The sequence below is a fragment of the Aplidium turbinatum genome, chromosome 12 (assembly GCF_918807975.1).
Source record: "Aplidium turbinatum chromosome 12, kaAplTurb1.1, whole genome shotgun sequence".
In the NCBI taxonomy this organism is placed as follows: Eukaryota; Metazoa; Chordata; class Ascidiacea; order Aplousobranchia; family Polyclinidae; genus Aplidium; species Aplidium turbinatum.
Genome location: NC_137483.1, coordinates 17,657,457 through 17,945,814, shown reverse-complemented (window position 1 = coordinate 17,945,814; position 288,358 = coordinate 17,657,457). Strand labels below are relative to the sequence as shown.

The window sequence follows — 288,358 nt, the reverse complement described above, 5'->3', positions numbered from 1 at the left end:
TAACAAATTCGATCGTCAAAAGTGGTTTGGTGGTGGTAAATATTACGTAATGAAAAAAATGTGATAAGGTTGGAAGACATTACGTCATATATTTTCAATACAAATATGAAGTTTAAAATTTATTCTTTTGTTCATAGTCGTAATCCACCTTCAAAGCGGTACTACAAAGAACAATTTTCGATAAGGGAACGTTCAAATATTACGTAACGCCTTCGAGGGGGAGGAGGGGGGTTTATGCAAAGCGTTACGTTAGCGTCACATTGGGGGGGATGGGGTTCAAGCAAAACGTTACGTAACGCTTTCGAGTACGGAATGGTAGTTTTTTGTGCTGAATTCGTACTGAAAAAGCGTTACATGGGGGAGGGGGGGATTGAAAAAAGCGTTACGTTGGCGTTACATGGGGGAGGGGGGGGTCAAAAATTCGGAAAAAAAGCGTTACGTAATATTTGAACGTTCCCTAAGAGGGGCATCAAGAATAAGTCGACATGACTTTTAACCCTTAGAAGTTTGAGCTCCTGGAGTCTTGCTCAGTTTGGGGGGGAGCTGTCAATTCTTTTTATGCTTTAGGAGTGATATCTCTGTTATTTTCGCACGGTTTCAAAATTTGGGATTCACTTTGTAAAATTATTCACGCTGAGCATATCCGAAAATTAAAACTACCGGTATGTGAATTTTAGAACTGGTCATAGGCCTATACGTTGAAGTGTTGAGGTCACTTATGAGTGTAATTTGTAGCGTGAGTTTACCCATTATTTTTTGGTAGAGTAATGAAGAACGTGCATAGTAATGTTGTGATTAATTTTTTTTACATTATTTTACATACAGCCAATGCCCTTCACGTTGTGAAACAGTTAGGATTAACGAGACATGGGCCAAATTAATTACTTTCATCCAGCTGGTGGGAAAATATTTCAGAGGATGTGCTGAGAAATGCCTTATATCTTTCAATTTATAATCTTTATTCGCTCAAAATTTAAGCTCAATAAAAGTGAATAAAAGTAAGGAAAAGTCAAGAAATCTCGTAGTCGCGGCCTCAGTGGTTTTAGAGATACAACTGTTGATACAAAAAAGTTGAATTGACAGCCCCCCCAACTTTCAAAGGGTTTGAATTGAGTTAACAGATCTATGCCTTAAGGTTTACGTCAGCTCTGGAGATCAGTAAAATATAAGGTTGTCATCTTCAGTGCAACAAGACCATTGATTGATTGGTTTAGTGAGGATTCGTAGTCCCATTACTTTCATTTTGAGTGATTATACTGATTTTCAATTTATTCCTACAAGACGTTACATAATGAAAAAATATATAACTAAGGTTGGAAGACATTACGTCATGTCTTTTCAATTCAAAATGAAGTTTAAAATTTATTCTTTTGTTCATAGTCGTAATCCTCCTTCAAAGCGGTATTAGGCCTCATAGGCGTAGCCAGGGGGGGGGGCGAAAGGGGCCATGGCCCCCCCCCAAATTTTCAAAGTTTGGATTCCGAAGTTGAGCCCTTTGTTGAAAATATAACGAAATTTGTAGAAATTTATAACATTTTCCAAGACATCTGGTTATTAACACCCCAAGGACTTGTTTTAGACACACAGAAAGACACCAATAAATTTTGCAAATCGTAAATCGCGCAAAATTTACTCGATTTACGTTTCTTTTAACTAATTTGTGGAAGCAATTTCAGAATCGCTTACTCTGTTGGGTTTTTGTGCAGCTGAGTTTTTTGTGTTCTCTAATTTTAGCCGCAGATTTTGCCCGTTCGTGTGTAAGAGCTACCTTTAATAAGTTAATAGCTGTTTATCTGCTAATAAATTTCATACAAATATTACCCTAAAAGTGTTTCCAGAAAGCGCTATAATCCATTATTTAAGTGTAATTTTGCAAAATTTTTCCGGGGGAGCATGCCCCCGGACCCCCCTAGAATACGCGTGCCTTCGGCACGCTCTAACCCCCACCAGTTTCATTGCTTCCCCTTGCTCAAGCCACCAGGATACGCCACTGCACATCAGGTAGTGATATCTTAAATCAAACACTTTGTCGTTCTCTTCAATTCATCAAATATTTGGCCCCCCCCAAATTTTTTTCCTGGCTACGCCACTGTTAGGCCTACAAAGAACAATTTTCGATAAGGGGGGCATCAAGAATATGTCGACATGACTTTTAAGGTTTACGTCAGCTCCGGAGATCAGTAAAATATAAGGTTCTCATTATCGTGATTGTAAGCCGCGGGAAATTTTTTCTCTAAAAAACAGATTCCCGGGAAGCTAAACATTTTTTCCAGCCCTGGTAGAAAACAAGAGAAATTAAATAATATACCACTGTCTTGCACAGGTGGCGTAGCCAAGGGAGGGGGGTTCGGGGTTTCAACCTTTCAAATTGAATTTACGGATGTTCTACATTGTTTAGGCTACAAGAAAAGTTTTAGCCTATGATGTACTTTCTCGTCAAACTGTGCAAGGATGCAAGCCATCTGCAACTGCTGAGATCGCTTGTTCGATCTAGATTAACATCTAAACAGCTATTCGCTATACAAAACTTGAATATATCAGAAATAGCCTAAAGTAACTTCATTGTCTCAAAGCTTTTTGTTTGACACTCATCAAGATGTATGACCTCTATGACGTTACATTTTCTAAACTTTTGGTTGACTTTAGAGCATAAAAGTTAGTGACTTACCGGAATAAGATCGTTTTTTGAATCAACCAAGGAGAAAATTGATAAATAATAAAACTGTAATAATCTCGCAAAAAAAAAGCAATCAACCTATGTCTCTAAAACAAAGTTTGCCTAATTTTAAACCAAACTGCATTAAAAGAGCGAGTTTTGCCAATACCAAACATTCAAATATCTCAGTCTGGAATTAACAACAAGAAAACATAGAGACTTAGCTTTATATCCGAAAAATGCCGAAGAAAACATGATCTTATCCTTTTGCTGTGCCACCGGACAGCACCATTTTACAGAAATATTCATACCCACAATTTTGTTGAAAATGCTCTTAGAATGCACCAAACTGAAAGTAATTTTTCAAATTTTCTGGGGGAAGCCCCCCAGACCCCCCGCCGCTCAATGTCGCCTTCGGCGAACACGCCATCGGGTTTCGCCCGCCGGCTGTCAACAACCCCCCTTTCAAAATTTTTGATTATGCTACTGTCTTGCACTGTCAATATTTTGCCCCCCAATGTTGAAGGTCTGGCGGCGCCACTGGACTGTCAGGTCGTTTTCTTGAATCTCAGCCAATTTATTCCTCGTAACGGTTAATTTAGACTGTACCTCAGCTATTCTTAGAGGCTTTACATTATCTTCCATCTTCTTTGCCTGTGCCCTCGTAACAGCGGCAGCACATATACCCCACTCCGGATCAGGTTCACTAGGTGGCCTTGCTTCATCCACATTACCAATTACTAAATCAATGTCAAACAAACACCTTTCCAAACACAAGGCTTCCACCATTCCGATAAGGTAAGGAGTATCGATATGTACTCTGGCTAAAGGTTCTTGAATTAAAGTGCTATCAATTGCCCTGGTACGACCCGTTTTACCAGTCAACTGATCTTTACTGACTATAGTGGCAAAGGTTTTATATCTTTGATGTTAAACTTTAATTAGACAATTGTTTAGTTGAATTGATGCAAATTGATAAGTTTTAAGTCATCCTAGGGCCTTATATCGAACACTCGACGTTGGTGTAATGTTTTTATTGTAAAAACATAGTAAAATTGTAAAAAAATCCATATCCATTCCGCCTTATCATCTCCATTCCGCCGCTTTTTACCTTCCTTTTTTTTACCCTCCCAATAATAGCTGCGTCCGTTTTGTGACGTCATATTAACCAGGGAGGCGGATTATATACAAGACGATCCCTATAAGACGATAGAGATCGCCTTGATTCTATAGGAGCACGCTTAGCGCAGTTATTAAGCTGCTGCTGTTATGCTATTTCCAAAAGAAGCTCAACGAGGCAGGACAGCATTGCAATTGCAAAGTTAAGGTTTCAGTAAGCATTTTCCTTACGTTTTTGTAAATAATTTTCAAACGCGCAATTTCCAGCGTTTGATATTGACAACCGCGCAATTTCCAGCGTTTGATGTTGAAAGCCGCGCAAATGCAACACCTGAAACTCTTCTCCCCCGCGCAATGTTCAAACTTTCCAATCTGGGCCAAATACACATGAAATAACGGTATTATATTACATCTACTACACCATTTACTTTCCAAAAGCTTAGGTGAACAGCAAGTGTTAACTTATAGCATGTGTACTAGAGTGGTTCAAAAAAATACAATTTTCTCAGAATCTTTCTCCACAAGGCTTAAAATGTGCCATTTCCCCATAGAAGTGCCCTTGCAAAAAATTAGACTGATTGGAAGTCGTTTAAAGGTCAATCAGATTTTCACTTTTTTACCACATTCTGCCTATGTCAAACCCTATCGCACACAGGCTGATATTGTGTACAAGAATTACAGAGGGGGAAATGCCCGCTATCATCTTGAAAACCACAGCAGAGAATGAGCTAGACTTCTATATGATGCAGAATTAAACTTCGTGTGTATGTAAACAGATTTATTAACTTAACACCCAACAAAGCAAAAATCTTATTTCCATACTAAACTATCGGCAATTCGGCATCTACCATTATTATTGAAAAACACTCGAAACCGGCATTAGTCTCATCAGTCATCACTTCAATCATTTTCATGAGACTCAGAAACAGTACCAGTACCTACTGCAGTTAGTAAGCATCTACAGGAAAAGGTTTCCGGTGCCAACCAAAGCAACCCTTAATCTCAACAAAGCCTGAAATGAGACTGTGACGAAAACAGTGGCCGAATGTCATATCTGATTTAACACCACAGTCCTTGATGCTAACATTGTATTTTAATTCATTTATCGTGATATGGATGTCTCTTTGTGATAAAAGGAAAATTGTATTATGTTTAAACTTATTTAACCTATCAAAATAATTGAAGTGATGACTGATGAGACTACTGCTGGTTTCGAGTGTTTTTCAATAAAAATGGTAGATGCCGAATTGCCGATAGTTTAGTATGAAAATAAGATTTTTGCTTTGTTGGGTGTTAAGTTAATAAATCTGTTTACATACACACGAAGTTTAATTATGCAACATATGGAAGTCTAGCTCATTCTCTGCTGTGGTTTTCAAAACAATAAGGGGCATTCCCTCTCTGTAAGTCTTGCACACAATATCGGCCTGTGTGCGATAGGGTTTGACATAGGCAGAATGTGGTAAAAAAGTGAAAATCTGATTGACCTCTAAACGACTTCCAATCAGTCTAATTTTTTGCAAGGGCACTTCTATGGGAAGATGGCACATTTTAAGCCTTGTGGAGGAAGATTCCGAGAGAATTGTGTTTTTTTGAACCACTCTAATGTGTACTCTCGTTGTTAGCATTTCATTTAATTCAGACAAAGCACTTCTGCAGTTGATTCTGCTTTTACAGTGGAATTTAACTAAAAATGAATTTGTCTTTGAAGCGATGATTTCACCAAGATAAGGGGATTACATTGTTTTCTGCAATCAAAACGATACATTATGTATACTATAGGCCTATTACAAAACAAAAATAGCAAGTTAAAAGCTTTCAAAACAAACAACACAAAAGCAAATCAACTTTCATTTAACTTTTCATCTGCAGCAACATTAACTTCTTCCATCAGAACAACTTTTTCATCAGCTACAGCATTTTCATCAGCTGCAAGTTGCTGCATTTCTCTACATTTGACTGCGGGTGTAATGGGCTAGACGTTCAGTGATTAGTTTTCCAATTCCAACTAGCACAAAAATTCGCAAATTTGAACGTTAACTCGACCATCCTCCTCCACTTTTTAATTTTTCTGCAACATTTCCTTGCTTGAAGTTCATTTCTGTCTTTGTTGCTTGCGTCGAATCCATCTGACACCATGTAATGTTTCATTTCTGACACCATGTACAGTAATGTTTTGCGCACTTCGACAACTTCGAATCAACTTCTGACACTATGTAATGTTTCGTGCAATCTTTTACGTCTGACTGTCTCGGATGAACTCTCATATACAAGCAGATAACTTTATTTTAATCTCAAACATATACTCAGACAACATAAACTGGCAATGTAAACGCCCACATAGCTGCGGCACTAAAACGATTGACTTGCTATTTTAAACTCGAGTTGGAGAATACCGCATCGCTGTCAGGAAAGCGTATTTAACAGCGGCCAATCAAGAGGTCATGGAAAGCGCGTAAGGCAAAATGCGAAACACAAGGTATAAACTTAAAAGGCAAGTTCTCAAATAAATTAAAAGTTTAAAGCATGTTTCCAATATTATATGTATATACACAGGTTTCTCTCTCCCTATCTCTTCTTTAACAGATTGATCAGCTGTGATCTCCCATGTGAACTCCCTCCAAAAAAATCGGATTTTTTTGATTTAAATCGGATTTTTTTAATTTAAATCAGATTTTTTTGATTTTTTTTTATATAAAAAGCGTCGAGTCTATTTGGGGGAAGAGATCATTTTAGTAAGATAGCAGAATTATTTTCAACCCCTTGATTGATTGAAAGGCTTTGCTTTGCAAGTGTTTAATCATTTTTATTATCACATTGTAGGCTAGCCTGTCTAGTGTCTATTACACAGTACTATGACAGTTTATCGAACGACAGTTTATCGAAACGACAGTTAATCGAACAACAGTTTATCGAACGACAGTTTATCGAACGACAGTTTACCGAACGACAGTTAATCGAAAACCTAACCAGTACCCCTAACCATTATCCCCTAGCCCCTGAGTATTCCATTGCATATGTGCTTCGTCGTTCGATAAACTGTCGTTTCGATAAACAGTCGTTTGATGAATTGTCGTTTCGATCAACAGTCGTTTCGATGAACTGTCGTTTCGATGAATTGTCGTTCGATGAACTGTCGTTCGATAAACTGTCGTTCTATGAACTGTCGTTCGATAAATTGTCTTTTGATAAATTGTCGCGTCACACTATTGCACATATTTTTAAGTAGGTGTGATATGTTGCTTTATACTAAATCATAATGTGCATATCGAGATTGAGTTACGTCTCAGACTGTCATCTCACTACACTAAAATCTTTCCTTACGTTTGAGCACACATTACTTTGCTTTTTTGCTCAACTGATGCATAGCCTACAACCAGACTTTTTGCAAAGAAAGTTTAACTGTGTAATATAATTATGTTACCGACGTACCATACGGTACCAAAACAATAAAAGTTCAGATGACACAAAATTGCAGTTTATTTTGCATTGAGAAGTTTGTACATAAATACAAGCTCGCCAGCTTTTGCAGTGCCCAATCGATTTCGAACTTCTGATTAAAGCAGACCAAAAGTGGAAAAAACTTGCTCAAAAGCTATGTTTAGTGAACAACACTGTTTGTGAACTGCCAAGTAAACTAAGTTGCCTTTCAAAACATGCATAGCCTATAGCCTTAAGTATTTAAACATAACTTTTGTATTACAGAGAAGCAGTGAAACGTTTGTTGATGTATTTATTTTTATTTTAGCAAATAAAAAATCATTTGATTTTTTTAATTGATTTTTTTGATTTTTATTGTTTGATTTAAATCATGATTTAAATCAATGATTTAAACATGATTTGTTAAAAATGATATCAAATTCCATAACTTATATCTGTAACTGTATAGCTGGCATAGACTAACCAGTCAGGGCTGCGATTTTTTCTTTCTTGTCGAACGACCAAAAATTCTGCGTTTGTTTGTCGAATAGTGGTATGACGTCACAAGAGTCGGATTATAAGCGTTTGGCAGCGAATTACTGCGTGATAGAGAATTTTTCCTTTGGCATCTCTTTAGTCTCGCTTAGTACGTTAATGGTTATGCACGTACCCGCATGCAAACACAGTTAGGAGCGAAACATGCAAGTTACCAAGAAACACAGCGAAGAAGCAAAAAATGAACTGCAGATAAAAGAAAACGGAACAATACCACGATAATACAACAACGGCGTAATGCTACAGGCCTACAGCGTTTAAGGTGTGCCGAGATGGCAAACAAGCCTCTTCGTACAACATTGCAACAAACTACATACAATCACGTAAAGTAACACAAGAACGAATTAATTAATAACAGTGAAAAGGAAAGAATATTAGTAACAACACAAACATTAATGCCAGGGCATGCTTGCTGCTAGATCTTGATTTTGCTGCCTCTGTATGACTTTAGACAGGAGATTTCAAATGCTTTGCGACGTTAGGCTACTAAACGCTATTAGCTGGAAGTTTACCTGAATGATAAGTTCCAAAGTAACGTGGCAATGCTTCTCTCGATAGCTCCTTCGAACAGATCCCGCACTTCACTCGCTGTTTGTTGAACCTTAACCGCTTCTCGGTAAGACCGACCGAAGCTTTTGCAATCCGTGTTGTCGGAGGATTCTTTCGTTTTTTAGTCATTATAGGATACTGACTAACTGAAGACCATCCTATCTGTAGTTGGGCAAAGCTATGCTGTTCTTACGACTTGCCTATTACCTTGCCTTGTCCACTCCCAGTGACTACTTACTATTCTTCTAGAAGCGAACTCTTATATATAGCGACCTTTCTTATCTGTGTTTCTGATTCTGAACAACTGGTCGGAAACTAGGCTATTTTCTTGATGTAAAAAACTTGCGTAATAAGTAGGCTTTATTGTGTTCTTTTATTGTGTGCTTCTGCGATTATTTTCTCCTGTATCAATCACCTGCTTTAAGTTATGTAACGGAAAGGAAATCTTACATTTGTTTTCGTCATCATGCACTGGCTACATAAATCCATCATTGTTAAATCTTTCAAAGGATGGCATCTCGCCTGGTGCGAGACAAATTTCCTGCAGATGTCCAGACTTTCCAGCCAGCAAACTTGTTTATACATGTCATGCATTGTGATTCAACGTCAATGTAAAAACGACGGTTTTGCTAGCTGGGTTGTTTGCTTTTGTGAATGTGCAAAATCGCCCATTACGTAATCACAGAAACTCTTTTAGTGGAAGGAAGTCGAGTTGCAACTGTGTTTATCTGTCTACTATTCTTTATTCATATTGCAAAACATTTCTGCATTCTTGGAACAACAAGTGCATAAGTCAGACATAAATACAAACTTGCAAACACGTTGACAACTAAAAGTAGCCTACTTCGGTTATTTTATCTATAAAAGAAACCCGTTGTGTCGAATAGCACGAAACGTGTGTGGCGAAATGTTTGATGGCAGGCGTTAGAACTTCGATCAAAGCATTTTTCTGCTGTGTTCAAAATGTTCTGGAAGCGAACTCCTTTCCATAAAAATAGCGGCTTTTTTCATCTGTATTTCTGAACATCTGGTCGGAAACTAGGCTGTTTTCTACATGTGAAAAACTTTCATAGCAAGTATCCAACAGTCATTTTACCAGAGCAATATTGTTATTTGGCTCAAACGGCGAAATACAAACTGGCATAGACGTTGACAACTCAACGTAGCCTAGGTTATTTCATCTATAAAAGAAACCCGTTGTGTCGAATAGCACGAAACGTGTGTTGCAAAATGTTTGATGCCAGGCGTTGAACTCCGATCAAAGCATTCTCCTGCAGTGTTCAAAATGGCGACGCTGAAGCCTTGGGAGTTTCTCGTGTGAAGCGTCGCTTTTTAGACCTTGCTTTGAAGTAGGCTACCTGGCGCAAGAAAGTTTACGTAAGACAGCACTTTTATGATTGCATCACGTGATGCCCCCCCCCCCCCGATTGTTCCTCGACCTGACAACGTTTAGTCCTCTCTCAGTTTTTTTTTCCTTTTTATTTCCCTTTTTTTTTTTTTTTTTTTTTCCGTAAGGCACGGCGTTTGTCGAATAGTGATGGCGCGTGTCGAGTGACCTCGTCACCAAAAAAGGCAAAAATCGCAGCCCTGACCCTACTAACCACAAAACCAAAAATGCAATCATAAAGAGAAGCTCATATGCTGTATTAAACTTGAACAAACTATTATTTCACTGTTATAAAACAGAGATCAAAACATTAATTTTATCCTTAAAATTAATGCTGCTTTGCATTGAAGCTCATGCGAGAGATGCATCAAGGTGATTGGCATCGTTTCTTGTGACGTTTCTCTTGTATTTCTCTCAACTTCTCTTTTCTTTCACTTTCATGCAAAGAAGGAAAAAAAGGCCGGCTTGAAAGCAACAAGCTCCATACTTGCATTGTGGTTCTATAAGTGTTGATTGCCATAGACACTAGGCTACTAAAGGTAGAAATTTTGCAGGTAGAAAATGGCGCGTTTGGAATTGTGGTGAATTTGTTTTTCAACACAATCAAACAAGCATTAGGCTAAGTAACAATCAGGAAATTCACGATAATTTGTTTAAGCTCAAAGAAGAAAAGAATGGTTTTCGTTAATTCAAAAGCAAAGGACAGGTCACAAAAACTGTCAATTTCTATCTGTTTCAATAATGTGACATTTGCCTCAAAATTTTGGGAAACTTATTGCATAATGTTATACCCTACTTGTTCAAATAGGCTACATGTAATTGTAAAGCTTGTGAAATGAACAAGTTTTTACATTTTAACATTCACATTATTTACTGATTTGATGGAGTTCAGTTTGTTTATTGCAAAAAGATTTAAATAATCAACAATAAATTCAAAGTTTTTCTTACACTTGGTTAATATTGTTCATGGGTATGTAGCTCTTGAAGCTCTGCATACATCATTTCTATATTCTCTGACGCCACTCACAATTGATTGTGGAATCTGTGAAATCCTTGCAGGCTTATAGTTTATTCTTGTGTTTTTCATAACTCTTAGGACTGTAATTTTACGAAGCGCGCTGCCACTCTTACAATTGCGTTACCCGATAGTTTTGCACTTGTCTGCGTTGTTGGTTTGTTGCATGCAGCTTGTATGTAATAGTTATGGCCATGTTTGTAATCTAAAACTAGTTCTTAAGTTGGAACGTCTTAACTCTCGAAATGGCCCGTTTCGGCGAGTCCTGTGTTTTTCATAACTCTTTGACTGTAATTTTACGGAGCGCGCTGCCACCCTTACAATTGCGTTTCCCGATAGTTTTGCACTTGTCTGCATTGTTGGTTTGTTGCGTGCAGCTTGTATGTAATGGTTATGGCCATGTTTGTAATCTAAAACTAGTTCTTAAGTTAGAACGTCTTAACTCTCGGAATGGCTCGTTTCGGCAAGTCCGATTCGGCGAGTTCTCTATTCGGCAATTTTTTAAAAAGCCAATGACGCCTTCTGTAAATTCAACGACGCCTTCTGTTTATTTAATATTTAGAGAATTTTGTATTTTATTCCACAATATCGTTTCTTTTGCATTCCGACCAAGAAAAATAAATTAAAATGAAATTTAGCGAAAAATGTTTGAACTATTAAATTAAAATGTTTGCTCACATAAAATTACATGTATCCTATGTCATCCACCTTCTTTGCATCATGTTTATGTAATTCGTCATGTCATTTATTTTTTGACCCCTTAACTCTTGATATGTAAGTTTCAATAAGTTATAGAAGGTGTTGGTTTCGATATGTAAGGTCGGTACATGTTCCAAGAAGTTTCAATATGTAACCGAAATGTAGGAAAAAAGTTTCAATTGTTTTCAAGATGACCAGTATGCAAACTATGCAATCAGAACGTTTCAATACATTTTCAGTATGTTTCAATATGTATCTACATTACAATCTCAGGCCTCGAAATTCATGGCGGACATGTCCGCTGTCACAGCATGTGATGTCCGCGGGAAGTACTATCTAGATCGGTCAAAAATGTCCGCCGAGAAATAACACAGGAACTAGCGATACAAATCGTTATTACGTAGCACGAACAATTGTTGCGAGAATATACTGTAATTTCCGCGCATTCTAGCACACATCTAGAAAATGTGAATACTGTATCGCTTAGCTTCCATTCAAGCAGAAAAACTTTCGATTTTTACGTTGCTTCAACGATTGATGACATTGAATCAGCGCAACAAAGGTGAATTCTTCGCTAAGAATCGATGGGAGTATGTACTAGGGTGTTGCAAATTTTACAACCTATGTTGGAAGTATGATTGTAAGGTGGGAAATCTTCCAAAACCACATCAAAAAAATTTTTAATTAAAAATATTGATATTTAAGGGTCCCACGCTTACCCCGAAAAGTTCATTTTTGGTCGCGAATAGCAACATTTTTAAATTGTTGGGAAATCTACATTATAAATGATAGATATGTCATGTTACATATCATTTTTGTCAGAATTGAATGTAGAATGAGCTGCAATAAACAAAAATAAGATTTATAAGATTTTGAAAATTTTTAGGCAAGTGATTAAAAGTAGATTTTTTTCTTATTTTGCAGAATAGGTTAGAGGCATTCCATTAATACAACTAATTTTTACCAAAGTCCAATACCTCCTAAAATACTTGGTTTAGACCAGTGGTTCCCAAAGTGGGCGCCAGCGCCCCCCTGGGGGCGTTTGCGACCATGAAGGGGGCGCTGGCTATAAAGTGGGCGATTGGGGGGCGCTGAAAGTAAATCGGGGCAGTTACAAAAAGAGGATTGTAAAGTATTTTTTGTCATGTTTCGCTTCAAAGAAATACAAAAGAAGACGATGACTATAAGAGCTCTGTGGCAGATATTGTGGCGATTATGTTGGCAATGTCACTTCGCAGTGCCTTACAAGTTAGTTGAGGTCATAACGTAACGCATAACGCATGACAATTTGAAGCACTGAGATTACGCAAATCCGATCTTACAATCCGAGAGTATTTTGATCTAGCGTTCGTCTTAATTTATCTTTGAAGACTGTCATCAAAGCAGTGAATAAAATTAAAGCGCACGCTCTGAATACACGCTTATTCAAACGATTGTGCAATGAGAATGATGAAGCTTTTGAGCGCTTACTACTCCACACCGAAGTACGATGGCTTTCCAAGAGAAATTGCCTTGCACGATTTTATTACCTGTTTGAAACCATCGTAGAATTTATAAATACTGTAGTTGTGACCCTGGCCTTGCGAATGACCTCCTAGTTGTGAGAAATGATATTGCCTACTTGTCAGACACATTTTCCAAATTTAATGAATTAAAATTATCCCTTCAGGGTAACGAAATAAGCTCGTGTTGTATCAGCGAAATTTAGCTAAACTAGAATTTTTCCTAAGTTATTCTCAAGCTTGCATCAACTTGATACCAGTGACAGAGGCATATCTGATGTTGATGTAGAGACGTACAGCAATCATCTTGAAGAAGTACACAAAGGCATGGGAGTTCGATTCCAGAATGTAGACCAGTTAGAAATCTATGACTGGATAATCGACCCATTCTGTGATATTTCCGAACATGGAACTCTTGAGGAGGAACTGATAACATTGCAAAGCGATTTTACACTCAAACCGAAGTTCAATATCTGGTATCAATCGTTCTGGCTACAGAACGTCACGTGTGAAATCGGGTCAAAGCTTTTATCACAGCGTTTCCCAGCTCATACTTGGTGGAGCGTGCTTTCAGTGCCGTGACAACGCGTCTGGATAACAAAAGAAACCGTCTTGACATAGTTAGACTGGGAGACTTAAGATTGTTCCTATCCAAACTGAAACCCGACGTCAAGAGGCTGATGACATTGCACCAACCTCATCCGTCTCATTAAAGTTGGACTTTAAGTTGTGATGAATGGAAAATAACTTTGATTTTACTTTTTTTGTCGAAGGGGGCGTTTGATACTCTGTTTGTTGTCCAGGGGGGCGCTATTAAAAAAAAGTTTGGGAAACACTGGTTTAGACCAAAAACAATGCCATTTTTGGATTCTGCATCCTCAAAAATGGTGGAATAGACACTTCAACCATCTTTTTACCTTGAGTATAGTGTTTGAAATCAAAAATTAGTTATGCAGATGAAGTGCACCACCTAGTGACGGCCCAAGTCTCCAACTCGGCATCCACTGACCTGATTTTGAAAAGTAAATTTTTGATGGACTTGGGCTACAACATATATTTGAACTATCTTATTCTGCAACCTAGTGGTTGCATTGATTTGTTGTATTATAATGGACTGCCTCGTAAACAACATAAAATAAAAGGCCAATTTAGACATAAAAAAACAAATTTTGAGTGATTGTTAGCCTACAAGCCCTACATGCAACCACTCTTACTTTCAATTTGAGGATGCGCTGAAATACCGTAACTTCTGAATTTTAATCTTACCAACAAAGCAAAGATCAGACTAATCTCAAAATTTGAAGAAAATTAGCGAGCGATTAGCAAAACATAAAACTTTGCATTCAATTCATTTTTTTAAATATTAATTTATGCATATGAACCAGAGGGACCACACGTATGTCCTTCAGACGTATTGTCTGACCACTTCAACACTGGAAACCCTTTTTAGGGTTCTATTACAAGTCTTTTGTTGGACTGGGCCCCACGACTGGTAGACTGCTTGGCCCCATATTAAAAGGTCAAGTAACACATCATATTAACCAGAATTTTGGCCACAATCCATTTGGAAATAAGCAAACTTTTTAGCACTAGAAAATTAGAAATGAAGTAAAAACTAACCATGGTAAAAGTTGTAAAAATTGTAGCTTACATTAAACAAACGAAATACACGATCCAATGCAAAGCGAGTCCTAAGAAAGGTGTTAAAAACAAGTTTTATCAAGTTTCTCCAGTCTTCACAATATTAATGACTTGCTTCTGACGTCATAGTGAGAACATTATGCTCTAACTTTATTGTCTGTTGCTTTCATCTCAGCATCTGTCATATTATCGTCGCTGTCTTTGACCTTTCTGTTTTGAATGCATCTGGTCAAATTTTCTATCAACCTTTCAGTTGCCATTTGATTGTCTTTGAAAGACATCCAGTCGCCTGGTGAACCAACTGAAAGGCAAGGAGAGCACTGACTGGTAATGTCAAAGAATGCAGACAGTGGACGATTGGTTGAAAGTAGTTTTTCTGTATTAACCGATGCTGTCGCAATGTTTTTAACAGCTTCTGGAGTCATCACTTTACTTTTCGAAAAGCAAATAAGTAACATAATTTGTGTGAAGAATATTCTTCTAAGGCTCAACTGTGCCATACCCATAGCTATTCACTTTTCTTTAGGACAGTGGTTCCCAACCTTTTTGTTGTCACAGACCCCTTTAGACAAATTATTAATTCTGCGGACCCCTACCTTAATTTTGCCTGAAACTCAATTAACATACTATTGACTATTGTAATAATTATGCTTCTCAACTACTGTACTGTGTCATATTGCATTGCGGCTATGACTCCCGCGGCAAATATCAGGTTAAAACAGTTGATCAAATCAGAAAATGAATGAATTGTTCAAGAAATGTCAGCAGTACCGGTATTTGAATATTAAGGTGACCCAAAGTGGCATGCCGAAACTTTTTCAGTGTAAGCAAATTTAATGAGAGAAATGAAACTAAAAAGATCATTTTTCGTTTTTTTTTCTCCAAAATTCATCAAGGTAATCACGGACCCCCAAATGCTTTCTCACGGACCCCAGGTTGGGAACCACTGCTTTAGGAATTGATAACTGTGATCTTTTAACTATAATGCTTGACTGCTGGTTGCTCATCTAACAAACTTTGAATAGCCGACTTTCAAAGTCATTGTTGTTGCGCTTTTATAACCTAAAATTGTGGCATGTGTAAAGAAATTTTTTTTTAAACGTTTGAAAGTGAATGTTATTTTTACATCAGTTTATTCCTCATAAAATTCTGATTGCAGCAATATGTTGCATACCCTATTTAATCCAAAAAATACGTATTTAACTAAAATATCCAGATTTCACTGGTCGCGAGCCCCCCCAAAATTTTGGGATGAGCGTGGGACCCCTAAACTTTAACATTTTTTTGAAAATTTTTTTCTACCTCATATTTTGGCCATTTCCCACCTCCCATTTATATTTCCAAAGTTAAAATCAAAATTTTTTTAAAAAGTGCAACACCCTAGTATGTACTCCTACACTAATCACGCGCAATTTTGTTCAAGTCTTACGTCACAATGTTTGGCTTTGATCTCCGAGTAATATCGATAAGACAAGGTTGGTTACAAAATTAGATTATAGTAGACTATTACAGCAAGATGCAGCAAAATTTGTTAAGTTTTGGTATTAGGCCTATGGCTATAGTAACAAAGAAAAGGCCCAGGGAAAATTCACTTTCGCTCACATGACACGCAAAAATAAACCTAGAGAAAAAAACCCAGTGAAACTTTGCACAGCAGAAAATAGTAGCGCTAGTATAAAAGTTTTCCGACTCGTGCCCAGAGCATTGTAACGCAAGAAGCCACACGACCTCGTTTGGTGGAAATTAATCAGTCATGCCGCGTATTAAGCAGCTACAGGGCGCTTTGACTCTTCAAGCGCACGTCGTTGGTTGATGAAAGCCTTTCAGAGTGACTTCGCTGAAATTTTAAAAATCTTTCTAAACCGTGTCTACCGTATAGTTTTCAAATAGCGAAGAATTATCAAGATAAAGTGATTAAGCATGACGATCGACGCTAAAACTTGTGTGTCCGCCGAGATAGCTGCTCAGATCGGACACGTTTGTCCGCCGTCAACAAAAACGAATTTCGAGGCCTGCAATCTACATGTGCCGAAGAGCTTTGTTATAGACATCAGTTTTAAATTTAATTTCAATCAGATAATATGAAACCAAGGAATTTTCAGAAATAATTATTTAAACTACCATTCAACGTTTTATAGGCAGAGAAAACTTTTTCTCGAACCCTAGAAAATGTAATTATCAGATCACCGCTTCAATGCGTGATGGAAATCTACAGATAAATCTGCATCAGGCATTGCAGAGTGCAAAAAACAGTGTTGCAGAACGCGTTTTCGAATATTAAATTCTCATCAGTGCAACTACGTTTATGAACGCAATAAGAACGGTTAAATTTAAACTCAATACAAAACATTACAAACATTATAAGGACATATTCTCAGTGTTCAATTGAATATTAATAAATCCAGAGACATCAGAAAATCACTTCCCGCATGCAATTCCAGACCGACATTACTCGCTTAAGGTTTTTTTTGTTAAAACAAACTTAATGTTCAAAGCAAAAAAGCCATGTAATTTGCTTTGCCATTTCCTCTTTGTTTTGATGGCGTCAAGTTGATTTTTGTTACTGTAATAAACTACTATGCAAGAGTAGACAGAACTAGACATTGTCCTCAGGTCATCCCCACCACTATCATGCTCGGGATGTTGCTGCAGTAACTGCAGCTGTGTATGGGCGGATTACTATTAACAGTGCCACTTAGGTTTGAAAGCTATCTCAACTTAATTGTTTCATGTTTTTATTTACAGGTTCTAGCTTTGCAGTTGCTAAAAGCTGTGCAAAGTATAATTCATATGATAGTGACAGAAAAAAAATTGTTGCTGTCATCAAGTATATGAAAATGTAACAAAGTTTAGCAAAATGGCAATGAAAAATCGCACATCTGAGTCTAAAAGAAACAACAATGTCACAAATCAACCGCCACAATGGAGTGACTTTTTACTGTGCTCTTATTGTGAAAAAGACTTTAATCGAACTGATCGCTGTCCTATTAGTCTTGCTTGTGGCCACACGTTATGCAGGGTCTGTTTAGGGAAACTGAAGCAGTTGCAATGTCAATATGATCAAACTCCAATAACATGCAACATTCTTGATTTACCAATCAACACAGCATTGCTACAGCTTTTACCCGGGGATTCAGAGAAAGGAAGTTTGCTTTCACATCACCATGTTTTGCAAAGTAACATTCACGATGCAGGCAATAGCAGTCATAACAATAATGCAAAAGCATGTATTGAAGAACTTGCTTTGTTTTTGAAACCTGAAAGAAACTGTGAACTTAGCAGGCCTATGCAACGGAAATTAGTTACATTAATTAACTGCCAGTTATACGAAGAAGAGGGAAGAAAGCGTGCTTTACGAGCAAGCAGAGCACTTGGTGAAAGAACAGCCACAGAATTAATTTTGCTTCATCAAAATCCCACCACACTTTCTGCTAGCTTGTGGGCTGCTGTAAGAGCAAGGGGTTGTCAATTTCTTGGTCCTGCCATGCAGGAAGAAGCTCTCAAGCTGATTCATCTTGCTCTTGAAGATGGATCAGAACTTTCTAGAAAAGTTTTAGTTGGAATTGTTGTTAAAAATTTACAAACTCAATTTTCTCAAGCATCAAAAACTAGCATTGGTCATGTGGTACAGTTGTTGTATCGTGCTTCATGTTTTAAAGTTACCAAACGTAATGCTGACAGTTCATTAATGCGTCTCAAAAACGAGTATTTGAGTTATGATGATTTGCGAAAAGAGCATGACTCGCAAGTTGTTCAAATAGCCAGAGAAGCTGGTCTTAGAATAGCCCCTGACCAATGGAGTGCTTTACTATATGGTGATCAATCTCACAAGCCATACATGCAATCAATTATTGATCGATTGCAGAGTGGCTCTTCTTTCCAGCAATGTATTTCTGATTTGGACTTGGCATTGCAAAGGTCATGTGATCCAGGAAATATTCAAAGTTTGTTGTTACATTTCAAGTTTTTGTCAGAACTGGATATAGAAACGACTTGTTGGAGCGCTCTAGAAAAGAGCACTTACTCTGCTAAAGTTTCTGTTAAAGAGCTGGTCGATTTCACAAAAAATCACCATCATTGGTTATGGCAGTGTCAAGATGCTACCCAACAAACAAGTAAATACAAAACTTCAATGTGCAGAGATAGCAAAAGTAAAGGAGTTTGCCCAAGAGGACAGGCATGCACTTTTGCGCATTCTGACGAAGAACTTCAACATTACAGAAATAAAAGAAAAAAGGGTGGCCAGATTCCATTTAGTCCAAATGATTTCAAAAATGACAGTGGAAAATCTAGTGAAACATCTCTTCCACAACATGAAGATGTTTCAAGCAGAGAGGAGTCAAGAATAATTTCACAAGTTGTTAGCAAGCCAATGCCACATGCACACACTTGTCACTGTGGCAGTACTGCAAATCAGAATTTAGACATGCAGAATCCAGCGTATTTTTATAGTCAGCCGACTAATGTCAATAATTCTCCTGTAATCAATCATGCAGCAGCATCGAACTTAACCCATGCTTCCTCTGTGCACCAAAACATGAATCCTTCATTTCCTCTTCCCATTCCACAAAGATTGCCATCTGTTCTTTCTGTGCAAAACTTGCACCAACAGCCGCCATCTCAAGTGCAGTATGTAGCTGGTAACAGTGTTGTGTATGAACCAAAGACCCAGACATTTGAACCACTCCATGTTGTACAGCATAATCAACCTCCATACCCTGTCCCTCATGCTAACCCTATGTCAAAAGCAAGTGCTGAAGTACAAAAATCAAATATAGAACAACCGTCACCTGTGACACTGCACCCTAACCACTATATAATTCACAGACAAGAAACGCCTGGCTACTGTCAGCTCCAACCTAATCCAGTGCAAGCGGTGGTGCCAGAACCTGTAGTTTCACCACCCCACCAGCCTTATGCGGTGGGACCCTCATTTACTTGCTTGACGCTGCAAAATGGTCAGCAAGTAGCTGTTCCATCTAACCCCAGAAGAGAAATAATTCAGCAGCCAGCTGTAGTGTATCAGCAACAAACACCTCCCATGCAAAATATTTCCCCAAATTCTGTTGTAAACTACCAAGGTAATATTGTACTGCAACCTGCCCCACATCCGGTTCATATTCCTGGTGTTCCACCACCCTCCATTGTGTCATCTGGTGAAGCCATGATGGCAAACACCGAGGTTGTAGTGCCAAGAGAAGAGCCTGTAATTTTAAGAAATCAGACCTACAACCAATACCATGTCACTATACCTCCCATGCCAGAAAACTCAGCAACAAATATGCCAACATTAGCAGAATTAAGACATCGAAAATATGAAGTTATAAACAAGTTGGTGAAAAAGCGTATTGTTACACCCAATGCAGAAGATCATTTACAATCAAAAGTTGGAATTTGTTATAATATGTCTGAGGCTAATGAACTGGCATATAGGAGCATAACAAGTACCAGTAGCCAACTTATCAACAACAATAACAGCACCCAGGTTTCATGTCATGTAAATTCTGTAAGCACAAATTGTGTTAGCACAGCATTTACACATGCATCATCACACGAAAGTGTGTCAAGCAGTAGTTCAGTGACTCATGGCTTGACCTTAACTTCCGATGGGCGGTACAGTTTATGGACAGGCACCACATGTATCCCTTCATTGAGTGGATTGTCGTTTTATGACTATCCTTCTGAAAGTCGAGACCAATCCAGCCCAACTGGAATTAATGTACTATCAGATTTAGATACCAGAACTTCTCAAGTCCAAGCTTTTCATCATGACAATTTTGTGGACCGTTGTTCTCAATCTCAGCTTTCTCCACAAAAAGAGTGTCAAGTAATAGCTTCTTCCAATACAAGACATTTAGATGATGATATAATTCCTATTCAAGATCAAAGGATTGTTAGCAAGTATGGTCCTATTGCTCGTACAGTTCGATCAAAGACAACGTCTGCTATTCCTGAACAAGTTACTGCCAATGCTAATGCTGCAACACATCCTTTTCCATCAGATAAAAGTCGTAACAAAACCAATTTCATCACCGGAGAAAACATTGACACACCCCAAAAGGTTTTGTATATTAACTCTGAAGTTGAACCTACAGCCGAAAGTGCAAATTCAAGAAAATTGCCTGATTTAATTTCTAGTAATTACTCACAGACTGCTGCTGTCCAGAGCCATGCCTCATACTCGATTATGCAAAATCCAATAATGCATGAAGAGATTGACGGAGAAGAAAATGAAGATCTTCTTCTCGCAATTGAACTGCAACAGATTGAAATGGGCATTCAAAAAATACAAAGGAATGCGAAAACAAAGTGAAATTTTGTAAATTTTAAAGCTGTCAAAAGTTCACCTAGTAGCCAGTTTTAAAACATGAATCTCAAGTACGTATGTTAAATGTGATGTTGTGCAAGTTTATCATTGTATTTCTTGTCAGTTGCCACATGCCAGCAGTTGTGATTGTGTTTACAGTAACTTAAATATTTTTAAGCGTTTTAGCTTTTTGCGATTTCTCGATTCGATTTGCATTAATTGTTCCATTTATCTTAATTGTACTTTTATTTTGTGATACCATGAAATCAGATAATTATATTTTCACTTTGCTGGTATTTTAGGTAGTTCTTTTTGATGCATGAATTGAAGCAACTTAGGATTATGTTATCTTAATATAAAACATGGTTAAAGATTTAAGGTTTGTATCAAACCCAAGATTACTGGTGTATGTGGTACTATACATTTACCCAAAAGTACTGGTGCATGACTGGATTGACTGCATGTGGTATAGGCTGTACCAAATTTTGGTAACTTCATCGGATTACTTAGCAAGTTTCCCAAAAGTTGTGGCTTAGGTACCTAATCAATACGCCATATTTATTTTTTGAAAAAAAATTGGTCTTACGCCTCCACAATGCTTGTTTCCATGACGACGGGCCCAAAATTGACGAAACAGCTATAACTCCGGAACCACTAGAGGTAGAACCAAATTGTATACCACATTGTGGTATACATTTACCCAATTTTGTCTGTATTAATAATTAATTTTATTGCATGACAGCTCACAAATTTTGCAGGCTATATTTCTCTATTTGAAGACTTATATAATAATAGTAAAATATTAGTGAGTATGTTGTGTAAATTCAGATATAAGTTTTTCTGATAAAGTTATAATGCTGCTTGTTTTGCTAAACCTTTGTCCAATAAATTGTGAACTTTTGTGCAAGTTAAAAGTGCCGGTACATCAACAACTTACGTTAAGCCTTCTTCCAACACCAATATATAATTATTAAGAGCTATTGTATGTGTTGGCTGGTATGAGGTATATACAAGTAAACTGCTCTATTGTTCCCACATAATTGTGTGTATGATTGTATATATATGTCATATATAATTCTATTTCCAACTAAAACTGACTCGGACAAGTGATGCCCTACCTTAGGTTTTATGTTACAGTAAATGACAATCATCAAGTGCAAGATTTATTCAAGTAGAATATTAGCTCACAGCCAGTTTTCTGTTGTGTTATTGGATAATTTTACTCCTTTTCTTTGTCATCTTGTGTGTTGCAGAACATAAGCTAGTATTGTGGCTATTTCTTGAAGAACTGTGTACTGTATGTACAGTTGTTTTTCTTGCAGTTATTTTTATCCACCATCGACTATGATTAATATGGAGGCAGTAGCTTACAAAAAGCTCCTGATATCACTCTGACTATAATTATTTAGCTTTTTATTTCTTGAGAAGTTTTTATTGTGTGTCTGCTTGTTTTCTATTAACCTGTTATGAAAAAGAGTTTCTTCTATGAATTTTCTTTTTGATTGAATATAACAACGGATGATTGGATGAATTGCAAAAAGTTGAGATCAGTACATTCTGTCGCCTGACTTGACACAAGACAATTGACTGCGGTCGATTTGCTCTTTCCCAGTACAGTATTGCTTTATCTACCCAGACAGCAAAATCCGTCATTTTCACATTGATCCAACGTCTGCAGACACTATTGGCGTATTGAGTGGTGTAGCGGTCAGTGGAGTGTTGCCTCACTCCACCGGCCCGTTTTCGATACTCGATGCTGTCACGGGAAGCCTCACTCAACTATTCAACGTCTGCAGACGTTGAATCAATGTAAGAATGACGGATTTTGCTGTCTGGGATAGTAATTATGTGTTGGTTAGACGACATATATATATTATTGTTTTTGTACAGTTTACATTGTATCACTGCGTCTTAATTCAATTGACGATTACTGTAACAAAACCTGCAGGTTTTATTGTAGTAACGTACATAGTTTTGATGAAGCTTGTCTGCTGAGTTACTGAAAGTTGTGTTATTCAAGTTGATTATTATGCTATTACAAATATGGCTCTTTTGTAGCCTAAATAAGGAAATACAGTACATTAATTGATTTGTAAATTCTTGACCATAAACAGTTTGAATGACACAGCTTTTTTTTGTAGAATGTGCAGTATAATTTCATGCTTCTCATAACTGCTGAAAATGTGCGGGTGGAAGTGCTTGATGAGTAGCAAATATGTCAAGTTGTATAGCTCATGAATGGTAGAAACATTATTTTGTTTTAAGAAAGGGTGGTTATAAAACAGGGCTCTGGTAAATATATAAAATGCATTGCTTTGTGAAGAAACTGTTGCTTTGTGATTCTTCCGTATGAACAGTTTCCTTGTTAAAAATCAATGCTTACGTATAGTTTTTCTTCCAATGTTTCTTGTTTGTATGCCCCAAAGCAATTGATTTTGCTGTGTTGAATGTTTCGTTTTTGATCGGGTAGGGCAAAGGACTGATCTGCTGCTACTTTTGTCTAACAATTTTTCAACAATTTATTTAGTATGAGAACTCCGCAGTTATACAGGGTGCTCATAAAGTCCTGTTACAATTTTAAAATACCGGTATTGAAAAATGAAATTGTATCTATTTTTTGAACACCCTTTATATTATTAAAGATTTCTTTTAGTAGGCTACTGTATCGGAAGTTGCATTTTTTATTAAAAAAATTTTTTTTTTCTGGCGATATAAATACTGTAGGCTATGTATATTTTTTGTTATATGGTGCTGTATTGTGTATAATTGATTTTATGTCTTTTCTCGTTTTAAACATTGTTGCTTAAATTAAGCTTATTAACTATCAAGTTGGTGTGGCATGTACGCATTTATGCGACTTTTTAAATGATGCAAGTTCATCAAATGTGGATAAACGCATGAGTAATAATCGCTACTATAATGTTGGCGTCATGTAAGGGTATTCACAAAATGTGTAAATAATAGATGTGAGGAGTTTAGATGGCTGCCTCTGCCTACTCTACTTGTTATGTCTATTTTTCAACAACTTTTCATCCTAATTGATCCTTTTTCTTTTTTGCCTTGTTATTCTTGTTAACTGTGTTGATGTTTTATTTCCTTTGGCTTGTGTCTGGTGTTGTCAATATATGTCTATAATGTCTATACTATTTTGATTTTTAAACGCATCACACGGTCATGTTTAACACAAACTTGCTTGTGTATATAGGAAATGGTTAAGTTGCAGTGTTTTGCTGCTTAGGATTTATGACTCTACACAGGCCATGTCATAAAGGCCGTAGTGGAGGCACAGTTTAAAGTGCAAGACCTGCAGCCGCCTGACCTTTCGACTTGGAAACAAATGTCTGCAATCGGGACTCCTGATACATCTTCCTCTACTCCAAGTCCGAACAGAAGAGCTTTCCAGAGATCTGAAGTAAGCTGGACCGATGATCTCCCACAGTGCCAGCTGTCCGACGTCGGACTTGCTACAAACGTAGCCTACTTGGCCGATGGCCGGATGACTGAAGCTTATCCTTATGAAGATAGAGCTTTCAACTTTGCGTGAGTGTCTTTCCTGGTATTGTGTTGACCACTACGCTCTACTGATTCCAGTATTCACAAAACTGTTGTTGCTGTGTCGGCTGCATAGACGAGTGGTGAGAACGTTTAGTCGACGTTCAAAAGGGTGCTTGTGCCTGTGTTTTCGAAAGACACTTAAAGGCATGCCTCCAGGTGGACACGAAGATTGACTTTGTTGCCTTCCAAAATCTTCCACCACTTAACATAAGCCTGGATATGACAAAAAAACTGCTGTCTTAATGTTTTAGTGCTACTTTTTCTCATTCTGACAAAGCTTTGTTTAATTTTAATTTGGTTTTTTGTTGAGACTTTACCTGCAGCTACTAAAGCGTTTTAAGAGTAAGTTACAAAACTTCAATATATTCAAAAACACAAAAATTACTTTTTGCCCGAGCTCTCTTGATTTCGCAGTGTTTCAAGAAAAAGGATAAACCAAAGGCTAGGTCTGAATGTACATGAACACAATTAACCAGATGTCAACCAGACAGGTTCAGTACCTGGATTAATAACTTTTTAGCAGTAAATTCGTCAGGTATCACCGCTATAGTACTGTCTCAAATAAATCAATGTGCCGGTATTGTAATTTTTTTGCTTGTTAACATTTGCTTGTTTTATGTTTAGGACCGATTACGATTGTTACCTTTATGGCGTGTTCGATGGTTACGATGGCAGCCGAGCTGCTCATTTTGCCGCAGAACGATTGCCTGCTGAACTCTTACTGGGCCAACTGACCCCACATGTTAACAAAAACTCAACAAAACACATCCTTCAGCAAGCATTCAGTGTGGTGGAACGTGGGTTCTTTGAATCTATTGACATTGAGCTTGCTAAAAGAACTCATCTGCAGTCGCAGGTATGAACAATTATTTGTTTAGGTTGTTCATAAACTTGCACATCAAGTGCTTACACGGAATTGAGTGTGTTTTCCAAAATTGCTTGAAGCCACGTGGCCAAAATTGACAAAAAGTTTTGCCGGTTGTCTTATGCTGACAAATTGGAATTTTTGTGTAGGTGGCAAGCGAAGAAACAAGAGGCTCCCTCAGCACATTTTTGATTATTTTTTTTCGGCGTATGCAGACCAAGGCCCCATGTCTGAAAGTTTAGATAAGTGAAGCGAAAAACAAAGAAGCCAGTTCTTCAATTGTTTATTACTTTCATATAGTGCATCATTAGGCTAAACGTGTTACACGTTGGTTTTTTGCATTTTTTTGTAGTTGATGAATCTAACTTCAATTTTAGTGGGTGCCGCAACTTTTGGGTCCACGTGATCACCCCCAAATCGGGGATTCCCCCCAAATCAATTTTGAGCTCTTTTTACGGCATTTCTATGCAATTAGATACGTTATTTTTTTATATTTGGACTGACTACCACTACACAATACACGAGATAAAAATTACCCAAAATTATGTTGTTAATGACGTCATTGTGACGTCATAACATTAATTTTTTACTTTTTTTTCTTACTGTAGTCGCTTGTTTGTTGTTGGTGTTACTTTTTTGGTTACAATAAGTTACCAATGTTAACACTTTAGCTGCCAGCGTTTTGAAAAAGTGAGAGGAGTTCTCCTTTTTCTCTGGTTGCCATGGTAATGAAAAAATGGGTTGCCAAACTATTGAAACGCACTTTGAAATTTTGGAGCAAATCAGTGTTGCAATTGATCGTCGAAATGACCATTGCATTTACAAGCGCGCCAGTCAGCAAAACAGTTTTTTTTTTGCATCGAATCAACCTGTTCAGACGTGAAATCAATGTAAAAAAAAAAAACGATAGACCGAGTGATTCAACGTATTCAAACATTGAATCAATGTAAATACGAACTGTTAGGCTAATTCGGTTCTTTGAACAAATCGAATGGCTTTTGTAAATATTTCTCAGTTGCAACTTATACCTGATCAGCAAAAGTTCCTTTTTTACACGATTTCAACGTCTGGCGACGATGAAACGATGTAAAAATGACAATTTATGCTGGCCGGTAGCTAGGCTACTGTACGGTAGGCTACCGAAGTTTAACTTAACCAACTAGGCGATTGCAAGCATATTTCCTTTCGATGAAACCTATAGGCTACCACGTTTGGTTTGCCTTTACATTACATTCAAAAGTTTTGTTGACATCATAGCATAGTCATAGCCTATATTCATAAGAAAATGCTTGCTTGGATTTTTTTAGCGACTAGGGTTAGATAGCCTACAGGACTTCTAGCTAGTACCAGTAAGCAGACTAGTCTAGTGACTTTAAATGAATAGGTAAATTAGTCTAAACCTTAAAAAATAATAGAATATTTCAATTACCTTGCTGCATAAAAAGTAAGCTCTTTTACATGACCTATGTGCATTGATCAATATACTAGTAGCCTGGCATCATTATCCCAGTCTAAGAATTTCTAGACCTCAAAGTCATTGCTGAATTTCAAGCTTTGTTCACACTGATTGGTGTTTTGACTTTTATTTAATTTTAAGAATTTGGCGGGGAAATGGGTTAAAAATTGTTTTTTTTGGTTTAAAATTGAAGCAACCTGTCAGGCCCCCAGACTGGCAACACATTAGGATTTTTGGGGCATTGTGACATCATGTGACGTTAAATTACATCACAATTGCACGAGCTAACTCGTTTCCAGCAGCAGAACTGTTAAAGTAATTCCCTCTTCAAATATGACGTCAGCATTGCATCATGAATGACGTCATCATTTTGTTTTGTGATTTTTGTTTCAGATGTTGTTCGTACAGGTTAGTATAGTAGGCCTAGGTAGGCAATAACCAGTATTTTATACAGGTTGATTAGTGATAGGCCTGTCATGAATGTTACTACCAAAAAAACTACTCATCATTGGCGTATGAGCAGATCTTTCCAGGCTAGATTGGAGGGCAGGAAATCATCAGCCACTCAACAGTCTCGTCGTCCAGGACCCTCAGACCATGCGCACCGTGTGGAGGCCGGTGGGTTAGGCAGTGGTGGATGACATGGTCTGCTGTCTGTTCAGTGGCACCACACTCGCATTCTGGTGAAGGAGCCAGGCCCCACTTGTGCATGTCCGAACAAAAACGACCAACGCCAGTTTGCAGGCGGTTAAGCTTGACCCACGCAAGCCTTGCGAGGGACATCCTCGGTGGACGGGGATCAGCGTCAGGTATAAAGTCACTTAGTGTGGAGGTGTGGTTTTGCCACTTTGTGTTCCAAATGTGGTTCGTCCAGTTTTCTGCACTTAAACCAAGTTCTTCTATGTTCTTAAGTAGTTGTTGTGTGGCAGGCACAAAGGGGCGTCTTGATTTCAGCCGCTGCTTTGAAGGTGGTGGTTGCTTGAATGTTGCATGGAGGGAATGGTCGGGGTCCAGAGCGCGGCGAGCGAGAGAAATCGTGGCTCCTTTATGACATATCTCAGCGGATTGGATGCCTGCTAGGATGAGTAGGTAGTCTGTCGGAGTGGGACGCAGGCATCCAGTCACAGTATGCAGTGCATCGTTGATGGCGGTATCAACGTGGTTGGTGTGAGAACTACGGCACCAGACTGGTGCGCACTACGCAGTACTCAGAGGTGGAATGAACAAGGGCTAAGGTAGCTATACGAAGAGTTTTGGCATCAGCTCCCCAGCCGGAACCTGCCAATCGTCTCAAAAGTGCGATGCGTGTAAATAGTTTTGTGCGCAGTGACTCCAAGTGTCAGCGGTACGTGAGTGACCTGTCCAGAGTTATCCCGAAATAAGTAGGTTCGGCACAGTAGAGCAGGCGTTCCCCATCAATGTTGATGTTTATCTCACGCTGTGCCTCCCGGTTGTTAAGGTGGAAGGCCGCCGACACTGTCTTTGTCTTGCTGATCTGTAGCTTCCATTTCTGGAGGTATGCTGATAATGTTTGTATGTCTTGGCTGAGGTTCCTCTCCACTGACTGCCAATTTTTCCCGCTGAGTGCAGGAGTGCCAGGTTGTCTGCGTAAGCATATTTTCTGGAGATGGTGGGGGTAATTCATAAGGTGTATATGTTGAACAGGAGAGCAGCCAAGACTGAGCCCTGTGGGACGCCGTTTTTAAGTCGGCGTAGTCTGCTTCGACGATCGCTATTGGTTGTGAGGGTAAAGCTGCGATTTTGCACAAGTTCCATCATCATATGGACCATGTGTCTGTCAGGAAGCAGACAGAGTAACTTGCATGTAAGGCCGCTATGCCATATGGTATCATAGGCAGCTGTGAGATCAACAAACACGGCGCCAGCCTTCTTTTTAGCCGAAAAACTGTCCTCAATGTTTTGGGTCGGAAGCCAGCTTGCTCACGGGGGAGCTGCGGATCTATTATTGGGTCGACACGGGCGTAGATGAGTCTCTCGAGAATCTTGAAAGGGATGCAGAGCAGTTTGGGGGGTAGCTCTTCGGATCCCCTGGGGGCTTCGGCTTAGGAACTGCGACCACAAGGGCTCTTCTCCAGATTCTGGGAATTCTCAAGTAGTGCAAACAGCAGGAAAGGAAGTCTTTTAACTAGGACTTTAAGAAGGCAGCAGCATGGAGTATCAACTCCAGGCATAGGTGGTCAAGGCCCTGGGCTTTACCTGGTTTTGTGTGCTGGAGGGCGGTGGAAAATTCTTCAGGGGTGAACTCACCCGAGATGTTGTTCCCGTCTGGGGTTTACCCTCCAGTTGTCCTTCGTTTCTTGTAAGACGGATCTGTCTGATTCACGGTCTCTCGATTGGTATTTCCCATTCTCCACGAGTTGTGAGGCGATAGAATTTGCTGAAACCGGACATTGTTGCCGAGAGGCACGTCATCTACCAGTTAGGTTGTTCAATGTACTCCATGCTATGCGGCTGAAGTGCGTGAATTCTATTGATTCAACAGCTTCTGTCCAGCAATCCTTCCTCTTTGAGTCCAGCCTTGCCAACAGGGCTGTGGCTAAGCGGTTGGTATCGTTGCCCTGGGGGCTTGGAGGAAGTCGGAGTAGAGGCTTTCGCACTCCTTATCCCAGCACGGCATGTCGTTCTGTTGTCGGCCGCGGGGATGGAGTGTTTTTCCGCTGATGTTATTGCATCACAAAAGGCCTGGTAGGCTTCTTCCACGTTGTTGTTGTGTGGGGATGGGATATACTGTGTGGCTTTGTTGCTGAGGAGGCTGTAGTACTCCCAGTTAGCCATTCTGAAGTTCCATCGCTTAACAGGCTTGCACGGGACAAGCATTGTGAGCATTGGAGCCGTGATGAGCGAGGGTCAATGTTGGGACTGGGGTAACCTGTCTAGCACACGTTTGTCCGGTTAACAATTATCGGGGTCATCACTTGCAAAATTGGAAAATGTACTGCAAGTATCTGAAAAGCATTTGCCCTTGTTTTTTTGCATTAAATCATCACCTTTATGCTTGTTGGACATCAGTTCACATTCGTGATATTGAAGCATTTGAGCAAACTGATTCCACTTTGAAGACACTTTTTGCTGAAGGGAAGTTTGTGGTTACAAAATCCGGTTGGAGGTTTTCTGCAATGGCACTTGACCAGAATCATGAGCAGTGCAATGCCGTTGTTAAAGGTAAAGGAGGTACTATAGATTTGTTTCAAAACGAAGAAGCTTTAAAACGATGAATGATTTCTCAACCAATGATTGTAGAAACGGTGACAAAATTTCATGACGAAATTGGCTTTAGTGACAAAAAACTTCAATGGCTACATCACAAAGAAAGCAATGGTTATCACAAGAGGTTTCGTGAAGAATTGATTTGTTTGGTACAAACGTTTGAAGAGCTTGGCAACCCTTTCACCGACACGTCTGGAAAACTTTTGACAATGTGCTCAAGGCAAGCCTTCAATGATGAAGGTGTGCAACAGCTTCTAAACCTTCAAGTTTGGCAAAACAAAATTTGAATCGTTTGGATCTTCCAGTTTTCTTGAAGATGAAAATTTTGGAGAACCAATAACCAAAGTATCGTTCGACTTGTTCGGCAAAACGCGAACACCAAAGAAGAACACACAACCCATATTCAAATATAAATCATTCTTTCTTCATAGAGTGTTTGTTTCAAACTATGTTCGTGGCAAAGATGCTTGCTGTCCTGTTCTTCAAAGCTGTTCTTCAAGCACGAAGTATTGTTGTACTCTGTAGCATTATCTGCGAACGATTCTTTGAGATCTACAACAAAATCGGCTCTCCTCACAGTTTTAGAACGTTTTGGATGTCCACAATGTACTGTACCAAGTTGCAACGTCTACGGTATGTTACAGACGGTTCAGCACTTATGCAAATAATAAAACCCAGAGGTAATGTGAAAACATTTGAAGAATACATTTTTTAAATCGTTTTCATATCCCTTACGTTACTGGCAAGGCAGCAAAGTACAATCGTGTTGACATTGTCTACAATGTATATCTGAAAAATAACATCAAACCTTCTGCAAGAAACAAGCAACGATCTGGATGTTACGTGGCTGTCACAAGTAATACACTACTCGTCTTCCTCTCAACTGGTCTGAGTTTTTGAAAAATGACAGCAACAAAACTGCGTTATATCAACTGGTTCAACAAGCTGTGATAACTTCAGTCGATCCAAACTTGTCTACGATTGTTGTTACATCGTTAGATACAGCTCTTAGCAATCAAACATTAGACATGTCTGAGATTTCCTCGTGTGATCACGAAAGAGGAAGAAAACCGCTAGTTTTTTCATCTTGAATTGACGGTGTTAAGATTCAGACATTGCATAATCTGGTGTCGTGTAGGCCTATTCATTTGATTTGTAGATCATAATTACATATTATTTTAAATTTTGAAGTGGCATGGCTAAAAGGAAAACTCACCCCTGGTAGTTGCTTTTTTGATTATACCCTTGATGACGTCATTATTGCGTCATACTGTACTGGTATTATTGTTATTGCTTGCAATTTCAAAATTTTAAGCATTTGCAAAACTTATAATGATACTAGTTGATCGCTTTTTTCGAAATAAACTTACATTTGGTTTCTGAATTTCAAGTTGTTTAGTCTTAATAATGTAATGATGACGTCATAAAAGATGCAATCATGACGAAACTACTTTTGGAAATTGTGAAATGGTTCTAGTAACCGGTACTCCAACTAAAACCAACAGCAAACGACCAAAATCGGTTAAAAAATCAAAAAAAAATGATGACGTCATCAGTTGACGTCATAACGTCGGCATAATAACGTCAGTAAAATTATTTTGTGTTTGTTTTGTCTCACTTATTTGTGTGTGCTTTTTAAGTAAAAATATGCAAAAATCAAATATGTAATTGCACAAAAATGCCGTAAAAAGAGCTAAAACGTGATTTCTCGGGAAATCCCCGATTTGGGGGTGATCACGTGACCCAAAAAGTTGCGGCATCCACTAAACTCAAAGTTGGGTTGACCAACTGCAAAAATATGCAAAAAACAACGTGTAACACGTTTAGCCTAAAGATTCCCCTAATAGTCCAGTCGTTGAAGGGTTTTACCTTGACTTAATTGGTGTAAAGCTGAAATTTTGTACATTGGTTCTTTTCATTGTGTACAATGACCAAAAAAAAATCCCCGTGAAAATTTTTTGGTGAAAAAAAGTTATCCGCTTTTTTCGAAATTCCCCCATTTTTTTCAAAATGGCGGATGTCCAAATACTGAATTATTCAATTTTTGTGAAATTATTGTTAGTGTTGGTGCTCATTTAAAAGTAAATTTCATACTGCAAGTATTTCACATTGGCAAAGTTGTGGTCCGCCGTGATTGCCGGAGGAAGTTTACGGATACACGGAAAAAGAGTTCAGGGAAAATGCCTGCAAAGAAATTACGATCTGTGACAAGGAAATTCAAGCTTCTGAAGCCTCCAGTATACTGCGTCAAAAGGGTGCTGATGGGATTAATGCTGCCAATCCTAATAGAGGGGACAACACTGTTGCGACGGCTGGTCGAAAAGTACGCATAGACTGTCGTAAACGTTATAGGCCTACTAAGCCAATCGATGTACAGCTTAAGAAGAACAGAGAGGAAAGTGGGTCCTGCGTCACGAGGAAACGAAGTGTTCGAATTCTTGATGGCAATTTTCACAGTAAGACTCATTGTTTGTTTTGTGGGACTCGAGTTCTCACGGATAGACCTGGCTTTAGTTTGGTTAAAACAGATGTTTTTGCAAGGACTATATTAGAGTGTTGTGAGAGACGTTCTGACGGTTGGTCATGTGCCGTGAAAGGTCGTATTGAATACTACGGTAGCGATTTGCATGCGGCAGACTGTTTATACCATCATTTTTGTAGTGTTACCTTTATATATGGATTTTACGTACCCTTGCAATGCGGCGGAGTACCTGAGGCAAAACGTCGAAAATTTGGGCGACCGAAGGATAAGGAACAGGACCAAGCATCTCTAAAGATGTGTTCCCATGTTGAACAGAATGATGAAGAACAGTTAAAGATATCAGATCTAAAATGAAGGAGTTTTTAGCAAATGATGATTGCCTTCCTTATGGATCAAAATATCTGAAGACCCAATTATAGAAATAGTGCGGTGAATCTATTTATGTAAATGAAGGTCAGCGCCTTCATTGCATTGTCACTATGAGAGAGAAGACATCCAAAATCCTCCGATCTCATTTCCTAAAAACAAGACATGAGGATGATGAAGAGTCACAAAGGAGAGAAATAATTAAAACTGCGGCAAAGCTCATCAGAAATGGTGTTCCATCTGTTAATGATCACTATCCAAGCACAGACGCACTCAATAATAATAATAATAATCGTGTTTTATTTGCCCCCATTGCGATACATAACATACAGTAACACTGCGATCACAGATGCGATAGCCTACAACAGACGACAGGAAGCAGCGAAGTGACATATAGGCCTAGTCTTCGAGTCAGCTGCTCCCCTTATTTTGGCTTGCCATTAGGCCTAAGTGTCTGTGCCGAGACACAGCCGCGTGCTCTGGAGCAGTGTCGAACCCACGTCCTTTCGAACGTCGCGCAGACGTTTTTACCACTCGGCTACGCAACCGACACTCCAATCTCGGTCCTGCTCTAATGTAGCCCACTTGCCTGAAACTTTACGAACACTGTTGAGTTCCTTATTAGTAGGAAAAAACACAAAGCAAAATGTTGCAAGTAGGCCTATTGGCCAAGTTGTCAGACCACAAGCGGTGATTGCACCATTGCAAATTGGTCTTGCTGTTCAAGGACATCATTTGTACAGATCGAGATTTCTTGTTGATACTTTACAGTTTACACAGTATGGGATATTGTTCTTCTTACGCAGAAGTCCTGAGGTTTGAAAAGAATGCAGCTGATTGTGTAGCGTCAGAATCCATTGTTCTAGAGAACATAGACCTACTCGAAAGTACAATGTTATTTGCAGCTGATAATGTTGATCATAATATTATCACCCTGGATGGGAAGGGGACTTTCCACGGGATGGGAATGATTGCTGCCTTGACACTGGGTCAGAAAGCAAACCGTGTGATTCTAAGGCACAACATATCACAACTCAACATCACAAAGAAGACTAGGATTGAAATCATGCAACTTCGCTTTGCCAATGAAGCGCAGAAGACATCACTGGCTGGTTATGTAGCCTACCTTTTTCTCAGGATCAAACCCTGAGCAATATTGTGAATGGTGTGGCCGAGGATGACGTTAATGTGCATGAACATAAACAAACGAAAAAATGATCGACTTGATCAGTAAAACATTTCGGGGTAGTCTAAAGGCTGCAAAGTGATCAATGCCCCAGGTGATGCTGATGTGCCGATTGTGAAGGCTACTGTTCTTAATGCAGTGTCACACTCGACAACGTTGGTTGGAGAAGACACAGCTCTGTTGGTCCTGCTTCTTCATTATGCGCAACAAGCAAACAAAAATCTATATTTCCGTTTTGACAAGGAAAATGCTGACAAAGTGTATCAAAAATGGTGATGGGTGAAGAATTATGTTCCCAATTACTTTTTCTATATGCCTACACTGTTACTGGATGTGACACAACATCAAGAATCTTTGGTGTGGGTAAGAAAATCTGTGTTTCACAAGCTGGTAAAGGGGGATGCTAGTCTGAAAGACTGTGCCAATTACTTCCTTCTTCCAAAGCAGGCAGCAGCATACATTGTGAACAAAGATTGTCAAGCGATGGCTGTGATTTTTGGGGGCACGCGGACGGATTCCCTCTTGTCAGCACTACAGAGTACTAAGAAAAAAAAGTAGTCTCCTCCCAATCATTTGTGACACCAGAACGCCTACCACCTACTGAGTCATTGACAAAATTTCACCGTCTAAGGGTTTACTACCAAATAATGGTCTGGCTAGGACAGAAGAGTGATATGGAAACTTACGGGTGGGGTTGGAAACTGAAAGGCAGTCAGTTTGTGACAACAGAGTCGGACATGAATGCGGCCCCAGATTCCCTCTTATAGATTATCCACTGCAACTGCCTGTAGCACTGCCAGGTGTAGCTGTAGGCAGAATAATCTACCCTGTACCTCAGCATGTGGACAGTGCAACTTGATGCCTGTGACAATACGTACAATGAGTCATTACTGGATGAAGATGATGACCAGGACTTATTAAGCAACTGAATGTAAATAACTTAATAAGTGGTCTGCGATTCTTGTACTGCCAGTGTTTCACTATTGGTTTTGTTTCATATAAGTCTTTCCATTAAACTAATTAGTTAATTTCATTTTGAATTGTCTTATTGAATTCCTTACCTTTGAATTGTCTTATTGAATTGAATTCAAAACCTTAAACCTAGGGATAGACTCCAGAATTAGAGCTCTAGCATGAATATTAAGTGAATTATTGTCATCATACTGTTTTGGCGGCCATCTTGAAAATGACAACTTTCCGGTGCTCTGATGCTCCTAGGTTTTTAATATATTATTCTTGATGAAATATACTAGAAAAAAACTTTGGAAAACCTTTTGTAGGAATTTTTTGGGGTCAAACCATATATCGACCTGACTATAAGTGAACAAATTTATCGTTTTTGGAACAATTATACATTATCGTACCGGCAGGCTATTATATAATATTTTGTTAATGTCACTTCGTTTAAAGTCAAATATAGTTGTTATTGAGTACGAGTAGGCTACCTACTTGCTTATTAATTGTGACAATGATGATATCATATTTTAAAGAAGCCATAGTATGACGATACTTCGAAGAAATATTCAAATTTTGTTTATCCGCCAATTTAAGAAAAAAAAATGGCGGATTTTCAAAAAAGGCGGATAACTTTTTTTCACCAAAAGGTTTTCACGGGGATTTTTTTTGGTCAATGTACATAATCAACAGAAACAATGTGCAAAGTTTCAGCTTTACACCGATTAAGTCAAGGTTCGGCCCTTTTTTTCGCTTCAACGACTGGACTATAAGGGCCTGAACTAATATTCAATCACTGATGTTAACATGGTTTCGTATGATACGAGAGAACAACAGCATATTGAAGATCATTATTTTACGGTACCGTACTACTTTCACAAGTTACACTTCATTAATGGAAAATATCTATACATGGTAGCGTACTATTCGGTATTAGGGAATATACACTCAATCACTCATGCATGGGCAATCACTTTTGTGGTTTGTTACGAGCAGTAAGAAAACTGAATTTAGAAAATACTGATTCATGTATGTACAAACTACACAAATACAGTAGCCTACTCTGAATGAAAAGTTTGAAATGTATCAACTTAAACAAAACGTTTTTTTTTTTTTTACAAAAAGCCCAGCCTACCCGGAAAGCTACCCACTACAACCCTGATTTTTTTTTGATGTTTGCATGTCTGATGTTTTGGTATCAAGAATTAGAATATACTGTATAAGACTTTACTGTTTGCGTATTGCAAAAAGACCCGCTTAGTACTGTCGTTGCGTTATATTTATTTTCTGAACGAACGGCATGATACTTTAGTTACTTTTAGAAAGTAACATATTAATACCGTCACGTAACCACTTACATAATAAAAGATAGAATGCACACATTAGCCTAAAAACTTCACTCACTACTATAAACAGCTATTGAAGACTAATAATAGCACCATTGTGAAACGTTTGACATAAAGTCCCTTACAAATCGTGTGCGGGTTACATGTCTGCCATTACTGTGCTTATGACGAAATAAATCAGCTGTTTTAATTGTAATATAACGTTAAGGTTAAAATAACACAGCTTTCTCTTGCCAGGTTAACAAAAGAGGAACATTTAAATAAGCAACATATTCTCCTTTATTTTACATGTTAGTACTTTGGTAAGTTTGGGATATTTTCAGGTGGAATATTCTGTATATTGTTTTGTTTTTTTTCTAAAAAGAGTACAGCTATAGACCTCAACGTTTTTTAACTTTTAATTAACAACTATTGAAGTGCAGCCTATCATGCAGAGCACCTTGGTACTTCACGTATATACAAACTTAAATCAAACCACTTTCTTTCATAGCTTCCCGAAAGGATTCCTCCTGAGGCTGCAGAAAAGCGGTACTCCTCCATATTACAACAAATCCGATCCCTCAATGACTCCATAAAAGGAGGAACAACAGCAGTTGTCGCTTTAATTGTTAACGACAACTTATTCGTGGCCAACATTGGAGACAGCCGAGCCTTACTCTGCCAAAGAGAAAAGCACGGACGGCTCAATGTATGTATAAGATTATCTTCCAGATTTAAACACAATCTTCTTTCTGATGCCATGATCGGGTTTTGCACGTAAAAAATTGTTTTCTGTGATCGTTTCACATATTAATTGTTACTTCACACGTACAGGCTTGTCATGTTCAGTTTCATCAATGAGTGCGTGATTTCTCACCTTTTTGTTGATCATCGAGAAACGTAGCCTACCCTAGCCAGCAAAAGTTGCTCATTTCTCATCGTTTCAATGTTGTCAGGCAGTAACTTTTGCTGCCTGGGGTAAGCACTGTTGTATGCAAATATTGTTACTAACTTGTATACGTTATACCAACTTGATCAACAATAAGTTATAGTTGAAGAAGTACGCAGTAACTGTAGAAGACACCGTCTACAGACGTTGAATCAATGCAAAAAATGTTGATTTGCTGTTTGAAAAATGGAAGTGCAGCCTTCTCAACCTGAATTTTTACTTCAAGGTGAAGCAGATCACTGTCAATCATGACATCAACAACGAACAAGAACTAAGCAGGCTCTCAAGGGTTGGACTCAACGTGGAAAAGATATTGAAACGTGGAAAATTAGGTTAGTATGGTTTGTGTTCCATTTGCAAATTGTTCACAAACGTGAATTGTTGAATTTTGTTGTGGAATGGTTACGAAATCATTTCACGTGCAATTACTAACGACGTTTTTTGACGTGACAATTTGGTGCATTTCTTTACGTCATATGCAGTTTAGTATTGGAAATGATGTATTTTTCGAATCCACACGCGCATACGAGTAACAAAGCATAATTATGCAGGGCTGTGAAATCGGGTGGAAAATATACGACTCCGGTTTCAGAGATGCCAGATTATTTTTACATTTTAGTCCTTATTTAATTTTTCGGAAATTAATTTCACTTAAGTTGCAATCGATATTGAAACGGCGACTTTAAAAAAAACTGACATGAACAAACAGTTATATTTTATGATCAAGTTTTAAAAAGCAATACAGAGAACATCATTATCATATCATCGCAATCAGAGAACAGGATATTAGATTGAATTTCGCTTTTAGCAGCGTGGTCGTTACTTACTTCACAATGCAGATATTAATGACCTGTTTTAGCCTGATGTTTGCTGTGGCAATAACGAAAAATTAAATTGTTCATCGTTTTGTATTAAAATTCCTCCCACTTCACAACCCTGAGCAATGAGCATATGTCGAGATTCGCCATAATCTCCTATCACTTAGCCACTTTTTTGCACCAAAGAATTTAAACTCGGTACATCGTTGTTTTTGCGATGAAACATTTCAAAATCAACCAGGTTGCAAAGCTCGTCTATTTACGTTGATTTAATCTTTGTAGACGTCTTCAAAGTCGATTGCACTTGCAGGCATTAACGAGTGCACACGATGTATCGGCGACTACGCTGTGAAAGGAGGTTACAAAGAAAACGATATCTTGAAAGCAGCAACAGCTGAGCCTGTGATAGCAACTCCCGACGTGTTTGGTCCCATACCTATATCTGAAGTAGAAGGTAATTGTTAATTCGTAACGGCTCAGTATCCGTTCATAACTTTCATTAACCACTTTGATATGTAACCCAGAAAGTAAATCAGTTACTTTTTGCATTGATTCAACGTCTGCAGACGTTGAATCAATGTAAAAAGCCACTGATTTGCTGCCTGGATAGTGCCTCTGAATACCCATTGTCAGGGTTACCAATTGCAATCGAAATACCACTAGTTTTGCGGATCATGGTTTGCGTTACGGTGAGAGTTAATATTATGAACCGACATTCCTTGAAATAGTCTGCCAGTCTCTGAAAATGCCGACTATCTTCAAGGGTTGTCAGTCGCGGGAAGTTTTTAATAGCTGTGAGTTGGGATATCGTTGGTTTCTTTGGTTTCCTATTATTTCGAACCAACTATAAAAACAAATACCGTTTTTACTTAAAAGCATCCTGCAGCACAGATTGTGTAGGTAGAGGTGCCCCTTTGATGTGTAGAATTGTTTATATTAGCGACCAGGTCATATCTAAGGTTTAGCATTGTGACAAGTCGACTGCACAAGTGCACATCGAGTCAAACGCCAGACATAAACACCTGAGAATGTGATCAATGTTGAATAAACCAAATGACTAATTGAAACATCTGTAGGCCACGTTTTGTCTACAATTCGTGATCTTTTATCTACCATATAGTGACACCGTGATAAAATATATATCCGACTTTGGACTTACTTGTCTTAATAATAATCATTGTTTGCATTTCACGTTAAAAGCAACTTTAAGGTTGTTTTATACCGAAGTGCTACTTACATCTTTATATTTTTATCTTTCTACTTGTCAGTACAAGAGCATTCTGGCGGAAGCATATAAAAAAATCATATATAAAATATCAACACAGCATGATTACAAGCACAATGTCATATTGATAACAAACAGACCACAGAGCATATGTTGCTGAGTATTATTGCTGGCACCCAGATTGTGACGAAATACCATTGGGTCAACGTGTCAGCTCCCAGGCAGCAAATCAGTCGTTTTTTTACGTTGATTTAACGTCTACAGACGTTAAGTCAGTGCAAAAAATGACTGATTTGCAGTCAACCCTGTACATTTGTACAACTTAATTTATTTCTGTATATGTTTGTGGGCAGCCGATTGTAGCAAGAATTGACAGCAATAGACACCGGTGTTTCGCCCACGAGGCTGGGCTCATCAGTATCGCACCACTGATTCATGCCACATTACATCGAAACGCCGCCTTTCCAAGAGCACCCCTTTCTACATTAATACATTTCGTTGTCCTTTTCCATGACTGTCACTTGAGTTGTTGTTCAGGTGGCTTTTTAGTTTTGATGTCTGATGACGTATACAAGTCATTGGAGCAAGCGACCGGCACCGATGACGCGAATGGCGACATCGCAAGCATGGTGTCGCATGAACTCATGCTAAGGAATAACATGGAAGGTATGCTTGTTCCCAAGTGGATTCCTTTTTGTATGAAATTATATTTTCACCGGTTACAAGCGTTGTCATTTAGCAACTGTCTGTAGCCTTTTGGAAGGGTAGTCAGCTCAAAATGATTTGAAATCTACATTTTCAAAACAGTACTACTCAACTTCGAATAAACTTTTGCCAGTCTTTTTCAGTGTAGTTACTATATTGTAGAGTAAATGAATGTATACATTTGTATTTCCCATGCCTTGTAAGACATTCAGAGAATATGCCAGGGTTGCACATACGTACATCCCTGGCATATTCTTTGAATGCTGATGCAGCCATATCATGTTCCTTATTTGCAGGAGTATCGCAAAATGTTATTGATAAAATTTCCTATCTCCACGCCCGGGGGTTCGGTAAGTCGCATACGTTTTCCCGGGGAGACATTACCTTGGTGGTGCGGAATATAAACCACACTCTTGGTGCCGATGCCCTCCCGGATATCCACCCCTTGCTGCCCGGTAAGGACTAAACTAGTTTTGTATCATTGAATGTTTATTATTCATTTTGATCAAAAACAGAGCCCAAAATGAAGAAACTAAATTGTCTAAGCACCTTCGTCTTAAGTCATCTTGCTGGAAATTTGTTGCAAATCTTACATTGATTAAACGTCTTACAACACTAAATTGTTGGTTGTTGTTCCGATGCCAGGCTTCTGTGGCATGAAGCTAAAACGTGTTTTTGTAATTCTAATTCGTGGCTGTGCTGTTTCATCTTCGAACTCTATATACCGTACATAGAACGTCATGTTACATCTTGTATGCAAAATAGCTGGCTATATGCTGATGCAGGTTTATATGGAGATTGAGAACGGAGATGAATTTGTTTTTGTCTATTTCCTATGGTTGTCTAGTTTCTAATTCTTGTAGCAAATCAATTTTTAAGCACTTTTAGATCCAATCTCTGGAAAGCTCTTGAGGTGTCACTATTTCAGAGTAAGCATCTGGCATCATACCACATAATTGTGAAGAATTTCATTTCACAAATCAAAGTTAATGTTTGTAGTGGCAGTTGACCTCGACATTTCTTTTTTTTGTATGCACTGTGCAGTGACAGACACAGAAGTAACATAGTGAGGATACGAACTAGTTTTAATCGATTATGTTTTATCGATTTTTCTCACTCCTGTTCCAGATTTGTCCGTGAGACATCCCGTTTCTGTTCCGTTCAAAAACTCGACCGATTTTTCTTCCGCAAACAACAACTTTACTGGGGCCTTAAATGGGAAACCCCCTGTCCTATCCCTAATGATGCCTGGTCATGGTGGGGACGCCGGACCCCAGAATGATCATTTCAACTCGGATCATCCGAGACGGAGCAGCAGCAGCAACCCTCCTTCAGACAGCACCCCGACTAATATAGCCGGAGATGGCAGACACGATCACTTCACGTCCGTCCGAAACAACGATGTTCCTCTTCAAAACGATGACTCTTTCTACCATTGCAATCCTCACGAGCAAATGGAGCTTGACGATGATAATAAAGTGGCTCCGTACGTCAGTTTTGCTAATTTTGATGAGGAAGCCTGGATGCAGATGAGAGCTGCTAAAAAAGGTTCCAAAACCGTCGAGTGATGCTAGAGCTTTTTTTAAACAAAATACGCAATTTTTACGCACAATTAACGATTGTTTGACGTTTAGTAGGCATCAAACGAAGTGTATTTTATAAGTTCAGCATAGCCTGTGGTACGCCCACACTGAATTAAATGTTCAATTATGTTTCAAGGTACTAATGCTTTACAATCACTGACCTTGTTAAGTCACGTTATATAAAACTGACGCATATGTGTTACGACTGGTCATCAAAGTTTTGTACTTGTTCACTTTTAATCCAACAAATTTTCTTCGCGTGACTTCGTACCGAGTGTTTTTGGCTCCGTGGCCGTTTTTCTTATCTCTAATCACCAAAGTTTGGCTGCTCTGACATTGGTGGTTCCTTGTTGTTTCAATGCATTTAAAATGTATTTGTGTGGTATAAGTTTTGCTTAGCGACTTTGTGTTCAAAATATCGCTTATAAAAAACATTGTTGAAGTAAACTCTTTTGTCTAAATATCCGATTCTAGCTGGCAAATTTGGTCACTTTTTGCATCGTCTGTAGACGTAGAATCGATGTGAACAAAGCCAATTCTTGCTGGCTGGAATTTTCATTGTGAATCAAACACTTCGTTATGTTGTGGTCACTTGGCTGCTGTTATAAATTGACTTGCATTACCTTTACTTTGATAAAGTATTACGTGTCATTGAATCAATGTACAGTAATTTTGCTTAAAAAGTGCTTTAGTGGTCGAAAACTCATACTTTTTTTTGTTACTTGCAATGCTTTTTCAAAGCTTTGCAGTTTAATAAAGAACAGAGCGCACGTGCATATCTTTGACCCTGATACAAGTTGTGTATATGTTGTAAGATACAAGCAAACAGACAGAAAATTTCCAACTTTAGATTTTGTGGCAATTATTATTCGTCGTAGTTTAACTTTAAACTATTATATATTAATACGTGGTGCGATACAGTTCTGAAATTGCGATGAAGCTTGTTAGTGTGGGTGTCCTGGAAACGTCAGGCAATGTCCGACGTTTGTTTTTACGTCATCGTCTGAATGGTTTGTTCCTGACGTCAGTGCAGCATTATCTTTTAACAGAACACATTGAAATTGTGGTTCAGTTGTTTCGTCACAAATTTTAGACCTGACGTAGTGGAACAAAGACATACAGCATCACCTCCTCAACGATGGAACTAATATCTTTTTGGTCGTTAGTTACTGCTGGCTTCTTTTATGTGTCCTACAAATTCGACACTGACGATCCTGAAACAGCTGTCTGCCATTGCTTTGTTTTGCGCAGCCAAATCAACAGCATCTTCAGTCAAGTGAATTAACTGTGCAGAAATATATGATTCCATTGGCAAGTTTTATGCATCAACAAGTTTCTTCCTTTTTTTTTGAGGTGCCAACCAAGAACTCTTTTTGAAAATACATTTGAACTTTCCGGATGGAATTTAACGTAATTTCAGGTTAAAACGCTTTAAATTCTTGTGTTTCTATGCTTTTTGTTGTTTGCTGATCTGTGTGGTATCTAGTGAGCAACTCGACATCAGGCTGAATACTTTTAACTTTCCACATCACATTGTGTAATTTGTAACAACATAAAGGCTTGCAATATCGTTCAATGAACCTTTGCCATGTGGTTGTAAAATTCGCTTTTTGTACTTACATCTATATGTTCAGCTTAGACAGTGGAAAATGTGTTATTTTTTTATTGTTATTCTTCCACAAGTGGCGAACTTCGAAATACGTTTAAGCTTTCGAACCAAATTGCAAATTTTCAACTGTTTTACGGTTTGAAGTGAATTACAGTTACTACCAACCCAGAAAAGTGGTGATAGTGTACGAATTATATTTTAGATAAGACATAAAGTCTGGAAATGCTCCTCAAAATGTTTTCCCAATCATCTCAAACCGGCAGCAATTTTGACTTTTTTTTCTTGAGGAAAGTATTGAACTTGATCTACCGTACGTTCTTTTCGCTCTGTGATCAAGTCAAAAACGTTGTAAAGTATAATGTTTATTGTTTAGTGCATTTTACGCCATGCACACAAGTGAATTTTGTTTTACATTGAATTTCAGAATCAAGACGTTTTGTTCAGTTGTTTTGTGAAATCGTTATTTGTAGAACGCTAATGTGACTAACGTGCAAAATAAAACTTTTCTAACACCAAGAGTCCAAGATAGTTATGGTACAAACAAACTTGTTCAGGATAAATGGAGGATACCCACTCTCAGCTAGATCATCCTATCGTAGAAAGGAATTTCTAGGTACGTCGTCGAGCTGCCAGTATCACACGATGATTATTTTCTTAACCATTTTGTGAGTTGTTCTTTGTTCACCCTGAATGTTTGCCACCTACATTATCCTCTACTAAATTCCACTGCCTCAGAGTTTACTACCAGATTATGGTCTGGATGGGTAGGCTACTGACGATGGTATGGATGCTCTAGACTGGGGATGGACAGTAGACAATAATCAGATGATTCCAATCACAACGGACATGAAAGCTGCCCCGGACGCGAAATTTTTTTCCCACAAACTTTCTGTCTCATTTGCATATTTCTGTAAGTGTAGCCATTACTGGTCACCGCGCGGTGCGCGTAACTGTTGTTTACCGATTTTCGCCCTCACAGACAACCTACTGAAAATGATACACTGCAATTGCGAATTGTGTCCATCTCACTGTAGTTGCCGGAGATATGGGCTACCATGCCATGCTGGATGTGGACCATGCCAAACTGGTTCATGTGTCAACCCATACAGCAATCACATAATTACAGACGATGATATCGAGAGTGACAGCGATGAGCTTTAGTAATACTGGATCCATGTGCTTTCTTTACGCTGATTATGTCAAGAGTCTACTGTACATGACCACGTCGTATGAACTCTTTATGCCTGCTTAGTTTACTCAAATATATATAGAAATTTAACGGGTTTTTTAATAACCAATACACTGTTATTGTTCATTTTTAATTGTTTTGGCAACCATCTTGAATTTATAGGCTATCAGATAATTCAACAATTCTGAGAATGGTCTCATTGACTTCACAGGGTATAAAAACCTAGATATAGACACAAAAATTACATGTTTTGGTCATATGATGACCGAGTTATAGTCAATTTACTGTTATTTTAGTGGTTTGGCGGCCATCTTGAAAATAACCACTTTCTGGAAGTTGGATCCCCTAAGAATTTGAATATGTTAATACTGACACCCAATACTAATCAAATCAGTTGAAAAACCTTTTGTTGCAATTTTTTTTGAGTAAGGGTACCATATGTCATAAATTGCCCTTACCTATTGAGGAACTCAACCTGTTCGATTTGCGTGATAGCCTGTAAGATGACGCGAAATGGTTTTTAATGTTAGAAATTCTTAAGTGTTCACAAGCTGCTTAGGCTTGTAATCAGTGTATTTAAGTCCTACCAACAGATTTACACTTGCTGAATCTATAAAATCTCACTTAGAACAAATTTTACCAAGCGGGGTAGCCTGTTATCATTATTCCTGTGTTCGACACGTAAGGATGTAATTTCAATTTATTTTTCATTGTCGGAATGCAAATAAAAGAACAATGTCAATAATACTGAAACAAATGGTAGCCACTTTAACAAGTCGAAATTCTGCCACTGAAATTGACTAGAATGCAACCGCCAACCAATCAGAACATGTTGTTATAAGAGGCTGCCGTCCAATTGTGATCCTTCTAGCACTCATCCAGAGAGTTAATGCTTCTTTTGAACTTTATTTGGTAATTAAAGAAGAAAAAGAGCAATAGCAGTAGTGGGAATCGAACCCGCGTCAATGAAATGACTACTTTCTAGCCTTAACCCTAACCCTTAAGCCAACTAGCTGACAAAAAATCCATCACTTAATTTGCTTTCTATCATCTTCTTTTCGCCATTTTTTACGTCACTTAAACCGTAGCTTCTGATTGGTTGGCGGTTTCATTCTAATCAATTTCAGTGGCAGAACTTCGACTTGTTAAAGTGGCTACCGAAACAAATCCAACATAAAGAATAGGTGCATAAAGTATGATATAAAGTAAAGAATAGCCAGCAAGATCCTTCATTTTTTGTCCGGGCAGTTTTTTGGCATTCAGTCTGGATTTCGCTGGCTGAGTGGAAAAATGATGTTTAAAAACTTGCGTACAATGTAGGCCCAAACGTTTCGAGCAGACAAAAATTATTTAGCGCAGCAATAACAAACTGGTAGAAACAATATCAGTAATCCCCGCATCAACAACAGTAAACATCTGCCGATTGCTAAAGCGATGCCGAGATGACTGAGTCTGACAACCAATAACACACAAAAAAAAAACTTTTTGCAAAATTTTGATTAAAAGCTAAGCGTCCCAGTGCAGGCCTCGAAACTGAAGGCGGCCATGGCCGCCGAACAATTTCCTTCAGTCAGACACGTTTGGCCGCCGGAAAAAAAGTTGTTTCGAGGCCTGCCAGTGGTATTAGTATCAATCGGAAAAGATCGCTCATAACTAGCACACAACTCAATCACTCATAACTACGACTAAAACGTAAGGACAATTATTTTATTCACCTTCAAGAATTAAAATAAACTGTTTGTGCATGACACGACAATGACTTGTTTAAGAAAACTGGCAAAGTTGTTGAACATTAGCTTCTGGAAATTCTTGTCCTCGAAATAATCATATCATTGAGGTTTTAAACAAGACAAACTGAACTAAAACATTTGTGTTTTCGATAATAGCCTTATAATTGATACCATAATTTGATATACACAAGCTTGAACGGTTAAACCTGCAATTCGGGATTAAAGTAATTCATAGCAAAAAATTACGTTGCTAAACAAAACAAAAATAGTTGAAGTGAGCATGGCCACCTAAAGATATGGCTTGATTTGTCACATTTTGCAAAAATTTCCAGGTTTTTCTAACTTTGGGCGAACATTTAAATAAATTTTTCTAAACATTATATTTTTACGCTTTCTTTTCTCTTTTCCCCAGATGAGACAATAGGTTTTAACATCCTCACATGTTAAAAAACAAAGAAAATTTGATTTCGAAGATTTTGGTCAGACTTAATTTTTCAATAACAGTCTGATTCAGCGTTTTTCAACTTACTTTTTCTCATTTGCTACTGCTTCCCCAAGGCAACAAAAAAGTTTTATGTCATTAGGAGACAGTAAAAAGTAAAAACATCTCAAAAAAAGGTCAGTCAAGCACCAGCAGTAGCTGTAATCAAAATGTGCAAAATGTGACAAATCAGGTCGCATCTCCAAGTGGCCATGAAGTGAGCAATCAAGAGTTGATTGAAACCATGTGTCAATGAATTGGAGGACTTGACGTACTTAGACATTACTACTACTTGTGGCATCGGAATCGATTCATAACTAGTACAGTCCGTAAGAATAATCACAACGTAAGTTTCAATGCAAAACGTAAGTTTCAATGCAAAACGAAAACGGTCATGTTGATTAAATGCCATTTGACTTAAAGGGCGGGGAAACCCAAATTAACTTTGCCAGTTTTTTGTTTCAGCGTAATGTCATTGTGTACAACATGCGTTTTAGCAATAAAAAAATCCAAATTTTGTTGCCCTCGTCTCGCTAAGGCCGCTTTTGTTTGATACCCGTTTGCGAGGTCTCGTTGCGCATCAAGCTGTGATTCTGTTCGCTGTGACGTCACAAGGTACATATAGTTGTGGCCAAAAGTTTAAGACCAGACTTGATTTATGACGATTTTTGAATTACTTCAAAATACTGCATCAGATATAAGATGATGCATAAAGATGATGCAACTGAAACAATATATGATGCAGTATTTTGAAGTAATGCAAAAATCGTCATAAATCAAGTCTGGTCTTAAACTTTTGGCCACAACTATATGTACCTTGTGACGTCACAGCGAACAGAATCACAGCTTGATGCGCGCGAGACCTCGCAAACGGGTATCAAACAAAAGCGGCCTTAGCGAGACGAGGGCAACAAAATTTGGATTCTTTTTTTGCTAAAACGCATGTTGTACACAATGACATCACGCTGAAACAAAAAACTCGCAGAAAGTTAATTTGGGTTTCCCCGCCCTTTAAAACTATTATAATCGGTGTGCACAGAGCTTTCGTTAACTTTGAGAACTCTTGCACAGTAATAGGTGATATGTACAAAACAAGTAAAACTGGAAGAACTTGAAACCGGAACTGTAATTAACATGAAAAATTAAGTACACAATCTATGAATAAAATAAAAAAAACGAATCCTTTACAAATCAAAACACTACGAAAACATTTGAAAGCCACCAACGAGGACCAGTCCCTCTTGTTTATCGCTTCCTTCAATCAGCTGCAGTTTAAACGTCACGGACCAAAGTTAGGGTAAGCAGTAAAACCTTCGCTTATTGTACTGAATTGTTTGTGTCAAGCATTGCAGACGCAATAGAGAAACCTTTTATTTCGTCTGTTGCGAGATTAGCACGGTACGATTATACACAATATGAATAAAATAGCATAGCAATCTAGATACCACAACAGATAGGAAGCAGCGAAAGACTATATATATCAGTCATCGAGTCAGCTGCTTCCCTGTTCTTGATGTGACAAATGTCAAGCATCGGCAAATTAAGTTTTAATAGTGCTCTTGGGCAAACTGTTGCGCTTGATGGGTCGTCACTATCACGACAAAATCAACAGGATTTCAGCACTGTGAAATCCTTAAACCAATTCTGTCAAGACAAAAGGAAGTATGCTGTGCTGTCACCATCTTTTTCGAAGATCGGCCATCATAATCTATTTTGAAAGTAAACTGGTCAAATTTTTGCCGGAAAGTAAATCTTCAACTCAACGGCCATGCTATTCATACACCAATTGCACAAAGTTATCGCACCTTCCATCAATAGTGACAGTGACCAACGTGACAGCAAGCAAAATTCTTGAAACGTTATTTCGCGAGCAATCACATGACACTTGCAATCTTATCCAGATTTTGATGTCTCGATTCAACTTGGATTTCCTTAAGTAGAATTCTCACCATTATAGTTGCAGAAGTGGAGCATTAAAACATTTGTCCGATTTCAAGGCACTTGTCAATGCTGGAGACACAAGCAGTTCCCGTATGTTGTGGTGTACCAGCTGACTCGAAGACAGTGATTGTCACTTTGCAACTACCCATCGTCATTTACTCGAAAAATGTAGCGTAACTTTATTTGATTGTTTTCCTTTGTTCTTCTTCTATCGAGTCTTCTAAAGTTCATTGATACACCACAGATTGACACATTCTTCCGCAACGGAGTTATACACTGACAGGTCCCACCTACTACACCGTATGGCAAGCCGAGGGCAAACAAGAAGGTGGTCCACTGTTTGGGGCTCGGTGCCACAGATGCATGCAACTGGGCCCGTTTTTCTTTGTTAAAGATTCTGTCGAGTGCTGTGTCATTTGATTGTTTGCTGTTACGGAATTCAACAACAAAAATAAACCATTTATTTCATTCTTGAAGTGACAAAACGAAACCAGAATTTTCATTGGATGATTATGCGAATGAAAATGGATGCTAGATCTGGTCATTTTTCTAGCTTCATTCAAACAACAAAAGCATCATAAACCAAGATAGACAACGGGTCTTTTGTAATTTTAGAAAAACTAGTTTTTAAGCAGTTTTTAAAAATGAGCAAGGCAGTTGGGTCGTCTTCTCCTCTCGATCTCCATTTTACTTCAAAGATGCCTGATATAATCTCAGCTCATCACAGTTTTCTTCCTTGCACATGTCCGTTTGTGACATATTATTATCCATATTGAGAAAGTGTGATGTACCCACAGACATTAGTGGAATGTTCATATGTCAAAAGATGATTTGCTGTGTCGAAGATTGTGAGGCATTTTAAGTCTGTTTCCCAAAAACTGAGTAAAGGTACTACAAAAAGCATGGTGGTGTTATCGTGGTTAATGCAGTACGTTTTGCAAAAATAATTTTGAAAATCAACATTGTTTTGCGAAAACCATAAACACTTTCATACTGAACCAACCCTTGCCGGCAACTACCACAGGAGTTAATTTAATTTCGAGCATAATACGCATATATATCGAATAGTTGTATGCCCATTACAGACAAATCCGGCTATTTGGACATCGAATAATCATATGATACTTTTTTTCGAGTAAAGATCCATCCCAAACTATTTGTGAAGAATGAAGAATCAAATAAATCGATAAAAAGCTCAACAAAGTGGTCATGGGAATAACCGGATTCATCTGTACAGTAAAACACGGCATATTCTTGTCAATAAACACAAACATAATGCACAAGCATCGTATCCATCATTTAATACGTTTGACAATGCACGCAATTCAACATACGCAACAGCGATCAGCTCGTTCAATGTTCCGAGAAAATATCAAGTTTTGAACAGCGGCAATCATTACTCTCAAAAGAACAAAAAAACGGCGGTAGTAATTCAAGGTAGAAACACTACTCCAAAAGTTGAATATTTCTGAAACCAGAAGTTTTAGTATTTGATACTTCTTCCAGGAGAATTGAATCACCGGAGGAGTCAATGACTAACCAGCGACTCAGTAACGAGTTAAAAAATTCCAATTTGATTTCAAAAGCCATTCAAGTTGAACAAGCTTTGAGTCTGGAATATGAAATGAGATGAACGATATTTCAGGTTAATTAATGCTTATAATTTTAGACCATTATAAGCTAAATCATAAGAGTTCTGGTCCATGGATTAAACTGGAAGTAGGCTATTCAAAATTATGATGGCAAAAATATGTGAGAAAATAAATGAAATAAAACTCAAAGGTACTTCCGATCAGATGAACACAAACACACCGCTAGGTCCTAAGTCTTGACAACCGTGCCAGTCATATGGTTTGCCTGTTGTCAATAGTGCAGCCTCTTGACAAAACCAGTTTCTTCAATTTTAAAGTTCTTGTATCAAGCGATGAACAAGTGGTTGGCTAATCATCCAAGAAAGCGTTTCAAAAGTTTCTGCATTAATTATTTTTACAAGATATTTAGTCCAGCAATTCTTTCAGAATACGCACTTCAGATAAAAAAAAAAGGATGTCTTGATTAAAGACAATTACAGTAACTCAAAGCAAGTTTCAGTGATCAAACTAAAATTTAACGTTTTGTTGTTAAAAAAAGAGCGTTCAAAAAGTTTGTGACTTCCATCTAAATAAAAATGGCTGTGCAATTAATTAAAATGCTATTTATGTTTACTGTCATTGTTAACAATTCTCTCATGAAATCTTTGATGCAAGAAATATAAGAAATGTTGGAATTGCATGAAAGGTCCAAGGATGTATCGGAGAATTGCAATATGATGTTTCGGCCGGAACAGGAATTGCAAAAAAGTCCGGTCAGAACTTAAATGTTACATACCAATGGAAGACAACGCTGAAAGCCTTGAAACGTGCTTGTCTTTAATATATGAATGAGGACATTTGTCATTTAAACCTTTAACTCAAAGCAAGTTTCAATAATGAAACTAAAGCTTACTGTTTTGCTGATGAAGAGGGAAAAATTCAGAAAAAACAAGAAGTTGTGAATAACAATAGCTCACTCAAATGGTAGGTGAGGATATATCAGAACTGCAATATGGTATCAAGTTTCGCATAAAACTACAATTGCAAAATGGAACGATGGAACATGCAAAATGCTGCAATGGAAAAACAAATTAGTGAATTTTTATTGGAAGATGTTGTTGAAAGTTTTTCATCGTTTAAAGAGAAGGTAAAAAAAGAAACTTTGCCAAGTGGTTTTGTCACCATTGACAGTGAAACATGCATACATTTTCAGTACATTGCATTGTCTGAAAATGTTGCACCAACCTTATTAGCTTCTGTGTCAGTTTCAGAAGAACTAAAGTGAAAGCATTTGTATGTTCTTCAAGACTGCCCAATGAAACAGTGAATCACCTTATTTCTTCAGAGTGTATCGGAAAAATTTCTGAACTGACAAATCTTCTGGCACTATGCAAATCATTATGTACAAAATCTTTTCAAAGCAAAAAGAATACGCATTGTTTAACTTTAGCTACAACCTTTTTACAAGATTATGTGTCAAGGGAGTTATCATGTGCAAGTCCAGATGAAGTTTGCTTATCTTTGGTGGAGTTCATCATTGAGCAGTTGCAGTTAGTAGATGAATCGTATACTGCTCAGCGTATCGAGTAGCCTACTCTAATGGATCATTTGTTGGATTGACAGAGGAAGGAAAACCAGCAAATACAGTGTTGGCATTCATGGTACAATCCTTATATGGAAAGTACAATGTCTTATCCCTGTCAATAAACTAGAACCTTTTTTGCTTTAATTATGGTTTCAACAAGTTATGCTTGCACTTAAGGAACTCTTATTGGTGGTGGCTGTTTCTGCTGACAATTATGTTTGCAATAGGTAAGGTTTATGAAAATGTATATGCACATTCTTTGGTTTATTTGTATTAATCATTTAACATTTCCCTTTATAAACCTTCAGTTTGTACATTTCAGAACAATGGTAAAACCAAATTTCACCCAGATTTGGAGTCTGAATTATTAGCTCAAAGATGTTATACATAATTTTTGTTGCTTTTATTTTTGCATTATTGTTATTACATTACATTATTACATTATATTGCTGTTTGTTGCATTCTGCCAATAAAGATTACTTTGAATGTTTATACCTTACTGTCGTTGGCACATTAATATTATGCAACTGTTTTAAAAATGAAGCCATACTGTGACACAAACTCAACATCTACTTTATTTTGTTTCTAGAAAACTATGTACTGATCACAACATCCATACACATAACACGCACTTCGTAGGTCATACCTTTAAGCTTTTATTTGCACAGCACCGTAAATTCACAAGAACTTTGAAAACATTTAACAACTATATCCCTCTACTATACACAGATTTTCTTGCAGGAAAACTGGGGACTTTGAAAGACTATCTCATCAATTATCCTCATATCCCAGTCGTCAATCCAACATCAGCTTTGTCAAAGGAGATATTGTAAAAGATGTGCACTGAAGCTGCTGAGGTATTTGATAGATAGGCTGGTAGAAAATATGGCTTCGGAAAGTATCGCCTTGGGAAACAACCTCGTGCAATAAAACTGAACTTATTTACCACAAAACAACTAAGTGGGTTATCAACTGATAATCTTGAAGCCAAAAGACACTTGGCTGGGTTTGGCAAGCGAGCAGCAGTTGCAAATACATAAATAAGAATTTCACTGCCAAAGGAATTAGAAATGACTGTACTCTTATCGAATTCTTTCCGCAAAGATAGAGGTAAAAGCTTCAATAATGTTGTCACAGTACTAAATGATATGGAAAACAAATGGTACAATGAACAGAAGCAGCTTCTTAATATCAAGATTGCTGAAAAAAATCGAGAAAGGTAAGAAAAAGAGTCAGTACTCACAAAAGTGTCTCTAGCTTTGCAAAGGATGGGGTGGCCCTGCAACTAGTGCTGAGGAGTGCGGAGCTTCACCAAATTTTCCGCTCCCATCCTAGCATGAAAGAGAAGATTGTACGAAATGAATTGATAAACTATCACAATACGCATAAGTCTGATGTTTTGGACAGTCCAACTATGTTCTAGGTCAACAAGAACTTACATGAAGAGAGATTAGTACACTTTTGTACTGATTTTGTACATTTTATACTTTTGTACACTTTTGGCTGGACAAGAATCTTCTTATTCTGGAGGTAGCTCTTGAATCTAATGTGGCAGAAGTTGGAACTGAAGATGATATGGAATTGAAAAGTACTATATGTCATTCTACTACTAGTCTGTCATTCTAGTCTACTATATGTTACTCTAATCATTGAGGGTGAATGCAACACTTGGTATATTGCTTCTTGTGAGAACAGGAATGATGATGGCACATTTCAAATGGAACATCTTGTAAGAGTGAAAAAGGGTAACGATTTGACATGAAAACATCCTAGAAAACCAGACACTCTAGATTTGCACTCAGCTTCTATTCTGGACTGTGATGTAGATGGTGGACTGTGAGTGTAGATGTTTCAAACAACAAATTTATGACATTTTCCCTAAGAAATCATAATGCCATCAATTCTATGGTTGAGAAGGCATCACTTCAAATGGTGGAATAAAAGTCCTTAATGAACTCAATTTTTCTACAAGTATTATGAACATTATTTTGAGTACGTTTTCTCCGAAAGGTGTCAGTTTAGCTCGCAATTTTGGTTGGCAATTTTTGAAACTCCGCATAGAAGAAAACCATGGCAAAATAAAGGAAAAGAAGCAGATGTCGGAAAGTTTGAAAAACAAATTAGGTGCAATTTTAAATGCAGAATCAATGAATAAACTAGACCAACATGCAGAAAAGAGGAAGATTTCGATAGCCCAAAAAACAAAACAGAAGCACAGAGAAAAGATCTCTAAATTAGCCCCAAGAAAAACTCACAGTAACAATTGCAATGACAAAAGATGGATAAAAAATCTTTCGTCACATTCGTTAACGCAGCACCAAACCACTGTTTTGAAAAAAGGTTTAAACTTTGCCGTAGTTCCTCAAAAAATTCCTACCGTAGATTTTATATGCAGTGCCGAACGTGGTCTAGTCAGATTAGAAAAAGAAGCCAACATGAAAGTCGCCGATGCTCGTTCACAAATTTCTCACATTCTGAAACATGCCAAGATCCCGAAAAAGAACCTATCAAACATTATTTTGTATAATGTATATATTAGATATTATGTACAACATAGTAACAACGATTTGCATGTTATTTTACATAAATGCTAAAAAACATATTCAGAAGTTCAACTAGCTTACATTAGTCATACAAGCAATGAATTTTTAAGCTGGGGGATAATTATTTTCGCAAAAAGATCAAAAACTAACCGTTAATTAGTGAAAAAATGGGTTGCGGTTGAATATTTTCTCAAATATTTTTAAATCTACAAGAGATAGAACAAAACTAATGCTATATTTGGAATCTTTGGGTTGTAATTAGTAGGAATAGAGTGATCAAACAACTTTTTAAAAGGTCTACAGCCGATGTTATTAACAAAGTGACGCAGTGAATTGTTAAGGAAAATAATGGCTGGTTTCAGTTTTTGGAGGGCAAACTGCTAAAAAATGAAAATTCTTTAATTTTTTTCACATTTTGCTTTATTGGGCTAAAATACACCATAAAAAGCCATGGGTTGGGAAAAAGTATCGTGTCGCCAGAAAATCCAAGCAAACATAGATTCTATTGTGTGAAATGTAATGTGCTGTTACTTCTTGGTTAATAAGTTAGTAGTGCTTTCATCAGTTTGTCTTTTGCCTAACTGTCAGAAAGAAATCATATCACTACTTCATCGGTCAATTTAAGAAGCATTACATTGATACTATGAAATGAATTATTGAAAGTTGTTCAAATCTTGATTTAAGGCATGCGAGTGTCTTCCTTTCTCAAAAGCAATAAAAATGAATACCAACAACATATATCTAGTTCAAATAATACTCAATTTTATCATTAAAAACGTGATTTAGGGGGCTCGATTTAAAAATGCTGTTGGGGCAGGGTCTACACAGGGTCAGATTTCAACAAAAATTGGATTTATGAATATTTTGAACTAAGGTAAAAATTTATCACCCATGCAAGTTGAAATAAAAAAAATTGCCCCAAAAGGGGCCACCCTCTACTACTGTCTTAAAAGAACCATATAGAGATTCTTAATACCAAGAGTTAGTACCAGTGATCAAGCCAAGATTGAGAGGTTTAGGTGTGACATCACTGACCTCTCATTAAAAATCTCAACTATCACAAAAGCGGTCAAGGAACTAGAACAGAAAACTGATAATGCAGAGAAGTATAGCCATAGAGACTAGAGAGTGTCTCATTCTCCTTGGCTGCCATTCAAGTGACATTGCAGGTGCTTCAGCAAGTGATCGGTGATTTGAAAAATATGTTTTGGACATTTTAAATTACTATCTGAGAATGCAACTCACTCCTGTAGATATAAACATAATGCATGTTCTTCCTAGGGCTTCCAACGGTAAACAACTAATCACAATAAAATTTGTCAGACAAACTGGAAGAAATCTTGTGTTTCAGCGAAAGAAAAACTTTGCTGAATCATGCATGGCCTTGACTGAGTCACTCACTAAGCGGAGAGTTCGACTCATCAATGCTGCAAAACACCAATTCGGAAAAAGAAATGAAATGTCATCTTTGAGGCTTTGTGTGATCGCATAGGTATGCAACATAAACATCTGTTACTTCATGCAGAAATAAGGTGCCTCTCGAGAGGACGTATTCTTTCTTGTTTATTTGAGTTGAGAGAAGAAGCCAAGCAGTTATGAAAAAGAAAGTTACGTTTTAGAATAACAATGTGCAGAAAGGTGATATCGATATGTTTCCATGTTTGCAAGACGTTGTCGCAAATGCTTCTGTAAACACAAGAGAGTTGCTAAGGATCAGTTTTGGAAATTATTTTTCAGAAAATGCAGATTCTCAAAAGGGAAATTTTTGGATTGTTAATCCTTTTGCAAATGATATTAATTTGAGCAATCGGTATTGAGAAAGAATCGCTGATCGAGCTTTCCTGTGATACCACGTTGTTGTCCAAACATAAAGACTTGCCATTATCATACTTCATTTTGCTGAGAACCACTCATTTATTGTCAAAGAGGGTTCCATTGGGACATCACTCGAGCAACCCTTCACTCTTTTGTACTATATTTCAGAAAATGACCAAACCACAGACTCAGAGCTCCAGACGCTATTGAAGATCCCAGAACTTTTTGGACATATGAGATGCTCCACATCTTGTACTGCTGTATTATCGTACAGTGTCATTCGCTTTGCTTTGTTGCGTTTATTAATATTCGTCTATCGTTTCAAACATGGTTATTTATGAGAGGAAGGCCCCCACAGTGTGGGGGCTTCAAACGCAAGAAGAAGATTATATTTAGCTTTCTTCAACTGAAATTCAAGACCTCAACAAAAAATTTGAGTCTTTTCATGTCTTTTCATGGAAACCCCTTATGCAACATTTGCTGCAAAAGCTCAGAAGAAATTTTAGCATAATTACTAAGATTAGACCTTGTCTTAATTTGTGAAATTTGATCTGCTTATATCATTCTTTAATTGAAAATTTCATCGTATTTTCTGTCCCAACTGCCAACAATGATAGTTGTAGCAAGATCCCGATATCAATTGAGCAATTGTTCAAACTGGAAATTGGTCTTTTCATGTTGAAATTTCGCAACAATTTACTACCAGATTGCTTCAACTTTTTTAAATATGGCAAAGAGGTTCACAGCCTGTCTACAAGAAACCATGATAATGATTCTCTAAACATTCCATATATTTCAAAAGTGCTTACTCAGCATTCAAATTCAATAGAAATTTTATCAACCTCAAAACAAAGTATTCCCAATTGAAGGAATGTTTCCAGCTATACATAAATGAATATCTTAAACAGCAAAAAAGCTTTTCTGTGTTTTTAAACAAAAATCAAACAAGGGATACCGACATATTTGAACAACAAATGGATGGATACAAGATAAAATGATGGGCTAGATTCAATCCTAGTCAACAAAACAGGTAATTTAAAGAAGCAGTAATGGTACCGTACGACGTACGCCTAACCGCCTAAATAAATGTCTTAAAAACAAAACCTTAGCAATATACAATGCACTGCAGAGTGCAGATACAAATGAAGAACAATAGGCAACAATCTTGCCAAATCTGGCAGTACTAGCAACTACTCCAGTCTGTAGTTGGCTATAAAATATACTGTAATGATATGCTGAATATGTTTATAAGTTAGATCGCACCCACCTAGAGTGGACACATTTACAGGTCTCGTATATCAAATATGATTCAGTCTGTGGACTTTAAGTGGTTCTCAATATATTCATATTATTGCACTTTCAAAGATGACGCAGAATAGGGTGGGGTGGGGTAATGTGGGGTCTAGGGAAAAGTGGGTATAATTTAAAAAAACTTAAATAGCCGTATACTTTGAAAATATATTTTTTAAAGTTTTGGTAAATATTTAAGTCATGTCCAAGACTATGTGTGACTGAAATCTCAGTGCATATTCTTGGGTGCTTCAGGGTGTTTTTAAGTTCACATTTTCTTGTGGTGAGAAAGTAAAAATAAGTGCATATTTTGAACTTCCTAAAACTTTAATGTTTTTGGAATATTTTGTGAAAGTTGTGATGTCAGGTTGTTGTCAATGACTGAAACCACCATTTACCATTGGTATCATTTATTTTAGTATTGTTTATATTGTTTTACAAGAAGTGAAAAAATTTGGGGTAAAGTGAGTAGAAGTGAATTTTGATATGGGGTAAATGGGGTATACATGATTTTAGTACTATAAATCGTGTTACAGAGTGACAAAGACATTTCACTCTCTGTCTCTGAGTGCACTCTTGTGATGGAGTGATAAGTTAGCTATTGCATTTAGAAGCATTTATATCTCTAACTTTTCTCAAACAAAGTGTGCAGGCTAAAGTTGGAGAAGTTTTAAGGTTGCCTCAAAGTTTACACAGGTTAAAGACTGAAGAGTTTCGCAGAAAGGTGCAGAAACAAGCCAAGAATAAAAAGAGGTCAAAAGAAAGTCCAAAAGGTCAAAGGAAAGCCGTCAAAAGAAAGTGCTCCATAATCAAGAATAGATCTTTTTTTAAATGATGAGTCAGGTTTTGGGGAAAAAAACGACGGATGTGTGATGCATATTATACATAATGAACAAAACAGAAATAAACTACGACTACAAACAAAAATGGAAGGTATCACACCAGTACCAAGTTGAAGATTCTGGACTGGGTGGTAGTTACCTATGAAGATCGAAATTTTTTAGGAGAAGTTGAGGAAGTTGCTGAGGAGGACTTGCTTAAGATCAACTTTCTTCGTCATAAGAAGATTGAAAAAAACTCCCAGTGGTCTCTTCACATTTACACAGCACAAAGTTGTGGAAATAATAGACAAAATGTTTTTGGTGTTCAGCCACCAACTCCAACTAGAAGGGGGAGAACTAAAATTTAATTTGAATGCTCACTTGTGGTGACTGGTGATTTACTTTAGACCGAATGAAAAAACTGTTTAATTTAAGCCGGCTTGCATTTTGTTGCTTCTCTTCGCTTGAAGAACATTTTTGGGTTTGGGGACTATGTACTGTACTTTGGCAGTGGTTGTTTATTTTAAATGCACGAGTCATAAATTCAGATGGAGTTGTTGTTCCTTGGTTTCAAAAGGATTTTTGAAAAATTCGCAAAATACAATTTGATAGACATATTTGATCAAACAAGAGCATGGTTCTGTGTTGTCACAGTTTGTTGATTTTTTTTTTATACATTGTTGTATACCCACTTTACCACATTGAAAGGCCAAATGGAGGATATGAGTTTATGTTGGTTACTTAGAAGGAAAAATAGTTGGTACACCCACATTACCCCACAAACTGGGGTAAAATGGGTATACAAAAAAGGAAAAAAAAAATTGTCATTGTAACTTCTGTGAAACATTTTTTTTAATATTTTTTTGTTGGTTGTGTAGGTGAATGCCTTAATGTTATAATCCATAAAAAAAAAGAAAAAATCTTGGTAGCAGAAATTTTTTATAGATCATTACATTGCAAATTCTACCCACTTTCCCCCACCCCACCCTATACTGCATTTGATTTTCATGTTTTGTCAGCAAATTGTTAAAATTTTGCATCAATGCAACACCTCTTTCAGCAAAATCGTTGATCACATGAAGACTAACTGACAACGCTTTTTGCTCTCTTATAACTTTCATCCAAATCCCATGCTACAACATCCAGCTTTTGAAAGTCAGATGGCAAATCCAGAATCTGGAACAATCGCATGGTGTTGGATGTGACAAAGTCTGATAAATCTTTTGAAAAGACATCATCTGGCAATGAAGAAATACGCTTCAATGGTGGACTACTCATACTTTTATGGGTCAAGGCAAAAACCATAGCTTCTTTTCCAATACTTGAAACACCTTCATCAAAAAATACAAGGCCAATAAGTTCTTCACTTAAAGTTAGGGTTAAGCGGAAACTCCAATTCGTGTGCTATTTTGTTTTTTTTCAATTTTTTTCTCAATTTTTTCAGGATACAAAATAAGGGTACGAATGGTTCAGGGTACAAATGGTTCAGTATATAGAATTAGGTTGCATCCTCACTTATGTACCATAAGTGCCTTGAGAATGTTTTCATTGCTTCCTTGGCTACTGCTGAATCATATTGCTGATATTCCTTTAGTCTTTTTATCTGGGGTTGCAGATCATTCTGTGGGTCGCACGTTGTTAAAGAAGCAGTAAACCAAGATTAGAAGTTATAAGCAATGCGTCTGCACGTTGCAATACAAGAAAGAAATATACTTTTAACACAAAAATGACAAATTTTTTGAAACCACATTGCTCCTTATTGGTCAAATCAAACTGCATTCTGAACAGCCAAATCTTCAATGCATATATACCAGCAGTGGTCATCCATCTTGCCTGATGAAGGGCACCAGGATAACGAAACCGAATGCCATGTGGTGGTGCTCCATTAAGAATTATGATAGATAATTCAAGGAACTCTTGGTCATCTCTTGATTGAGTTTTTTCCAACTGGTCTTTGCAAAAAGTAATGATCTCATCAGCACAGCAGAAGTCATCATTTTCTAAGGTGACATAACAATCTTTGTCAAAACTAGGCTATCCCACTTTGCTTTAAATCACCTGAAAACAAGAATATCCTGTCCAGATGATGGCCCAATGTTGAGAACGCTCTTTGCAGCACAAGTTCTAGAATCTAGAATATGGTGACAGCAAGCCAAATGGAGCAAGTCCTTGTTTAATTCTTTTGCAATTAAATACAGGCACCAGACCAAACACCAGTGTTGCTGGATGTCGTGTCAAAACACATTGCTCTTACATTGTCAACACTCAACAACACCCAAATCTTTAACACATAGGCCTACCATTAGTCCAGTAGCTTGCGCACTTCCTGATGAAGACTGCGACTTTGGCACTCCAAGCAATGTGTTAGTAGTCATTCCAGTGACAATTAGTGGTAACCGTTTAACTTTTTTTGTTACCAGTTATATCTGAAAGGAGTTTTCCATTCCAGTGAACAATGGGCAGTAGAAATTAAAAAGGCTGTTTCAGCAATGATTTCCATTTCTTTACATATCTGCTTGGTAACAAAAACACCAACTTTCTTAGCCAAGTAGTGAACAAGTGCCACTGCTATGCCTTGTATTGATACTAAATAAAGTCATGGAAAGCTGAGGAATAGAAGCCACATGGTTGTGTGTCATACTGTGATTGGAAGATTAACCCCGTATATAGGAAACTACCTCTTTAATAGGTGCATTGGTGCAATTAAATAAATGAATACAATTACAGCAACAGGCAGACACATACAGGCTGCCTGCAGTAAAGCATACATAATTCACTGAAGCAACATAGGGCGAAAAAGTTTGATTTTAACCCTATTTTCAGTTTTTTTGGATTTTCTCAAAAATTAAAGCAGTTAGAGCATACATTCCTCTTGAGCACAGATAGGAATATGGTTGCTTTGCATCTTTTGACACCAAGCACAGTTCTCTATGTCATCTGGTTCTGGAGTTATGTAAATTTAAGCAAAAATTCCCCGCGACCCCCCAGATCGATTTTCAAGTTCATTGTGGCACCCCTAAGCGTAATCCAATGGGTCTAAATTTTTTATAGGTTTAGTTTTAAGTCATTTAGAGACTTTTCAGAGGGTAAGACATAGCAATTTCAAAAATTCGATTTTGGGGACCACTCTACCGTACGTGGGATTTGTTTCTCTAAACTATGAAGTAATTTTCTAAACAACGTAACAACTAAAATATGAAGTTAGAGAAGAGAGAACAGTAGCCTACTCCAAAAAATTGGTTGCTTTTTATAGCACTTCTGTGAAAAAAAAAGAAAGTACCGGTACAGATGATTTCCTTCAAAAATTTTGTTTTGACATATTAGATTTTGAACTAAAAGACTATGATATAGACCAGGGGTTCCCGACTGGGGGTACTGTTACCTTTTGAGGGTATGAGATTGAACATCAAGTGGTATGAATTTCCCTGGGCCACAAAGCAGCTTTTCAAACAGATTTCACAGTACAGTTTTACTTTGGAACTGTAAATGATATTATGTCATTACAATCTTTGCTTTGAAAAAACTATTACCTACAACCAATTGTTGTTATGAAGAAAGAAACATCATTGTCTCATAATAATGCGTTTTTTTAACTGCACCGTCCGATTTTATGAGACTGAGAATTAAATATGAATTTACTTGCTGCCAGCAATAAAAACAAAGCACAATCATGAAGGATCTTTACAGCAAAAGATTTAATATCCTGATTCATGGCTTAAACGAACAAGACGGCAAGACGTGGGAAACTCCTCAAGAAACTGATACCATATTTCAATTAATTATCAACAATTTCTTAAAACCGCTCAACTGCAAAAACCCTGAATCTTTGAAACATACACCGGCTTCCTCAACATCCAATTTATTTCAATAAACATAAGCAACTAGACCAATTATTGTCAATCTCCCTAACATTTTCGACGAACAGAAACTGATGAATTCCGTCTAGAAATTAAAAACCTATAATAAAAAAGGAAATCGGATGCTCAAAATTCCTATGTACCGTATTTATCTATAAGTCGCACCCCAAAATTTGGCTCAAATATTGGTACAAAATCTTTTTTAGCAAATTTTATTGAAAAACAACAATCATTAATTCGCAAAAACAATTGTTTTGAAATAAAAAAAATACCATACTTTCATGTCGCCAAGTGTTTGCTTGTCGAGACGTGCCTTTTTCTCATTGCAATCAAGCGTGTCGCACACGCACATATGAGATGTTTGCATTAAAATTCACATGCATGCTGTGCAGTGAGCATGTTAATGCAATGCTCGCAATCCTCGCACGCAAAAATACAAACACTTAATAGCAACGCTAACGCGCGATCTGTAACATTCGTTTGTCAGAAGTTCAGAACCTTGTGTACAAGTCGTACCCTCGTGTATAAGTCGCACCCACGTGTGTAAGTCGCAGCCTCGTGTAGAAGTCGCACCCCAAACTTTTTGGGCAAAATTTGGTGCAAAATTTTGCGTCTTATAGAAGGAAAAATACGGTACAAATTGTACATGTGACTGAAAAGATCTTTAACAACAAAAAATAAACTTCTGCCACTATTTGAAAAAGCTAAACCTGAAAAAAAGAAAACAAACTGTCCTATCACTGAAGGTAAATATTGTTTGTACATCGATGGTGTAAAGCACCTACCCAGTAGGGTGTTGCATTTTTTGAAAAAAATTTAAAATTATTTTGTTAAGTATTATTTTCAGGTTGGGAATTTTGTAAAACTCGCTCAAAAAAATTATTTTTGAAAATTTTTAAGTTTTAGGGGTACTACGCTCACCCCCAACTTTTCATCCTTTGATGATTATGGTACAATCTTCAATCGCATGTAAAACTTACATTTTTGAAGTTAAGTATGACATGTCACATATCATTTCAATCAGGCTTTGAAGAAGAATATGTTGATGTAAACAAAAATCGTGTTTTATTCAAAAACAAAAACTCAAAAATTTTAGGATTGGAAGTTAAAACTACAACCTTTGTTTAACTGCCACCACCTAAGCTTCGATATGAACTTAGGGTTGGGTCAACCATGGTTATTAGTCAAGCACTCATTTATTTCAAATTCTGGACTTTGTGAGCATCACAAGTCCATGAACCATGCTTGTATGTCAATATCCTGTATGTACGGTATGCTAACTAGCCTCAGTGGTATGACAACAAATGAGTTGTTGACCCAGGTCTATGCATTTCATAAATGTCATAAAAGACTGCTTGGAAGTTTTGTTGTGCCATCTATCCAGAAGCAATCAACAGTCCATGAGAGATGACCAAGCCTGTCTTTTAGCTCTTGTGTGCTTCACGTTTATGGATGTTCCTCAAGCAATATACAAATATCTATTTCGACGGCAAGAAACCATTCACCGTGCAAGATGGCTGACAAAAGCCAATGGATATCTGAGAATTCTAAATTTTCATCCTTTTGAATTGACTAATTCACAAACAGCAGTGCTTGAATCTATATGTCAGTTTGTTGTGGATGTTTACGCCCCAATGTTCTTCTCAATTTACACCAGATCAAGTGCTGTAGAAGGACCTGCTTTAGTGTTGTTAAACGTGATTTGATGAAATCGTCTCAACCTGAAATCGTGAAACACACAAAGGAGTGCTTTTTGAAACATGCAAAGGCCTGGTTGTCTCCAAAAATCGTTGCATTGTCTTGCCATTCCACAAATCCTCTTGTGCCAACTGCCGAAGTGTCGAAAATATCAACTCCTTCGGTGGATATCACACATTTACTTCGGAGCAATCGCCAACTGGTTGCATTTTTCAATATTACAAGCCAGTGTTCTCCTTGTCTATCCCTGGGCCAACCAAAAGATTGGCTATCATTCAAAAACAATCAGATGGCAAATGAGAGACTGATAGGTAACATGGCAAGATGCTTAAAGCAGACAAAAGCAAAAGACAGTGATGACACAATGTCTGACAAGGAAATGAAACAAACTGATGACAAAATTCGAGCATATGTCACCACAATGACAGTTGATTCGAGAAGTTTTGAGTAGACGTGACATGCAATGGAAATTGAAATATTTTTTGGAATTTTGTGAAACATTTTTGCATATTTGTTGGAACTTTCAGAAAAACACATTGATTATTGTAATAATTAGACCACAATTTGATTAAATGTATATGTCATACTATGAGTGATCAAAATCGGTCTCAATAAAATGATACAGAATTTTTTTTTTATAAATCTCAATTTTTTTTTTTTTGTTCTAGAGCTAAACACTTATTTGTTTATAACAACAGATTCTTCTTCAAATCCTGATTGAAATGATATGTGACATGTCATACTTACCTTCAAAAATAAATTTTTTACAAGTGATTGAAGATTTTGCCATAATCATCAAACGACAAAAAATGGGGGGTGAGTGTGGAACCCCTAAACCTTAAAATTTTTAAAAGAAAATTTTTATGGGCTAGTTTTGCACAATTCCCAACCTAAAAAACATACTTACAACATAAGTCACAAAATTTGCAACACCCTACTACCCAGTGAGTCTTCGAACTAAATCTGTAAATACTTTTCACAGGATTTATTCTTCCATATGTTTTTATTTAGTATTATATTTTATATTGGTGTTCACCATGGCATGCATGTGGTTTGAGTGGTTCTTAATTAATGCTGGCCTAGACTACATAGGTGCTATGGTGAATGCTGAAAAGTTTTCTATGATTGTTATTCTATTGCTGTGTAACGTTTTGTTTGTATTTTACCACAAATCAATACTAACTGACATAAATACGCCGAGTGCTGGTGGCATCACTTTTTGTTTTGTAATGCTTTTAAGCACTCTGCAGTCTGCAATCTGCATGAGCACCGCATGTCACTATTCAAATTGTTAACGACACTCCACCAACTCCAAATAATCCATTTGACGTGAATGAATCACTTGTGTCCTCTTTATCTTCTAATATTAGTTTGTGTACATACTACGATTCTTTAGTAATAATCGAAACAAATCGCTACTTGTATTGCATGCTAACATCAGATCCACATTAAAATTATTGATTTATTACATGAATTTCTTGAATCCTGATAATGTATCAGTCAAATACAAAAAGGTGAATCCTGATATCAGTGGCACGATCAATACGTAGGCTAAAAATACTGCTAAGGCTTTAAAGATTGATGATCGGGTTGAAAAGGTATCAAGCAACCAGGCGTTTATAATGCTAAAAGATCATTAATCTAATTTATCATCCAACCCAAAACGCAGGTTGATTAACCCTTTTAAGTCTCAGATTAGCCGTATAAGGAATACTTGGACTCAATTAATGTAACCATTCGTGATGCATCACACATGAATCAATGGAAAAACACAGACTCTGTGTTATCCTGGTTCAAGGCTATTCCATCTAAGCATCAATGCACCTTTTTGAAATTTGATATTGTTGATTTTTACCCATCTATTACGGAGAAACTTTTATGCAAAGCTATTGATTTTGTCAAATCATTTATGAATACAGATGATTAATTTTAATTATATTATACAAACAATACTCCATGCTAGGAAATCGTTGCTTTTTGATGGTGATGATACTTGGGCTAAGAAAGATGGATTGTTTGATGTTACTATGGGTTCATTTGATGGTGCAGAGGTTTGTGAGTTGGTTGGTTTGTTTCTTTTGAACAATCTTTCTGTTATTGTTGACAGACAGATGCTTGGGTTGTATAGTGACAATGGTTTGGCTATTTTGCGTAATTTATCAGGCCCAAAAGTTGATCGCTTGCGAAAAATGGTGTTCAATCATTCAAACAACATGACTTGAGTATTACTGTGGAAACTTGCACTGGTTTTCTTGATGTGACTTTGAATTTACTATCTGGTAATTTCTGGCCTTACCGAAAACCCAAAAGTAGTCCAATTTATCTCCATGCCCAGTCCAACCACCCGTATAACATTAAGAAACAAATTCCGACAATAATTGCAAAACGATTGTCCATCACATCATTTGGCCAGAATGAATTTGATAAGACCGGATCTGTTTATGACGATACCCTTTTGAAAAGTGGTTTTAGAATGTCTGCTACAACCCTGCTAATAACTTGCGGACATCTAGAAAAAGGAGTCAGAAAATTTTGTGATTTAATCATCCTTTCAGCTTACAGGTTGATAGCAACATTAGTAAGGAATTTTTCAGACTCATTTCCATCCACTTTCCACCCCATATAGATTGCGAAAGATATTCAACCGTAATGCTATTACGCTAAGCTATAGTTGTACTCCGAATTTTACAAGCATCATACCGTATCTATTAATTGTTACAGAATGTTGTTTAATCTGCAGAGACAAAGCAGCATTACCACTGCATTCGTTGATAACGTTATCACAACTTTTCAAGCTCTCATTCGTAAAAAATTATATCAGTTTGTAACCCGATGTAACTTGTCTTCCAATCAATGGAATTATAAACTAATGCGAACAAAACTGTTACTATCAATCTTTGTATTTGGTACATTACGACTCAACTCTTCGGAGTTGAGTATCTGCTTTGTTTCTACTTTTTATGTTTGATTGTAATATAGACCACCTTGAGTCAGATGCAAATAAATAAATAAAAAAAATAAAAATATTCACCCACAATAAACCAATATTGTAGGATGCAAATAAACCATCTCAGCCTGGTTGCAATTGTAAGGTGAAATTAGATTGCTCTTCGAATGGGTAATGACTGCCGAAGGCCTTTATTTACAAAGCCACCATTGATAACGGCCCAAAGGTTCTAAATTACATTGGTTGTTGTGAAACAACTTTTAAAAAACGTTTCTCCAACAATGTTCTTTCATGGATACGTCTAAACAAAATAGCACAGAACTATCTAAGGCGGTTTGGGTCCTCATGGACGAGAGTGTTGATCCTAAAATATCATGGCCCATTCACACTTCACAGCTATGCTCGGCCTTACCGTGAAGGTGGCCACAATGATTGTGGCCTTTGTCTTGCTGAAAAGCTGGCCATTCTAAAGGCCGATTGTAACCACCTTCTGAACAAACGTTCTGAACTGGTGGGTAAATGCCGTAATTGCAACAAATTTAAACGCAAATACTTCAAAATAAAATAAATTTAAATTCTACAAGTTACCTTAACTGTATTGCATTTTGATTCTTTGTGGCGTCACAGGTTTTGCTATCAATCTGCTTGGTTTCCATTTGGACATCTTAAATTAGGCTTTTGTGGTAACCGACGGAGGTAGCCCTTGGTAATTCTGACGGTTTTTTTGCACATCAAATTTAGGTTATAATATTTAAGATTTTTTCAGATATTACCGATTTATTGCTTTTGCATATTTTGAGAACCTTCTAGTGATCCGCTTTTAGGATGAAACAGGCTGTAGAGCAGCGTTTCTCAAGCTAAAGGTTGCGACATCCAAGGGGTTTGCGAAGGTCATTTGATGGGGTCGCAAAGATGTTCTCCATGCAATTGGATGAATCTACAGATATTGCACAATGTTGTTAGCTCCTAGCTATGGTTAAATAAGTAAAAGATATAAAACTGTCTGTGAAGACTCTGTTTTGCAAGCCACTGCAAACAACAAAAGTTTATGCTTTTCAAGAACAAGTTTTGGAACTCCAACACTCTGTATACAAGATAGAACGCAAGCTAGATGACTTGGAGCAGTATGGGTAAAGCAATTGCCTCATACTGCATGGGTGTGTGATGACACCCCTAACAAGGGAAGTAATGTTGATTATTCGGAATATGAGGTAAAAAATTGAACTTGTTAAACCAACTTGAAAAAATTTGTTAAACCAATAAATTGCATAACTGTGAGAGACATAGATACATGCCACGAAATCAAGTCCCGAAATCAACACAAGATTCTGCTGTACTACACTAAGGTAAGGTGGCTATTTCAAGGTCAAGTGATTTCATGATTTGTTGAACATCGAGAAACCATCAAGTCGTATTTACACCAAAATTCTAATCTTGCAGCCTCACTTGATGAACTTGTTTAAAGCGTGGATTATATTGCTGATGTCATGCATCACCTAAACGATAGAAGAGAGAAAAATCGTCGACATGGAGCAATATGGGAGAATCATCTGTCTCATATTGCATGGATGTATCGACATTCCTATGTACAGAAAAGCATTCAGAATAAGCAAGATAATTCAAGACTTAATGTTTTGTCACAAATAAACTGAATAACGCCATATCTCTGAAGACACCACTAAAATGCGAAAATACAGATATCTGCCATTCACTGCCTAGCAAACAGGGCAAGAATCCTATTCCTATATATAATTATAAAGTTTGTTCGTAGAACAGTAAGAAATGAAGTATTTTACAAAAATCAAATTTAAAATCCGATTGTGGCCCTACATTATCAATTACAGAACCCTTACAAGATATTGACCAGCTCTTCTTTAAAAGGCAAGAATATGATTCGGATTCAAGAGGGTTCGGACCAAGAAAGGCTTGGTATGGTGCTATTGGAATCATTACACGCAGGTAGTGGATAATTTTGCAGTCATTGACATGATCCACAACCAGGTCAGTAGTAACTGATGACAAGATGATAAAGAACATAAAGTGTAACAATGTTAATTGCTAAACTTCCTCAGTCTTCGAAATTAGCATTGGCAATTGCTGACGCTGATGCATGAATGACGTATTAGCGTCGGCAATAAAAATGTCGAAGCTACACAAGCGCTTGTAAGCACCACAAGATTACAAAAAAAATACTTTTCTTAGACTACACCAGACTAGGATGTTGATTGTTGATTCAATCTTACTATTGCTGGATGTTTTATTTGGGTTACTTCCTACTTTGCCGGCGCCAGCTGTATGAACAGTTGGAAGTCTGGAGAGCATGCAGTTTATTTGGTCAGATACAGCTAACTTTTCACATTGTTAATTATGAAATTTACACTGATTTGATGTAACTTGGTTGTGATTTGTAACTCACCAAATTTGTTTACACTGGTGACCTTGAAGTGTTTCACAATGTACTCTTGAAGTACGTATGTACATAAGAGGCTGGCATTCAGTTATGAGAGAATGGTTGCACGTACAAAACTAGCTACTATAGAAAACAATTGCAATGTTGGACGACACCAAGCAGAGACCAAGGGTGGCATGAAGTGCTGGAAGCTGCAAAGGTCCAAGGGAAGGCTAGCATTTGTGGTCAAAAAGGTTAACCAACCAAAGAACTTTACATTCCGAGAAGAGCTTATGGGTGTAACTATACATTGTCTTGGAAACAGTAAGTCTATTGTAATGTTGACAAATTTCAAACTTTTGGGGAAATTGCACGCACTTGTAGAGTGCACAATATGCTCCCCAAACACCGTTGTGGGAAGCAAAGTACACATTTAATTACCAGCATATATTGTAATAGCATTTCTGCAGAATAATAATGATGTATTTATTTTATGCTTTCAGATGTGGCTGAAGAAGTGGATGCCATTGTAGAGCTTGATAACGCAAAGATGTCTATTGCCAAGGGGGACAAGCCATCTAAGTTGGATGCTATCCAATGACACACATCACGCTTTAGGAATAGTAAGGTGGATATATCTTCAACGGATGCAACATATCCAACGACATATTATGTCATGCATTAGAAGTAGTAGGGTGGATACATCTTCATCGGATGCAACATAGGACTTTTAACAGTACTAAAGACTGAGAATGTTCCATAGTGAAATCATCACGAATGAAAGGACACTTCAATCTTTCTCTGCTATTTCTTGTCAAACAAGACTGGCGTAAATCTCTTTTAACAGTTTGAATATAAATATTATACTGTTCCACGCAAAACACTAGAGAAGTGGAAGCTGTATTTACAAAAGAATAACTCAAGTAGAAAATATCACCAGTGCTTTCAATAACAAACACTTGGCATTAGGGTTTTCCTTGATGTATCCAAAGCATTTGACATTATTGACTATAAAATATTACTAGGCAAACCATATCACTGTGGAATAAGAGAAACTGCATTTGTAATCAAGGTTCTATGGATCACAAGAGTTTTCAAAGTTCTAACTGATTTAAATTTTCTAATCACTTAATTGTATCCAAATACAAAAACTGTTGTGGCTCAAAACACAGTTAAGAAATCAAAAAGATTCTGGCCACTACAAGCATACGGTATTGGATGAAGTGATAACAGAGAGAAAGAATATATTACCCATTGAAACATGTATTAAGCAAGACAAAGCTCTCATACCGTAGGTGAGATAGCTCAAAAACATGTAAAACATTTTGGAAATAAAGTATATATTTCAACAACAGATGGAAAATCAAGTAAGAAAAAAATGATCAACTGAATAACAAGTTTAAAGAAATTGAAAAAAAAAACAAGAATTAGAACAATACTCAAGAAGAAATTGTACCCTGATAAATGGAATGCCAGAAGAAAACAAAGGAAAATGCTAACAAGATTGTAGAAAAAATTTTAAAGAAAAATTGACCATCACAAAAAAAGATTTTGACAGAAGCTATACGCTAAAAGCAAAGCCAAACCACTGCAGACCTTTAATAGTCAAATTCACAAACTATCATTTAAAATATATGGTATATTCCCACAAACGAAAATTAAAAGGAAACCAAACTTCTGATCACTGTGTCTACAAATGAAGGAAGTGATGGATGTTGTAGTTAAAACAGTCAACTTATACAATCTCGGGAGTAGAACCACAGGCAGTTCAAATCATTTCTTGCAGATATGGACTCTGAGTACGGTGAACTACTTTATTATTATACTGAAGTAAGATGGTCGAGTCGTGGAAATGTTTTGAAGCGTTTCTTTACACTCAGAAATACAATCGCTTCATTCATGAAAATGAAAAACAGGGCGGTTCCTTTGTTGGCTGATGCTACTTTCCAATGCAATCTTGCTAATTACACATCATTTAAATGAATTGAACTTGAAGCTTCAAGGTAAAAAACAAATTATTGCACAGATGTATGACCATGTGAAATCATTCAAAGTCAAACTATATTTATGGATGAAGCAGTTGGGTGAAGGGAATTTGGCTCATTTCTCAACTTTTTTGGAAAAGCTGAAGCCGAATGCATGAATGAATATACAGATGAGTTGTCTAATTTACTTCAGCAATTTGACGTGCGTTTTGCAGAATTTGAAGTATTAGAGCCGCAATTTCGACTTTTTTCAACTCTATTTGCTGTAGAAATTGCAGATGGAGTTAGTGGAACTTCAATGTGATACTATCCTAAAGCAAAAGTATGCAGAGGTAGGGATTCCAGAATTCTACATACCGTATTTCTTTCACGAGAAAGGTTTTACAAAAAACATTCTACTTGAATAAGTTTCAGGGAATGCTGGAGTAGCAGGCATTGTATAGGTTCCTGTAATTTTGCTAATAATATCATATTAACTAACTCAAAATTAAAATACCGAGATTTTGAAAAGACAAAAACAGTATGAACAAAAGTACAATAATGACCTAACCACTGCCGCACCCCCTGCTGTTACTGTGTCTTCATCTTTTGCAGATGGGCTGTAGCAGGATCCAACAGGTGGAGCTGATGGAGCTATCCAAACAGGTCTATGCTCTTCAAGACTATGTTTGGCACCTTCAACAGTCTGCATACAGGGCAGATCGCAAGCTGGATGACTTGGAGCAGTATGAGCGAAGCAATTGCCTCATACTGCATAGATGTAATGATACACCAAACAAGGGAAGTAACGTTAATTATGCTGAATATGTACTAAAAAAATTAAACAAAGTTATTAAACCAACAAATTGTCTTACAGTGAGAGACATAGATGCATGCCACCCCTTACCATAAAAAAAACTAAATAAACTATACAATAATTATTAAATTAGTTAGAAGGATGACAAGGGATGAAATTTTCTATTGCAAAAGTAAATTAAAAAATGTTGATGGTCCTAAACTGTCGATCAGAGTCCTTGACCAAGCGATGTCTTGCACTCCTTCGTCAAGCGAGAGAGATGCCTTTGGCTTCAAGGATATCTGGACATCCAAAGGAATTGTGTGGCGCTTTTGGGATAATAAAAGGCGAGTCATAGATGATTTTTCAGACATTCCAAAAATCTTAAACCATAAGACATCTTCTTAAACTATTTTGTTAATAACATTATGCTGTTTTTCAACTATTCTAAAGTTAAGCAAACCATATTAAATATTATTACAAACGACAGTAAAACCAAACTCAGGAACCTTTTTAATTGGTGCATTCCCTTGAACTTTTAAAAGCTTAGCTTTTGCACCAACCCTATTTTATACCTTTTTATTTTTCAAGTTTATGAAGACAAAACCAAAATGTAACAATTGCATGAAAACAATCAGAAAAAAATCAAAAATTTATTAACTGTTTAACTTGTCCCATTGAAGTTCATGTCAAATGCTGTAAAAAAAGTGCAAATTACCATGACACAAAAACATGGACATGTACAATGTACAGTTACTGGAATCCTCCTTTTGTCCATCTATCCAATAACGAAGTACTGGTTGTAAGCCACACTGGTTGTAAGCAACAGTGCATCAAATCCTAAACTCAAACTTGACCACCTGAATGACATGTTTACTAGTATATCTTACACAAACACCAATGACATAGATGACCTTTTTTTATGCCTAACATTATCTGAAACATACTTAGACTCAAGAACTGTTAACAAACTAAAAATGGACTGCTCACTGGAGCCAGTCTTCTCTTCATTATGTATCAATGCTCAGACTATTATCAATGTAAAAAAATTCATCAAACTTGAGGCCCTGCTGATGTCTATACCCATCAGTACTCATCTAATTTATGTTATCAAGACATGGATTCCGTCTAATTCAAAAGGTCCTTACCTAAACCTACCGGGCTATACATTCATATCAAATGCTCGAATAAACAGTCGCGGTGGAGGGGTAGGAATATACTTAAAATGTGATATCATGTATGATTGTATACAAAGTGTGATGATCTAACCATTATGAAAGAAAAAGTATTTGAGTCTCTTTTTGTTCATATTTTTGTTGGTGGTAAACAAGTGATCAGTGGAAGCATTTATCGAGCACCTGCATTGGATGCAAAGTCAAATTTAGAACTTCTTGATCTTCTTAGTGAGTGCATTAATAACATCAGTACATCTAAATGCTACATCATGGGAGATTTTAATTATATTCATTGGATTATGCAAAAATCAATGTAGACAATTTTACAGACTTAAAGTTTTCAAATTCTTTTTACCCACTAATTATTAAACCTGGGGAGGAAGAACAACCACCTTCTCGTGGTCTCTCCCGTCAGTACCATATCTTCAAGACACAAAAGAAATATGCGAAGCGAAGCTTGTCACACCCGAGCAAACCAGGCCCAGGTTCAGCACAGGGTGGATAGGGAAACGCCCTTCTCAGGGTGAGGCAGCTCCTCTGTCGAAAAGTACCGACCCACCGTACTGCAGCTGAACACTGAGGGCATTACGGCCAGCAAACTCAGCATCATCGAATACCTGGCCACAAAACATCAAGCCCTCGTTATTCTCCTCCAGGAGACCCACTGCACATCTGCGGATAAGTTGGTAAATTACCTTACCTGACTTCACACTCACAACCATCAGCAGGAAACATGACCTCGCCACGTTTGTCCATGAGCAACTGAGTTGGACTCCCATAGATCAATCCAACGCCCAATCAGAGATACAGTGGCTATACAGTATACACAGACAAAAGTTGTACCAGCTATAGCGGATGCATTTGCAAAACATTTAACACAAAACACATATATAACACGGAAGTGCAAACTGCTTTTATAGCTCAATACAACTGACCTTATCTCGTTCCCAAGTCAGCAGTTGAATTTATTGCTGTCTAAGTCCAAATTCACAGTTTGGACAAATAAAAAATTTAAAGGCTTGGAATTATGACAAGTTTAGAAAAGTTGAAAAAGAATTTAATTGCAATCAGCCCAACAGTAAGTTTATCAAATTTGACCAAGGCTTTGCAAAGAAAATGCAAATTAAAGAAAAGCTAATTTAGGCCAGCAACCAGCAAAGTCGGCAGCCAATTTTTTACGCATTTAACTAAGTGATAAGATCCTTCGAGCCCAGGCTTGATGCTCTAACCATCGCCAAAAAAGAAACGACGTAGACAAATTATTGTAACTGAACATACCAATTTTCAGAAGAAGATAAATCTGAACTGTTTTCGTATGTCATAACTCCTTTTTTGTTTAATTTAATTTTGTTTGCTGTAATTCGGAGTTCTGTACAATTTTGGATAATATTATTCATCAGCTTAACTCTTTTATGATGTAATAATACGATAATATTTTTGAATGCCCTTCCAAATTGTTGTTTTTCTATTTCGTTTCCCGACATTGGTTAATTAGGTTACGAGCGTAGCCGTACAAGACGTACATCCATTGACAGCAACAGACCTCATTTTGTTATCAAGCTGCACAGGCTCTAACTCTGGAGCTCAAAATGCTGCATGTGTTGCTATGCAAAAAGCTCTCTCAAAGCCTCTGCTCTGGTTTGCATGTCCTCACCACATGGGTGAAGTTTTGAACTGATGTTTGAGACAATCTAAAAATTGAAGCATCACGGAGTCCAGATATTAACGTTTTTAACAGATTTAAGCAGTAAAGGTAAAGGTGGGTCCCATACTTGATTCAAGTGTTGGGTATGAGAAGATAAGGTTCTCATTGTACTAAGCCTTCAGCACTAAGGAGAGTAGGGTGGCCAGTTCCTTTCTCTCGGCTGCCTTTACTTCAGCAACTACGCCTACCCAATTTATTACACCCTGGGTAGAGGTGAGCGGTGTTTTCAACAACCAGCCTAGCCGGGAGTCGAACCAGGTTTGCATAATTGGAAAGCCAACGCCTTATCCGTTGCGCCATCCCACCGCAGATTTAAGCAGTATTTTGCTTTAATTCCAACAACAGGTAAAAACTTTGACGTTTTTGATCCTCCAGAACAACCAGTTACCTAAAGAAACCATGCACCAGAGGTGACTACAAAGAACTGGCTACTTCAACTCTACTCTAACTCGGTGATGCCAATACAAAAGATAGCTTTCAGGCATTCAACAGACCAGGTGCCTTGCACAAAGCATGATGGATGGCAAAGTTACTCTACACCATCAAAATGGACTTACTAGGTACCAAAATATGTGATGGATTGGAAGGAAAGTTTTGATAAATTCTAAGTAAGTTACAGAAAAATATGCAATACACACCTACAGTCCTACAACACAAATGAAAATTAATTGAAATAACTCTTAAGGACGTGGCAACTAGCCTAGGAACTTCGATAAATGTCCCAGGTCATTTAAATCCGGACATCTCCATTTTTCCAGCATGTGACATAATATCTGTTGTATCCATATCCATGCTGCTTCTTAAAGGCAACAAATGGCAATGTACTAATTATGATGCCATAGTAAGTATCGCAAGCACTCGTCACGCAGAGCGAGTCAAAATATTTGAAGACTTTGTCAAATCATTTTAATTCCTCCGTGTTGTTTTTGTGTTTCTTATGCTGTGTTGTTGATTTTAATTTCTAAAATGTTTAGATTGATATTTTTTCACTAAATAAACAAGAATTAGGAAAATTGCGAATCCGCAGTAATTCATACATATTTTCCTACAGACCAACATCGTTTTCGGGATCCATTACGCCAAGGGTTTTTTTTTCGGATGATGAAACTATGTGAAAATAATCAGTAGGTATGCAGGAGCTAACCATGTCAAATGGAAGCAAATTTATTCCAAAATAAACGTGCAATTAAAAGATTTGTTGTATCCACGAATTTCCCCAACTGGGCATTTACACATTAAGGATTTTTCCGATTCCGCCAAAATCCTGCTCCCAATTCACAATCTTTGTCCGTATTTGCAAAGTTTTCGCCTGAAATAAATTGTTTTGTAAGGTAGACGCAAGTAGCTAGAAGTGGATTATCACCAAAAAAATATATATTCAGAATTAAAGAGTGGGTGATGAAAAATATTTCGTGTTTTGGAAAAAAAATGTTATACATAACATATGAATAACCTTTATTCACTATTCAGGTAAAATTTTCGGAAGAGGGCAGTTGTTGAAGATTTGCCGTTTTGTGAAGTTTGTTATTTTTTGTTACATCCCATGATTTTTACATTGGAGAAGACTTATGGTCAATCGTGCCTTAGCTTGTTCATAAATTATGCAAACATTATAGGCTCATATTCTCATAAAGGTTGTTCTTATTCTAAAAAAAGAGTGTGTATTTACTTCTACTTTAATGATAATTTGCCTCACTTGAAGTGTCAATGATATAGCCATTGCTTAAGTTCTCCATTAAACATCTCATTTTGTGTAAACTAATATAAAAAACCGATTTCATCTTTTGCATAGCGTAAAATAAAAATAATGATGTTTTTGTCATTCAGTACTAAATCTGTTAAAACCAAGCATCAAAAATACATTCTCCACCCTCGAAAATAGGGGTTAGGCATCAGTTTCATTAGATTTGGATAACAAATAAGCTAGTTATTTGATAATGTATTATCACCACTAGAGGCGCCCTTAAGCATAAAAATGAACAAAACTCCCTACATTTCTGCAGCCTCTCATCTTATTTTGACCATTTTTTTAATGAATTAGTAAGAAGAGAGGCATCTGCTGAAACTAAACTGTTAGTTGCTTATTATGCACAGCGTGCTCTAGTGGCAAAAATCATCAAAAAGTGTTGTAGGTGGCCTTAAATAATGGCCGGCTGGTGGGTTAAACTTTATCTAAATGACACAAAATTTTAAAGTAGTCTTTTACAAAGCTAACCTTACAAGTAAAAACAACTTAGGATGAAATGACAAAAGTTTTAACATTTTTGGGGTAAATGATGCACCCTACTACGAATCAGAAAAAACATTGAAGAAAACCTTCGTATGCAGTATGCAGATGTTGCTGAAATTCGTACAAAACTAAAGCAAGGATCAAAAAAACATTTCTCGATATTTCACTTCAACACGGTTAGCTAAATAAAAAACAAATTTAAATTAGAAGAATGAATGACTTGGATTTTAAACCTAATATAATTATAATGTGCATAACGGAAACAAAATTGAAAGTGGAAAATCCACTAGTTAATATTGCTGAATATAAACTTTATACAAGCTGATTCTCCAACCAATGCTGGTGGCATTAGAATGTTCATAATTCAATCATTTACTCTGAAAGGAAAGATCTACGTTCTACAATTTATAATCAAAGACTGTGAAAACATGTGGATAGAGCTGTCTCATTCCAATTCTAAAAAAAATATCATAGGTGTTGTTTGCAGACATCGGAATGGCCTGTTTCGGTGGGTCCGATTCGGCGACAGCCTTTTTTGACAAGTTCCCCATTCGGCGATGTTTTGAAAATCCAACGACGCCTTCTGTTTGTTTAGAGAATTTTGTATTTTATTCCACAATATCGTTTCTTATTGCATTCCGACGAAGAAAAATAAATTAAAATTTAGAGAAAAGTGTTTGAACTATTAAATTAAAATGTTTGTTCACATAAAATTGACATGCACCCTTACATAATCCACCTTCTTTGGGTTATGTTTATGCCATTCGTCATGTCATTCATTTTTTAAATAAACTATTTGTTGATTATATATGATATTTCAAACTCTAGGAAAATGAGTCGAAAAATTTTATGGTTTAATCCTCCTTTCAGCTTGCAGGTTGATAGCAACATTGGTAAGGAATTTCTCAAACTCATTTCCATCCACTTTCCGCCCCATCATAGATTGCATAAAATATTCAACCGTAATACTATTAAGCTGAGCTACAGCTGTACTCCGAATGTTGCAAGCATCATATCCTCCCACAATAAATCAATATTGCAGGCTGATAATGAACCATCTCAGCCTGGTTGCAATTGTAGGGTAAAGCCAGATTGTCCTTCGAATGGGCAATGCTTGCAGAAGGCTGTTGTTTACAAAGCCACCATTAATAACGACCTGAAGGTTCTTAATTACATTGGTTTTTGCTGGTTTTTGTGAAACTACTTTTAAAAAACGTTTTTCCAACCATATATAAATGTTCCTTCATGGATAGGTCTAAATGAAACAGCACGGAACTATCTAAGGCAGTTTGGGACCTTATGGACAAGAGTGTTGATCGTAAAATAACATGGACATTGGACAATCCATAGCTGTGCGCTAGTGTGCTCGCCGCTCGGCCTTATAGTGGAGGTGGTCGTAATAATTGTGGCCTCTGTTTGGCTGAAAAGCTGGCCATTCTAAAGGCTGATAGTGGCCACCTTCTGAACAAGCGTTTGGAACTAGTGGGTAAATGTCGTCATAGAAACAAATTTAAGCTCAAGTACTTCAAAATAAAATAAATTCCTTTTGATTTTCACAGGTTATATATTTAAAAATAAATTTCATTTGATTTTTACAGGTTTTAAAAATTTCATTTAATTTGTTCAGGTTACTACAGGTTGCTTCAACGTTATCGCATTTTGCAATACAGTAAAAGAATGAATATTCTCATTCATGGAATCAAAGAAGAAGCATGGGAAACAAACGCAAAAACAGTGGAAAAAGTTAAGAATCTACTGAATAATACACTGAAATGTGACGACCTAGACATTGTCGATTGTCATCGTCTGGGATCAACAACGAAAGGACGTGCAACTGGTGTAAGTACAACACGCCCGATTATATTTAAAGTTGGAACCATGCTGCAGAGGGAAATGATATTTAAATCGTTAAAATCTTTGAAAAATTGTTATATAACAAAAAAACAATTGTTACCATTTGTGAAAACAGCCAAACAAAGCGGGCAAACGTTTAAGTGGGTTAATTCGCCTGGTGACATAAATCTAATTGTGAATGGCAAACGAATTGATTTGTAATCAACTACTTTTCTATTTTACTTGTCTGAGCTTGGTTGAAATGTTTGTCTTTTGTCTATGCCTAATCTTAAGAAGTCTATATCTACTTAAAAACCCGGTTGGCGAGTTGGTTTCTTAGTGCATGGATCCAACACCTCCTGAAGATGGATTGGTGTGAAGTGGCCAATTGTTGCTAACTGGGCCAGTCAACGTTGAACGAGGTCAACCTAATTGAGGTTGATCGAGGTCAACCTAATCAAGGCCACACTGTAAATAACACTATGTAACAAAAAAAAAAAATTTTTTTCTTATTCTTGGAAAACAATTGCTATACTTTGTTTGCTTTTGCCGAAAAAACATGAAAAATCATTATTATACCACCACAACTTTGGGTTTGTGTTGCTAAGACTAGTTTGAAAATTTTTCTATTTTCATGACAATAAGCATGCAGATTACATTGATTGTTGGCTATAACGCAATTGTTAGTAGTGCGCTATGGCTTGCCGTGGTTGCAAGTACTCAGCAGTTTCCTTTTGATGTGTGTGTGGTGACTGGTGAGCTCTTTGTAAAAAAGCACTGTCCAGAGCAGTGGTTTTCTACTTAGGGGAAAATTACCTCCGGGGGGACATATACAATACTTTATGGGGTAACGTGGCACCAAAACTACGCTAAAAATATATGTTGTTCATTATATGATGTATGTTGTTCTCCAAGAGGCTCGGCAAAAGTTGGGAAACACTGGTCTAGAGAGTTACAGCCGTGCAAAATATCTATCATGCATAGTTTACAATGCCAGTAGGTGATCAAGATACACGTTGGGCACTACATGTCATATGCGAATACTGCCGTCGTACTCTAGAAGGTTGGTTAGGGGAGAGAAAAGGGCAATGCGTTTTGCTATCTCTCGTGTCTGGCGTGAGCCCACAAACCATCTCACAGATTGTTACTTCTGTATGGTAGATCCAAGCAAACGACGGAAGGGAAAGAATGCACCTTCCATCAATTACCCTGAGATTATGACCTCATCTAGTGCACCTGTACCCATAACACGACTGACATACCTGTGCCACAACCACCTTTGAGAGATGAACATTTCGTAGCAGATGCAAGCTCTACAGATTCAGAAACGGATGAATCATCTGTTGTTTATTTTCAACGCCGAGTTGCCGGTGAAAGGTGCCCCTACTACCCCAACCAAGAAGACATGAACGATCTTGTCAGGGAACTGTCATTAACAAAGTCGAATGCTGAGCTACTCAATTCCAGACTAAAGCAATGGGACTTAGGATACTGGATGACAGTGTTCGAATTACTTCACAGAGAAAGCGACATCGCGGCTTCTCAGGGTTCTACACGTTTAAAAATGATTTATGCTACTGCCATGATATAGAAGGACTCTTTCAGGCTATGGGCATTTCTTGCAATCCTTCTGAGTGGAGGCTCTTCATCGACAGCTCATCTAGAAGCCTCTAAGCTGTTTTGCTGCACAACACAAACAAGTGTTCCTCCATTCCTCTGGCTCACTCAGTTTATATGAAAGAAGAGTATCAGAACATCAAAATCCTGATGAGTGCATTAAAATATGACCACTAGAATGGGGTAGACCCCCAGAACATGTACAATTATGATGAAACCAATGTAACAGACAATCTAGGCGCTAAACGGTGCATTGTGAGAAGAGGACTTCGAAGAGTGGAAAGAAAGACATCACACTCCATTCAAGCCGTGAGCATGATGTTTTGCGGAAATGCAGTGGGAGAGTATCTCCCTCCGATGGTCGTGTATAAATCAAGGAATCTCTATGGTGGCCCACCTGGTGCATTATACAATCACTCAGTTAGTGGTTGGTTTGATTCCACTACGTTTGAGGAGTGGTTCAAGTTGTTTCTGGACCACGTAAAGGAGAAGCCTGGGAAGAAAATGCTTATTGATATTTTGGGATAATTGGAATAATTTGGCATCACATTTCAGTGCACAGGTGATAGCTGATTGTGAAGAAAATGATATCAAGTTTATCAGTTTAGTACCCAATGCAACCTATCTACTTCAACCACTGGATGTTGCCGTATTTGGGCCAGTAAAGAAGATGTGGAGAAGGATACTGGAGGACTGGAGAAAGGAGAGCAGAGTGAGGGGCAGCATACCAAAGACCGTGTTTCCATCGCTTTTGAAACGACTGTGTAACCAGATGGAGGAGAAAAAGGAAAACCTTGCAGCTGGATTCAAGGCTTGCGGTGTAGTACCTCAGGATGAGCAACAGGTGCTTAAGCGTCTCCCTGATGCAAACAACAATCCAACTGAGACAGTCCAAGAGGCCCTGGGAGAAGTTGTGGCAAACATGTTGAAGGAGCACCTGTCTCCACCAGCTACAACACGTCAAAAACGTGACCCCAAAGTAGCAGCAGGGAAGGCATATACGTCTGAAGACATGCTGCACAGATGCCATCTGGAACAGGATCTGGAAGTACCAGTAGTCAGAAAGGCAAGAAACGCAAGGTAATTGAAGTACCATCGAGTTCTGAAGAAGAAGATGAAAGCGAAAGTGACAATGACGGCGAAGTCTGTCAAATCTGCGAAATAAACGAAGCCTTGTCCAAGGATGAAAATGCATAAGCAAAGAGTACGCTTGTCTTGTCAAGTTCCCTCACATCAATCAACATTCCGGGCATGCTATTGCAGAAGTTAGTCATTCTCGGATCATTGTACTTCAAACCACTTATAATATTGTTTTTACTGTTTTAGAGTGGTATTGCTAATTGAGAGCAGGGCTTTTTGTAAATGATGACTGTAGATCATCATCATAATCCATCGTCGGTTTGTTCCCCACTCGTGGGGGTGGCCGATTGTTTCCGCGCAGCAATTGTCTTAATCCCTTTTCTCCATTTCACCCTGTCCCTTGCATCTTCCTCCTTCAGTCCGACTTTTTTAAACTCATCCTTCACTTGTTGTTTCCACGTTCTTCTTGGACGACCGCGTTTCCTCTTCCCATCCACCTTTAGATCTAGTGCCTTTCTAAGAAAACTTCCTTCCTCCCTCCTTATCACATGTCCATACCATCTTACTCCATTTGCCCTTGCCAGTTGGTCTATGGTCTCTCTCATCTCTAGCATATCCAATAATTCTTCAGTAATTTTTTCCCTTCTCGTTTTCACCCCACACATTGCTCTCACCATTGACCTTTCCGTTCTTCTCAGGATTGCCAGTTCACTCTCTCTCAATACCCATGTCTCGCTACCATATAGCATTGCAGGCCGCACACAGCTCCGATATACTTTTCCTTTCATCCTTAGTGAAAATTTTCTGCCATACAACATTTCCCCACATTCCCTGAACTTTGCCCAGCCCAATCTTGCCCTTGTTGTCACCGCTGCTTCACATCCACCACTTCCATTTATCCGATCTCCCAGATAACAGAAGTCTGTCACTGTTTCGATGCCATGGCAGAACTCATCATCATGGCCTTCCACTTCATTCCTTCCTTTACTGCATTTCCCACAAACAAAACACTTCGCCAATCTTGTTGCGGCTCTCTTGACATTAGCACATCTTGCATGTACCCACTTTCCACATTCCTTGCATTGCATTGAATTTCTCGGGTCTGCTACTATTTGGTGAGTCCGATTCGGTGAGTCCGATTCAGTGAGTCTGATTCGGTGAGTTCCTAACCTCTAACCCCTAACCCTAACCCCAACCCCCTAACCCTAAAACGGCAATGATAATTAGGCTGCGGTATCCAATAATTTAAAAAAAAAATTGAAAAAATCCCCCGCTAAGGGATCGGACTCACCGAATCGGACTCACCGAAACGGGCCATTCCCAAATTTCTCATCACTCTCTTGCCACATATTCCACAGGGATCTACTTTGCTCTCAACAACTGTTCCTTCTGCTCCACTCACCATCACTTTTGTTTTTTCAAGATTCACCTTCATACCCTTGGTTTCAAATGACTGTAGATAAAAAACGTAATAAAAAGCAATAAAAAAATGACTAAAAAAACGTTTTTAACCATCCCTAATTATGATATAACTTCATTGCAGAACGGTGGCATACTTCAAAGAATGGATAGCAAACTAATCCAAAAAATCCATGGCTTGGTAGCCGATGGAGTATGCAATATTGCGGAAATTAAGCGAGGTTTGCAGTCGTACGTAAAACACGTCCTATTCAAACATGGTGAAATGCCACACGAAGACAATCGAAGATATTACCCAACCAATAAAGATATTCAAAACCACTTCTTCATGGCGCACACAAAGCAAAAAGTTTCAAAAATGGATCAAGAGAATTTACATTCATTGGTCGAAGAGTGGCAAAAGAACCGCAGAGAACATGACAAGATTTTCTTTCGTCCTTATATTTCTGGTAATAATGATTCGATTGCCACAGCTTCCAATGGTGCACCTGTGATGCAATGTGCTCAAAAGTTGTTGTTTGTGCATCAAATGTCGTGGCAAAGGAGACTGTTGCATCGGTATGGCTAAGGCATTTGCTTGTTAGATGCAACGTACAAGGCATCAAAGTACGCTTTACCTTTGTTTTTCTTGTGTGTGAAAACCAATGTTGGCTACCAGGTTGTGGGTACATTTATTATCCAGAATGAGCAAGCCTCTGACATTGCGGAAGCACTAAGCATGATAAAGTTGTGGTCACAAGACTGGAATCCGCCTTTCTTCATGACAGACAAGAGTGAAGCGGAAAAAAAAGCGATTGAAAGCGTTTTCACAGGTTAGTACAGGGTGTAAACGCCAAGTGTAGACAAACAAAAATTGTCATAAATAAGTCAATATCGAATAGATTTCATTAAATGAGGGCTAAATAATAAAACAAAGACACACTGATTAATATCCATCGCCATTTATTCAAAATATCCACCTTTGGCATGAATTAAACGTCTGAGTCTATTTGGAACTTGGGCACATGTTGCACGCAAAGTTTTAGCATCTATTTCATCTCAGCATTTGAGCAAAGCTCGTTTAAGTGCATCAGTATTTTTGTGGGAGATTACACAGGCCTTCTGCTCCAATAGTGACCAGACACCAAAGTCCATACGGTAGGATTCAAATCTGGCGAAGATGGAGGCCAGAGTTCCTTTGACCAGAATCCCTTGAAATTGTCCTTGCAGAAGCTCTGGACCAACTTCGCGGTATGAGAGGTTGCCCCATTTTGCTGTAGTGTCACCCCGCTGTCTCCTAGACTCCTATCAACCCAGGGGACCACTGAATCCTTCTTTTTATGACAAATTTTGTTTTTATTTATGACAATTTTTGTTTGTCTACACTTGGCGTTTACACCCTGTATATTGTGGAACTATGGTTTGTCTTTTTCCAGCTTATTCAATGACCTTGGTCCATACGATATTTTAGCAGTTATATACATTTTTTTTCGTATTTCTTTTGCAGATTGTTTAGTGCTTCTGTGCGATTTCCATAGAATACAAGCTTGGGAAAGGTGGACTAGAAGAAGCGACAATGGTGTTGGTGACAACAAACCAGCTGTTATGGGTCATTTGCGCGAATTGGCTAAAGCCACTTCTGAGCAGTCCTTCACAGATGCACTAAATGACTTCAAAACCAGCAAGTGCTGGATGAATAACCCCAAGCTTCAAAGATACCTTGAAAATGCTTGGCTTCCAGAAAGGCAGGTTCGTTGAATGAGTATTGAGTAACACAATGCAAGCACTCACAGCATTAATTTTGTATGCAACGTTCACTTCTGGATACAATTGCAATGTACAGAGCTAAGAATATTTGCAGCGATGGGTGTGGTTTTATCGAGCCAACAAGTGGAGCGTAACAGTCCACACAAACAATGGAGTGGAACGCCAAAACAGAACACTGAAAAAGTCATACATCCGAACACGGAGGGATAAATCTTTGTCAGCTCTTGTGGCGATAATTCGTAAAGAATTCCTTCCTGACAACAAGCGTCGGTGAGTGAGAATTACCATGCTGTGTTATTGTGGTAAAACTGCAATTACAGTACTACCATTTGTTGTAAGTCTTGATGGGTTAGAATGCTAGATATTAAATTTCAAGAATGCCTAACCTAAACTGTCATGTCATTTTCGAATTAGCGTGCACATACCGTCCTAAACAATAACCATAATGACATTATTAAGGCTGACCGTACTTTTGTGGGGCTACTTTTTGTAGTCCGACCTATAAGCTATAAGATGTTGCTTTTGAGCACTGTTTGCTTGCTTTGCAGGTACGAACACCAAAATCTTTGTTCTTCGGAATTCTATCGTCAGTACAACTCTTCCAAATCAGTTGTTCAAAATTTAGTTGTGTGGCCGTCGACCGCCACTGCATGTTGACATAAACACGTAAGACCATTATGCGTGATTGCGTGTCCCTCGTAAGCAGCTAAGCACAATAAAGAAACACAAGATCTACTGATTGTGAAAACATCCTCAGACGCAAAACCATCAGTAGTTTTTCATAGCTTTGATGTGTTTGCCCAACCTAAGGATTTGCACGTTGTAGAGTGTAGACAACCACCAGTCTTCTGCTTCTTGGTGTACGGTCGATTGGTCGACAGACATTTGGTCGACGACGATTCATTTTAGGGTTAGGGTTAGAGTTAGGTTAGGGTTAAGGTTAGTTAACTAACCCTAACCCTAAAATGAATCGTTCTGTCGACGTAACGTCCTGTCGACCAACTGTCTTGTCGACCAATTGTCTGTCGACCAATTGTCCTGTCGACCAACTGACCGGGTACCTGCTTCTTAAGGTTAGACTGAGCTACTCAAGATTGAATAAATCAGGGAAACACCTAGCTTGTATGCTCACATTACTTTTAAGCACTCAGAGAGTTAGATCCAGTCAATTTCAGATAGGCTACACAATAGACCTCCCCAATCCCCGGACTTTCTTTTGTTTTCATCTATATTGTGACTTTTCTGCATGGGTTTTCAATGCTGATTTCAAAAAGATGCATAAAAAATTTTTTTCGATCAACGTCTGGGAAGTTATTCGCTGTTTCTTGGCAACAACTTTTCATAAAAAGTACAAAAATCCCCTTTAAAACCCCGTTACTTTTAACCTAGTATATATACTGATATCTAGATTATTTGAAAGCATTTCTTCTACTGAAGAATTAAAAAAAAAAATTATTAAAATTGAACAATTGGTACCAGAGTTATGATCGTTTAAGTACCCAGATTACGCAGTCACGCATGACTGATTTTTGTTAATTTATTGCCAAATGATACTAGAAAAATGGTGAAAGTTGCTGTCAAGGGTTTTTGGGGGTAAGGAGTTCAAAAAATATATTAAAAAGTGTCTCAGAGCAACAGAAAAAAAGTTATTAATAAATTGATATAAACAGTCACGCATGAATGATTTTGTCGCAGTCGCTTCATTCCTACAACGAGACGTATTCCTTAGGCACCACAAACGTTAAATGCCTTGAGTCATAAACAGTATAACGTGGAACCGATCATCTCAATGTAGCTAACATCTGGGTACCCATTGCACTAGATGTTAGAGTACACGCTTCATTGCTCGGAAAGAGCTCTGATCAAGTGTAAGATGGTCACAGTCCGCCACAATTTCAATAGCATCTCTCACCCAGCATAATGTAGTCTATGTATCTAAATGATGTGGCAAAAAATAGATTAAGTCAGCTGAACTTAACGATAGGGTCATTATTTGTCAGCTGTCCCTGCCAGTTAACCCACCATCTCAGATTGTTTTGACATTTTATCAGCAGATTAAGCTCAAAACACTGAACTCAACAAAAAAAATTTTTTTGAAATCCATTATTGTTTGGTGAAGTTATGCGAGTTTGAAATTTTGCATTTATTGTGATCACTCAACCAGAACGCTTGCCTCCATTTACTAGTACAAACACTAAAAATTCAATTTCTTATAATCTGATTATGTTATTACCTTTAAATTTAGCAAGGGCTGTGTCTAGGTCCTACTTGATAAGCTTATAAATGTTTAAGCACTTTTTGCATGTGGCCTGCATAGTTAAGGGGTAAAGATGGAGGTGTATCCATAATGTGCACTCATGCGTAACAACAATTTTAAACTGCTATATCTACATGAGCACACCAGCTAGAACTGCAAGAGTGGGCTCAAATGAAAGCTATTAAATAGCAGTTTATTGCTTCCAAAAATCTTGATTGCTTATTGTGCCTTATTCGTTTTGGAGACAAAATAATAATGAGATTTTATTTCCAGATAACTTGCGCCAACAATAGGGTGCACACAACCCCCCTTTTGTTTACTTTTTGTACTATTGACTTGTAAATTTGTGAGAATGTGCCACTAACCAAGAAACTTTGCTGGACTAAAAATCAGTAAAATTGGGACACTTTTAAGTGGGCCACCATCCCATTCAAACTTTTAGGGTTGCCATTTGGTTAATATTGAATTATTTTCACATTTCTTAGCAGAATTAGTGTGTTTCAACAACATAATATGCATCAAACTCATAAAAGTATGCCTGTGCGACTATTTATTCTACAGGGAATTAAAAGAATATGCTTGTCTGTACGAGATCTCTGTGAATTGACATTTTTAAACGCTGCAATAGCTAAAAATACAACTCCAGTGAGTGGAAGTGGTCTAAAATACTAATTTCGCACTGGAAATAGATCAAATACATATAGAAAGCTAACAATAATGAGTTTGCTACAAAAAAGCCTGGTATTGAATCTGTAGCCTATAACAGTAACTGCAAACTTTTACTAACATATTTTGTAACAGAAAGCAATGTGATCGACTAGCCTAATCTGTGCAAGAGAATATTAGTTTTTTCTCTTTCTCAAATTAGGTGCGTCTTTTCTGTTGGCTTCCACTATTTGTAAAGTGTTTTGATAGTATTTCTTGTTTCTGGCACTATGTAGGTAATCGGTGCTCAGCTTAACTCCACGTTCAGCCACATCTTTTGTGACATTGATGGAACCAACAGCTTTCTAGTGAGACTCTGATTCAGACCAATTCTCTACTGGTAAAAGAAGAAAATCATCATTTATCTCTAAAACAGAACAAAAAACCGAGAGTCCTTTGTGATAAAATCTGTCAGTTTTGATTCCAGATTGATTTCTGATGGAAACGTGGTTTTCCGTAGCCAGTGCCAACCCGATCTGCTGGTGTAAAAACAGGATCTTTAGGTTTTACGCGTATAAGTTCATCAGCCATCTGATGTTTTTCCTCTTCCTGAAATTCAGAGCTGAACAGCGCGAGTGGTACCATCTCAGCAGAGAGATACCAAAAGTGATGTTTGAAGCTACATTCAACAGCATCTGATATTAACTTATGCACTGCTTCATATCTGAGAAAGTTCTTGTACATAGTCAAACAGTTCCAAGGAGCATCTACAGCAACTCATTTTACCTCATTACAAGGATAAGATTTTGCATTGCTTAAGTGTTACAATTCGAAAAGCACAGCCTTGGCTCTATAGAGTCTATACTAAATTATGGAAAACGACATTCAAATTTCATGCATCCTACATTCAGAAGACACCAAATAAGCATTGACGATATTTTGCGACTGAGATCTTCTCAGCCATTGCTTTCCAATGATGTATTACACATGCAAATACCACCTGTGCTCTTCGAGTAAATAGTATTCAAAAATTGGGTCACGCATGAGTGATTTTGAGGACCACTTTCTTTCTTTACCCCCAAATTGGGGTAAGCACATGAATTTTTTGCAATTTTTCTTCATAAGTAAAGAAACGATAAAAGAGGTAACCTTTTTTCAAGATTTCATTATAATAAAACAATTACTAAGAAAGTAATTTGGTTTTGAAGTTAGTTAATAACTTTTATATTAATTGTTCCGCTTCATTGACCACAAAAGTAGCCATTTTATATTGGCTTTAACTTCGTCAAACCTCAACCATTTTCCAAAAAAATTAGTTCTCTGGAATCAGCACGAAAAGTTCTTCCTGCATATTAAATTTGTGCAAAATCTGAGATGTTGGGTTAAAATTTCCATTTTTTGGGGACAGTTGACATGGAATGACCCGATAACCTTCTGTAATGCATTTCAGGTTTCACTATTGATCAGTTAGCATTTACTACTTGTATCTTGTATGATTATATAACATATTGTATACACTTCTGTTTAATATTCCATGTGTATTCATTTATCCATCATGGAGCTGAGGAAGAGTAAAATGAACAATGGTGGTTTGCTTGGTAATTTGCAGCCTTTAAAACATTTTAAGGAAGGACAATTTAGACCAACTACTGGAGATGTTCTTCAGAAATACATATATCATCTTCAATTAAATCCTCGCAACCACCAGAGTGGGAAACTCGCAGCTTGGGATACAGCAGTATGTCTAGCAAAAGTATGGCAGCCTGCTTGCATTCCACTGATGACAAAACAAAATATCCAAAACAAAATTATTCATTTGGTTGATGAATACAAGAAATACAAACATGCCAAAAAGGAATCTGCTGCCTTAATTAAATTTCGAGAAACACTGACAACACTATTTATGATATCTGCTAAGAATGCCGAAAATCTTATTAACAAAAACAAATCGTTGCTACCAAAAGATAAGGCAGAAGGTATACAGTTTCTTAAATTACTTGAAACAAACCAACCAGCATCTCTTGGACCCCTTGATAGAAAGAGGTTGAAATGCTTCAAGAATTATGCAAAAGCTTTAGCATGCGAGTTGGACATTAAAGACTTTCAAGGTACCCCTTCTTGGTGCTTTCGTTTTATGAAGCGGCGCAATCTTTCCATTCGCACCAGAACTACCGTTTCGCAACAGCTACCAGATGATTACCGAGAAAAGCTGATGGTGTTTCGCACCTACTGCACAAAAAAGATCAATGAACAGAACATCCAGCTAAAGCACATCACAAACATAGATGAGGTTCCCCTGGCCTTTGACATCCCTGTAAACCGTACCGTCGAAAGAACAGGAGCCAGTGCTGTTAGTATACGGACCACAGGAAATGAGAAGTCATCCTTGACTGTAGTTCTTGGTTGCCAGACAAATGGCCGGAAGCTACCGCCCATGGTCATTTTTAAAAGAAAGACTTTACCAAAAGAAAATTTTCCGGCTGGTGTCATCATCAAGGCCAACCCAAAGGGCTGGATGAACAAAGAGATGATGAGTGATTGGTTACGAGATGTTTACGTGAAGAGACCAGACGGATTTTTTCATAAGTCGCCATCTCTGCTGATTTATGACTCCATGCGCGCTCATCTGACCGATGCAGTTAAAGCTAAAGTTAAGAAAACAAATTCAGAGCTTGCCGTTATTCCGGGTGGGTTAACCAAAGAACTTCAGCCGCTAGATATTGGTATCAACAGACCATTTAAGGCTAAATTACGAGTTGCGTGGGAGCATTGGATGACAGACGGCGAACACACGTTGACCAAGACAGGGAGACAACGACGAGCAAATTGCGCAATTATATGCCAATGGATCGTAGATGCGTGGGCAAAAATATCAGTATCCACTATCATGCGATCATTTAGGAAAGCTGGGATAATCACTGAACAATTAAACACTGATAATAGCGACGAGGCAGACTCTCACAGTGACGAGACAGATCCAGGAATGCTTGATGTCGAAATCGCACAACTGCTGAATTCCGACACAGAAGATGAAGAATTTGATGGATTTCTGGATGAAGAATAAACTATATCATATATACTTGTTTTGATATTTTATTCCACAATATCGCTTTTTAATGTTTGTTCGTTTGAGTTTTTAATTTTTGTTCATAACCATAAAAAATATTGAGCATTTAATTGATTGAATCTTTATCGTCGGACTGGGAAAGCTTCTTGCAGAGCTTAATCTTTGCGGTTTCGCGTACTTGTTGAAGCTTTGAATCACTGACGCAGGCCCGGTCACCAAGATTGACAGAGTGAAGTTTCCGATTGTTGAAGACTTGTTGCCAGGGAATTATTTCATCCATTAGATACCGCTGAATGGAGAGCAGTCCTTAACGTGCGTTGCTCAAGCGCACACCCTGAGAGTCTAACCAGCGCAGCTTGATCTTGAAGCTTCTTCATTCCAGAAGTGACGCACTAACCAATTGAGCTATCGGGGCGGACAAATGTTATGTTATAATGATGTAACATACCGTGATACCTACAGACTTTTGTGTCGTGAATATTATTTTGAGGCAATAATGAAAGATTACAATTAGGCTAAAAGTGAATAGCAGAAATTGCAAAATGTGCAGTAGCTTACATGACTTTGTAGACTGTAGAGGCTTTGAATCACTGACGTAGGCCGGGTTACTGAGATTGACAGAGTGAAGTTTCTGATTGTTAGTCTTGTTGTCGGGGAGCTCTTCCATCCATTAGATGCCACTGAATGGAGAGCAGTCCTTAACGTGCGTTGGTCAAGCGCACACCCCGAGAGTCGAACCCGCGCCGCTTGATCTTGAAGCTTCCTTGTTCCAGAAGTCACGCGCTAACTAACTGAGCTATCGGGGCGGAATTTTGTTCAATGAGCTGTATACGGTAGCCCATAATCCTTAACCCTTTGCTTTTCAACGTTTTTTTGGAAGTTAACTGCTCAAGGGGGGGCCATTTTTGGATCAAATTCAATCAGCTGTTACGTGTTATCCGCTGGTGATATTTCAACAAAAGTTGCACTGGTGTGAAAACAAATCATTTGTCTATAAGTTTGAAAAGTCATTATTTTAAAATTTTATATGTTAAACTTGATATTTCAATTTTTGCAAAGGTACCCAAAAACGACAATTTTGATTTAACTTGCCGCTATTTAATTGCCGTGCTAATCCGATTTCATGCAAACTTCTGAATAACAAAGAGCTCGATCGAACGCACGAAGTGTGTGTGCGGTGTGCCGAATCATTGCATTGATTAGAATTTACGACTTGCGAGCAAATCTTATTGTAAGCTACTCACTGATTCTAAAATAGTTACAATCAGAGTAACATTGTTACACGAATTTGAAAAAAAAAAAAACTGCGTTTGATGTCTTACATTTTTATCCTAAACTAATGCATTCCGAAACTCATGGCTAGCTTCTAGTTTTATGGAACCAAATTTCTCATAAGTAACACCTTAGCCTGCTTGAATAGCTGTTTACATCTTCGTTTGTGTATTTTAGGTCTACAATTGAGTTTGTAGTATGAATATTTTTAGTAGAGAGAAGACAATTGAACAAGTTGTTGAAATTATCTGAAATTTCTAAGTTCAAATTAGGTGCTTTTGAAATTGTGGATTTGTGTCAAGTCGCAACACAAATATCATGCAGGCCACATCATAAGTCATTTCGCTTACGGGTGTTTATAAACATGACTCATAAATTACATCCACAAAAAATACAGCATTTACATCAACAAAGCTAAGTTCGAAGCTCACTTTTTATTGAAGATTGTGTCAATCAATTTGAAATAACATTTTTAGTCTGCCAGCGTCGAAACAATGCAACAGCGAATTGAGAAACTTGCGTAAACAAAGGAATGTGAAATAACCCACAGTCAGCAAATTTACATAAATTTAACGTTTACAAATGTTGAATCAATGTAAAAGGACTGGATTGCTGACTGGGTTCTTATTGTTTGAAGCACAAAAAATACGCGTAAATGCGACAACATCAGCAAGGCAGCGATTATGTTTCTGGCCAAAAAAAAATTAACTTTTGACTTCAAAGATAAAAATGATTATAACGAAGCTTCAAAGTTTGTCATAAAAATATTGCAGAAATACAATAAACATAATCATTTTGTGCCAGATTGTGAGAAGACTTCCTAGATTCTTTCCAAACATTTGCATGATTGCAAATTATTTTCTATAACTTTATATTGCCAAAAAATGGCTTCTTTGTTGAAACAACGTGGCTACAATTCTATAAAAAATTCTTAGGCCTACTACATTGAAGTAATAAATTTTTTTTGTGATTTTGCTGATGACGTTTTAGAATATCCGAGAAGTAAAAAATAATAATGATGAATTATTTTACAAAACCGTGGTTTGCAAGCGCTTTACAAAAAATTGTTGGGGGAAAATTTACTATTAGACGTAAAATGTTTGTAAAAGAAAATTGTCGGTTTACGTATTTATAATGTTTATTGCGCTGTTATCGAATTATAAACTGTCTGTATTGTCTACCTTTGTAGTTGCCGGCCAGCTTAGACCAGCATGCAAACTACGCGTTTTTGGTATTTGCATCGTGTTATGATTCTCGAAAATTTCCCACAAGGTCTTTATTTTCATCGTGATATTTTTGTGCTTTTTCTGTCCTAAACTTGAAGTCATTGTGAAGCACAATCCACATCGGTTTTTAGACTCAATCTTCATTGAAAATCTTTTGTGTGGTGCATCATTTCAAGTAGTGTCTTCCCCTAAGCTGTTACACAAACCGCCCAGAACCAGGTTGATTATTATGTATCTTACAGCCGTTGAAAGCCCGTTATTGTATGTGTGGAATTATTACTGTAAATGTCTGACTAAATTCATGCCAAAGTCGAGCAAATTCTGCTTTCGGGATCCTTGCCGTTATTTACTGTATTTTTTGTTGATACGTTTAGGCAGCATTTTTCCAAGATAAATGAAGACATCGGTATTGTTCGTCACTTAGATTTAGTTTCCTCAGCATTGTTTATTTATTCTTTGATCCACTAGTTTGTCTCACTTTTGGTATAATCGGATCCTTTATAAATGGCGGGTCTTCACAATAACCGGCCTCTTATACTGTACATTGGCGCAACGTATTCAGACGTTGAATCAATGATCAAGAAAGCTGATTTGTTTTTTGTCTAATGTGACGCCTAACTTTATGCCTTGTCTACATTACAAAATATTTTGTAATGTACATGAGGCATTATCATCTTTATTTTGCGCTCTTTGGAACAACACACAGTGCACGGTGAAACAATAATGCAGGACATAAGAACAAGTAGGCGACATAAAGCAGGGAAGGGACGCCATCGAGTTAGCTGCTACGTGTAAATGGAGCTATCTCATAATTTTGAGTGTATCTCACAATTACTGTTTGCAAAAACGCTATTTCTCCGGCTTCTCCCAAAAGCATTTGCAGTCATACATTTCCGCAATTGCAATGCTTGTCAATGAGAGTATTTCCATAAAACGTTTATTTCAAAACCAGGTTTTCGTGCCTTTACCCAAGATTTCTTATTGTAACGTTTTTTATTCGTCAATGAATATTGTCTACTTGAAATAACTGTTTTGAATAGTTTGTGGCCTACATAGCCTAATATTTTGATCGTGGATTGCTATTCTTCTTTGTAGAGCTGATAACGCAAAAAACGTTTGCTATTATTTTTTCTAATTAACAGCTTTGTGATCACTGGCTTTTCTTTTGTAGCATAAGAAATAACGCGCTTTGTATTATTGAGGTCAAACCAAACAAAGGAAAACAAGAGGATGTTTCTCTCTGCTCGCGCATATCGATGCACAAAGCAATTATGAGCTTATGGCTTGTTATCGCAATGTAATCCATTTCACGCTTTGCTGGAAGTTAGCTAGAAATAGCAAAAATTCACCAAAATCTTGAATTTACAAGAAAACTACACAACTGTTAGCATCAAATTTAATATCATCAGATCCGCCTGGCAATTTTAGGAAAAGTCAAGAAAAACCAAGTGCATGGCGTTACTGTGCTTCAAATAATCAAAGGAAATATGAGGGGGGGGCCAAATCTGGCCTCCCTTTGAGGAGCAAAGTGTTAAAATACGTTGCGCCTTATAGTCCGGTGCGCCTTATGTATGAACAAAAAAACTGATCAAAGCAATTTATTGACAGTGCGCCTTATAGTCGGGTGCGCCTTATGGCCCGTAAAATACGGTACTAGCTGCTTCAAAATTATACAACATTCCTTATGGAACGCTGTATAAAAAATCTAGACCAGACTATGAATCCATCAATGCACCTGGTCGACCTCGAGTATTGTCTAAAGAGGAAGAAAACCATATGGTGGTGACCATTAGCCATCTAACAGACTGGAAATTTCCTCTATCTGAGTTTGATGTACGAATGATAGTCCAAACTTATCTCAACAAACAGGGGAAAAGCACAATGTTCAAGGAAAACCTCCCAGGCTATGATTGGATTAAAGGTTTCATCAAGCGACACAATTTAACTACACAAATTGCTGAAAATGTAAAACCAAGCAGAGCTGAAATTTCAGCCAAAATGATTCAAAAATTTTTCAACAACTTAGAGGAGGTAGCAGAGTCTGTGGAACCGAATAATTTATATAATTATGATGAAACAAATATCAAAGATGATCCGGGATCGAAACAGTGTATTGTTCGTCGTTGGTTAAGAAGAGTCGAACGAAAGATGGGTCTGCTACTATTCGGCGAGTCCGATTCGGCGAGTCCGATTCGACTAGTCCGATTCGGCGAGTTCCCTATTCGGCGAGAGCCCTTTTCGGCGAGTGCCCTATTCGGCGAGGTTTTGAAATTTTTGAAAGGAAATTATCGGGTACCGTAGCCTAATATAATTGCCGTTTTTACATCGTTTTAACGTCGCTAAACGTTGAAATCGTAAAGAAAGGAATAAAAAGAAAATGTTTGAACTACTGTATTAAATTAAAATTCGTCATGTCAGTTCGGTTGTTTTTATTTCTGACCATCATATGAAAAACAATACACGTCAACATATCAAAGGTAGAAGCGACAAAACGCGAACGTTAAAACGTGTTTGAATTCGTCATGTCAGTTCAGTTGTTTTTCTTTCTGATCATGATATCAAAAACAATACGTCAACATAGCAAAGGTGTAGAAAAAGGTAGAAGCGACAAAACGCGAACGTTAAAACGTGCTTGTGACCGAAGTAAGTTATTGAGTTGAAAGAAATTTGGCACGGTCGCAACACTTTCAGAAAAATTTAAGATATGAAGGAAAAATAAAACAAAGAAAATGTTACAAAAAAAAAATAAAATAGATCATGTTTATGTCTATAAGTTAGTACTTTTGAATAGTTAAAATGATTAGTTTGGACCAACAAATGTGTGGCCTACAGCTTGGATTGAAAGGAAATTATCGGGTACCGTAGCCTAGTTATCCCGACCAGCAAAAAATTGTTCCAAGAACACAGTTCATTTTTACATTGTAGTAAAGGCTAAACAAATGTGTGGCCTATCGTGTTAACGTCGCTAAACGTTGAAATCGTGTAGAAAAGGGAGCTTTTGCTGACTAGGATACTTTGAAACTGAGAAACATTCACAGAAGCCCTACGATTTGTTCCAAGAACCCATTTAGCATAACATTTCATTTGTACATTGATTCAACGTCTGAATACATTATCTTAAAAATGCAACGTATCGTAGGGCTTCTGTGAATGTTTCTCAGTTTCAACGTATCCTAGTCAGCAAAAGCACCCTTTTCTACACGATTTCAACGTTTAGCGACGTTAAAACGATAGGCCACACATTTGGTTAGCCTTTTCATTCTGTTACTACAATGTAAAAATGAACTGTTAGGCCAACTGGGTTCTTGGAACAAATTTTTGCTGGTCCGTATAACTAGGCTACGGTAGCCTACCCGATAATTTCCTTTCAATCTAAGCTGTAGGAGTGTAGGTCACACATTTGTTGATCCAAACTAATCATTTTAACCATAGGCGCCTAAGCCGTGGGGGCCAGGCCCCCACGCATATTTCCGCGTGGGAGCAACTTTTTATGCGGCATTGATACATAAAACATTAGATAAACTAGCGATCGGCAGCAGGAAAACATTTTTAAATACAAACCGCAACAGCTTCGCAGTAAATAATCACTAGAACGAGTAGCGATGCTACAATCCCACCCCAGACAAAAAAATCTGTCATTTTTACGTTGATTTAACGTCTGCAGACGTTGAATCAATGTAAAAATGACTGATTTTGCTGCCTGTGACATAGCAAAAATCTACCATTTTGCGTCGATTCAATGTCATCAGATGTTGAATGCACCCAAAAACAACATAATTTGCTACGCTGACGCAGCGTGCGTTTAACTTAATGCACTTGCAAACAGCCTCCTGTCGCTTTCGAAAGTCGAAACCTCTGCAGAGAATTGTCGCGGCTGTGAATCGGTTGCTGTTAAAATGAACTTGAAGTCTCGGCCCGAGGTAACCACTAACTAACGTAACAAGGGCTGGTACAAACCGCATTGCCCACAGTCGCACAAGCGGCATAATCAACACAACAACGGACTCGCGCAAACTGCATGGCGCACACACGTCCGTTGCCATAGAAACCCGATCAAAGGCGGGGAATATGCGCATCTTTTGTTTCATCTGCAACACGAAAACGGGCGTATTACAGCGAATTGAAACTTGAAAGCAGGTCAGCCATAAGTTGCGATATTGTAGTGCAAAGGGAGCAATGTCAAGTCGAAAACTTAATAAAACGTCTCTCTGTAATTATTTTTCAAGGGCTGTTTACGGATGTCAGCAACTTTTAAATTTATTAAAGGTGACGTGCTGTTGAATTGATGTAAACATGAATGATTTTGCTTTCAACAGGTATATATTCAAGCATATGATCAAGTTAGTATTTTCATTCCATTTACAGTATACCTTTTAGTAAACCTTTTCGTCTCTTGTTTCATGCTAATAAATCTGTTGCTAAACTTTATGTTGCGCTTAGCTTAAAGAGTCGCAGTCCATCAACCGCTAGCCAACGCAGACGCATAGCATGTGTTTTGGTCGAGCTTTGTTTATAATAATTAACGGTAGGTCGAACGTAGCGATAACTCCGAGTGTGGCAATAAAAGCAATCCTAGTGTGACGACATAATTACGTCATCCATCTGCGTGACATTTCGCTGAATTTACGTTGCTGCTGATGAAACACGCTTTCGCCCCCACGGCCAAAAAAATAGTTAGGCGCCTATGATTTTAACTATTCAAAAGTACTAACTTATAGACATAAACATTATTTTTTTTGTAACATTTTCTTTGTTTTATTTTTCCTTCATATCTTAAATTTTTTTGAAGGTGATGCAACCTTGCCAAATTTCTTTCAACTCAATAACTTACTTCGGTCACAAGCACGTTTTAACGTTCGCGTTTTGTCGCTTCTACCTTTTTCTACACCTTTGCTATGTTGACGTGTATTGTTTTTCATATGATGGTCAGAAATAAAAACAACTGAACTGACATGACGAATTTTAATTTAATTAATAGTTCAAACATTTTCTTTTTATTCCTTTCTGCACGATTTCAACGTTTAGCGACGTTAAAACGATGTAAAAACGGCAATTGCAATTAGGCTACGGTACCCGATAATTTCCTTTTAAAAATTTAAAAAACTCGCCGAATAGGGCACTCGCCGAAAAGGGCTCTCGCCGAATAGGGAACTCGCCGAATCGGACTAGTCGAATCGGACTCGCCGAATCGGACTCGCCGAAACGGGCCATTCCGAACGAAAGATGCCCCATTCAAAGCAAACAATCAGTATAATGTTTTGTGGCAATGCGAAAGGAAATTCCTTCCATCAATGCTTGTTTACAAATCTAAAAGTCTGTACCATGAATGCACTTTCAATGGCCCACAAAATGCTTTATATGCAAATTCTCCCAGTGGTTGGTTTGATAGCAATCTCTTTGAGGAATGGTTTTTTGATATATTCTTGCAGCATGTAAAGGATACACCAGGAAAAAAATATTACTTGGAGACAATTTAAGTTCACATTTCAGTGATAGGGTGATTGAGGCTTGTCAAGAGCACAACATTGCATTTGTCTGTCTGGTACCAACTGCAACACATCTTATACAGCCTCTTGACGTCGGTGTATTTGGCCCAGCCAAAAAAATGTGGCGACAAATTGTAGCTGACTGGAGAAAGGAGGCTAGAACTAAGCAAACAATTCCTAAAAATGTTGTTCCAAGACTAGTGAAACTGCTTTGCGACAAGATGAATTCCAAAATCAATAATTTAGTTTCTTGCTTTAAGGGATGCGGAATTGTTCCATTTGACCCCACCCAAGTTCTGAAGCGTTTGCCACCAACAAATGAACAGAATGTGCAGGAAACTCTTGGGGAATCTGTAGCAGAGCTGCTAAGAGAAAACATCCATGCTCCAGTTAAAGCAACAAGAAAGAGAGGTCCAAAAGTTGGACCTGGAAAGGCCATTTCACTTCAAGATATTTCTAGAACTAGAAAGCGGCAGAAACAAAATGATGAAACCAAAGAGAATGAATTACCATCTGTAGAAGTAACTGGTACAGATGATACCGGTATCGAAACATTAGAGTATGAGGAGTCAGATGAATATGAACCGGAAGTAGAAGTGTGTGCCATTTGCAACAGGTGGAACTTGCCTGGCAGACAAACCATTGATTGGGAAAGTTGTGACAATTGTAACAACGGCGTTTGGTACGGTACCACAAAGAATGCTTGCTTGCCGAGAATGCAACAACTGTGGAACAATATTGTGGCTGCAATGCTAAATGATATGATAATTATGCAATGACAAATTGATAAAACTGTATTCAAGTGTTAATGAATTGCAAAATGTTGTGTTATTTTCTGCCATGTTTTTGATGTCTACGGTATTCCATGTCCTGGTGCAAATGATTATTGTGCTAACCTTGATTTAATTTATCTGTATTTACAGGGCTTGAAACTCATTAATTTTTTGGCCTGCCATGATTTCCGACAGTCGCCAGCTTATGGGCGGACAACCCTAGATGTCTACCGGACACAGGGTTTCCAGATTTACTGATAGTATTAACTTCTACTTACTGATAGTATTAACTTCTATCAGCGTATTGTATAATGTATAAATGTGGACTTTTATATGCCAATATCTTGCTATTCTTGTGATGTATACATCTACAAGAACACTGAACAAATAAAATAGGTCTAGGCCTGCTACTGCTGCTGTGATTAATATTAATATTGAACATTCTGTAAATATTCTATGTTGAATTTGTACAGCACTGCATTCTTTTAAATGGGTGCAAAATAGCATATTTGCATATTCAATATGATATTGCAAGGTGCTTGTTTGATTTTCTAATTTCTTGCCTTTAAATACAATTTCTTTTTTTTTAAATTTGTTTTGTTATCATTGAAGCCCCAGTGAGAGGATTTAATGATAAGCTGTTGCAAAATATTTACATCTCATAGTTACCCCAACCTGTAGTGCACCCAGCATGGGGCTAAGGGGGCTCAAGCCCCCCCAAAACCTCCACAAAAAATGAAGTTTTTGTATGTTCCCCATTTACACCTTTTGCTTACAAGTTAGATATGAATAAGACACAACAATACAGCAGAGCTGAAGCAGTGGCGTATTTAGAAAGTTTGTTAGGGGGGGGGGGGGGGGGGGGGGCAAGACATTGTGTCAGTCAGCCACGTAGCCGTTGACTCGGTGGCTGGAGGCCAATAGAGTCTGGGGGTAGTACACACGGAGCAGTCTCAAGGGTAGTACACAAAAAGCTTAATTTGGTGAAAATGGCTGTTAATTGGTTCAAATTTTTTCTACTTAGGTTAAAATTAATCTTGTTTGACCCTTTAAATAGGGGAGGGTGGTATACCAAAATGTCATATGATGCGTCAGAACGGGGGGAGGAAGTTAGCTGAAACCATCAAAATACCGTCAGATAGAGGAGAGGAGTCCAAAATCAAGAGCGAATCCGCAGAAGTACGCTAAGTTACTGTTCCAATCAATGAACCAACAAAAGATATCAAACACTTCAGAACATAAACAATAACTTAATCTTTCCGACCTCGAATACCTTTTGAACGTTGTCGGTGATTTGCAATGACAATTTACAGTTTAATGCGATGGCTGCGCTTGGCAAATATTCCCCCCCCCCCGCGCTAGGATGAATCATCCAAGCAATTATATCTCGCGTTACAACTTTTTTTTTTGCAAAATTTGTATTTTTTTTTACCTGATCATCCCTCACCCTAAATACGCTAGCCTACTGGGGCTGAGCATTATAACAATGTATTTTACAAATAGTTTTAACAGTCGAACGTTTTAGGCTCAACTTTAAGTTCTCATCATCAGCAATCTGAAAATAATTAAAAAATGCAATAAATTTCAACTTCTTGAAGGTAAATTTACATTAGGTAAAGGTAACTGTGGATGTGAAATTTGGACATGCAAAAAATGTGACATTAAAAAGTTTTGAAACGTGGTGTCACAGAAGACTATTACGCATCAGCTGGATGGAAAGAAAAAGAAATGAATTTGTTTCCCAACAAATAAACGATAAATAGAGTCTGATTAACAACATTAACCTCAGAAAATTGAGATATTTCGGACACATAGCAAGAAGCAACTCGTTGGAAAATTCAATGTTGACTGGGATGGTGTAAAGCGAACGAACAAAAGGACGACAAAAAATGAAATATTTTAACAATATCAAGCAAATTACAGGAATAAAAAGCATGCTGGAAACACTAATAAAAACAAACGACAGAACAAAATCGAGGCAGTTCATAAGGGAGATCACAGCTGATCAAACATGAGCATTGAGCAATCTGTTGAAAAAGAAGAAAGGCAACTACATAAATGACTACAAAAAAATTTGCACCACAGGGAACGTGATACATCAAGCAAATGTTGAGGAGAATGGACGTGCCTCCAGTAAATAGGCTAATTGTTTGTTTAAATTTGGGTTGTAGCGTTAACAGTGCTTCCTGAATTTTGGTGTCAAATTGAGATTTGCCTTTGCGTAAAATTATAAATGAGTCAGCAGAGAATTTTCGATCTGTGCAAAAAGAACACTCCATGATATGGTTTTTAATGGCACCTTTCTTTAACTCCTTAAAGTCCAGATGCTCTCGTGATCAAATGTTTGGTGGACATACTATTGTATCGTATGTCAATGCCGATCACACGGACATGTAAAACTGTATACGACATTTGAGCAGAGAGACGAAGGCGTCTGGGACTTTAGTTGAAAATATGAACTAATTTTCAATGTATTGTAAGTAGGAAAAATGTCCACATCAAATTTACTGTTTACAAAACTAGTGTTTTGTTTTAAACTGTTTTCGTGCTACTTGTTGTTTTCACACTTATTTGTGTTGGCAAACGGAAAGCTAATTCTATTTTGTCATACATGATAAAAAAGTCGAGACCTATAGAAAATTGCGAGAGTGGACGTAGGTATGAGAGTGCTGATGGTTCCAATAGCATGGGGATCACTAGGCGAACTTCTAATCTGAATGAGAGAACGAATCCTGATGTATCCGGCAACCGGTGGGTTGCGGGCCGTGAGTGCCTTTAAATATTAATCAAAGGGATGGGCATTGACCTAGTGTCACTATTGTTGCAAATCACTCAGCCGACATTTCTGAATTAGCCCCCCCCCTAAATTTTTTTCAGGGTGCGCTACTGACCCCAACATTGAGGTAACTATGATAATTTTTTAAAGTTTCAAAAAAAATACAAAGAAAGTTAAAAAAAATAAAAAAAAATATTTTAGCTGATAGGCAAGACCCTAAATGTCATATATTCAGAAGTTTATGGATTTCCAATGGGTATTTAAATTTTTACATCATAAAACATTAAAAATATTATCGTAGTTACCCCAATTGACGGTACTTTTGTTTTAAAAGGGTTCCTCCATGCCTGGTTTTGCCACCTTTTCCCCTTCGTTAACGTGCTGGTAGGTTTATTCTATATCGACTATAATAGTAGTTATTAGTAGCTTTTTCGTTGACGAAAAATAAAATGATTGACTGATGATTATGATGACACTGACAGTGACATAGGCTAATCATAACTGACATTATGATTTGACACTAATAAAATTGAAACTCTGCAATCTTGCAAACTCGTCACGCTTGACCAATTTCGCTAACACGTTTTCCTCACTCTCCGCAGAATCAAAGTCAGAGTTGCCAGCTTGGTTAGGGTATTATTGTACCCCTGATTGTACGGTGGCGAGTGGCTGTTTTTGAGTTGCTTTGGAATAATTTGTTTGTTGTTCATCTGTATAAGTAGTTTAATAAATCTTGTTATGATAACCTGCATTGCGCTATTAGCATCAAGTCTGGAAACTCACTGCATGCTCATGGTTACTTGATAATTCAATTATTCAATTTATTTTTGTTTGTCGAAAAAAACAGCAATGATAAAGTTACTAATAGTTTACGGGAACAAACCAACAAAAGGAAACGGCAGCAAAACCACACAAGTTTAAAACGTGCATGCGATGTAAATTCAAAGCATACGTCGATGAAAGTAAAGTTAAGCACGGCCACCAAACCAAACAGTTTAAAATAGATGAATTAGTTGAAAGAATCAGTTGGCTCCACATACCTAAAGCAACTGGAGGTGTGACAGTTGATGTAGCCATGCGGGGACGACTAACTACCGGTATACTTGCTTTACATCTTATCTGGCCGACTGCAAAGGCCTTTTTAAGAAAAACAGCTGATTGGTAACTTTTCAACTGTCTTTTCAAACAAGTAGGTATTCTTTAAATATGCTCTATGTAACATTTACTAACTGTCTTCTGTAGCTGACTGTATCAGCTGCACGACAAAACTTTCTGCAACTTCATCAAATGCCAGCATTTAAATAATACAAAATAGCAGTAGGCTACCACTGCGATTATTATTATGACTGCTCATCCACATCAATATTATAACCGGCAAGTTCAATCCACAACACTTTTCATTAGGCTGCCATTGTTACGGACAATTTTCATATCAAACGTCACATAGAACCGTTAAATCTTTAATTACTTGAACAGGTGTAAGCCAAACTTGAGCAGGTGTGAGCCAGACTTGAGCAGGTGTGGGCCAGGCTTGAACAGGTGCTTGAATAACTTATCATTGCCTATCATTATTACGTCACAGTAACTGCTTACGTGCGTTTGAAATATCGTATATAATTTATTCTTGTCATTCTTAAAATTGTTACTTGAGAGTTGGTCGCAAATTTAACTGTTTTGCTTAGTGCTTGCCAGCTAGACAAAATTTCCGTCTTTTATCCAAGTAATTTGCATTGTAGTGACAAGTTTAGTGGTGTATCGCGTTGCACCCAATTTCGACAGCCTTGGGCTATTTTTACAGAAATACAATTCTCGAATAGACGTTTCCAGAAGAGTGTTTCTTTCGGTCATTACATACAGACGAACGGATCCGGAAATATTATGTTACAATTTTCCCACGAAGAGATTATGGTTTACCGCTGTGACCATAAATAATAAAAGACGTGGTTAGTTAGTTCGTAGGCCAAGAAGCACTTATAAAGACAAAATAATAAAAGACGAAGTTGTTGGTTGGTAGGCTGCAGAAGCACAAGAAATAATAAAGACGATTTGTTGCTGGTTGGTAGTCTACAGAAGCACACCAATAAAAGACGTTTTTTCTCAGTTGGTACTGAAGAACTTCAAGTTGAAAATTAAATACGTTTCTTTGTTGGTTATCAAGAAAAACAACATTGACATTCATTGGCAAGAAAAAAGAAAATTAAAGACAATCGATCTGTGCTTGAAGATTCAAGTGGACGAATCCAAGCAAGTTTTGTGGAACTTTAGGACTTCATATATATACCCCTACAACTACGGTATTGTGCATTTAAATTCTTTTCGTATTTTTACGGTCTTTGCAGTAGTTTTTTATAACTTAATATTTTGTGTGTTTGTGTAACTTAATTTTTTAATTGTTAAATTTAGCCCCAACATTTAATATGTCTACACTCGGTGGCGACAGGGACTCGGCCGCCGTCGACTCGACTGAGTTTAAGCCTGATGATGTTCTTTGCGGTCGGGCAGGCCATTCTGGGGAGGGACCCAGTAACGATGAGGCTAAGTCAGTCCGAGAGGCCCGGCATCTTAGAAGGGATATTTTGACTCAAATTGGGGAACTTTCTCTAGCTCTAGGTTCTTTGAGTGATAAGCAGGAACTGTTAATTTTTCAATCTAACTTATCTACTTTAGAAGAGGAATTATGGCATTTCCATGCACTTTTGAGTAAAATTTTTAACTTTGCAAATTTGGCAGAACTTCGTGATAGGGTAGATTCCGAATTTAACTCGTTAAAAAATAACTTCGAACGAAAAGTGAGTGAGTTCTCAGATATGTTGGATGCTGACATACGTTCTGAGGATAGCGCCTCAAATGTAAGCACTAGGATGTCTAGGAGTTCGTCTCGGGTAGTAGCACAAATTAACTTACAGCTAAGACGAGAGGAGCTCCAGATCCAAGCCGAGGCCGAAGCAAGAGCTGCTGAGGCCTACGCGAGAGCTGAGGCCATACGAGCTGAGGCCAAAGCAAAAGCTGCTGAGGCCGCCGCGAAGACTGAGGCCGAAGTGAGAGTTGCTGAGGCCGCCGCGAGAGCTGAGGCCAAAGCAAAGCTGCTGAGGCCGCCGCGAAATCAGAGGCTGAAGTGAGAGCTGCTGAGGCCGCCGCGAGAGCTGCTGAGTTCGCACTCAAAGACGCACAGTTGAGGCCTGAACAACGTAAGGAGTTAGCTTTGGCTGAATATCGATCAGATGTGGGCTCCCGGCATAGCTCTAAGAAGGGATCTTCTAGGCATTCCAGAAGTGAACATCAATCGCAGTTAAATTTACATAACCCTTTCCAGACGCCTGTTCAATCTGTAAGTGGTTCAGTGCAATCCACATGTTTTCAAACTGTTTCAGGAGGTCTCGGGGCCGCGGCTAAGGGTCTTCCGAAGGATCTAAAGCCAAGGCCTGCGATTTATAGCCGAACTTCTCCCCCAGAGCGTGCAGGTCACGGGGCCGCAATCAGAAGTATTGTTTTGCCTCCTTCACAGTTTTCAGCGCCGCTAGTTTTTGATCGCCCAGCTACACGTAATTTGGGTGGTTGTGAGAGGCGTGTCACGTCTACTGATTTGAACGTTTGTGAGGATCGTGATCGGGCTGTGCATGTGACTGAGCCCCATCAGCCCCTTAAGGGATATAGCTTGTCTTCTCCCGCTAAATCGAGTTCTCAACAACAGGATTGCTTTTTTGAATACCAAAATAGTAGGACGTTTGTTTGTTTGTTTCTTTGTTTATCTTTATCCTGCATTGCGGGAAAGCGGACTTGAGCGCTATGCATCGGTGTACGCCTTCCGACGTACACCTGACCCACGCTGCAGCCGACGACAATGTCTGTTTCCGGTTGTCTACTCTGCTTATGACTTTAATTTGGAACTACCCATTACTCGAAATCGATCACTGGGTAGAGGCAATTGTCGTAAAGTTTCTTGCCCAGAGAAACAACAGCAGGTGCGGGTGGCTGGAGTCGAACACGCAGGCTCTCGACTGTGAGCCCAACGCGCTAACCACTCGGCCACTGTTTTTCGATAAGTCGGCCTTGATTGGTTACGATGGTAATAATATGCCATTTATCTTTAAAAATCGTGTTACGGCCTTAATGGCAGCTTCGCCTTTTAAAGGGGCTCGTTTGACTTTGTTACAAGAAGCTTGTGTTAGAACAGCTGCTCAAACGATTGCTAATTTGGTTTCCGACACTCCTGGCTTGTCAAAGGAAGACAGGATAGAAATGTCGTTAGATTGCTTGTCCCAACGTTTTGGAGTTCGTGGAGGTCTTTTCGCCGAACCGGAAATTAGAAAGTATCGCTATGGTAGCAAATTGACTTCGATCTCTTCCAGTGATTTGAAAGAGTTTAAAGATGAATTGTTGCAGTGTCTGCTTTACGCGCAAGCTTATGGTCAGCGCGATAAATTGGAAGGACGTTTTGTTTTGGATTTGGCTAAGCAACTCCCGTTTGACGCTAACCAGCGTTATCTTGACTTTTTAGGTGATCAGTATGGTGGCACTAATGAGCCTACTTTTCAGAGTTTGTTTGAATTTGTAGTACGGGAGGAAACGCGCAAGTCGACTGATTTTAGCATTATGCTAATGGGCGATTCTGGTGAGTCGTAGCATTTTAAAAAGTTTGGCAAAGGAAAATTGCCTTCATGTCCGGTTAGGCAGACGTCGGTAAAACCCCATCATAATGTGATTTCAGGGAGTTCGCAGTACTCGACTGCTGTTGGCGCACCGCGCGGTGGTGTGGCCCGACGTAGTGACATACCAGTATGTTTTTATTGTTCGTCACGTGGTCAAGTTGAATATCATTTTTTGTCTAACTGTAAAGACTTCTTGCGCTTGACACCTAAAGATCGGAGAGATGTCATTGTGAAAGCTGGCAAATGCTTGAATTGTTTGCGCCAGCATATGGTTAGGGACTGTAATCATGCAAACAACTGTCGTCAATGTGGGCCTAACAACGATAGGAAACACTTTTTTTTTGCATGATTTTTATGTGACGTCACGTGATTCTCTGGATTCGGTCGGCAAAGATGATGCTGGTGCCAGAGTTCCTGTGCGTAATGTTAAGATTAGAAATGTTAAAGCAGCTTTTAACCGCGTTACTGCTGCTCGTGTTTTGAATCCAATGACTGGCAAATCGAAGTTGGTGTATTGTCAGCATGATCCTGGTTCGCAGTAGACGTTTGTTTCCAGTGATTTGGTGTGCGAACTTGGCAATAAATTGTATGATAAAGCGTCGTTTAAAATGGATACTCTGGCTGGTTAGAAACATACTTGTGCTGACCTTGTTAAACTCAACATCCAGTCGTTAGAGACGAATGAACTGTTTTGTGATATAACTTCGGTGGTTAACCCAGCTTGGGCTGACAATGTTAATACTTTACCGCATAAGCAGGATTTAAGTGGTTTCCGTCATTTTCATGACGTGAATATGTTTCATTTGAATGATTGTAGTACTGTAGATGTACTGATTGGCAACGACAACGCTTATTTGATGTGGGTTAAAGAAGAGCGTGTTGGTGAAAATCGCAGTGAACCGCATGCTTTACTCACTCCTCTCGGTTGGTTGGCTTGTGGTGGTAAGTCACCCTTAGATGAAAGCGTTGCTAATGTGTGCAGAGTGCAGACGTCTTCAGAGTCGGATGTCATCTCTGGCTTTCAGCGTAAAATTGAGTCTCGTGATATGGAAATAGCAGACCTGAATAAAGTCATTCAGGATTTGACCTTGCAAAATGAAACCTGTGAATTGTCTCGCAATGACATTTTGGCTAGAGAATTTGTTGAACCGAATATTGAGTTGAAAGATGGTCGATTTGAGATACCTGTACCGTTGAAGGAAGATATTGATTTACCTAACAATTTTGTGTTGGCGCCAGATAGAGCTGCTGCTTTAAGAAAGAAGGCTTTAAAACAACCTGAACTTTGTGATTTCCTTACTGACACCATGAAGGATCTTAAATCTAATGGCTATATTGAGCGTGCTGGTGAAGCAGAAAATGTAAAGGGATTTGAGTAGTATTTATCATACTTTGTGACGTCACAATTTAAAAAGCGTATTGTTTACGATGGCAAGTCTGAATTTCGAGGAACTTATGTTAACGATGTAATATTTTCGGGTTCTGCGACTTGTTAAACCCTCTGTTAGATGTCTTGGCTAGATTTCGGCTTGGTAGATTTGGTCCCATGGCCGATGTGACTAAATGCTTCTTTCAAATAAAGTTACCTGAGTCGCAAAGGGATTTGTTTCGTATATTGTGGTTTGAAGATGATGACCTTGAAAATGGTAGAATGGCACCTTTTCGTTTTGCGTACACCCTTGGGGAATAAAGAGTAGCCCATATATCGCTTGCTTGACTATGAAGAAAATGATCGAGCAAAATCCCAGCGGTGCTGGTGAACTGAGTCTCTGCAATATTGCAGATAATATGTACATGGATGATTTTATATTTTCTGCTGATAGCTTGGAGGAAGCTCAGCAAATTACTCATGAATCAATTGCTTTGTTTGATAGCTGTGGGTTTAAACTTGTTAAGTGGAGTGCTAACAAGGAGGCTATGATTGTCTTGTCAAATTTGGATAATGAGATGCTTTCACCTTTGATTCGTGATGTTGACTTTCAGACTGAAAATATGACTTTGCCATCAGCGAAGACATTGGGTTGTGTGTGGCAAACCGAGTCTGACGAGATGCATATCGCATGTTCCTTAAAGCCCTTAGCTAAACACACGCGCAGAAGTATGCTCAGTCAGCTTAAACAAAATTTTGACCCACTAGGCTTTGGAGCGCCATTTTTTCTAAAAGCACGCCTGATATTTCAGCAATTGGCAATAGATAAGTTTGATTAGGACACCGAGGTCCCTAATAGCTGTTAATTTTATAATCGACTTGAATATCATGTCAAGTAGCAGCCACTCTATGAAGCAGTCTATGTATATCAGCCGAACAAGCAAATCTTTGTTGTTTTAAGAAAACCTTTGAAACGTCAATCGCGGCTTCGTGTTGATAGAATTATTACGTTACTTTTACAGACATAAATCTTGTGTTTACTTAAATCCATATATCTCTTTCCACGGAGTTGGTGATCCATCGAATTGTACGAAAACAATTTACATTTTTAGCAATTCCTTATTCTTCCCGAAACACAAGTTTAAATAATTGCTGTTAGTTTCTAGACAAGAGACTGGGCTTGTAAGGAATTGTAACTCATGAAACGGCACCAGAGTATCTGTAGTGTGTTGTTTTAAAATGCTATTTTTAACTCTACTGCTCTAAAAAACAGTTTTATGTCATCTTGTGGGCTGAAAATTAATCGTTGTTTTTCATCATCCATTTAAACGTTGGCATAGCACGGCCAACGGTAATTCAACGTCTAAATGTCGTTTGTCTGTATGTGAATGTAAATACTTGGTGTAGCACAATATTTCTTCAAAGCTTTTGCCGCATCTTGAAAGATGTTGTATGAACGTTAGCGAACGATTGTTATCCGCTTACTTTCTTCAACCAAGGCATATTACTGAAGCTATTTTTTCTTATCGTTGTCTTTATATATAGCGCATCTTCTTTGTGTTTTGCAATATCAGCATAAAAGGCTTAGCAAAGGGAACGTTTGAAAGCATAGACCAGAAATTCCGTTCAGTTTTGTATTAGCTGCATTTGGTAAAACGAGATGTTTAAATCTTAACTCTTAAGCATAAATTGAGAAACTTTATGTTAAATATTTCTTGACCATTTACTAATTGTAAATTTTTTATTCTATTTGAATAAGATGCACTAGTAGAATCAATTGCTGTATGACTGTTGCGACGTATTATTATTTGGATTATTGTTTGTACGGATTATCACTTCAAGCCCTGATTGCTGTCTCGGTGAGTCTGAACTGTAATCACCAGCTCTATCTAGAATTGAAGTAGCCTATATCTGCCCACTAAGTTTGTTAATCGACCTTGCGACCTGCAACCTTGTGGCTGAACCTTCGACCTGCAACTTGTGATCTTGTGACCTTGTGATCTTCTGACTTGTGATCTTGAAACCTATCTGCCACAATAAACTAACAGAACTCAAGACCGTGTTCAGATTCAATCTACTTGGCTTGTTTTTCTGTCTGTTGTAGGCGCATAACCGTATTAACTGAGCGACGCATATTATAATAATCCAATCCACTGTTTTACGCCAGTGAGAAAGATATTCTTTAACGTAGAATTCGCGTCAAAATTCTACAATAGCTTTGTTAAAGAGTGGGAGTCGTGGCTTCGCTCTTTGGACCTGCTTAAAGATTTTTTGTTACCGAGATGGTTGGTCACAGCGGTAAACCATAATCTCTTCGTGGGAAAATTGTAACATAAGATTCCCAAATCCGTTCGTCTGTATATAATGACCGAAGAAACACACACTTGAACTTCTTTTCAAACAGTGTATTTCTGTAAAATTAGCCCGAGGCTATCGAAAACGAGGGGGGTGCAACGCCGTACACCACTGAAAACTGTCACTACAGAACAGATTACTTGGATAAAAGACGGAACTTTTGTCCAGCTAGCAAGCACTAAGCCAACAGTTAAATGTGCGACTAACTCTCAAGCAACCATTTCACGAATGACCAGAATAGATATCAATATCTCAAATTCACGTAGAAAGTAACTGTGACGCAATAAATGAAGACATTGTCACGCAATTCAAAACAGGTGTCCAAAGCTAGTAATCCAATGTATTCATGTTTAAACAGGTTTCAAACCGAAACAGGCCCAAACAGGTCCAAACAGGTTTGACACAAGTCTTATTAACGATGGTGCAATTTTGGCACATTTTCTAGCAACTTCCATGACGTAATATTCAGTAGACTTGAACGGTTTTTATATGACGTTTGATTAGGTGAACCATTGTCTGGAACATAGCGGCCCCTAGTTATGACAGTCTGACATGGCATAACTAAAAAAGAATTGACGACAATTGTGAGCCAATGAATAAAAACACATGATACACTAATTGTTTGAATCACTCACGTTTAAGTTAATAGGCAAATACAAAGGGCATGCAAAGAATGAACAGCAATAAGAATAAACACGACGATACATGAAATTGGTACCATAGGTACACGCTAAATGACGCTATATACAATAGTTGCGATAATAACCGACTGTTCCGGGCTCAGACAAGGGTCGGCCACCGCAGACAAAACCAGGCTCAAACCCTAACACTTAAGTGTTCTTTACGGGGGCGAGGCACGAAATATCCCTCAACACGTAGTCTACTTTCACTTTCCCCGTACTCTCATCATAGTTGCAGACGGCAACTTTGGCTCTACGAACCACAGGCTTTCCTTTCCTAATTTGTGGAACTACCTCATGCACCCTCCCAAGTTGATACTTCCCACGTTTACCAATGTCTTGGAGAGAACCTACCACTACCAGTTGACCAGGCTCCAAATTCTCGGCCATTTTTAGCCATTTTTTCCGGCCCTGAAGACCTGGCAAGTAAAAATCGATCCATTTACTCCAAAACTGCTGAGAAAGTGACAAATTGAACCGATAATCCCTTCTTAATTGGTCACGATCATGTGGTTGCCCAACAGCACAGTATGGGTCTAAGTATGGGGTCAAAAGTGAGGCAGGGGTGATGACAGTAAAATCCCTAGGGTCGTCACTCAAAGGTACCAAAGGGCGTTCGTTCACGATCCGAACGGCACTACTGGTGTACGTAAGCAGTTCAATGAAATTGGGCTTACGAATCGAAGAGTCCAAAATGTGAAAAAAGTACTTAATCACATCGGCCATGAAACCAAGTCTACTTAGCCGAAATCTAGCCAAGAGATCTGCCAGAGGGTTTAAGAAATCAGGACACGAAAACATTACATCATTAACACAAGTTCCTCGAAATTCAGACTTGCCATCGTAAACAATGCGCTTTTTTAATTGTGACGTCACAAAGTATGGTAAATACCATTCAAATCCCTTGACATTTCCTGCTTCACCAGCACGCTCAATATAGCCATTAGATTTAAGATCTTTCATGGTGTCAGTAAGGAAATCACGAAGTTCAGGTTGTTTTAAAGCTTTCTTTCTTAAAGCAGCAGCTCTATCTGACGCCAACACAAAATTGTTAGGTAGATCAATATCTTCCTTCAACGGAACAGGTATCTCAAATCGACCATCTTTCAACTCAATATTCGGTTCGACAAGTTCTCTAGCCAAAATATCATTGCGAGACAATTCACAGGTTTCATTTTGCAAAGTCAAATCCTGAATGACTTTATTCAGGTCTGCTATTTCCATATCGCGAGACTCAATTTTACGCTGAAAGCCAGAGATGACATTCGACTCTGAAGACGTCTGCACTCTGCACACTTTAGCAACGCTTTCAACTAAGGGTGACTTACCACCACAAGCCAACCAACCGAGAGGAGTGAGTAAAGCATGCGGTTCACTGCGATTTTCACCAACACGTTCTTCTTTTGCCCACATCAAATAAGCGTTGTCGTTTCCAATCAGTACATCTACAGTACTACAATCATTCAAATGAAACATATTCACGTCATGAAAATGACGGAAACTACTTAAATCCTGCTTATGTGGTAAAGTCTTAACATCGTCAGCCCAAGCTGGGTTAACCACCGAAGTTATATCACAAAACAGTTCATTCGTCTCTAACGACTGAATGTTGAGTTTAACAAGTTCAGCACAAGTAGGTTTCTGACCAGCCAGAGTATCCATTTTAAACGACGCTTTATCATACGGTTTAAGACCAAGTTCGCACACCAAATCACTCGAAACAAACGTCAACTGCGAACCAGGATCATGCTGACAATACACCAACTTCGATTTGCCAGTCATTGGATTCAAAACACGAGCAGCAGTAACGCGGTTAAAAGCTGCTTTAACATTTCCAATCTTAACATTACGCACAAGAACTCTGGCACCAGCCTCATCTTTACCGACCAAATTCCAGAGAATCACGTGACGTCACATAAAAATCATGCAGAAGCAAAAAGTGTTTCCTATCGTTGGTAGGTCCACACTTACGACAGTTATTTGCATGATTACAATCCCTAACCATATGTTGGCGCAAACAGTTCAAGCATTTTCCAGCTTTCACAATGACATCTCTCCGACCTTTAGGTGTCAAGCGCAAAAATTCTTTACAATTAGACAAAAAATGATATTCAACTTGACCACGTGACGAACAACAAAAACATGCCGGCAGGTCTTTACGTCTAGCCTCACCACCGCGCGGTGCGCCAACAGCAGTCGAGTACTGCGAACTTCCTGACATGACATTATCATGGGGTTTTACAGACGTCTGCCTAACCGGACATGAAGGCAATTTTCCTTTGCCAAACTTTTTAAAATGCTGCGACTCACCAGAATCGCCCATTAGCATAATGCTAAAATCAGTCGACTTGCGCGTTTCCTCCCGCACTACAAAATCAAACAAACTCTGAAAAGTAGGTTCCTCAGTGCTACCATACTGATCACCTAAAAAGTCAAGATAACGCTGCTTAGCGTCAAACGGGAGTCGCTTAGCCAAATCCAAAACAAAACGTCCTTCTAATTTATCACGCTGACCATAAGCTTTCGCGTAAAGCAAACACTGCGACAATTCATCTTTAAACTCTTTCAAATCACTGGAAGAGATAGAAGTCAATTTGCTACCATAGCGATACTTTCTAATTTCTGGTTCTGCGAAAAGACCTCCACGAACTCCAAAACGTTGGGACAAGCGAGCTAACGACATTTCTATCCTGTCTTCCTCTGACAAGCCAGGAGTGTCGGAAACCAAATTAGCAATCGTTTGTGCAGCTGTTCTAACACAAGCTGCTTGCAACAAAGTCAAACGAGTTCCCTTAAAGGGCGAAGCTGCCATCAAGGCCGTAACACGATTTTTAAAGAAGACAAATGGCATATTATTACCATCGTAACCAATCAAGGCCGCCTTATCGAAGAACGTCCTACTATTTTGGTATTCAAAAAAGCAATTCTGCTGTTGAGAACTCGATTTAGCGGGAGAAGACAAGCTATATCCCTTAAGGGGCTGAGTGGGCTCAGTCACATGCACAGCCCGATCACGATCCTCACACACGTTAAAATCAGTAGACGCGATACGCCTCTCACAACCACCCAAATTACGTGTAGCTGGGCGATCAAAAACTAGCGGCGCTGAAAACTGTGAAGGAGGCAAAGCATTACTGCTAATGGCGGCCCCGTGACCTGTACGCTCTGGGGGAGGAGTTCGGTTGTAATTTGTAGACCTTGGCTCTACAGCCTTCGGAAGACCCTTAACCGCGGCCCCGAGACCTCCTGAAACAGCTGGAAACCATGTGGATTGTACAGGTCCACTTACAGATTGAACAGGCGTCTGGAAAAGGTTAGGTAAATTAAACTGCGATTGATGTTCACTTCTGGAATGCCTAGAAGAGCCCTTCCTAGAGCTACGCCGGGAGCCCAACTCAGAACGATATTCAGCTAAAACTACCTCTTTACGTTGTTCGGCCCTCAACTGAGCGTCTTTGAGTGCGAACTCAGCAGCTCTAGCTTCAGCTTTCGCGGCGGCCTCAGCAGCTCTCGCTTCGGCCTCAGCTCTCGCGATGGCCTCAGCTCGTACGGCCTCAGCAGCTCTCGCAGCAGCCTCAGCTCGTATGGCCTCAGCTCTCGCGATGGCCTCAGCAGCTCTTGCTTCGGCCTCAGCTTGTATCTGGAGCTCCTCTCGTTTTAACTGTAGGTTAATTTGTGTAACTATCCGTGACGAGCTCTCAGACCTCCTAGTGCTTACATTTGAGGCGCTATCCTCAGGATGTATGTCAGCATCCAACCTATCTGAGAACTCACTCACTTTTTGTTCGAAGTTATTTTTTAACGAGTTAAATTCGGGATCTACCCTATCACGAATTTCTGCTAAGATTGCAGAGTTAAAAATTTTACTCAAGAGAGCATGGAAATGCCGTAATTCCTCTTCTAAAGTAGATAAGTTAGATCGAAAAATTAACAGTTCCTGCTTATCACTCAAAGAACCTAGAGCCACAGAAAGTTTCCCAATTTGAGTCAAAATATCCCGTCTAAGATGCCGGGCCTCTCGAACTGACTTAGCCTCATCGTTAATGGGTCCCTCCCCAGAATGGCCTGCCCGACCGCAAAGAACATCATCAGGCTTAAACTCAGTCGAGTCGACGGCGGTCGAGTCCCTGTCACCACCGAGTGTAGACATATTAAATGTTAGGGCTAAATTTAACAATTAAAAAATTAAGTTACACAAACACACAAAATTACAGTAATTATAAAAAACTTAACTGCAAAGACCGTAAAAATACAAAAAAGAATTTAAATGCACGATACCATAGCTGTACGAGTATATGAAGTCCAAAAGTCCACAAAACTTGCTTGGATTCTTTGACTTGAATCTTCAAGCACAGATCGATTGTCTTTTAATCTTCTTTCTTGCCAATGAATGTCAAAGTTATTTTTCGTCAGTACCAAACTGAGAAGAAATGTCTTTACTTTTTAGCTTAAAGTTCTTCAGTTGCCTACAGAGAAGAAATGTCTGTAATTTTCTTTGCTTCTTTAGACTACCAACCAATAAGATCTTCTTTTATTATTTCTTTGCTTCTAAGTGCTTCTTAGCCTACCAACTAACAAACTTCGTCTTTTATTTTTTGCTTCTAAGTGCTTCTGTGCCAAACACTAGACAGAGAATCGTCTTTTATTTTTTATGGTCACAGCGGTAAACCATAATCTCTTCGTGGGAAAATTGTAACATAAGATTCCCAAATCCGTTCGTCTGTATATAATGACCGAAGAAACACACACTTGAACTTCTTTTCAAACAGTGTATTTCTGTAAAATTAGCCCGAGGCTATCGAAAACGAGGGGGGTGCAACGCCGTACACCACTGAAAACTGTCACTACAGAACAGATTACTTGGATAAAAGACGGAACTTTTGTCCAGCTAGCAAGCACTAAGCCAACAGTTAAATGTGCGACTAACTCTCAAGCAACCATTTCACGAATGACCAGAATAGATATCAATATCTCAAATTCACGTAGAAAGTAACTGTGACGCAATAAATGAAGACATTGTCACGCAATTCAAAACAGGTGTCCAAAGCTAGTAATCCAATGTATTCATGTTTAAACAGGTTTCAAACCGAAACAGGCCCAAACAGGTCCAAACAGGTTTGACACAAGTCTTATTAACGATGGTGCAATTTTGGCACATTTTCTAGCAACTTCCATGACGTAATATTCAGTAGACTTGAACGGTTTTTATATGACGTTTGATTAGGTGAACCATTGTCTGGAACAATGGTATTTTGCAAACTCTGGTGTGTGTGTAGTCCGGATGATGTTGTTTCATATTTACATGGGTTTAGTGATGCTTCGAATCAAGCTTTTTCTTCTGTTGTTTACTTACGTAGACTGGTTAACGGAGTTTCTAGTGTGTCTTTCGTTTTGAGTAAATCTACCATTGTTGTAAAGAATCAGTTTTCTTGGCCGATAGCTAGGAAAGAGCTTGTTGCCGCTTTGAATACAGCAAGACTCGTGAAGCAGGCCTACGAGGCCTTGAAGATGCCTGACTGCATTAAATATTTTTGGTGTGATTCTCGGACTGTGTCGCAGTGGGTTAAAAACCCTGATATACGTTTGAATAAATTTATCCCGCGTCGAGTTGAGCATATTTTGTTGTTGTCTGGAGCCCAGGATTGGCGTTTTTGCTCTACCGATATGAACCTAGCTGATGTTGGCACACGGCCAAATCTTATTACAAAGAAAGAATTTCGAGAGTTGTGGTTGAATGGTTCTAGTCTTCTCTACCAGTGTGAAGAAATTCCATTTGTAGAAAATGCCACTTCAGTACCTGTCCATAGCCTATATTTTCGTGACGAAGAGGAGTCGCTTGACTTTGAACAGGGTGGTCTTCACAGATTGATCGAGGCCGCACCTTCTTTGTATGTTATGAAAAAGAGAATCGCTTATTTGGTTGCTTTTGTTGAATTTTTGTGCTGTAAAACAAGAAAGCGTAGTATTGTGAAGCCAAAACTGGATGCATCTTATCTTAACAGTGCTTTAGAGTTGGCTGTGAAGTTTGTTCAGAAGAGCATGTATGGCGATGTGGTACATTTAATGACCAAACGATTGCTGGATGCCCTTGAGGAAGTGATAAAGCGGGTAGTGTTGGCGCTTCGCAACGTGAGAAGGAGCGCTTGAAAGAATTGCATTCACTTAAAAAGTACAGACCTTGTATAGATGACGCTGGTGTAATCCGCATTGAAGGGCGCTTAAGTAATTCTCCCGAGATCTCTCTAGGAGCAAAACATCCGATTGTTTTCCTTCGAAACACCCCTTCACTAGGCTTGTTGTACTGTCGCATCATAATCGAAATGCGCACTGTGGAGTTCAGCACACTTTGTTGTCTACGCGACAGAAGTTTTGGATCGCCAATGATAATGCCTCCGTGAAGAGGTATCTTAATGATTGTGTTGTATGTGCGATTGAGAAAGCGCGCCCTATAAGGCAGCTCATGTCTGATTTACCTTTGTCTCGCACAACTGCGCATAGGAAACCCTTTTTTGATTGCGGCTTAGACTATCTTGGACCTTTAACTTTTGTTGAAGGTAGGAGTCGCAAAAAAGCTTGGAGACTCTTGTTCACATGTATGGCATCTCGCGCTATTCATGTTGAGCTGGTTACGTCATTGTCGCTGACTCTGAGTGATTTTTTACTTGCCTTTACTAGGTTTACAGATTTACGTGAGCAGGTTAATGCTATATATTCCGATAATGGAAGCACCTTTCAGGCAGCATCTAAGAAGTTACCGTACCCGAGTTGATAAAACCAGCTGAATTTCACAACGCCCTGAGACAGAAGGAGATAAACTGGGAATTTATACCTCCGTATGCTCCGGCGCAAGGTGGCGCCTGGGAGGCAATTGTGAAACAATTTAAAATTGTATTTTTTTTACATTTTGGACACTTCAATTCGTAAGCCCAATTTTATTGAACTGCTTACGTACACGAGCAGTGCCGTTCGGATCGTGAACGAACGCTCTTTGGTACCCTTGAGTGACGACCCTAGGGATTTTACTGTCATCACCCCTGCCTCACTTTTGACCCCATACTTAGACCCATACTGTGCTGTTGGGAAACCACATGATCGTGACCAATTAAGAATGGATTATCGGTTCAATTTGTCACTTTCTCAGCAGTTTTGGAGTAAATGGATCGATTTTTACTTGCCAGGGCTTCAGGGCCGGAAAAAATGGTTAAAAATGGCCGAGAATTTGGAGCCTGGTCAACTTGTAGTGGTGGGTTCTCTCCAAGACATTGGTAAACGTGGGAAGTATCAACTTGGGAGGGTGCATGAGGTAGCTCCACAAATTAGAAAAGGAAAGCCTGTGGTTTGTAGAGCTAAAGTTGCCGTCTGCAACTACGATGAGAGTACCGGGAAAATGAAAGTAGACTACGTGTTGAGGGATATTTCGTGCCTCGCCCCCGTAAAGAACACTTAAGTGTTAGGGCTTGAGCCTGGTTCTGTTTGCGGTGGCCGACCCTTGTCTGAGCCCAGAACAGTCGGTTATTATCGCAACCATTGTATATAGCGTCATTTTAGTGTGTACCTATGGTACGGTACCACCAATTTCATGTATCGTCGTGTATTATTCTTATTGCTGTTCATTCTTTGCATGCCCTTTGTATTTGCATATTAGGCCTAACTTAAACGTGAGTGATTCAAACAATTTGTGTATCGTGTGTTTTTATTCATTGGCTCAAAATTGTCCTCAAATTCTTTTTTTTTTTTAGTTATGCCATGTTAGACTGTCATAACTAGGGGTCGCTATGTTACGGACAATTTTCATATCAAACGTCACATAGAACCGTTGTCTACTAAACCTGACGTTTCACGTCATGGACTGTTGCTAGAAAATAGCAAAGATTACATCATCGTTAAATCTTAAATTGCACAACCGTTTGCAGCTGCAGCATAACATTACATCATCGTTAAATCTTTAATTACTTGAACAGGTGTAAGCCAAACTTGAGGAGGTGTGAGCCAGACTTGAGCAGGTGTGGGCCAGGCTTGAACAGGTGCTTGAATAACTTATCATTGCCTATCATTATTACGTCACAGTAACTGCTTACGCGCGTTTGAAATATCGTAATTTATTCTCGTTATTTTAAAATTATTGCTTGAAGAAGTTGGTCGCAAATTTAACTGTTGTGCTTAGTGCTTGCCAGCTGGACAAAATTTCCGTCTTTTATCCAAGTAATTTGCATTGTAGTGACAAGTTTAGTGGTGTATCGCGTTGCACCCAATTTCGACAGCCTTGGGCTATTTTTACAGAAATACAATTCTCGAATAGACGTTTCCAGAAGAGTGTTTCTTTCGGTCATTACATACAGACGAACGGATCCGGGAATCTTATGTTACAATTTTCCCACGAAGAGATTATGCTGGTTTACCGCTGTGACCAGCCATTCATCACTACATATGTGCTTTTTTCTGTTTTTGTTTTATTTTTTGCTATTTGTTTTTTGGATTTTGTGGCCATGTTAACTACTGACATATAGCCTACTACAGGGATGTCCAACCTGTGGCCCGTCTGAGATTTTTGTGCGGCCCGCTAATCATTTTTATTCCAAGTAGTATTTTGAACTTTGAATCTTAGCTCAATTAAAATATACCAGACAGTTTTTAGTGGCGTAGTAAACTAATAGTATAGTATGGGAGCTGGTCACAACGGTAAACCATAATCTCTTCGTGGGAATATTGTAAAATAAAGTTTCCGGATCCGTTCGTCTGCATGCAATGACCGAAAGAAGCACTCTTTTGAAAACGTCTATTCAAAAAGTGTAGGCTATTTCTGTAAAAATAGCCCACGGCTGTCGAAATTGGGGTGCAACGCGATACACCACTAAACTTGTCACTAAAATGCAAATTACTTGTTTAAAGACGGAAATTTTGTCCAGCTGGCAAGCACTAAGCAAAACAGTTAAATATGCGACCAACTCTCAAGTACCGGTAACCATTTTAAGAATGACGAGAATACATTGCAATATCTCAAACGCACGTAGGCAGTTACTGTGATGTAATAATCCATAAGCAATGATAAGATATTCAAACAGCTGTTCAAGTTTGGCTCACACCTGTTCAAGCCCGGCCAACACCTGTTCAAGTAATTAAAGATTTAACGATGATGTAATGTTATGCTGCAGCTGCAAACGGTTGTGCAATTCAAGATTTAACGATGATGTAATCTTTGCTATTTTCTAGCAACAGTCCATGACGTAAGACGTCAGGTTTAGTAGACAACGGTTCTATGTGACGTTTGATATGAAATTTGTCCGTAACAATGGCGGCCCCTAGTTATGACAGTCTAACATGGCATAACTAAAAAAGAATTTAAGGACAATTTTGAGCCAATGAATAAAAACACACGATACACAAATTGTTTGAATCACTCACGTTTGAGTTAATATGCAAATACAAAGGGCATGCAAAGAATGAACAGCAATAAGAATAATACACAACGATACATGAAATTGGTGGTACCGTACCATGGGTACACACTAAACTGACGCTATATTCAATGGTTGCGATAATAACCGACTGTTCTGGGCTCAGACAAGGGTCGGCCACCGCAAACAGAACCAGGCTCAAGCCCTAACACTTAAGTGTTCTTTACGGGGGCGAGGCACGAAATATCCCTCAACACGTAGTCTACTTTCACTTTCCCCGTACTCTCATCGTAATTGCAGACGGCAACTTTAGCTCTACAAACCACAGGCTTTCCTTTTCTAATTTGTGGAGCTACCTCATGCACCCTCCCAAGTTGATACTTCCCACGTTTACCAATGTCTTGGAGAGAACCCACCACTACAAGTTGACCAGGCTCCAAATTCTCGGCCATTTTTAACCATTTTTTCCGGCCCTGAAGCCCTGGCAAGTAAAAATCGATCCATTTACTCCAAAACTGCTGAGAAAGTGACAAATTGAACCGATAATCCATTCTTAATTGGTCACGATCATGTGGTTTCCCAACAGCACAGTATGGGTCTAAGTATGGGGTCAAAAGTGAGGCAGGGGTGATGACAGTAAAATCCCTAGGGTCGTCACTCAAGGGTACCAAAGAGCGTTCGTTCACGATCCGAACGGCACTGCTCGTGTACGTAAGCAGTTCAATAAAATTGGGCTTACGAATTGAAGTGTCCAAAATGCAAAAAAAATACAATTTTAAATTGTTTCACAATTGCCTCCCAGGCGCCACCTTGCGCCGGAGCATACGGAGGTATAAATTCCCAGTTTATCTCCTTCTGTCTCAGGGCGTTGTGAAATTCAGCTGGTTTTATCAACTCGGGTACGGTAACTTCTTAGATGCTGCCTGAAAGGTGCTTCCATTATCGGAATATATAGCATTAACCTGCTCACGTAAATCTGTAAACCTAGTAAAGGCAAGTAAAAAATCACTCAGAGTCAGCGACAATGACGTAACCAGCTCAACATGAATAGCGCGAGATGCCATACATGTGAACAAGAGTCTCCAAGCTTTTTTGCGACTCCTACCTTCAACAAAAGTTAAAGGTCCAAGATAGTCTAAGCCGCAATCAAAAAAGGGTTTCCTATGCGCAGTTGTGCGAGACAAAGGTAAATCAGACATGAGCTGCCTTATAGGGCGCGCCTTCTCAATCGCACATACAACACAGTCAGGCCTAGATTAACCATTGTGCTAGGGTGTGCTAAAGCACAGGGGCCCCGCAGACAGAGGCCCCCACTTTTCCTAAAAATGAAATATATAAAATAAAATAACAAATTTTTCCTGAAAAAATTTAAAAAAAAAAAAATTAAGAAAAGTGGTAATTGCATTATAGGCCCTTCTGTCTAAAAAAAGTAACACATTTATCAATATATTTCCCTCTTCACGTGAAATAAAAATATGGTTCTTGTATTTTTTCTTTGGCAACAAAGACTTTGCGGTAAAGAAAGCCAGAAAGAAGTCGTTCGACTGAATTTCATGTTAGTTTTCTAAATCCTATTGGTAGTTAATAGTGAATGAAAGAGCAGTTTAGAATAGAAATTCAGAATAACCTTTCATTGCAGTTTGCAGTGTAGTGTGCAGTACGAACAGTGGTCCCTTGCTACAATGTTTTCCCTTGCGCGGTTTCGTTGATTTAATGTGTGTGATTTTGCATCCATTATAACGTAAACATTGTTGACTTAATTTGCACATGCTTATTTAATCATCGATCACGTGCTATTTCAAAGTTATCTAACTTACCTAAGCAACGCTCTGTTTCCTCTGCAAGCGAAACCAGCTCACTTCCATTATGCTCCACGTAAGCTGGTAAGGGCCCCCATAAAATTCATTAGCACAGGGGCCCCATTTGACCTTAATCCTGGCCTGAACACAATCATTAAGATACCTCTTCACGGAGGCATTACCATTAGCGATCCAAAACTTCTGTCGCGTAGACAACAAAGTGTGCTGTACTCCACAGTGCGCATTTCGATTATAATGCGACAGTACAACAAGCCTAGTAAAGGGGTGTTTCGAAGGCAAAACGATCGGATGCTTTGCTTCTAGAGAGATCTTGGGAGAATTACTTAAGCGCCCTTCAATGCAGATTACACCAGCGTCATCTACACAAGGCCTGTACTTTTTAAGTGAATGCAATTCTTTCAAGCGCTCCTTCTCACGTTGCGAAGCGCCAACGCTACCCACTTTATCACTTCCTCAAGGGCATCCGGCAATCGTTTGGTCATTAAATGTACCACATCGCCATACATGCTCTTCTGAACAAACTTCACAGCCAACTCTAAAGCACTGTTAAGATAAGATGCATCCAGTTTTGGCTTCACCAAGCTACGCTTTCTCGTTTTAAAGCACAAAAATTCAACAAAAGCAACCAAATAAGCGATTCTCTTTTTCATAACATACAAAGAAGGTGCGGCCTCGATCAATCTGTGAAGACCACCCTGTCCAAAGTCAAGCGACTCCTCTTCGTCACGAAAATATAGGCTATGGACAGGTACTGAAGTGGCATTTTTTTACAAATGGAATTTCTTCACACTGGTAGAGAAGACTAGAACCATTCAACCACAACTCTCAAAATTCTTTCTTTATAATAAGATTTGGCCGTGTGCCAACATTAGCTGGGTTCATATCGGTAGAGCGAAAACGCCAATCCTGGGCTCCAGACAACAATAAAATATGCTCAACTCGACGCGGGATAAATTTATTCAAACGTATATCAGGGTTTTTTACCCACTGCGACACAGTCCGAGAATCACACCAAAAATATTTAATGCAGTCAGGCATCTTCAAGGCTTCGTAGGCCTGCTTCACGAGTCTTGCTGTATTCAAAGCGGCAACAAGCTCTTTCCTAGCTATCGGCCAAGAAAACTGATTCTTTACAACAATGGTAGATTTACCCAAAACGAAAGACACACTAGAAACTCCCTTAACCAGTCTACGTAAGTAAACAACAGAAGAGAAAGCTTGATTCGAAGCATCACTAAACCCATGTAATTGATATGAAACATCATCATCCGGACTACACACACCAGAGTTTGCTAAATACCATCTCGGTAACGAAAAATCCTTAAGCAGGTCCAAAGAGCGAAGCCACGACTCCCACTCTTTAACAAAGCTATCAGGGACCTCGGTGTCCTAATCAAACTTGTCTATCGCCAATTGCTGAAGTATCAGGCGTGCTTTTAGAAAAAATGGCGCTCCAAAGCCTAGTGGGTCAAAATTTTGTCCAAGCTGACTGAGCAGTGAGGATACTTCTGCGCGTGTGTTTAGCTAAGGGCTTTAAGGAACATGCGATACGCATCTTGTCAGACTCGGTTTGACACACACAACCCAATGTCTTCGCTGATGGCAAAGTCATATTTTCAGTCTGAAAGTCAACATCACGAATCAAAGGTGAAAGCATCTCATTATCCAAATTTGACAAGACAATCATAGCCTCCTTGTAACAAGTTTAAACCCACAGCTATCAAACAAAGCAATTGATTCATGAGTGATTTGCTGAGCTTCCTCTGAGCTATCAGCAAAAAATATAAAATCATCCATGTACATATTATTTGCAATATTGCAGAGACTCAGTTCACCAGCACCGCTGGGATTTTGCTCGATCATTTTCTTTATAGCCAAGCAAGCGATATATGGGCTACTCTTTATTTCCCAAGGGTGTACGCAAAAACGAAAGGGTAGCCTACCATTCTACCATTTTCAAGGTCATCATCTTCAAACCACAATATACGAAGCAAATCCCTTTGCGACTCAGGTAACTTTCTTTGAAAAAAGCATTTAGTCACATCAGCCATGAGACCAAATCTACCAAGCCGAAATCTAGCCAAGACATTGCAGGAATTTAAGGTATGAGGGTTTATCCTAACTGCTATCTGACACCAGAAGGGCTCCCGACTTATATTTTTCAACCTATTTTATGGAAACATGACAAATGACAGAATAAGTTTAATGAATTAATTACGAATACAATTACAGAATTAATTAATTACAAATATAGTTACAGAATACAATTTAACTTAACTTTAACTCTGCCCAATTAATACATAACAATTAAAACTTTGTCTTTTCTTCTTCTTTTTCTTCACTTCAAATTTTGGTAATTGTTCAGCTTCATTTGCTTTGTTTTTTTCCCCATAAGAATTCCAGACAACACATTATTATTCACTCTACAAGTCTACGTATGAGCAGTGAGCACCAGTACAACCAGAAAGAAAAAAAAGAGAGAACGAGGCAGGGACAAATCAGTCATTTTGTTTTAAAAGTGTTGCCAGACAATATATATTCCTTTTTTGTTTTATTGTGTAGCGGGAATCGCCACAGACTTCCCCCCAGAGGAAAAGTTGAACGAAAGGGCAACTTCCTCGACAAGTTTCGCAAAGCGAATACTTCTTGAACAGTCCATGATTTTCGGTCTGCAATGTTCGTCGTTGTCGTCTAATTGGTGTAGATGAGGAACACTGGAACAGTTATGGTAACTGCTGCAGAAGCATGTCAAACAAAATCAGATGATGATTGCAGAGTCGAATACAAATGTCCATGTTTTCAATGCAGTTTGCGTAACAACAGGCAAAATTTTTGGGCAGAGTAAAAAGTTAACCTTTATTGAGCACAATTATCTTCCAAAGCATAACTACGGAGGTCTTAGCACAAACATTAAGAGTTTATCTCATCTCTACAGTCTACACATTTTTGTTTGTTTGTTTGTTTGTTTATCTTTATCCTGCATTGCGGGAAAGCGGACTTGAGCGCTATGCATCGGTGTACGCCTTCCGACGTACACCTGACCCACGCTGCAGCCGACTGCAATGTCTGTTTTCGGTTGTCTACTCTATTTATGACTGCAATTTGGTACTACCCATTACTCGAAATCGATCACTGGGTAGAGGCAATTATCGTAAAGTTTCTTGCCCAGAGAAACAACAGCAAGTGCGGGTGGCTGGAGTCGAACATACAGGCTCTCGACTGCGAGCCCAACGCGCTAACCACTCGGCCACTGCTGCCAATTACATGCAATTGCAAGTAAAACGTTTTACAAATGACAAACATAATTTAGAATAGGCTGCCAGTGGGGTAAAGGTTGACTAAACAGGTAAAATGCAGGGATCGAAATGCACGGATAAAACACATAAGAGGGCGGTAATGACAAACATTAAGTAGTGAGTATTGTAATGACAAGAGTGTGTGTGTCTGCCAGAAATTTTAACAAATGTGTAAGGTGCATGAAAGGGTTATATACAACACAATGAAAACATTTTTTATTTTGTGAGTGTGGTTTATAATCAATCAAAATCCTACAACAAACCTCTTCATTCAAGAAATTGCAGGCATGTGTTGTTTCAAAAACAACAACAAAAAATGCACTAAAACGTAGCTGAACAAGGAGGCAGTTTGGCATGACATGAAACCAGATTGTTGGAAACTTTCCATTAACCAGTCTCAAAGCAACAAGTTGAAAGTGGCCACATATCAACAAGTTTACCATAGCCAAACAGATTATGAACACCATAACTCAAGAGATTCTAATGAGCTGTAGGGCAATTCAAATTCTGATACACAATGAAAAATGAAAAAACGAAACTACTATACTCAAGCATCGCAGGAGCTGATTTATTTGCACACCATATCAACAACAAATGAAAGTATGATTGCTGAGCCGCAAAGTAGTTACGGTAGAATTCGCATTAGTTGTCATATTTTTGTCAGCCCAGGCACAATGATAATATACAGTACAATGGGAGGTTGAAGTTAGTCTAGAACGGGGTCATCAGTGCGGGAATTTAAGGTATGAGGGTTTATCCTAATTGCTATCTGACACCAGAAGGGCTCCCGACTTATATTTTTCAACCTATTTTATGGAAACATGACAAATGACAGAATAAGCTTAATGAATTAATTACGAATACAATTACAGAATTAATTAATTACAAATATAGTTACAGAATACAATTTAACTTAACTTTAACTCTGCCTAATTAATACATAACAATTCAAACTTTGTCTTTTATTCTTCTTTTTCTTCACTTCAATTTTTGGTAATTGTTCAGCTTCATTTGCTTTGTTTTTTTTTCCCATAAGAATTCCAGACAACACATTATTATTCACTCTACAAGTCTACGTATGAGCAGTGAGCACCAGTACAACCAGAAAGAAAAAAAAGAGAGAACGAGGCAGGGACAAATCAGTCATTTTGTTTTAAGAGTGTTGCCAGACAATATATATTCCTTTTTTGTTTTATTGTGCAGCGGGGATCGCCACAACATCTACCAGAGGGTTTAACAAGTCGCAGGACCCGAAAATATTACATCATTAACACAAGTTCCTCGAAATTCAGACTTGCCATGGTAAACAATGCGCTTTTTTAATTGTGACGTCACAAAGTATGGTAAATACTACTCAAATCCCTTTACATTTTCTGCTTCACCAGCACGCTCAATATAGCCATTAGATTTAAGATCCTTCATGGTGTCAGTAAGGAAATCACAAAGTTCAGGTTGTTTTAAAGCCTTCTTTCTTAAAGCAGCAGCTCTATCTGGCGCCAACACAAAATTGTTAGGTAAATCAATATCTTCCTTCAACGGTACAGGTATCTCAAATCGACCATCTTTTAACTCAATATTCGGTTCAACAAATTCTCTAGCCAAAATGTCATTGCGAGACAATTCACAGGTTTCATTTTGCAAGGTCAAATCCTGAATGACTTTATTCAGGTCTGCTATTTCCATATCACGAGACTCAATTTTACGCTGAAAGCCAGAGATGACATCCGACTCTAACGACGTCTGCACTCTGCACACATTAGCAACGCTTTCATCTAAGGGTGACTTACCACCACAAGCCAACCAACCGAGAGAAGTGAGTAAAGCATGTGGTTCACTACGATTCTCACCAACACGCTCTTTTTTAGCCCACATCAAATAAGCGTTGTCGTTGCCAATCAGTAGGCCTACATCTACAGTACTACAATCATTCAAATGAAACACATTCACGTCATGAAAATGACGGAAACCACTTAAATCCTGCTTATGCGGTAAAGTTTTAACATTGTCAGCCCAAGCTATGGGTTAACCACCGAAGTTATATCACTAAACAGTTCATCCGTCTCTAACGACTGGATGTTGAGTTTAACAAGGTCAGCACAAGTATGTTTCTGACCAGCCAGTGTATCCATTTTAAACGAAGCTTTATCATACAATTTAATGCCAAGTTCGCACAACGCCAAGTTCCAACGTCTACTGCGAACCAGGATCATGCTGACAATACATCAACTTCGATTTGCCAGTCATTGGATTCAAAACACGAGCAGCAGTAACGCGGTTAAAGGCTGCTTTAACATTTCTAATCTTAACATTACGCACAAGAACTCTGGCACCAGCATCATCTTTGCCGACCGAATCCAGAGAATCACGTGACGTCACATAAAAATCATGCAGAAGCAAAAAGTTTTTCCTATCGTTGTTAGGCCCACATTGACGACAGTTGTTTGCATGATTACAGTCCCTAACCATATGCTGGTGCAAACAATTCAAGCATTTGCCAGCTTTCACAATAACATCTCTCCGATCTTTAGGTGTCAAGCGCAAAAATTCTTTACAGTTAGACAAAAAATGATATTCAACTTGACCACGTGACGAACAACAAATACATGCCGGCATGTCTCTACGTCTGGCCATACCACCGCGCGGTGCGCCAACAGCAGTCGAGTACTGCGAACTCCCTGAAGTCACATTATCATGGGGTTTTACCGACGTCTGCCTAACCGGACAAGAAATCAATTTTCCTTTGCCAAACTTTTTAAAATGCTGCGACTCACCAGAATCGCCCATTAGCATAATGTTAAAATCAGTCGACTTGCGCGTTTCCTCCCGCACTACAAAATTAAACAATCTCTGAAAAGTAGGCTCATTAGTGCCACCATACTGATCACCTAAAAAGTCAAGATAACGCTGGTTAGCGTCAAACGGGAGTCGCTTAGCCAAATCCAAAACATAACGTCCTTCCAATTTATCGCGCTGACCATAAGCTTGCGCGTAAAGCAGACACTGCGACAATTCATCTTTAAACTCTTTCAAATCACTGGAAGAGATCGAAGTCAATTTGCTACCATATACTTTCTAATTTCCGGTTCGGCAAAAAGACCTCCACAAACTCCAATCTCCAAAACGTTGGGACAAGCGATCTAACGACATTTCTATCCTGTCTTCCTTTGACAAGCCAGGAGTGTCGGAAACCAAATTAGCAATCGTTTGAGCAGCTGTTCTAACACAAGCTTCTTGTAACAAAGTCAAACGAACCCCTTTAAAAGGCGAAGCTGCCATTAATGCCGTAACACGATTTTTAAAGAAGATAAATGGCATATTATTACCATCGTAACCAATCAAGGCCGACTTATCGAAAAACGTCCTACTATTTTGGTATTCAAAAAAGCAATCCTGTTGTTGAGAACTCGATTTAGCGGGAGAAGACAAGCTATATCCCTTAAGGGGCTGATGGGGCTCAGTTACATGCACAGCCCGATCACGATCCTCACAAACGTTAAAATCAGTAGACGTGACACGCCTCTCACAACCACTCAAATTACGTGTAGCTGGGCGATCAAAAACTAGCGGCGCAGAAAACTGTGAAGGAGGCAAAACAATACTTCTGATTGCGGCCCCGTGACCTGCACGCTCTGGGGGAGAAGTTCGGCTATAAATCGCAGGCCTTGGCTTTAGATCCTTCGGAAGACCCTTAGCCGAGACCTCCTGAAACAGTTTGAAAACATGTGGATTGCACTGAACCACTTACGGATTGAACAGGCGTCTGGAAAAGGTTATGTAAATTTAACCGCGATTGATGTTCACTTCTGGAATGCCTAGAAGATCCCTTCTTAGAGCTATGCCGGGAGCCCGCCTCTGATCGATATTCAGCTAAAGCTACCTCCTTACGTTGTTCAGCCCTCAACTGGGCGTCTTTGAGTGCGAACTCAGCAGCTCTCGCTTCGGCCTCAGTTCTCGCGGCAGCCTCAGCTTGTAAGGCCTCAGCTCTGGTAGCGGCCTTAGCAGCTCTCGCTTCGGCCTCAGCTCTCGCGGCGGCCTCAGCAGCTCTCGCTTCGGCCTCGGCTTGCATCTGGAGCTCCTCTCGTCTTAGCTGTAAGTTAATTTGTGCCACTATCCGAGACGAACTCCTAGACATCCTAGTGTTTACATTTGAGGCGCTATCCTCAGGACGTATGTCAGCATCCAACATATTTGAGAACTCACTTTCTTTTTGTTCAAAGTTATTTTTTCGTGCACGGACATTTTGCCGAAAGACATTTTGCCGAAAGACATTTTGCCGAAACCCATTTTGCCGAAAGGACATTATGCCGAAAGACATTTTGCCGAATGGACAAATTGCCGAAAGGACTAATTGCCGAATGGACTAATTGACGAAAGGACTAATTGCCGAATGGACAAATTGCCGAAACAATTTGGAAAAAAATTACTTTGAAGTGACACAAAGTCTCGTTACTATGCAAGCAGTGCTTTTGAAATAGAATTACTTTGCTACTGTTGTTTGCTTAAAAATTACTTTGAAGCAACACCAAGTCTTGTTACTATGCAAGCAGTGCCTTTGAGCTGGTAATTATTTTGAAGTGACACCAAGTCGCAAGTCTCATTGCTATGCAAGCAGTGCCTTTAAACTGGTAATTATTTTGAAGTGACACCAAGTCTCGTTACCATGCAAGCAGTGGCTTTGAAGTAGTAATTACTTTGCTACTGTTGTTTGCCTAAAAATTGCTTTATATACAGTCTCCACAGTTTTGGAAATCAGTATTAGTTTAAGTGACACCAAGTCCCATCTATAAGTATATATGCAGTCTCCACTGGTTTTGGAGATCAGTATTAGACGTTTGCTTATATAACATTTCTGTCGGATACTTACGCGCTGTCGCACATAATTTGTGAGTGAAATCTGTTTGTGAATGACATTTATGTGTTATTAGTAGGGCAAGTTTTTGTTGCACTAAAAACATGAGAAAGTTGCACTTAATTTTAACAAAAGTTGCAGTAAAAAGTTGCATTTATTTATTTACCTTTTTACCATTCATTTACTTCGAAACACTAGACACAACCTGTTTCCGTTTATGCGGGCTTGGCCAAAAGCCAAGTCATACTTCCACTTCTAATTTAGTTCGGGCACTGTCGTGCTTTGCTGAGGTTGTTGAAGTTCTAGCTTGCAAGCAAAGTGTTGCGTCATAGATAACATTGAGATGCAGCTAATCCATCACATAGCTTTTGTTATGCAAATCAAAGAAAATAGAACCATACTGTACTAGAAACAGTTTTATAGCATGTTTTTTAAATCACTCCTTTACATTTTGCTCAATACTTGATAAAAGTTGCAGTAAAAAGTTGCATAAAAAATAGAAAAAAGTTGCAAAAAGTTGCAATATAAAATTCCTACAAACAGCTTAAAACATCATACCACATAAATTCTGAGTATTTAGGAAGCTGCCGGAAGCTGTAAAAAAAAGTTGCAAAAGTTGCAAAAACTTGCCCTAGTTATTAGGTTATGATAATACATTATAATGCATTTGTATAATTTCGGCAATTTGTCCATTCGGCATTTAGTCCTTTCGGCAATTAGTCCTTTCGGCAAAATGAGTTTCGGCAAAATGTCCATTCGGCAAAATGTCTTTCGGCAAAATGGGTTTCGGCAAAATGGGTTTCGGCAAAATGTCTTTTGGCAAAATGTCTTTCGGAAAATGTCCGGATACCTATTTTTTAACGAGTTAAATTCGGAATCTACCCTATCACGAAGTTCTGCCATATTTGCAAAGTTAAAAATTTTACTCAAAAGTGCATGGAAATGCCATAACTCCTCTTCTAAAGTAGATAAGTTAGATTGAAAAATTAACAGTTTCTGCTTATCACTCAAAGAACCTAGGGCTACAGAAAGTTCCCCAATTTGAGTCAAAATATCCCTTCTAAGATGTCGGGCCTCTCGGACTGACTTAGCCTCATCGTTACTGGGTCCCTCCCCAGAATGGCCTGCCCGACCGCAAAGAACATCATCAGGCTTAAACTCAGTCGAGTCGACGGCGGCCGAGTCCCTGTCGCCACCGAGTGTAGACATATTAAATGTTGGGGCTAAATTTAACAATTAAAAAATTAAGTTACACAAACACACAAAATATTAAGTTATAAAAAACTTAACTGCAAATTAGACCGTAAAATTACAAAAAGAATTTAAATGCACAATACCTTAGTTGTAGGGGTATATATATGAAGTCCTAAAGTTCCACAAAACTTGCTTGGATACGTCCACTTGAATCTTCAAGCACAGATCGATTGTCTTTAATTTTCTTTTTTCTTGCCAATGAATGTCAATGTTGTTTTTTTTGATAACCAACAAAGAAACGTATTTAATTTTCAACTTGAAGTTCTTCAGTACCAACTGAGAAGAGACGTCTATAATTTTTGTGCTTCTGTAGATTACCAGCCAGCAACAAATCGTCTTTATTATTTCTTGTGCTTCTGCAGCCTACCAACCAACAACTACGTCTTTATTATTTATGGTCACAACGGTAAACCATAATCTCTTCGTGGGAAAATTGTAAAATAAAGTTTCCGGATCCGTTCGTCTGCATGCAATGACCGAAAGAAGCACTCTTTTGAAAACGTCTATTCAAAAAGCGTATTGCTGTAAAAATAGCCCACGGCTGTCGAAATTGGGGTGCAACGCGATACACCTCTAAACTTGTCACTACAATGCAAATTACTTGGTTAAAGACGGAAATTTCGTCCAGCTGGCAAGCACTAAGCAAAACAGTTAAATTTGCGACCAACTCTCAAGTAACAATTTTAAGAATGACGAGAATACATTGCAATATCTCAAACGCACGTAGGCAGTTACTGTGATGTAATAATCCATAACCAATGATAAGATATTCAAAAAGCTGTTCAAGTTTGGCTCACACCTGTTCAAGCCCGGCCAACACCTGTTCAAGTAATTAAAGATTTAACGATGATGTAATGTTATGCTGCAGCTGCAAACGGTTGTGCAATTCAAGATTTAACAATGATGTAATCTTTGCTATTTTCTAGCAACAGTCCATGACGTAAGACGTCAGGTTTAGTAGACAACGTTTGATATGAAAATTGTCCGTAACAGGAGCAACAGGATTATAAAAGTCCGATTATATCTAAAGTCCTATGGCTCAGTAGAGCCAGTGTTGGGCGCGATAACTCATTTTTCAGTTAAGCGATAACGATAATCGATAAACGAAAAATGCCTAAAGCGATAACGACAAACGATAAATCAAAAAAAAGTTAAGCGATAACGATAAACGATAAGTTATCGCCGATAATGTCCGATTACGATAATTTTTTTTTTCTTGATTAGCGATGTCCAATCCCATGCAGCACGAACTGTTTTCATCAACATGACGAAAAATCGAACATAATATTCTGTAAAGGGACAAAACTTTTTGTAGTTATGCATGAATAGAATCGCAACAGCGGCAGTAGGTATCGAATCTTCAACCACTTGATCCAAAATCAAACCACTGAGGTAACCGCCGTGCTTATAATTATACCTTCAGATACCAGTTGGATGCTTTTATCAAAATGAAAATACCATAAAAAATTCCAAACTTATTTGTATTTTGCTTTCTGCTTAAAGGACTGTTTACAGCAAAGTTAGCAATAATTGAAAAAATTCCAAAAAACGCAAAATGCTTGAAAATTTATCAGTAATCTTAAGCAGGCCCGCAACCAGCAAATATTTTCGGGGGGGGGCATTTAATTTTTATAAAAGAACAAACATTAAAATGATGCATTGTGACATTTTTATGTTAATGTCCACGCCCATTGATAGAGTGTGTGGCACTACCATGCTACGGTTCAGTGGTCATAACTTATGTCAATCACGTTTTTGTTTAGTACAGCATTAAAGGAAACTAGCCTTTGTAACCTTTTCTCATTTAGCTATGACTACCCTTGAAGGAAGAAAATTACGATATCACAGTAATGTGTTCAGTCGGTTACAAATAAAATACAACATCTGTAGGCTACGAACTGCATTGGCACGACTGGAGTCATAAATTAATCAATAACATATATTTACATCAACATAAACGAACAGATACATATGAATAAACTCAACACGGTAATTACAAATTACAATCCTGAAACATTTTGTTGGCTCAACAAGTTTTTATGTTTGTAGGCCCAAAGAAGTTGACTTTGCAAATGCAAAATGACATTTTAATTTAGAGCATAATGTCTAACTTTCTACTTGATTTGGCAAGTTCGTTTAACACCAATTCCGCGCTTGGAATTTGAGTACGATGGATTTGCATGAGAGCTAGTCCAGAAAGCCTGTCCTGCCCCATAGTGCTTCTAAGGTAACTTTTCAAGCGTCGTAGACAGCTCTAAATGTTCTTTCTGCAGAAGCAATTGTGACTGGAAGTGTAGCCAAAATTATCAAGAGTTTGTAAATGTTTGGATAAAACTCTTTTTGGGATTCTATTGCTAACACCGCATCAATTGCACTTGCTGGCCTTTCACTTTCAAGAATTCATTTAAAATCAGATTAGGCTAAGCCCAACTGAGTAGCTTATTCACCACGCTATCGCAGCTGCTTTTGATCTCGAATTATTTAGTTGTTTTTAAACGCTTTTTATGGTGATGATGGATGCTGACATTATGTATACGCTAACGAAACAGATAATGAGGATGCCAGCCTAATTTATCGAACAAAATTGTTAGCATAGCTTCCAACCAGCGTAGCCTACTTTCGGTTTCGATAGTCTACACTCCACAGTACGTGCACGGACATTTTGCCGAAAGGACATTTTGCCGAAAGACATTTTGCCGAAAGACATTTTGCCGAAAGGACATTTTGCCGAAACTCATTTTGCCGACAGGAGTAATTACCGAGTGCTATAATTTCGCCAATTTGTCTAATCGGCATTTAGTCCTTTCGGCAATTAGTCTTTCGGCAAAATGAGTTTCAAAAAAACGTCTATTCGGCAAAATGTCTTTCGGCAAAATGTCCTTTCGGCAAAATGTCCTTTCGACAAAATGTCCGGGTACCCTACAGTATGGCTGTACGTGTACGACGTATAGTAGGGCCTACATTTCATACTGCATAAAACGCTTAAAAAAATTTCAAAAAATTTCGGGGGGGGCAAATGCCCCCAATGCCCCCCCCTGGTTGCGGGCTTGATCTTAAGCGTTATTGGTAGTAAAAATGTGCATACTGTGAAATCGATCAAGCTTGTCAAAGTAGTCGCGTTTGTTTAAGAACAATAACATAATTATCGTAATTTACTGATAATTTCAGATAATTTGTTTTTGTTTTCTTTGTGAACACCACCATTAAAGCAATGGCAGAACGCTGAGTTGTTGAGATAAGAATTACAATATATAGGCACTGTTTTAGTGGGAATAAAAATATATGATTGAGGTAGGCTATGTTGCATAGGTAAATGAGAAAGGTTATACTGTATTTAGCATAATTTTACCACGCAACTCGATGCGCCTATTGTCAATTGTCATGCAAAAACTACTAGCCTACAAGATGCAAAAACTGTGATGTCGGTCTGCATGTCAAATGTTCAAGCAATATCATATTCCGCAATGACTTGTTTCAGTGATGTTGTGTTACTTTGCTAATTTTCATCTTCATATTTTTTGAACTGTCATTTCAATAAAATGCTTGATGACAATAATGACATGACAAGACATGAACAAGACATTTCCCATACATCACTTTAAGCGATAAGTAAAATGTAATAACGCTTAAGCATTACGCACAAGAAACTTGTGAAATTTGATAACGGATTTTCCTAGCGTCTTATATATAGGACGGCTTTTTTCTCAAAAGTACAAACACAATTAGGAAAGAATAATTGTGATATATTTCTTAGGTCATAATTATGCAATATTTAAATTTTCCGAATTTTTTTTTAAGTTGGCCCTACTTTCACTTTCGGCACAAATGGGTTAACTTTTTAAGTTAAATGGCACTTACGCATTTGGTTATTATTTTTACTTGGCTCTTAAGTTACGTGGTTTGGGAAATTTTAAGATTGCGCAAGATTTGTTAAACAACCATGCTTTTGGCATATCGGGTTTGATCTATTCCTCTTAATTTTCTACTTTGAACGGCATGTGTCATCCTCATTTTAACAGCAAGCTTTACATTCATGACATTGTCGATGAAAGGGGACCGAAAATAAATTAGTGCCGGGCCCGAGAAATCCTGTCAACGGCCCTGTGTGCGCTTGAGCAACGCATTTCAGGATTGCTCTCTATTCAGCGGCACCTAGTGACAGTGTTGTACGTTGACGCTGAGGCTAGCGCCGTCAGTTTATTTTTTAGTTGACGGAAGTGATAGCGCCGTCAATTTATATTGCCAATTTTGAGCGTCACGCGCTATGCGTCATTTTTTGTTTTCATGGAGAATCTCGTTTCACAATGTATTCTGGCCAGCGCGACTCATTCGAGTTACTCGCTTTCGCGTTGGTTGGAATAGGTACCTGGAATACAAGCGGAAGAAGTTCGCCTCATGGTGATCACTTATATCGTGAGCAGTATCGAGAACGAGGGATCAGAGAGAGAAAGCGAAAAATCAATGAATGTCATCGCGATGGACGGTGGTTGAAGATACTTTATTTCAAGAGCTGTAGGCTATAGGCTATGCCCCTAAAAAGAGCGATGTTGGTGCAGTGGACCTCGTTAAAAGATTTATATATGCTAAGCCATCAGAGCACGCTTGGAACAGTGATACCTTTCCGAATAAACGTTTTTAAGACTTGTTTTTGAAATACAACACATCAATACCATTCAGAGCTGCTGTGGAACGCATGTTTTCACTTGGAAAGGACATTATGCGTCCCAAACGCAGCAGATTGTCAGACATACGTTTAGAAATGCTTATGTTTCTACAAGGAAATAACTAATAAGCTAAAGCAGCTAGTTACAATACAGTCTCAAAGCATAAAACCTGCTCTTTATTTATAGCTATTGCTAGCCTAAACCTGGTTGAAATACTTCCGTTTTGTGAGACCCTGGCTAAAATTGCGCTAGAAATTAGCGCTGACGCCGTCAATTTCTTTTAGTGCTTATTACGCAGTACTTTACGCGGTAAAGTTTTTAGGCAATTCGCGCTGACGCCGTCAATTTATTTCATTGACGCGTACAACACTGCTAGTGACTGGAATAATTCTCCGGCAACAAGATTGCAACAACCGGAAACTTCACTTTGCATTCTCTCAGTGCTGTATTCGTAGGGTAGGCTATAGGCAGGGATATCTAGAGAAGGGGATATGAAGGCTTTTAATACGTCTGACAATAGAAGGGCTTCTGTTTATCGTAAATAATCTCTGTTTACCGTAAACTGACAATCGGCACTGTTAGTAGTTTAATAACTCTTGTTATGATAACCTGCATTGCGCTATCAGTATCAAGCCTGGATACTCACTGCACGCTCATGGTTACTTGTTAATTCAACTACCCGTTTATTTGCTTTAAATCTGGCCTACTGCAAAGACTTTGTTAAAAAAAGCAGCTAACTTGTAACTTTTCAACTGTCTTTCCAAACAAGTATTCTTTAAATATGCTCTATGTAACATTTACTAACTGTCATCTGTAGCTGACTGTACCACTTGCACAACAAAACTTTCTGCAATTGTGAAAAGAACTGCATGTTTTACGCACTACAAACTACCGCCCTGGTAGTGTCATAAGAATAAGGCAATCGCTGTGAGCCTTCGCATCCCCTTCTTTAGATATCCCTGGGTATAGGCTACTGCGGTATACGCAGTATACTCTCTGCTTTTTCGAGCAACTATATTATGCTTTCTGGTTTTCCAAATAGAGTGCCTATATGCTATCCTTAGGCTACTGATTCTTGACAACTGCTAACTAACTACTTAACCCTTTGATGACCAATGGTATACGGGTGTACAATGGTACATGGGTGTAGCCTACCATGAACCCGTTCTGAGAGTTTTATCATTCAATCAATTCATTCAGAGCATTGTTGGCAGAATGCAAATGAGACTTTGTGCTAATGCCGACACTAACAATGGTCAGCTACTGGTTGATATTGCTAACTTTGCAACCTGAAAAAATGATAGAAGGAAATTTGCGTCATGGAGAAGCAGAGGTGAGAAGAATTTGTAGACGCTTTGACATTGATGAAATACAGTCAATCCAAGGGTTAAGAGACTTTAGTGAAAAAGTTGAAATTGTGTCCAATAATTTGAAGCCTCTCTTGACAGCTATTTCAACTTTCCTTGTTCTACAGCAGAATGTGAACGTGGTTTCAGTTTATTGAACGATATTATCACAGGTTCAAGAGCATCTTTGCTTATTGATAATGTGGGCTGTTCGATGTTTACTAAACTTAATCGCAATGGACCACATGTGGCTCAATTTACTGGTAAAAAATGTGTAAGGTCCTGGCTGCCAAACCACCGATCAGCTAAGGATAGTAAATCCCAAATTTGCAAAGAGGATAAAGATGTAGATTCCTCTCGGCAGGCTGTTTGAAATGTAGGCCTATTCATAAAAAATAAACAATTTGGTAGCCTACCTCTCGTCCAATTTTGATGTTGATAATTCATGATATGGTGGAATAAAGATTAGTATTTTGCAAGTTGTGGAAAATCTGAGACAATATAGGCTACCCTGTGCTTTTTTTACGAATACAGCACTGATTCTCTCGGTAACTGGCCCTGCGTCAAGAGCCTCTAAAAGTATGCGAAACTACCAGGAATAACCTATCAAGGCTTTGTCAGTCCGAGTATACAGATTCAAAACCAAACCAATAGCCCAATTCCCCTGCAACAACACTTTAACAATCTGTAAACTTCACCCTGTCAATCTCGACAACCAGCCCTGTGTCAAAAGCCTCTACGAGTAGGCGAAGCTACCAGGAATAACCTATCAAGGCTTTGCCGGTACGAGGATGAAAATTCAAAACCAAAACCATTTTATAATAATAAAACCGAAAGCTCTGCAGTCAGAAATAAAAAAAAAAAAAACTGAGAAGCTTTCTCAGTCCGTGGACAAAAATTTAATCAAGAACATGGGAAGCAGCCAATTCAATGACTGGTGTAATCTTTTGCTGCCCCATGTCTGTCTTAAGATTTGTTTTGTATAGTGCTTTTTTTCGTACTGATTATGTTTGTGTAGTGCCGTTCTCACAAGGTACCGTAAAACAAAAGTTCTTCTCTTGTTCATTTCCATCGTGACGTCACTCTCTGGTCATGTAATTTTCAACACACAACCGCTTGAATTAAACTAGCCAAAATCTTTTTTCGGGATTCATGTTGATGTTTGGCTGAGGCTGGCTGGCTGGGCTGGTACCAGAAATTTCCTTAATTTCAGCAAAATATTGCTTCCAATATAAAAGTTACAAGAAAGATAAAGATAGCTGAGAAAGAGCAACATATTGAATTATTTTTTTAATTTGAAAACCACTTTATGCTCACTGCCAGTTTAGAACCAGGGGCAGGCAACATACCGTATGGTCTGCCAAGGAGACTAGGCCTGCGACTGAATTTTGAGTGGCCCACAAGACAGTTTCCACTTTCCAGTCTTACATAATAATGTGGCTCGCGGCTACAGTCTGTCGCAATCCCCCACTACTTGCTTACCACATCGAATAATATGGACAGTTATTCTTTCATTTTTTGTTTTCCGTTTTTATGCAAGTGACAAGCATGTTATGTTCTGTCAAAAAGGGCCTTTTCATCTTTTTCTTTAGCTCTTGCTTGAATCTCTTTCAGTCTCAAGCCTTGCCTCAAGCACAATCTGGAAAAATAGGTTAAAGTGGAATTTGATTGATTAGTGTAATAATTAATAGCGGAAGGGACTTTGTTTTGAATTCTTTAGTTCTTCGTTTTATTTGTGATTTTAGATTCTTTGTTTTCTGTTAAAATTAGATTTAGAATTTACAATAAATTTTTTACTTGTGGATTTTGCTAAGAAGCAAAAAGTTGACAAAGAGTGTCACAAATTTAACAAAGATTGGATAGTTAAGTACTTTTTTTCACAAGTCAACAAGAAAGCAGTATATATGTTTGCTGTGCAATAAAAGTGTTGCCGTGTTTAAAGAGTACAGCATTTTCCCCCTTTATGCAACAAAAATCTAGGCTAGGACAGTAGCCTACCATACTTTATTAGCAGCTGAACTGAACAGAAAACAAGAGCAACAGAACGATACTTCTAAATAGCCATTGTTGTATTTTTACGGGCATTGTCAAGGTTGCCAGTTTAAATTGGACCAGTTTTGCAAATTACAGTTTGGCTTGCGATTGGGGTGAGAATTAAGATGATCCAAACCATTTAAAATATCTGCCAATTTATAAAAAAGCCGACAACGCCCAGCAATGCTCGACAATACCTGGTAATTTTCAAGGGCCAGATTCATGACTTTTGTCTGCCAACTGGGCTAATGAAATTTTTGGCAGTTGCAGGTTTTGATATTGTTTATTCCTTTAATTTCCTTTTATTTCGAATCGACTTAAATAGATTAATTACTATTTTTAAGTGAAAAACATGTTGCAACTCTGACAATGGGTATTTAGAGGTACGGTAGGGCTACCGCTACCGTAATAGGACAGAAGACTTATAAAGCAGCAGAATGTATTTGTAAAAGCCAAAACAGCTGCTTGTGCCAGCTTTTGGTCTCTATGCTTTAAACTTAAAGTTTACATTAAATAGCGGTATGCTTTATTTTTTTTATCGGTGGATAAATACACGATTGATGTATCGATTCAGGAATCCGGCTCACCAAGTAGGCTACTTTGTTTTCCCATATCAGATTTCCAACTAAAAAAGGTGTTTGCCCTGGTTTTGAGTCTTGAATATTTTATAACAGTAACAGTTGACCTTATATGAGACATGTTAAAACTTGCACTGGTAAATAAAAAAAGGCATATAGTAATTTCATTTGTTATGCCAGCAATTTTAACTTTTAAAGTTTTGGTAAAGAGTTTGCTTTGTTGAACTATACACAAACAAAACAAAGTAATCTTAGAGGGTTTAAAATGTTGTATTAATGTATTATTATACACACTACACAGAGATATAACATAATTTAAAAAAATCAACTCAAACGTTCTAGACACGTACGTCGTACGTGTGTCCTCGTTAGGAATTACTTAAATCTGCAATATACGGTATATGCATAAAATGAAAATTGTAAGATAAATTTAACTATGTACTATAACGACACTCCAGACTGAAAAGCACAAGCTAAACAAGTGATGCAAGAATAATTAAGAGTAAATTATACAGCGGGAAAACAGATCACATGAGGTATAAACTACAGACATGTAACAATTAGAACACACACAAAAGGAACGATAAGCCACAGGCGAATAACTGTCGGTTGAGACGGTATTGTATTTGTTTTGATAATGGTATTCAATCCCGTTAAGTTACTGTCAGTCATCTGTTTATGGAATATTTAGTCATTAGTGATTTTTTGTCTCTAACATATCATACTAATTACACTGGTCAACAGCAAATTTTAATCGAGCTCGTGGTTGATTGATTCTAGAAGCATTTTGTGCGCTGATTTCAAAAATGTCTTTATTTTTTTCCTAGCACATCATGTTTTCTAGATATTCCAATTTTAAAATTTTGAAGACATGCCACATTTACAGGCAAGTAAAGCAGTTTTTTTATTCGCAAATTAAGTGTGACGTCATAATAAAACAATCATATAAACAATAAAACAATGATACGTCATAATCAAGCAAAGGGACAAAATAACTTATCCAAACTTGGAATCTGCTCGCCGGCCGGTTCCTCGTGATGAAACCATGTCGCCACCTTTACCTCCACAGGGAGGCCTAGATTCCATTGAAAATGATGGTGATGACGTCGCTTCATTAAGCGAACTCTCAACAACAAGTTCTGAGTATCAAGAAGAAGGCAGGCCACAGTTATTTTCCCAGGAGCACCTCAATGATTTGATTAGAGACCTTGGCCTTTCAAAGCAAAAGTCAGAAATCCTTGCGTCAAGATTACAAGAGCGAAATCTGGTTGAGGAAGGTGTTGCAGTGAGCCATTACAGAAAACGAAACATAGACCTCGCTGCTTTGTTTAAAGTTGATGGCCCCCTGTGCTTTTGTCATGATATTGAAGAACTTTTTCACAAAATGGGAGAAGTTCACAATCCTCATGAGTGGCGAGTTTTCGTCGATTCCTCGAAAAGAAGCCTGAAAGCTGTTCTTTTACATAACGGAAATGAAAAGCCATCCATTCCCATAGCACACTCGGTGCACCTAAAGGAATCTTATGAAAACATCGAAATTCTTCTCAATGCTATTAATTACAGGGATTATGAGTGGAGTATTTGTGGAGATCTGAAAATGATTGGAATCTTAATGGGGATGCAAGGGGGATTTACAAAGTACTGTTGTTTCTTGTGTCTGTGGGATAGTCGCACTACCAGAAAAAGGATTGGCCAACAAGAAGCTCCTACAATCCTGGAAGAGAAAGTGTCCAAAATGTCCCGCTAGTTAATCCTGACAAAATTCTTTTGCCGCCGTTACATATCAAACTCGGCTTGATGAACAATTTTGTGAAAGCAATGGGCAAATCAAATTCAAACGGTTTTCTGTACCTCTGTAAGAAATTTCCAAAACTAAGTCATGCAAAGCTTAAAGAAGGAATATTTGTTGGTCCACAGATTCGAGAAGTTTTAAAAGATACTGACTTTGAAAAATCACTCACTTCATCAGAATGTCGAGCATGGCAATCCTTTAAATGGTTATGCTCTAACTTTTTGGGAAATTTCAAGGCTGCTTCTTTCAGCAAAGGTGTTAAAAGGTTGCTCTCAACTTACAATGACATGGGCTGCCGCATGTCCCTCAAGATTCATTTTCTTCATTCCCACCTGGACTTTTTCCCTGAGAACCTTGGTGCAGTGAGTGATGAACAAGGTGAAAGGTTTCACCAAGATATCCAAAGCATGGAAGCACGCTCTCAAGGGTTCTGGAACGAAAGGATGATGGGTGATTACTGCTGGATGCTGCATCGCGATGATCCAACATGTACCGTACGGTTGTACAGTCTTTGGTATCATGCTGAACGTTTTTCTTGTGGTTTGGTAATATAATATAGGGAGCTTAAAAACCTGACACTTCAGTATTGTGCTAGCTCAAGTATTTAGTATCTCAGACAAGGTTTAAGAGGCATTTTTTGCACTCTAGTGTCTATGCATACATATGCAACTAAATAGTGTTGAATCTGTGAAAGCAATGCACAAATCTGAAACACTCTGCTCTCTGAAGCTAATCTAAATTTGAAAATTGTAGCGACAAAATCGGTATTTGAACGCAATATTGACGTTTCTGGTCAAAAAATTTCAGACCAATAACTTTAAAACCTGATGTGCTAGAGCGAAACTAGCGCCAGATTTGAAATCAGCAGCAAATTGTGGTCTAAGAAAAGTTACTCCCATTCTCGATTGAAAAATTTTTTCAAATTTTGTCAGGGATATCTAAAGAAGGGGATGCGAAGGCTCATAGCGATTGCCTTATTCTTATGACACTACCAGGGCGGTAGTTTGTAGTGCGTAAAACATGCAGTTCTTTTCACAATTGCAGAAAGTTTTGTTGTGCAACTGGTACAGTCAGCTACAGATGACAGTTAGTAAATGTTACATAGAGCATATTTAAAGAATACTTGTTTGGAAAGACAGTTGAAAAGTTACAAGTTAGCTGCTTTTTTTAACAAAGTCTTTGCAGTAGGCCAGATTTAAAGCAAATAAACGGGTAGTTGAATTAACAAGTAACCATGAGCGTGCAGTGAGTATCCAGGCTTGATACTGATAGCGCAATGCAGGTTATCATAACAAGAGTTATTAAACTACTAACAGTGCCGATTGTCAGTTTACGGTAAACAGAGATTATTTACGATAAACAGAAGCCCTTCTATTGTCAGACGTATTAAAAGCCTTCATATCCCCTTCTCTAGATATCCCTGAATTTTGTTAACCTGTGTTATTAATCTTTGTGGACAAGTCTGACGAGTATGATAATTTTACTTATTAAAACAGTCTGACGAACTCTTAAGTGTAAGACTGTAAGTCTGGTTTTGCTCAGTTAATCTCGTTCTTCGCTACTTCATAAACAAACGCAATAGGTCAGTTACACCTTATTTAACAAACCAATTAATTTTAGTAGGTCTTGCATCATTTGTGTATTGCGGCCTAGGGATGGCATCATTTAAACCGCGGCATGACGTCATGTACCGACAAAATACTACCTTCTATTTTACAAAGTTATTTTTTAAGAAAACAAGAATAATCGAATAACTTGCCAGGAATAAATCTCGAGATTGAGTTTCGATGTTAGCAGCATGATTGTTGTTTACTTCACAAATGTAGATACTAACAACCTGTTTTAGCCTGGTGCTACAGGTTCACTGTGGTAGTACAAGTTTGTGCTAGCTTTTGAAATACAGTTCCCAAGTCATGTGCAATTACGAAATGGTGTTGGAATCAGTGTCTTTGTCTTGTAAGGTTCTTTATTCTGCTTAACGCTGCTGTCTGCAAGGTTTGAAGAACTCAACAGACAATTTTGTTTTGAATAGGCTACCTGGTATTGCTATTCAATCCTATTAAGTTATTGTCAGTGATCTTTTTATGGTAGGTTATTGTAAAACAGTTTGAACTTTTTACAGGTATATATATAAAACGTTATTAACTAATGATTTTCTATTTGTGGTCTAAATAGAAGACATATATATGTATTATTCAACGGTTTTCTCTTCATTAGCCAGTGGCATAACTTAGAGGTTCTCAAACTGTGCATCATAATTCCCTCATGCACTTTTTTTCTAGGGTGTCACACAATGCTTCTGTTTCATATCTCCCAATCGCAAGTTCATTCTTTATAAGATTTCTTGATGTCATACTTAAATAGTCTAGTTAGTTACAGACTAGTTACAAGTATCGACAAGCACTCGCGCCGACTTACGGGGTTACCACGCCACCGCTGTGGCGGGTGGCAGCCACCCCGTTTAGGTTACATTACTTACTGCAAATAAATGTAATTTGAACGGACATTTAAATCTTTTTTTGATCATTGGTTTTTGCTTCAAGTTAACTAAAGCAAGAGGTGAACCAATGCAGTATTGCAAAGAAAATTATTGTTTTTGTCACAAGCATGATACTCGCGTAACATCAAGCAAGCTACATGAAGATTACGCAACGTGTGGCTCCGAGTTTTTTCCTTGTTGTTGTTGCGATCTTTTTATTTGTTACTTGTCATAAGTCATTGTTACATTTGTTAGGTTTACAATTTGGGATTTATTAATCAATAAAATATGATCTTTTTATTGCCTCCCTCAAAAATCTTTTTTGAAAAATTTTAATCTACAGCATAGAGTCCATATGATTGTCGCAACTGCTTGATCTATTTGCAAGCAATGAAACAATTTCATTAATGCTTCCAAACGTAGTCTGCATTGTGAAAATATACTTATCGTTGCCTTCCACCACCTGCGAGGCGGAGCGATCGTTTAGTGCACTCAGGCGCATAAAAACTACTTGCGATCTACCATGACACAATAGCGATTGAACCACGTCCTGATTTTAAATGTTTATCAAGTTGAAGCTTCACGGTTACAACTTGACCAGTTGATTAACAGTTGGATTGACAGAGCTGCTGTTCGCAAAAATACTTTTGCCAAATGTTAAGTGTCAGAGCAGCCACGTAACAATAAAATTCACGACATACCTCCTGTGCTTTGTTTTAAAGTTGCTTTGTAAATTATCGAGCTACAAATCAGGTGTGAAAAGACAATTGCATCTATGAAACACGCTTAGTAAAAATCAAACAAAAACATGCAGTTTGAAAGTTTTTAGGTTGCCATATTGTGCTATCCGCCACCCCGTGCAAAAATATAAGTCGGCTCCTATGTCTACAAGTACAAGTTAACAAAATTACCAAAAATAACCTTCAGCCTTTTGATGCCCTGAAGACAAGTGGGTTACTCCACAAATACCTACATTTTGTATAGTCATGTTATTTACTTTGTCATTTGTTAATACTTTTAGTTGTTTCCGAAAGCCAGTTACTAATATTGTGTGACTATTTCATAGTCCAATAATGAATAGCAATGAAATGAAAAACCAAGCAAAATATATTTGGGATCGTTTAGATGACTTGGCTTCAACAGATCCAGATGCTTACAAGAAATTTATTGAGCAGCAAATGAAAGAAAGAGATAAATATATGTCTTCACCCGAGCCAAAGTTTTGCTTTATTACCAAAATGAATGTAAGCAACAGCTTTATTGCTTTTTAAAACTCAGCATTGACATTAAAAGTACCATGTTAGAATTAATAAATTACAAGTATAGGTTTTATCTTATTGCAAGTATAGAATAGTATATTGGGATTACCTACTTAAATAGATTTTTTTTAGTGTTATTATATATATTGTACTTTGTACTAAACAGTTAAATCTTGCTGCAAGTGAAACTAATTAATAGATATGACATGAGTCCTTATCTTTTCTTTTTTCATACAAAATTTGGTTCAGATATAATTTGTTGACAATAAATTTTTATGACGAGAATTATAAAAGTATGCACAAGTTTGTTTGCATGCGAATGTGTACTATGATTGTATAGTCTCCATATTTCCACCACATTTTCATAAACTTGTTGTGCTATGTTGGTTAGGAACTGATTAACTTTAACTAGTAAATAGCAACTCAAATGTTTCAATTTATAAATTTTGTTTAAATATTATTTGCAGGTAGAATCTTGTGAAAAAGAAGTTTATGTAAATGTTTGTGGTTGGAAAAGACTTGCCTATCCAACAAATGACACCGAACCTTTGAATCTATTATGTGGATTTAAAGTCAAACATAATGGAACCAAGAGTATGTTATGTTTATTTGAAATATACAAACATATATAAAAATTATATTCTGGTATCAGTGGCATACGGCAGAGTAGGACAACTAGAATTTTTGTAGTCTTTCGAAATTAGATTAGAACTATAATTAGAGTAAATTGAGATTTTACAAATTATACTAGGATTAGAATTAGAGCTACCCAAGTTTTCACAAATTACAGTAGAATTTAAACTAGATAAGAATTAGTTGGACGCAGTTGTTACATATCTTTCTTTAGTTGAATGAAAACGCCAATATGGCAACTTGGGATCAAAGTGTCATTCCACCATCCCAGCGCCAAAACCACTTAAGTCATAATATACATTGTAACGTCAGTGAATTGATGAATTAATCATGACTTTGCTGCTCAAGGAATGGAATGACACTTTGATCTTGATCGTTTTATTGCATTTTCTTTGTATAATGTTGATAAGAGCGCAGTATCCTTCCATTTGCCAAAAAATACTGTTCAACAAACTAAAAATTTTAACAAAACTGGAGATTGGATAAGAACTACAATTAGAGCAAACACGTTTTTATCACATTAGATTAGAATTACCGATATTTCGCTCTAATTTATCAAATTAGACAACTAGAATTATCTAGTTGTCCAAGTCTCTCATACGGTGATCATATTTTTGGGTGTTCACTTTTTTACTTCTTTAAACCGGACTTACACTCACATTAGGTTTGCAGTTTGCTCAGTGGCTGTTCAGATCATATCAAAATAAACTGATGTGATATGATATAAAGAGTCACTGTGCAATTCAAGTATATGTTTGAAACTTTCTAAAAAAATGTGAACACCCAAAAAACGATCAACTACATTACAATAAAACCTTAACTTTAATTTTTTGGGTAGAATGCAAAACATTTTATTTTTACTAATGTGTTCTTTTAAATCTTGATAAAATTTTAAAATGCTTGTTAAATAAACTATTTCTGACAATTATTGCATACATCTTGGTGTAATAGATTGCAAGCCTTATATGACTATTCCTGTTGCCGCCAATGATCAAGCTATTGATGAACTGATCAAGTTTCCTGTGGACAAAGTCGATCTCACAAAATTAATCATAGAATTTCTTATTCAAACTCAAAAGGTATGTGGTTTGACTTCAATCTTGCAGTACGGTATTCACATTTCATGCTGTAACGTGTATGTATGCTATGTTTTTGTTCTTTCATTTGTGATGTTTAGGCTATAAATCACATCTAATTCAAGGTCAAAAGCCACACAGTGGTAAATGCAATTATTGCACATTCACATTGATTAGTATAGTTTTTAATCAAGGATTCGTTTCCAATGTCTTATATTTTCATTTTTGTATGTAAAGAAGAATGTTTCGAGCTCGGAAAATCTCTAAGCGGTCGCCTATACGGGAGAGATGTGCTCGTTGCAAACAACGAATGACATTTTTATCTAATTTTTAACAAAGCAAATCAATCAGCCAACCAAGAACACTTTGGGACACAGTACGACATGGCAAAAACAAACAAACTGAGCATCAATGGCCGCATTGGCTATGATACTATAGTAGTACAGTAGTGTCATCCTCGAGTATTGTAGGGCAACAAACTCTACTTTGTACTTTGGAAAGTCGTTGTTATGTAATTTTTACTCTCCTGTGTGCCAGTCGATTTGTTTGAGTTTCAAACTCTTGTCTTTGTTAGTGCCGATGAGACAAGCTGGGGGTCTGCTACTATTGGGAAAATCCGATTCGGAGAAATCTTTTTTCGGAGAAAGCCCTTTTCGGAGAATTGTAAAATCACAGCAGCATATTTAAAGGAGTTAGCTTTCAATAGAGAAATAAATGATAATGAATGATCACCCAATCTAAAAGTGAGTTTTAACGATCTTGCTTTCTGTTGCTTAACATTAAAATTAAGGTGTTTTTATAGCCTAGCCCTTCCTGATAATAATAATTAGCCATAATTTCCAAATGGACGCATCAACTGTTATTTTTTGTTTGTTTTGTTATTTAACAAGACATCAATTGAATCATCTCCGGCGTTTTTGTATTGACTTGTTAAACTAGAGATTGGAATTTTCCAATAGTTGAGGATTTGAATATATTCTAAGTTAACATACAGACGGCGACGCAGGATACGTGTCAATTATATGTGAGCAAACACTTTAATTTAATAATTCAAAAATAAATTTAATTCACTTTTTATTTTTCGCTAAATTTCAATTTAATTTTTGTCGGAATGCAAAAGAAACGATATTGTGAAATCAAATACAAAATTCTCTAAAAAAACAGAAGGCGTCGTTGGATTTACAGAAGGCGTCGTTGGATTTTCAAAAAATCTCCGAAAAAGGCTGTCTCCAAATCGGGATTTTAGCCTAATAAATGTGTTGGGTTTCGTTTATTTTGGGATACCGTATACTATATATTTCAGTACATAGGTAGATCTTCTCAAACTGGTGTTTTAATCAATTAAAAAATAATAGTTTGAGCTAAGTTTGTATTATGGCGGGGTGAAGGTTTGTCAAGAGTCAGACGAAAAGTATGTAGCTTCGAGCAATGACACATTAACTTTTGCACCGTATCACAAATCAACCCTAAATTGCATTATCCTCTTACAGATGAATATTTCAACAAGTTTCAAAAGTTGTAAAGACATATTTAAAGGAGATTTGCCAGCAGACCCAAAAAGACTTTTTATAACCAATCCTCACTCTGAATTTTCGGAAGCCAACTTGAAAGATCTTTTGGGTAACGGAAAGGTCCCAGATGACTTACTGTCATCACCTGAAAAATTGATTAAGAATCTTTCCACTAAAGATGATGTGAAACCTAATGACAGCACAGATTTTGTTGAAACCTTTATAAATGCGAAAGATCACAAGGACAAACCATTGATTGAAGAAGTTGGTGAGTCAGGAAAATATTTTGTAGTTTGAAATTAATTTAAATCAGGTAATAACTGTTGTGCGATTGGTGGATGCGAAAAGCCAAATTTCATGCTACTTTGTGAAGAAGTGTCTATCGCTGTCAATTCTTGCTACAATCGGCTGCCGAGAAACATTCATGCTAGTTAGTTGTTTTTTATATCAATCTTTTAGAACGAGTGGAACAAACTCCAGAGTTTTCATTAAACGAAATTGAAGTACAAGGAAGGAATCACCTATCACTTCAGATCAAGCTGCCTTTAGTACAAAGAACTGCTGACTGCGATTTAAATATCTCCACAGTAAGACCAGTTATATGTTGCGTATCAACACAAATATATTAATATTTTACACAAGTTTACGGTAATCGCTTTTATTCAAAGGTATTTCGGAAGAAATATTTGTGAGTTCGCCTACCTAAGTTTTTTTTGTCCAGACTTGTTAAACTTATACGACGCTGGTTTCATGCTTTTCTTCTACCCTACCCAACTAATTATGATATTCGTCATCAACGTATTTTTGCAATGTTACGATTTGTACATCCATCAGACCATCACCCTCGCCCAAAACGTTATACAATATTTGAACAGTATATACCCTTACGAATGCAATATACAATTATACATATATCAGAATGACTTTGTTACTGCTAAAATACATGTTTCGTATAATACAAGTTTAATATACGTTGGACACAATCTAAGATATCGATTTTAAGTTCAAGACGATCACACCCCTCACTATGGAACTGGTTTTTAGAACGAAGTTGAATTGGCGGTTCCCGGTCGATACAAGCTAAATGTCGATCTTCCGAAGCAGATCGATCACGAGGAAGCAACGGCGCGATTTCGCAAGAAGATTTCATGCTTGATTGTCACCATGCCAATAATAGACAATGCCTCTTGACCAACATTGTACAATGTACTTGCTTAGCTTTCGTTGTTTTTTTAGTGCATCATATTTTCAGTATAAAACGACATAAAAAGAACAAATGCAAACCTTGCTGAATAGACAGCCTTAGACGGGAAATGTTAATACACAACTTGGAACAAACATTACCATTATAATCAACTGAGGAACTTTTCCAATTTGAAACCATGTCAAGCAAATTTACTTCGTATTGCGTTGGGGCAACCATTTCTTTAAAATGATTTATGCTACCATTGGTACGGTATGGTGAGGAAGGGAAAATTGATTCTTAAAAATCAAAACCAGTCTTAAAATATCGAGACATAATAATTGATAGAAAAACATCCAAGCGACTGGAATTTGCTCTAATACACTGTGGCTATTATGCAAACTTTTATTTTGAGAATTAGTTTAAGAATGCAAGCTATAAAAACGCTGTTTCGAACAGTATGACAACTCAGTGCATCATTCAAGTTCTGTAGACATGTTGTATGCTTGCACCTACAGCTGGCCTGGTCTTTGATATTCACGACATACCTGGACTAAAGTTCCATACCAACATTTTCTCTTCTGAACAACAAAATGTGTGGTTCTGAAAATACATATCAACATTGGTAAGAAAACATGATGATGTTCGCCCTTCGTTTCCGAAGATGGCCAATTAGACTGAATCAAGCTTTAGTGTGGTCTATGGTCAGTGTATAATTTGGACATGAGTACGGAGATGACTGACGAGGCTTATCTGTGCGAGTGTGCGGTGAAGCTTCTGCTGCAGAATGGACACGGGAAGGATGGTTGGCTAGGGTTATTGTTAGAAAACATAAGTACACAATACACATGGTTGTACCTGTAAGTGTTTGAGGGCTTTTATGATGCTAACTTAACCTTCACACAACTCAATATCATTTGATCCAGAACTCGAACTTTTCTTCGTCCCATTGGATAGCGTGCATATCCATAAGCTAAGTACTCCTTTTTCCATCAGTTACGTCCTTTTTTGCATGCAAAAAACTTTAACATGACACACAGCTTTGGTATTTCGGAAGTCAAGACTGAATGAATTTCACCCAACAACATGTCAGGCTGCGCTGAAACCGAGTTACATATGCAGCACACAGAAGTACATGATCGTGTGAATAATACGGTGCTTGCAACCGATATCTATCATCTTATTCGTTGTGATTTATGATCTTAAAGATACACAATATATTTTGTTGTTTATAATTGAGTTAAACTTGTATGTCGTAGACGACGACTACGTATTGTTGTTGCGTATAGTAGCCCTATACCAAAACGAGATGGAAGTTTGGAAAAAATGTATTTTACTTAATGCAATTTTTTTTTAAATTTTTTGCTTTTTGAGTGCCAGTTTATTATTTGCTTTAATAAAATTATATTTTTTACCTGTCTATTTAAATTTACATACATAAGATTATTTTTGATTTACTTCAGTGTTCGCTAGACGAGTGGACGTAGACTAGTCTGTAGATTACGATACAAAAAAAAAAAAAAACCTCAACCAGAAGCAAGGTCTGAATTTGCTGCGTTGCAAAGCTGTGGGGTTGGAACAGATTTTTGAACAAAACACTTGCTATGTATGTTCACATGGTGAGCAGTTACCTCCATATCGAAGAGTTAGACGATAGTGCAATTGAGGTTTATAAAAATCGTTATTTTTTTCGAAATAAAAGTATAGCCTAATACAGAAATAGCCTCAGCTATATAGTAAAAAAGAAGCTCTATCTTTTTGAATTTCGTTGGGCAGAAGGCACGTTACACCAGTGATTTATTCAAGCAAATTTATCTCCGGGAAAGTTTATCTTAAGAGACGTATCGATATCAATATTTTGGCCGATACCGATATCACTTTTTTAGGCCGATACTGATATTTTGGCTGATACTTTGGTGTTACAAAAAGAAGCAATTTTGGTATTTGCAAGGAATTATATCAAATGCTAAGTTTTACTTTATTTGCATAAAACTATTAAAAAAAGCTTTCAATTGGCATAATTTATTAAAGATTCAAGAATCCAATCTCAACCGCATTGTTGTGTTAAAATAGTAGGTTTTAGTAATGAAAGGCCACCGTGATTGAGGACTGGGGTATAAGGGAAGAAACATCACATCATAATTAGGGTTTCTGAAAAATTAATAAAGGATTTGCGCAAACTCTCCAAATAGGCTATCATAATTGATAAGATGTAAACCAAGTGATTTGTGTAGTCGTACAAAAACTATTCGACAAGTAAGAAGTAATGTGCAACCTAAGGGCGCTTGTCGTTTGGTTGAAAAGCTTTTGCCAGGCCAAGACTACCCAGGTAGCAAAAATGTATAATTTTGCATCGTTTTTACGTTGCTAAACATTTAAAAAACCCGTGTAACTTGGTTGTTTTTAGTAAGCTGGTTCTATCAGTTTGTGATTTAATTTCCACCTTTCGTTGTAATAAACTCACCAAGCTTAAACAATGTCATGGCAGAATAAGTAGACTCAAAATGAAAGCAATGGGACTACGAATCCTCAATAAACTAATCAAAATGGTCTTATTGCACCTAAGATGAAGACAGGGCCGTAGTCAGACCGCAGAGCAAAGGGGGAAATTTTTTTCAGGGGGGACGAGGCCCCTCTGGACCCGGCTGGCTACGGGCCTGGATGAAGACCTCATTGTGAAGAAAGGAGCGTTCTTCCCGGCTATTTGCACAAGGTTGAGCACTTAGGCTACTATTACAGCGAGCAGTTGCGATTCGCTAACCACAACGGTGTAACTTCCACACTAGCCATTTCAACTCATGCTACAAAACGGCTGCCGAGAAACATATAGTTGATTTGATGGTCTACTCTAAATGGCCCCACTCAAAATCAAACGGTTCTGGTTCCTGGTTGGACTCATGGGTGTGCGCCTGGGCAACGCATCTCGGGATTGCTCTCTATTCAGCGGCACCTAGGGAGGGAAGAACAAGCACCTTCTCGTGGTCCCTCCCGTCAGTACCATATCTTCAAGAAAAAAAGATATGCGAAGCGAAGCTTGTCACACTCGAGCAAACCACTCATACGCCATCATCACCTATAGTGGATGAAAATAACACTTCAAAAACAATCGAAAACTTCACTCTGTCAATCTCAGTAACCGGCCCTGCATCAGTGGTTTAAATCCTCTACAAGTATAGGCTACTGTGGGTTAGGTGTGTAGGGAACTGCCAAGAATAACCTTCGAATGCTTTCTCAGTCTGAGGATAAAGACTCAAAACCAAACTTACCGGGGCTATGTATCATGTAGTGTTCCCAGCCTATCGACTGTTGAACGCCAAGATTTCTCCACTCACTTTCGCTCATTAAATGGTTTTCTGGAATCATTTTCACCAAGCTTGGCGGCAAAAATACGTGCCTGTAACACAAACTCATGACATATTTCAGCGCAAGAACTTTCCAGTGGTGAGCCTCATTAGCGAATCCAGCTTTGCAATACACAATAAAGCTAAGTCAGAAATTTGTTTTATTTTTGCACAAGACATTGACCTGTAGACTATTTTTCTAATTAGTTTGTAGGCTAAATTTAGTAAAGTAGTCTAACGATCCGTCCCGTTAGCTTAATGGCCTAGCGTCCGACTCAACATCAAGAAGCGCACTGGTTTGGCTGTGGGGGTGTGCGCTTGAGCGACGCATTTCAGGACTGCTCAGAATTCAGCAACACCTAGTAGGATGGAATAGCTAACAGACAACAACCATGGAAACTTCACTCTGCCAACCTCGGTAACCGGTCTGCGTCAGTGGTTCAAAGCCTCCACAATTATAGGCTACCAAAACTGCAAGGAATAACTTATCAAAGGCTTTGTCAGTCCGAAGATAAAGATTCCAAACCAAACTTGTCGCATAGGCTATAACGATTGTTTATCATTTTAAAAGTGTGTGAAGTGAAAGATAAATTTTGCAATTTTAACTTGTAGAAATAGCCTATTTTCTTACAGTGTCGTAGCCAGGATCCAGTCTCGACCCATTCTCGAAAGCTGCGCGACCTGTGCTTGGGTTGCGACAAAGGCGTTAAAAACCTCTGATTTAATTGAGCACGAGTAGCCTAACTATCAAGAAATACAATCGCGGCAATTGATTGAATCGCCTATGCACTATGCAGGCCTTGTCAACGTGTGAACTCATATTTGAAATCTAGGCAAAGTGTACGCTACTTGAGGTCCACTCAACATCCCTTTGAAATGATGTTTTGAGATCCAAACTGTCAAAGTGTGATTATGGATTTTCAAATCATTGCAAAACAACCAGTTTAACGAAAAAATTCAAGTCTTTCTCCTTTTACCAGTGTTGCCAGATGCTCTTCGGGTTTCCACCACAAGTGCCAAAATCTAATCCATTATGGCAGAAATAGGACAAAAATCGCCCAATATTTTACAATGTATACACAAAGGCTATATTTATGTACTACTGTTCCGACTATCAGCTCATACTTGCGATTCTTACTGTTAGTGCTATCAACCATAGTTAACAAACTTCCGGTCAAAGTTGAAGTTTGCAGTGGCGGCTCGTGGTCTCAAAACATGGGGGGGCTGCATCAACCAGTAGGCTAACCTAATATAAATAATTATAAACCTGTACCGGACTGAGGTATAAATGCACTGAGTTAAGGTTAGTAACACAGTAACATGTTCTTTTAATTGGCTGTCGTTTAATGTTTTTATCATTTAAAGTAAACTTTTGATAATGGCTTGAATGTGGTCAAGTTTAGGTGGTCACCAGATGGAGCTAGTACTTTTTTGGGACTTGGTATTAACTTAGTTGGTTAGATCTATGCTTGTGCTTTCCAACGATAGCAAATTTGTTGAAATTGAACAACAAATGAATAAATGGGAGACAATTTCCTTCAGGTGTTTTTCAGTGCCTTTCCACCCCGTACTTCCTCCTTTATAATAGTCTATTCCAACCTGTGTGACGTACATGACGTCATCAAAGAGCACCAATAATTTCAGTAATTGGCTTTACTTTACATCAAAACTAGTCTGTCTCGGTGACTTCTCAAAACACAGATCAAGTAAAGTAACCTACGATCCCTTTACCTAATCACCGATAGCTTCCACACGCTTAAACTAAAGATTTACGAGAACCAAAGTTGGAATCCCTGACCAGGGTCTGTTTTATTTGCAGTCCCCACAGCGCTTGTTCAGTGATGCTAGAAAACTTTTTTCTGAAAAACTACGTCATAAAAAAAAGAACAAGCAACACCGGACCTGCAGAATTTGCAGACCCAGAGTTGCCAATTAATTTTTGTAACACAAATTTTTAATATTAAGAGTTTTTTTAATTTTTCAAGCGAAATAAATTAAAAAAACATGGCAAAACTATCTATATGTAATATAATTCACATATGCACAAAAATGTTGGGGGAGCTGCAGTCCCGCAGTCCCTTATGACGAGCCGCCACTGGAAGTTTGTACGTTGGCGAGGCCTGTGTATACAGGCTGGCAGTTGCCATAGAAATGACTTACCTGTAGTCATAGTGACCATCGCTGTATTTCAGGGAATACACTATTTGACTTTGCATCTTTTGCATTTGTGTTTGTAATCCTCTCAGAAGCTCTTCTGCCTGGATGCTTGATTTGCGCTTCTGTTCTTCTTTTTGTCTTATTTCTCGCTGTGACATGACTTGTTGATAGGTTAATGGAATATTGTGTTATGAATAAAGCAACAAAATATTATCCACGACTCAAAAAAACAACGATTTCTCCAGAAACCCAGAATAATTACAAAAATGCTAATTTAACCTTAGCAGCCATAGCTTGTGAGATTCGAGTCAGAGTTGCCCTATTACAGAAGATACATTTATAGAAATATTAGAAAAGTCGAAGTAATCATTACAAAAAGACCACATTTAAAACTTTTTTTTATTAAAAATGTGCTCGGTAGTTTACTGTATGAAAAGTGCATTCAAAGTAGGCTACCTACACTTCGCTAATCCCATAAGACAGTTGGTTGGATGTTTTGTGATTAATGTCACTATAGGCTGTTTGCAATACTTTATTTTTATTTAGAATTTGGGCAGTCACAACTATGTTAGCCGACGGGTTGAACTATATATGTAAGCTACAAACTTCTCCTCAGCGAGATCAAAACATGCATGAAACTGAAAGGAACACGGGTAGACTCATAAAATAGTATTTAGGTTGAACATGAAAATTAGGTGACCGTCAGCCTACCTCAAAATCTCGTTAATGTCATATTTCTGTTATGAAATAAATAATTAGCCTGATACATTTATGAAGTAAAAATGCTGATCTGGCAACTTTGGCCAGTGCGCAAGTAGGATTAATTTGGCGCGAAAAATAGTTTGGTAGCCTAATTATATTGTTACGTCATATCAAACCGGAATGCCAGAAAACGTATTTTTCCAAACAAATTCTTTATTTCAAATAAAAAAATGTTTGCTTCCCCAACAGTTGCTTTTGCCTCCCTAAAATTTTCTTTCTAGCTACGTCACTGTTGTAAAACTTGCCCTTTTTACATTGATTCAATCTCTGCAGACGTACGTGAAAAGAGCGGATTTTACCATGTATGATTTTACTAACTGGAAAACCATTTAGGCTATCCAGGGGCGCCGGAACGATTTTTCACTGGGGGGGAGCAGGATTATGAAAAAAGGGCACTTTTGTTGCTGAAAGGCTAGTTTTTTTTATAGTTTTAAAATAACATATAGCGATAATGTTCATCTTTCAGCTCATTATCGAGTAATGATACAAGTGTCCGGTATATAAAGAACAATGGCACGGAAGGGCATCATGCTATGTTATAATGATGTAACCTACAGTGATACAGAATTTGTGTCGTGAATATTAGCCTATGTTGAGGCAAAAATAAAAGATTATAATTAGGCTGAAAGGGAATAGCAGAAATTGCTATATTGCAAAATGTGTAGTAGCTTACATGACCTCAAAAGGGCACCGTTGCCCCCATCTACAGAAAAATTGAGGGCAGGGGGGCAAATGCCCGCCCTGCCCCCCCCCGCTTCCGGCGCCCCTAAGGCTATCGTCTGAAAAAATTAAAATCCTGGTTGTAAGATCTTGGAGTGTAGGCCTAGGCTATTGGTATTATACGCTCAACACCACACGACGTTGTATTATGCAAATTTATTCACCTAAATGTGTACATTAGGGTGTTTCATTTTTTCACCATTTTTGAAATTCAAAATGCCTGGGGTCCCATCTGGTGGTATTTGGGGTGAAAAGTTTACACCCCAAATTTTTTTCAATTATGACGTTATATTGAGGTGGTCCACGAGGTTTGAAATTCTTGGACCTCAAAATCTCGAAATTTGGCCGTATCTCCAGAACCGCTCATCATAGATCAACAAAATTAGTATCAAAATGCGCAGAAGGGTCGGTTTCCTATACCTGATGTAGAGAATATTAAGGTCTATGTGCTTCAGAAAAAAAGTTTTTTCAAAAAATCTGATTTTCGGTCTATTTTCTCCTGATGAACAGAGATCAGGTGATCAAGATAAAAGTTTTTCTGTATTTTTCCACTCTTGGAAGCTGTTATTGCGTGATAATAATAATAGTAGGCTACTACTGGGCTTGTCTAATCTTGCTATCTGGTTAAGCAAAGCCCCATCTTGCATTGCTCCGGGACCCTTCTTGGTGCCGTCCACAAAAGAAATGACATGGGAAAGATATATTTCGTTTATGTGGAACATGCATTTAAGGGTATGAATATCATGACCAACTTCATTATTAAAATAATTGACCAATCGAGTATTGACTCCGGACTTTTTTCCTGTGTTGAGAGCAGTCGTATCAGCCATGACTGAATATACTCGGGATAGGTGAACTCTGCAAGCCTCCTGGATGATGGTGTCAAAAATCAGTTCTGCAGTGACCGACACACTTTTGGGAAAAGATTTAACAGAACGCACACTTTCGTGCTTCATGCCATTATCATCAACAAGTTGGCCCAAGAAAACGTATCGATCTATTTTATCGACAACGTGCTCATCATAACATAACTGCATGGCAGAAGCTGAGTTGAGAAGGTTCTCACTTTCCATCAGAGATTTTTCTCTCGTTTTTTGCCGTTGGCGCGGTATACTGTCGAAGGTGATGCAGCTATTTGATCTTTTCCAAGAACCGACCTCATAAGATCTGACTGCTGGCATACCGAAGTCATCCTACGATCAGCAAGTCCACAACTTCTATCATTTATGGAAAAAGAAGGTACTTTCTTGTACACTTTTCCCCAAACAGCTGGTTTCAAAGGCTCGTGTTCCTTATCATCTTCCCAATTCATATCCCCATCAGAGTTGCTTTCGTTACTGTGTAGACATCTAACTACTTCATTTTTTTCTCTGTTTCAAACATAGTAGTGCCGATGCTTTGGCAGATTGTATGCCAGAAGTGCTAGGTTTCTCTGTTTGCTAGGCATTGGAAGACCAGCTTTGTTCCATATGCCAACTACATCTTTCAGCAGTTCATCTTTCAAATCTTTGAAATGGGGTATTTTCTTCAAAAACTTAGGATTAGTTTCGGCTACTTTCTTCCACAAGTAACAATAGCGACTGACTATATCTGAATTAAGAGAAAACACATTTCTCTCCAATTCCTTGAAGTTTTGCATCAACTTACTAATACCTGGCCTTTATGCCATAATGACACTTAATCTAAAGCAGGTGATCAGCATACCTCTCTCTCAACGGTTACATTAATATTATAATAGTAATACCTTCAAATTACCATTTCATCTCTTGCAAAACGAACAAGGACTATTATTACGCAATAGCAGCTTCCAAGAGTGGAAAAATACAGAAAAACTTTCATCTTGATCACCTGATCTCTGTTCATCAGGAGAAAATAGACCGAAAATCAGATTTTTTTAATTAACTTTTTTTCTGAAGCACATAGACCTTAATATTCTCTACATCAGGCATAGGAAACCAACCCTTCTGCGCATTTTGATACTAATTTTGTTGATCTATGATGAGCGGTTCCGGAGATACGGCCAAATTTCGAGATTTTGAGGCCCAAAAATTTCAAACCTTGTGGACCACCTCAATATGACGTCATAATTGAAAAAAAATTGGGGTGTAAACTTTTTACCCCAAATACCACCAGATGGGACCCCAGGCATTTTGAATTTCAAAAATGGTGAAAAAATGAAACACCCTAGTGTACATACTTTAAAAGTTACCAAAAGATATTTGTAACGCAAATTAGGCTAAGCATCTTTTTACGTCAAATTACAAAAGTTTCAGACCAATTGTTGTTACAGTGTTATTTTCACGGTGTCATGGGTAAGAAACAGTACGAAAATAAGCTTACACACTAAAAGTAGAAAAATAATTAATTTTTAGAAAAATAAATAACATTGGTCATTTACTCACTTCTTAAAAAATATTACGAATTTTAACTTATCTGAACAATTTAAACCTTTTAGGCTACGTCCCAAAGTCATTGCTGAAGAAACATAAGGCACTTGTTGAATTAATATTTTGATTCCGATTCTAACAATTGCAAAGTGGTCTTGCTGTAGAAATGGAAGTAGGCCTAATTGAAAAATACGAGACATACGAAATGCGTGACAGAAAAATTACCTAAGCATGATTTCATGATATTCTTTCTACGTCATGGTGATAAACTACACATTTACATAATTGCACGATTTGGTGCACAAGTGCTACACAAATTTTACAGTGTTGAAAAATATTGCCCAGAGATATCATCCGACCATTTCCAAAGATCACCGAGCTGATCGTAACCTGAAAACAAACAATAAACGGAAAGTTACGCTAAATTACGTACAACTTAAGATATCAAAAAGCTAAAACTTGACAATGAAATCCAGATAAGATATGCACAAGTGACAAACTAGCCAGCAAAATTTGATATTTTTACATATTTTCAAGGTCGCAAGACAATGTAAAAATAGCAACTTTACTGGCTGGAACTTTAACTGCCGTGATTGAGCATTTTATGATTAGAATAAAAGTTATTTACAATCATGCATAGCCTAAACATTACGAATAACTCTGATTCCTAGCCAATTATGAATAAAATTAATGTAAGATGATAAATTAATATGAAACAAATGTGTTTTGCCAGTCTATGTTCAGACTTGTTTAGCCCGGCATCCACATATTGCTGTGAAATAGTTCATGGGCAATTTGCGGTGATTTGGTCTCTATTTTAATGTCTATCGCAGTCAGGTGTCAGAACTATTCCACGTGCCAAACTAGTTGACAGACAACACCAAACAGTTTTTCCGTGTAGCCTACATATGATGACATGTTGACAGGAGTTTCTTTGTAGCCTAAAAACATGTTGATAAACATTTACCAAAGTTACAATGTGTACTGTGTAGCCTATCTTAAAACAATTCCACACCGTTTTTGAACGTCAGACAGACGGATTTGGACGTTGTTGAGACGATTTCTCAGCGTCACTTTATCGGTCGAGTCATCTGAGTTAAGAGTGTTGTGGAGTTGGTCCGATTCGAGAGTCAGTGACATGAATTCCGCGTTCAGTTCATCTTGATCGTCACTTACTGGTGACGTCATTGCGCGGGTATCAGGGCGTCTGAAGGAAAAAATATTAGAATTGTTTTGCATTTTCTACAATTTATTCCTGGAAAAAAAGATTAGAAATATATTATTTCTAGTTTTTACAGAAACATTAAACAAATTTATTGGCACACTAGAAATGTATCACTGTGAGAATCTAAAACAAAAGCGTCTAAGTCAAACAATGCCAAATTTTTTATTACACATTTGTATTTGTCGTTGCAGGTTCAGCCTCGAAAGCACTAACAAAAGAGAGCTTAATGTGAACCTGAGACGACAAAAACTACTATTACAATTTATTCTGTAGTTTCTCTTATTACTAAGACCCCGTGTATCAAAGCAACCTCAAGTAAATAAATATAATGTTTCTGTCTTGAATCAAGTTATCCTTATCTCGATAGAAAATAATGTTGCACTGTAAAACTTTTCAGCCAGCAAAAGCCATCTTTTGCACATGGACTCATCGTCTGCGAACGCTAATTCAAAGGGATTTTGCTAACTGGGCTAAGATCACTACGCACCTGACAGAATGCGACGTGGAAGGTGTGGAAGGCAGAAGAGCTGATAATTTCGCATCCACCTCATCAAGAGTACCATCCGACTGCGCCTGTGATGGGGAAGGAAGTCATTAAGTTGACAAATCCATGCCATAAGGGTTGATTTTAAAAAAAACTTAACTTTATTTTGTTTTAAAACAATTTCTTAGAAATTCTACACACACTATCTTATACTTACATATATAGGTAGGCTAGTATAATCTGGAGGAAGATTAGTTAATTAGCTGAAAACAATGCAAAAAATTTTTCTTTTAAGTGATAGAATTTCCCTATTTTATTAAATTTCATTACATATCGGAATACTTGGAAAACTTTAACAAATTTTATAATATCCTTAACTACATCACTGGAATGTTGCACCAGCTAATTGTACAAAACATTGACCTGTTTCATTTTGCTTTCAATGCTCCCGAGTCCTTGTCTAACTATCGAGCTGACAGCCGACTGAGCATATTTCTCAATCCTGTCTTGCATCCCTCGCTGTCTCATTGAGTCAACTGCCGGGGTGGAGATGTCTCTGTTTGGAAGTTTAATGTCCAGCACGTCTTGCCCAACGTTTAAACTCCCTCCATTTTTTCCACCTGAAGAGTGAAAACATCGCTCATGAAAGCATTGGTTGCATTTAGGTAACACAATTATGTTTACTTGTATGACGTTTAGTAGACTTTTTTTTCTCAGGCTTAATAGAGAAGTGCAAGCACCAGGGTAGTGTTGGTTGTATTTATCACGGCTAGAAAACTATTTTTTAACGTCTACAGAAAATCAACGTTAAAAAGCTATAAATTTCTGTCTGGGATAGCACACTTGAACGAAGAAACATCACAAAGAAACCGACATAGGAGCATGGTTGCCCGTTTAAAACTAATTAGCGACATATTTACATTAAAATTTTCAAAAATCATGTTTAAGTAAAAAAGTAAAAATCTGTCATAATCTTCACTGGATACTTCCAAACAAAAAGTGAAATACATTACTATAACACAAGATCTGCAAGATCAAGAACAGAACAACTATTGTTGCCAAGAGTTGAAACAAAGAAATCAAGCTCAAGCCTAAAGGAACAAGGTCCAACAGTATGGAATGAAATTCCACACGAAAAACGCAAAACTTTCCAACGTCAAAAAAAACGTAAAACTTTCCAACGTCAAAAAAAACGTAAAACTTTCCAACGTCAAAAAAAACGCAAAACTTTCCAACGTCAAAAAAAACGCAAAACTTTCCAACGTCATGACCTTCAGTGGTAAATTAAAATTACATAGATTAAAAACGACGACAAGCTAATCCCATACATGAAAAACGACTTAACCTATCTCTTAGGCTGTTAGATTTGCGCTGTTAAAAATGATTAAATTACACACTGATACATCGTAATTATTTTGCTGCTACTGTATTAGGCAATTCGAGTGCTATCTTCAATCCATGTTTCATCATCATCATCATCATAATCCATCGTCGGTTTGTTCCCCACTAGTGGGGGTGGCCGATTGTTTCCGCGCAGCAATTGTCTTAATCCCTTTTCTCCATTTCACCCTGTCCCTTGCATCTTCCTCCTTCAGTCCGACTTTTTTAAACTCATCCTTCACTTGTTGTTTCCACGTTCTTCTTGGACGACCGCGTTTCCTCTTCCCATCCACCTTTAGATCTAGTGCCTTTCTAAGAAAACTTCCTTCCTCCCTCCTTATCACATGTCCATACCATGTTACTCCATTTGCCCTTGCCAGTTGGTCTATGGTCTCTCTCATCTCTAGCATATCCAACAATTCTTCAGTCCTTTTTTCCCTTCTCGTTTTCACCCCACACATTGCTCTCACCATTGACCTTTCCGTTCTTCTCAGGATTGCCAGTTCACTCTCTCTCAATACCCATGTCTCGCTACCATATAGCATAGCAGGCCGCACACAGCTCCGATATACTTTTCCTTTCATCCTTAGTGAAAATTTTCTGCCATACAACATTTCCCCACATTCCCTGAACTTTGCCCAGCCCAATCTTGCCCTTGTTGTCACTGCTGCTTCACATCCACCACTTCCATTTATCCGATCACCCAGATAACTCCGTATGTTTGTTTTGTTTATTATGTTTTATTAATATGATCAGTTAACTAGGTGACAAGAAGCAGCTGATTAGATGACCAAGTGGTATTTTGCTGTTTTTGGCTAACCAGATTGAATTATTCAGCACTGAGCGCACTTATGCGTTCCTCTATGTTTAACTGCCACGTAACTAAACCTCTGGCCACATGCAATCAACGTAAAATTAAAATCAATGAGCTGTGTTTACTAAAACCATCCATATATATTACCTTTCTCAAAACTTTGAGGCTCTGTCTTGTACCTTGCAAAGAACAAATCGTCACTGAGCACTGCAAGACATTGGTAGAATTCCTCGATGAACCGACTTGAGTTGTCGTCACTCAGTGCTCCGGTAGCCAGGTGCGCCACCACGTGGACAAGAAGAAGCGAAAGGCGACCGATGGAGTCCTGAGTTAGTCGGGTTCGTTTCACGTACAAGATGCCGTTGCCTTCGTCGAAGCTGGAAACGTTGATCAGACGTTAGTTGACGTTTGATCGCGTTTAAATAAAATTATTCATTTCAGAAGAGGCAGCTCCACGGAGCTAATAATTTGATGCTAAGCACTTGCTTGCATAGCAAGAACTTCGCATCACTAGGCATATCAATGTAGCATCATACAATGCACATGGATAGTGCACTGTGTATGAAAGACCAAACTGTTTTTTTCACAATCGATTGCTGACCCCCAGAACATTGTTGCATTGATCTATAATTATCTTGAACGTAATTTCAGTCGCCTGGTGACATGTGTGACATTGTTAACAAAAAGACATATAAATTTAACAACGGTTAACATAGATTTAGTGCAATTTTCATACATAAACGCATCAAAATACCAGAAAGACCCGCGGAAGGCGTTTTGCTTCAAGTTGGGCTGGGCAGGTACAGATTCTGCCACCAGTAGGTTGATGGGGAGATGGCCGGGCCGACGTGTTCTCAACAAGCTGATGATGAAAGTACCGAACTTGTAAGCAACCAGTTCCCTGGTGTTGAGATCCGACAGTGGAGTGGGAACGAGCTCCGTGTCTCTGCTGTCTACATCTACAAAGGTGATCAGGATAAAGCGTCAGCGTGATCATGATAAAGCGTAAGCGTGATCATGATAATGTGTAGGCTAAGCGTGAACATGACCTAAGTGAAATAGCGAATGTGAGAAGGGCGAAAGCCTTTGCAAGAACTATGATAAATATTATGAAACTATATCACTATTCTTACCAGATGAATAAGAATGACATAGCAGTAAAAATCAAAAGCACAGCGCAAAAAGATGCCAGTTTATTTGCGCGTGCAATTTAAAACTTTTCATTCTAACGTAAGTACATATCATGTGCGTGAATACTTTCAGACAACAAACATTAGCTTTTTGAAAATAAACTTGATTTCCACGTAAGATGTTTTCCATTGTCACCAGATCGGCTTTTCAACAACTATCAAGTTTTTCTTTAATTTCAATTGCAATCATCATCAAAATAATACGCTGGTTTTGGCTGTCAAACGTTTCAACTGGCAACGTGCATACCTGGTCCAACGAAGCCAGATGAAGATGGACCGGTGAGATTCTCTGACTTCTTCTCTTCAAAGATCACGCCACGGATCTCTTGAAGTGTTTGGTAAAGTGGGGAAGTGCTCAACATGTTGTGTAACTCACTCTCACTGCAATTATAACATTTGTTTTGCATTAGCAGATTATGTAGAAAAATTGACATATTTCACCCATGAGACTAAAATCTTGTTTTCTTTCACGCAATCGGAATATTATTTTTAGCGGTTTTGGTAAGAAATTGCAAACTACAGACGGACAAATTCCTTCATTTTTGTTTCTAGTAGTTTGTTAGTTGTTTTTGTAGCACCTCTAATTCACTCCATAGAGTTCTCGACCGGTGTTTTGGCAGTCCATTGAATGCTTCTCTTTGTGGAAGGAAAATAACCAAACTAGCATACTAGAACAAAATTTTCAGTTTATTGGAAAAGATTTGACAGAAAATTCTCGGGGACTTTTCTTTGTAAAACTTGCCTCATTGGTGGAGCTGCAGCGACGTATGGCATCACGGGGAGAGATGAATCCATTTGCATCGGAGGAAGATCAGGAAGCGTTTGCAAAGGTGCAGGAGGAGTGGACGCCCCTGAGAAAGTAAAATTTTCAATCAATCAGTGCTCAATCAGCTAATTCAAAGTCAGTAAATGCAAGTGAAGCGTTTACAGTAACAAAAGCAGTTTTGAGTTTATAAATCGACAGATGTACAACGGAGATATGTTCTTTCTGGAGTAAAAAAATTCAATCCAAAAATCAGTTCTTTTTTACATCGATTCAACGTTTGCAAACATTGAATCAATGCAAAAAAGAACTGATTTTCTAACTGGGGTACAACTATTGGTTGCTCCACACAGTGCTCGCCAGCCGTAAGAGAATGATGAACAGCAGACAATTTCTACTTACTTGACAACAGCGACTCTTCTTCTTTCTTGATGGCGGAAGCAGCTGCAGCCTCCAGAGCTTTTCTAGATTTTTCTTCCTCTTCCAATATCTCTGCTGTTTGTTGTAAAGTCTCAATCTGTTAACAAAAATTAAACGATTTTATTGCTCTTTGAACAGAAGTGAACGGCATACTTCAATATCTAACCTTGTCAAGTGTCCAATCAGAGCTGCAAAATTGAAAGAGAAGCAACTTAGGAATTTATTTGATTGTAACATTCGCGATCTCACCTGCTTCATTTGTACTTTCTGTAGATCAGCTTTGTGTTTGGCTTCAATCTCCTTGTGAGATGTTTCGGTTTGTTTGTCCAGTTCCTCTTTCTTTGACTGCACAAAACGGGACAATGATCAACATGCATTCTCGCTTTTCAAAGTGGTAAAATTGCTTTATCTTTTTTCTTTGAAGTAAATTAAGAGGAAATTTAGTTTAAATTCGTTAAAAAGTGATTGAGATGCGAGATTATTTGTACAAAAGCTAAGTACAACACAATCATTAACTTGATTATAAAATTTAAGCAAACGGTTCTAGTAAACTTCATAAAAATTCTCAATTTTAGTCAATGAGAAAAGAGATAAAGCTTTGTTTATTTCTATCTCTTTTTTTTTCTTTCACACCTCCAACTTCTCTTTTCTTCTCTTCTTCAGCCTTTCCTCCAACTGCGTCTTCATTCGCAGCTTCTCTCTGTCCATTTTGTTGGTGAGATTTTCAACGTCTTTTTCGTGCTGATGAAAACAAAAAAGCAGTCAAAGAACTTGGTTGCTTTAGTCGCAACAAGCTCTGAATAAGTAAAATTAAATGCATTTTACTCAGCCGATGAATTTATCATTACAAAATCAGTGCAGTATTAATTTATTATTAAGGGAAATTCATTAATTAAGACGTAATTCAGCAAGTTGAAATTGTTGAAAATTGACCAATACAATCATTTTCTGTGAAATGTTTTAACAAAATGTTTTTACTCTTCATCAGTGGTACCTGATCAAGTATCTTCTTCTGTTCCTCTTCACTTGCTCCTGCAGCAGACGCTCTTTCCAGTTCCTCTCGCATCTTGTTCCTTTTTTCCTGCAAAAAATATTTGAGTTATTTGGTAATTTTTTAGTTCGCAACATCGGTCATTTTAACATCGATTCCACGTCTTCACTCATGATGTGCAAAGGCTTATTTTGCCAGCAGAGCTAAGCATTTTTACTAAATAACGTGGAATGCAAGCACATCCGACTATCGTTGAAGAATTTAATGATTGTTTAAAGAAAATAGACCTCTATATAAAACAGATTAATTTACCTTGAGGAGTTTATCTTTTCTTTTGGTGAGAGTCTGCAGTGTCTTTTCCGCTTTCAATTTATCTTGTTCCGTTTCAAGCTCTAATTCCTTCTCAAACTCAGCCATTGCCAAAGCGGCTCGACGATTCTCCTCTTCTTCAAAAGCGCTCCGCTCTTCCGCGAGAGCTTTTTCCGCTTTTTCACGTTCCTTGAATGAAATACAAATTAAATTAAATAACAACCTGTAGTGACTGCCAGCTCAAGCATCAAAAAATGCTTTTTTTATAAAATCGATTGCACGTTTTTTTGTACGAAACGGTGAAACACGGATTTGAAATATACCTGTTTGATTGCGCAACCGTCAAATCACATTGTCGTGACCTAACAGATAGCTTTAACAAGCACGCAGCCACAAACCCTCGCTCTATTTATACCTTTGCACCGTCTAGCGATGTTGAAATCGCGTGAAAAATACGACTATTGCTGATTAGGTAAAACAGTTAGTCTCCTCACCTGGTCCAATCGTTGTTTGGTTTCATCAAGCTTCCTCGCAGATTCTTCAGCCTGTTCAGCTGTTTGCTGTTGGGATGCGCTAGGAGCAAGCTCCCGCAGGGCGTCAGCAAATTCCTGGGTTGCAAAGTCAAAAATTAACAAACACACGTCAAGTCAACGTTATCCTTATTCTTTGGACCTTAAATCAATAACCATCAACAAACACTCAAAAATATCACGTAACCACTGACTGTATTATATATGCTAACGTAAGTTAACTTACCAAACTCCTTACAAACATCGACCGTAGTTTCTAGAGGCACAACATACCTGGTAGTGTTGCTCTTTGAGGTTAAGCTTGGCTTGAGCAAAGTCAAGATTCCATTGAGCAGCAGTTGAGTCTTTAATTGTCTTGCACTCTCGCTCGTGATTGGAGTCAAGGGTGCTGTGAGAAAAAGTTCCCTTAGTTTCTTGTTCAATGTTGTCGTAAATTAACAAGTTGTCGTAAATGAAATAAATTATGCATTGCTTCAAAACAGAAATGAAGCCCACCTCAGTTCTTCGCTCTGTTTCTTCAGCAATTCCTCTTTTCTTTTTTCAAATTCTTCACTTGGCAATCTCTCGTTTTCCAGTTGAAGAAGTTCAGCTTCGTGCTTAGACAGCTACGATTGAATATATTACAAGATTAATATTATGTTGTACGCGGTGTCGGTGTAATTATTTCCTTGCAGAAGATAGTGAGAACATCACCGGCTTCTACTTTCAATTCTCACCCGAAACAAGTAGCAGCAAGCAAACTGAGAAGTATTGCTTCCTTTTATGTGGTCTCACTTTTATGTGTAAAGATTACCGAGCGTTGCGAAGCAGAAAAGAAGGTTCTTGTTGCAATAAGCGTGCAGCACGTATAGAGCGGAATAACCAGTTTCTGTCTTTGGCTTGTCATGCCTTCAGCAACTCATATCCCACTTCGGGCTGGGTAGAAAACGGATAGTGGTGCTTTCAACAACCAATTTAGCTGGGTGCGAACCATATTTGTTTGGTTAAATACCAAGCGGCTTATCTTCACTGCTGTCTAACCGTTTTCCACTGCGAAAGGTCTGACAATTATCACACTCATCTTGAAGCGATGTAATTGATACAGGAAGTTGATGTTTAATTGAAGGTGTGCATTCAATTCCCATACCATAGTTTCCCTCTGAGTTAGGAATTGTTCGTTGATCAGTTTAAGCGCCTCCTCTATCAACATCTTCTTCTTAAGAGCAAATTCCTCTTCAAGATCTTTGAGTTCCTTGAAAAATACAAGAAAATGACGTCATATTGATGACATAAAAAGTTAAAAAAAAAATCTTTTAACACGAACAAAAATCAAACTGATACAAAGTGAGCTTAAGTCAGTCGCAGCAAGTTATAACTATTTCTGAAGTTAGCTGTCAATGAAATCTTTCATGAAAACGGCGTTCTCGTGTAAGGGGATGGGCAGTTACGTTTTATAATCCATTGGGGAGGGCCTGTCAGCAATATTCATATGCAAAGGTGTCTTAATTAGGGTGAAAAAACTTCCAACCAGTCCACGAAACGCATTCAATAAGTTCTTCTTCTTCTCTCGTGTTGTCGCTATATGTCAGGGCATCCGTTGGTTAGCCACTGCCTGGTGTCGTCATCGATGGAAATTAGGCCTTCCATACCATGGGGTGGTCTGTATAGCCGGCAATCCTTGATAATGTGGGCTGCCGTCTGCATTTCGCCACACTCACAAGCAGCACTCTCTGCCAAGCCCCAGCGCAACATGTCTGCACCATAGCGTCCAACACCAGTGAGCAAACGGTTACGCCTTGATGAGGCAAGTCTAGAGAGGCCATGTCCCAGCTGGTTTTCGGACGGGGATCTGAATACTTGGCGAAGTGGGGACGTGCTGCTTGACCATTGTTCACACCACGCCGCGTGGCACCACTGTTTGCTAGGGCTTCCACCAGAGGCTGCCAGAAGGTCTTGTGCAGCGCGTACAAATGGCTTTCTTGATTTTAGCCGCTGCTTTGGTGGATATCTCAGCGTGGTTGTGTGTAGCGGATGGCCAGGGTTTAGGGCTTTACGGCTCAGGGAAAGAACAGCACGTTGGCGCCGTAGTGCAGCTGGCTCAATGCTTGCAAGGACAGGCAAACAGTCAGTTGGAGTTGGGCGGAGGCAACCTGTGACAGTTCGCAGGCAGTTGTTGATTGGTACATCGACAAGGTCAGTATGGGCACTTCTGCACCAAGTAGCAGCACAGTATTCAGCAGGGGCGTAGACTAAGGCTAAACCACTTGTTCTCAGCACTGAGGGGCTAGCACCCCACCTTGTACCAGCAAAACGTTTCATGAGAGCAGTGCGAGCTGTCACTTTTCCGCGTAAGTGTTCTAGGTGTTTGCGGTATGTCAGGGACCGATCAAGTCGAACTCCAAGGTATGTGGGTGTGGCTTCGAAAGGAAGTGTTCGGCCGTTATTTTTGATGTTAATTTTCCTGTTTGACTCTCTATTACATAGGTGGAAGACAGAAGTCACGGTCTTCGCTTCACTCAGCTTGAGGCGAAACTTGAACATTATTCAATAAGTTCATACGACTCGATGAAACTTCAAAGCGCAGTGAAAATTGGATGAAATAGATCCACTTCTTTATTCAGTCTTGTCAGCCAAACGCTAGGCAGTATCAGAAACTTCTCCTAATTTAGTCATAAAGATCGCGTTGACAACAAAACTAACTTGTTTGTGCCGTTTTTCGAGAACTTTCTGTATGACCCTTTCACTGGCCGACGCCCCATTACGCTCGATACCTTCTATGATTGCCTTTCTTTCAGCTTCTTTGGTCTAAAGAATATCATTGTTCGTTGAAGACACAGTCACAAGTTATTAAGTAACTTTAAAATACATGCAAATGTTGTATTATTCAATGTTATCAAAGTTTAGCAAAAGTTACTGTGCAGCATCAATACAGCGATTAATCAAATGTTAAAAATTTTTTGGAAAGCGATAGTCTACATTTCAGAAATGAAGACTTTCAAAATAAGTCTTTTGTTTCTGTCACTCTGATCTAACCGTTTTCGCGTGGACTTGCGCCATTTCCTTCTTCTGTTCAAGTTGTTCTCTTTCCTTTTCAATCTCCTGTCGACTCCGAAGAGCAGCAGTCCTTCTCTTCCTTCTTGCAGCCATTTTCTCCTGAAGAGCGGTTCTCTGGCGATTCTGTTGCTTCTCAAGACTCTCTTCAAGATCGTTTAGTTCTTGATGGTGAGCCGCCAACAACTAAACAAAAAACTTTAAACTTTCATAACCGTTCAAACATCACTCAGGTCTGCGTGTCATGGATGATGAAACCAAAGACTGGCTGCTTTCTAGTAGCCTTCCAGTGTAGTCCGGGAACATCGTGAATCTGGGGTGGTCAAAGGATAGACCCTCGGCCCCAGAGGCTCACACGACGATGACGACGATCGCTCAGTTGAAAATGCATCGATATTAAATCATACCTGATTAACTTGCTCTTCTGAAAGATCAGTTCTTGCTCTTGCTTCAGCTTCATGCTTAGAGGATGCTTCTCTCAATATTTTTTCTTTTTCTTCTCGTAATTTTCGCTCCAAAGCTTCAGCATCCTCAACTTCTTTTACATCGAGGTCGGAAATGAGCTTCTCAACCTCAGCGACTTGCTGGAGATCAGTCTCCTCAAGCAGACGTTCTTGCTCCTTAGCCAGCGCCTAACCAGTAGCGATTGAAAATGATTAAATGACCTGCTTTTCACATTTCCACGTCACTAAACGTTTAGCGTTCTTTTTAAACTAAATGATGAAAAATTACTGCAAAAAAAGTTTCTTCCGTTTTTGTTGTTGCTCTTCGACATACGAACAAAAGCAACTTTACACTAGTTTGCTTTTTATTTGAATTAAATACCAATGATCTTTTCAATAAAAGCTAGTTAACGTTGAATAATAAATAATGATGCAACATGGCTTTGTAGGACCTCTAATTTTTTCAAATTCATTCTTTAGAGATTATAAGCTACCCTCTTAAATGATCACTCAAATAGTTTTTTTTTATTTAATTCACAAATGCTTCATCGGAGACTGTGCCTTAATTATATCTTGACTAACCACAGGTGAAAAATGAAAGCGCAAAAAACGACACATTCCCTTAACATGAACAATAAACCACATTTATATTAGAAAGTAAGTTCTTCCTCTTACATCAGACATAATATTTTCTCTACCTGAATTTCCAAGTTGTCAGAGACGACCACAGCAGGAACATCTATTCCATCCTCTTGCTCCAATCTCGCAGCTTCCTCTTCTTCTTGGATGCGAGCGAGCTCTCTCAATCTCTCCTCTTCTGCATCCTTAGCGTTCTTCTTCAACCTGCTTTCGGCTGACCGTTGAACATCTGCAGCTTTTCTAGCCCTCCGTGCGGCCAGTTTGGCCTGTTGATAAAAAGAAGAAAAAAAAACTTAAATGCTTTTCTCACCCCACCGAACGTTAAAACATTGAAAATAACTTAAAAAGTACATTTCTTCTTTTTCAATTTCATGGATTTTCCTACCTGCAGATCTTGCGCCTGCATGGACCGTTTGACGTCGTTTACATGGTCATAACTATCTATCTCTCTCCTGTAACGGTCTAACAGCTCCTGTTGGGCCACCGGATCCACACCATGCTTTTCACTCATCTGCAACAAGATCAGACTCTTTACTCGTTACCAATTTAACAACAAAACAAAAAGTATATTTCAGTAAAAAATCGTCAAGGTTTGAGATATAATAGAAAGGATTTGACATAAGCTGGAATCACTCAATAAAAATCGGCTGGTCAAACAACACTAGCCAAGTCAACAATGCTTTTGTTGTTAAAACTTTGAAATCATAGCTTAGATTCGGATTAAGCACCGCAAAATTACCGTAAATCAGTTCTTAAAGTTTAAACTGTATGAAAACAAGTTTTTCTGTTGACCTGTGAGAATTCATGATCAATATTCGAAAATGACTTGCAAACTTCCATTAAAACATATTTGGTATTATTCGAAACATGATCTTTCACGTACTTCATTGATGACTTCTCGATGCAGTTCCTTGAGAGCCTCCTTTGTCTCCGCATGGATGGAGTCGTTCATGTCATGTTCCAGTGATGCTTCTTCAGCATCCAGTTCCGCTTCCAAGGCATCCCTTTCCGCTGAGTGTCTATCCTGCATCTCTTGTGTGTACTTCCCCTGGTGAGAGTAAGAAAACGGTCAAAACACAACGTTAGTATTGCGTTCCGAATCATCTCGAAAAGGTTTGCAAAGTTAGCAGTTTTCGATGAAAATTTACTGCATTGTCCAGTATGTTATACCCAGTCAGAAAACTAGTTCTTTTTGACATTAATTTAACGTCTGCAGACATAAAATCAGTGTAGCAAAAGACTAATTTGCCGGTTGGGTACAGTCATGCTCAGTAAAAACCACACATATATAAGCGCAGTTTAGTCTGTGGCAGTAGCGTAGCCAGGAATTGTGAAAGGGGGGGGGGGGGGTTGACGGCTGGCGGACGAAACCCGACGGCGTTTTCGCCAAAAGCGACACCCAGCGACGGGGGGTCTGGGGGGCCTCCCCCAGAAAATTTTGAAAAATTACTTTGAATTGGGTGCATTCTGAGAGCATTTTCAACAAAAATGTGGGTATAAATATTCCTGTAAAATGGTGCTGTCCGGTGGCATGGCAAAAGGATAAGATCATGTTTTCTTGGGCATTTTTCGAAAATAAAGCTAAGCTTCTATGTTTTCTTGTTGCTAATTCTTGACTGAGTTACTTGAACGTTTGGTATTGGCAAAACTCGCTTTTTTAATGCAGTTTCGTTTAAAATTAGGCAAACTTTGTTTTAGAGACATAGAGACTGAAAGCATCATTCTCAATATCATGACGTCACATGCGTGCCAAAGGGGGGTTGTAACCCCCAAACCCCCCTCCCCTTTGGCTACGCCACTGGTCTGTGGTGTACAGTGCATACAAAGGCAACTATCAAAACATTTAGTTCAAAACTACTTAGTTTTGATGTTTACAGTAAAATGAAAACTCATTAGGAAGTCACAAATTCAGTTTAATGTTTATGCTTTTTTAATTTTGATACAAAACATAGCAAAATAATCATTGATTTTACTGCGGTCATTTTTTCTTGTTCCTGTTCTTTTTCTAACTTCTTCATTCGTCGTCGCTTTCTTTCCGCCATTCGATCCCGCATGGCCTTGATCTAAAACGAAATGATGAAGTCATCAATCACATCATCTAATCTATACGTCATCAAAATATGCGAAATAAATTACTCGTAGCTTACTTTATGAAAAAAAATTAAAAGTGTTCTTGAAATGAAGAAATGATCTTAAAAATTTTAGATGCACAACTCGTGCGAATATCCTGCATCAGATACCTGCATCTCTCTCTTCTCTTCCATTCGATTGTTGAGAGCACTCTCCTGCTCCAGGATCTGCCTCGTCAATTGTTCTCTAACTTCATCACTTATCAGACCGTTAGATACCATCGCATCCTAAAACAGATCCAAAAATGACGTTGTTGAAAGATGCAGTTGCAGAGGATGTACATCCATGATTATATGTCTACACGTGCATGGATACACAGTTTAATAACTGTTAGAAGTTAAAAAAAAATTATTTTCTGCAATCTCTCTCACCAGTTCGTCTTCGAAGGTCTTCGATAACTTTGCAACTTCTTCTTTGTTGGTTGCGGAGTGCAACTCCTCATCGTCTTTGGAAGCAAGGGAGCTCTCCTGGAGTAGAGCAGCTTCTAGCTGCTTCTCCATGAGAACAAGACCTTCCTTATCTTCTTCACTTTCTCCACTTGGTGGTGCTACGTAACATTACCAAAAACAATCAGCCAGGATAAAAGGGTGATTGTCTTATGCCCAGACAGGAAAATCCGTCATTTTTAATGTAAAAACGACGGATTTTGTTGTCTGGATGTATCGTAAGACGATTGCAGTAAGTTGGGTAGTCGTGGTAAGGAAAACAAAGAAATAAGTCGAAATTCTATTTACAACTTGCATGTAGTGCAGTATTACATCCATGCTACATTCAGTCAGTGAAGTTGCATATTTCGTAAAATAGGCAAGTTTCCCGACAGCGTGTGACGTACTATGACAGTAAATAGCGGATAAAATATTAGAAATTAAACAATCCACGTCAAAATAACGCAAACCGTAACGCTGCTGAACCAAATAAAGTTGCTATGAAAAAACAATGAGCAGCGTAGCAATTTCTTCAGAAAATGAAAAGTTTCCAACCATGTTAAGCCAGCTAACTTTGCAGGATTAAACAGTGTCTTATGCACCAATTCGGTTTCACCTATTTTTACGTGTTTGTGACACAACAGAAGTATTTGCAAAAACTACAATCACAAAACCTTCAGATAGATCTATCATTATCTACTGTAAAAAACTGACGCCACTTCGATTTTCAGTGAAAAGACTTTTAGTGGTAATTGACGTTTGATTTAACGCATAGTTGACGGCAACAACCGTCACTTTTACATTGATTCAACGTCTGCAGACGGCAAAAACCACACCTGGCAAGCCTGATTCTTTGCACTGGTCGATATGGGTCTTGTTCAGTTGCTTCGCTCTTGCACGCCTCTTAGCGGCCAGTTGTTCTTTCAACTCGGTCATCTGACGTAAGCGCTCTTTGCTCAAAGCACCAAGCGCATTCTCCAACTCACGTTCATGCTCGGCAAGCAAAGAGTTCATCTAAAAGATGATATACATTTAGATGAATAGTGGTCTGGAAATCTGAAGGTATTGCGTCATTTAGGGATCAGTAGGCGATGATGTCGTTTTTTATAAACTCGATTTGTTGATCACCCACAGCGAAACGTGCGCCCAAAACTTGCAATAAATAATAATTGAACAAAATTAGTCTAAAGAACATAAGTCTCAAAGGTGCTAGATTTTCTCAAGTAAGCCATGTCTTGACTGTGCATTCAGAGTAGAATCTTTTTCTACTGAAATTCAGAAACAGTCAGAAAACCGTATCCAAATAAAAATTAAAAAAACCGTTTCTAAGTTTAAAGTTGCTGATGATTAAGATAAGCAAACGAGACATTAAAAGGCATAAAATTAAAAAAATAAATTCAGGAACCTCATTTTCTGAAAGTTCTCCTTGGCTACGGAAGGCAAACTTGTCATTGAGATCGCTGATCAACTTCTTCCGCTGGTTATCATGGGTGATGAGGAGGTTAGTCATGGCTTCTCTCTCTCCAGCGATCAGTTCTCTATCAAGATCAACCTTGTCTGACTCCTGAGCTCTAATCAACTCCTCCTGACCGGCTATCTTCCAGTCGTCTGATCTTTGTACTCCCTTGAAAAAGAACACAATTGGTTCACAATGCACAACGATTTCAACTACAAAGTGAAACGTACCAAGTATTGTACAAACATTTTACATAACAATACAATGTACAATATCTTTTCAACTTTGAGCTTCAAGTAAGCCTCTTTCGTGAATTCTCTTTTGGTCTTGCGTAAAATGTTTTAAATTTGGTACCCGGAATCACTCGAGGCAGTGGCAGACTGCAAACGGTTGTTTGTGTTGTTTAATTTCCTTCATTTCTACAATGAACACAGCAGTTGGGAGAAAGTGGCTGATGGTTGTCATTGAGTTACAGATTTTTGTTTGTAGCGATACGTTTAGAGCTGTGCTAATTGTTAATTTGTTTGTTTTAGTTTTGTTCAGATTCTTAGTTTGTTAAACTTTCTCACACAATTTTGTTAAGTGATTTATAACAGCCTCACAATACCTTCTTGTTTTCAGATTTCAATTTCTTATCTGTCTCTCGGTCGTCAATTCCTCTCAACCTGTTCCTTGCATCGTTGATCACTTCATCAGAGACAGTTATCTATTAAAAAAATTCGAAAGTTTACAAAGGAATGAACGTTTGGAAGAGTAAATTTTGCATTTAATAAAGAAAGGTGGAAAATGAGCAGGTTGTAGTCGTTTTCACCTTGCCAGTATTCAATTTGTTGATCAAAGTTTCAAGAGATTGCAGGAGTTCCTTTTCTCGAAGAGACTGGCCCCCTGAAAAAATTGAAAGAAATTTTAAAAACTAATCTCATAAATTTTGATTATCAAAACAATTGGTTGCTTAATGCTTAAAAATTCGCCTCCATCTTTGACTCGTGGGTAGCTGTAGAGTAAAATTATGAACAAAACCACGTAAACAAAGTGTGATAAATTGTCAGGTTTGACGTTTACACGTTTAAATTATACAAATAAACTCACTAACACGTGACAGTTTGTTCTTATAGATGTAGTTCAATTTCTGTTTCTGAAAGTGATCATCTCGTATGGGAAACTTAAATCTAACGTATTTAAGCGTATAATTAGCCCACAGGCCGGAATTAGAACATCCCTGCACTTCCAGCTAAAAGTCCCTCTTCAGGCTTGGTGGCACCAGACGAAGAAAGGTATCCTCTTCTCCAGACAGCAGATCAGTTGTTTTTTTACATTGATTCAACGTGATTCTGAAGACGTTGAACCAATGTAAAAAAAGGTTGTTGGACCGCTCGGCATACGACAACTGAGCAAGTGCTTTAACTTAGCAAGTACATATCAGCTACTGCAAAGTCAACAAATGCGATTTATGTGCTCACGTCGGGTTTTCTTCGTCATCGCTTGCTAAATTTAATTTGCTGACTTGTGACATGTCAATCTTCGGCTTGCTCAGTTATTACTTCTCAGTTTCATCATTTACCAACTTCAGCCACTTGCTCAAATGTTGCTAGATCAGTTGTCACTTGCTAAGTGTTGTAAAACTCTTGATTCTCTTTTCTGATGGGTTGTGTTTAATTAATCTTGCATGCTCTGTGCACAGTCGACCTGTTGGCTTTTGGCGTGATTCGCGAAGCTCTTGTTCACATTTCTCTTTGTTCACTTTTCAGTTGTGTTGTGAGGGTCGTAAAAAGTTTAGGTGCTTACTTTATGTTTATGTTTAGCTATGTTTTATAAAGCCTTTGTTATGGTAATCTAATTAAGTAAATAAAATATGTCACTCAGTTCACAACTGCTGACTGGTAGGAGACTCGTAAAAAATGACTGATTTGCTGTCTGAGTCGATACACATAATTGTCAATAACATAGAGTTGCTTAGTTTATTCACGTGAATTATTTTGGATTGATTCTAAATAATCTGTATTGAAGAGAAACTTTACCTGCTAGTTTCAAATCTCTTTGCAGGCCACCAAGTTGCACGCTTGTATTGACCACAGACAAACCCATGTCACCTGCTCCTGACCGAGCCAGTTCTGCTGCTTCGAGTTTAGAGACATCTAGCTTATTTAGCATTTTCTGAATGAAGGTTGAAAAACAAAATAAGACTTTTGCGTCAATTACTGAAGCAATGCATCTACTGATGTGATACAGAGCGAACTTTAATTTCTCCAGTAGTTGTTAATGGGATAAGCAGTTAATTGTTAATAGTTGTAAATAAACAGTTCCTGTTTGTATGCTAGGCTGTATTGTTTTCAGAATCTTTCCTATAAAACAATCGAAACTCAGCAGCTATCATAGCCGTAAACGTAATAATCATTATGTTTTATCAAAAAGTAACCTCTCTTTTTTAATAAAATGCCCTGTCTTTCCATAGATTTCTGTTACAGAAACCACACACGATTAAAGAAACTAACGCAAAATCAATTTCTAAGTCATTTAATGGGAGATAAAGCACAAAAGGCAATTCCAAATCCACTTACTTTAAGCCCTTCAGTTTGGTTGTTGATTTTATCATAGAACCCACGTAGACTGTCCTGATGCTTGTTCATCTGGGACGCAAGATGCAGATTCTGATCTTCCAGCTTGTCGTACAAAGTTCGGACGTTAAAATCTTCCAGGAGCTGCTCGTCTGTCAAAGGAAGATTTTATTTGCTGTACAGGACTTCAGGTGTTACAACTCTGAACAAGTTTGTTTATACACAAATCTGCCAATCAAGCGGCATAAAATAATGTCCACAATAGACCACCTTTCCTAAGTATTATTTTATTTCTTCAGGTTAAACTCTTCAATGACTAACATTTTTTTTGTATTAAAGCATCAACAATATGAAAACCTAATAACAACCACCATCGTTAACTTGCGGTTAAAGTCAAGTTGGTAAACGTGTGGTAAAGTAAAACTTGTTCAAACCTTTTTTGAGTATGTCAGCCTCGGCTCCTTCTGCCTCGCCTCGTTCTCTGATCATTCCCAGCCCTTCTCTAAAAAGAAAAAAATAATGCATTTGAACAGCTACAATTACAGTTTGATTCATGCAACCAAGTTAAAGTCAGACGCTTGTTCGACAGCCAGTAGGAAGACATTACATGACTTTATAAATCCTACACTTTTGATCCATCTCACCAATCATTGCACACAAAACAATTATCAAAAGTATTGAGAAAATATTTACTTAACCGCGTTCTACTGTCAGTTTTTAATAATGCCGAAAGCGGAATATAAAATCTTCAAAGAAAATGGCAATCACAGATAAAAGGAATTGAAATATTACTTGGTCGGTGAAGCCTTTAATCCAAAAATATTTCGAAAAGCAGTATGCACAGTCCAAGAATAAGCATGACCGATACCAAACATAAGTTTGCGCATAACAAGTCGTTTAAAGTATTTTTACTAACCTTGTGTCTTGAGAGGAGTATACTTGCATCGCTTTGTATGGGGGTACGTAGGGTTCTCCAAGAGCTCTGTATCGGGGCATCCAATATCGCATCGGAAAGATGCCGGCATCTCTGGGTCTCCACACAATCACTGCTATCATGAGGACCAAGACGCAGACCGCAAATATGACCAGGAGGACTGAAGTAAAAAGTGAAGAAATTGGATAAATCAAAAATTACAAAAACCAGAACTTTTGACGACAAGTTGTTCTACAATCAGCAAAAAGGAGCAGGGCTTTAAAATAATTTTAAATGATGCTGAAACTTCAAACTATGCTGCTTGAAGCATCGGAACTTCTGTCATGGACCGTCTGCTTCGATGTTAAGCATCTAATAAAGTACCGGTAACTTAAAGTTTCAATTTACAAGACTGTTTCAAAATGGTCAAATATAGAGTAGTATGAGACTCAGAACCCAACTGTCGGTTTTTTCTCGGTTTTCGTTACAGTTTGTAGCAAGGAAACATCAGTATTTAGAATGTCATCAAACCTGCAATTAGGATCCAATCAGGTGTCAGGTTGCCCACTGGTTGCTTAGCAACACCTAGTAACGTAAGCGAATCAGTGGTCGCCGGTTGGATACGAGATTGGTCACACAACAAGCCTGTAAAATGAAAGCAACTGAGCATGTTTTGGTTTGCGTTAGTTGCAAAAATAGCGTTGATTTCCACTCAAGGATTGACTCTACTAATCATTAAAGCAAGACGAAAAATCGACTTTCGGCTCGTTAGCTACTTTCAAACATCTACATCGGTGCTTTTTATAATGATGCAACGTCTGCAAAAGTGAAATTAAAAAAAAGATCGATTTTATAGGCTAGATTTTAGTAAGTGATCAACTGATCAATGATCATCATCAAGTTTCTTCCTTTCGTCGAGAGTTGGAGGCAATGAAGCGCCAAGTTTTTCCGTTGTGAGGTTTTTTAATTGCAGTTTTGTAATCACGTCTTATCCGGTCTTTAACATCATTAGTCCAAATTCCAGGTGGTCTGCCTCTGTTTTGTTTTAATAGCACAAATAAAACTAGAATCCTATTGCGGGAAATCTCAACCGGAGGTGTTACCCAATAAAATTCCGGTAAGTTAGTAAAATCAAATGGGTATAACTAACAAACATTACTACTTCCACACAACAACACACACGTTGAGCGCCTACCATTAGGCAAGACGTTGACGATAAGTTCTTGGTCAGGGTTTTGTGAATCACTGAACACGTAGATGCCAGATTCCAGGAAGACGTGTGCAAAGTTAGTCACCGTCCAATTCGATAGAGTGATGTAGCTTTGCAATTGCCTGGAAGGAAACGCAGCCTCTGTCAATCTTTGTAAAATAGCAAAAAAAGGAAAAGCTTGCTTTTTCAAGAATTTAACTGCACGTTAAAGTATAATTTTCTTACTGGTGCAAAATAGCGTTGTGAGAGGGGGATGGGTTGGCTGCGGCTTGGCCCAGTTTTGTTTTACTGCACCAGACGAGCAACCACAATAGGTAACACGGTAACACTGCATCTGAGTACTTTACGTTCAATACGGGGAACAAATTATGGCGATAAGCAGAAAGACATGCCAATACCTGAAAGCCCCGAAGTCGAAGCTTGGATTGGTATTGAAAAGATGGTTTCGAACGTAGATTGGATAATTACTCAGGTTTCGGTTGACACGGTCCAGATTAAGGCCGAAAATTAACATCTCTCCTAACTGTGGATAAAATAATAATTACCTCTAAAGAAGTCACCACATTGACTGAACAAAATGTAACCGGTGGCGTAACATGACCATTTTTTTGGGTGTTCACTTTTTTCAATAAACTTTAGTCTGCTTGTATTTAATAAAAGCCCTGGGTGCGGGTCAACCGAATCAGCTCCACTGCTTTTTTCTATTTAAATACAAGTAGACTGTATGCTGAAAGTTTGCTGAAAAATTTAACATCCCCCAAAAAATGTTTACGTCAGGCCACTGGATGTAACTAAGTACTACTCAGAATATGCATGCAGTTAAAGTTTTTCCTAGGTAGTGATTAATTTAGAGTTTTATTGCTGCTAGTTCTGACTAATATAAATTTGCAGTGATGAACATTGCAGTTTCTTGTAGTCTCTTTAGACTTGACATTCAATTCTTTATTTATAAAATAAAATAAAAAACTTAAACTACAGCCCACCAAATCTCTGCTGCTGAATTTGAACCAACAATTAAGCAACAATGTCTTTAATACTTTTATGTTATTTTTTGCTGATTCATCGCGCAAGTGAAATCAGTCATACCGACCTGTAAGCATATGACAGGATTAGCTATGACGTCTGTTGGTGTCGTCGGGGTGGCGTCTGTGGAGTTCATTGTCTGCAAGATCCTGCAAAACAACACACAATTAACAACTCTACTTCTGAGCATTTATTTACGTTAAACCTTGGATTTACATTGCTTAATGAAGATGCTAAAAAACTTACTTTCTTCCAAAGAATCTAGTGACAGTCTCATCGAAGTCATTAGGGTCAAAAACAGAGCGTCGTCTGCGAGTTGGAACAGCTGTTTCCAATTCCGTCTCTAGGCTGCCATTGACAACGGACGAAACCATTTCAGGTGAAGATGGTGGAACACCAAAAATACCTTGTGTTGCTGGATGGGAAGCAAAATAATGCATTATACAGGTTTACAGAAATGATGATCTAAACTTTAATACATACACAAAAAGTACTTGCAAATAGCTTATCTCGCTTTCGTTAAGAGAACATCAGTTTAAAATAGGAAGGCATGCTTTTGTTTTATGAGGCAATAAATTACTAACTTAGACAAGACTGATTTGCAGAGAATTCTACAATTACCAAGTCAAAGTCTGACAAGCCACTCAAGATGCTGCGCAGGTTTAATTTAACAATAAATAAGCAAACTCAGCAATAACAATGAATGTAGTAGAACAGTTGTACATGAAGACTTACACATTTGCATAAGAAGAGTGTTCGGTGACCCAGTCACTTTATCTGTGGGTCCAAACACACTCGGTACGACGACATCACTTGTGGTACCATCGGTGATAGAGGTAGTAGTCATGGTTAAAGTGCCAGTGCTGGCATCGAAAGTAGTACTAACCTGGAATAATGAACAATGTTTACATCTAAACAACTTCTACAGATGCAAAAAAACAAACATATAATATTTTGAAAGCACTTACGGCGTTACATCCTACAGCACAGTTTATTTCTTGGGGTACAGTGACGGTGTCGCATAAACAGGTCCCCAGGTCCACATTTAAGGTGCCTCCCCTTGAAGAGCAAGCACCCTCGCATGAGTACGTGGATGGCGAGAAACATTCGCGGGTTGAAGCTGACCTTGTCTCCCCACTAGCGCACCTAGTGTCGACTAAGGCTTCACAAGAGTAAGCGGAGTTGCCTGAAAAAGCACGCGATGGAAGATTAGGGATGATAATTCACACCTAACTCGGTTTATTTCTGTCCTATGGAAAATTGTCCATGTGAGTCAACTTATAGCTACATATAACGTCACTACCCGCTTTGTATGACCACTTTGGTACCGTTTCCTTGAAATGTTGCCACATGAATTGTACCTTTATCATAATTCATAACCGATCTTCAGATATTAAAGACCAGTTGTATTCTTATTGTTGTCCGCCATCAATGAAAATTGTTGCTAGCTTTGTTGAACAAATTGGTATTTTGAAGCAACACGATTGGAATGCCTGGTTAATCTGATCAAAAAATAAAGAGCCCAAAATGTAGATACTAAATTCATTTTCAGCATGAGCTTGGTAACTACATTATGGGCTCTTTATTTTTGGACTAAATTGGTATTTCTTTAGCAAAAAGATCTTCAGGAAGGCTTGCATCGCAGCAGATGGATGCTAATCTTATGACCACATTGAGTAGAACCAACAAAACTTCGAAACGAAATAATGTTAGTCTGTGATGTCACAATACAGCAGATCAACATCATCAAATTATTAGGCTATCAAGTTGTCAAGAAACTAATATCTACAGATTTCAAAAACTTAACGTTATTTGCTGGAAAGAACGTTTTACAATTATGAATTCACTTTTCAATGTTACTTGCCTATTATAACCCAACGTAAGTAAAATAGGCTAAACGCGCACTTGTTAAAAACAAACACGACATAATATAGACGCTAGCAAGACCACATCAACTAACCTTCTGATTGTATCTGATCAGCCTCGTTGTAGAAAATATAGCCAGACTGGCACACGCACGAGCCATCGCTGGCTTGGAATGCTCTGTTGAATCCTGGAAAAAAATGGTTCAAACAAATCTATGAGAATCTCTTGTAGGTCGTGGCATACAAACCCAATAACTTTTAGTTTAATCTTTCTTGGTTGCAGCTTAATTTTTTTGTCTTTTTTACAAGCATTATTGATTTGCTGACAGGGATTTGGGCACTATCCCGAACCATCAGGTTTGCCAACTGTTTCTGCAGTAACGCTTCCATTTTTTTATGGTCATTTGCATCAGCAATAGCCAAGCATCGTCTGATCATACCGTCCTTCATTATTTCGTCCCATGTTTTTTTAGTTAGTGCTTTAGTTAGTGCACAGACTAACATAAAACTAAAAATTTGAGGCTCCAAGTGAGATGAAATAAAATGTTCAGACAGGTAAATACGAAAGTGCTATTTTCGAAGGTGCTATTTTCAAGATACAAAGACATAAATTCAACCGAATCAGTTGCTGATTATGACTCTGACAAGCAAGAGATTACCTACCTTCGCAAATGCACTCAGTAGCGCCCTCATCGGAGGATGCTGAGCTGCCACACGGGAAGCAGGCGGCCTGACCTTCTTTGTTGTTGTACATTCCTGAAGCGCAGGGCTGGCACACAGAGAAGACTGCGCCAGACTGCTGACCAAAGGTTCCAGCGGGACAGGCTATTGGGGCGCCTGTGACACCCCCTACTGGGGTTATTCCACCCTCTGGGCAGTAATGTCCTATAGGACACGCGTTTTGCTGGAAATTCCCGGTGCCTAAATGAGAGAAAAGTGGCGTTTTATAAATCAAGTTTTGTATTCACCACACAAAAGCATTTTTCCGGATTTTTTCAAAAGAATTTTGAAGCTAAGTTTATCAAATTAAATAATTTAAAAAATTAAACGTTTGTTAGGCATTGCATTTCTTATTTTTATCATTTATTCTACATTAAACGTTAATCTTTTAGAAACCATCTACCTCTTTTTGTTGATCTTTTTTTTGTCCAAACAATATTCTACTGCAAAAGCTATGAAACGAAACGTGACATTGTTACCAAATACTACCACGTTTTACCTTCTGGGCAAAAATATCCGGGGGGACATGGTTGGCACTTGTCATCCATAGAAGAGTTTCTATATGAACCAGCGGGGCAGATCATGCAAGCCTCGGTTAAATCAACACGCAAGCCGGATATGTTAAGGGGTTGATATCCAATGTCGCAGGGCCGGGGGTCTCCGGTACCCTCTGGGCAGTAGTAAGGGTATTCGCAAATCGTGAACGTGTATGATCCGTTGGGGCAAAAGAAGCCTGAAGCAGCATACAACGTCACTATAAAACTTCTATCAGCGTACATACATATAGAAGTGTCAAGTGGTGAAAGTCGAGTGGCGAGAGCCCTGACTCGAAGTTCGAAAGGGCACCGGCTCGATACCGTTCAAGAGCATGCGGCTGTGTCTTTGGCAAGACAGTTAAAGCCATACTTGAAGGTGGACACGAAGATTGGCTTTCTTGGCTTCACTTCCGCTCTAACTCTTCAACTACAGGGCGTAAGTAAAGAAACAACAAAGAAAAAGCAAGAATACCATTCCAACAGTTGAATTGAAAGCGTATGGGAGAAGTAGTTTAGTCAAAGACTACAGTGGTAAATAAATTCTTAAAAAACAAAAACCGCAACAGTTTTTACAACTGCGTTTCAAACGAGGTTCAGCTCAGTTTGTTTTTATTTCTGATCATCACAACGAAAAATAATATATACAAAACATAGCAGAGGTTTAGAAAAAGGTAGAAGCGACAAAACGCTTATAAAGTATTAAGGAAACAAATCTACGGTGTAAAATGTAGGGCATGTCGATATTAAAACGCACATGCCCTGCGTTAATGTTTACAGGATAGCACAATCTCATACCTGCGGGGCATATTGTAGGAACGTCGGTCTTTTCCTCACAGTAGAACCCAGGCGGGCACGGCAATTGGGAAGTTGAACCTTCCGCACATTGGAATCCTTTGTCGCATGGAATTCCGTTGATATTCGTCACGCCTGACCAAGCACATAGGATTTATTTCAACATTATTTTTCAACCTCATTCTTCATTTTAGGAAAATTTTAGCTCAACATTTAACAATTAAAAAGTTTAATTTATGTCCAACATTTTTCATGTAGCCTGCATGTTGGAAATGTGAAAACACTTGAATAAGGAGGTGAATAACTTTCTAAACCAAACCGTGACAACAATTATAATCAAAACATATCTCAGGTAGAGTGCTAAACAGCTACTTTCATCGATCAAATCTGAACAGCGAAAAAGAACAGAATAAATCACCACGTGGAATATCGAGCTAACGTACCAGTTGTTGTTGGGTCGGGACAGTAATAGCCCGGTGTGCAAGGAGAGCAATCCGACACTGATGTTGCACCGGTGGTGTTGCGCAGAGTACCGGCAGGACACTTCGTGGGAGCTTGTCCGCCTGGTAGCAGTAAAGAGTTTTGAACAAGTACGATAAATAAAACGTCTGCAGACGTTGAATCAATGTAAAAATGATGGATTTTGCTGTCTGGGGAATTGTGGTTGCATTTTTAGCAAAATGCTGAAAGGTGTCACGTTTGAAAACAATTTTATGACTATCACACAATGAATATCGTGCATATAGTCTTTAACAATATGATGTGAATCTCTAACAGAAATCACATAAACAAATAACCATTAGCTAACGTCAAAACAACGTTGAATCAGTCTTGTCTGTATGTCCCCAGACAGCAAAGCAGTCGTTTTTGATTTAATTGATTTGCTGTCTGGGTCAAACAAAAACACACGGTGTACGACTACAATGAAGATTGAACTGACCGCCAATGCAGTAGTAGCCAAGTGCGCATGCGGACGACGAGAAATCGGAAAGGTTCGTCTCGTTGCACCAAAAGCCGGCGGGACAAGGGAGGCAGTCTTCCACTTTGCTTCCTCCTGTTGTCCAAGGACATGTTTAAAGTTTGGGAAAAAATTAAGACTTATGTCTCCACTGCATGTTTCAATATTTTGAAATAATTTTACCTTGGGCATTTTTGGTAAAAAGCATTTTAGTACTTATGACTTTAACCCTTTAATGTCAAGTGTAGCCAATTGGCAAACCCAAATTTTAGAGGGATTGTTAGTTTTTCATCAATTAAATATGTTCCTATGTCGTGGTTTAGTCCATTATTTTATCTCTTGTCAAGGCAATAAAAGCAAACAAACTCATTGGCAACGCTACTTGCTGAAAAATATAAAGACAATTTACAAATAAAGCTTAAAATGGTTTTTGCTTGCTAATACTCTTCGTAAAATACAATTTGGGTAGAGAGGTAACTCTTTTAAACCATAAACAGACATAACTCAGCAACAACACTACATTTAACATTATAAAAACAAAAAATAAAAAGCGAACGTTTTCGGCTAGTCATATAGCCCTTTTCAAGCCTATAAGAAAAATACATTTTTTTTTAAAAAGAAATGCTTCGTTAAATGAAGATGATATTTCTGTTCTGCTTTTTCGGTTTGTAACCTTCAGCGTTTGAACTGTTAGGGAAATCCTGTATCTAAGATCTTTTATATTTGTGAGCCCAATGTAGCCACTTGGCAAAATTTTTAATTGTTAATTTTAAAAAACAAAACAAAAAGTTTGACAATCATGGCTTTATTGGGTTAGTTGCAACACTAAAAACCAAAACGTTTTTTTTTTTCTTTAAAAAAAGTCATCCGAGCATTAAAAGTTAAAAGCATGGTTAAAAACATAACAAACGTAAAGCGGAAATAATACAATGACCTGTTTCATTTCTGAAAGTGTACAGCGGGCAAGGCTGCGGTCCAGCGGCGTCCAAACAGTCGCTTGTGTTCAAACCGAGGCAGTAGAAGCCGACTGGGCATGGTTCAGCAATGGGGTTACCTTCATGACACCAAGAACCGGCAGGGCAAAACCCGCAATCGTTCAGACTGGCAGCCCCTGGAAAGGAAAATAAAAAAACATTAATTGAAGTTATCTATGATGGTAGTTTTCTTTGCTTTACATTAATAAGTTGTATGTACTAATATGTTTTCTTTGTTTAATACCCAAGCAATGCACTGTTGAGATTTTGAAGGGCCGCTTGAAAAATTGCATCAGCCAACTCCAGAAGCAGTGTAGAGACGCTACGAAGTAAGAAGCTTAAAGGTGATTGATGACAGAAAAGGACACAGGAAGAATCGGAAGAGCTAAGAGTTTCGGATATTGGTGGAGAATTATGAAGAAGGAAGGTGGATAACGTGAGGATCAAGATTTTCTACTTCTTTTGTATAAAATAGAATTCGTTTGAACTTCATGGATGGTTAGTAACATTGTTATCTGCAAGTTGTCTTTCAACGAATAAAAAGATCAAAGATGATAACACAAAAAAAATTGTACTGTTGAATCTTATTGATATATCTTCTGACAATATTCAAAACATATCGTACCACAGAATTAAAAATTATTCTGTTCACAATATCAATATCATAGTACCTCTAAACTTTTTGGTATATTGAAAGATTAATTTAAACTAAATTAAGGATGTTATAAACAGATTCTACCAGGCAGTTCGCGCAAGGTGTTTTCAGGACAAGGTTGCATTTGCAAGGTGCCCTCCTCGCAGTAGAAGCCTGCTGGACACGGTCCGGCGCACGTTTCCAAAGAATTGCAAGCAGTCACGTTCTCATTGGCTGTCGCTGAGTAAGCACGTGACACACAGAAGTATCCGGCCGAACAATTACCCTGTTGGAGAAAACTTAAATCTTTTAACACAGATGTAAAATTAAGACGTGTTAACGTAAAGGAAATCTGAATCAATACTTGTAGCATATAAAAATATAAACGCTATTATCAGCATACTGGATTCTTCAACAAAGAAGTAAGCTTAAAGGTAAACGTGAGTCTACACAAGGTAATCGAGCTTCAAGAATAAGAAGATAAGATTTCTATTGACAAACCTAATCAGCGTAGAGTGGCTAGCTTCTCTCGGCCACCTTTTCTTTGGTAACCGCCTAACAATATCATTTATCTTTGACCTACAGGTGAGCAGTAAATTTCAACATGAGGCTTAGCCGGGTAACGAACCAAGACCGTATGGTTGACGTTCGTGCATTATGATTCGACAATCTAGCCTGTCAAGCTTAAGTAAATGTAAAGGTGGTTCCATACTTGATTCCAAGTGTTGAGAATGAAAAGGTTTCTCATTGTACCAAGCCTTCGGCACTAAGGATAGCAGGGTGGCCAGTTCCTTTCACTCGACCGCCTTTCCTTCAGCAAGTATGCCCACCCAATTTATTAAACCTTTGGTATAGGTGAGCGGGGTTTTCAACAACCAGCTTAAGCTAGGAGTCAAACCAGATTTGTATGATTGGAAAGCCAACGCCTTATCCGCTGCGCCATCTCACCGCCAGTCAAGCTTGCAGAGGCAACAAAGTGTGAAAAATATATTGAGATAAAAATTGATTCTCAATGGGCTCACCTGTATCTGACCACCATTGCAGTATTTTCCCGTTGGGCATTCCGTACATTCGTTGGGGGCTTCCAATAATTCCTCAGTGACGTCGGTGTAGGTGCCGTTGGGGCAAGGCACAGGGTAAGGGGAACCTTATACCCAATAAACAAAACGTGTTGTTAAAAACAATTATCACGTTGGGATAGAAGTACCCATGTACACAAGATGCACAATTTTACATTGGTTCAACGTTAATTGACGATGAGTTTAGTTAGAAGCCTCAAGAAACATATAAATTACAGCCCAAGACAGCAAAATCCGTCACGTCTGCGTCCGCAGACGTTGAATCAATGTAAAAACAACGGATTTTACTATCGGGCATCAGAAATGGTTTCTCACCAAGAGGGCAGTAGCTATAAGCTGGGCACGGTTTCTGGGCACCAGACAAAGTGTCGTCACAGTAGTAACCGGGTCGACATTGCTCGCAAGAGCATTTCCTTTCCCCGGGTTGATAGGTGCCTGAAAACAAATAAACACAAACTGTAAAACAGTTGTCCCCAAATTGTGGTACGCATAAAACTACACTAGTGATACGCGAAAGTCTTCCAGGTGGTATGGGAGAAACTCACTTATGTTGACAAGAGTTAAAATAAATACGTAATAGAATGTGCACAAACTTTCAGATCACACAATGTGCATTATTGTGTCATAATTAATTTTATTCGAAGGGAATTCAAGCGTTTAGGCTATGACGCAACACCCAGGTCAGTGGTTCTCAATCTTTATTCGTTGCGACACTATAGGGAAAGTTTGCTGGCTTACGACGCACCCTGATATAGGAATTTCAGTAACGTTTAATTATCTGTTTGTGTCACCAGCCTTCATTTGTCTCATGGTGAAGTGAATTAGAATTGCACTATGTGATTGTTAAACCATATCCGATTGCTACAGTTTTGAACAGCTAATGCACATTGCACGGTCAAGAAAATTGAAACCACGCACCAGGTCGTTGCGATGTACAGTTTGAAAACTTTAGATCTAGATTGTTCAACAGAAACGCCAAAACTGGTCAGTTTTCAATGCTGTTACTGATCTGCAGTAGTCGTGCAGCCTATTTATCGGTCTTCTACTTATGGTGACAACTCAACAGCATAGTTACATAATAGATGGTTACATTAAGTCTAACATTAACAATCCTTTTGTCTTGGAGCCTTGTACTGATATTCGTTAAACTTTATTGCCACTTATTTTAGGCTGTATTGTAAAGATTTCCTGGATATAGGTGGTACGCGAGCACTGTATGAAATTGCAGAATGGTACGCGAATAGAAAAAGTTTGGGAATCACTGTCGTAGAAGATCATGAAATTACAGCTCGCTGCTAGATATTTATATGATGTAAGTTCCGTTCAGTTTAGTTGAGTGACCACATGCGCCTGAACAATCGAATGGGACAAGTGAACCATTGAGAGGAGAGACGATTTAAACACTTGCTGTTACTACCATGTTTGAAGCTTTAGGTCTTATTTGACGCCCAACCAAATCTAAATCTCTATCTTATGAAAACAGGGTGCCAGCCTTGAAGACATTAAACTACAGTAAAAACAAGCTATTTCGAGTGAGTACTCAGAAGTAACATATTGCTATATTACGTGATGCTACTAACCTATGTCGCAAGGTAGGGGTTGTGACGACCCCTTTCTGCAGTAGTGACCTGTGGGGCAGGGATATTGGGTTGGGGAGTCGTTAGACGTGTTTCCAGGGCAATAAAACCCACAATCGCATTGTGCATCCGGGTCTGGTTGAGACTGGCCTTCGTTGAGGCAGTAAAAACCCTGCATAAAAAACAAAAAATTGTTTATTGAATATTAGCCGGAGCTATGGTCTTCCCAGTGTAATTATTACATTACTGAAAGTAGTATTAATTATAGTTTGCATTTGCTTGGTATTTCAAATTGTAACTCTATGGGTTTTGGATTGCGTTTGCATTACATGCATATTGCATAGGTTACAAAACTTCACGATGTAGACACAAACGACCTGTTTTGGCTTGACGCTGCGGGTTCGGTGAGGTAGTAGCGGTTTGTACTAGCTTTCGGAACACAGTTCCCACGTGCATCAGGCTAAAACAGGTCGTTAGTATTTACATTACGAAGCTGGTAGTAACCATGATAGTAAACCAGTTTCAATTGCACTATCAAGAAGATGCCACGCTATTGTTGTTGTTCAAATTAAACCCAATTTAGTGACTAACACCCTTCAACCGAGGCTTTTAAACTTTCATCGCTAATACAAATGCAAGGAAACGTTTATTACAAAACCCTAGTCATGACAACATTCGTAGCTTGTTTAAGTGTTCGTAACTTGAATCAACAGCTTCTCGTGATTCAAAACAAGGAAGTAAATAGTCTTAATGCGACTATTCCTGGCCGTAAAAATTTCCACGACCACTCATATACTTCTTGTTCTTTCTTCCTTTTTTCACTAGTCTACCTTCGAGGCAGTGGCAGGGCTAGATGTTGAGACAGGTATAGAGGATACTTACAGGTGGACAAGGGTAGCAGTCATCCACGGACGCCGCGCCGGTCGTATTGCGTACTGTGCCTCTTGGACAGTTCTTCAAAGCTGAGGTTGCATCACCTTGGAGGCAGTAGCGGCCAACAGGGCATGGTCCGTTGTAAGGATTGTCTGTAGAACTTGATCCGTCAGGTGTCGGTGTGGAACTACCGCCCTCGCATAAGTAACCTGCCTGGCATGGACCTGGCCAAATATTGGTTTGAATGCTAACATGACAACTACACAATTTACTGCAAACGCAACGTAGAAAAAGTAGCCAAACAGGATCGTCACTGCAGCTATCAAACAATAACACTTGCAATGAATCAAGTCATGTTTTAAAGATATTATTTACTGCAATCTAGAAATAACACGTCACAAAGAGATACAATTAGAAGCAATCCCAGACAGCAAATCAGTTGATTTTGGCATTGATTCAACATCTACAAACGTCTGTAAACGTTGAATCAATGCAAAAATCGACTGATTTGCTGTCTAGGAAAGAAAACCTACATGAAGAATAACACCACCACACAATTTCATTGTCTGATGATCTTCCAGGAAGAACACAAGTTTAAAAAAACATGTTCTACACCATGCTTCATTCGTCTCACCATCCACAGCAGCGTTCCCGGTGCCATTGCAATAATAGCCAGGCGGGCATTGCAAGCAATCTGATAAAGATCTTCCGCCTTTTCTATTGTTGTAAGTCGATTGTGGACAAGGTTGGAGTTGGGTTGCATTGCTTGGGCAGTAGAAGCCTAAATAAAGTTATTTGTTTTTTCTCTTTATCGTATCAAGGTTTATGTTAAAGGGTTAACTTTTCCTTTGGTAAATGAAAAGGCAAGGCAAGAATGTTAGCAATCTTGCCTAGACAAAAAGCGAGTGCTCTTGAATGATGTCGAATCGGCGTCATCTCCGTCGTTATGCGGGTGCTTTCGTCACTCAGAGTCGAATACGTCAACGCAGTCAAACGATCTTTGTTTGCGCTGAAGTATTCAAAGTTAATGAGCCTTTTAACTCATAAACTTATTCATTCAATAAGGCAGCCCTTTCTTGGATCAATCTAAGTCTAAGATACAGTTTTGATGCTACTACGCAGCAGCAAACATTAGTTACTCGTAACATTAGCTAGCTTTGTGAAGAAAGGCGTTCTTCCCGGCTATCAGCACAAGGCTGATTACTCACTAGCACAGCGAGCTGCAGTGACGCTTCGCTAACCAGAACGGTGTAGCTTCCACGCCAGCCATTGAGACCTCCAATTATTGAGAAATAACTTAAAAATTAGCTAGCTTTTATAAAGCTATAGTCAATGGTCGATTGTCTTTTTTTTTCAGAATAACTTGCAACCAATTAGTGCAAGCCACTTGTAAGAGTGGTTCTCAGACAGCAAAGCAGTCATTTTTTTACATTGATTTAACGTCTGTAAACGTGAGTACTTAAGACATAGTAGACGTTGAATTAATGTAAAAAGGACTGATTTACTGTCTGGTTAACTTAACTTGCTTCAGTTTTTACCAAGCTAAGATAAACAAAGGAAAAGACAAATGTGTTACAATGTGCACAACCAAAAGTGCACATCACAAACATTAAGTCTTCCATTTGATACAAGATTGCCGTGAAGTTATAAGACATCAAGCCTACAGACCTTCCAAGCACTCCAAAGGAATGGAAGTGTTTGCTGTTGGGCAGTATGTCCCAGCCTTGCACAGCTCGCATTCAGACCTCCCTACATCGGGAGTATAGGTACCCGGTTGGCATGACAACGGAACTGTCACCCCAGCTGGACAGAAATAACCCTGTGGACACGGGTACCCGGTTTCGTCATTCGGAGTAGGAGACTTTGCACCACCAGTACATATGAAACTGAAAGTATACAAAATCATTTGTAATCATGTAAGAAACACAGAAATGTTTCATATCAATTTACAAACACTGATACAAAAAACATGTTTTTACTGCAACTGCAGCTTTTAGAGACAATGAGACAATTGAGTTGAAATCGCTATGATTTCTGGCACAGCTCCATGGTTGCTTCTTTTTTTTTTCTTTTTAGATATTACAAACCTACACCCAACCTGGGTGAAAAAATAAAACAACACAAGGTAATAAGGATATGAATAAACAAAAATATTTCTCAATATTACCCTGGGTCGCATTGTGGGGCTGCCCCTCCATCGGTTCGGTTGGACGAGTCACAGTATCGTCCAGCAGGACAGGGCAGACACTCAGACTCATCTGTCCGTCCAGTGTCCTCAGAGAAGGTACCCGGGGGACACGCTTTAGGGGTAGATGTTCCATTAACGCAATAATAACCCGTGGGACAAATGCTATTGCCGGTAAAGCCAGGTGCTGTAACGGGAAATATAAACCAATTTAAGGAAAAAGAAATGTGAGGGACAATTTTAAATGAAAGTTACGGTGAAATGTTAAATCAAGGTTATTTTTATCGTTTATTACATACAGTAAAATATAGTACTGCAGAATAAAACATTAAACAAATGTAGTACAAAATTACCCTACAGTTAAAAATGCGCCAATTTTTGGAAGCATTACACATTTAATGAACATAAATAGACGTTACTTCAACCAATCTTACCGGTAGAATCAACGTTATCGTTGAATGGATCGGACCGGGTTGCTTTCGAAGTGCAATAATATCCAGCGTCACATTCACCAGCGGGTGATTTTGCGCCAGGGGTGTCACAGTATAGGCCTGCAGGGCAATACTGTAAGTTAAACTACGTTTTTCTCCAACTGTGTGTTCAAAACAGGAGTTTCTATGTTCTCAGTGCAGTTATTTTGTGCGACAGAAGTGTTTCTTTTTTTTCACATTTCTTCTCTGAAGTCTAATATCTTTCATTTTTATCGGTTTGAACATGGAATGTTAAAAGGACAGACCCTCATTCCAAGCAGCTCAAACGAAGAAGACTTTATCGGTGTTGAACATGTTATGACTCGGACTAGTCGCTGTTAGTTTTTTCGTCCAAGGGTAGCAAACAGCAAATAAACTTTTTCGTTTTTTAGAAAGGGCGAAATATGGCACATACATAGCTGATAGCGCCTACGGTATGTTGTTTAGTGACATAAGCACAACTGGACAGTCACTGTCAGTTGACAGAGCAGTAAAGAGAAAACATCGCGTGAAATCGAAAAACACAAAGATCTAAAGCTATTGTAAGAACCCTTTTTATTGGAGTATGCGCGTCATGTTGTGAAGACCACTTTGAGAAGCCGCACGACGATCTTCTTATGTCAATTCAATCACAAGAATTATAAATATTTTAAACGCATTAATGACGAATGAAGAAACAAACGGAAAGATAACATGTTTTTAAACAATTGATAGGTCCTCACCAGCTGGGCAGTCGAAGCATTCGCTTTCTTGTACAAGGCTTTCTTTGCCACCATATGTGCCAATGGGGCAATCTACCGGGTCCGGCGTACCACTGGGGCAGTATGACCCCTGGGGGCAGTTTTCTGGATCCAAATCACCTAAAAACGGTCAAATTTTTTAACATTATGCTCACAAAAATAAACCGTATTAATTTTTCCAAATAAAATGGTCTTAGCATTTCAATATTTAAAGTTTTTTTTCATAAAAAATATTGAAAACAATTTCGTTTGCATTTTTTAGAAAATAACTCAATCGATTCAATTAGGCTGTTTTGATATCAATTGTTATCTCATGAACATCTAGGGATTTTAGATCAAACAGATGCGAAACTACATCCGCTTTTACCTTATTCACTGCACTAGAAGGGATGCTGTTTTCTCTAATTTACAAAATATTGTACTTTTTATAGGTGATGTAGAAGTAGTGACGTTAGTTGTAAAATAAGTTAAGTTTTTTGGTTGAAAGCATCCTTGTAGCAAGGTGTAAAAAATTGTCAAATTTAGGATTGACCCTTTTACTGAGGCCGGAAAAGCGGAGCTTCGAGTGCAGGAGAGTAACCTCTCTTAGACAAACATAATAACCGAACAATGCAACCTTCAGTAGAATCCACAGTTCATTTACCGTCGTAAGGGTCACAAATTTTTCCTTGTGGACAATCGTCGCATGTGGCTCTCCCCTCGTTAGGCTGGTAGGTACCAGCCTCGCATACGGTCTCATTGACAGCCCCCTCAGGACAGTAGTGGTTTCTGCTGCACTTGAAAATCGGGTTGTTGGCAGAAGCATCACCACCAGGGCAGTAAAAACCAGCTGTGCAATTGCCGGTCGGTTCCGTGTTGTGGCTGCCTGTAGAACAACGTAAAATAGCATGTAAGTTGCGCGAACAAAAGATAAATTGCCACAAATGTCCGATCAAGCTTCTGATTCGACTTGCAAACTACACCTCATAGGTTTAACTATCAAAACCTTTACTTTAATGCTGCTTTTAAGATAGTTTTTCGATAAATAGCAGGCCACACACACAGAAGGCTATATAGTACGGTACTTTAACTACAAACCATGCTATCACAATGTAAAGGGAACTCATGTTAAAGTGATTGGCGCTGACTTGCCAGTGCCATTGAAAACATTTTTTTTTCGGTAATTTTTTTTGAAATGGTTTCTTGAATGTTCAGTTTACGCATTTTAATGCTTAATTCCTGTTTGACAATTTCATTTAGTATGCCTTTAACAACAATGTAAGCAAGCTTTAAATCTTAAACTTCTTACCTGCACAAAATTGGCCAGGTTTGCAGGCCAAGCAGAATGACTCGTCTTCATTTCCGTACTTTTCACTGTATGTTCCAGGCCTACACGGGGTTTGAACCCCAGTTCCTTGCTCACAGTAGTATCCAGGTTCGCATTGATGCTGGTCCGGTTCAGTGCTGGTGAGCAAAAAATTTACAAAAGTTTTCAAATACTGAAGATCGTAGAAACTGATGATTACATCACTTGAAAGATATTTGTGGTGTTTGTGTTCATTCAACATCTGGCAACATTAAACCTATGGAAAAAAACTTATTTATATTTTTCTGACCTTCCGTTTATGCAATAGAATCCTGCGGTACAATTACCAGCGGTGGTATGCATGCCAAAGTCTGGACAATACTGACCATCGTCACAAAGCCTGGGTTCTGCAGATCCCCTGGGGCAGTAGTAACCTACAAGTATTTCATGGTTATTGACAGATTTCTACCAATGAGAAACAACGGTCAAGTATCAAACTTATGTAAAATAACGTGTTTTGAAGATAATATAAACAAGGCAAAATGTGACATATTAATTTCGAACTGTATTTACTTCGAAGTGGTGCTTCGTTTTATTAATTCACGAAAAATTTTGGCAACACTGGCATAGCTTAAAAGTTAATGCTGTTCTTAATGTAAACAAAAAAACAGCATGAAATTATCATCAGCTGACAGCAATTACAAACTACGTATGGGAAATTAAACCAGTCTACCTGGTGGACAAACGCCTCCTTTCGTGTCTGGAAGGCTGGGGCAAACACATTCAAATATCGTGGTGCACGTTTGGTTACTGAAAGCATAAGATGGTTTATGAGAGAAAAAATAGTAAAATAAAGGAACAGTAGAGCAATGGCTAGAACTAATATACTTGGACGTGTTATTGGTAAGGACGTGTCTTGAAAAAAAAAGAAAATTCAAGTTTATAATTGGCAACGTTCATACGTTGAAAGTCCATTCTTCTTTATCGGTATACGCTGAAACCTCACGTTGGTGATCACATGGAAATTAAAATTAATCCGCAACAGTATTGCAAAGTAATTTCAGCATAACAAAAATGACTTATTTGCAGATATAAACTTCCACGCCAACAACCTGCAACCGGTACTAGATAAGTTGCATGTTAAAAAATATGTTACATTTTTACGCAGCCTACTCCGCTTTTTTAAACTTTGAGATATAAAATCAAATAGGGAACGAAAGCAAGCCTACCTTCCTCCAGCAGTTACTCCTACAACTTGAGGTGTAGAAGAATCCGATCCCTCGGCACAGTAATATCCTTCGTCGCAAAAGTCATCCGGCTCTTCATTGGCCTCCCCCATGCAGTACATACCCCCGGTACAGGGGACACAGCTGACTTCACTGCTTTGCTCTGAAAATTACAGCTATTTAACATGCAATAATTAGCATAGCTTTTAGGTCTAGGATTGAATCTGGATGGAAAAGGTCAGAAGACACACGTCAGCCAATGTAATGCTGTAAACCACTTGCAATCTATAGTTCCTTAATTTGTTTGTATTTGAAAATAGTGAACTTTTTTATATTCACGAGCTTTCAAACATCAAAACTTCTCAATACGACGCGTACATAACTGCATCCTCTTACTAACAAAGGTTTCTTAAAAACCACAATATTGCAACAACATCTGAGTCGTACAGCGTCATGGTAGTTTACCAGACGGCAAAACCCCCCATTTTTACATTGATTTTTCTGTCTGAATTATTGCTAATGTCTGAGGAATTTCATTTTAGTTGAACAATCGTACCAACAAACATAATTCATTTTCCAGAATCTCTAAAAAACATTAACTCACTTGTTTTATTGTTATAAGTTCCAGGCTTGCAAGGGAATTCAGTGCGGGATGTAGTTTGAGAAGGGCAGTAGTAGCCTTTTAAGCATTCGACTGGGTTAATGGTTCCACCGTCGCAGTAATTACCTGGACGTAAATTTGATGTTCATTAACGTAATATGAAGTCTTCTAATGTTAAAATAGGTTTCCATAACTATCTTATTTATTTAAAGTTAAATGACATTAAAATACAGTTTAATAATTTCTGTTTGGTTTTGCAGTAAAAGTGTAAAAGGGAACAGTCGGTCGATGTGATATGTTTTTATAAAAAACTACGGGCATTTGTAAACTAAGCTTTCTGTTGGTAGAATCGCACAGTTGATATCCATCCAGTTTAACAAATACAGTACAATGCGTCTGGGCGCATGCAGCATCGATACATGTGATAAAAGTGCACAGACTTTTCGTATAATTCACGTTCCAGTGAGTCAAAAGAAGCTAGTACTTGAATAACATAAAAACTCAACCTCAATGCATTTCAACGTTGGAATAATGCAAAAGTAGTTTTTTTGAATAGCGAACATGTACCTGCTTCACATGGCTCGCAAACATCAAGACCGTTCCCCCGGGCAAACGTCCCAACCGGACAGGGCTCGGCCGACCCACTTGGGCACTGATGCCCAGGTTGACAAGGACCACCAGAGCCCTGGTTATAAATTAAGTATTCGTTTACAAAAGATATGCTAATCATAATAAGAAAAATGTAAAGACAGTGCGATGTATACATTTTTAGATTAAAGTAAAACCAGAAATTTAAAAGATATAAAAAAATATTTTAGCGAGTTCACTTAATTGTGTCTTTTTCTGGGTATGAAACAACATTTTAAAAACTATCTTCAAACCCACCGTGTTGGAGGCGTTATTCGGCTTGTCTGTGTTCACTCCCCATACACAATCGAAGCCAGGAGCGCAAGGGCCGGTCACAATGTCTCCACCGGGCGTCTCGCAGTAGAAGCCCGAGGAGCATTGAGTACACTCGGCTTCGCTGCTAATGCCTTCTGTTGGGTTGAACGTGCCTGAAGATACAGTACATATGTTAAGATAAGCAAGATGCGATCTTTTAATCGCTTCCATACCGGCGCAACGGTGTTTACATCAACGCCAAACCTGGTGTTGAGTACCTGTTGCTTTTGTTGTTGCTCAGAAAATACAAAGCATTCCTAATTTCGAAAGTGAAAGTAGTGCTTCAGTTGCAATAAAGATAGCAGGCAAGATTTCTTTTTTTTCACTTGCTGATGGTTCAGAACCCAAACTAACTGCAGACAACACAATACCAATACAAAAAAATTAAGCCGTTCAATAGGACAACGTACCCGCTGGACATTGCCGCTGGTTATAACCGGTTCCTTCCGGACAAAACCGACCAAGTGGGCAGGGAAACGGTACAACAGCAGCATCCTCACACCACCAGCCGCTCGGGCAATCAAGACATATTGGCGACCTGGTAGTATTGGCATAAGTGCCATTCAAACAGGGTATGGGTTCCGATGTGCCAGTGGGACAGTGGTAACCCTTAGGGCAGTCACTTTCAGTTGGAGAGCTCGCACTTCCATTGCAGTAAAATCCTTCGCTGCACTCTCCTGTTTAAAAAAACGTTTTTGAAAAAAGAAAAGCCAATATAAGTTGTCTCCATATCATTAAGACCTTAATAAAAAGTAATAAAAAAAAAGTTTATCATATAGCCATTAGCCAAAGCAATGTAGCTGTCGCAAATATGAGTTGCCTTTGGTGAGAAGCTTCTCGTACAGTTCAAGCCCAGTTGGTCCCGCATTACCCTAAATCCGTTCATTTAATCTTGAGTGTCAAGCAGAAGCAGGGCCTGTTTTCATATTCACGAGTAAGTTTGATTTCTATTCAACTCAAAGTACAACAAAAGCTTCAACACGACACACCCAAAGTGATACAGATTTAATGTGTAAATGCCCAAATCGACAAAACTTGTTCGTTTTACTTTTTCCACCTGGGTATTTTAATGCTGTCATCTTACCTGCCACTGAACTTCGTCCTGTCCCGTTGCAGTAGGAGCCAGAAGTACATGCTTCACAATCCAGTACTGAAGACTTTCCTGGATCACTGTTGAAAGTGCCTGCAAATTAATGTCCGTTAATTAATTGAATGTGGCGCTGAAGCAACAAACGACATGAAATGCAGCCTCATTTAGCAAAATCCGTCCTTTTTACATGGATATAGGCTAAGTCATCTGTCGACGTTGAACCAACATTAAAAGGACGGGTTTTGCTAGCTGAGTTTTAAAAAACTTGAAAATATAATTACTAGCACAGACATATACAACCAAGCAACCACACGGCATTTAACATAATCCATTAAAATTGAACATAAACTATAAGCTACAAACGTTTTCGGCCATACACACTTTAGCTTTCATCAAGTAACAAAAAAAATAACTGCTTATCATATCTACAATGAAAATGAATAACTGATCTAAACACTGATTGATCAGTGTAGATCAGTTATTCATTTTCATTGTTTAGATCAGTTATTCATTTTCATTGTAGATATGATAAGCAGTTATTTAGTGGTTGAAGAAAGTGACCTCTTTACCAAAATTGTATAATTACTAGCAGGTACAACTTGAAGTTATGACATCAAGCTTGTATTGAATTTGGTTCATTTCATGTGCAAATGATAAAGTTCCTACCTTCAGGACAAGGGGTAGGTTGGCTGCTGTTTGACGGACAATATTGTCCTGGGGGGCATTCGTCACCGTACGTCTGTCCCCTGGGGTCGGCCTCGGTAGAGTTCCCGGAACAGAAGAAACCTGCATAAGGGGTTCGTATTACACTCTCATCGACTATAAAACAATTTCTTCCGTTTTTTTTTTGGTAACTGCAGGCTCAACTACAACGAAATGTTGAAAATAATAACCAGCTTATTTCCGACGTTTTGTCAGCCAGCACGACTAAATTAATCAAGGGGAGTAAAACAGGCAAAAAATACCTGTTTAGTAGCAAAACGGCACAACACAGAAACATGCTTTTTATGCCAAAACAAGATCATACGTCTGAAGGGTATGATTTTGTTTTAATGGACGGGAATGTCACAAATGGTATCGTCCTGTTCACCTAGGATGCTAGTGCTTTGCCAAGGTACAACCTTGTCTCAATGATTGTCGAGCATACAACCATCCACCGTTGGCCAATGCCAGATTGCTCCTATCATTGCGTCAATTAACCGACACCAATCACCGAGAAGATTGTAGACTATACATTAATATGCTGTCATATTTGGTCTAGGCAAGGAAATTAAGACTATGCAAATCAAACCAACTTCTGTTACTTACCAGCAGAGCATGCGCCGCGAGGTTCCTTCAAGCCATCACTATCGCAATACAACCCTGGATCGCACGGCGAACATTCAGTAATAGCTTTGAGATTAGAGCTGGCTCCGTATGTTCCTGCTGGGCATGCGATGGCACTGGATGATCCTCGTGGGCAATACGAACCTGGGTGATGGAATGTTAAATTACTGTTACTTTCTTCACGATGTAGATATTAACGACCTGTTTTAACCTGATGCGGCGAGTTTGCTGTGGTAATAGCGAATCGCACTAGCTTTCGGAACACAGTTCCCCAGTCATGTGCTGACGAATGGAGTTAAAGTCAGTGGGTCGTTGTTTTATGCGGCTCTTTTGTTTGGCTTGAGGCTGCTGTCTTGAATGCTATCTGTTGAGTTTCTGTGTTGTTAAGAGTTATTGCTGTGAAATGTTGTTGATCACTTTTACTTTTCTTTACGTTGCTAAATTGTTATTTTCTCTGTTGAGGTAAACTGTTTGACAAAAAAAGCAATTTTTGTTTTTAAAGTCAATTTAAGCAAACTACTTTCCAATTTTGAAATAACTAGCTTGTGTTTCCTGAAGCAAACGAATTGATGGGCTAACAAAACTAACGGTCTCTAAGTGGTAAGGAAAACCTAATCCAAGTAACTTGTCTGCTTGAATTGCTTGATTTATTTTCAATATTAAATGTATTGCGAATATCATCAGGGTATGAGACTCAAATTCATCAACAATAATTTAAATAACAATAATAATATCAACAATAATATCAATAATAATTGGCTTTGCTAGTAGTTTAAAGATTTAAGCAAACTTGAGTTTCAAAGGTTTGGTGAAGGAAAACCAAACAGGTCATGATCATATCAGCAGGAATAAAAACAAACAAAACGAGAAAGCATGATACACAACGCGCTACATACCACGCGGGCAGTTGAATTGTGTGGGGCTTGTAGATGCAGCCGGGCAGTAATAGCCAGGATAGCATTGGTCGGTTGGTTGGGTCTGATTTGTGCGATCGCAGAAAAAACCTTGTGAAGCAGACAAAGATTTATTAGATTAATTATCAAATTTGTGAAAGAAGAAATCCGCCGCCCTTTGAACTGGTGACGTAAGATTGAAATAATAATGAATGTGACACTGTACAACACGAATCGTGATAGTATTCTAGTAGTTAAATACATTTTTTACACATTCTGGTATCTGACGTTACGAGCATTGTAGCCATGCGTGTAATAAAGACATTTTGAGATTTCTTTATGAAAAACATTTTTTTAAGCAGAAGCAACGCAAAGCTGTAGGCTACTAAATGCTCAAAATGGGATTTACTAGCCGATTCGTTTAACCCACCTCCGTCACAGTTCGTACATGCTGCAGCGCTGGTTAAGCCGAAAGAATTGCTGTACGTTCCCTCAGGGCATGGGTACTCAGTGGCGAACCTAGTTCCCGATGGGCAAAAAAACCCAGGTTGACAGGATTGGGGTTCAACAACCCCAAGAAACCCAAGACTTGTGGCTTCATCAAAGTCGCAATAACTTCCTGTGTATAAAAAAGAAAGTGATTTATTACAAAAGAAAAACTAGTGGTGAAGATGTAACAAAAAAAGCAAAGAGTTTACTGCAAGGAATAGGCTTCAATTTTTGATACAAGAATCAGACTCACCATTAGTTTATTTGTCAATTAACACAAACATGAAAAAAAAAATGCCATAAACTGTTGTGAGCTGTATGACGTGGTCTGCACACGTTGTATCAATGTAAAAACGGTTGATTTGTTGTCTGGAAAGCACTTTATTGGCAAACACAAAAATGATGACGTCACCTTCATCACAAGGCAAACAGGTGCCTCGTTGAGCATCCGGTTGGTAGGTTCCAGAGTAACAAGGTGTGTAAATGGCGCTACCCGACGGGCACTTAGTTCCTTCTTTACACTCGTTAGATGGTGGCGCCTTCATTGTAGAACCAGCTGGGCAATAAAATCCAACCTGAAAATGAATTAAAGAGAATGTCAATTGAAAAATTCGCCGCCACATAGAGCCAGGGGTGATTGATTGTGAACTTCATTGCACAATCAGTCTAATGAGTCATGTCATCAACATTTTTCTGACCGTTTTACTCCATCGACTACGCAGATGTATCAATCCCGAAATCTCAGATGTGCAATGCGGATTTGTGAAAGACAAAGGAACTAAAAATGCCACATTTCTACTTAGGACACTTGCTTGTTTTGTTTGTCGTATCCAGGTTTACACCTGGTGGTTGAAGATTTAGATTAAGTGGACGGGAAGGCAAGGAAGCCAATCTTCATGTCCACCTTCAGGTATGCCTAAAGTGTCCTGCCAAAGACACAGCCGAATGCTCTTAAGCGGTGTCGAACCGGCGCCATTTCGATTGCCGTTCCAGGGCTCTAACCACTCGGCTATGTAGCCGACAAGGACACTTGCTGAGAGGTCGATAGAACACAGGGAAGACCTGTACCTCTGGTTTTTGGTCTACGGCAAAGCCTTCGATCGTGTTAAACATGAGCTACTAATCGAGATGCTCAAAGCCAAGACACAGATGGTAAAGATCTCCGACTTCTTAGAAATCTCTACTGGGATCAATCAGCAGTAGTCTGAATAGATGACAAACTGAGCAGGGGGACACAAATTCAAAGAGGAGTGAGACAGGGGTGCGTAATCTCACCTGATCTTTTCTCATTCTATGATCTAATGGCAATAATAATCTAATGATATAATCTAATGATCTTACGACATCTAGATGACAACGAAGGCATCTTGGTAGGTGGACAACATTTAAACAACATAAGATACGCAGACGACTTAAGAGAGGAATTAACTGAATTAATAAGATCACCACTGAAGAAGTGTGGAGACGCTCTGGGTGTACCCCTGGCGTCCTCATTAGAACTTTTATGAAAGGGAAAATGACATTCATCATGCACGTCTATCGTTAGCGGGGAATTAAGCACACGGTAATGAAGGGGCGGATTCCTGGTCAGAGGCACCGGGGCATCCACGTTTAGAAATTTTTAAGAATCTTTTAAAATGAACAAACCAAGCTTTTGTAAATTTAATGAGAACACTGGAGGATCAATCGTTGTGAAAAACGTCGACGCCATGTTCAGGCATGGTGGTGTCTGTGATGTCACAGCACTTGTGGTAATTCCGTAGAACTTGGTTAGTTGAATAATTATGGATAACATCATTTTAGCAAAACAAGGAATTCACAATTGTTGGCTTCGGTTGGGATGATTGCTTTAGCAGTACAAGCATTCGCAGCAATGTTGATTACCCAAGGTCAAGCTGAAAACGCGGTTTCAGATAAAGTTGAGCACAAAAACTGCTTCGTTCGTTTACTCACATCGCATTGGGCTCGAGGCGCGGACATGCCAGAAGAAGGACAATACATGCCGCCGGTGCATAGCTCGCAGTTCGATTCATTGGTGTTGCCGAGATTGCCAGAGAATGTACCTAAGAAATATGAACATGACAAAAAATTGTTTAACAAAGATTCATCGAGCAATATTGAAGATTTGCACTGAATTTTTACTTTCCGTTAAAAACGATCAAAGCTACATACACCCAGTCAGTAAACCAGTTCCTTTTTGCATTGATTTGATGTCTGCAGACGCTAGATCAATGCAAAGAAGGGCTGATTTGCTGGCTGGGCAGATCCATGAAAAGATAATCAGGAAGAAAAGTCTTCGCTTACCGCTCGGACAGGCTGTCTGGCTTGAACTTTTGGTTGGACAATAATACCCAGGCTGGCAAATATCCCCGTAAGGTTTGCCCTCTGGTGTTTCTTCTTTGCTGCCCCCTGAGCAGTAAAACCCCTCCAAACAAGGATCGGTCACTGCATCAAGACCGGGGGTGGAACAGTAGTATCCTTTAACAAATGATATCGGTCATGACAGATCACGTAAATTTAATGGTGTCATTATGTAAATTATATCCAATTGTTAATGCACTTGTGATCTCTTTGTAGCTCTTCACATAAAACTTTGTAGCTCTTCACATAAAAACAACCATTATTATTGTGGCGTGAAAATAGTCAACAATCCAAATGAAATAGTTTAACAACCAAATTGTAAGCAGTTGAAGACAAATTGGGTAAAGATAGCGTTTTATTGAAACATAGCATAAACTAAAGAACTAAAAATTATCTTAAGTGCTGCCTATAAACTTTGCTGAAAATTGAACAAAAGAAACTTTCAAAACTCAACAAAAGTAGAGGGAACGCATTCAAAGTATGAGCAATGCCTGCGAGGGATTACTTCTCTTTATCACCTTCATCGCAAGGAATAGGAATAGTTGACCCCTCCGGGCAATACTCTCCAGGCTCACATTGCCCACCAATCCCTGGACTCCCTTCGGGGCAAGCACAGCTTCCAGTGAAGTCGGATCCAACTGAAGTTGGTTTCTCCATCCACGATCCGAGGACACAATACCTGCGAGAATAAGTGTAAGCGTATAGCATCACCGGCCAGCGTAAGCGTTTAGCATAATCGGCAAGCGTAAGCGTATAAGCGTTTAGCATAGCCTGCCGGCACAACCGTTTGCAGCACAATCCTGACAGTTTTTCATGGAAGATTTTACCGCTGACACAGGCCTGGTAGCTGAAGTCGGTAGTTTGGCATTTCCACTTGAAAACAACGTAACGTATCTTGTAAACTATTCGATCCTAGATCTATTCTAGATGAACTACTGTGTTTCAGTGCACACGTCTTGAAATCGAAGCGCAGACCATTGCGGCAAGGTTTACCCATTTTACGTCATGTAACGTTTCAACAAAAGTGACGTCACGTAACGTTGCAACAGAAGTGACGTCACGTAACGTTGCAACAGAAGTGACCGGATACGAAAAAAGATCGTGAGATAAATAAAACAAAAATAAATCATCTTCATTTTACCAGCCCGGAGCACATTTTCCTTTGGGGTTTTCCATCCCTGCATCAGGGCAGTAGTAACCGCCAGGGCAGTACTGACACGCGCTTGCATCTCTCGAGCCTACAATAGAAACAAAAGCGATGGTATTCAATTCATTTGCTGTTGAAGCATATGCAGATTTGTCGTAATTATCTTCCCAGGTGCCACAAAACACTATTTGGAAAGTAGCGCTATTGGAGAAGTTGGAGTTTCAAGGGTCTAGGGAATTCTTACAGCGATCGCGGCAACGCACAGAACACGATAAATGTGACAAGTTTTTTTTACAAAGAAACTCTAAGAAATCGTCCACGCTGCAATGTCACTCACAAACCAGCCTCACCTGTTTCGTTGTTGTACGTTCCATTGGTGCACGGGGTGGGTTCCATTACATTGTCCACGCAATAATGTCCAACTGTGCACTCCAACGCGGCGTCTGCCCCCAGGGGACAGTAACTCCCAGCGGGGCACGGCAGACAAGAGGGCATGGCGATGTCCGGGGCATAAGAGCCGTCATTACAAAGCTTTGGGACACTGCTGCCCAGTTCACAATAGGAGCCAATGGGACATGGGCCCTCAGTTGAAGTGACCTACAATAACGTAGAAAATGTAAACTAGTTTCGCGCTTAACCGCTTAAATAAGTCAGCTCTTCACTATTTTACTAACCAAACGAACTCGATGAAATACGCTCCATACCAGTAACAAAGTCACAAAGGTATTTGCTTTGTTCACCGGGCGTGGTTGTTGTCCGTATAAAGTAATACATTACCAAAGGAAAAGAACGTTTCAGAGGCCAACCGTTTAACTATCCAGCAAGCAAAGGTCAGATGTTTTTTGTTGAATAAATTTTTCAGAGAGATAATGCAACTAATTCTCGTACTTGCTTCATCGAGTGATTGTTAAAAAAAGCAAATATAATCCAACAAAACAACAAACAAACATAAAATACATAAAAAATATACATTTAATCGAAAATACGTTTTCTATATGAACCAACTGCAAAAAAAACTTTAAAAAAATTAAAAAAAATCCTGCTCTAGTTCTCACCACTGAGGGAGCTGGGTCTGAAGCCCCACCGGAGCAATAGTACCCCTCATAGCAGAGCCCGGTAGGCATTTCAAGACCACTGCTGTTGCAATAAGATCCCGCGGTGCAGTTCCTGCAGAAATCCGGGGAAGTGGCTCGGGGCTGGCTGTTGAACGTACCAGGGTCACAGCTGAATGGTTCACCGGTTTCTTCAAAAAAGTTTCATAATAACATAACATTCTTGTGCATTGGTTTGAGGTTTTTTATTTTTTGCTCATGATTTGTTGTGTTTACAACAAAGGAAAGGAGGAGATGAGCACCTTCACGTGGTCCCTCCTGTGAGGAGCCAAGTTCAATTACAACCGAAAAAGCGAAGCGAAGCTCATCAACAAGTCGATGAATAAGACTTCGTTCTCGACGTTTCACAGCAAAGGAAGCAAGAAACAGGCAGCAAAGTGACACAAAGTAAAGTTGAAAAATTTAGACCGATTGTCAGTAAAATAAAAGGTTTCAAGTTATTACACCAAATCAAAGAGAAAAACATCTAGCAACCTTGTAAATTGTATTTCCAAATTACCTTCAGGACAATAATATCCAGCAGGACACACGCCTGAGTCAAAAGCGCTTCCTGGAGGAGTCTGTGATGTTGATCTGTTTCTACAGTAAAATCCTGGATCACATTTTCCTAAAGACAAAAAAGTGGAATCATCGTCGTCCGTTTTTTTTAACGTGCATGTTTTGCGAAGCATTTATACACTCGTAGGCCCCACTCCAAATGACTGGCTGGCTGCCGCATGGCAGATTGTACATTAGCTCTCCACTTCTCACGGTCACAAGGGTTGGATCCCAATAAATTTCATTTCCATAGATCTTTTAGTGTTATTGGCCAATTCAACGTCTTCTGGGAATTTTCTAATTGCGAGCCAACTTCACAGCATCATTAGATCTTTCTACATGTCCATACCAGCGGAGTCTCTCTCTTAAAGTATGATCGATGTCAGCAAGACCCAGTCAACCCAGCAACACGGTTGATCGCGCTGTAGTTAGATCTTCGGGCTTCAAAATGTTCAAACCAAGCAACAAAACTATAAACTTGCGCTGAATTAAAAAAGGGTTTAACGCTCTCTAGCGGCCTTAAAAGTTGCTAGTAAGTCACTTGATGTCGGTTTTCAAACAAAATGGCAAACTTAAACATGAAATGACTGTGTTTACATGCATGGAGAAAGGTAACGTCTTTCTGATCATATTTGCCATTATAAAAAGATTACGAACGATAAGACTACACAACATTGTAGTTGCAACGTTCAATTATCGGCATCCAATCAGAGTAAAACTGACACGAATGTAGATTGCGCAATAGAAACTGTTCAAAAGTCACATGATTATTTACGCAAAGAGTGGACCAACGCAAGAGTGGACAGCGCTGTCTGACCTGTTGGCTGCGTTGCGTGAAGCTTGGAACAAAAGAAGCCTGGATCGCATGGTGTGCATTGGTCTTCGTTGTGAAGTCCCGTTGTGTCCCCATATGTTCCTAAGGGGCAGGGATTCAAAGATGCCCCCGTTCCGATGGGACAGAAATAACCCATTGGGCAATCCTTAAAATAAAGACATCAACTATAGTAGCAGGATAAAAAAAAATACTTTTTCCATTACAACTTCGAGACAAAATTTGGCGTACTCTGTAAGGGTACTACATCCGGGTCTATTGAAAAGAGGGATCATCTTAACCACTAAGCCAGCAAGGTTGTACCTGTATACCAGTTCCATTGCAGTAGCTGCCTTGGACACACTGAGCACAAGTTGACTGAAGAGTGTCGTTAGTATACATTCCTGGGGGGCAAGGTATTGGGTCGGCACTCCCCTCAGGACAATGGTACCCAGCCGTACAAGGAAAGGCTGAAAATGGGAAAATTCGTTATATTTTAGGTAAATAACAGATTTTAATGTTGTTTTTTTACATTAAAGTAAAGGAATAAAAGCACATGATTCAAAACATTTTACTTGAGTTTAAGTACCACTACAACTACTTTGAAGCAGTTGAATTGATGTCTTGATAAAAAAAATGGTTTTAATCTGTTAACCTGCAGCATAGTTTCTTGTTGCACAAAAAGAATGTCAATCCCTCCAACAAAAAAAATTGGCTGCTATTTTCAAACATCTGGCAACCATGTGTTTCCCGAAAAAAAAATGTAACAGACCTAAATATTAGCTTCTAAAATATCAATCACAAGTCGAAAAAATGTCTTTGAAAACAGCTGTACTGTAGCTACGTGTGATTGCATAGCTGCATTTGATACGTACCATCCCTGGCTTCAGATCCGTCAGGACAGTAATATCCGGCCGAACAATTTCCTTCTGGAGAGTCCTGTCCGCTTGTAGGACAGTACATGCCACCAGTGCATGGGGTGCATTCCGCTTCGGATTTCAAGCCTGGATGAGTTTAAAGATTGAGATAACTTTATAAATTCAAACTTATGGATGATAACGTGGCAGCAAAGATGATGACGTGAAAGATAGTGATGATCTGTCAATGTCGAATCAACATAAAAATATTAAAAAATTTGACAAGTTAAAATGCATCGAAGTCATGATCAACACCTTTTTACAATTCCAATGAGTTCTTTTTATGTGTTTAGCATTTAGTAATATTTTCACGACTAAATGAACCCAACATGTATCCGTAATGCAACAAACTCAAAAGGCTTGTGTAAGGTCTAGCCTATCTACATTCAGTTGATAAATATACTGAAGCTGAACAACAAAAATCACCGTTAATTGAACTCATTCAAACAGATTCGTCATTTTCACTGTAGCCTATAACCCACATCATTGATACCTATCGAAAGGATACATACTACACTTATACTATTGTGCTTCAACATCGTTACATACGCAGTGGTAAAGGTATTTATTTTGGTTCCACCAGATCTTCTACATTTTTGTTCCTTATTTTAGTAGGGGTTTGATGCGGTCTTACTATCCTCACCTCACAGCCAAGCCAAGGAATAACAACATTAAAGGTTTATTGGCATTGTCCGATTGAAACCATAAAATAAGTGACATCATAACTTCTATTTACTGGCTGTTTAACCTCTTGAGCGCATGAGTACCTCCAACAGGCAGTGTTTTGTTCATTTAACGTAACTCAACTGCGATTTTATCTGATGATGTTTATTTCATCCAAAAGTGAATTTCGTAAACGATCACCGAAAAAACGTTTGAAAACAACAAGTTGTCATCTTGGGATTTGACATTGCCGATTCATGCAACTGCATGGAACCTTTTCGGTTAATAGAATTTAATCTTCTAAAAACGCCGAAGCCGTTACTTAGAATTATGGTAGAGCTAAGAAACACTTCTTCGGTTTGTATTGCGTTTTTCTATATAAATGTTCTACGTAAGCATTTATTCAAATGGTTATCATCATTATTACGTTCTTCTTTTAAGGTGTTGCGATCGTGCCATATTTTAAACTGATTGTTCTGCTTTAGTATCATGCACGTTATAACGTCCGCGTTTTGTCGCTTCCACATTTTTCTAGACCTCTGCTATGTTTGGCATATATTGTTTTTTCGTTGCGATGGTCAGAAATAAAAACAAACTGAACTGAGCTTCAACTCAAATGTGGTGTTTGTTGATATTCTTGCCACAACATTTTAGAGCAGTAAAAAAAGAACGAAAATGGAAAATAAATGAATCAGGTCACTTGTCACTTGTCAAATGCATGGACTTCTTAATAGTAGGATCATTGTTGCATCTGGAATTTTGAAACAGTGTTGCGATGGACAAGCAGTGGACAAATGATCTGATTCATTCATTCTCCATTTTACTCCATCCTACTATTAAGAAGTCCATGAACAATGCTTCTCGTTAATCCGATATTTGGGATTTGATCGCTTTAAACAATCGCGCGTAAAAAGCGCAGTTTGTGTGGTTTATTATCAAAGATGGGTTCTGATGAAGTAAATACGAAGTAGAACGTTATGCGACGCAATTTCATCATCAAATTTACCTTCAGCTGGGCCGAATGTGCCGGACGGGCAACCAAATGGTGAGCTAGTTTGATTTGGGCAAAAGAAACCAGCAGGGCATTTCCCTCCAGTTATCCCATCTGTTGGAGTGCTACTGGACGAGCCGTTGTTGCAGTAGAAACTTTCCAGGCACGGACCCGACGGTTGGCTATTGCCCGTCCCTTGGCAGTACATTCCCGAATCACACAACTTGCATTGATCGGGATCGGCCAACGAACCCCTGCTTCCGTATGTTCCTTCAGGGCACCCGAATTGAGTTGCGTATTCAGTTCCGTTAGGACAGTAGTACCCCTGAAGGCATGGTGAAGGCACAGAAACACCTAAACAGCAAAATGTGGCTATTGTTTGTTACAATAGACAAAGACATGTAAATTAAATAAATGTTATAAAAACTTATTTTTAGCCACAAAACATGAAATGAAGTTTTTATATTAACATATTACCTATTATGATTCCGGCAGTATTAATTGCTTCACAGTAGAAGCCTTCGGGACAAAGCTCGCAAGTGCTCTGCAACAGAAAATAAAAGTCAATACAAAAAGATAATCAACAGTCAAAGCTTCGCAAGTTGCAACCGTTTTATTATTTCTTCAATCGCACATTCGCATATTTTCTAGGTTACAAAATCGGTAAAAAGATTCCAAAATTAAACCAGATCGAGCTTTACCTTTCCTTTCACATTTTGATAGGTTCCGCTAGGGCAAGGTACCGGCTCGGAGGCACCGGAAGGACATTTGTTACCAGGCTGGCATTCGTACTCCGGTGGGGAGCTGACATTCTGGCCGCCAGGGCAATAAAAATTGGAAGCACATTCACCACTTTCAGTTGGCTGACCTCCCAAGCAATAAAATCCTACACAGGAAGAAAGGATGTAAAGAACTATTACGAGAACAGCTATTGGATTTTTTTGATGTTAGTTTAAAATACAGTTGCAGTTATCTTCTTCGTTTGAGGTTCTTGGGCCGAAGGTCTATCCTTTTAACACCTTAGGTTGACGATGTTTCTCGGACTATATTGAAAAGTTACTAGAGAGTCACTAGTTGCAGTGACGCATGATTAAAACATAACCGAAAATACCAGTTCCTCCGGACACATACGTTGGCAGTTAGGAGCGGATTAAGGGGGCGATTGCGGCGATCGCCCCCCTTAAAACATAGAAAAGTGACTGTATTCACGGTGTATTTACAAGGTCGGACTAATGTAAACATATACATCATTGTGTTTTGTTGACCTCCCCCTTATTAGGGTTACTTGCTGGGTTCGTCCTTGTTGGCAGCTACCGAGGTAGATATTAAAAATTGGGAAATAAGCGCTGCATACCTGCTGTGCAAGAGCTACAATCATCAGGGCTTTTGTTTTGGGTGTGGTTGCTGAAAGTGCTTGGTGGACATTCAATTGGTGCTTTAGCTCCTGCTTCACAGTAATATCCAGTCCTGACATAATTGTGAATAAAGTAACGTTTTTGCAAGTAAAAATGATGTGAAATAAACGATGTTTACATTTCTAGCTTCAATGACAAATACAGCCTAAAAATTATGTTAACATATTTTCTTGACGTTCATGAAGAAAAAATACTCACGGACACTCGTCTCCCGTGACGCCATCAGTGGGTGACGACGTATTGGCTCCACCCGAGCAGTAAAATCCAGGGTCACAGTCTCCACTTGTTTTGTCACCAAGTTCAGCGATTTGGCAGAATTCCCCTGTATTTTTATAAAAACAATCAATACTGGATGGGTTCTGTTGTTTTGGTCAACACGATGTCACTTTAAATCAGTGCTCAACAGCCTTGAAACCATTGAAAACGACAATCAATATTAAAACAACATGAAACCGGTTTAAACAAGTTCAAAGTTGCGTAATTTCTCACCAGACCGGCACGGAATCGGATTGCTTGAACCTTCCGGGCAATAGAAGCCTGGCTGACAGCGCCCACCAATGGAACTGAGGTCGCTCTCCACAGGACAGAGACAGGAGGTGTCTGAACAAAAACAAAGTCAGGAAAACGAATGAAAAAGTTAATCGCTCGTCGTCATCGTGTGGGCCTCTGGGGCCCGTGGTTTATCGTTTTACCACCCCAGATTCACGATGTTCTCCGACTACACTGGAATGCTGCTAGAGGTGGTACAAATTAATGGTGCAAACTAATGAAAAAGTTAATCGCTCAAAAACGTGTTATAAGTTAGTTCGAGCAAGCAAGTTCATAGATAGAAACGTTTTTAAAAAAAACTTGACTTTATAGTTTTAATCAGTGTAAAAACAAGTGTTTAAAACTGCACAAATCAAGAAGTGGAGTTAACGTAGATGCGGCTTACCAGCCGTGGGGACAGATGGAGAACTCCCAGGTTTTGACGACCAGGCACAAGACGTGCAGTACCATCCCTCAGAACACTGCCCTGTTGGTTCGGTGAGGCCTGTGGAGTTGCAGTAGAATCCTACAGAAATAATATTATTTACAATTAGACCCTTTGCTGAAGTCAAAAAGTAAAAGGACGCGAAAGGAAATACTTCAACGTTAAGCATTCAAAAAAGATGTCATATTGTCAACTGTGGAATTGTCGATTCATGTTTTTCCTGAAACGTCTGGTTCTTCTGGACTAGAGGAACCTCAAAAATGATATTCAAAACTCTGTAAAACGACGCTTTCGTATACTTCGGAAAATCTGATGGTAAAGATACTTATGCTATCATTGAACAAGAATGATTGGAGAATTAATTATGACACATTTCATGCTAGAGAGACGTCTGAGCTAGTGATGTTAGTCCAGTCACGGAGACTGACAGTTTAAAATGTCTCTCTGCTGTTAAAGTGATGTTGCTGAACTGCACGCGGACTGGGAATAGAATCGTCGTTAGTTGATTCTTGTTCTTTGTTTGCTCACAAAGCCTCATGATTTATTCTTTAAGGGATATTAAGATTAGAACGAAATGTAACAACCTATTCCGTGAACTGTCACTCAGACGTTATCTAACATCAAATCGATGCAAAATGAATTAGATTGCAAGACAGAAATGCTTACCAGGAAGACAAGGGAGACAGTCTCTTAGATCCTGCTGCATCGTCGCATTGTTGAAGGTTCCAGCAGGGCAAGGATACTGGTGCATGTGCTCTGTACCATTGGGGCAGTAATACCCAGCTGGGCATTCATTCTGGGTGAAATCAGTTGAATTCTCTGGGCAGTAGTACCTATGATAATGCGAAATATAAAAACGTATGGTGACACTGAAGGGGGCCTAATGTCCGCCTTTATTAAAGATCACCAAACCATGAAAAATCTTAATTATAGTTTCGTTTTCGTCTCCACACCAGTATGCTTCACAAATGATTAAGATCGTGTGTTATGACGTCACATATCTTATGGCAACATCTGGCGATGACAAAGACTGAAATTTCATAATGAATTCACTTTTTTAAATCGTTATTCCAAACAATAAAACAACGATCACTACACTTGCCAACTCAATAAAGTTTCTTATATGTCTTCGTAGTGAACCACTCTTCAGCAGAGTATTGTGCACCTATCTGGTGGCGCAGTGCTCACTGCCGTCTGCCATCAATAACGCCCTGCGCACAGTGACCAGATGTCTGCTTTCCACACCATTTGAAAATCTCCCTATTTTTGTTGACATCCAACCTGCTCAGCTCGTCGCGAAGAAGTCACTCTGTGGCTCGGTCAACGGGCATTGAACCCCAACCACCTTCTTCACTCCAAGGTCTCTGCTCTCTAAAACGTGCACCCCGTCGACTGAAATCAAGACACACATTCGTGCCGGCGGCGAAACTTCTGCTTAACGAAGTTGACAAACAAGATATCTCTGCGGCTTCTTGGGCGGAAAATAAATGTAATTGTGAATGAAAGTCAAGCACCACCAGACTCCACTCATTTATCCCGACGCCGACACACGCCCTATCGGCCTAACACTACAATGACAGGCGTGGGTGCGCCTCAACTGTCTCCGTACGGGCGTCGGGCTTTTCCACTCAACCATGCACCAATGGGAATGGCCTCCTTCTCCTCTTGTGAGTGTGGTGCTGAGAAACAGACCGCAAATTACATCATTAACGACTTCAGCCCGCCAAATGGAGTGGAAGGTCTGCGTGTCATGGATGATGAAACCTAAGACTGGCTGCCCTCTAGCAGACTTCCAGTGTAGTCTGGGAACATCGTGAATCTGGTGTGGTAAAAGAATAGACCCTCGCCACAGATGCTCATACGACGTTAACGACGAGTGGACCACATACAACCATATGCATAAAGCTACAGCTTGAGCACCTAAGTCACATTACATGAAGAAAGTGGTGCTCGGGTTTCTAGATTTGTAATTTAAGGTCTTTACAAACATCCACGTGCTTGCGATTCCAAACCAATTATGAGAGAATATAATCAAAACATCGGCAAATACAGCAAGGATGATACAGTATAACGTTTGCGGGCGAATTTTTTTCAGAAAAAAATGCATTTTTTACATTATTAATCTGTTATAAAACATTTGGAAACAGTAAAGCATAGATTTTCCATCATCTACAGCGCATTGATCTCACCCTGGCATACACTCGAAGCACTCCTCCAACCCGGGCAAGTCGTTGTACCGCCCCGCTGGGCAGGGTTTTGGGTTGGCCGTACCACTAGGGCAATAGAATCCAGACCAACATTCGCCCCCAGTGTCGTCTTGCACAGGAATGATGTCAGATGTAGCGTTGCCAAGACAGTAGTAGCCCCCTGAGCAAGCTCCGTTGGGTTCGCTCAACCCCCCTGTACAATACATACCAGGGGGACAACCGCTGCATTGATCCTAAAAAAAAGCAAAAAAACTTTAGTTTGTTTGTGTAAGTCACGCTAACAGTAGGCGGCTTTCTAACCAACAAAGCTGTCATTCAATTATCAGGGAGAACTTAATAGATTCTGTTTGAATAAGTTCCTTCTGATAATCTTAATAAGGTGAAACAAGTTTTTAGTGAGTAGTAGTGGAGTTTGATGTTATAAGTACTATACTGTAGTGTATATATTAAGATATATATACAGTATAATGGCTTTTGGAAAATAGATATAGCTTTTGGAAAAATATTGAGATATATACATGGCACTGCTTCGTTACGAAGATTCTATTCAAGTAATTTAATAATCAGGAATAATTGCATGAAAAAACGTGAATTCTACTTTCGTGTTCTTTTTCAAATGTACGCTATCACTCATGGCGGGAATGACCCACCCCATGAAATGTAGTTGATAATAAGTTATGGCCAACTTACTGCGCTTTTTAGCTTGGTGAAGTTAGAGTATGTTCCAGGGGGACAGGTCAATTCAGCGGAGGTGCCAGCAGGACAATAGTGACCAGCAGAACAATCGCCATTCACGCCTGAACAAAAAGGTTCAGGTAATGTCATATTCAACGCTTTAGCTATGTTCACAAATGTGAAATCAACATTACAGTTATGACATCAACATGGTTTATCCTAAATGTGTAAGTAAAGGAGAAGTGGGTGTTCCTGTAAAGTTTTGTCTTTCAATATAAAAGCAATAACACCTTCTGCATGCTTGCTTAACGATTGACTGGAAATGGCGACTTAAAAGTTTCGAGTTATTTTCACTGAATTCGTAAAACATGCCACATCAAAGCCAAGGCCGGCTCGATGGCCTAGTGATTGAGTGCCCGGCTCAGCGTAGGAAGATCTGGGTTTAATTCTCCATCGGGTCATACCAAAGACTTTTATTTTAGCATTAAATTGAACTCCTACTTGGCACTTAGCAAAGAGAAGCGGGTTCAGGGTACTAACGTACTTCCCCGACGTTAACCACTGAGCATTCTGCTCTGGGTTTCAAGAATAAATCCGCTCCCCTGCAAATCAAACGAATTGAGTACGGTCCATGAGGAGGACTCCTTCAAAAACCCGGCATTACGATTCTAGATGCTCTCAACGTTAATCCTGGGAAGGAGCAAAATTTCTCAACAAACAAACATCAGCGTCAAACTCAATATATTTCAATAAAAATTAACTTCACTTTCTTACCATCACTTCCGGTTGGAGTGGCAGAATCACTTCCGTTCCGGCAATAATACCCCGCCTCGCAATCGCCAGAGACGCTGGTAGCAGGAAGCTGGTCACAATACTTTCCTGGGTCACAAGACCGGCAGTCAGTTGGGCTCTGCAGACCGGTAGCGTGACCATAGGTCCCTTTAGGACAGGGTTGCCAGTTGCTACCGGTACCCGATGGACAGTAGTAACCTAAAGAAAAGAAAATTTGAAATCAAAGTCCAAAACACACGCTACAAAAACTAAGCTAAAAAGTTACTTTAGTGAATTGTCAATGCACAATAATGAGACAATTTACGCCATCAAAGCAGAATTTAGTTGAAAAAGGACCATGACATAAAAACCTTTATAACATATAACCATTTTCAAAGGTGATATTAAGTAAACACAGTTTACTAACGGATGGTAGTTACATCTTTACGATCTGGGTTAAGACATGGCCACCTGGAGATGCGGCCTGATTTGTCACATTTTGAAGATTTTGATTACCGCTACTGCTAGTGTCTGACTGGCATTTTCTGAGATGTTTTTACTTTTTGTTGTCTCTTTATGACATAAAAGCTTTTTGTTGCCTTGGGGAAGCAGTAACAAATGAGAAAAAATAAGTTGAAAAACGCTGTTATTGAAAAATTAACAGTCTGACTAAAATCTTCGAAATCAAATTGTCTTTGTATTTCAACATCTGATGATGTTAAAACCTATTGTGTCATCTGGAAAAAACAGTAAAGAAGGCGAAAAAATATAATTCTTAGAAAAATTCAGTTAAACAGTCGCCCAAAGTTGACAAAATCTGGAGATTTCTGCAAAATGTGACAAATCAGGCCGTATCTTTAGGCAGCCATGGTTAAGGTTAGGGTAATTAGGTTAGGGTTAGGTTAGTAGCATTTAAGTATTGAACAATGCTCGTCATCACCCATTGGGCATTCTTCTTGGTTAATCCCATTCACACAATATTTCCCTGCCGTACAGTTGGTACATTCTGCTGCTGCTCTTTGTGTGTTATAAGTGCCATCTGGGCATGGGATGGGGTTAGCGGTCTGCTGGGGGCAGTAATGACCAATTGTGCAGTTTTGATTGGCTGGAGTAGGTACTTGATCACCTCCAGGGCAATAGTAGCTAAAACAAATTGTAAGTTAGAAAAAATTACAGTCTAATGTCATAACAAATTATATTTTGTGATAACCCAGCTTACTCGCTATACAGAAAAAATACACAAGATTTATATAGTATATGTAGTGACACAGACATACATCAGTGTGCTATTGTGCATTTTGTTATGACCTAGTCCTAGATTGACGGACAACAGCTGTTCAGAACAATTGCAAGACTTTAAAAAATAAAATCGTAATTTTCTATCCACCGTTCAGCGCACGGTCCGGCAGGCTCGGGCAATGCAAGTCCATCGCAGTAAAAGCCACCAGTGCAATCCACACAGGCTTTTGAAAATTCTTGACCAGTTAAGTTGTTGAATTTTCCTACACCGCAGTTGTTCTCACTTGTAGCACCTGAAATCATTAGAACACGGTCAGTACTGCTTTTCTTGTAACAACGAAGTCTTTCATGAAGCCTACCACATTTTCGCTTATACAGCCAAAGTCTTAATCTTCTTCAACATTTGAACTTCTGGGGCCGAGGGTCTATCCTTTCACCACTCCAGGTTCAAGATGTTCCTGGACTACACTGGAAGGCTACTAGATAGACAGATCAGATGTGTGTCACTGCTTCTATAGCTTCCAAGGTGAAAGATGATTTCATAACGTTTCCACTATGAGAAACAATAAAAGCTTCAACGTACCTTCTTTGCAGTAATGTCCTTTCGAACAAGGTTGTCCTGTGACCATGTCGCTCGGATTAGCGATGCTGGCTCCAGATATGCACCAATAGCCACCATCGCAGTTATAAACCGGGTTGCTCTCTGCAACATGTGAAAGAATGCAAGTTATTGATACCACTAATTGGTAAACTGCCACTATAATCAGTGGGAACAAAGTAGAGTTGTTTAACCTTTTAAAGCAGGGATGTCTAACCTACGGCCAGACCGAGATTTTTGTGCGACACGCTGGTAAATTTCGATTTCTTTCTGTGTATGTGGTATTTGTTCCTATTTTCGAAGATGAAATTAATGATTTCTAATTGATTTTTTTTATGTACCCATTTTCTTGAAATTTAATAGGTTCTGCGGCCCATTTAATTATTTTAAGTAACAATGTGGCCCACTATATAATAAGATTTGACATCCCTACTTTAAAGCATATAAGAATTGAGATAATTCTTTTACAAAGCGCATTGGATTTCATATGTTCGAAAATAAAACTTTAAGCGCGGGAAAAAAGTGCATCCAAAAATAAAAAAAATTAACTCAATTAAACCTTAGAAATTTGCCAAAAAGTATCTAATTCCAAAACGAGTTGTCAAAAAATGACTATTTGAAGATAAATCTTGTAACACATGTGTTACATTGTGCTTTTAATGAAAAAAAGTAGAAAGTAAAGAAAAAAATTAGAAGAAAATTTAGAATTTTTACGATAAAAAAATAAGAAATGCAGGTTTGTTGTATATTGTGACAAAGCATACCGACTTGCGAAGACATAAGTCCCTCGGAAGGACAATATTTTCCGGCGGGGCATGGGGTGCAACTCGAGGCGTTCTGTAATTGTGTGGTGGTACCATAAGTGCCTCTGGGGCACCGATACTCAGTTGAGTAGGTAGTTCCGTTGGGGCAGTAGCTGCCTTCCGGACAGATGTAAAGAGTATAGTCGGTTATCGGGCCATCGCTTATGTCGCAATAGTAACCTGAAAAATTAGGAAAATATCATTGAATTTTTTTCTGTCGACATTTCATAAATAGCCTTTTTCTTTTTACACAAACATCTTATTCCGAAAACAAAATCAAACTCTTGCGTTTAATCAATGACACTACCAGTTATAGTTGACCCACAGTAGCAAGTGTGATAACAGATAACACAAACGGTTCAGTCGGGGCCATAGTGAGTTCAGTAAATCCCAGGGTTCAATAAAAAAAAAATTAGATCTTTTAAAAACCTCAAATTTGAAAATGTGCGTAATCAACCACTTTTACGTTCACGTAGGCTACCTGCAGGGCATTCTTTGCAAGAGTCTTGTTGGGTTTCGTCCTGGTAATAACCGGATTCACACAGGACGTGGTCTGGTGACTGAGGGGGGCACATGTACCCAGCTTCGCAAGGATAATTGGTCCCGTCCGATTGGCCTTCCGGGCAGTAAAAACCTGAAAACAACAGCAGCATGAACCTATCAACAAAAATTTAATTTTCTCAAAAAATTCAATCGAAAGTATCTGGTAGATTTTGTTTATTGTTTAAGCTTTTAAAAAAGACTTAAAATACTACAATTGAACCAAAAAAAGTTTTTTTCTAATTGAAAATAACATCCAGTTATATCTTCGTCCAGCATTTATTTTTAAAATTGCACATTGAAACACTAATACTTTAATAATTGAAAAAAATATTTAAACCCTTGGCTTCCAGCACAAGCAAACTGTCAGTACACAATGAACTCTGAGTTACCGGAGTCGCAAGGAACGGTGACGTCAGTTTGATGTAACTCAGGACAGTAAAATCCAGCTATGCATGGAGAGCATTCGTCGACACTTTGAAGCCCAGTCCCGTTACTAAACGTTCCCCTGGGGCAAGCATTAGGATTGGTAGTACCAGCGTCTGTAAAAAAAGCATACAAAAGAAGAGCGGCTTTAATAAAATCGATCACATACAATTAAACAAAGAGACATCTGGCCTGTACCCAAACAGCAATTCAACCATTTGATTCTAATGTAAAAAACGGTTGATTTGCCGTCTGAGTAATGTCTGAAAAAATCCAAAGTGATTTTTTTTAATATTTCAATAATATCTCACCACACCAGTACCCCTTGGGGCACTCTCCCCCAGTCAAATCCTCCTGTGGGTCAGGGCGGGTAGCTCCGGAGATGCAATAGTAACCGGCCAAACATGGGTTGGTCGGGGAGCTTAAACCTGGCGAAATATTAAATCGTTACTCAAAAGCAACTCGAATGGTCAGAAACAAATCTTAAGTATTTGTGAAAAGATCATCTACCACCTACAAGAAGACCAGCGTTAACAATCTTGAAGTGTTTTTTTTTAGCATTGACGTTGAATTAATGCAAAAAGTACCAATGTTGCATATGCTACGTGAAAGTAAAGTTCACCTTTTTTCCGCAAACCTTCACTTTCTCAGACATCAAATCAACCATTTTTTTTTACATAGCAAACGTTGAACCAATGCAAAAATTGGTTGATGTGCTGTCTGGCTTGTTCTTTTAAAATAATGAAGTTGAAAGTTCAAATGTATGCATTCTGACCATCATAAAGTATTCAGACCTTTCTTCAGATCTGGAAAAGTGCAAATATCTGGCATCAGTATCTTACCTTCAGTTTCGCAGTAGTAGCCTCCGTCGCACGGTAAAGGTTCACCAGTCCCGGCCGGGCAGTAGTGACCAATAGGACAAAGCCCTCCAATGTCAGTGGAAGGGCAGAAACAGGCATCAGGACTAGTGACGTTGGTGATGCCGCTTGGCGTAGGCGTCGTTGAATTGGTCAGGCAGAAATACCCTGAAAGCAAGCAAGAAAAGATTTGAAAGTTAATAATACAATGAAAGTTTGAAGAAATTTATTTTTGCTTTCGGAATGAAATAGCGAAGTCCAGAACTCAGAAACATTATCATGAGCACATGTTTCCGAATATTTAACAAAACTTTCACACCGTGAATGATGACATAACAAAAAAATAACATAACAAATGGTATTTTGTATCCATTTTATATCTAGTGCCGTTGAATAAACGCAATCAAATCATCTCTGCACATGTTCATTGTTCATACTTGGGTCACAGTCGCCTGTCACAGTGGTGCTTCCATTCCCAACACAATATTTCCCAGGATCGCAAGGCGTACACAGAGATTCAGATATTAGACCTTCGGTTGTACCATACGTCCCAGGAGGGCAAGGATGGTCAAGGTAGGTAGCGGTGCCTAACAAGAATCGCTTATTTGTTAAAGAAAGGCTTCTTAAAAATAGTTCAACCTTTGCTGTAGTTGCCAGTGCTACACCAGAAAGCAAATCAGTCGTTTTTTTTTTACATTGTCAACGTCTGCAGACGTTGAATCAATGTTAAAACAACTGATTTGTTGTCTGGGACTAAACACGAGTTGGCGTAGCGAGAAACCAATATTCAACATTACCCAGCTAGCAAAAGCTGTTTTTTATACATAGATTTACAGCATGTAGACGTTGAGCCAACGTAAAAAGGGCTAATTTTGCCTGCTGAGGAGCGATTTCTCACGTTTTAGCAATTGGTTTATTGTGAAAAACCTTTGTAAACAAAAGTAACCACAGACATACAAAACTAAATAATTCATACAAAAAAATTCATAATAAATAAATGAGTACAACAATTTTTGAACGTTTTCAAAACACGTTGTGTTGTCCTTATCAGAAATAGCCTAATAATAATTACATCTGTAATAAAAAACATAAGGAAAAATCACATTTTGATTACATATTAACTACAAACGGTAGTTCAGAACCAAACTGCAGACACTCAACAACTGGCACAAGAATGATAAGAAGCACACATAACTTGGCAAGAAAGTTTAATTGAAGACCTGAGTAGTAGAACTAAGTAAGTCAGATTTTTTGGAATAGATTTATCATTAAAGACATGTTGTATGATGATAAATGCTTGTCCCTGCGCAAAATTTGATTGTAAAAACGACCTATTTTCGCAATAACACTCGCTGGTGTTTGCATAGAAATAAACAATAAACAACGTTGAAAAAACTTTAACTTGCTTTTCTTAAGTCTTATTTTGGACTTTCGAAGTAGTTTTTCAACTCAGGTCTTCAATTATGTATTTTATCGCGTCAATAAACGTTATGTCTATGATACGAACAACTAAGTAAACTCTTTACCAAAGCTCTATCAAAATTAACATAAATTTAACTACTTTCTTTAAGTTTTTGGTCGCCCACTGCATTTACAGCAAGTACTTAAAGTACAAAGTTGTCATAATCAGCATAGCCTTCCCAACTTGCCAGAATGTGCATCGAAACAGTGTAGTTAGTGAACAAAGACGGTAAGACAGGCACATGCTTTAGCATGTGGAATTACTAGCAAGAAACGTCGATTCTATTTGTAATCAAGAAATTGCGATTCGATCATGAACAAAGACGGTTATTTTTCTTAAATGTATTAACAAAAGAAAAATGATCGAATCGCAGTTTCTGCAACAAAATACACAACGTAAGATTGTTAAACTCAACACTAGAACTAGAACAAAAGAAGCTGTTGTTCGCTAGCCTGCAACAATGAAATGATACGAATAAAACAGAGTACAGCCTCGCGGAGTACACGTGACAAAAGGAGAGCAAAAGTAATCAAGGAAACATGCTAACTGCAGGCATTTGTGCAGTTAGTAATGCTGGCATGCCGATATATACTATTGAGGTCAATAGTTATTGTATGGAATGCTAAACATTAAACCGACACACAAACTTGAATATTTACAAGTTCTAGCTCATTTACTGCAAAAAACATTCAGCTCTAAACATACGTTGAAAACCATGCATTGTTCACCAACCTTCGGGACAGTAGTAGCCAGCTACACACGGGAACATCAGGTAATCGACTGTACCGTCTGGACAATAGTATCCCGCTTGGCAGAGAGTGCAGGTGGCTAACCCACTCCTGTTACTGTATCCTCCCGCAGGACATTCAACAGGAGCCGGAGTTCCTTTAGGGCAGTAGAACTCAGCCGGACACAACGTCCCTCCCTCTGTTGCTTCATCTAAAAATAACATTATTAAAAAATCACACGGAAATATTGATGTTGGAAACATGGAACACTCACTTTATGGAAAATGGTGGTAATTTTGAGGTGAAAACCGATCAAAACATACTACTCGCGCAGATGTTTTAGAAAATAAAATCTTTTACCTGTTGGTGTGGGGGTAGTTGCACCCCCGGAACAATAGAAACCGGCCTCGCAATCATCTTCAGGTGCAGTCAAGTTACTAGAGGCGCAGAACTTCCCTTTGTCGCATTGAGTGCAGTTCGATGCGCTGACGGCGCCAACCTGAAAGTTTTAATGGCTATTTTTAGAACTATATATATTACCATTCAGTTTTCTCACAGCTTAAAATTATTCACTTGTGTTACTTCAATGCTGTTGTGGCTGATGTTTCAATACATTTTGGTTTGATAATAATTATGAAAACGAAAGACGTGCTTTAACGTTTAAGCGTACAGCAAAAAAGACCTTACCGAATTTAAATATGTTCCAGGTGGGCATCCCTGAGGCTCACTAGTCCCTTCCTCGCAGTAGTACCCCTGGGGACAAATGCCTCCCTCCCCGGTAAAGGGTGAAGTAGAGGGGTCAGGTACGTCCACTCCATACCTGAGAAAATAAACGGAAAACTTCGAGCGTGTGAACGGAAAGGAGGTATAGAAGTTTTTTAAAACACGATGTTACTGTTTAGAGTTAGACTCGTTTATGACTTCGAAGCCCGATTTGTTCCGAACAATTCCGAACGTTTGAAAGGTAAATGGCGTCATTGTGTCGTCACAATTCACGACGTCTCATGTAATTGATTCGTTTCACATTCAGCAGCGTGTAACAACAACAAGCATATAAGATGCGTGGTTTTGACTCATAAGTTTCAAATTCAACTTTGTTTCTTGCTTTATCAGCGCCATCTAATTACGATGAGACACCATTGTCATCGTCGTGATTTGTTCGGTTACTTGACTGCATCATAATGGCGTGTTTGGCGAAAAATTTACAGTTGCTAGCCATTGCTGACGTCAACCCCAGTTATAAACTGAAGACCTAGTCTTTGCCGAAAGAGGTAACTACTGCAAGGTAGCACGTCGAACGGATATTTTTCTTATGGCCGCGATCACGGTAAATGGATTGAGACGAACTTGAAAGTGAGGTTGACTTGGCAAGAAGAAGCTATATCTTCTAACAGTTTGTGTGGTTTTTAATACACGCCACACTTGCCTTTTCAATCGCTGTAAGCGTAAACACACAAAAGTCGTTATGCAATTAATCAATACCTATAACCAACAAAAAGCATTCAGCGAACATCAATCCTCGGCCGAACTTACTTGCAAAAATAACCAGGATCACATGGCTTTGTACTCGAGGTTAGTCCAAATTCGTCGCAATAAAATCCTTTAAATAAAAATTAAAATGTTGAGGATGAGTGTTAAACTCACAGCCATGTATCGTAAGTAAACCTAACGAGGCTGACTACATTCGGAATATAAATTTCAAGTTGCCTTTGTCATTTTGTTCAACTCAGCTACATTTATAAGACGTTAGTTTCGTGAAGTGAGTTACCGCGTTCACTCTGAGCCAAATACTCAGACTTGTGCTAACTGGTGTTATGGAACACGGACGATTTGTTAACAATTGAGAAAGATATTTCTTATTTCTCTTGATTTATCAATTCTTGCGTTAATAAAAAAAACTATCAGCCGATCTACGGCAAACAGCCTTGGGTGCGCGTGCACAATGACACAAATACATTAAGCTTGAAATGTCCCATAATTTAATCCCAACTGACCAGCCTGGCAGGGCTTGCAGTCATCAGCTGTGGCCCCTCCAGCGTCGTCTTTGTAGGTTCCGCGGGGGCACTGTGGCGGGGAATCTCCCGTGCCTTCTGGGCAGTAGTTTCCGGGGGGACACAGGATCTTGTTATTTTTGCCTAGAGAAATAAATAAAAAGTGACAATATTCCTTCGAATTACATTGTTCAGTCGTAAATTTACATTGCAAATTTGAACAAGTTGCCAAGAAAATCTTAAACTCTATCAGCAAATTTGCAAATTCCGTTGAAAATAATAGCTACATGTGCATACTTCAAAATAAATAGCATGCATTTTAACGAAAGGAGACAGTTTTAAAAAGAGTTTGCAGATCTACCTAAGCATTGGAAACCAGCTGGACATGGATCACAGGAAGCCGCCCGGGTTTCGTTGGAATATTCCCCTGGGGGACATTCCTTCTGATTAACAGTACCAGTTGGACAATAGTATCCCCTATCACAGGGGTATCCCCATGTGGCGTCCGTCGGGGGTTCTTCGCTTGTGGCTCCCCCAGTGCAGTAATAACCTAAATGAAGAGATAGTTATAGGGGTTGTATTGTAAAGAAAATCTATCACCTTTTGCTAGAACAAAATCTTGCTTAAATTAACAAGAACACATAAAAACTTAGGCTACTCCTATACTTCGTTTATGGCAGTCGGTTCACAAGATAATAATTTAAGCACACAACTCACACTAACCCTGTCACAGAACACCAGCACGTCATAAAAACTAGTAAAAGTCATATCAACTAAGAATTGCATTTTCGTGAAACTTGTTGAAGTTGTAATGTAGCACACAACCATGTTGCATCTAAGCTTTAACAAGTAAATTTTCTACCTTCTTTGCAAAAACCATCCGGTTCTGATAGGCCGGGATTAGAGCAGCTCCTCCCAGGTGTACATTGTAAACAGTAACTGTCGTTTTTGCCATGTGTGATGTTGTTGAAGGTGCCTTCCAGATCATACAAAAAGTGTTACAATGGACTATGAACTTTGAGTTCACACATCAGAGAGAATAACGCAGTCTTCGTTTTTGTAAAGCGAATTTTTGATCCGTCTTTTAGTTCAAAAATCACTTGATAGTAAAAATTAGCTTCAATCAATAATATTTCTGGCAACACTGAAATTAGATTAAATTGTTGTTTTATTTTGAGTGTTAATTACGCAGGAAAAGTGATAGTTCGCGCACTGATCTAATCCGTACGATTAAAGAACCTGTACACATCAAGTCTTCTTATCCGGGAGTCCAGGGCCGTTGAGAGGATAATTTGGGCCCGGTACCAATGAAATCCTCGGGCCCCATCTGGGCCCCTTGGAAAGATTATCGGACCCTAAAACCATCCCTGCCCGGGGTCAAAACCACCCCTGGACTCTCCAGTCAACGCCACTGCCCGTAACCAACCACCAGCGCACATGCGTACCTACCTTCAGGACATTCGTTTTCCTTGGCAGATTTTGTTCCAGACAAGCAATAGTAACCTGGGGCACACGGACCTCCATTGGGTGACGAACCATCTGGGGTTGCTGTAGTTGAGCCCGCTCCACACCAATATCCAGGATCACACTCGGCTTCGGGTAGAGATAAACCTTTCTGGAGACAAAATAAAACTTTCGAATATTTTGTACAAAGTATCTTCTATGATATGCAAAACGTATTCTTAGAAGTAAAACATCACAAGTTCAAAATATCCGTGGCTGTCTCTTGGCAGAACATATAAGAAACAACCCACATGAACAGTGAACACTAGGACTGGCTTCCTTGCTTTCCTTTTCTTTTAATCCACACTGTCACCATAAAACACATTTCAAAGTTGCCTGGAGGAAATTTTTAATTATGGATCATACTCGTGTTTTAGGAAACATATTGCTTGAAAAGTTGCTCAATTATTATTTTGTCTCTGAAAGTACCTCTACTCTACTGTGTAAAATCTAATTGGCAACACTTGATTAAATAAACATAAACGCATATTTAGTTTTTGCGCGGCGTTAAACGACAACTATCTTGTTGTAAACAAACTTTACCGTCATTAAAAGTTGAGTAATGAGTAGGTTACAGAAAACTTCACAATGTAAATTCTAACGATCTGTTTTAGCCTATAAAACACATCGTTAGAATCTACACTGTGAAGTAAGCAACGATCATGCTGCTAAAAGCTAAACTCAATCAATTACAGAAAACTAATTACCCAAACAAAATCCATCATTTTTACATTGATTCAACGTCTGCAGGTGTTGAAGCAATGTAAAAATTGACGGATTTTGTTGTCTGAAATACAGTCACTGACCTGACTGCAGTAGAAACCTTCACTGCACGGGTTGCATGCTGATATATTTGTTTGGCCCAATTCGTCGTTGTATGTGCCCTTCAGATATAATCGAAGAAGTTATAAAGCAAATACAAGTATTATAAAACTAGCAAATTGTTGTAAACAGTATATTCAAATTGGTAAAAACAAAACGTAAAAACAATGGGAAATTATACAGAACAATATCTTAAAATACGTTAAATTGCAACAGCCAATGTTGAGAAAAGATGATAACATACTGGAACAATAAATTGAAGTGGTAATTATTTAATTTGGAGCTAGATAAAACACTTTTTGTGAAACCAAGCAACCAGCGCTATCACACAAGAGCTCACAAGTTCGACTACCGGCACGGCCTTTTTTAAGATTTTTTTTTTTCGGTGTAAAAGTCGCCCAAAAGAAATGACTACTTTGCTCCACAATCGGCAAAAGGCAACTCTGGTCAACTCACGGCTGGGCATGGCTGAGGACTAATGGAATTGTACGGACAATAGGAACCGGTGGGACAGGGTAACGACGCTGTCATTCCGGTTTCGTTGCAGTATTGGCCGGGCTCGCATATGGAACAGGAAGGGTTGTGAAAACCTGTGCTGTAAGTTCCTGTAGGTACAAAAAAGAACAAAACTTAAACGCAAACTTAACAACCAAAAGTGCAATTAAAGAGCATATCGCCTCTTGTGAAACGTACACTGGCAATATCTCGATCGACCAAATTAAAATCACCTCTCGAGGCAGATCTGCATTTCAGATCAAGATCATGGACCCTTGCCATAAGCCTTAAGAAGCAAACGTAATAATCCGTCTCTCAACCGGCAGTAATTCGCCTTTGGCTCATCGTTCCTTTTGTGTGTGTTCTAATCGTTTGTCACATGCCTGTAGTTTACATCTCATATGATCTGTTTCCCGCCGAATAATTTACTCGTAATCATTCTTGTATCACTTGCTCAGTTTGTACTTTTCAGTCCAGAGTGTCGTTACAGTTATAGTGCTAAGCCAAATTTATCTTACGATTTATTTTCACTTTATGTATATTGCAGATTTAAGTAAATCCTGATGAAGACACACGTACGTGTCGAAAACGTTTGAGTTGATTTTTTTAAATTAAGTTATATTTCTTTGTAATAAAACACGTTAAACCCGCTGAAGTTACTTTGTTTTGTCTGTCTATGGTTCTACAAAAAAGAATGAGAACAGATTGTAATGAAAATGTAACATATTTAAAACAGAAAAGTAACTATTTATTTTTGTTGGTATAACGTTGTTAATTGTTTATTTCCAACAGACAAAAGCTGTTTGTTAAAACATTGCACTTTATTTAAAAAACGCTGTAAAAAGACTATCTTATAAAAAGACTATCTTGGGAATTGAAATTTTAATGAAAACAATACCACTGATCTACCCACAGCATTACGCAGTCTGCCATTCGCTTTGATTTTGAAACTATCGTCAGCAAAAACTAGTTTGAAAACGTATTTAAGAAGTTAGAGAAATGAGACTGTTTTAAATCTATTGGTATTGAAATGCATTCAAACAAAAAAGTGGAAAAACTTATTTGAGAAATTTACCTTTGGGACAGAGGGTAAAGTTGGCGGCACCTGCTTCAGAGAAGGCACCCGGGGGTGTATCAAATTGTGCATCGTTGCTAGCGCCCCCGGTACAATAGTAGCCCGCCTTGCAGTCACCCGTGAACCCGTCAGAGTTCGACCCCGAGCAGAATTTTCCAGGGTCGCAAGGCTTGCACTCATCAGCTGAAATCGCCACTAGAAGAAACAAAAGCGTTCATCAGTGCACGGATATTCTTTTATAAGCAACACAGATCGGTGTTTCTAACTTGAGATGGTACTTTAAGAATCATTGCGTTTTTCATTACTGCAGTGAATATGATATGAATATCCACTGATCCTAAAACAAAAGTGTGGTGGTGATGCTAGGATTGAGGTGGAACACCAGAAAGTCAACAAACTCAGCTGACATCATTCGTGTAACAAATATATAAAACATCACAGAGCATAAAAAATGATTGAGAATAACAAAAATAAAAACAAAACAACAACAAAAAACATATCACTAAGTCAAGGTTCCCAACCCAAGCGAAGTTGGAAAATGTGTATAAGAATGAACCACCAAGGCTTTATCATTTACGAGCAAGTAGAAACAAACCAGCTTGCATTTGCATAAATACTTTTCAGACATTATTTCACATATTTTAGCCATAGTTGACGCAACGTATAAAATTGAATTGCTTGTTTCGATAACTTTAAGAAATGAAAATACTGCGCAAGCTCACTATGACGAATCATGGAAGGGTACCGTACGTTGCCATGGTTTCAATGGTTGTCATGGTCAGGTGCTGGGATAGTTCATCGATATACCAGCGAGAACGAATTCCGAAATTGATTTCGTGTAAATTCCCTAACGAAAAACTTCACTACATAAACTGTTTCTTTTCCCGTAACAATGGGCTTGGTTAAACATTCGACTCTGTAAATTTTGAAATTCATTCATAGCTTATCAGGCCAGTGTCAGAGCCAGATAAGAGCATTGCTTGCAATGTTTTTTAGATCATTGTCGTCACAGGAAGGGCTAAGGGGGCAGTTGGTGAGAATGTGCTTCATTGTCAGATTATACACTGGTCTACAAAAAAGATTTTTGTTCTGTTGTTTGGACTTTGAAATCTGATTCAATGTAATTTTGGGGTGCTGAATCCAAATCTGAACTCAGATTTTTACTATCACATCAGATTTTTGAGATATGATAACAAAATACTTTATTTTTGTAAAAGTGGAAGATTTGGCGTTGCGTTTACCACCAACATATGCAGTGTCATAGCGAAAGATTAATGTTAGACACGCCAAAATAGCTTAAATAAGTTTACTAGACAAGCATTGCCATAAGCCTGCTTAAATCTTTGTTATTTTATGCAAAACATTGACAGGGGGGGGGGGGTCAATTATACTTTTAGCTTCACTTTAGCTTGATATTACTGCTTTGTTGCTTTGTTAATAATGTTGCTCCTAAAACCAATTAGTATCAAAATAGTAGTTTGTAGATGTATTTCAGGTATTTATGATGCACCCCATGGCCTGGATTTGGAAAAAAAAACTTTTATTTCAAATAAACTTGACCAAAAAAAAAGTTACTTAAACATTCGCTTCAGAGCCACGGTGGAAAATGTTCTCTGGTTTGCTTGACAAACAAACACCAAACTTACTCTCGTGGTCAACGTAGCTTCCTGGTTTGCACGCCGTTGGATGAGGACTTCCTTCAGGACAATATCCTCCGATCGGACACACACCGCCTATGCTTGAACGGTTCGGCGTCTGAGACACATACCATGCCTTACTACACGACGTAAAAGTAACGTAGATTTATGAGATTTGAACGTAGCACGCAACTACTGTAAGCGACGTATAACTTTAAAAACAAACAAACATTGAAAAACTCATCAGATTTCATACAAGTTTAGCAAGATATAACAAAACAACGAAAGTATGAAAACCTAAAGACTCGTCTCAAAGAAAAGGAAGAGACTAGTTTAATCTCTGATGACGTATTTGCCTGATGACGTACTCAAGCTTGCGATCGAGCATGATCCCAGACAGCAAATCAACAGTTTTTTTTATATAATATGTAAAATCGGTTGACTTGTTGAGTGCATCCACGTGCAGACTCTCGAAAAGAATCGCCCAAGAAACAAATCAAACACCTACCGAAGTGTCAGAGCCCTCAGTGCAGTAATATCCTGCTCTGCATGGTCCAGTTGGTTCTGTGTTTTGCTTCCCAGTGCAAAACATACCGCCTGTACATGGCGTGCACTCCAAGGAGTTTTTAGCAAGCGTACCGTTATAATAGGTTCCGGCATCACATGGTTCCGGGATAGCGGCCCCAGGCTCGCAGTAAGATCCCTGAAAGCGATAACAGTTTTTGTACATGTTCGTTCTGTTATGTCACCATCAACCATGTCGGCTGCATAGCCGAGTGATGAGAGCCCTGGTACCGCACTCCAAAGGACACCGGTTCGACACCACTCGTGGGCATGCGGCTGTGTCTTTGGAAGGACATGCCTGAAGGTGGACACGAAGATTGGCTTCCTTGCCATCCCGTCCACTTAATCTAAATCTTCAATCACCGCTGTAAATCTGGTGATGGCGGCGATGACGTATCAGGACTTCAGACTACAGTGAACAGACGGGGAAAAAAAGCAGAGCAAAAAATTACAAAACCAGTTTTAGAAACATCGTTTTAAGGGGTTGTTAACATATTTAGGTTTTTCCTGAAGCGCAGTTTTGTTGCAAACCTAATATTCTATCTATGTATGCAAAATGCAAACCTATGTATTGAGATTCAGTTTCTATTTCTTGTCAGTCATTAGATCCATATTTGGATGGATTGCTTTTAAAAATAAAGTTTGCTAAAGTTGTTGCAGTACAAATAAATTTTGCAATGTGTAATTTTTTTATTTTTAGTTTCAAAAATATGGACTCAGTTTATGAGATTCGCTTGATTATTTACAGGTTCGTGTTATACTCTTAGCCAGTATTACAGCAAGCAAGATCAACTGAAGCAAGTCAAAATAAACACGTCGCTCATTTACCGGCGGGCAAGGTATAGGGTTGACCGTTCCATTATTGGGACAGTAATACCCGGATGTACACTTCGTGCAGCTGTCTGATGACACGGCTGCTGTCCCATTTAGGAAGGTGGAAGCTGGACATGGGTGCTCAGTGGCTGGACCCGTTCCGAGAGTGCAGTAGTGCCCGTTTGGACATGGTCCCGACTGCAAAGATATGATTTTGTTTACTTTTTCCATCATAGAGCCATCTACCATAGTTTGTAAACTTTTAGACTATATCGTTCACCATTGTAAAAACCTAATTTCGACGCGTCATACTCAAAAAGCACTAAAACGATTGAAAAAGATTGATTAATGAAAATATTAATATTCGTAGAAAACCGCAACAAAAAGCTACTAATTCAAAACACTGTTTTTACAAAGCTTCAGTTAGATTAGCTCTCGTCTTCAAGGTACTAAACACAGAAATAATATTTTCATACCGGGGACGTAAGGTTAGTGGTGTCGCAGTAATGCCCAGGGGTGCACGGGATGCAGCCAGATTCACTTTTTAAACCGGTGTTGGCGCTGAATGTCGATATGGGGCATGGGGTAGGATAGGGATCCTGTAAAGATGGTAACACTTTTCGTCTTTAACAAAACACAACACAAAACTACTCGTGTTTATCTTCTGCACAATGCATATGAAAATCATATAAATGAGTAATAGCAAGTGTACCTAAGAAACTTTCTCTTGTATAACAGAAAGTAATATTTACTCTAAAAATATTTAATATATGTTTTTCTATAAAGTGTAAAAACTGATGATAAACAAGTGTAAAAAGCATAATTGCATTCACTGTGAAATGCTGCCTAAGTGCTGCAAAATTTACCCACAGTAAGGTAGGCTACTGTAGCTGCTAGAACAACCAAAGTACAAAAATATCACATCCAAAGCAGAAAATAGCATACGTACCGCCGAATTAGAAGCAGTGTCACCATTTAAACAATAAAATCCGGCCGGGCATGATGAGTTGTACAAGTTCGGTGCGTTTGCTGTGCCAACGTCACAAAAAGTACCAGCAGGACAGGATTTGTCCGGCAAAATAGTATCCGAGGTGTCAACCAGGTCGCAGTAGAAACCGGCAGGGCAAGGTTCACACGATGGTTGGTTTGTTGTCTGCCAAATAACTTTAGTTCAAATCGATTACTCAGATAACAAAAGCTGCCAATTTAACATCGTTTCAACGTCAAAGCATGGAAGAACGATAACTTTTACTGTTTGGGTTGTTGACATGCGGTTGGGTTTCATGTAGTTTCAATGTTACCGTTAATACCTCTTATCAGTCTAGATATATATTAAATCTCAGAAGTATGATAGAATTTGGGAGCAAAAGGATTGGAACGCCTGGTTAATCTAACCAAAAAATAAAGAGCCCAAAATATAGATACCAAACTCACGTTCAGCAAACAAACGTTTCACATTTATAGCACTGAAGATGAAGACAGTATAGTTTCGAAACGTTTGTTTGCTGAATATGAGTTTGGTATCTACATTTTGGGCTCTTTATTTTTTGATTATGATAAAATTCTTTTAAAGATGTTGATCTAGATTTGTATGTGTGGCCGTTGGTTTCAGTTACAAAAAAACGCATTGTTTCAAATCAAAGTGCTTTGGTTCGATAAAAACGCAAATACCAGGACGCCGAACAACAAATAGATGATGAAAAAAAGAAAAATCCAGTTTCAACAACAATGATGACCAGAATACAATCTCACCGGAAGCAAAATTAAAAGTTATAAAAAAAAAAAAAAAAGGAAATGCAAAGAACAAAATCAAACGTAACAAAAAGTCTTACCGAATACATTCCAACCCCGCATGCCAGAGGATCGATTGTTCCATTGGTTGGGCAATAATACCCCGCCGGGCAAGGGGTGCAGTCTTCGAGCCCGTCAGACCTGCTCGCATTGTTATAAGTCCCCCTGAAAGTGGAAAAGACAAGATAGTCAAGAAGCTGTCAATCAAACAGTTGTTAAAAACAGAAAAAATAGATCTTGGTGTAGCAATGAAATACATAAACTGGTTTATACTGGTTTAAACTGGTTTATACAAAGCAAACAGAGACTTCCAACCATCAACGTTGTCAATGGTTCGAAAGTTTAAAGTTCTAAACAATAACCTGGCGGGGGGGGCATTGCTTTTGAAAATATTTTCAAAAATCTTGAGGTATAGTGGCGTGACAAGAATTCAAAGTAGATTACTTACGGGGGGCATAGTTGAGGGTCACTGGTTCCAGGCCCACAATAGGCCCCTGGCACACAATCGCCGCAATCTTCTTCGCGTATATTTCCGGTTGCATTTGAAAATGAACCAGATGGGCAAGGATTTTCTTTGTTGAAAGTTGTGCCTGTAGAGAAAGTTGAAAATGTTTTCAAATCCACATGCACAGACAGCAAACCATCCGATTTCTACATTGATTCAACGTCTACAAGCGTTGAATCAATGTAAAAAGCAGTTGTTTTAGTGTCCGGGATAATCCTCTTTAGTCAGCACCTGGCAACCGTTAAATTCGATCTGTTATACAAAATAGGGGTGGGCATAACATTTAGTTTGACGGGTCACGGGGGGAGTTTTGGATGAAAAATAAAAGCAGAAGAATTTCAACACAATTTTACTAAAAAGAACAGTTGTTGAGTCGAGCGTCAGATACTACGCATGCGCAGTTTGATACCGGTCACTCCTTCAAGCTACTAATCCCACAAAATAATAAATAAAAACATTGAAGGATGTGACAGCTTTATATATCGACAACTTCTTATGCTTCAGAATTGTATTCTTTGCGGTGGTATAACAATAATTTTCCTGTCTATAATAAACGATATTGGACGCATGTTCTTGTATCAAGTGATTTAGTAGATCAAAACTTCATGTCATAAACAAGTTATCAAGTTTCATGTCATAACAAGCTTTCAACATTTTACCTGCTGGACAGAAATATCCCGCTGGACAAGGACCCTGTGGTGAGCTACGTCCACTTTCGCACCAAAACCCCCTTGGGCACTCCCAGCACTCATCCTCGGTAGCCAGGTTGGTCTTGTTTGAATAGGACCCGGCTGGACAAGGCCATTGTTCAGGGAATTCGGTCTGATTTTTGCAAAAATACCCGGGGGCGCATTTCTCAGGGGCTTTGTTGGTGCCGCCGGTGCCTTGGTACATAGAAAGAGATTAATACATGATGACATGGTGATTATTATTTATCAACAAAGATATTAATTATAGCTATCTGGTAGCTTTTCAGTGTAGTCCTGGAACGTTGTACACCTGAAGTGGTTAAACAATAGACCCTTAGGCGCATTAGCTCAAATGAAGAAGAAGAAGATTAATAACTACAAGACATTTTTATACACAGCTGTACCCATCGAAGATACGGGTTGATATCGGGTTGGTACGACCCGACATGGTCTGAACGATAAAAAATAATGTTTTTCACATTACTTGCAACAACAAAGTCAAAAATTAAACCTAAAACGAAAGTCAAACCAGCAAATAAGTCTTTTTCTTGAACGATATGTTAAAATGGGAAACTTAAAATTATATTTTGTTCTTTTTTTCAATTCAACTCACCAGCAAGACAAGCAAACCTTGGCGGGCATACGTCACATTCGTCCGCTGACGTCAGATTGTAGTTGTCGGTGTAGAATCCGGCGGGGCAATCATTGTCCAAGTTATTTGATGTTCCACTTGGGCAAAAATGACTGAGGTTGCAAAAGATTTTGTTTAAAACAATTGTTTTTTCAAGAAATCGCTAAGCTGGCAAATGATTTCTTTCACATTGCAGAAGTTGAATTGATGTAAAAAACAATTAAATTTATATTTGAGTAAAAGACCAAACTGTTATAAAGTTGCGCTATCGCGCGCAAATTTTTAAACTACAAAAATAAATTTAAACGTTATCAATCAGCATGAAACCAATTTTAATACGATAGGTCAACACTTACAATAGTTTTTTTTGTAAATATCAGGAAAAAAATGCCATTATTTCGATTCATTACATGAGGCGTTTAATTGATAAACCAACTTTTAAAAGACTTGCGTTTTTTATAATCATTATCAACTCTAAAAATTTTACCATATGTCGCCACATTCATAACGCAAACTATGCTCCTGGTGCTTTGCATAACATTGTCAGAAAAAAAATCGTTTAGTTATTATATCCAAAACAATGAACTTCAAAATTGATGCAGAATATATACATTACCCGGGGGCACACGGTTTGTCAGGGGCGGTCAGAGCAGTGGTGGTGCATGCCTGGCCCGCTGTGCAAGGAGTACAACTGCTAATAGACGGCTGGCGTGTAGAATCTTGAAAGGTACCAGGATCACAAGGGTTAGGATTAGAAGTGCCAGAACCACAGAAGTAACCAGCCGGGCAGTCAATGCAATCTGACATACCTGGTAAGAAATAGTAACGTATTTTAAAGAAGTTTCTACCAAGTATACTTATTGAACTTATTATAAATATAAATAACATATTTATATGCAACAAAGTAATATTACTTTTACATTGATTTGAGGGAGGTTTTAAAAGAATAAAGCCGAGCACCTGACATGCAAAAATGCGAAAGTTATTCAAAATGTCACGTAAAAATAAAGTTCTTCCTTCAAGCACCAGGGTTTTACTTACTTCTAGCCCCTTCTTCAGCGGTGTACGTGCCTTCGGGACAAGCTTGGGGGCCATTTGGTTCACCCCGCTGCCCGGTCTTGGAGTCGCAATAGAACCCTCTGGGACACGGATCACCGGGGGTAGATGTACCTGGGTTTAGGAATTAGAAGTTAGTACTTTCAACAAATATTGCAACAGAATAAACAATTCTTTTAAACTTACGCAAAAAAGACATACACCAAGGAAACGGCGACATTTTTATCACATATGTTGAGTAGATTTTACTTTAGTGTGTTCGTGATGCTTTGTAAGACATTCTGTTTTGATCTTAAGATCAATGAAGATCAGAATATACTACATTAGAATACTATGGATACAAATACGCTACGTAAGCTGTGATACGTAGTTACGCAACTGTACGTAGGTGAACATAACTAGTATTTATTTTGACATGATTTGAAATTTAATTTAAAAGTTTTTTTCTGTACATGCTCACCGTTGTTGCAGTATCGTCCAATGGGGCAATCTTTGCATGCCACGCTTTTTGATTCTTGGCCCTCGTATGGCCCATACGTACCGGAATCACAAGGGTACTGGAAGGCAGACTGCGTGTTTTTGGGACAGTAATGGCCGGCGGGACATATATTTTGAGTTCCAGGGGTGCCGCTGGAACTACTAACGGCCGGTATACCAGCAGTGCCACTTGTGCAAAAGTAACCTACAAATGTGAAATAGTTAACAATTGTGGTCATCTTAATGCAATAGATTAGTATTCGGATAATTGTATTTGCTCAGTTGGGTTTAAGCAACAGGTTCACGTTATTGCTATGGCATTTATAAAGACAAATGAAACTATTTTAAAATAAATTAATATACACTCCATACCTGCTGGACAATCAGAGCAGTCTGTGTCAACTGTTAACCCAGGAGTCGCGCCATACTTCCCAGCAGGGCAAGGTTCAGCGACGGTAGCACCCTCAACGCAATAAAATCCTAAATACAAACCAAACAGATAAACGTGGAATTTTTAACCAATATCTGTGAGTTGGAGTGTTTTTAAATCCACTGTAATCTTTCGTATAAATCAATGATCTTTTAAGGAACAGGACGAACTCGTTTAATCATGTGGCTGAGTGGTATAAGCGTCAGCCCTGTGCTCGGAAGAACGTCGGTTCAACACCCAATGAAAGTGCACGGTTGCGTTTCGGTAAGACACTTTGTGGAAGGTCTGAGTGTTAACGATTAAAAAGATAGGCTTCCTTGTCTTTCCACTTATTCCGAAACCTACAATCACCAGACATACACCTTGATATGGCAACAAAAAGCTCGTGGCAGACTGGTCAGGGTCTGCCCAGTGCCCATGTTCAAAGTAAGCCTAGGTTCGATTCCCCGTCTGATCATAACAGTATTATTGTATACTTTTCACGTGTAACTATGAAGATGAGTCAAACAGTGGTAAGCAAACACTATAGGTATGTCACAGTAGTGTAGAATGTTGAAAACACAGTCACGAAACAACCTCGTTTGTTGTACTGCAACAATAAATAACCTATTTTCCTACTGTGATAAGCTACTGATCTTTTCTAACTTTTCAACCTTAATTAATGAAACAAAATTGATTAATTGATTTATTAATGCTTTGTGTGTTGGTGGTGGCGCGTTCAATTCTCTGCTGGAACATTTCCCTATATATATATTTTTTTTTCGACACTATTAGCAGCAAGCATGACAGGCGTGCTTGGTATTTTCCGGTCATGATCACCGAAAAACAACCTAAATATTTCTATGATGTCTTTTCTCAAATGTTTGAACGCTCTTTATCGTAGTTCTTTGAAACACAAGTCGTACCAATGGGACATATTCCCTCTTCAGGTGTGGCACTATCGCTTCCTTCTCCACACAAATAGCCTGCGTCACAATCTGTGCAAGATTCCTGATTCGCTTCTGAATATTTTCCTGTAAAAACGAACCCAGCGATAACATTCAAGTTCATGTTGTTTAAACAATCAATCAAAAAAGCGGTATGTTTCCAACCAACCAATCAGAGAAACGATACGTTTCGAAATAGCCAATCAAAGAGAAAGTTTAGAAATAAAATGGCTAGAACTTCTGGTCAATCTAATCAAAAATAAAAGATCCTATAATGTAGACACTAAACTTATGTTCAGTAAACGTTTCCAAAACTAAACTATTTTCATCATCTTCGGTGCTATAGGATACGCTAAACACGTAGCCATCTGCCAACTCGTCTTCACAACGCCCTGAATAAAAGCCACAAAATTCGTGGTGATAAGGCGACAACTTACCTGCTTCACATTTTACAGGCAGAACGGTCTTGTCGGCGCACTGGAATCCTGCCGGGCACGAAGTGCACTCGATCTGTCGTCCCAAGCTGTAGAATCCCGGATCGCAGGTTGTACCAGGTGATGTTGTGACAGGACACTTTTCTCCGGGTGGGCAGGGAGTGCAAGCCTGAAGTGGATAAACCAGTTGAAAATACTGCATTGCAATAGTAAATCAAATATAGTTATTACTCTTTAAACCCTTGACAGCCTGTTTCACCCTAAAAGGGGGATCATCAGAAGGTCCTTATTCAAATAGAATGTATTTATCATTATTTAAATATTTAAATTATTTAAATAAAATACAGAAGGTCCTTATTCAAATAGAAAAAAAAAATTATTGCAATAGTATATTTATGCCATTGCCAAGTGGTAGGGGATTTAAATTTAGTGGAAGAAAGAAAAAGAAAGCGATTTTCGTGTTTAACTTCCACCATGTCATTATGCATTTTGCTACAAACAGCACAGCTGCTCGATAAACGTAGAATCGACGTCTTTTAGAGCTCTCACCACTCGGCTACGCAGCCGACATAAACCACGATTAGTGTAGAAACAATGTATGTAATGGAGTATAAAAAATATTTTAGTTATTCCATCTTCTTAATTAACCTGACGAAATTTCTTCTCTCCTAATGTTACGCTAAAGCATAAAAAAATTACCATCTGTTTGGGATCCGAATAAGTACCAGCTGGACATGTGATAACAAAAGCCGTAAAAATACTCGGACAGGCATAACCAGGAGGACAATCTGTACACGAATCTTTTCCTCCGCCACTGTACGAGCCAGCATCACAAGAGATTATGTTGCTGGGGTCAGATGTGTCTGTTCTGGGGCAATAACTTCCAGCCGGACATTTCGTGCATACCTACAAGTTGGAAAGAGGTGTTGTTGCTATGCGTTAGTGTCCAAGAGTTTAACAATAATGAACACTGAAATTAAGACATTACCATCGTTCGGTAATTCATATGAATTAATTTACTACGGCCAACGATAATTGAACCAAACACAACCAAACAATTTTCTATAGAAATAGTTGACGGCGATCAGGAACATTAAAGAAAATTTGTGTCAATTTATTAAAAATTCATAATATTTGGTGGCGACTGGTTATAAGGTTATAGAAGACGTCCGTAGATGGAATTATAACGGAAAATAATTGCAAGTCTATCCAATGTTTTCGTCAGATCACCACTACATCTGTTGAAAACCATTATTCACTTGGCAAAAAAACAACAGGCAAGACACGTCTGACGATGGATCAAAATTTCATAAAACACGTGTATTTTCAAATGAAACAAAACCGGTAATTACAAGCCAAGCAGAAATACTGTCTACAGGTGTGCTCAACCAATCGTAACGAAATTTTTCCAACAACAATTGTGCAACAAATTTGTGCAACAACAAGAACTTACAGACTGCCCACCCCCAGAGAATGTACCAGAGTCACAAGGTGTCTTCGTATCGGTGCTGGTGGAAGGACATGCAAACCCGGCGTCGCAAGGTGTGCAGCTATCAGCGTTTGCTAACGAATATTCACCCTAAAAATGACAAGTCAAATAAGCAATGCTATCAACGCTACATGACACACCAAACCACGCTTACCAAGTTTGTAAGGTTACTGAAATTGGGTTGAAATTCTCAGACACCAAAAGTGATTAGTCAAATTTAAAAAGATTTTTATTATAAGGTTTTTTTTTACAAAAGTTTTTTTTATAAGGTTTTTTTTTTAAGTTTTAAAAAAAAAAAATTATAAGGTAGTTTTGTGATATAAATGTATTAAGATCGGTTAGATGTACTTATGCTGTGTACAAACAAATATTACTAAATTGTTTTCTTAGCAATCCCTTTCATCATCCAGGTAGCCCAACGTTAAAGCACAAGGAAGAAAATACTCCATCTAGCAATTCAATCGTTTTTACACTGATTTTGCAGACGTTGAATCTAGGCAAAAAAGCTGATTTGCTGGTTGAAACCTTGAATTTTGAATATAGAAGCGCTTAGGGTAATAATAACGAAATTAAACAAAGCTTAAATATCTTTAAGGCTAACGTCAGCAAAACTTACAGACAAACAGTCCGCATTCTCACTCCCGTCCGGCTGTGGACACTTTTTGCCAGCAGGGCAAGCTGTGCAGGCTTCTTGGGAACCGATGGAATAATAACCAATGCCGCAACTAGCCATAGTATCACTGTCGGTGTTCGGACATTCAAAGCCAGCTGGGCACAAAGTGCAGAATGTGGCATTTTCCAAGGAGTAAGTTCCTATGGTAAAAGATGAGGTAGGTGATGTGTTCGTGTTTTATGGTCAATGGAAAAAAGCAACCATCATTCAATTTCAGAAAGAGTTGATGACAGGATTCAATAAGAAACTGATGTTCAAACTTAGCAGATATTTGCATTGTAGCCTGCTGAATTCTAGGTTTTGATTAGTATAAACTAACACCGGACGAAACAAACACGCGGACACCATCAACTGCACAGTCTATTGGGGTATGCGTGCATTGGATTACCAACCAACATAACAGCTGCTCAAAACAGGCAATGACATTTAGTCTAGGCCATCAAAACCATCTTGAGGTTGCTAAAAAGCAGAGCCCATCAACTCTTGAACTGACGAAGAAAATGAGGGTTTATGCAAAGAAGAAGGTTCTCATGTTTTTTACATTTAAAAAACGTCGGCGAATGATATAGCAATGTCATAGCAATAAATGTGATTTAAAATCGCAGTAAAAATACATTAAGTACTGGAACTCGAAGTCACGACTAAAATAAAACTTAAAGTAATGTATAGCAATGCCAAGTTATCAAGTGATGTCAAGCTGTTGAGCTTTTCAAAGTTTCGATCTCTTTCTACATATGATCTCTTTCTACATATTTCTACGTGATGCTGATAAGATACCTGGTTGGCAAACATTGATGGTGAATTGATCTGTGTAAGGACACGCACTTCCAGCAGGGCATCCGTGGCACACGCTCTCTCCAACCAAAGAGTACGTGCCAGGGGTGCAGGCAATAGCAGCGTCCTAATCGTTTGTATATAATGTTATCGCGCTTTAAATGCAACATGGCCTTAATCAAAGACAAATGGCAGGTATTGGTTTCTTGAAATGATTGTAGGAAAACTTACATTGTAAGAAGACAACCCTTTGACTGCCGCGTCACCCATATTTGGGTGACGGCCTATGTTTCATTCAGGCCGCGTCACCCATATATAGGTGACGCTATATGCAAAACGCGATGCATTATTTTTTTCTGGCCTGTGGCGCTATTTTTGGAAAATAGGCTTGGCAGTCAATGTGTTAGATCTCATGAAAAAGTGAAGTTTAAGAAAAATAAATTAAAAACAAAAACGGCTTGGTCAAATTTTACAGATGTATGTGTCGAATATGCTCCAGCAATTTAAAAAAAGTAACTTCAATGTATCAAGGCAATTACGACAAAGCTGGTATTCGTTTTTAACGGAAGTGTAGTGTAGTTCTTATGTCGTGTTGACTTTGTAATACCTTTCTCTTTCACCATCAAAGCTAGGAGAGATAGAAGAAATATTAAAAAGTCAAAACCGACAAAATGAAAAACTACACCATCAATTTCATTTAAAAGCGAATAGGCTCTGCACTGACACTAAAAAAAAATTCAGTAAACTAAAACGTTAGTAAAAAAAAAGTCAGAACTCGTTCATACAGCAGTACATCTGGCTCCAGCAGGACACGCTACACAGGAGGAGCCACCACCAGGGTTGTATTGGTTAGAAGGGCAAGGCACTGGAGCAGTGCTGAAATGGTTAAAAGAAACGTTTAGGTTCATTTAAAGTCAAACTTGCTTAAAAAAATTTATATTTTTTCTCCCCTTTTTTTGTGGCAGCGCATTAAATAAACCTTTTAAGTCGTAACCTTTATCCAAGTGCGCAGTAGTACATACAAAGTACTACATACATAATAGTACATACATAGTGTTCGTCCGTTCATTATGACGCATCAATTGTAAGCAAGCTTGGTAGCCGTCTATGCGAACCTTTAACGATATTTCCTGTGAGCTATTTTGGCTTTACGTTTCAAAGGTATAAAAGCTGTATGCCAGACAAACCAAACAACTTGTAATCAGTCTAAAGAAAACAAGCTGATACAGTCCAAGTTAAAAATGGGGAAGCAAGAACACAAAACGTTTTTAAGAGAGGATAAGTCAACCGAAATCCGCAAATTTTTCGATAGATTATTGATTGCTGACCGCTCTGACAACTACGTCCTAAACTATAAAAGTGAAGCACCTCATTTTCGACCAAAATAAGCGCTTTTTTATCACGTTAAAAGGTGAATGCCTTTGTTTTCTCAGAAAAACATAAACAAACAAACAACAATCTGGTTTGATAAAAGTTAATTTCTGAATTTAAGGATAATTATCGTTGCTAATCTAACCCTGCTCTGAAGATGTGATCATTGACGCCCCGCAGGTGTTGACAAAAACAGTTCTTAAAAGGAGCAGCACAAATATTCCATGAGCATGAATTGACAGTGCTTTAGAATTACATGTACCCAACCCAGACAAACAGACAGACGTCTGCAGACGTTGCATCAATGTAAAAATCAGGGCTATTAAGTCGGAAGGATTTTAGCATGTCCAAACTCGTTAAAAAAAGACGACTCCGGCATGATACAAAATGATGAACAAAAATATTTTTGTTTGCAATGTTTTTTCAAAATATTTTTTCTTGTTCATCATTTTGCGCTCTAAATCTTTATCTGAAAACAGAAGTGTTTGTTCTTGCTAGTTTTTAGAAAAGTTGTTGTTTCAATTTCGATTATAACATAAGAGAAATCAAATTTAAAAAAAATTAAAACAGGACAAAACTTTAAAAAAAATCTGGCAACACTGAAGTCGGAGTCGGCCAGTTATAAATCGAGGAATCGGAGTCGTATAATTTTCGCCCGACTCCACAGCCCTGGTAAAGACGGGTTTTGCTGTCTGGGACATTTCTGAGAAATGGGTAAGTACTAGTATCAGATGCACATCAGAACCCGGTCCTTGTCAAAACAAACCCAATAGCCTACCAACCTTGGGTCAGAGCACGAGGACCCGCTGGGACAGGGATCACATGACGTTTGTCCAGTATTCCCATTGGTTGTTGTACCAGATGCGCATTTTACAGGAGGACTACTTCTGTCGGCACACGAGTAGCCTGTGTAAAGAAGGGAACAATTGAGCTGATTCAGAACAAATTAATCCATGCTACGAACCAGGCGAAGATCTAAAAGCTTACCAACGAGACATCGAGAGACTTGTAAATAACATCACCTAAACAAAAGTGTGCGTCGTCGGTAACGATAACAATAATCGGCGCCAAGATCTTGGGTAATCGCAATGAACCACAATTGGCCGATAATCTTTGAAACAACGACGTAACTTCAACAAAGAAAATAACCAAGGAAGTAAAACAGCAAGGTGTGTAAACAAAATCTTGGAAAACTCTTTGTACACAAAGTAAAAAAGTCAGGCAATGAAAAAATGAGCATATCGCAATGCATTGTTTTGCATCTAAAAATAACAACACAAATAAATAGTTGAAATTTTTAACCTAAACCACACTTTGACTAAATTTACAAAAAATAACACAGCAAGTACTGAATTTAAACTTCAAAAAAATAAATTTTTCTTATACTATCAGCAAAACTCCGCATAATTCTTTTTTGGCCAACTCACCAACATAGCAGGGATAGCACGTTCCATTCCCAGCCAAACTAAATTCCCCTGAATTGGGGCAAGGAACTGGGTCAGCAGCGCGATCCCTGCAAGAAGACCCCGCAGGGCAGTCCAAGCACACTCCTGCACCCTGAAGACAAAGTTATGTGTAAAAACAGTGAACACATTTCGATGGTAAATGAAACTTTTCACATTGTAAAATGTTTTGCACGTATTGTGGGAAGCATCGTGGATATAGGTACAGGTTGGTAGTGATGCACCGGAGGTAACATTTTGCCCGGAGGCAAGATGTTTCGGCTAGAAAATTGTAACTCCGGCCGGAGCTTCCGGCCTTTGTTTATAGCAAAGCTACAGTACTTCAGGCAATCAATGCTCCAACCGAGTGTGGTCCACATAGCAGTAAAATTTTGGGTAGATTTCAAATTTGGCAATGTTTTCTATCCACCCAATGTAATATTTTTTTTTAAATATCAAAAAATTTTGTATTGACTTCCTTGATTCTGTTTTCAATCTTACCTATGCATTTATAACCAATATGACAGGCAACATTGTATATTCTTGCATTACTACAGGACAACAATGATGCCAAAAATTAGATGTATTCAAGGTCATGAACTTGACCACAGCCACACACAGCTTGCACACATACCTCCGCTCCGGACCAGAGCCACGATTACCTCCGGCCCGGAGCCGGAGCTGAGAATTTGGCAGGCGTTTGGGCCGGAACCAGAGGTTGTTCCATCACTACAATCATGTTGAATGACGGTTGTTTTGTGAAAGCATATTTATATTTCGGATTTAAATTTAATATTTTATTCAGATAGAATATTATTGATAGCCCTTCTTGGGGGCTTTGAGAGCTTTCCTGATTACCTGTGGGATGGTTTGTTGGCAAGAGCAACACTGAAAACATTTGAAATTATTTTATTTAATTGGTTTGGTTGGTCTAACGTTAGATAATGTTAAGTAATGTTATTCAACCCAATTACATTGTAGCTGATCATCTGTTTATAGTTTTATAACACCAGGAAACATCAAAGACTCAATACCCATAACACAATCGTGCCAGTAATGAGCAAAAGAAAGAGAATAATGTTTTCTCGTCAATTTTCAATTGATCTTCTTGCGTTTGAGGCCGCCACAGATCACGTTGTTACACCCAGGCGCAGCAGCCAATGGATTGTGTGTTCATCGAGCGTTGTTAGGTCCACATGTCTATCTTGTGGTCGGTATACAGGACATTGATAGATAATGTGGTGTGCAGTTTGAAAATCTGAGCCACACGCACAAGATGGTGAATCGGCGAGGCCCCACTGGATCATGTTGCTGCTAAAACGGCCCACTCCAGTCCGCAGGCGATTGAGCTTCACCCATTCCTTCCGGGGTAGATCTGCTCCAGGTGGGGTGTTGGTATTGAAAAGGACTTTGAATTGGGTTGGTTTAACGGTTCCTAACTTCGGAAATGTGCAAGTTCGATTTGCACATAGCTGCAGCATATCGGGAGAACGGGCGTCGAGATTTCAAGCGCTGGGGCGTTTGGGAGTGCGAGGTTAGAACAATCTGATTACTAAGTAGTTGTTAGCTATGAAATCACGCAATGGAATCACTATATTACTGGATCAAAGCAAGAAGGGAATTGATTTTTTTTCGTAGGCTTTTCATTTCAAGCCGTTCGCAGTCACATGACTCACCACCAGAGAGTATGTTCCTTCCTCACAATTGACAGGAACAGCAGCGGGGTCGAGGCAAGACTGGCCACCAGGGCATGGGTCACACCCAGATGACCCTTTGCCCCCTGTTGAGTATTCCCCAACATCACAAGGAATAATGGGGTTAGCTGGATCCGGGCAATAATTTCCCGCCGGACATGAGAAGCAATCGCCCTGAGTAATATCACGAAACGTCACTTTATAACAAACACTTTCTTTGGCTCCTACTGCGTGTCGTTATTTACAATTTACATTGTCGTGTGGCTTTGAGTCGAGATAAGTTAACATAGATAGCCTGACGCTACAGGCTCCAGAGACGTCAATTTTGTAAAATCGCGTTGGAAGTGTACTGTAACTATGAAACGAATTATTTAGCAATCACGTCATCGACTACGTCATAATATTCTCTTAAATTATGCTACAACGAAATGCGGTTTGTTTGAGACAAAATATAAACACAATGTCACATATAATGGAGGCATGTCAGTCAATAGTAAGCGTAAAGTGAGTAATGGCTTAAATATGTACTGGGACAACGAAAACAACCCATTAAACACAACAAAACTTAATTAAAGTTAAGCAAAAATATTTAAAAAAAAAAGAGTTTTAATATTGTGTTATTTTCGATTTCAAAACTTTTAAAAGTTGGCAAAACCTGACCACAATAAAAGTGAATATTAAAAGTGACTGGAAACCACGATTGCAACATTAAAAACACGTTGAATCAATGTCAAATCAACATTGCAACTAACATCTCCCAATGCGCTATATTCGCCGTCATTGCAAGGCACAGGAGCAACGGTACGGTCTCGGCAATGGTTTCCCGCTGGGCACTGCAAGCATATGGTCGCTTGTGGATTCCCATCCGTATGTTCACCTATACATCAACAAACATCACACAGCACACCTTGCATACTTACTATAGAGTTTATTTCTGGTATGTCTGGGTTCGATTTCAAGTTGGGTCAAATAAAATACATCAAAAACGGTACTGATGGTGTTCTTCTTGCATAACACATTGAGGGTTATGATGTGGTGACGTCATACAAAATTAGTTTCAATTGACCCTTAACGTTTACTTAAAAATTGTCGTTTTTAATTCGAGCTTTGTTGCTGCGCACGGGGAAGAGGTTCACGCAATGCGCAAATCAACTCAGTTACGAGCAGTGGAGAAAAATTAAAATACATTAATTTGAATTGGAAAAAGCACGTTATTCACAGATGACAAAAAGCAAAATACATCTTGAAATCTTAAATGTATTGTAGCACTTTAAGTATCAAGAACTGTTTTCAACATTACACAAAGTACGTAGTAGTAGCCCAGTTTTAACCTGGTGACTTTCCCGTTACCGAGGGTCGCGGGATCCACCTCGATGTGTCACAATTGCCTTCATAACCACAATCACAAACACATAAAAAATTTATAATTTACCATTAGGACAATTTGTGCACGACCCCTCTCCAAATCCAGAATAGGTTCCAGATGGGCATGGGGATCTAGTGGTGCTGTTGCACATGTATCCTGCTGTGCAAGGATTGCACACAGCTGCTTCACTTTCACTATATTGATTCGGGTCGCATGCCTAAGAAAAGAAACTTTTGACTTTTGTTGTGCTAAAGTTTTCCTTGTTAAAAAGAATGCTTCCTATAGTCAGGTCTAATATATGAAAAATACTAAATTCTTAGCTAATCTCCCCACACTTCAATTATTACAAATCGTGTATATGTAACAACTTCTGGAGTTAGTGTAATAGACCTTTAATTGAAACCGTAAACCTTCCTGCTTGTTGCGACATGCCCAGCATTTCAAAATCATCATTTGATGCTTACTCAGCCTACACTAGCATTGGATTATCTCAGTGGTTCCAACCTGGGATGCACGGACCCTTGGGGGTCCGTGATTACCTTGATGAGTTTTGGAAAAGAAAAAAAAAACAAAAAGCGATCTTTTTACATTCATTTCTCTCTTTAAATGCAAATGTGTCAAGCTCAAGCCCGCGAGAATAAACTGTACCGGTATTATCTATGCTGCTGCCAACAGTGTGTACATTGACCTTAAACTACAGTAGATCTACCACAACGCATGTCGATTACATTCTCATGATTTGAGATCAAAAGAGTTGTTACGCATTGAATTTCATTCAAAAACTGTGGACGAATTTTGGTGCTCACAACTGCAAACCTACCCATTCTTGGCAAAGCAACGATTATTGTTTTGTTACCATTCATAACCACTTACCTTTGCGAGGCAGGATTCTCAGCTCTTGTTACAATAAAAACTAAACATCGAAATCGCCTGGACGTTGAAGATGACATGCGTGTTGCATTGTCAAAAACTCAACCACAGTTCAGTCGTTTAGTTCAGGAAAGGCAACAACAGACCTCTCATTAAATTTGCTTACGTTGAAAAAGTTTCGGCATGGCACTTTGGGTCACCTTAATATTCAAATACTTCTGACATTTCTTGAACAATTCATTTTCTTATTTGAGCAACTGTTTAACCTGATATTTGCCGCAGGAGTTATAGCGGCAATGCAATATGACACAGCACAGTAGTTGAGTAGCATAATTATTACATCATCATCATCATCATAATCCATCGTCGGTTTGTTCCCCACTAGTGGGGGTGGCCGATTGTTTCCGCGCAGCAATTGTTTTAATCCCTTTTCTCCATTTCACCCTGTCCCTTGCATCTTCCTCCTTCAGTCCGACTTTTTTAAATTCATCCTTCACTTGTTGTTTCCACGTTCTTCTTGGACAACCGCGTTTCCTCTTCCCATCCACCTTTAGATCTAGTGCCTTTCTAAGAAAACTTCCTTCCTCCCTCCTTATCACATGTCCATACCATTGTCAATAATATGTTAATTGAGTTTCAGGCAAAATTTAGGTAGGGGTCCGCAGAATTAATAATTAGTCTAATGGGGTCCGTGACTACAAAAAGGTTGGGAACCACTGGATTATCTGGTTTAATTGGTTCGCCAGATTTTAATTTTACCGATAGATTGTTATAAGACTCGGGTTTATATATCAACAAAGCCTGAAAATACATTGTTCAAAGTTTAACCTGAATATCTAAGACTTCCTGGACTGAAAAAGATCTCGAAAAACATCCCACGCTTGTTTTTATTTTCTATTAAATCACTATTTTTTGTCGATTTCTGTTATAAGATGTTGCATTAATGCTATTAGATTACTTCAAAACTTACATTACACACGTTGTCGCCTTCCCCGCTATACTGGCCAGGATTACAAGACACAGGAGAGGCTGACGGATCCAGACAGCTTTTACCTGACAAAACATTATAACAACAATAATTGAAGCAAGATTATTTGTTGGCAGCCAAAGTTACCTTGCTACAGATACAAAAGTTAAAGTTTAACATGAAAAGTGGTAAAACAGAAAAACGCAGTGACGCATTTGATGGGAATCAGAACGCTCTAGATAAAGTTTTAAAAACGAGTTGATGTAAAATAGCTTCGTGGAGTGCGAAAGCCTTTTCTGAAGCTTAATGTTAGCAGTTGTGCATAGGTTACTCGCAGAAGCTTTGAACCGCTGACATAAGCTCGATCAACGAGACTGACAGGGTTAAATTCCGATTGTTGTTAGTGTTGATGGCTGTAAACTATTCCATTGACCAGGTGCCACTGAATGAAAAAACTACATGGTGGCAGCAAAAACAACTTAAAACACCTTGCATAATTTTGTTAATCCTTCTTTTAACAGGACCGGACGGTTTAAAACGTTTTTCGTGGAATAAATACAGACGCAAAAAGGGCTTATATCCAATCCAAAATTCTGTAAAGAGTAAAAAGTAAACTGCAAAAAATCGCGAAGTTGACCTGGGAATATCATTTGAAACTATTGCAATAAAATTGATTACTTGCTCGCTTCCGTTTAATTCATCAGTTCGCCTAATTCGTCACTTTTTCTAATCCCCATGAGATGACAAATTAGGCGAATTCTATTGTATTAATAATTCAAATACCTGCAGGGCACGACAGACAAGCTCCTTGACCTGGTTGGTCCTGATAAGTTGTGCCCGTGCATGCTTCAGGGGTGGCGTTGAAACCGGCGCATCTAAACCCAGGTGAGCAGTCCACGCACGCAGTTCCGTTGTCGTATTCTCCTTTCTGTACAAAAGTAGGTAAAATGATTGAAGCCCAAAGTGTAGAAGCCTATGCTGTCTTGAATGATCAAGTACTTTAGCAGATAGCCAATTTAGCGTATATCGAAAGAATGTTTGCTGGCTAACGCACTGTACTAGCGCTACCATCAGCAATTGCACTAAACTGCAGGTCAAAGTTAATTTAAATCAAAATACTGTGGGCTAAATAAACAAAATCAATGACGTACGTCCGTCACTTATTTTCATGTTATAGCTAGAACAAAAGAAACTGGATTGACTTCAGCTAAACAAAGTAATCTATTCTCTACTCTGAAATTATCGGGCTAGCACTAGGGCTGCAAAGTCGGAGTGGTTGGGTAGGGCGGATTTCGGCAAGTCCGGAGTCGGACTTGTTAAAAAAAGGCGGACTCTGACTCTTGTTTGATACAAAACGATATTATTAATATTATTTATTTGCGTCAGACAAAGCTGTCCATATCCAAAAAGAAACGAAATAATACACAAACTGCAAATGCACAAAGGTCACAGAGAGCCACTTTGGATGTCATCAGTAAGAGCTCACTAAATATCTGCTGTTACAGAGTTACATACAATGAGCGTTGGAAGAATTGAAAGTATTCAGAACGATAAAAACAATCAGATGACATAATGCTTGATGTCAATCAAGTGGCTGCTCGAAAAATGCCCGGACATTTGACCCCAATGAAATGTAGTCCAAAAACAGCCTCTCATACGAAAGAAGAAGAAGGTTTGATAAACAATAAAAATTTATGGTTGCAACCTTTTTTCAAAATGTTGTTTCTTGTTCTCTGTATTGCGCTTTAAAACTTTACGAGAAAATACAACTATTTGTTTTTGTCAAATTTTGTGAAAATTGCCATTTTAATTTCGATCAAAACCCAAGTGAAACCACATTTTAAAAAAATGAAAAAGAACAAATATAAAAAAAAAACTGGCAACACTAAAAAATCTGGCAACACAACCCGGAGTCGACCAGTGGTAAATCGAGGAGTCAGAGTCATATATTTTTCGCCCGACTCCACAGCCCTGGTTAAGACTGTTCTTCATAAAATCTGGGTTGCGCATTCAAGAAGCAACAATAGTAGAAACAACTTCAGCAGTGAAAAACCAAGTGATAATAGAAACCCGTCATCATGTTCGCAAAAAAGTCTGCCACAATTCTCTTTAATAAAAGTCACCCTTTGAAAAGCTTTTTGATATTACTGCATGAAGTCTACGATGTCCTTAATACTAGGTTTTTTTTTCGCTGAGACTTTTCGGTCATTTGTCCGAAATGACTTGAAAAAATTCGGTCATTTTTTATCTATTTCGGTCATTTTTTCTGATGAAAATATTTCCTTTCTAGTAGCTGATACAAACCAAAATTTGCACTTCCTGACTAGCTACAACATTAAATTTCGCTGAGAAACGTTGTTTTTTTCGTACATTTTGACCGAATTGACTATATATTTTTTCGTACATTTTGACCGAATTGACTATATATTTTTTCGTACATTTTGACCGAATTGACTATATATTTTTTCGTACATTTTGACCGAATTGACTATATATTTTTTCGTACATTTTGACCGAATTGACTATATTTTTTTCGGACATTTTGCTAAAAAATCGGTCAATGACCGATAAATGACCGGAAAAAAAACAGTCTTAATAGATGCCCAAACGAAAAACCAACATCCGGGAATCGTCACCATTCGCACGCGTCATTGTCGTCATGTTAAAGAGTTATAGATATATTTTTCAAACAAAGTATTGACTGGCATAACAGAAAGTTACTGATTATCCTTTAAAAATGTTTGTTTAATGCAAACACATTCTTATTCATAAAAAACAAAGCAAATTCTTATTTTTAAAACATGGATTGACATGTTAGCATGTTACCAACAAAACAAAAGAGAAACTTAAAGCTTTTGTTTGTCTCGATTGTATAATTAACAGTGCAATGATGATAAGTACAACAAAACCTGACAGCAAAATCACGTCTGTAGACGTTGAATCAATGTAAAAATGTTTTGGGAATGGAAATCTAACAATCTCAACAACACAACGTTGAATAAAAAAAAAAGTTGTTGTCAAATAATTAAAATCTAAATTACTTACGGCACATGGTTCAACCAGTCCGGTTGCGGGGTTGAGATATGATCCACTGGCTGTGGCTAAACACTTTGTGGAGCCAGGGGGGCTGAAAACATTCAGGAGGGATAGGATGAAAAATGTGAAAATATAAACAGAAAATGGTTTAATCCTCTTCATTGTGAAAGAATAGAAGAGCACGTTTGGAAGAACCAAAATTCTAGAACATTATTTGTTGCACATACACTTTGCTCAGTTTTTTAATAAGAACTGTTTTCACTTCAACGATATTTTAAAATCTAAAACAAAACGCAATATTTTGATTAAGTTATTTGTCAGTGAAAAAAGGAACAGCTAGAATAGACAAAGTTATAGTTACATCCAAACGAACATAGTCAGTTATGTTTACTTCTCATGGGATGAAATATAACTACTCCAGATAGCAAAATTCGTCACTTTTAGAATTGAACCCAAAAGGTGGAGAAACAGAATCATCTCATATGCATTCCATAAACAGCTAAATCCGTCATTTTTACATTGATTCAACGTCTGGAGACGTCTTCAACGTCTGGAGACGTTAAATCAATGTAAAAATGACGGATTTTGCTGTTTAGGAAATGCATGTGAGATAATTCTGTTTCTCCGCCATTTGGGTTCAATTCTAAAGTGTAAGATACAGGGAGAAAGAGATGAAAGATGCGGATCCCAAACCCGGGTAAAGGGTTGGCGGCAAATTGGCATGGAATATCAATCGTTCGTTCTATCAAGCAGAACGTTTGTGGGCAGCAAAATGAAAGGACCTGGAACTAATTTTCGTCGGTTTGTCGAGTGTGCAAAGCAGGAACGTAGCCGTGGAGGGAGGGGGACAATCGCCCCTCCAAATTTTATGTTGCCTCACTCCAAAAATATGTTTTAATGCCATTACAACGTTTTAATACCATTGCAATTCATGCTGAATGACGTTTTCTTCCCCTACATTTGCTTTGCCCTCCTAAATTTTCTTTCTCGCTGCAGCACTGGTGTAGACACTGTATACGCCTGTTATTCAATTGGAAAGGGAATAGATATGGCACACAAAGGTGATGTGTTTACAGCAGAGGCCTGATTTCATAAAAAGTCTCGTGATTCACTTATCCCGGTACCAAGCATCCATTTTCAAAATACTGTATTGGTTTTTGACAATGCGGTTTCAATGAACTTGGCACTGACAACAGGAGCCTGCGTTTGCTGGACAAACTACAAATTACACCGTTGAAGTTAGGTTTTTAGGTTTGAAAAACGTTGGCAGTCGGCCAATATACGTTGAATCGTGTCTTGCCAAAAAACCTTTACGTGACAAAGCTTACAAATCATCTTACCCACAATTTTTACAAATAATTTTTCTATTCATATAAAGACGGCTGAAAAATCAGTCCTACCCAAGAGATTGATGATTATTACATAATGCCCAATTATGACGTCATAGTTAACTTGGGAGACCCTGACAATCATAACAAACACTTTCAACATCAGCCTCATTCGTCACCGTGACTTGTGTCCATGGTTCACTAAATTATATGTTTCGTGAAGAAAGTGTATTAAATGCAAAACCATCTAAAGTCGGCACTTTACCCAACGTAAAAGTCACTGTTAGTCCTGAATTACCTTCAATTCAACGATAAAATTTTTGAATAAAACGTCGACTTTTTCAGCCCGACAGTCAGATAAGAATGTTTTGAATGAGATTATAAGGGAAAGTTTTGGTTTGAACAAAGAGTAAGTATGCGCAGTTGTATGGAATTGTGTAAGTGCTGTGGATTAGCCTTCAAATGTTTCGTTTCCCTTAAATTTATGAAATGGTTTAGCAGAATCCCAGGAAGAAATCAATTTTTTTTTACGCTTTACTGTGCAGGGTGGACGTTAATTCAATGAAAAAAAGCTTTTGCCGAATGAGATAGAGCCCCCGCTGTTACAGCCCTCACTGTTAAATCATAAACTATCTATGTAGGAAGCCGTTACCATGTCAAACATCTCCACGATCAAGTACGGAAAACCATTTCACTTCTACGTCAATTCGGCATCATAAAACAATAAAACTACGCAATAAAACAGGCAAAATACATTTGCCTCCAAAGACAAGCCCTCGCAAGTCCACGAAAATTTCGATTTGCTATGACAATAGCACCACAACTGAAGCCTTGTTGTAGACACTGCTATTGAAACAGACGAAAAGCCAAGATAATGTGCAAATATTTAATGCGCTGTGTCAACTTTCCAAGCTCCTATTGAAAGAGATTTGTTCAAGTGGGAAGATTTTAACTGTGACTGTCTTCATGTTAGTAATGACGATTCAAACAACAAAGAAAACAGCATCACACTATTTTACTGTTTACAAGTAAGGTGCTGCAAAATTAATTAAAACAATTTTTTTTCTGTAATTCTGCATCGCAATGTATTTAAGTTGAATAAACAGACGCTAAAACAAATTAAACATAATAATCCTTCGCTAAACACTTGTCGAAAAAGAATTTGGATGATACAATCTTCGGAAGCTTTCAAGAAAAAAAGTTAAATGGTTTACATTTACAAAAAAAACTAGAAAAATCAAAACACAAAGATACTCAATGGCATTTAGCTATGAAAATGCGTAAATGCTCAGCATTATCATGTCAACTGGAGGCTAGGAATATGGCCAGTGTAGTTTAAGATGTCATTACGTCACACTTTCGTTTTCAGGAAAAAGGGAGTGAATATTATAGAACATGTTCGACCGCTCATTTTCATGAAACCAGAGTAGTAGCTAACAAAAATACACATTTCAAACACAAAATCGCTACTAAACCATGCATAAATGTGAAAAAGGTGGAGCTCCATAATGGGGTTGCAGCACTACATCTTCTATTAGCATCACAAATCAAAGCAGAAACTAAATCAAAAAAACAACTAAACCAAGGTCTCATCACCACACAAACAACCGAAGTATACATATTTCTCAAATGAATCAATAAAATTAGTGAAACTTTTAATTTAGACGTCGAAAAGCTAATTCAATTTTGCTTGACAGTAGCCACGAGTTGAATGCGCATAATTGGGAGCATGTTTAAATCAAGCACGTTTTCATTCACGATGTTACCCAACAAATTTTTTTTCAACGGTTTTTGTCATCATTCGTAACCTAAACCGTTTATTTAAATTAAACTAACAAAAAGGTCGTTTCAGCAAAGCTTCCACTAAGCAAGGCAAGCGCCCAAAGATGGCCGCACATTTGTTAGAACAACTTTTCTCTCCAACCAAACTTTCTTCTTCAGAAGTTAACCAAGCATTTTGAGTTATTCCAGAAAATGTATTGCTGCGATAATTTATCTGTGCTTTGAAATGAAGCGAAAACTGTGCTAAAATCGAAAAAATACAAAAATGTTTACACAAACGATCCAGCATAAATTTTATGACAATATTTCATTGTCAATTTGATTAAAAAATCGTTTTGCGAGATCAATACAAAATTCAAAACAAATTAAAACGATAAAAGAAAGTTTTCATCACATGATACAAAATGCAGAAGAATCCGTTTGGTGCGAAACAGAAAGGCCTAGTGAAGACATGGCAATCATGGTATCGGTTGATGGTGGACCAATGGTTTGATAATAGCACTTTGGAACATTTGTAAAGACTTTGAACTAACGACGCGGGCCGATTATCGCGTTTGACTGAACGCTATTGCCTGCCCCTGCGATAATAATAATGCTTCTAATATTTTGTCTTGGTTGATAAACCATAGTAATTTCTCCACAAACATACAACTTGTCACTATTTTAAGTTGACAACGTTTTGAGTTTGATCTTGGCAAGAATTAAACTGTGGACGTAATCTTGCGAAGGTATTGAGCGGTTAAACCGGATATTACTATTACAGTTGCAATAACTCTTTACTGTTACTTTTCCATGAAAGTATAAGCCTATTTTACTACCACATAAACTGTGTACTGAAGAAATAACTTGAAACGTAATCTATTTTTTTGATGAGCAGGATAGCACATCGTGAAATTCCGCAAGTGATAATCGAGTCTATTTCAAACCCATTTGTTGATTAAGTAAAATAAACGTGAATTGACACTTACTAAGTCTATAACCTTATACTGTCTAACTTAAACTCACCAGAAGACTAAATTGTATTTTATATTGCTGAGCGTTTACATGAAAAGATTTTAGTTTTCCACAACATCGCTATACTTTTGTGTACAACCCACTAGCTTCACAAGTAGCACCGTCTCTAATGAGCTTATCTGTTTAATTAAGGATGTTCCTGACTGTTTGAGCAGACAAAACCAGACTAATCAAAACCCTTCGCCTGAAATCGCAAATGAATTTGCCACCAGTCCTTCATTGGAGCTATTGGGCGAGTTAAATATTAACTTTATAGTCGCTAATATTGATCTGTCATAAAGCAAATGCTGTAATTCTTCTCATACCCGTTCTACATGGGCACATGATGGTCATTACGCAGCGGGAAAGCATAATAGAGTCTAGTGAAGGTTGTGAATATTTTAGAAACTGGTAAAGGATGAAGGAGGTTTCGCAATTGTGAGCGATGATTTTATAGACTGCGCAACAATAGAACGTAGTCATTAAATTACACATTCTGTGGTCACTAATGATAAGCTTTAGAAGAGATGAACAAAAAACAGACATTGCTATTAAACGATGAAAATAAATGTTATGGTACGATCCGTTTAGAAACAGCCCAGAAAGCAAATTCAGCCATTTTTACATTGATTCAGCGTCTGCAGACGTTGAATCAATGTAAAAATGACTGATTTTGCTACCTGGGAAAACGGAATGAAATTTGGAATCAAGTTATCGCAGACATGAGATAAGAATCTTTAAAACGCAGACAAGATAAAAACAAATGCAGAAAATCTCTATAGAATAGATGGTACCTGTATAAGTCTGCAGCACACGGCACTGGGAGCTTGTCAGATACTTCACAGAAGTGGTTTCTTGGGCAGGTTACGCAGTAGGAACTCCCACTCACAGCAGCATAATTACCTGGCTCGCAACCTGACAAAGTGAGCCATTTTCAAACACTTTAATTTTGATCACAACTATCTCAATGGTGACAAGAAATAACAAAGAAAAATTGGGTAATTGAAAGCAGTGAATAGTTCGCACTGCATGAAGTTCATTTATAAACCGCTGTTGCAGCACGAATTTGCTGAGTCACACGAATGTCATTGACGAATTTGCAGATCATTTTCTGCTTTACGTCGTCACAATATCTTTTATAACTATATTTTATTTTTGCTTGTACGATTTTTTTCCTTCGTAACTTTATTTTGACATTGACAACTTCACTTTTAAAGTGTTCAAGTAACGTAACTTTCGCTATTACTTTTCTATACCAATAAATCGCGTTTACAAACACACACATTTTGATAGTGCCAAATAATATGGTCGTTGAATAACATCATTCAAAATATGTAGAAAGGTATATTTTACATTAATGTGACTATTTTTATGTTTCAGATGCGTTTTGCTATAATTCCTGAAAAGTATTTTTCTGCTCTTTTGAGGAACGTTTTCCCGTTGCAGTGAACTTTGAAATTCGTTGCGTTTTGGTTTCCACGTGGCTTGAATCATGCTATTCAAGAAAATATTTGTTGTTGATGTGTTGATGGCCTGTACAATGTAGTACATGGTGCAGCAAAATTACTTCTCCCTTAGAATATTTACGTTATTTTTCAATTCAACGACGTTAAATCACCCACAGGATTCTCCAACCAGCGTATTCTTTCCTAGATAGCAAAAATCGTTGTTTTTACATTGATTCAACGTCTGCTGACGTTGAATCAACGATGAAATAAAACCAAGTAAAAACGTTCTTACCAAGGCAAAGAGTTTTCCCTTCGAAGCTGAAGCTACCAGGCGGGCACATCACTGGGTCTATGTTGTTGGCAGGGCACCTGTAACCACCAGGACATGGCAAGCAACGCTCTTCAGCAAACTTGGAGTTGTACGATCCAGCTTCGCAGGTCTTACATTGCGATATTCCTTCGCAAAATAAAGATGTTCATTTGTCTGCAACTATTCTCTGTTTGAATGAAACTACCACGATCAATTTTCTGTGTCAGTTACTTTACGTGAAATTTTTTGAAGCGAAAATTTGTGGATAAACCCGAGCGAGGTTAAGCCACAAATGTACGAGTTACCTTTAATTCAGTCAAGGATAGGCAGTGATATAAAATGCCAATACATCGACAGTAACTGGTCGACAAACTAGCTAAGCATAGGTATTTGCATGGGAAAGGCCAAAGTAGATTTTTTTTAATTTGAACACAAGACCACCTAGCTAAAAAGCAATAACGCTTAACTGAAGATGATCTAGCTGCTAGCTGATCGAAATCGATTTTTAGCTGTTTATGATTGAACTGGCTCGTGTGAAAATAAATTCTTTTGTATTACAAGACATGTAACCAAGTCGTTAATATCAAGCATTGTTGTGGGTTTGACACCTGTCAGAAGATATTTCATTTCCTTGATCTTGTTCATAGTCAACTAATCTTTTCAATCCGAAATTAAGAACAAATATGGCCAAACGTGCAATAGATTGAGTTTCGCTTTTAGCAACATGCCAGTTAATTATTCACAAGCGTAGATTGAACGTTCGTTTTCAGCCTAATGATACCACGAGCTTTCGGAACTCAGTTCACTTGTCATCTGCAAATGACTGGGGAACTGTGATCCGAAAGCTAATGAAAAACCGCTATTCCACAGCAAATTCGCGGCATAAGGCTGAAAAACCTTCGATCTATATTTGTAAAATAGCCAAACATGATCACCAAAAAGTTTAAATATGAAAACAAATTAACACATTCTTTACCAATAGTGTCGCTGTATTGCCCTGGATAGCACATGGTAGGCGTGTGAGAACCAAAGTGGCACTCGTGGCCTACCGGGCAGTCAAGACAAAACGAAGCTTGCGTCTGGTTGGCATATGTTCCTGCAGGGCACGGGGCGCAGACGGTCGATCCACTCCGGTCGGAAAAGTGCCCGGCCGGACAAGGAATCGGAGCTCCTGTTGTGTCGGGGCAATAGTGACCAATTGGACAAATCTGTGGGGAATAGTAAGCTTGTATATTGAACGATCTTACCAAATTGATCAATCTACTTTAATCTCAAGAACGTTAAATAAAATGTTTGTGTTTTGTCACTACTACCATTTTCTAGGCCTCTGTCATTTTGGTATGTATTGCTTTTGTTGTGATGGTTAGATATAAAAAATAAACTTAACTACTTGATCCACATTAATTAAAAATTAAAAAATGCTATAATTTTTTTACCTTAAAGCTTAAATTAGTGTTTAAAAACCTTTTTACATTATTACCTTCCTTGTTAGTCATAGTGAAGTAATAATATGATCCTGTACCAAAAGTGAGGAAATTATCAGATAACAGGCCAATGATGAATAACATTTTTCTTCATCACAAGTCATTTGCATAGTTAGTGAGGTTTAGTTTATCTTCTATAGAAAGTTGTTGATTTTTGTTGAATCATCCACTTATTCACATGTTAGTAAAAGTATAAACTAAAAACTCAACAACAAAAGCAAAGTTCCAGAATTATAAAATCATCAATCGGTTGCAATACCTCACAGGAAGATGAACCGGTGGCATTGGCAAAGTAAGCCGTAAATGCAAAATGGCAGGGTGTGCATTGAGATGATCCGGCACTGGCGTAAGTTCCAGAGTTACATATTATAGGGTCGACGGTGCCTAAAGCGGGACATTCGTATCCGGCGGGGCAAATCGTGCAGTTCGTTTGTCCCTCATTTGCCTGGAGAGAACGTTACAGTTTTGTATATTTTAACACTTTAGTAAAAAAAAAATTGAGAAATCGTTAGGCTAAGATGACACAAGACGCTGTTTGGCTTAAAACTGTGAAAACAAATAGCTTTGTGTTTTGTATCACATTGAAGTGCGTTGTACAACGTTTTATTGAAATACAGTCACAACCAACGCACAACACGTAATGTGTTGTTGTAAGCAGACCTACCTGATAGTAGCCAGCCTGGCAGGATGTACAAGAACTGGCGCCTTCTCCTGAGTAACTACCTTTTTCGCATTGAGATGGCAAAGCTGATGGCTCAGGACAACGGTAACCTGTTTGGCAAAGTGGAGTGTGCTAAGTGCAATCGCCATAAGAAGGAAGAAAGAATTGAACAGATGGAGCTTTGGTTATCTTGGTCATACAAAAGACACTTTACTGCAACAGCATCACTCACTCAGAACGGAAAATTAGTTCGGATCATATTGTTGCTGACTAGATATGTTGATCACATCAGTAAACAAAATCGGTCAGGACCGAAAATTTGTACAATTTATTGATAAAGCATTCGCCACCGTAAAAGCGGATTCTTCAGTATCTTATTCAAATAGAAAAAAATTACCCGATGGGCAAATGTTACAAAAGCCTTTCCCACTTTCGTTTTGAAAATAACCAAGAGCGCATTGTGTGCAATTCCTTGATCCTGCTATGCTGAAGGTGCCGGGGAAGCATTCAAGGAAGCTCCCAGTACTGCTTCCAAAATCTGTAAAGACAATTAGTTTGTTATTTTTTTCTTCCAAATGCCTAAAATAACTCTTTCAAAAATAAATTGTCAGCTTTAAATTGAATATTCTGCAAGAATTGTAAATAAGTTGAAAAAATAAAGTGAAAAAAAGTTTTTGTTAACAAAATTCCACCACACAAACATGTACGAATATAATTAATTATTTGTTTTTAAGTTTAAAATAGTTGAAGAATCAAAACAAGCAAACAGGAAAGCAAAGCAACCGATCTTTCTGTCCACGTTTAAACATACTTCGTGCACTGTTCATTCCTTGTCTCTATGTCTAATCAAATTCATTTCACGAAGGCTAGTAACTTATTGATCAAACAAAATCATGAAGAACTATTGTAGCCTAAGTAATGAGAAATTTTTGTAATCCACAGCCACGTAAATGTTGACATCGAGTGCAACCTAGAACAAAGCCAAGCTTATGATTTTTACCCCGCTAGCAAATGTTTACGAAAGGTTTCCTTTGCAAAAACGATTTCCGGCCTACCATTGTTTTGTTTTCTGTACATTTGTATGCTCAATCATCCTCACAAACGATTTTTAAAAAAGCTGCTAGCCTAAGCCTCATCCTGTAAATAATGGCGCATTGTATCCAACTCTCACCATGAAAAAGTAACACAATCATGGTGGTACCTAACTTACAATCGACTCGAACATAAAAATCACTTTGAAAATACGTATTTTCTGTTTACCTGGACAATAAAAACCTGCTGCGCATAAGCCACATGTGTCGGATCCAGTTTGATTTGAAAATGTACCAGGAGGACATTGACTACAATCACTCTCCCCAGTAGTGTACCAGCCTGCTAAACAGACCTAAAACAAAAACGTGTTAAAATTTTAATAAACTGTTCAACAATGTCGATAAACGTTTTTTTCCAAACTTTTGTAAATTACTCGGTAGCATATAAAAAAAGCGAAACCTATTTAAATCACCCACCCGCGCCCATTTAGTTCAGCATTGGTCGTGCAACAACAGTCGGTCAGACTTTGGCTCAAACTTGCGATTTTAAATTGAGATTTTGTAACTTGCATTTTTTATAGAACAAATAAGCAGTTTTAGTGAAGTGATTGACAATAGGTTACATATGTGCAACTCTTTGCAATTGGAACTACCTGGCTAGATGGTTCTTGGGCCGGGTCAGTGCAGACGTACCCGTTAGGACATGTTTTACAATTGGACAGACCGGGCGATGAGCTGTAGGTATGGCCGGGGACGCATGGAGTGCATTCCGTCGAATGAGGTCGGCTGGAAAAATTCGACACCATTGAAACCAAGATATAAACAAAGGCTCAATCAATTACAGCACTTCATTACAAAGCGAAAGGTGTGAATGTGCTTGATGAACACTTTACAACACAAAAGATTACATAAGGATGATCGCAGTCATAACAGTAATATAACACGCTTATGTGTCAATTTAAGTTTGATTTTTAACTTACGACTTTACTTGCCAGTTCTAAATCTTGACCAAATAATGAAGATCTTATTAAGCGGTGTAAGTTTTTAGCAAAATAATGCAGTGACCGAAAACAGACAAAGCTGACTTGTCGTTGCAGCACATAGCAACACACTGAAAGGGAAAACAAACGGTTTTCCAAAATTTTCATTCGCGTCTTATTTGATCATACTTTCAAATACCACCCACATTTTTACAAAACAATACTTCTGAAACTCTTCGTTAAATCTGGGACGGCGAGAAACGCAATAAAAATTCACTTCATCAGTTCATGATGCGAGATCATCGGTATTTATCGGTATTTCAGTTATAGACTTCGCTAGCTGAAGTTTTAAATGTATAGAAAGTTGCCAAATTAAAAAAAAACAAACTTGCCGCACTAATCGGACATCAGAAAATGTAAATATAACGCATAAACATTTTCATACCGGGATTAGTTAGTTTAGTTTTCAATGGACATGACGCAAGCGCATTTAATGGCCATGCATTCTTTACATACTGCTAGGAAACATATCAAATTAACACCAAACAAACTAAGCCCTGCATACAGACAATGCTAAAACACTAAATAAAAACAATCTGGAATAGGCTAGGGCGTGGACATCGCTATAATAGCATCTGGACTGGAAGCCAAACGCTGCCGTCCAAAATGAAGTCTGAAGAGGATTGCCATATTGGCGGTTTTAACGCAAAATTTCTGATTTGGCGTTAAAACCGCCAGTATGGCAATCCTTTCTAAGCCTCATCTTGGACGGTAGCGTTTGGCTTCCAGTCCAGATGCTATTATAGCGACGTCCACGGCTAGGGTTACTCCTTTACGTGTGAGCAACATAAAATCACAGTCAAGTATTGCTGAGATTTTTTTGCTAAACGTATTACGTAGTTTCGACAATGAAAAAAACACTGGAGCTAATCTATTTACCCTAAGTGGGGGTTGCATAATACGCCGATATGTGTCTGCGGAGCGGTAGAACAAACAATGCAACACATACTCCACTAATGCCCCATCTTACGGCCCTCAAGTGGAATCATTGGTATTCGAAAACTGGACCCAACTACCGTATCATGGCTGCACGATGAGGCATTGCCAATCTAAGCTACTACAAGTCAAACGAGAAAAGAAGACAATAAAAAAAAAATCAAAAAAATAAAATAATCTATTCCTGAAATTGATAACTATAAATGTTCAAACAGATCCACAAAATAATGAGTTAGCAACAGAAAAGTAGTTATTTCAAATCAATTCAACAATCTATGACGTTAGGTAAATGTAAAAACATTTAAAAAAATACCGTTACCAGCTACTACCCACCTCACAGACCCAGCAGGACATATAACAGCAATAGTAGCGTTGCTACATTGAAAACCTGCTTGGCATGCCTGCAAAACCCGATGTTTAAAGCACATGTCATAGTTACAGAGCCATGCATTCGCAATATAGATGCAAGCAACAGGGAAATCTATGTCAAAGGCTATAAGACACGTATTGCAGAGTAAAAGTGTGCTTTTTGCAGCTTCACTGATGGTACATTTACATAACAGTACGTTAAACAATTAGTTGGAAACAAAAAACATAAAAACGTTTCCAGAATACTGTATTTCTAAAATGTTTATCTGTTATTCATTTTGTAGTGAAACAAAAACGTTTTCTCAGATAAACACAGCATGCAAGATACAAACACAGACAAGCTGCGTGTTTGCAATTGTACTACTCTAACAACTGATGTTATGACTACAACAAAACCTTGTTAACCGGAATCTCAACAAACCGGATCGCCCGTCATACGAAAACCTGGACAAACCAACTTCCTTCAAAGTATTTCAAAGGTTTTCTCTTCTTACACCGGACAACGTTGATAAAGCGATATTACTTGAAGAAATTCAATAGGTCGAATTAACAAGGCTTGGCTGTTGTATACTTACTGCGATGATTATTGAGAATAATAAAGTTACCTTACATTCTGACAACCCTTCTTCATCTGCGTAGAAGCCCATTGGACAACTCAAACATTCTTTGAAATTCCCTGTGCTGAATGTTCCCAACGGACAGGGCAATGGGGCAAGACTGGAATTTTGACAAGAAAATCCGCTCGGACACACCAAGCATTCAATGGAAGCTGAAGATGAATAATATCCAGATGGACAAGGATCACAGAAAACGGACCTTGAAGGAGAAAAGGTCCCGTTTTTACATGGTTGTGGTTCCTGATTCCGGGCCTCACATTTGTGGCCCGCTGGGCACTCATTACAAGAAATAGATTTAGAAGAAACAGAGTAGTAACCGACTGGGCAATCTAAGCATGTTGTTTGCCCATCCAAAGAGTAACTTCCTGCTTCACATTCCACTGGCGATGAAGCAGGATTTGAACATCTGTGTCCACCTGGGCACGCAGTGCATTCTGTCTGTTCAGTTGCATCAGCATAGGAACCCATGGAGCAATTATAACAAACAGCGCTTTTTCCTCTAGAGTAACTGCCTTCAGGACAAGGACCTGGTACCTGTGATGTTTTAGAGCATTTGTGTCCAGGTGGGCAGGGGATACAAGTAATAGCCATAGAATTGTTTGTGTAATATCCTAAAGGACAAGTCATGCAATTTGTAGAAAGCCCAGTAGAGTAGGTGCCGGGTTCACAGGGTAGGGGCAGTATACTCGAATTTCCACAATGATATCCAGCAGGACATTCTAAGCAAAACTCGGAACCGTTGTCTGGATTGTAGTAACCTGGAAAACACTTTGAGCATTCCACAGATAAACTGAGCGCATAAAAACCTGCTTCACAAACTACGGGTTCAGCTGATTTATTCTTACACGAATGGCCACCGGGACATGGTAGGCAGTTTAATTGACCGGTATTGTTGTTAAAATAACCATCTTCACAGGAAGTGCATTCCGTCGCCTTTTCTGGTGCATAGGTCCCTGGAGGACAAATTGCGGGATCAGAAGATGCATCCGGACAGCTGTATCCTGATTGACAAGGCAGGCACTCGTGTGATGATGTGATGTTGACATAGTATCCGGATGGGCAGGGATAGCATGATGTAGTTCCTCCAAACGAAAACGTACCAGGTGGACAAGGAGATGGTGAAGCTGAGGTATTCTACACGAAAATCAATGTTAAAATAAGCAAAACAACCTTTATATGATACAAAAAGTAGAAAGTTGTTAGGCAACGATTTCACAACTGAAACAAGAAGCTGAAAATAAAACTAAATGACACCACACAGGGGTTCACAAAAAAAGACTGTAAAATAAAAAAATTTAACCTGACAAAATGTTTACAAAAACACATGTGCAAAATAAGAAACTAACCTGACACTGGTGGCCTTTAGGACAACGAGTACAGTTAATCGCTCCTTTGTAGTTACTATAATATCCTTGAAAGCAAGGGCGACACACACCATCGCCTTTGTGAGAGAAGTAACCCTGTTCACATTCTAGGGGGGAGGAGCCGATACTACCACTGTAAAAAAAAATAGGTGTTTGTCAATGCAATCCCTATTGACAATGTCTGTAAGGAAATACATCTTAGGGGATAGAATCTTCAACTAATTTAAAAATTAAGTTTACTAAGAATTTAAAAATACACTAAATATCTAAAAAGGTGTTGCAACTGTGCTAAATATTAAACTGATTATCCTGTTTCTCAAGCACATCATGACGTTCATATTTTGTGGTTTCTTTCTTTTTCTAGACCTATGCTATATTTGGAATATGTATTGTTTTTTGTTGTAGTCTACTACTAAAAATACTGAACATAATGGATGGATGGTCATTTTATTTTTGTTAACTAAAACAATCGCACTTACTCATCTTCTCCATTTCTGCATTGAAACCCAGCAGGACAGAGGAGGCAAGTTTGCAGTCCAGTTACATCGCTGTAGTAGCCTTGGCCACACAAGATGGCATCATTACTTGCAGTAGGGCAGCTTAAAATTTAAAAAAAGCTTCAAGCCATCAACTAGCAACTTGGACATAAATTTTTTTGAACAAGAGTTGATGACAGTCAATAAAAAGTCAAGACAGTATCAGCAAATAAATTGATAACAAACAATTTTTTATGCAGTCAAATTGCTTGCAGTAGGCTAGGTAAGTTGTTTGGTCAATACAATAACCAGTTGAAAAGCATCAGTGCCTACTTTATTACTAATTTCATGTAGCCCCAAAATAAGGAATAGCAGATAACAAAAGTATTATAAATTAGTACATTAACTGTAATGTTCATATGTCAATAAAAACCATATCAATCAATGCAAAAGTAATGAACAAAAACAACATAACTGATAGCCTATTACACAGCGAATTAAGTGTACACAGAATAGCTCTTTTAAAATATAGTACAGTAGAATCCGGTTAATAAATTCACCCAGATCTCAAGCAAATTTCGATTTGATAAGTGTTGGATTTAATACTTAAAAATATTCAATATTCCGTCCCAAAACATCTGAGATATATATAATACGGTTGGAGTTATTAAGCAGATTCTACAATATTTGTTTTTGATACAGTATATTTCATAACACTAGTTCCAACAAAAGTTCAAGCAAGGGTTATATTGTAGAATGGATCCACTATAATGCAGTGCAGTTCATTACAAGAGAAAATAACTGCACTATATAAGTCTACAGCTATAGAAGTGTTGTTTTTTATTAGTAAAACAATTTAGGCATACAGTGAAAACCAGCCAATTGACAGCAAGTAATAAAGAATTTTTAAGCTAAGATTACTTCAGAAAATTCTTATTTGAGTGAAGAGTCCTTTGCAGCACTTCAGTAGCACTTGAATAATTGACTTAGCTTTCAATGAGGATTGGTTTGAAATGCTAAAGCGGTGTTACAGGACAAAATAACAGACATCTTATAATGCTAACCTTGGTTTTTAAACAGTAATTAAGCTCAGAAATCATAAAAATAAATTCACTGCTTTAAAAACGAATTCAGTATAATTTGAAAAATGACCATTAAAAAAAGCTACAAAACCTGGCAACTTACAAGTAGCCAATCGGGCACTCTTGACAAGCATTAGTAGTTGAATTATGAAAAAATCCTCCATCACAAATGAGACATGGTGATGGATTGCTGGTGATAGTGCAATTTGCACAACAGCTGCAGTTTTCTACACAAAAAAATAATAATACATAAAGCGGATCATTTTGATATAAAACAAATTTTGTAAAAAAGATGCAGAACTTAATGCATAAATTTCATGCCTACTTCTTACTCTTCTCTTTCTTATTACCACTGATAAACACAGTCAATAAAATGTATAAAAAATAAAATGTTCATTCGTGCTATTCACAGACCACTATCGACAATGGCAAACATAGACCTTAAAATTGTCAGTATTGGCAGACAAGTTTGGGCCCTAATTTAAATTAATATAGCCAAACAACATGAAACTAGAGCATCAAAAATAGACCTCATGAATTAAACACAAATTTTAACTTAAGTAGGTTACTTTAACAATTAATAACAAGTGGTAAAATTTCTATTTGTAATAAAATAATACATTTCTATGTCTGTCTCATTAGCTCAGTTCAGAGGTTGAAGAAATGTCAAACAACACTGGTAGGACTCTCAGCAGAGATGTACGTATACACTGCAAATTCTATGCCGCATACTTGCGGCGTAGACTTTTTGTTTACGCTAATGCTTGCGGCAACATTTTTTTGGATAGTTTGCGCTTTAGGCTACGCCGTAAAGTTTTCGTGGTTTTTTAGCGCATAGCGTCAACGCATACTTTTTAATGTATTTTTTTCACTACAACACGCCAATACCTTGCAGCGCTGCAGTTGAAAGAATGTTTTCAATAAGCAAAGACATATTGGAACCAAAACACAGCAAAATTTCAGATGAACACTTTCAGATGCTTGTGTTTCTTTGTGGAAATTCAAAATAAAACTTGTTTGTTTCAAGTGGTTTATAGCGTGTGAATGTTTGGCACCTAGCAAACAAAATTAGTTTACGCTAGTGTATGCGCTAACGCTGACGCCGAGAACTTTTTTTACAAGTTACGTTGACGCATACGGCGTATGATTTTTCGAACGTTTGCATTTACGCTGACGGCGTCAATATTTTTTGTATGCGCGTACATAGGGACGGTACATTACGGGACGCGCAACTCCGTTGTTCCTTCAACATTAGAAGGGTCAATTGTCGATTTGCCAATTTTTTTACGCTTTACTGCTGACTTGCTTTCAACTAGAAACCTTAAATTACTTTAAAACCAACTTCACTTTTCTTATATAACCCATAAAAATTAAAATATTTTGTAAATTACAAAAAAACATAACCCTTCTAGTGTTGCGGATAAGCCAAAAGCGGATGAAGTTTCGCATCCCTATGATCTACAATCCCTAGCGTACATCACTGACTCTCAGGGTGTGAAGTGAGCTTGGGCAGTGCATTTCAAGGACTGCTCCTGCTCTGCTATTGAAACAAAGTCAGGTTAATTTATTTTGTTTCAATATTTTTGTTAATGATCAAAGATTCAAACTATTCAACAATTAAGTTAATATTTATGCCAGCAGCTTTATTTTTGTTAAGGATCAATTAAACTTACGTGAATTTCCTGACGAAATGAACGAGCAAAAGAAAACAAAGAAAATGATATTTCTTGAAGTTGCTCCAAAAAGTTGACGCATTGCTTCTTGTATTGAAAACTTTCTTTTTGATTAAAAACTTCAGAAAAATGTGGTGTCATATCAAATCATTGCAACGTCAATAAGAATAAAACAGCTTACACGACCTAAACAAACTTTCAATTTACAATATATCCTCTTCTTACAAACCTCTCTTCTAAGTACAAAACTTTTCTCATACTGAACAGTAATTAGGAAGCTACTATTGCAATGACAAAATAAAATTGGTTTTAAGCATAAAATAATATAATTGCACAGTAAACATAATAATAAAAGATTTAAGTAACTCACACAACCAGACAACAACTGGGAATTTCTACTTGTAAAGGAAATGTTGTGGCCTAAAAATTGTTCTATCCACAAGGTGCTAGGCTGTATATTGCAAAATAGAGATAGTCCTAAAATACACTGCTAAATTTAATGAGCCAAAAGGTAAACCATTACTGTAGTGGTCTAACTTTCTGTATCTTTATTTAAAAAGCGGATTGTTCATTAATTGCTCTATGGAGAGAGATGAGTGGTGTTTTTCAATTTATTCAACTTTGTAGAATATCAAACCAGAAGCATAAGTTTGAAAGCGAAATGTAATATCAACTGCATTACAAGTAATAAAACTTGGTGCTCTTCCACAAGACGCCCTGTTGGTCAACCAGACAAAATGATGACGTCACACATTGGAATGGACTATTATGAAGGAGGAAGTGCGGGGTGGAAATGGAACGAAATACACCAGAAGGAAATTGTCTCCCATTCATTCATTTCTTGTTCAATTTCAACAAATTTGCTATTGTTGGAAAGCACAAGCATAGATCTAACCAACTAAATTAGTACCAAGTCCCAAAATACTACTAGCTTCATCTGGTGGCCACCTAAACTTGACCAAATTCAAACCATCACCAAAACTTCATTTTAAATGATAAACAATCTAAATCAAATCTAATTAAAAGAACATGTTACTGTTTATTGAAGTGCTAACTTTCATTGTTATATCTTATTCAATATGCGCGCAATCGTTGTTCGAAGACAGCCCCCTAACGAAGCTTTTGCCCAATGCATTTCAATGGCGAATCGATCGTCTTCCAGTTCACGCCCTGCGTGATCACGATAATTAATTGTCTCCCATTTATTCATTTCTTGCTCAATTTTAACAGATTTGCTATCGTTAAAAAGCACAAGCATAGATCTAACCAACTAAATTAATACCAAGTCCCAAAATACTACTAGCTCCATCTGGTGGCCACCTAAACTTGACCAAATTTAAACCATTATCAAAAGTTTATTTGGAATGATAAGAACATTAAACGACAACCAATTAAAAGAACATGTTACTGTTTATTGAAGTGCTAACTTTCATTGTTATATCTTATTCAATATGCGCGCAATCGTTGTTCGAAGACAGCCCCCCAACGAAGCTTTTGCCCAATGCATTTCAATAGCGAATCGATCCTCTTCCAGTTCACGCCCTGCATGTTCACGATAATTAATTGTCTCCCATTTATTCATTTCTTGCTCAATTTAAACAGATTTGCTATCGTTGAAAAGCACAAGCAGGGATCTAACCAACTAAATTAATACCAAGTCCCAAAATACTACTAGCTCCATCTGGTGGCCACCTAAACTTGACCAAATTCAAACCATCACCAAAACTTCATTTTAAATGATAAACAATCTAAATCAAATCTAATTAAAAGAACATGTTACTGTTTATTGAAGTGCTAACTTTCATTGTTATATCTTATTCAATATGCGCGCAATCGTTGTTCGAAGACAGCCCCCTAACGAAGCTTTTGCCCAATGCATTTCAATGGCGAATCGATCGTCTTCCAGTTCACGCCCTGCGTGATCACGATAATTAATTGTCTCCCATTTATTCATTTCTTGCTCAATTTTAACAGATTTGCTATCGTTAAAAAGCACAAGCATAGATCTAACCAACTAAATTAATACCAAGTCCCAAAATACTACTAGCTCCATCTGGTGGCCACCTAAACTTGACCAAATTCAAACCATTATCAAAAGTTTATTTGGAATGATAAGAACATTAAACGACAGCTAATTAAAATAACATGTTACTGTTTATTGAAGTGCTAACTTTCATTGTTATATCTTATTCAATATGCGCGCAATCGTTGTTCGAAGACAGCCCCCCAACGAAGCTTTTGCCCAATGCATTTCAATGGCGAATCGATCCTCTTCCAGTTCACGCCCTGCATGTTCACGATAATTAATTGTCTCCCATTCATTCATTTCTTGCTCAATTTCAACAGATTTGCTATCGTTGAAAAGCACAAGCATAGATCTAACCAACTAAGTTAATACCAAGTCCCAAAATGCTAATAGCTCCATCTAGTGGCCACCTAAACTTGACCACATGCAAACCATCACCAAAACTTCATTTTAAATGATAAACAATCTAAATTAAATCCAATTAAAAGAACATGTTACTGTTTATTGAAGTGCTAACTTTCATTTTTGTATCTTATTCAATATGCGCGCAATCGTTGTTCGAAGACCGCCCCCCAACGAAGCTTTTGCCCAATGCATTTCAATGGCGAATCGATCGTCTTCCAGTTCACGCCCTGCATGTTCACGATAATTAATTGTCTCCCATTTATTCATTTTTTGCTCAATTTCAACAGATTTGCTATCGTTAAAAAGCACAAGCATAGATCTAACCAACTAAATTAATACCAAGTCCCAAAATACTACTAGCTCCATCTGGTGGCCACCTAAACTTGACCAAATTCAAACCATTATCAAAAGTTTATTTGAAAGGATAGGAACATTAAACGACAGCCATTTAAAAGAACATGTTACTGTTTATTGAAGTGCTAACTTTCATTTTTGTATCTTATTCAATATGCGCGCAATCGTTGTTCGAAGACAGCCCCCCAACGAAGCTTTTGCCCAATGCATTTCAATAGCGAATCGATCGTCTTCCAGTTCACGCCCTGCGTGATCACGATAATTAATTGTCTCCTATTTATTCATTTCTTGCTCAATTTTAACAGATTTGCTATCGTTAAAAAGCACAAGCATAGATCTAACCAACTAAATTAATACCAAGTCCCAAAATACTACTAGCTCCATCTGGTGGCCACCTAAACTTGACCAAATTCAAACCATTACCAAAACTTCATTTTAAATGATAAACAATCTAAATCAAATCCAATTAAAAGAACATGTTACTGTTTATTAAAGTGGTAACTTTCATTATTATATCTTATTCAATATGCGCGCAATCGTTGTTCGAAGACAGCCCCCCAACGAAGCTTTTGCCCAATGCATTTCAATGGCGAATCGATCGTCTTCCAGTTCACGCCCTGCATGTTCACGATAATTAATTGTCTCCCATTTATTCATTTCTTGCTCAATTTTAACAGATTTGCTATCGTTGAAAAGAACAAGCATAGATCTAACCAACTAAATTAATACCAAGTCCCAAAATACTACTAGCTCCATCTGGTGGCCACCTAAACTTGACCACATGCAAACCATCACCAAAACTTCATTTTAAATGATAAACAATCTAAATTAAATCCAATTAAAAGAACATGTTACTGTTTATTGAAGTGCTAACTTTCATTTTTGTATCTTATTCAATATGCGCGCAATCGTTGTTCGAAGACAGCCCCCCAACGAAGCTTTTGCCCAATGCATTTCAATGGCGAATCGATCCTCTTCCAGTTCACGCCCTGCGTGATCAATGGTGAATCGATCGTCTTCCAGTTCACGCCCTGCATGTTCACGATAATTAATTGTCTCCCATTTATTCATTTCTAGCTCAATTTCAACAGATTTGCTATCGTTGAAAAGCACAAGCAGGGATCTAACCAACTAAGTTATAACCAAGTCCCAAAATACTACTAGCTCCATCTGGTGGCCACCTAAACTTGACCAAAATCAAACCATTATCAAAAGTTTATTTGCAATGATAAAAACATTAAACGACAACCAATTAAAAGAACATGTTACTGTTTATTGAAGTGCTAACTTTCATTTTTATACCTTAATTAATATATGAGCAATCGTTGTTCGAAGACAGTCCCCCAACGAAGCTTTTGCCCAATGCATTTCAATGGCGAATCGTTCGTCTTCCAGTTCACGCCCTGCGTGATCAATAGCGAATCGATCGTCTTCCAGTTCACGCCCTGCATGTTCACGATAATTAATTGTCTCCCATTTATTCATTTTTTGCTCAATTTCAACAGATTTGCTATCGTTAAAAAGCACAAGCATAGATCTAACCAACTAAATTAGTACCAAGTCCCAAAATACTACTAGCTTCATCTGGTGGCCACCTAAACTTGACCAAATTCAAACCATCACCAAAACTTCATTTTAAATGATAAACAATCTAAATCAAATCTAATTAAAAGAACATGTTACTGTTTATTGAAGTGCTAACTTTCATTGTTATATCTTATTCAATATGCGCGCAATCGTTGTTCGAAGACAGCCCCCTAACGAAGCTTTTGCCCAATGCATTTCAATGGCGAATCGATCGTCTTCCAGTTCACGCCCTGCGTGATCACGATAATTAATTGTCTCCCATTTATTCATTTCTTGCTCAATTTTAACAGATTTGCTATCGTTAAAAAGCACAAGCATAGATCTAACCAACTAAATTAATACCAAGTCCCAAAATACTACTAGCTCCATCTGGTGGCCACCTAAACTTGACCAAATTCAAACCATTATCAAAAGTTTATTTGGAATGATAAGAACATTAAACGACAACCAATTAAAAGAACATGTTACTGTTTATTGAAGTGCTAACTTTCATTGTTATATCTTATTCAATATGCGCGCAATCGTTGTTCGAAGACAGCCCCCCAACGAAGCTTTTGCCCAATGCATTTCAATAGCGAATCGATCCTCTTCCAGTTCACGCCCTGCATGTTCACGATAATTAATTGTCTCCCATTTATTCATTTCTTGCTCAATTTAAACAGATTTGCTATCGTTGAAAAGCACAAGCAGGGATCTAACCAACTAAATTAATACCAAGTCCCAAAATACTACTAGCTCCATCTGGTGGCCACCTAAACTTGACCAAATTCAAACCATCACCAAAACTTCATTTTAAATGATAAACAATCTAAATCAAATCTAATTAAAAGAACATGTTACTGTTTATTGAAGTGCTAACTTTCATTGTTATATCTTATTCAATATGCGCGCAATCGTTGTTCGAAGACAGCCCCCTAACGAAGCTTTTGCCCAATGCATTTCAATGGCGAATCGATCGTCTTCCAGTTCACGCCCTGCGTGATCACGATAATTAATTGTCTCCCATTTATTCATTTCTTGCTCAATTTTAACAGATTTGCTATCGTTAAAAAGCACAAGCATAGATCTAACCAACTAAATTAATACCAAGTCCCAAAATACTACTAGCTCCATCTGGTGGCCACCTAAACTTGACCAAATTCAAACCATTATCAAAAGTTTATTTGGAATGATAAGAACATTAAACGACAGCTAATTAAAATAACATGTTACTGTTTATTGAAGTGCTAACTTTCATTGTTATATCTTATTCAATATGCGCGCAATCGTTGTTCGAAGACAGCCCCCCAACGAAGCTTTTGCCCAATGCATTTCAATGGCGAATCGATCCTCTTCCAGTTCACGCCCTGCATGTTCACGATAATTAATTGTCTCCCATTCATTCATTTCTTGCTCAATTTCAACAGATTTGCTATCGTTGAAAAGCACAAGCATAGATCTAACCAACTAAGTTAATACCAAGTCCCAAAATGCTAATAGCTCCATCTAGTGGCCACCTAAACTTGACCACATGCAAACCATCACCAAAACTTCATTTTAAATGATAAACAATCTAAATTAAATCCAATTAAAAGAACATGTTACTGTTTATTGAAGTGCTAACTTTCATTTTTGTATCTTATTCAATATGCGCGCAATCGTTGTTCGAAGACCGCCCCCCAACGAAGCTTTTGCCCAATGCATTTCAATGGCGAATCGATCGTCTTCCAGTTCACGCCCTGCATGTTCACGATAATTAATTGTCTCCCATTTATTCATTTTTTGCTCAATTTCAACAGATTTGCTATCGTTAAAAAGCACAAGCATAGATCTAACCAACTAAATTAATACCAAGTCCCAAAATACTACTAGCTCCATCTGGTGGCCACCTAAACTTGACCAAATTCAAACCATTATCAAAAGTTTATTTGAAAGGATAGGAACATTAAACGACAGCCATTTAAAAGAACATGTTACTGTTTATTGAAGTGCTAACTTTCATTTTTGTATCTTATTCAATATGCGCGCAATCGTTGTTCGAAGACAGCCCCCCAACGAAGCTTTTGCCCAATGCATTTCAATAGCGAATCGATCGTCTTCCAGTTCACGCCCTGCGTGATCACGATAATTAATTGTCTCCTATTTATTCATTTCTTGCTCAATTTTAACAGATTTGCTATCGTTAAAAAGCACAAGCATAGATCTAACCAACTAAATTAATACCAAGTCCCAAAATACTACTAGCTCCATCTGGTGGCCACCTAAACTTGACCAAATTCAAACCATCACCAAAACTTCATTTTAAATGATAAACAATCTAAATTAAATCTAATTAAAAGAACATGTTACTGTTTATTGAAGTGCTAACTTTCATTGTTATATCTTATTCAATATGCGCGCAATCGTTGTTCGAAGACAGCCCCCTAACGAAGCTTTTGCCCAATGCATTTCAATGGCGAATCGATCGTCTTCCAGTTCACGCCCTGCGTGATCACGATAATTAATTGTCTCCTATTTATTCATTTCTTGCTCAATTTTAACAGATTTGCTATCGTTAAAAAGCACAAGCATAGATCTAACCAACTAAATTAATACCAAGTCCCAAAATACTACTAGCTCCATCTGGTGGCCACCTAAACTTGACCAAATTCAAACCATTATCAAAAGTTTATTTGCAATGATAAGAACATTAAACGACAGCCAATTAAAAGAACATGTTACTGTTTATTGAAGTGCTAACTTTCATTGTTATATCTTATTCAATATGCGCGCAATCGTTGTTCGAAGACAGCCCCCCAACGAAGCTTTTGCCCAATGCATTTCAATGGCGAATCGATCCTCTTCCAGTTCACGCCCTGCATGTTCACGATAATTAACTGTCCCATAGGTTGCTTACATACATGATCAATGGGACAAGGGGTTATGTCCCAGGAGACACTTTTCTAGATACATCAATTGATTGTCAAGGGTATGATGGAATGAAAGAGACTCAAGAGAAAAGAAGCAGAACTTGTTTTCTTGGTTTTCATCAATAAATAGACCCGCTTTTCTTTTCAGACATGATAAAATAAGACACTTTAAAGGTTCAATGAATTGAAATCTAAAAAGGTATATACTTTTGCCATGATCTATAGCAAAGTGTAGTGTAATAAGGCTTTTCAAGATTGTACAAAATAAAGCAGTAGCTCTTATCTACATCCCTAGTGAAAAATACTTTTTAAGTGAAAAAAATTTCTTTCAGCCTTAAAATAACGTAGGAATATGTCCCAAAAGTGATTGCTTGCACAGTCCCATTGGTCATTCAACCACCAGTTTGTGTTTAGCTTGTCTGAAGACATATCACAGTACAATGTGTACTTTTCTGTTGTGATAGCATCAGACCCAACCATTTGGCTTAAACTGTCATGCCAGGTCCCACTTGATACAACTTATTCATAGTGTAGAAACTGTTAACAACAATTAACCATTTAAAGTTACTTTGGGAGCAGAAAAAAAAATCAACTGACCTCGCCACTTAACTGCACAGCTCCTTTTCAAAAAGCACGATGGCTCATGCCAAAACAATTATGCATCCATTAAAAATAAATTTAACAATTTAACATGTTTTTGTTATTTCTATTTGGAAACCGTTGCAGCAAGCATTTTAGGCTGAAATTTATTTAAAGTTGCTTTCGTATTTTTTAGATCTTGGATATCGCCACCAAACGGTCAACCATCACCATCATTATGTTTCGGCCACAGGGGTTCATACGAACCACATTGAAAACCTGTGGCTGAATTGTAAACGGAAATTTAAAAGAATGGGTGGCACCACAAGGCCCATGATACCTGGGTATCTTGATGAATTTATGTGGCGACATCAGTTTCCACGGGGACGACATTTTCCGGAAGTTCTCCGCGCCATAAGGGAGTCCTACCCCTTACTGTAGCCGCCACATCGTCCATTTGCCAAAAAAAAAAAAAAACAGCCCTTTTCAGGGCTACCTAATGATAAAAAAGAGTTGCTGCCCACATAGCCTACTTTGTGATATTTATTCTATAACAAACAAACTAGGCTAAAAAAAGTGCAATGTCACATGAAACAAAATAATTTTTTTAACTTACGTTTGTAACATGATTTTTGTGTGTTAACGTTTAAGGTTTGGACCTATGAATCATTTTGTTTACACACACGGATGCCTTTGGGAAAAAGACTTCGTGTGGTAATGAAAGAACACGAGAATGCAAGCCCAAGTCATTTCATTACGGTTTCGTTACTTACCTTTGATCCATATTTAAGCCTAGGTTTATTAGGCTTAGCCTATGTGTTGCGAAAAAATTTCTTGGCTAAGCATTGAACAAAACATAAGTATCCGCACCCACTGTCTCGCTGGTTGTTGTTGCTTTTTATTATTTGCAGAGGTTTCTCCATCCAAATAGGAACAATTTTCTGGCTCCTGCACTTGGAGCTGACATCACTTGCTTCCTCAACCGAGCTTTTCCAATAGATGTCGACTGAGGGCCGAGTGACAAGAATTCTTCCACGACCTCCCAAAGGATCAAAGTTCTACACCGCTCTAGAGCACACATCGCTTTCCTATTGATCAGTGTTTGTTACATTACTTGATTCGGACAAGCCATCACACCACCAACTAGGCTATTTGTGTGCCTGATCCTAATACTTTCTATGACTTTAGCATTTTTTCAATATAAATGGGACACAATTAATTATCGCGATCACGCAATGTGAATCCAGAAAGACGATCGATTCGCGATTGAAATGCATTGGGCAAAAGCTTCGTTGGGGGGCTGTCTTCGAACAACGATTGCTCATATATTAAATAAGGTGTCAAAATAAAAGTTAGCCCTTCAATAAACAGTAACAAGTTCTTTTAATTGGTTGTCGTTTAATGTTTTTATCATTGCAAATAAACTTTTGATAATGGTTTGAATTTGGTCAAGTTTGGGTGGCCACCAGATGGAGCTAGTAGTATTTTGGGACTTAGTATTTGTTTAGTTGGTTAGATCTATGCTTGTGCTTTTCAACGATAGCAAATCTGTTGAAATTGAGCAAGAAATGAATAAATGGGAGACAATTAATTATCGTGAACATGCAGGGCGTGAACTGGAAGAGGATCGATTCGCCATTGAAATGCATTAGCCAAAAGCTTCGTTGGGGGGCTGTCTTCGAACAACGATTGCTCATATATTAAATAAGGTGTCAAAATGAAAGTGAGCCCTTCAATAAACAGTAACAAGTTCTTTTAGTTGGTTGTCGTTTAATGTTTTTATCATTGCAAATAAACTTTTGATAATGGTTTGAATTTGGTCAAGTTTAGGTGGCCACCAGATGGAGCTAGTAGTATTTTGGGACTTGGTATTAATTTAGTTGGTTAGATCTATGCTTGTGCTTTTCAACGATAGCAAATCTGTTGAAATTAAGCAAGAAATGAATAAATGGGAGACAATTAATTATCGTGAACATGCAGGGCGTGAACTGGAAGACGATCGATTCGCCATTGAAATGCATTGGGCAAAAGCTTCGTTGGGGGGCTGTCTTCGAACAACGATTGCGCGCATATTGAATAAGATATAACAATGAAAGTTACCACTTTAATAAACAGTAACATGTTCTTTTAATTGGATTTGATTTAGATTGTTTATCATTTAAAATGAAGTTTTGGTGATGGTTTGAATTTGGTCAAGTTTAGGTGGCCACCAGATGGAGCTAGTAGTATTTTGGGACTTGGTATTAATTTAGTTGGTTAGATCTATGCTTGTGCTTTTCAACGATAGCAAATCTGTTTAAATTGAGCAAGAAATGAATAAATGGGAGACAATTAATTATCGTGAACATGCAGGGCGTGAACTGGAAGACGATCGATTCGCCATTGAAATGCATTGGGCAAAAGCTTCGTTGGGGGGCTGTCTTCGAACAACGATTGCGCGCATATTGAATAAGATATAACAATGAAAGTTAGCACTTCAATAAACAGTAACATGTTCTTTTAATTGGCTGTCGTTTAATGTTCTTATCATTCCAAATAAACTTTTGATAATGGTTTGAATTTGGTCAAGTTTAGGTGGCCACCAGATGGAGCTAGTAGTATTTTGGGACTTGGTATTAATTTAGTTGGTTAGATCTATGCTTGTGCTTTTTAACGATAGCAAATCTGTTAAAATTGAGCAAGAAATGAATAAATGGGAGACAATTAATTATCGTGAACATGCAGGGCGTGAACTGGAAGACGATCGATTCGCCATTGAAATGCATTGGGCAAAAGCTTCGTTGGGGGGCTGTCTTCGAACAACGATTGCGCGCATATTGAATAAGATATAACAATGAAAGTTACCACTTTAATAAACAGTAACATGTTCTTTTAATTGGATTTAATTTAGATTGTTTATCATTTAAAATGAAGTTTTGGTGATGGTTTGAATTTGGTCAAGTTTAGGTGGCCACCAGATGGAGCTAGTAGTATTTTGGGACTTGGTATTAATTTAGTTGGTTAGATCTATGCTTGTGCTTTCCAACAATAGCAAATTTGTTGAAATTGAACAAGAAATGAATGAATGGGAGACAATTTCCTTCTGGTGTATTTCGTTCCATTTCCACCCCGCACTTCCTCCTTCATAATAGTCCATTCCAATGTGTGACGTCATCATTTTGTCTGGTTGACCAACAGGGCGTCTTGTGGAAGAGCACCTAAAACTTAACCCCAGAGCTTTATACACTGAAGCACTTTATAAACTATTTATTCATTCATACATATATAAATATCTGTTTATTGATCAAATACGTAGACAGAGCAACACATTCTAGTTCAAAGTAACAACTAAATACGTCAGTAGGTCTACTATAATTCTGATAGCCTATACGCCACCATTACTTAGCACCTCTGACAGGAAAACAATAAAATTACTATTGTAGCCTATGCTAACAGACCAATTTTGCAAATAAAAAGTTTAATTCAACGTAGAAGCTATTGGTAATTCTGTCTCAAACTATTTGATTCGGTTTATTTTAGTCAATTTGATAGTGCAAGCTTTTAGAAAGTAAAGAAGCCAAAGTGGTTTTAAATTTAAAACCAACAATTCAGAGGAAAATGAAAATAACGTAGCATTTTTACATTATAAAATCACAAAAAAATCCCTCTCAATACAAAAAATCACCTTTTTCTAGCAATGCCCTTTTTTAAAATTACAAATCACAACTAAAATAAACATTCACACGTTTTTTATAGCCTAGGTTGATCGTCTTTTGTATTGAAATTTTTTTTTTTTTCGCGTATTGAAAGTATTGAAAGCAGCGTGGGGTCCTTTGCTACAATAACTAATGCCGGCTACATAGTTTCTGGTAACCACACAGAATAAAAAAATAAAAAGTTACTTTCGGTGATGTCCATGGAAAAGAATTGAGAAACCGAGCACCTACAACCTGGTCTTTTAACTTTACACTAATCATCTTTACAATAGTTTTCAAAAGGAATCCAACATGGGTGGCAATTGACTAATAGACCGTATGGTCGTCTCGTTGTCTCCCTGTCGGTATGGGAACCTGTGTAACTTTTGTACTGTGTATATTGCATATTTCAAACATGTACCTATGTTCCTGTTACTGACAAATAAAACATTGATTGATTGATTGATTGATTGAACATAACCTTCTTGTTTTTTTTATCTGTATTTGAGAAATCATGATGATGATTGATGACTCACCAAACCTTCCATTTTTTCCAAAATGCTTACTCAGCATTTCATAAAATTTGCAGCTGAGAAAAAGCATGGAATAAATTTTCAACTTCATTGAGAATATTCATACAAAGACACTTTTTGTCTACAAATTGAAGCATCTAAGCAAAACAGACAGGTAGTCGAAGATTATTTGGCCTCAAACTTTCGCTAGAGAAGAAATGAACTTGATTGATTGATTGAATGAAGCCACAAGGAAACGAAATTAGGCTGAGAGAGAAACCATTAATTTTGTCTGTTGCGAGAATAGTAGCCTACGGTACAATTATATACAATACGCATAAAATAACACCATAGCAATCTAAGATACCACTACAGACAGTAGGCAGCGAAAAACTATATCAGTCATCGAGTCAGCTGCTTTCCTGTTCTTGATGTGACAAATGTCAAGCATCGGCAAATTTCGCTGAAACAAGATAAGTTAGGTTGATGTTCAGTAAAAATGAAAAAAATGTGCTGCTGTGATCCTCAAGTGAAGTCCAGTGGTTTTCTTCAAATATAAAGGTTAGCCTACTTCGGGTGTTTAAAAACAATAGAGAAAAAAGAAAACTTTTAAAATCAAAAAAATAATGCAAAAAAAAAGAAATCGTAATAAGCTGTAGACAGGGGCGTAGCCAGCACAAAACTCGGCGGGAGGCAAATAGGCCTAAGTATTTTTGCAAATGTGAGTGAGTCCGGCAAAGAGTCACTAAAGACAATTTAAAGCAGGGCTTCCCAAAGTGGGGGTCGTGACCCCTCGAGGGGTCGCGTGACGAACTTCAGGGGTCGCAGAAAGTATACAAATTTTACACAAACCACTGCATATTAACACTTAGGTATGTGCAAGATGCTGTGACAGTTATTAACTTTATTAAGAATAGTGCACTCTATAGGCTACCCGTAGGCCGTAGGCCTAGTTTGTAAATTTATATAGAGAAATATGGAATACGAGTTTATAACCCACTTTGCTGCATTGTAAACGTGGATTTCAAAACTTAAGCCAATGCTTTAAGTTTAAAAAGATAGGCTATTAGTGTTAAAAAATTAAGTCGTGATTGTTTCCAACGGAAAAAAGTTTAGACTTTGTCCGTCGTTTTTAGAAAGGCTTTTCAAATTATGCTATTTGTCAGGTTTGCTTAAAAAAGAGGAACGAATGTAATTTGTCCTTCCAAAGAGAAAACATGTCGCCTATGTTTTTACATTGTAATCTAAAGTTGGAGCGTTCATCAAAAGATTAAACATTTAAAAACAAAAGAGTGGAAATGATTTATTTGAAATATTCTTGGTAGGCCTACCGTAACAGAAATTTTTTTGGCTAACAATGGCTGTTGAAAGAGTTTAAAAAGTAGGCTATACCTATATTTTTCTTCTAGAAATGGACAATGGACACTTTAGATTGGATCTAAAACCCATTTGCAATGCAAAAACAAAGTACCGAGCACCTCTCTTTTAAATCTCAGGAAAAATTTGCAGATTTATCTTTTAAGTCTAAGTTTTGGCTTGAATTTTCTGGAAAAAAGTTTCGCACTTTTTGGCTTAGCCAAAGGTTAGAGCGGAATGTTCAGTATTATATGACTTAGCAGTAACCGTAGCCTACTCCTGCCGTTTGTCTCCACGTATATGTGCGTGTCATTGTTTTCAACGTTGACAACATACTGTTCCAGCGCAAGTAACATTGAAACCGCCTTGAGACCAGCATTGACAAACATCGAGCGACGGCGAGACTTGCTTTGTAGCAGAGAGCAGTCGCACCCATCACACTGAATAAATGTGTTTACTTTTTGGTTTTGTTTTCAGCAGGCTACAAGTAGTAAAGTAGTAGGCTTCGAGTACGGATAGCTTGTTTTTAGTTTTCGTTTTAATTAAGCCTTTTAATAAATATCACAAACGTATATTTCACATTGTTTATCTTTTTAACCGTAAAGGGTCGCGGAAATTTTAGGAGATTAAAAGGAGTCGCGAGCAAAAAAGTTTGGGAAGCCCTGATTTAAAGCACCCAGAGGGGCTCAGCGGCAGCCTCCCCCAAAATTTTTGAAAAAAACATACCTTAAATTTGCTCGTTTTGAGAGTACTTTCAGCCTAAATCAATAGTAGGTTAAAACTATGTCAAGTGATGCTGTAACAGAGTATGAAATTCTGATCAATAACATTTCAGGGGGTAATTGTTCCTCCCCTCCCGCCCCTAACTGCGCTCTGCTGGCTACAGGCTAATTACTTTGAAACTTGGTGTCAAGTTTTATAAACAATTCAAAGATCAATTTATTGAGCTTTACAAAAATAGCTACTTTTATAGAAAATCATGATCATCACGATTTCGATCAAGATCAACAATGCAGACGGCTTACGTTCCCATACAGTAGGCTAGTAGAAACACTCATCAAAGAAAAAATTCAAGACAAAAACAAATACGGAATTGATTTACATGAACAACATTTTGTTCACCATTGCAGCGCATCCAGCGTTTCTTTGGCATAGGCCTACGTGGCCGTGGGCTATGGCCTTTAAACAAAAGGATTTCTGCAACGAGTTCTGCGTAGATAAGAAAAACCGGTGTTTTCCATCCTTTTTGCAGCCCCACGAACCTGTCAACCTCGGATTTGTCCACAACATCCGCTGGGTAGTCAGTAGTCACGCTAGTTGAGTTTAGTTTGTTTTCATAAGCTTATAAATGCCAAACATAGCAGATGTCTAGAAAAAGGTTGAAGCTACAAAGCTCGGACGTAATAACGTGCATGATACCAAAACAGGACTACGGTATCAGTTTAAAACAGTGTTTTTCAACCTTTTTTGGCCCAACGCCAGTGGTGCCGAAGTTAGTTTAGAATTGGGGGGGATAATTCAACAATTTATCAAATTTTAGACGATTTTTGAACATTGGGGGGGATGCAAATTTTTGTACACAATTTTAGTGGTACAGGTATTAAATTTATTAAACAATCACCGGACCTGGGTAAATTAGCTGCTAACAGCATAATATACGGTACAGAGAAGAAATCATGGAGATAAAAGTGCTACCAGTGCGCTTGTGAATGCTTGTTTCTTATTCTTGCAGCAGTCAAAGAAAAATTGGTAACTCCAGCAGGATTCGAGCTTATGACCTTCCAATGAACACTTAGTTTTTCAAAAAAACACAGAAGTTATACTTTTCTTCTTGTCCTCTCCTTCACTAGAATCACTACACTTAGTGCACTATAAGACAAAGTCACTAGTCAGGACACTGAAAACAATCGAAACTACAGAAGAACATCTGCAAATTTATGACAAAAATAATAACTTTCAAACACTTAACAAGAACTTGTTACAACCGAACATGTTGTGTCTTACGGTAGTGCACATTGAAAACTCATTAGAAATGTCATTTATGCTGATGTCATTAAAAATATTTTGGTGAATGTTGCAAATAATATTAGCATTCAACCTCTCTTGTCCCAAAGTATTTCTCAGAAAGGTTTTCAATCTATGCAGATTGGAAAATGACCTCTTGCAGCAGCAGAGCTTACCAGGCAAACTAAGAGGATCTTAATCAGCTGAAGTATTTGAGAATGGAAAGGTTTTTCCAACTCGGACAATGCCTGCTAAGCTCTTTTAGATTAGAACAGCAGACACTATAGTTAGGAGCTACGATTAAACGCAGGAGATTAATCCATTGCATACCAACGACACAAGGCCTGCACAGGATATTAAAACAATGAGTCTCCTCATAAGCATTACTACAGTGCCGTGGCCGGTGGCCTGGTCCAACTCGTCCTTAATACCTTCAATGAAGGTCCTTCATTAGCTAGCGTCAAATCTAAGACAATTTAGACCTGTGATCAAACATCAATAAAAGAAAAACAACAACAATGCAAGATGATTGCACACAACTAAATCGAAGTAGGCTACAACTTTATAGCAAATATTTTTTTCTTAATTATTGGGGGGGATGCTGCCAAAATATTGGGGAGGATATATCCCCCCATCCCCCCCTACTTCGGCACCACTGCCCAACGCCCCTTTTATAAACTGGCGAACTTTTACCGCCCCCCAACAAAAACGATTAGGCTAATTATTAATTTTCTGTGCTGTTTAAGTCATAATGGAACTCACCAGATTTTGTGATAGGCTATACCAGTGGTTCCCAACTTTTTTTTGGCTGTTACCCTAATCTCCACCCTGAAGGGAGCCAATTGCCCCCACGATCAATTTTCAAAACAAAGTGTTTATTGCTATGTACAGTATTTCAAAGGGCTAACTATGACAATCAAAATGCAATACAATACTGAACACAATATAACAATGCGTGGTAAATATTTAATGCGAAGTTTGGGCCTGGACTTCAGCCGCCAGCTTTGAATCCTGGCCTTTGTCCATGGCTTTGTGGTACTGAGGGCAATTCTTGCGTCGCTTTTGACATCCAGGCGATTGGGCTTCTTTGTGTTCATTCCCAAGACAGTTGGAAATTCTTATTCACAGCGATACGTTGTTGAAAAAGATGTCAGGATATTGACCCAGACAACAAAATCCATATTTTTTACATTGATTCAACGTCGGCAAACGTTGAATCAATGTAAAAAATATGGATTTTGTTGTCTGGGTAATGCCCGTGTCGCTAATGTTGGTGCGTCCTGGAGTCTGCCAATACCAAGCCTTTCCCATTGAAATCAAGTTTCAACGCTTCGTTCATTCGGAAAGTGATAAATTCTTCTTTGACCGGAAAGTCGTCATCATCCACCTGGCTGTCATCACATGTGAAGGGCTTAGTGCAGTGAGTGCACCATTGGAGACTAGCCGTGTCCATGTCCAAATTTGGAAAGTATAGTTGTCCATCTTCTTGGCTAGCTGGCCTAAGTGGTCAGCTATGTACTCCTTCAACGCCGCTGTCAATTTAAGTCCATTGCTTTCGAGGTGCATGTTGAGCGTCTGAAACTGCGCCACTATGCCTCTTCCAACTCGCTTGCAACTTAACCTTTGCGATAAATGCTGCTATGGCTACTTTGGTGTCGATCACAGTTACATTCTTGCCTTGAATTAAATAATTGCTTTTCTTCAATTCAGTTTAGTTATCAGCGGGGTAGCACAGCTTGGAAATCCACTCTTGATTAGAGAAGTATTCAGCCAAGTCGGACTTCTTTTCTATCAGAAAAATATGGACATTGGACAGCCTAACAAAGTTCGACCAGGCGGGTTATCACTTTGTCACGAGACAGCCACCTTACTTCTATGTGGTGGGCCTACAGTAGGCTAATACTTTGTATCTTTCTCCCGTCTCCTTGCACAGTACCTTGAAAAGACGACTGGTCAATTCTTTCACTTTTATAAAGTTCACAACCTTCACTGATTCCAAATCGGGTCTCGTTACCTCCCAAAAATAGGCAATTTACCCCTTGGGGTAATTTATCCCCAGGTTGGGAACCACTGGGCTATACTGAAAATTACTGAATTTAAATTTTAAATAGATAGCGTTCGTAAACAAATGGTTGGTCAACCAAATACGACGATGGTGAAAGAGAAATTGTTTGGCTATCGTGCGAGCATGTAGAGTAGATTATCCAGAAAATGATGTGACGAAATCGTTACGCTGGCGGTAGATAGGTTAAACCAGAATGCCTTTAATAATCAAAACGCTCCCTTAAGCCGAGGTAATCATACCGCCCCCTGCAAAATCAAAACCCCCCCCCCCCCCCGTGGGCGGTACCGCCCCCGTTGAGAACAACTGGTTTAAAATATGGCATGGTTGTAAGGACGCTTATCGCTTCTACACCCTTGTCGCTTCTACTTTTTTCTAGACCTCTGCTACATTGATGTGTATTGCTTTCGTTTTGATGGCCAGAAATATAAACAAATGAAGCGACAAGGGTTGCGTCTTTGGCAAAACATTTGCTTTGGAATGAAAGGGAAAATGGTTTCTCTGCCTTTCCAACAAATTAATTAAATTTGAAAAACCTCTGCTAGTTTTACGGAGTTTTTTGTTAACGTTATCTTAAACATGTTTGCTTTCTTTTTTTGTGTTGAATCAATGTATGTTTTTTCTTCTTTTTTCATTTCCTTGGTAGCCTACTTTAATTGACAAAATCATCATTGCTGCCGGGTTGCAATTGACTTGTAGACTGCATAAT

At 38.3% G+C, this 288,358-nt stretch overlaps 5 protein-coding genes and 3 pseudogenes across 5 annotated transcripts; 6 read left to right on the top strand and 2 right to left on the bottom strand.

Annotated features, from left to right (window-relative positions):
* The first annotated feature begins 17,381 nt into the window (after window positions 1–17,381).
* LOC145780476 (roquin-1-like) lies at window positions 17,382–24,053 on the top strand. The gene has a single exon (XM_082592088.1). The coding sequence runs from the start codon at window positions 17,401–17,403 to the stop codon at window positions 20,854–20,856; it is 3,456 nt and encodes a 1,151-aa protein (XP_082448214.1). The 5' UTR covers window positions 17,382–17,400; the 3' UTR covers window positions 20,857–24,053.
* Window positions 24,054–24,059: 6 nt separating this feature from the next.
* LOC145780477 (TGF-beta-activated kinase 1 and MAP3K7-binding protein 1-like) lies at window positions 24,060–43,674 on the top strand. The gene is made up of 8 exons (XM_082592089.1): window positions 24,060–24,390; window positions 25,030–25,261; window positions 36,779–36,976; window positions 37,443–37,548; window positions 38,345–38,488; window positions 39,797–39,925; window positions 40,261–40,419; window positions 41,093–43,674. The coding sequence occupies exons 1-8, from the start codon at window positions 24,188–24,190 to the stop codon at window positions 41,530–41,532; spliced, it is 1,611 nt and encodes a 536-aa protein (XP_082448215.1). The 5' UTR covers window positions 24,060–24,187; the 3' UTR covers window positions 41,533–43,674.
* Window positions 43,675–78,560: 34,886 nt separating this feature from the next.
* Window positions 78,561–142,715, top strand: LOC145780637 (uncharacterized; annotated as a pseudogene).
* On the top strand, window positions 80,590–81,530 carry LOC145781228 (uncharacterized; annotated as a pseudogene).
* LOC145781227 (uncharacterized) lies at window positions 94,822–99,461 on the top strand (annotated as a pseudogene).
* Window positions 142,716–145,666: 2,951 nt separating the features above from the next.
* Window positions 145,667–150,595, top strand: LOC145780915 (PIH1 domain-containing protein 2-like). The gene is made up of 6 exons (XM_082592576.1): window positions 145,667–145,884; window positions 146,367–146,493; window positions 147,484–147,611; window positions 149,099–149,387; window positions 149,579–149,706; window positions 150,164–150,595. Exons 1-6 carry the CDS (start codon window positions 145,714–145,716, stop codon window positions 150,308–150,310), a joined length of 990 nt encoding a protein of 329 aa, XP_082448702.1. The 5' UTR covers window positions 145,667–145,713; the 3' UTR covers window positions 150,311–150,595.
* LOC145780916 (cyclin-dependent kinases regulatory subunit-like) lies at window positions 149,772–156,088 on the bottom strand. Its single transcript, XM_082592577.1, has 3 exons — window positions 155,804–156,088; window positions 153,569–153,696; window positions 149,772–150,905 (listed from the first exon to the last, which is right to left on the bottom strand). The coding sequence occupies exons 1-3, from the start codon at window positions 155,956–155,958 to the stop codon at window positions 150,856–150,858; spliced, it is 333 nt and encodes a 110-aa protein (XP_082448703.1). The 5' UTR covers window positions 155,959–156,088; the 3' UTR covers window positions 149,772–150,855.
* A 1,341-nt stretch (window positions 156,089–157,429) lies between these two features.
* LOC145780636 (uncharacterized) lies at window positions 157,430–270,460 on the bottom strand. Its single transcript, XM_082592261.1, has 155 exons — window positions 270,432–270,460; window positions 267,451–267,570; window positions 266,954–267,104; window positions 265,596–266,741; window positions 264,955–265,022; window positions 263,299–263,431; window positions 262,875–262,998; window positions 262,012–262,152; window positions 261,618–261,724; window positions 261,213–261,398; window positions 260,446–260,677; window positions 259,452–259,616; window positions 258,506–258,626; window positions 253,618–253,699; window positions 251,356–251,500; window positions 250,576–250,658; window positions 248,802–248,952; window positions 248,122–248,246; window positions 247,352–247,543; window positions 245,661–245,790; window positions 245,016–245,139; window positions 243,648–243,738; window positions 242,866–242,989; window positions 242,032–242,228; window positions 241,380–241,505; window positions 240,626–240,832; window positions 239,930–240,095; window positions 239,472–239,579; window positions 238,509–238,616; window positions 238,120–238,341; window positions 237,645–237,773; window positions 237,220–237,412; window positions 236,586–236,716; window positions 235,943–236,167; window positions 235,227–235,368; window positions 234,820–234,943; window positions 233,952–234,140; window positions 233,464–233,586; window positions 233,003–233,185; window positions 232,119–232,313; window positions 231,620–231,728; window positions 229,974–230,168; window positions 228,860–229,008; window positions 228,388–228,465; window positions 227,528–227,693; window positions 226,941–227,054; window positions 226,440–226,628; window positions 226,082–226,222; window positions 225,621–225,687; window positions 224,775–224,907; window positions 224,448–224,586; window positions 224,092–224,292; window positions 222,335–222,484; window positions 221,883–222,065; window positions 221,352–221,468; window positions 221,007–221,156; window positions 220,556–220,708; window positions 220,036–220,254; window positions 219,257–219,376; window positions 218,822–218,966; window positions 218,375–218,577; window positions 217,438–217,653; window positions 216,679–216,785; window positions 215,971–216,221; window positions 214,448–214,614; window positions 213,743–213,862; window positions 213,298–213,408; window positions 213,007–213,130; window positions 212,748–212,860; window positions 212,095–212,279; window positions 211,871–211,937; window positions 211,409–211,747; window positions 209,698–209,826; window positions 209,147–209,292; window positions 208,829–208,991; window positions 207,974–208,081; window positions 207,418–207,605; window positions 206,713–206,959; window positions 206,357–206,453; window positions 205,734–205,894; window positions 205,159–205,332; window positions 204,808–204,917; window positions 203,267–203,429; window positions 202,796–202,984; window positions 202,369–202,476; window positions 201,455–201,616; window positions 200,813–200,932; window positions 200,141–200,239; window positions 199,467–199,733; window positions 199,000–199,169; window positions 198,682–198,799; window positions 198,118–198,240; window positions 197,517–197,676; window positions 197,021–197,097; window positions 196,598–196,721; window positions 196,291–196,445; window positions 195,646–195,867; window positions 194,985–195,122; window positions 194,227–194,343; window positions 193,775–193,979; window positions 193,276–193,493; window positions 192,242–192,388; window positions 191,617–191,831; window positions 190,738–190,906; window positions 189,473–189,592; window positions 189,101–189,225; window positions 188,184–188,364; window positions 187,405–187,581; window positions 186,453–186,566; window positions 185,956–186,075; window positions 185,516–185,647; window positions 184,684–184,917; window positions 184,128–184,385; window positions 183,560–183,652; window positions 182,568–182,785; window positions 182,335–182,485; window positions 181,846–182,014; window positions 181,667–181,748; window positions 180,975–181,099; window positions 180,562–180,698; window positions 179,898–180,011; window positions 179,370–179,547; window positions 178,888–178,955; window positions 178,457–178,605; window positions 177,917–178,052; window positions 176,710–176,783; window positions 176,501–176,604; window positions 175,848–176,055; window positions 175,279–175,456; window positions 174,389–174,564; window positions 174,128–174,244; window positions 173,861–173,950; window positions 172,771–172,935; window positions 172,273–172,398; window positions 171,947–172,153; window positions 171,213–171,437; window positions 170,788–170,991; window positions 170,455–170,559; window positions 168,902–169,006; window positions 168,271–168,380; window positions 168,049–168,163; window positions 167,740–167,853; window positions 167,249–167,434; window positions 166,940–167,026; window positions 166,579–166,686; window positions 166,195–166,290; window positions 165,928–166,042; window positions 165,505–165,613; window positions 165,010–165,143; window positions 164,327–164,531; window positions 163,720–163,949; window positions 161,802–161,998; window positions 161,382–161,467; window positions 160,685–160,876; window positions 157,430–160,059 (listed from the first exon to the last, which is right to left on the bottom strand). The coding sequence occupies exons 1-155, from the start codon at window positions 270,458–270,460 to the stop codon at window positions 160,041–160,043; spliced, it is 23,916 nt and encodes a 7,971-aa protein (XP_082448387.1). The 3' UTR covers window positions 157,430–160,040.
* Window positions 270,461–288,358: the final 17,898 nt, after the last annotated feature.

Coding starts and splice junctions, on each gene's coding strand:
- LOC145780476 (XM_082592088.1), top strand. CDS start 17,401: ATGGCAATGAAAAATCGCACATCTGAGTCTAAAAGAAACAACAATGTC.
- LOC145780477 (XM_082592089.1), top strand. CDS start 24,188: ATGTCTGCAATCGGGACTCCTGATACATCTTCCTCTACTCCAAGTCCG. Junction 36,977..37,442: donor AAAAGCACGGACGGCTCAAT/GTATGTATAAGA, acceptor TTTTACTTCAAG/GTGAAGCAGATCACTGTCAA. Junction 37,549..38,344: donor ATTGAAACGTGGAAAATTAG/GTTAGTATGGTT, acceptor TTGCACTTGCAG/GCATTAACGAGTGCACACGA.
- LOC145780915 (XM_082592576.1), top strand. CDS start 145,714: ATGAATAGCAATGAAATGAAAAACCAAGCAAAATATATTTGGGATCGT. Junction 145,885..146,366: donor GCTTTATTACCAAAATGAAT/GTAAGCAACAGC, acceptor TATTATTTGCAG/GTAGAATCTTGTGAAAAAGA. Junction 149,707..150,163: donor GCGATTTAAATATCTCCACA/GTAAGACCAGTT, acceptor ACTGGTTTTTAG/AACGAAGTTGAATTGGCGGT.
- LOC145780916 (XM_082592577.1), bottom strand. CDS start 155,958: ATGTCACAGCGAGAAATAAGACAAAAAGAAGAACAGAAGCGCAAATCA. Junction 153,697..155,803: donor GATGGTCACTATGACTACAG/GTAAGTCATTTC, acceptor TTTGTGTTACAG/GCACGTATTTTTGCCGCCAA. Junction 150,906..153,568: donor CTACATGATACATAGCCCCG/GTAAGTTTGGTT, acceptor ATGTATTTTCAG/AACCACACATTTTGTTGTTC.
- LOC145780636 (XM_082592261.1), bottom strand. CDS start 270,460: ATGAGAAAAGTTTTGTACTTAGAAGAGAG. Junction 213,863..214,447: donor CTGTCTCCCTTGTCTTCCTG/GTAAGCATTTCT, acceptor TTATTTCTGTAG/GATTCTACTGCAACTCCACA. Junction 176,784..177,916: donor AAGAGATTTGAAACTAGCAG/GTAAAGTTTCTC, acceptor CAATTTTTTCAG/GGGGCCAGTCTCTTCGAGAA.